General features: G+C 49.0%; 8 protein-coding genes, 2 long non-coding RNA genes, 2 other non-coding genes and 1 pseudogene across 36 annotated transcripts; 4 read left to right on the top strand and 9 right to left on the bottom strand.

Annotated features, from left to right (window-relative positions):
* The first annotated feature begins 230 nt into the window (after positions 1-230).
* On the top strand, positions 231-14,945 carry CGREF1 (cell growth regulator with EF-hand domain 1). Of its 6 annotated transcripts, none has more exons than XM_059132370.1 (7): positions 556-625; positions 3,987-4,097; positions 12,417-12,513; positions 13,603-13,668; positions 13,763-13,833; positions 13,961-14,085; positions 14,307-14,945. In XM_059132370.1, exons 3-7 carry the CDS (start codon positions 12,434-12,436, stop codon positions 14,748-14,750), a joined length of 786 nt encoding a protein of 261 aa, XP_058988353.1. In that variant the 5' UTR covers positions 556-625; positions 3,987-4,097; positions 12,417-12,433; the 3' UTR covers positions 14,751-14,945. The 6 variants fall into 6 exon arrangements, with proteins under 6 accessions (XP_058988351.1, XP_058988352.1, XP_058988356.1 ...); XM_059132372.1 differs by lacking the exon at positions 556-625 and adding an exon at positions 638-876; XM_059132369.1 differs by lacking the exon at positions 3,987-4,097 and having other exon boundaries at positions 493-625.
* KHK (ketohexokinase) lies at positions 12,623-27,675 on the bottom strand. 11 transcript variants are annotated; one of them, XM_059132356.1, is made up of 10 exons: positions 27,072-27,675; positions 23,261-23,392; positions 21,090-21,224; positions 20,769-20,903; positions 18,966-19,038; positions 18,253-18,399; positions 16,734-16,822; positions 16,429-16,586; positions 15,265-15,304; positions 12,629-12,867 (listed from the first exon to the last, which is right to left on the bottom strand). In XM_059132356.1, the coding sequence occupies exons 1-10, from the start codon at positions 27,161-27,163 to the stop codon at positions 12,657-12,659; spliced, it is 1,212 nt and encodes a 403-aa protein (XP_058988339.1). In that variant the 5' UTR covers positions 27,164-27,675; the 3' UTR covers positions 12,629-12,656. The 11 variants fall into 11 exon arrangements, with proteins under 11 accessions (XP_058988342.1, XP_058988339.1, XP_058988346.1 ...); XM_059132357.1 differs by having other exon boundaries at positions 12,642-12,867; positions 23,261-23,377; positions 27,072-27,669; XM_059132362.1 differs by lacking the exon at positions 12,629-12,867 and adding an exon at positions 14,705-14,886 and having other exon boundaries at positions 27,072-27,670.
* Positions 27,676-28,014: 339 nt separating this feature from the next.
* On the bottom strand, positions 28,015-35,680 carry EMILIN1 (elastin microfibril interfacer 1). The gene is made up of 8 exons (XM_059132348.1): positions 35,036-35,680; positions 33,986-34,111; positions 33,299-33,519; positions 30,343-32,265; positions 29,873-29,989; positions 29,431-29,448; positions 29,133-29,270; positions 28,015-28,745 (listed from the first exon to the last, which is right to left on the bottom strand). The coding sequence occupies exons 1-8, from the start codon at positions 35,203-35,205 to the stop codon at positions 28,408-28,410; spliced, it is 3,051 nt and encodes a 1,016-aa protein (XP_058988331.1). The 5' UTR covers positions 35,206-35,680; the 3' UTR covers positions 28,015-28,407.
* Positions 35,681-41,194: 5,514 nt separating this feature from the next.
* Positions 41,195-42,497, top strand: OST4 (oligosaccharyltransferase complex subunit 4, non-catalytic). The gene is made up of 3 exons (XM_059132374.1): positions 41,195-41,350; positions 41,474-41,611; positions 42,267-42,497. The coding sequence occupies exon 2, from the start codon at positions 41,475-41,477 to the stop codon at positions 41,586-41,588; it is 114 nt and encodes a 37-aa protein (XP_058988357.1). The 5' UTR covers positions 41,195-41,350; position 41,474; the 3' UTR covers positions 41,589-41,611; positions 42,267-42,497.
* On the bottom strand, positions 42,367-60,222 carry AGBL5 (AGBL carboxypeptidase 5). 6 transcript variants are annotated; one of them, XM_059132352.1, is made up of 16 exons: positions 59,621-60,201; positions 58,678-58,937; positions 58,270-58,441; positions 57,776-57,939; positions 57,080-57,257; positions 56,643-56,821; positions 55,760-56,216; positions 55,088-55,257; positions 54,633-54,768; positions 53,782-53,984; positions 52,706-52,920; positions 45,361-45,519; positions 44,216-44,322; positions 43,878-43,924; positions 43,259-43,389; positions 42,754-42,892 (listed from the first exon to the last, which is right to left on the bottom strand). In XM_059132352.1, exons 2-15 carry the CDS (start codon positions 58,890-58,892, stop codon positions 43,341-43,343), a joined length of 2,451 nt encoding a protein of 816 aa, XP_058988335.1. In that variant the 5' UTR covers positions 58,893-58,937; positions 59,621-60,201; the 3' UTR covers positions 42,754-42,892; positions 43,259-43,340. The 6 variants fall into 6 exon arrangements, with proteins under 6 accessions (XP_058988333.1, XP_058988332.1, XP_058988334.1 ...); XM_059132350.1 differs by lacking the exon at positions 43,878-43,924 and having other exon boundaries at positions 42,367-42,892; positions 60,093-60,222; XM_059132349.1 differs by lacking the exon at positions 43,878-43,924 and having other exon boundaries at positions 42,367-42,892.
* Positions 60,223-60,612: 390 nt separating this feature from the next.
* Positions 60,613-60,685, bottom strand: TRNAA-AGC (transfer RNA alanine (anticodon AGC)). The gene has a single exon. It is a non-coding gene; the product is annotated as a tRNA-Ala (tRNA).
* A 334-nt stretch (positions 60,686-61,019) lies between these two features.
* TRNAY-GUA (transfer RNA tyrosine (anticodon GUA)) lies at positions 61,020-61,109 on the bottom strand. Its single transcript is given in 2 exon segments — positions 61,020-61,055; positions 61,073-61,109. It is a non-coding gene; the product is annotated as a tRNA-Tyr (tRNA).
* Positions 61,110-66,539: 5,430 nt separating this feature from the next.
* On the bottom strand, positions 66,540-74,853 carry TMEM214 (transmembrane protein 214). Its single transcript, XM_059132379.1, has 17 exons — positions 74,648-74,853; positions 73,411-73,610; positions 72,698-72,848; positions 72,253-72,387; positions 71,908-71,990; positions 71,343-71,448; positions 71,149-71,230; positions 70,750-70,851; positions 70,233-70,374; positions 69,755-69,846; positions 69,437-69,485; positions 69,129-69,242; positions 68,860-68,977; positions 68,263-68,359; positions 67,909-68,077; positions 67,625-67,770; positions 66,540-67,446 (listed from the first exon to the last, which is right to left on the bottom strand). The coding sequence occupies exons 1-17, from the start codon at positions 74,790-74,792 to the stop codon at positions 67,320-67,322; spliced, it is 2,058 nt and encodes a 685-aa protein (XP_058988362.1). The 5' UTR covers positions 74,793-74,853; the 3' UTR covers positions 66,540-67,319.
* A 4,309-nt stretch (positions 74,854-79,162) lies between these two features.
* On the bottom strand, positions 79,163-131,650 carry MAPRE3 (microtubule associated protein RP/EB family member 3). Of its 3 annotated transcripts, none has more exons than XM_059132382.1 (7): positions 131,484-131,650; positions 83,623-83,750; positions 82,881-83,026; positions 82,049-82,250; positions 80,618-80,772; positions 80,340-80,492; positions 79,163-80,106 (listed from the first exon to the last, which is right to left on the bottom strand). In XM_059132382.1, exons 2-7 carry the CDS (start codon positions 83,741-83,743, stop codon positions 80,038-80,040), a joined length of 846 nt encoding a protein of 281 aa, XP_058988365.1. In that variant the 5' UTR covers positions 83,744-83,750; positions 131,484-131,650; the 3' UTR covers positions 79,163-80,037. The 3 variants fall into 3 exon arrangements, with proteins under 3 accessions (XP_058988365.1, XP_058988364.1, XP_058988363.1); XM_059132381.1 differs by lacking the exon at positions 131,484-131,650 and adding an exon at positions 90,457-90,672 and having other exon boundaries at positions 82,094-82,250; XM_059132380.1 differs by lacking the exon at positions 131,484-131,650 and adding an exon at positions 90,457-90,671.
* A 470-nt stretch (positions 131,651-132,120) lies between these two features.
* Positions 132,121-148,254, top strand: LOC131807243 (uncharacterized). The gene is made up of 3 exons (XR_009344332.1): positions 132,121-132,995; positions 140,611-140,702; positions 147,972-148,254. It is a non-coding gene; the product is annotated as an uncharacterized LOC131807243 (long non-coding RNA).
* A 338-nt stretch (positions 148,255-148,592) lies between these two features.
* DPYSL5 (dihydropyrimidinase like 5) lies at positions 148,593-241,378 on the bottom strand. 3 transcript variants are annotated; one of them, XM_059132376.1, is made up of 13 exons: positions 240,983-241,378; positions 200,640-200,904; positions 174,303-174,461; positions 172,013-172,192; positions 171,138-171,206; positions 169,627-169,671; positions 167,852-167,927; positions 166,774-166,930; positions 161,858-161,999; positions 160,327-160,469; positions 158,243-158,450; positions 153,030-153,198; positions 148,593-151,267 (listed from the first exon to the last, which is right to left on the bottom strand). In XM_059132376.1, exons 2-13 carry the CDS (start codon positions 200,898-200,900, stop codon positions 151,182-151,184), a joined length of 1,695 nt encoding a protein of 564 aa, XP_058988359.1. In that variant the 5' UTR covers positions 200,901-200,904; positions 240,983-241,378; the 3' UTR covers positions 148,593-151,181. The 3 variants fall into 3 exon arrangements, with proteins under 3 accessions (XP_058988359.1, XP_058988361.1, XP_058988360.1); XM_059132378.1 differs by lacking the exon at positions 240,983-241,378 and adding an exon at positions 228,690-228,724; XM_059132377.1 differs by lacking the exon at positions 240,983-241,378 and adding an exon at positions 207,553-207,622.
* Positions 241,379-257,277: 15,899 nt separating this feature from the next.
* Positions 257,278-260,050, bottom strand: LOC131808444 (NEDD4 family-interacting protein 2-like; annotated as a pseudogene).
* A 9,342-nt stretch (positions 260,051-269,392) lies between these two features.
* LOC131807244 (uncharacterized) lies at positions 269,393-278,657 on the top strand. Its single transcript, XR_009344333.1, has 4 exons — positions 269,393-269,415; positions 269,598-269,695; positions 269,793-269,875; positions 275,687-278,657. It is a non-coding gene; the product is annotated as an uncharacterized LOC131807244 (long non-coding RNA).
* Positions 278,658-281,325: the final 2,668 nt, after the last annotated feature.

Here is a 281,325-nt window from a genome sequence, read left to right on the forward strand (position 1 = left end):
CGTGTGTCCTAGGAATATCCTCTCCTGTCACACACCAGTCCTTCACACACTGGCTATACCCTCTCAAGGCCATCTTGTCTCTCTGGATACAGCATCCCATAGGCCTACTGTCACCGGCACCTCATACACAAGGCCACAGCCAGGAGTCAAGGTCGCACCAACAGCTACACTTTGTCTTGTCCTGCACATCTGGGGGCCAGCAGGCAGGGGCACAGGCGGCACCCGCACAGTTAGACCTGCTTCTCATGAACACCAGCGTCACCATCTGCCTCTTCGTCTGTGTGTCTCTAAATGTCCGTCTCTGTCTCTCAGATCACGGAGACGCAGACACGCACACACACACACACACACACACACACACACACACACGCTCGCACACGCGCGGGGACCGCAGGGAGGAAGCTCGGCGGGGCCCGCGGGGGGCTGCGGAGGGCGGCGGCCCTGCCCCCGGCCGCGGGCGGCTGCGGACTCTGCCCGGGCCAGGGCGGCGTCCGGCCGGAGGGCGACGTGGAGCGGCCACGTGGAGCGGCCCGGGGGAGGGCCCGGCGGGGAGCCGAGGAGCGGCCGCCGCACAGCCTCTAGCCGCCGCGAAGCCGGAGCCCAGCCCTCGCCGCGCTCGCCGCAGGTGGGTCCGCGCTCCGCTCCCCCTGGCTGCGGGACACCGGGCTGGGCGGGCTGGGGGCCGCCGCCGCCGCCACCAAAGCCGGCGGGGGACGCGCGGGTCGCAGGGCGGGACCGCGGGGCCGGGGCGCCCTCCCGGCCTCTGGGTCCCCAGGCTGCAGGCGCAGCCCCTCTGCGTCCCCCCTGCGGCGCGGACGGGGTTGGAGCGGCGGATCCCGCCTCGGGGCACTTCCCGGGAGGAGGTCCGGAGAGCAGGTAGAGGAAGATTCGCTGGAAAGCGAATCCCGAGCTCCCTAGGTGTGATGGTGGGGTTCCGCGGTTCCCTCCCGTGTCTCCTTTGTCGCTCTGACATCCTGGGAGGGGGGTTGGGGGCTGGCAGGAGTTTCATCGTCTCATTTGGCAGATGAAGAAAAGGGCGGGGGGCTGGAGAGGCGCCCCAGGTTATCACCCAGCTGGAAGCGGCGAGGTGAAGGCCGGCTGTCAGGTGTGGGGCCTTTTTGGCTGTAGAACCGCTCTGTGTTCTTTGGTGGGGGGCGTGTCCTGGGAGGGACAGGGGCACCGGAGGGACAAGTCAAGTGTTAGGATTCAGTTCAAAATAACTTTCGGACAGTTAGACTCAGCCAGAAAACCGAAAGGATGCCCTATGAGGGGCTGGACTCCTGACCTGGAAGTCAGGCGAGGGCTGATGGCCATTGACAGGGATGCTGTGGAAGAAAGTTTTGCCCTGGATGGAAGCTATCCACGATCAAAGGCTCCTGCCACATCCTAGATTCTCTGCAAATACTCAGGTGCCGCTCATTTACCCTGCATTGTCCCGTTGCTTCTTCCCCAAGCTGTTACAAGGCAGGTACCGTTACCCTAGGCTCAGAGAGGTTAAGTCACTCGCCTGAATCACACTGTCAGGACCCAGAGACAGGACTTGATCTCAGGTCTGACTCCAAGGCTGGGCTCTCCTCACCTGTGCTGGTGCAAAGGCCTGAAAAAATGTGAAGCCTGAGAGTCATTGTGGATGTGAGTGTGTGCATGTGCGTGTGTGTGAAGGACGTGTATAACTACGGAGCTACGTCACGACCGTTAACCAAGAGCTGTGGCTTTCAGGTGGTTGTGAGGGTAAATCACATTTATGTGCTCTATAGTGGTAGGGAGTGATTAGGAACACCGTTGACAGGCGGTGGTTCAAGAAAGGCTTTTTTTCCGTTGCTTATAGAAGTTTTTATCAATGCTGAGAAATGTCTTCAGCGTGAACAAATCACATTACACCAACCTCATGACATATTACTTGAGGTACCTTAGCTTGACTTCCTTTAAACAACAGAGGTGGGCCATGCAGTTATTTAAGCTTGTGACTTGAGCTATAACCAGAATGCTCGGGTTGTCAGGAGAGCCCAGGGCGTTCCAGGTAGAGGGTGGAACAGCTTGGGCAAAAGCACTGGAAGGTGAAATCGAGAAGCACTTGTGTGTTGGGGGGCAAGGGGGCTCCAGTAGCCCTTCTTTTTTTTTTTTTTAAGATTTTATTTATTTATTTGACAGACAGAGATCACAAGCAGGTAGAGAGGCAGGCAGAGAGAGAGAGAGAGAGAGGAGGAAGCAGGCTCCCTGCTGAGCAGAGAGCCCGATGTGGGACTCGATCCCAGGACACTGAGATCATGACCTGAGGGGAAGGCAGAGGCTTAACCCTCTGAGCCACCCAGGTGCCCCTCTAGTAGCCCTTCTGTTTGAAGCCGAGTGTTGGTGTAATGGAGCACTGGAAGATGAATATAAAATGCTGACCTGACAGCTGATTGCAGAAGGCCTTGAACGCCAAGGTGAGGACTGTGGACTGTAACAGAAATAGGGAGCCTTTGAAGATTTTGGAGCAGGGGCGTTCTAGCTAAGGAAGATTAATGTGATGTGGATATGGAGGGTTCTTTTTTTTTTTTTTTAAGATTTTATTTATTTATTTGACAGAGAGAGATCACAAGTAGGCAGAGAGGCAGGCAGAGAGAGGGAGGGAAGCAGGCTCCCTGGTGAGCAGAGAGCCCGATGAGGGGCTCGAACCCAGGACCCTGGGATCATGACCTGAGCCAAAAGCAGGGGCTTTAACCTACTGAGCCACCCAGGCACCCCCCACTTTTTTTGTTTAGATTTATGTATTTGAGAGAGAGAGAGAGAGAGAGTGTGTGTGTGTGTGTGTGTGTACAGGGGGAGGATCAGAGGAAGAGTGAAAAAGAGAATCTCAACCAGGCTCCTTGCTCAGGACATGGGGCTTGGTCTCTCCACCCCGAGATCACGACCTGAGCCAAAATCCAGAGTCAGATGTTTAACTCACTGAGCTACCCTCCCTGGAGGGTTCCTTAAATGGAGAAGATACTGGAGGCAAGGGCAAGAGAGAGGCTACTACATTAATTTGTTACACACTCCCTATCCATTGTAACTGGGAGAGGAGAGTACTGTGATCATCTCTGTGCAGATAAGGTAACTGAAGTTCAGTGAGGATAATTAATTCACCCAAGGTCGCAGGGACAGCCTGTGGTGGGGGCTGGTCCCAAAGTTCTGTTCTCAGTCCACTACACAAAAAAACCCTTTTTTTTTTTTTTTTTTTAAAGGTTTTACTTATTTATTTGACAGAGAGAGAGATCACAAGTAGGCAGAGAGGCAGGCAGAGAGGGAGTGAGGGGGGGGGTTGCAGGCTCCCTGCTGAGCAGAGAGCCCGATGTGGGGCTCCATCCCAGGGTCCTGGGATCATGACCTGAGCCGAAGGCAGAGGCTTAACCCACTGAGCCACCCAGGTGCCCCCTGAATGGTTACATGCATGAAATGGATGCATAGGACCAAGAGGAGGAGAATAATAGTAATTCATGAGGGCAGGGTTCAGGACCAGATACGTAATTTCAGGGCCCAGGGCAAAAACAAGAGTAAGAATTTCAGGATGGTGGGCACCTGGCTGGTGACTCCTGATATCAAGGACATGAGTTCAAGCCCCACACTGTGGGTGTACTTATTTAAAATAATAATAACAATAATAATAATTTCAATATGGAGTCCACAGAGCATTATGCTAAAGCCAAGGGCCGCTCTGAGAGGTGGGCCCCGTGTGACCACAGGTCACACACAGTCCTAATTACTAAGACAACTTAAACTACCTCACAACTTAGTGGCTGGAAGCCAGAACGTTGACCTTGGTCCTAAGCGTGCAGTCTGTGCCTGGTTGTGGAAACCAGCCTATGTCTGCTCATTCCGTGTGGACTGGGGCACCTTGAAAGCTGGGAGTGGGAATCACCTGAAGGTTTGCCCTCTCACCGGGATGGGCTCGGGCTGGGGAGACTAGAGCAGCCGAGGGCCGGATCGGCTGCAGCTCCTCAGGCCTCTGCGTTTTCCCCACACAGTCTTTCCAGCGTGGCGGCTTCGGGGACGCCAGACTTCTTCCGTGGCGGCTCAGGGCTCCGCAGGGGCCTATGTGCGTGTGAGGAGACAGAGGGAGAGTGGAGCAGAACCAGGTACAAGCTATGGCACCTTTTATGACCCTCACCTTTGTTTCAGCTGTTCGTTCGAAGTGAGTGGTTAAGTCCAGATCGTATGTAAGGAAAGGCAAATCAGACTTGGTCGTTTGTGGGAAGGCGGGGCAAGGAATTTGCAGACCTGTTTTGCAAACCAGAACATTTGACCTAAGGAGGGAGTAGATTAGTGGAATCTGAGGGGTGCTTCCCCTTTATGCCTGAATTGCTTCCACCGGATGGTCCTCTTTTAAAAGGCAATGCTAGTGCCTGAGAAGCCCGGATAATAGGTTTTGACAGCTCTGAGGGATTTAAATGACTTCAATGCCTCCTGTAGGCCCAGGTCCTGGCAGTAACCAGATGGGATGGGGGTGCAGGAAACAATCTGAGGGCATCCAGGTGGGGAGACCAGGAGGGTGTGTGTGTGTGTGAAGCCACTGCAGAGCTGGCCAGGGAAACTTCTGGAGGGAAACGGGCGTTTGTGTACAAGCAGGCACTGTGCAAAATGTGTAGGATGTGTACAACCAGGTGTCACTGAACTCTTACCGCACCCCATGAGGGGGGCTCTTGTCTGCCTCACGTAGATGAACAGCCTAAAACACAGAAGCCTCGTGGTTCCAGGGCCAGGCCTGGGGTTCAGGCCATCTGAGGTTGGGGCCCATACCCTTCCCCTCTAGACTGTGTGACCTCTTCCTCAGTAACTCTGTTTGGGTGTCTTTCCCTCAATCACTGTCTAACATCTGTATCTTTTCTTTCTTATATATTTGCAAGCTTTAAGAAACAAAAAGGAGAAGTAATTCTACTTTATCATCTCACTTGTAAGATAGTGCCTCACACACAGTGGGTGCTTAATAAATAGTAAAGCAGCAAATAAACTTTATCTTCGTTCTACCAACTTATATTTCTATTTGCCTTCCCTGGAGATGCTCACCCTCTTGGTCTTCGGCCACAAAGGTCTTTGACATCTGTTGTGACCCAGGCTGTCTTCTGCGGTATCTAGTCCCAGGGTCTCTATTTGCCAGCATTCTCCTGGCCAGCTCCTGGCCAGCTGGCCTTCTCAGCCATTATGTGCTTCTTCTTCTATCTTAGATACCAGAACCCTCAGCTGAGCCCAGCCTCCACTGCCCCGCCTCCCAAGAAACCCAGCAGCACTGCACATAAAGAACCAGGGCCCTCTGCCCCATTGACCTGTACCCTCTTGCAGCCACTGCTTCCAGAATGCTCAGGCACCCCGTGGGCTGGACCTTCTCCCTGATCCTCCTGGCTCAGGCGCAGGTGTCTCAGTCTTGCATCTCCTCTCAGTCCCCAGGGGCTTTCTCTTGAGACTTCTGGCTTTCACCTCCTTGAGGTAGGCTGTGGGGAGCTCCCCCTCCCAAGAACCGAGGTAGTTTTGAACCCTACTTACACTCCCCTAGTCCTCTCTCACTTGTCCTGTTGTACTTGACTTATGGTGTCTTTCGTGATACAGAAGTTTAAGCCTTTGATATTTTCACATCTGTTTTTTCCTTTAAAAATTACAAATTTGCAATATCATTTTTTTAAAAGATTTTATTTATTTATTTGACAGACAGAGACGATAGGTAGGCAGAGAGAGACAGGCAGGGAGAGAGGAAGGGAAGCAGGCCCCCTGCCAAACAGAGAGCCTGATGTGGGGCTCGATCCCAGGACCCTGGGATCACAACCTGAGCTGAAGGCAGAGGCTTTAACCCACTGAGCCACCCAGGTGCCCCTGCAATATCATTTTTAAAAAAATTATTTGAGAGAGAGCAGAGAGAGAAGCAGACTCCCCACGGAGCTCAGAGCCTAATGCAGGGGGGTGGGGCAGGCCCTCCTCCCAATCCCAGGTCCTGAGACCCTGACCTGAGCTGAAACCAAGAGTCAGGTGCACAACCTACTGAGACACCCAGGGGCTCTGCAATATTTATCATTTTTAATTGCTCCATCCTTTAATATGCCTTGCTTAGCCATTGCCTAAATGTTAGCCATTCAGGTTGATTATGTTTCTTTCACTAATATGAATGGTATGGTTATAAATATCTTTATAATTCTTTTTCCATTTGAGTTCCTCCCTCTGTAATCCTCAGGATGGTATCACTGGGTCAGTTTCATGGCAATTACCACACATTTCCAGGTTGCTCTCTAGAAAGTGTCAGGTTTGTAGTCCCTCAAACAACAGAGGCTAATCCTCACTGATTCAATTTCTTTTTTTTTTTTTAAAGATTTTATTTATTTATTTGACAGATGGAGATCACAAGTAGGCAGAGAATCAGGCAGAGAGAGAGGACGAAGCAGGCTCCCTGCTGAGCAGAGAGTCAATCCCAGGACCCTGGGATCATGACCTGAACTGAAGGCAGAGGCTTTAACTGAGCCACCCAGGTGCTCCTCATTTCTTTAAGTTTATTCTGTCTTATTAGCTTATTGAGTTGGAAGCTTAACTCACAAACTTTTAGCTCTTTCTTCTATTAGATGCTTTTAAGTCAATCCACTTTCCCTCTGATACTGCTCTGTCTACCCATCTTGTTTTCACGCATATTTTCCCAGTATTATCCAACTCTAAGTATTTAAGTTTCCATTATGATTTTCTTCTCTGATCCACATGTAAGCATGCCTTTTAAATTTCTATATATGTGAGATTTTTTGCATCATTTTGTTGTTGGTTTCTATGTAATTACATGTTAGTCATATAATATAGCGTGAGACAGATTCTTTGTTATTCACTGAGCCATGTGCTCTGGCCCATTATTTGTCAGTTTTTATAAATATTCCACATGTATTGAGAAGAATATGTACTTGCTAGGGGACTGGTCTCTCATTTGTTCATTAGCTCAGGCATATTAAGTTTTTTATTCAACCTTCTACATTCTTACTCATTTTTAGTCTGGTTAATGTTTCAAATACTGGATGATGTCTATTAAATTCTCCCACCATGATGGCAGATTCGACTTTTCTCCTTGTAGTTCTGCTAGGTTTTTTTTTTTTTTTTTTAAGATTTTAATTTTTTAGAGCAGTTTTAGGTTCACAGCAAAGTTGAGCGGGAGGTACAGAGATTTCCTGTACACCTCTGTGCTCCCCTCTACATGCACTGCTCCCCCACAATCAACATCCCAGGCCAGACTGTGCATTCCAGACAACTGGAGGAACCCACACTGACACATCATCACTCAAAGTCCATAGTTTACATCAGGGTTCATTCTAGAACATTCTGTGGGTTTGGACAATTGTATAATGACATGTCTTGTCATTGTAGTATCATAGAGAGTAGTTTCACTGCCCTGAAATCTTCCGTGCTCCACCTCTTCATCCTTCCACCCCAACCCATAGCAACCACTATTTTGACGGCCTCCACAGTTTTGCCTTTTCCAGAATGTCTTACCGTCGAAATCATACAGTGCATAGCCTTTTCAGATTGGCTTCTTTCACTTAGTGGTATTGATTTAAATTCCTCTAGGGCTTTCCATGGCTTGCTAGTTCTTTTTTTTTTTTTTTTTTTAAAGAGTTTATTTATTTGAGAGAGAGGGAGCATGAGTAGGGAGAGGGAGAAGCAGACTCCCCACTGATCAGGAAGCCCAATGTGGGGCTCGATCCCAGGACCTGGAGATCATAATCTGAGCCGAAGGCAGGCGCTTTAACCAACTGAGCCACCCAGCGCCCCAATAGCTCATTTCTCTTAAGCACTAACTAGTATTCCATTGTCTGGGTATACCACACTTCCTTCCTCTCTGTCTCTCTCTCTCTTTCTTAAGATTTTATTTATTTATTTGACCGAGAGAGATAGTAAGAGAGGGAACACAAACAGGGGGAGTGGGAGAGGAAAAAGCAGGCTCCCTGCTGAGCAGAGAGCCTGATGTGGGGCTCGATCCCAGGACCCTGGGATCATGACCTGAGCCGAAGGCAGAGGCTTAACCCACTGAGCCACCCAGGCACCCCGGTAATTTCTATTTCTTAACCGATGAATTTAAAGAATTTATAGTTATGACCACCGATAAAATTAGATCTATTTTTACCATTTAATTTATATATTTTTTGCCTTACTTTTTCATTTTTAAAGTTTCTCTATTCTCTTTTACTGCCTTCCTTTGAAATGATTTTTTTTTTTTTAAATTCCATTCATGGGGTGCCTGGGTGGCTCAGTCATTAAGCATCTACCTTTGGCTCAGGTCATGATCCCGGGGTCCTGGGATGGAGCCCTACATCAGGCTCCCTGTTCAACAGGAAGCCTGCTTCTCCCTCTCCGACTCCCCCTGCTTGTGTTCCCTCTCCTTGTTGTCTCTCTCTCTGTCAAATAAATAAATAAAATATTAAAAAATAACCCTGCTTTAATAAAAAATAAAAAATTCCATTCATTTTTTTCTCTGCTGGTTTGAGGTCATATATTCTATTTCTTCCATTTCTGTTTTTTTAGTGGTTCTCCTTAAGACCTTTCCGTGCATATTTAACAAAGTTGCTCAATATGTCTACTCTCTTCCCAAACAACCATCCTCACCATACATCTTTTTTTTTTTTTTTTAACTTACTTATTTGACAGAGAGAGAGAGAGATGACAAGCAGGCAGAGAGGCAGGCAGAGAGAGAGTGGGAAGCAGGCTCCCTGCTGAGCTGCGTGCTTGATCCCAGGACCCTGGGACCATGACCCGAGCTGAAGGTAGAGGCTTTAACTCATTGAGCCACCGAGGCACCCCCTCACCTTACATCTTCATGTTGTCCAATATTGCAGTTTAGTTCACCTTTTTTTGGTCCCTATATTAATGTAATTATCAGTCTGTGTTTGTTTCTGTTTTCCCAAATACTTTCTAATTTTTTTCTGCTCACCATTTTTCCTTGCATTTCAAACCCTTCTGGGATCATTTTCCTTTTTCCTGCAGTAAATCCCTTAGAATTTTCTTTAATGGAGGAATGTTGGTGGCAAATTCTCTAATTTGTTATTAAAATTGTTTTTGTTTCACCTCATTTTTGGAAGATAATTTTGCTGAGACGAGAATTCTAGAATGACAGTTCTCCCCCATGCCCCCCACACTCCCCCTTCTCAATGTGTTAAAATACTGTACTACTGTAACCTGGTATCACTGTTGCTGTTGAGAAATCAACTATCAGTCTAATCGTCCTTTTGGGGATTTGTCTTTTCCTTCTGACTGCCTTTAAGACCTTCTCTTTTTCTTGGTATCATATAGTTTCAGAATAGCTCTGGATGTGTATCCTATTTATTTAGCTTTCCTTGGATTGTTGGGCTTCCTGGATTCAAGTATTGTGTTTTTGCAGGAGATTGGGGAAAATCTCAGCTGTTATATCTTAGGACACTGCTTTGATCCCAGTTCTCCTTCATTTTCCATGCCACTTAACCCATGTTTTATATTTTCTGTCTCTGGCTCAATGAGCTACCTCCTGGATAATTTGTTCATTCTCACATCGTCTAACTTACTCATTATTACTAACTTACTCAAAATTAATCTTTTTGTTATATTTGTGGAAGTTATATTTGGTTCTTCTTCAAATCTTCTTGGTCATTTTTATGCTCATACTCTTTTCCCGTAGTTTCAAGCTTCTCTTTAATTTCTCGAAACAAATTAGATATACTTCATGTTCTTGGTATGATAATTCCAGTGTCGTCCTTTTGCAAGTCTGGGTTCACCCTCTATTGGTTAGCTGGCTCTCACTCACAGTGTCTTATTTCCTTGTGTGTTTGTGACTTTCTGGCTGTGAGGTCATGCTCCATGACCCTTTACCAATGGAATTACTTTGGGGCCTGAATTGGAATTGTGTTTCTCGGACAAGATGTGTATTTTCCTTTACTACTTGACTGGAGGTACTCTCAACCAGGTACCACTTAAAATGCAAGCAATGTGCTTTGGCTTTTTTTTTTTTTTTCCTAAGATTTTATTTATTTATCAGAGGGGGGGCAGAGACCAAGCGCAGGCAGACAGAATGGCAGGCAGAGGCAGAGGGAGAAGCAGACTCCCTGCTGAGAAGGAGCCCGATGTGGGACTCGATCCCAGGACACTGGGATCATGACCTGAGCCAAAGGCAGCTGCTTACCAGCTGCTTAACCAACTGAGCCACCCAGGCGTCCCTGTGCTTTGGCTTTTGAACCACAGCAGTAGCTTAGTTCAGGCCTTGGACCCACATTAGAGCAGGCTTGTTACAAATGCTCAGGGAAGACTTTATCCCTTCTACCCAGCACCAAGGTCAAGACAGACAAGATTTATGCTGCCCTCCCTTCTTTGTGGCACATTTACTTTTTGTCCACAAAAAGTATGGATTGAGTAGGACTGTTTGAATCCCAGCTCTAGGTTGGGAATCTGCTATTAGTATCCTCCCACTGGGTGGGTCCAACCTTTATCTCTGGGCTCTTCTACTGCACCAGCCACTCCAGCTGATAGTGCAAATTGACAGCCAAAGTCTACTTCAAGCTCACTGGATAATTTGACAGCCAAAGTCTACTTCAAGCTCACTCCCCCCCACCCAGGGTTACCGTTGCCCTGTGCTTTCTGTTTCACTGTACTCAGAATTTCTTACTTTCTTGCCAACTCAATGCATTTGTAAAGATACTTTCTATTTTTAGCCAGCTTTGGGATGACTTTCATTGGGACAGTTCCTATCATACTCCCCAGACATGGAGGTTTGGATATTTTTCTAGACAACCCTTTCAGAGAGATGTGTCCATGGCAGTTGGGGTTAGGGTTAACCTAACCCTAGTCTAATCCTAACCTAACCTGTAGGCTCCCTGCAGAGCAGGGGAAGCCTGTTATGGGACTTGATTCCAGGATTCCCGGATCACGACCCAAGCCGAAGGCAGAGACCTAACCAACTAAGCCACTCAGGCATCATGGCAGTTTTTATTTTAGAAAATCTAAAGCTGGGGTTTGGATTAACCTAACCCTAACCCTAACCCTGAGGGCCCCCAGCTGATGATACGGAGATCTCAGTTCCAGCTCCCTCCCTCAGATTGGCCCATGACTTGTTTTCTCTCTTGGTTGCAACATCTGGAGCTCAAGGATCTGTTTTGCAGCCAATGTTCATGAACACCTTTAGGGAACTGTGGTCTCAGCACCCATTTAGCTGCTGTGGATTATGGACACTAATCAACTATATAGACTCATGATATCTGTTGGGTCTACGTATATGCAGAGAAAACTAAAGACAGTTTCTGTGACTCTTGGTAGCTTCACCTTCTTGTATACTTCCATATTTGGTTGTTTATTCCTCAAGGTGGCTCTGCATAGCTATAGGCAGCCTCCCACATGCATCTTCCCATGGGCAAGGCCATGTCCCTGTCCTTCCCCACCTCTCTGAGGCATTGGAATCCAGCCTTTCCGTGCTTCTGCACCTTGTTAGAGCTACAGAGCTCTTTGAGAATCTGATGAAACTGACAGGATTTCCCCAGGAGAATTCTGTGCCAGCTGTTATGTCAGGGACCATGACCGTGGTTCCTGATCCTCTGCACCTGAGGATTTGTCTTCCTAGAGATGGGGGTGTGGTCTCAGGCCTCAGCTATGGTAGGTGTGTGCTTCCTTGGGAATTAGTAGGATCCGTACACCTACCTGGGACTAGTCAGTAAGCTTCATGCTCTGTACTTCTGACTGATCCTTTCTCTCTTTGACTCTTTTCATATAACCAAGAGCTTGTGTTGCCAGTGGGCCTGCACAATGAAGGTCTAAGGGGGAGCTTTTGTTTTTTCTTTTCTACTGGGATTTCCTAAGAGAAAAGAATAGGTCCTGAGGCCACCGTTGGCTTGACTCTGGTTTGTTTCAACCCTTACCTGAGTTTACATCTGTTTCAAGGAGTCTGAGCCTTTACTGATTTATTCTTGGGTGAGTTTTAATAAATACAGGCTAATAATCTGCCTCTGCATAAATCTTGGTCTTTTTGTGACCCTCTGCATTTCTGATCTGGCCTTTTTCTTAAGGTCTCTGAGCTAGTTTCCATTTGCAAAGTGAGGAACTGGACTGGAGTAGATGTACTTGAATTGTACTTCTCTGAGCACCTCTGGCTGGGGGGGGTGTGTGTGTGGAAGGATGGGGTTGGGGGATGGGCCGGGCACCACAGAGTGGGGGATGGGTGTGGGGAGGGACTCCTGTCCCCAGAGCTGCTTCTGCCACAGCGGATCTGCTTTCCATGCTTTAGACACTGGGTCCAGAGTAAAATTTGTTTCCGGCAGATTCCACAGGGGATGGCTGATGTCTGTGTGGGCCTCCTCCCTGAGCAGGAAGGAGTCCTGTCACCTGGCTGCGGGTGGAGGCAAAGAGAACAGCAGCTCCTGTCTAACCCTCCTGTCCCCTCACTCTGTGGCAGACATCCCTTCCCCTTGACTCCCTAACTCTGTTCCTAGTTCCAGTTCCTGCAAGGATGTTGTTACCTTTGGCAACGAGAATGTTAGTGCTGCTGCTGCCCCTTTGTCAGGCGGCTCCCAAGGACGGAACCGTGAGGTAATGGGCTCCAGAAGGCAGGGCCACAGGCTGGGATACAGGGAGTCTGGAGAGTCTGAGGGTGCGGTGGGCCCCTCTGGGAGGCAGGAGCCTGGGGTGTATGCTCCTGGAGCTCTGTATCGCACCCTTCCCCTGACCTCTGCCTATAGGAAAGCCCTTCGCAGAGCGGGCAACGGGACACCTTTGCTGGGATCAGTTCCTCTGGGATCCTGGGCCTCAGTTCTAAGGGAGTGTGAGGCTTGGGGAAGGAGCTGTGGGTCGTCTGGGATCTGGGGCTTCAGTTCCGACAGGGTATGAGGCTTGGGGAAGCAGCTGTGGCCCGGGAAGGGGCTGCGCTCCTCTTCTCCAGACCTTCTGTGAGAATAAGAGATCGTTAGCAGATCTGTTCTGTGTGCTCATCTGCCTCGAGGCTCCGGTGTGAAGACCACACTGGGTATGTGGGGTGCGAGGGGAGGGACAGAGACAGAGCAGCAAGTCTGGCAGCAGGGACAGAGGCTGCCGCAGCGGCTCCTGCAATCTAGCCTTGCAGGTCTGGACTGATTTGGGTCAAACAGGCAGCCCTGTCCAGAACTGGGAGCAAACCTTGGGCTTTACGGACTGAGAAAAAGAGCCTGAGCAGATGGAAACTCCAGAACCATCATGCATACCCTCAGCATGTGTCGTGGAGCAGATCCGGTCTGTGGAAACCAGGGCAGTGCCTCCGGGCCGAGTCAGAGGCCTGCCCCGTGGCCCGGGCCCCAGAGCTGAAGGGTGGCCATGATCCCTGCTATCTGGACACCCACTCACTGTTTTCTTGGGTCTCCAACTTGTATCTACTAGGTGTGTCCTCATCTGGCCTCTAACCAGACACTTTATTTGGGTTTTCCCTTAACGTCTAAGTTAGGAATCTGTAAAAACAGCCCAAGGGAGTGTGGTTCTGCTTCTGAGACCAGAAGGGTCTCCGCCCCACAAGGTTTTTGCAGAATTTCAGAGAACAACGCCCTTTGGGTCTGGGGAGAGAACTCTGCCAGGAACTTGAGGGTGGGCGGCTGGTAGGCCGGATCCTCAGGGAGGCTCTTTGCAGGCCTGGCCCTTCTCTCTCTCCTCCAGGCTGGACCCTGAGGTGCAGCAGCAGCCCCTGTCCAACCCCTTCCAGCCAGGCCAGGAGCAGCTTCAGTGAGTGGGCTGGGCCGGGGGTGGGGGCTGGGGGTAGGGGTAGGCCTGGGTCTGCACACTGGCCCGTGGGGCTGACTTTCCCTGTTTCTGGCAGGCTTCTGCAGAACTACCTACAGGGACTGGAGAGGATGGAAAAGGAGCCCGAACACATGACCCGGGAGCAGGGTGAGGGGCTGGGCACTGGGGCCAGCGGGCAGGGGCTCCGGGGCAGCACACCCAAGACTGACCCTGGGCCATCAGTCACTCCCTGCCTGTTCCTGATGTCTCTTCTCATCCGGCTTTTCCTCCTTAGTTCTCCTCTACCTCTTTGCCCTCCACGACTATGACCAGAGTGGACAGCTGGATGGCCTGGAGCTGTTGTCCATGTTGACCGCAGCTCTGGCACCTGGAGCTGCTGATTTTCCCATCGCCAACCCGGTAAGCCCTGCTGGCTGGTGGAGGGGGAGGGCTTCTCTCACGAAGGAGACTCAGCTGCTTGGGGCTTCAGTCTTTTTCATCATGACTGTTTTGGGGAATCCACTAGGAAAGAAGTGCTCTGAGCCTACCTGGCAGGGAGGTGGGGAGGTGTGGGGAGGGTCAGGGCTCCCGGGAACATGTCTGTTCAGTGTAGCCTGTACGGCAACTGTGTGCTTCCACAGGTGATCCTGGTAGTGGACAAGGTGCTTGAGACTCAGGACCTGAACAGGGATGGGCTCATGTCCCCTGCAGAGCTCATCAACTTCCCAGGAGAGGCCCCAAGGCACACACAGCCCGAAGAGCCCCCGGAGCCACAAGACGTTGGGAGGCAGCCCCCATTAGCTAACAGCCTGCCAGGACAAGAGCTACAGGGAGCCCTGGGTCCCAGAGAAGATGGGGGACAGGTAGAGGCCAGAAGGGAGTCCTCAGAGCCTGTGCAAGAGGCTGGGGAACAGACAGAGGCTGAGAGAGAAGTCCCAGGCCCTGCGGCAGAGGCTACAGGACAGGCAGAGGCCAGGAACACTGTAAAGGATGCAGAGGAGCTTCCAGAGGAAACACTGGAGTCTAAGAACACCCCAAATGAGTTTGAAGTTCATGTTATTCAACTGGAGAATGATGAGATATGAACCTTTGCGATAGAGATCTGCACTCGCAGAAGGCTCAGTACCAGAACATGAGCCCCGAAGAGTGGGGCGTGTAGGCTGGGCCCAGGACCGCCTCTTTGTCCGCTTCCTGGCCCCCAGAGGGGCAGCTCAGGGAGACCTGAAGTTGAGGGCGGCAGCTTTAGGGCCCAGACAACCAATAAAGAACTGATGAATGTATCTGCTTGGGCCATCTACTTCCTGGTGTGGCTGGCCTGGCCTCAGGGACACAGGGGATTGGGGACTGGACAGGCCTCTGGGAGGGGCTTTGGCTTCCCCAGTGGTCCCAGAGGGTGCTGAGACACAGCAGGAGGGCTCAGCCAGCTGCAGACAAGCTGGGGGGGAAAGGGCACCGCCTCTCCCTGGGGCCCAAAGGCTCCTCTTCCCCTTCCTCTGTGGTTCAGACACCCCGGACCCTCCCCTCCCGCAGCCCCACGCCGGTCCTCCCCACCACCCTGTAGGAGCCCTCCCCGGAGTATCAACAAGATCTACCACTTACTGAGAGCCCAGTACACTCCAGGCATCATGCCGGGCATTTTCTATATGAGGAAATGATGAGGAAAATTGAAGAAGACTGAGTCAGTAACGTACCCAAGGAGACAGCATGAATTAAGTGGCGGATTTGAATTCAGGTGTGTCAGACTACAAAGCCCATGGTCTTTAGCACATTCTGGGGCCCCAACTTCCTTAAGAAACTTGGCTCATTCCCAATATGCCCTCAGGCCTGGTCTAGGTCCCAGGCCTAGGACGAGGCACTGCCTTCGGGACAAGGTGGCCCCAAGGGTGGGGCTTCAGGCTCCAGGACAGTCACAAAGGAGATATTTTTGGACCATGAAGCCGCCACCAAACCACAGAGTAGGCTCCCTGCCCACTGGCCTGTCGGGTTGGCTCAGCCATGGGAACAGTCTCAGAGCCACAGCCCAGGGATCCAGAGGAGATTTTCTCATGGCTTGTTAATTTGGAACGGTCCCTGGGTACAGGAGACAAGTGTCCTCCCCAGCCAGGAAGGCCCAGGGTCTCTACCCATGCCCTGTGGCTCCTCTTCCCCAGAACCCGCTGAGTTGGGTCTCCACCGAGGGCGTGGCTGGTGGCAAGTTGGGGGTGCTTCCCCCTGCTCTAGAGCGGGCCGCCCCACTCTGGGCCTCTGCAGGGAGGTTCATTGGAGGAACAGAGAAGAGGGTGAAGGGCTGTAGCATCAAAGCATCTGGCATCCCCAGCCAAGCAGTTTGGACATCAAGGACAGACAGACTGGCGGAAGGAAGTGGGCCCTGGGGTGGGAGGTTTATTTGCTCTGTGGCTCAGCAGAGACACGAGGACACAGGCAGAGCACGCCCCGTCCCCCCACCCTGCCCCGCCCCCCAAGCCTGCATCTGCCCAGGGGGCGTGCTGCGCAGATGCCGGGCTGCCTGGAGCGGGGTAGAAGGCAGTGGTGGCTGGGAAGGCGCCAGCCTCCAAGAAGGGGGTGCTCTGAGCCAGGGCCCCCCGCCCCAGGGCGGTCACACGATGCCGTCAAAGCCCTGCAGGCCACACTTCTTGCCGGCCACCTGGCAGCCGAACCGCAGCGCCTCCTGCATACTGTGCCCTGGAGGGACAGGGGGCTGGCTCAGCCTGGTCCTCTGGGCAGGGGCAGGCATCACCCGGCGCCTCCCATGCGTATACTCACCCTGGGACAGGCTGAAAATGACTGAGGCGTTGAAGGTGTCTCCGGCCCCCAGAGTATCCACCACCCGGGGCGGAGGGAAGGCGTCGGAGTGCAGCAGCCGTCCATCGGGGCCCAGGGCATCGGCGCCCTCCTCAGCCCAGGCGCAGACAAGCACCGCCCTGCAAGACCCTCCACTCAGCTGGGTGGGAGGCCCAGCCCCGGGGCCCAGCCTCGAGTCCCCCCTCAGGGAGGTGCTGCCCCCAGCCCGGGGCCAGACTCCCTCACTCTGCACACCTAGGGCCCCTTCCTGGCTTCCCCCTACTCACCCTTTCCTCACACGCCTGTACAAGCCCCTCAGGGCCTCCCCCGCTGACCGGAACCCCAGGTGCTTGGCCACATCTTTGCTGACAAACACCTGCAAGCAGTGGACGAGAGGCTGACGGTCACCCTAACTTAGCTCGGCTCAGTCACTCACCATCAGTGGCCTAGTGTTGCCCCCGTATTATATGCCGCTCCTCCAACAGGGCCGCCTAAACGTAGGAGCTCCCTGACCCACAGGAATGCGTATTCATACTCGCTCAATATGTACTGGAACACAGCCCGGTAACCGGGCACAGAAGCCCCTGGTTTATTTGGTCTAAGACCAACGAATTACCCTGCAGCTGGAAACCCAAAGCGAGCCTTGAGCGCCATCTTGCGGTGAAAGCCAGCACTGCCGAGTTACACATCCGGCTCTCAGGAGGGGTTTGCTTTGTTTTGTTTTCCGGATAAAACTATTCCCCGGGCGCCTGGGTGGCTCGGTGGGTTAAGCCTCTGACTTTGGCTCGGGTCATGGTCTTGGGTCATGGCTTCAGGGTCCTGGAATCGAGCCCCACGTCGGGCTCTCTGCTCAGCAGGGAGCCTGCTTCCCCCTTTCTCTGCCTGCCTCTTTGCCTCTCTCTGTCAAATAAATCTTTAAAAACAAACAAACAAACAAACAAACAAACAAACAAAAAACTATTCCCTCCCGGTCTGAAATAAAGGGGCAGGGGCTGTAGAGCTCCCTCCACACTAGCTACACGTTAGAATCTCCAGAGTGAGTTTTGCTGAAAGATACTTCAGCCGAGCTGCACCCCTACCACTCAGCTAAAAACCCTGGGTATGGCTCAGGCATCCAAGCCACGGGGGAGGCCCAACCAGCTTGGGCGATGATGCGAGGATTGTCCCGCAGAATTCACTTCCATCCCAGCATTACCCAAATTTACCTTATGCAAGTCCCCCCCACCATCCTCCCTCAACCCTGAGTGGCTCCCACTGCCTGCCACCCACCCCAGAGATGGAGGACACCCCGGAGAACTGTCCTAGTCGCTCATTTGACAGAGGAAAGGGCTGAAGAGGCCGGGAGAGGAGACGCTCCCATGCGGGGTACTCCGTGGGTAGCTATTAGCCCTCTGGCTACTCTCACACCCACTGGGATGCAGAAATTTTGCTCCCTGGCCATCACTGAGGCCTGCAAAGGAGTCCAAAGCTGGGGGCCTGCCTCTTTGACCTCCACCTGCTAATGACACCAAGCCATCCCAGATGTGGTGGGCATTCCCAGTAACCAAAGGAACGGCTGATTCCTTTAAGACCTAAATGAGAGGCACCTGGGCGGCTCAACCACCTGTCTTCAGCTCAGGTCATGATCCCAGGGTCTTGGGGTCAAGCCGTAGGCCAGACTCGCTGCTCCGCGGGGAGTCGGCTTCTCTCTCTCCCTCTGTGCTCTCTCATGTAAACACTTTTTTTTTTTTTTAATCTTAAAAAAATATATAAAAAACCACCCATATGAGCTGGATGTGGCAAGGGAAAGCTGCGTGGGCCACTCACCACATCTCCATAGCCAAACAGTTGGAACAGCTCCTCCCGGGGCTTCTCCACCTCCACAGACACGCGGATCTTCTGGGCCGGAGGCTGCGAGGCGTTGTGCTGTTCTATCCGCCGCAGCATCTTCACCTGCTCCGACGCGTTCCGGCCCTGGGGCGGGGCGGGGCAGGGCGGGTTGGCTCAGGACAAGCAGGGCAGGGCCAGGCCTCTGGCTCCTCCCTCCCTCCCTGCTGGGACTCTGGGTCAGGCGGGATAGGGGCACCCGGAAGCTGGGCAGGAGCTGTATCCTAAGTTTCAAAATTCTAGAGCAGTCATTGACCTTGGAGACCTTATTGACCAGTCCCCTGATTTCACCGAGGAGGAGATAAAGGAATAAAAGACCTTCCTAAAGACACATGGTGAATTAAATGACAAGGCTAGGATTCGAACTCAGGATTTCTCCCAGTGTGGAGGAGGTGGGCAGCCCCTAAGGCAGAAAAGCACGGATCTTGGCCTAGAGCCAGTTTCCTGCTTCTGGTGCCTACATTCTGCTATGTGAACCTGAGTACGGTGCTTTCTGGGCCTTAAAACACAGAGCAAGATGGAGAGGGGATGAGGGGGCTCAGAGTCATTGATCTTGAGGGTACTTCATGGGTCAAAAATACTAAGAAGAAGGTGGAATACATGGAGGGCTGGTGGGTTGAGTCCCTCAAAACACAAGGTAGGGCAGGACTTGCCTCAATGTGGATCCACTTGAACCGGGTCAGGTCAACCTTTTCAAAGTCTGTAGCAGACACATCTGGCAGGTTCCTAAGTCACAGGACAGGAAGGAGAGAGAAAAGGCATGGTGAGGTCGGCCAAGGCCGGGATCTCCAACTGGCTGCCGGGGCCCCCATGCCTGGTGCCGCCTGCAGCATGGCGGGAAGCCGGATCTCCCACAAAGGCATCTGAGGCTCAACTCTGGGACAGGCCCTTTCCAGGCTAACCTCCTGATCACTCCTTGTCCTACTCAGCTCCATCCAGATGGAGGGCTGGAGGCAGTTTGCTGGGGTGCCCTTTGGGTATTAAGTAAGTTGTGAACGCAAATGCAGCATGGGTCAAGATTCAATTGAGTGAGCTTTGGAGACCACATCTCCCAGAATACTCTAAGAGCACCAGGGACTACAATTCCCAGAATTCCCCCCTTGCCAGCGGCACAGTTTAGCTCCCAGCAGTGGCCCCAACAGGGTTCTAGGTCTGGCAGCTCCATGTTGCAACCCTGAGGTCAAGGCTGGTGCTTGAGGACTAGTCTAGGTTTGGCTGACTTAGATTTGGAGATCCAGGAAGGGTCAGCCTTGACCAGAGACCTACCCCAAACTATGCCCTCCCCTCTACATTCTGCAGCTGAATCCATCTAATTAACTAGGTGTGTACCTGGGCCTTTTGGAGGCTGCTTGCCCATTGGTAAGTGGTCCAAACCCTCCAGCCTGCTGCAGCTGGAGGTAATGTGTGTGGATATCCCTGCACCGAGGCCAGTGGGCAACAAATGTTTCCCCTCTGAGCTCCTCTCCTCTTCCTGTGAATACCCACATGGTGTCCTTGATCAAAATTGCAGATTGTTGCTTAATGGGCAGATGACTAGGGCTGCCAAGGAGAAGGTCATTGCCAGCACATATGCCCACTCACTTATACACTGGGACACAGGGAGCCCAGAGACCACTGGCCATAAAGCTTGTTCTAATATAGCTACCCCCTCTCCCCCAGATCCAGGAGTCATGTTAGGCATGTAGGGACACCCTGAACCCCAGGACTGCTGGGTGTGGACCATCTTAGTCCTAACATAGTATCTGGCACACACTAGGTTCTTAGGAAACCTAACGTGTGGGATTCTTCAGGAGAGAATCTGGGACAGATGAAAAGGATCTGGGTCCACAGGGCCTCTCCCTGGTAGCTTGGGACTTTAAAGGGGATCCTTGCCTCCTAGTTAACATAGCATCTGATGGCCCTGGTCTACCAACCCAATGATGCCCTTCCCTCTGCTTCAGTGATGGCGTGAATTGTGTGTGGCTTTTGGCCTGGCTTCACTATGCAGGGAACTTTGTGGTGGACCCATCTCTTCTGAACACCCAAACCCATCTCCTTGGTGCCATGCTGCAGGCTGGCAACTCTGGGGGCTGAGCCCAGAAATTCCAGTGGGTCCCCATCAGGGCTTAAGATGGGTGGAATCCCATCTCCCACCATCCCTCTGTCCTCAGAATAATTCCCCCCCCACCCACTCCCGGGCTGCTGATTGGCCAATTATGAAAAATCACACCATGAATTATGTTTTGCACAGGCTTGCCTGCCCATCCTTGGTGTTGACCAAGGCCAAGTCATCAGAGCAAAGCACATCTCTTCCCACCTCACTTCTCCCCTAATTGAAAACAATTGAGAAATCACTGAACAGGTTGGCTTGGGGACGATTTCTGGTACAAAGAGAGAGGCGGCTTGCCGGGATGCCCCGGTGGCAAGTGAGGGAACTGATTGGTGGGCCGTGCCAGGGCGAGGCCAGGGGGCCTTACGTGTCGTAGAGCACAATGGTGCGGGAGCCATTGGAGTTGTTGACGATGCAGCAAGAGCACGGGGTTTCCCCTCTGCTCTGCCAGGCCACCTGGGACACATCCACGCCCCGCTGCCTGAAGTCAGCCACCAGGAAGCTTGGGGTGGAGCCCGAGTCAGGGGAAGGGCAAGGAGACACCGATTAGAGCCTATAAGTGGCCTGGACCTCCTGCAGGGATGGGGAGGGGGTGCTGGAGCACGTGGGCCTCTGAGAGAAGGATCCTGTTCTGAGAGTTAGTGACGGCGACAGCGGCGGCTGGCAAGGCGCAGACTGGCATACAAACCTGTAGGCATGCAGGATGGTGCGGCTACCAGTGGCCTCGCTGATGATGACCGTGGAGATGGGGACAGAGCCCGTGGTCTGAGAGACTGTGTAGCGGAGGTCCACAGAATAGCGGCGGAGGTCATCCAGGACAAAACTGCCAGGATGGAGCAACCCGGGGTGGGGGGGAGGTGCGGCTCGACAAAGGTTTGGGGACTGGAGGGTCGGTGGCAGGACCGCTGGGGACCCTGGAGGCAAGCGGAGGGGGCCAGGAGGGACTGGAAACCACCATGCCACCCCAGGCTGTGCAAGGGGGCAGGAAAGGCAGGGGCGCATAGCCTGGAACTCAGTGAGAAAAACACCGAGGGACGTTCTTCTAGAGCCTGATTGGAGTAAACTCCAACCCCGCACCTGTCCCTTTGGTCTGACTCAAGCCAGAAAGGATGTGCTGAAGTCCGTGGAACTGGATGGGGTGGATCTGGGGCCTAGAGCATGTGTGCCCTGTTTGAACAAAGCAGGCGAGGGCACCGTGGCCAGTTTCATGCAAAGCCTCGGCAGAATTAATAATTACCGAGGTGGTACTTTGCCCCCCAGCTGCCCTCTACACACTCATCCTCTCCGTGCTCTTCTCTGAAGGCCCCTGCCATGCTGTGATTCCACACCCGCCTCCGTGATGCCCAGCCAGGAAGCGATGCTGCCTTGGGGAGCCCACCCACAGCCCTCTCCCCTCGCTGCGCGGTGAGCCCTCCAGGCAGAGAGCTGGCTCCCACGGCCTAATGCTCCACACAGTGGAGCCCCTGGTGCGGGACTCTTACCCCAAGGATCTCCTCCGATCAGTGGGAGCAGGAGGTGGCCCCTCGGGGAGACTGCACCCACAGAACAAGGGGGCCAGGCCCACGTTTCCTGGCCCTCTCTGGACACAGTATCCTGGGACCACTAGTCCAGCCACCATCCTGACCTTTCTCACTAATGGCCGGACCCCGCTTTGGCAACACCAAAGCCGGACAATACAGACCAAATTGGGACCAGCTCGGGGTATCACTCCTCATCTCACCCCTCAAGGTTCCTTTAAATAGGAACTTCCCCAAAGCACACCAACTACGGTTTGGTTTTCCAAATGCCTTTTTGCACATACAGTGCCTGGCACGTGGTAGGGGCTCATTCAATGTTTTGAGAATCCGGAGGGGCCCACCTCCCAGCATTATGGTTCCATAACGGGGAGTCCACGACCCTGAGTGAGAGCCATGCAAAACTCAGGTTTTGCCTCTTGCTGGGAAGGAAGACAGCCACTGAAGAAAGTTAACAAGTGACCAGCCCTTCTGTCCCACCTCACAGGAAAGGCCCTTGTCTCCCGATCTCTTTCGTGCCCCTTCACCAAGAAAGGGAATCTGACTGCAGCTCAGGGGGCTAGGCTTGGGCAGCAGCCCCCCCTGAAACCAGGGTTCAAAGGGCTGAGCTTCACAGGCCAGCAAGCTGGCAGCCTGCTCTAGTGCCCACAGTGCGCAAAGTGTGGGCCTCACCTCCTGATAAGCATTTGCTGAACTGGCAGTGCCAGGGGTCAAAGGGCTCTTGGGTCCTGGCAGCAGCCAACACAGAGAAAGCGTGGGGGCCTCACAGCTAGTGAGCGGAGGCCTGGGTCTGGGCCCAGCGTTAGCATGTGGCTTCAGGGTGTCCTCGGGCAGGGTGCTCTTGTGGCTTCAGTGAACAACAAGGACACAAGCACTGGCCCTGCCCTCCCAACGGGGAAAGGAACTGTGGGCCTGAACCCTAGGACCACGGAGGCTGGACATCCCCGGGGGAGGATGGGTACGGCACGTCCCTGACTGCCTTCTGCCGCAAGCATAGCCAGGACCACGGGGGATGGAGAGGGGCAAAGTCATATCCAGTGCAGAGTCTGTTGGAAGCAAGGAAGGAAGAGGTGGGAAGCTGAGCAGGCTCTGGAGAGGGGCGGAGGCAACAGGCTGTGGAAAGGACAGCTTTAACAGAGAGCATTAACACCTGAGCCGCAGATAAGCCACGCCGGTCTAGGATGCTGGTACTCTACTCCGCCCCTCCCGCTCTGGATCCAGAGTTACCCCACACCCTATTTCTTCCAGCCTGCCCTCCACCCCAAGCCCCCCCTCCCGTGGGTCAAGACTTCCTTCTGGGCCCCGCACCCTGCGGGCAGGCCTTCCTGCTCCCTCCTCCACTCACTCAGCAACGTGGCCCGGGGCCAGCGAGCCCATGAAGGCACAGGGGGCTCCGAGGAGGGACAGGACAGTGCAGGAATTGGATGCATTCCCTCCGCGCTGCCATCTTTGGGACAAGCACCTGCAAAACAAGCACCTGTGCAGAAATGCCCTGCTGAGCATGAGGACACTTTCTGGAAAGCTCTTCTCAGCCTGGACTCTGGGAGGAAGGGTCATAACTCAGGGGTCTGGCTGAGCTCCAGGTGGTGGCTCCTGAGAGTCCCCAGATCCTGGGGAGCCCAGGACCTTGGGACAGGTGGGGCTGAAATGCCTGGGCAGGTCTGGGTTCTCACTTGGGCTTGCTCTTCTGGGAGGCACAGGAGTCCAGAAGGTGAGCCAGGTGGGCTGGGCACGAGAGAGAGAGAGAGAGAGAGAGAGAGAAAGAAAGAGAGAGAGGCGCCCTGCAGCTCCGGCAGGCTGGGGCCAGGTGAAGCAAAGCTGGCCACAGTGCCCTGGGTAGGACCCATGACATGCCTGAGCTGGGAGCTCTCTCTCAGAAAGCATCTCGCCCAGCCTTCTCATTTTCACGCACTCCGGTCCATCACAAAGGAGGGCTCCAGTAGGGTGACTCCGTTCTCCCTTACGATGACCAGCCTCTCCCAGAGGCACAGAGCTGCCGTACCTTCAGCCCCGACTGCTGGAGAGCTCCAAGTTCCTCCTCTCACAGCTGTCAGATCGGCTCCCGGCTCCCCTCCGGGGAGCCCGCTTTGAAAACTCAGGTTAAAATAAGTAAGACCAGGAGCAAAACTGGATATTGAGATCATTTAAGTGGGGGGTGTGGAGGGAAGGGGGAAGCTGACTTATGTAAGAATGTCAAAAGTTAAAGAGATTATTGGATGAAGACCAGTTTTTCTCCATTTTTTGGTTTCTCCTTCCTTTCAGCTTTATTGAACTATACTTGTCACATAACATTCTGTAAATTGAAGATACACAGCTTGATCTGAAACGGGGATATTGCAAAATGATCACCACAGTAAGGTTCGTTAACACGCCATCCCATCACATGGTTGCCTTCTTTCCTTTAGTCTTTCTCTGTCTTGACTGAAAATCTAACTCAAGGTGTACGCGGACACTGCTTGGAGGCTGCACCCGCAGGGCGTTGAGGTTACCAACAACAAAACTATGACTTTGGCACATCGAAGCACTATCATGATGTCTCCCTGTGCACCCACAATCCTGTGGAGTCAACAGTGCCCGGCTGCTGGTTCTGTTCTTCCAAAGAGAACACCGTGGCCAGTTCCCATAAGAACCACTTATCAAGGGGTGCCTGGGTGTCTTAGTGGATTAAGCTGCTGCCTTCGGCTCAGGTCATGATCTCAGTGTCCTGGGATCAAGCCCTGCATCAGGCTCTTTGCTCAGCAGGGAGCCTGCTTCTCTCTCTCTCTCTCTCTGCCTGACTCTCTGCCTACTTGTGATCTCTCTGTCAAATAAATAAATAAAATCTTTAAAAAAAAAAAAAAAGAACCACTTATCAAGAGAAATTCACGAAGCAGAATTTTGGGGCTAAGTTATCCTGACACAAAGACTTAATCCCGAAGTTCCCTTTGGTCTTGGGAAAAGGGGTCCATGACCTCACTGGGAAGGATACTAATTTGTAAAGGGACAAACATTTCATGAGCTAGGAGCTTTAGAGAAATTTTCATGCAGATTAGAACAGGGGAGCTTCGTGGGACGTGACTGACTCTCGGGATCACATCCATAGTCAGGGACGGAGCGGCCATCCAAATCCAGTGGCCTGACTCCACAATCACAGCCATGCGCTGTGTTGTGTAGTTGTGAATAGAACGTCCTTAGCCCCCAGCTTGGATGAGGTTTCGAAGAAAGGGCCTGCAATTTTACTTTGTGGAAAGCCTTCAGCGTCACACTGATACCCAACTTCCTGTGCAGAAATGCCCTGCGGAGCATGAGGACACTTTCTGGAAAGCTCTTCTCAGCCTGGACTCTGGGAGGAAGGGTCATAACTCAGGGGTCTGGCTGAGTTCCAGGTGGTGGCTCCTGAGAGTCCCCAGATCCTGGGGAGCCCAGGACCTTGGGACAGGTGGGGCTGAAATGCCTGGGCAGGTCTGGGTTCTCACTTGGGCTTGCTCTTCTGGGAGGCACAGGAGTCCAGAAGGTGAGCCAGGTGGGCTGGGCACGAGAGAGAGAGAGAGAGAGAGAAAGAAAGAGAGAGAGGTGCCCTAAGGACAACCACACCATTCTGCAGAGAAGAGCCATGGGTCTGGGGCAGGGGGCATTGAGGTCTCTTTAGAGATGCCCCAATGGCCACCTTCAGAATGAGCCCATCCTGGTGGGAGCTGGCAGGATCTCCTTATCCTAGCCTCTCCAGGTAAGTAAGCTCAAAGGGAATGGGACTGCAGCTGTCTTTGAAAGTGACACTCCACGCCGGGTCTTCCCGGGGCACAACAGTCCTTGGGAGGACCTGCCGCCTTGGAACCCACACTGTTCTCTTGAGAGGAGGCCGAACCCCTCACTGTGCCTGCATCCTGCGGCCGGCTGGCTTGACCTACCTAGGTCTGCAGAGCAGCCGACCCCTGTACTCCTCCCCCACTGTCCCTGCCCCCCTGGCAAGGGCTCTAAGCTCTGGCAAACAGAGCAGCCCAAAGCAAAGCGTCAATTCCATGAGATGGGCAACAGCGAAGGGAGAGGGAGCTCAGGAGATGACAGACGGCTGGAGCACTAGATCCCTATGAACTGTAGTTACTGCTCTGCCACTCATTAACTAAGTGGCCTTACAATAATTATTTAATTTCTCCACAGAGGTAGCTGCTTCCTCATCTGTAAGAAGACGATTTGAGTGATCCTTACACATTTCCCATGGGCTGCTGTACGGAAAGTGTGTGACCGTGCTGGGTGGACTCAGAGCTTGCAGACTACCAGGGTCTCTCTCTCCTCAATTAAAAGAGGGAGAACTGGATATTCATGGCGATGAGTGCTAGAGTGTCCTGAGTTCAACCTTGAACTAGCCTTTTATCCAGTTCTTGGCAGCGAAAGCTGAGAGCCAAGCAGCCATTGTCGGGATTCGAAGCACTAGACAGCACCAAGGGAAAGACCTGGATTCCGCCCCAGAGAAATGCTCTTCTGGGATTACGGTGTAATGGTGAGGTTCTTATTAAGAGTAAATACAAGGGCCAACGAGTGACTCTTTGACTTCTACAAGACAACCAAAAAAGATGTTGTTCACTGATTTTGTAAAAAGGACTTCTGGTAAACTCTTGGAATTTAGCACCAGGGAAACGTTGGTCATGGCACAGGAACAGGCTCTATCCATAACCCACAGAAGTTCTAAATTTGCCTCTAGTGCCAGCAAGCCCTGAAGCTAGAGTGAAGTTCAACACCATGGTTTGAGGTGTCCCTGCACTCTATCTGTGCATACTTAACATTGTAAGCTACCTCAAAATTTATTTAAGAAACAGATGAGATATACGTAGTAGATAAATTAGAAGTGACCACTGGTGAGAGACAGGTGCGCCGGTCTTCTGGTCCTGCCCCTTATTAGTTACATGCCCTTGGATAAATCACTTCATCTCAAAGGAGCTTCTAAACTCGGATAATGATTCCTGAGACGGAAACTGGCCAGCACAGTGCTATCCAAAGCCTGGGTCTTACTATGACGGGCCTCAATTTTTTCCCCAGGTCCTCTGAGGCGGAGGGCACGGGATACCAGCTCCCGAGGCTGGCCTCGGCCCCGCAGACCTGGGGTTGGGGTCTTGGCTACAGGGCTCAAACGCGGGGCTGCAGCAGCCCCAGGAGTCTCCGAGGGGCCCGGGCGCCCCTACCTGCTGTCCGTGTCCTCCTCCGGGTACTTGTCCACTACATTGATGACGTCCAGCACCACCAGCCCCACGCACAGGATCTGCTTGTCTTCCATGAGGCTGCGCCCGGAGCTTTCTGCCCGCCTGGCTGACGGGGTTCCTCCTGGGCTCTGCCTCTTATCCCAGAGGATTGCGTCCCAGCTCCTGGGGTTGCCTTGGCTCCTCCTCTGCGTCCCGAGCTCCTCCCCCAGGGAGCCTGCTGCAGCCTCCCGCAGGGAAAGAAAGGAGCAGGGCCCTTGCTCCTCACGCCCACGGATTCAAGCGGGCCTGGGAGCGCAGACCCCGAGGTCTTGGTCCCCAGCTTCCCCTTAGCAGGTGGCGTGGCCCAGCAGATGGCAAAGCCTCCCACTTCTCGGCCTCAGTGTCCTCACTTGTCAGACAGGCTCGGAGCTAATGCAAACCTCTCTAAAGCGCAGCTAGGCCATCTCCTGAATGCAAAAAAAGGGCAGTACTAAGGCACCCCCCTGCCCCTCCCTCTCCTGCACGGGTGCCTCGCACTCCAGGCCCTAGACCCACAGACCTGAGCCGGGCCTCGCAGCCGCGGCCGGACCCTTTCAGCCCCAGCCGTAGCTCGCGCCGTCTGCGCCCCGCCCCCGAGGCCCAGCCAATTCCAGCTGGAGGCCCCGCCTCCGTCGCGGAGCCGCGGGGGCCGCTAGGTGAGAGGCGGTGGTCACGTGACGGGAGTCGGCTCCGAGGTCCCCCTGGCGGACACCGGCGGAACTGGCATTCGGCCGAGGAGGGCCGCGCGCCGCGCCTCTCTGCGCGGGCGGGTGTACAGCAAGTGCGCTGGGAGCCACCGAGCGGGGAGATGGGGCGACCACGACAGGGAACCCAGGGCTCCCCCCTTCTCTCTACCTTTGTACTTTGTACTTCTCTCTACCCTTGAACACATACTGGAGCAGGCAGGTTGTTTTGTTTTGTTTTTTAGAAAAACCAAGTCTTTATTCCTGAATAGTTTAGTATGGCGGTGGGGCCGGAGCCCTTCGGGAGAGCCCTGCATCGGCCCAGAGACCAGCTGGAGGAGCTCCCAGGGTGCGAGGATTGATGGGCTCCTCCGCAGTCTGGGCCCTGCCGCGGACGGTGAGCAGACAAAAGTCTGGACGGGAGGACCCCCGAGTCCCCGACCCGGCGCGCTCAGGCCACGGAGAGGAGTGCTCTGGGCGCCTGTGCCACAGAGGGTGCGGGGACGGCGGCTCGCCTAGGGCTGGGGCCAGAACGGAGCCCCATCTTGGACGGGAGCCCGGGGAGCCCCGTCACCCCCGCTGGCTCTTTGGCCCACGTAGACACTTAAGCCCTCTGTCTACACGTGTTCTAGCTCCAGGTCCCCGTAGAGCAGGGCTCCGCTGAAGATGGTGAGCGGCTCCTCTGAGTGCGCCAGCTGCCCCATGACCAGGTCGATGCAGACTGTGTCTCCAGCCTGCAGAGGCAGGATGAGGCTGAAGACGCCCAGGGCGCCAGGGCTGGGCTGGCTTTCGGCTACTGGCTTATTCTCCAGGCCCTCAGGCTCGTAGCCACCAGAGTCTATGCGGGCCACGCCCAGGTTGGAGCGCGACAGCACAGCCTCCACTTTCTCGTGCCGGTGCCCGGTCAGTACCGCACTCAGCAAGTAGCGGCCGGCCAGAGGTGCTGTGAACACGCCTGGGGACAAGGATGGTGGTCAGGCGGGAGACAGGTGGCAGGGGCCAAGGTGGTGTTGGGGAGCCCACCCGGAACTCCTGGACTAGGGAGACACCTGCTGGGTCTTGTCATGCGACTCGCACTAGAATGTAAGTTCCACAGGCCAGGGAATTTGGTGTTTTGTTCATGACAGCAGCCCCAGCACACCCCCCCCCCCAGCAAAATCAGCGCTCCTTCCCCCGACCCTTCAACCAAGCTGTGGTGAGAATGAATAAAGAAGTAAATAGGGGTCTCCTCAAACCAGAGCATGAAAATATCCCCCTTGCCCAAGGAGGCAAGGATGAGAACATATCACTGCACTGCCTCCCTGGCCTGCCCCCTTCCCAGCCTGCCTGCCTGCAGGCTTACCAGTCTCTGGATCGTAGTAGCCCCCATCGTTGAGCAGGACTCTGTCGAAGGGCACCGTGCCTGGTTCAGACCGTGGCAAACTCAAGGCAGCTGAAAAGGCCACCCGGGGGACAGGGGCTGCTGGTGCCCCCTCCACTCCTGGGTAAGGGTAAGGTGGGGGTCAGAGTGGATGCTCAGTGCAGAGCTTCCTGGCCCCCTTCCCCTCCTGGGTCTCGCCCTCCACGGCTGCCTGAGGCCTTGCATCCTTCAACCCCCAGGTCTGTTCCCGTCCCTCCAGCACCAGATGAGAGGAACTTACCCTGCTCTCCCTGGGGACCTGTGGGAAGAGGAGAGGGAGCAGTGAGAGTCTGGGGAGCGCTTACTAAGTCACTCAGCAAACATCTGCTGAGTCTCTCTCACTGTGGTAGGTGTCAGACTCCACAGCAGGAATGGGGGGTATCAAGACAAGGAGAAATACAGTCCATTCAGTTCAACCAGGCTCCAGCCTCTCTCACCCTCCATAGCCCTGTCTTCATAGCTCCGCCTTAGTCTTCAACACAGCGCTCAGCCCACCATATCCAACTAATCCACACAGTGAGTGTCCCAGCTCCTAGTCACTGCCAGCCATGTAAGATCACCGACCCCCAACTCCTTGCCCCTTTCCTCCTTTCTCTGTCAAGTTCAGAGTGGAATGAATGTCAAGCCTAGGCTGCTAGAAGTGTAAGGAAGCCTAGCTGTGGTTGGCATCTCAGCTCACATACCTGGTGGCCCGATGGGCCCCGTTTGTCCATCCTTGCCTGGAGGTCCTGGTGGTCCTGCAGGGCCTGGTGGTCCCTGTATCCCAGGAGGCCCAGGGGGCCCTGCCTCACCCGCAGGCCCTATGGTGACAAAATTAAATTGAAGGAAAGCCATAAAAGGAGTTTCCAAAGGACAAGGAAGCTCCATGGGCAGGCTGGTGAGGCCCCCTGCCACTCATGCTGGCTACCTGGTGGGCAGAGCTGTGCCCTGCCCTGACCCACCAGCCTGTCTGAGCTGCCAGGGGAGAGTGGGGAGCTTATCTCTTGTGGACAAACCAACCCCCAGGACAATGGTGGCTCTGTAATTATGCTGGGCAGAGCAGGGAGAAAGTATATGAGGTTAAGAGGGGCTGTTGTGGAGGAAGAAGGAGAAAGAAAGGACTTAAAAGGGCTCCCCCCCACCTCCCACCGCATGCTTCCTTTTGCCCCCTCACCAGTGAGGTCCTTTAGACTGAGCTGGTGAAGCTGGTCCTCCAGGAGCAGCACAGAGTTGTTAAGGGCTCCAAGCCGCCTGCCCAGGCTCGCCTGTCCCCCCAGCAGCTTCTCCAGCAAGGCTGCCTGTGTCTGGCTGGTGCTGTTGGTTTCCCGTAGCCCAGCCCAGAGCCCAGCCACGTGTCTGGAAAGGCCCTCGCGCAGGCCCTGCAGTCCCCCAGCCACCGTGTCCAACCGCTCACAGACTCCCTCAAGGCGGCCCAATCGCCCCTCTAGGCTGGGGCACTGGCCAGCCTGCGCCTGTCCCTCTTCCAGGCCTCGGAAGCGCTCCTCACTCTCCGTAGCATGTTCTGTGGCCTCCTGCTGCAGCCTGTTAATCTCTGAGATGATGCGGTCTTTGGTGGCTCCTAGGTCAGCCAGATCAGCACCCTGGCCCTCCACGGTGGTCTGGAGCTCATGCAGTGAGTCGTTGAGAGAGCTGAAGGTGAGAATGACCTCGGAGAGCTCTCCTTGCAGGGCCTGGAGTGCTGAGCCTGAGCTCCCCCCAAACACACTGAAGCCATCTAGAGGCCCTCGGCTAGGTCCCCCAACACCTGGGCCAGCCCCAGGGCCCCGTGGGGGCAACAGGGGACATGAGCAGCGTTCCACACCATCCCGAAGGCGGCCCAGCTCCTCTTGGACGCCGCCGCAGGCCCCACAGCCCTCATCCCCGCGGGCCTGCAGCAGTCCCTCCAGCTGGCCCAGCCGTGCGGCCGTGAGATTCAGCTGCAGCGCCAACTCTGCGATCGTCTCATCCTGTGCGTCCACGCGCCCCTGGAGCTGGCTCACGACCCCTTGGAGTTCCTCCAGGGCAGCCTGTTGGGTCTCCCCGGCCACTCCCACCTTGTGCAGGTCGGAGCCCACCAGACGCAGCTGCCCCTCGCTGTCTAGCACCCTGCGCTCCAAGGCACTGAGGATCTCGCTGACCTGGGAGTCCTGCTCCCCAGGGGCCCCGGGGCAGAGCTGGCCGCATGCCTGCACAGCCCCTGCCACCTGCTCTTCTAGCAGATCCAACCGCCCACCCAGTACCCCACTCATGTTGGCCAACTGTCCCTCCATCTTTTCCAGTCGGCCCCGGGCGGCAGGCAGCCAGTGGCTCAGGCCCCCAGGACGCCCAGGCAAGCCTGCCTCCTGGTCCTCTGAGGGACCCAAAGTGGAGTTGAATTGGTCCTCCAGGCGAGAAAGGCGGGACGCTAAGCTGGTGTAGCCCGGGGGGTGGCCCCCCTGCCCGGCCGCTCCTCCCAGCTCGGTGCCTCGCCGCCCACTCAGCACCGTCACCGAGCCGGCCACTACATCCAGCCTCCGCTCCAGCTCCGCCAGCCGCCGGCCCAGCTCAGGAGGGCAGCACTCCTGAAGGGGCCTGCGGATCCCATGCCCAGGGAGCTGCCGCTGCCGCTCTTCCACGGAGGCCAGTAGCTTCTCCAGGGCCCGCAGCCGCTCCCTGTCCTCCTGCTGCTGCCGACGGAAGCCATCGAGCCCAGCCAGGCACACGGAGCAGGACTCCTGCAGCCGTCGCTCCAGCTCCCGCAGCGGCTCCTCGCTGTGGCCAGGAGGGGCCGGGGTGAGGTCCAGGGCCCTGCCGCCGCCTCCTCCTCCTCCAGCATGATGGTTGTTGAGATGGCCCAGCTCCTGGTCATGCGTGGAGACGCGGTTGTCCAGGAGCTGCAGCTGCTGCTGGATCTCACTGAGGGTCTCGTGCACGCCAGGGCGGGCCGCCGCATCTGCAGGCTGCTGTCTCCCGTTGAAGGCCGTCTCCACGGCCCTCTGGACGTCTTCTGCCAGGCGCCCGCTCAGTCCCTGCAGGACGCCTCGAAGGCCCTGCAGCTCCTTTGTCAGGCTCTGCACCTGCTCCTCCAGCTGCTGCACCTTCTCTGAGTCCCCAGGACCTGGCAGAGAGGGGATGGCATCAGGCAGGGGGGCCAGGCCTCAGAGCTCAGAGCCCTGGTCTCCCCAGCTCCAGCGAGAGGGCCTCGCTGATTCGGCTGGGGACTTTGGGCAAGAAAAGGTGGAAGGAAACCCCATTTACTGAATGCCTGTGGGCCAAAATCGTACCATGGCTTTGCCCCCTTCCAACAGACTCCCCTGGACAGACCCCGCAGCTTCTCCCACTTTGTATACCGTGAGAAAGAGAACCAAGGGAGATGACGGAGCTGGGCCACGGATTACAAGTTTAATAAGTGGCAGAGCTTAGTTTCAAACCCAGTTCACCCATCTACCACCAAGTCTATAGTTCAGAGGGTGTCTGAGAAATTGCTTCCTGGTCTGTGAAATGGGAGCGTGGGGAGACACTGTGGGCCCCACCATAGTGGCTATTCTGAGCAACGTCTCTCCACAACAGCACAGGGACAGACGAGGTCCCACGGGAAGCCTGCGGGGGCTCCAGCTGGAAGGTGGGACTGTCAGCCAGAAGTTCCTGTTTCCATCCTTACAGCATGACTATCTCCCGGGCAGACAAGCACAGCACATCCGCAGTGCATGGCACGCACACGCGGGAAGGCCAGCCGGGACTGCTGCATTCTGGGACCTGCAGTCTCCAGAGGCCACCGAGGGGCCTGGGACCTGTAGTCGGGTGCAGTGCATTCTAGGACTTGTAGTCTGAGCGGTCTATCCCCTTGGTGCCCAAGCTTCTCGAAGGAATTCCCCTTTCCTCCCACTGCCATTCCCAACTAGGCCACATGTGGGTGTGCGTGAGCACGTTCTCTTTCTCTGCCTTCTTTTTCTCTTGATCTCTCTCATTCTCAGTTTCTATATGACTAACACACACACACACACACATACGTGCGCGTGCTACACACAGAGTGCACACGCAGGAAAAGAATCTCAGGGACCTCACCTACTCCGTGGCCCTCAGCAGCCTGGCCCCACATTTTCCAGCCAGCACCAGCCCCCACTTCTCTCCCCAGTGGCTCCCATACTCACCTTCCCCACCTAGTCCACTCAGGTGGCTTCCTGCACTGGAGCCAGAGAGGTTGGGGCGGGCGGGCCGGGGCCGGGGGCGTGGCGTGACGAGTGCAGGACCCAGCGCCGGGGCGGGACCCTCAGCGCAGTCATCGCCCCCATACCCCTGACAGCATCTCCACTCCATATCCGTCACCGTCTTATAGGCCACTCGGTAGCGAGGGCGGAGGAAGCTGCGGTACCTGGGAGAGGCAGAGGGAGGCCTCTTTACTCCTCCCTGTAGTGTCAGTGACCCTGGGTCCTGTCCCCAGAGATGGGCAGCTGCTGGTGGTGGATAAGGCCTGTCCCTCAGGCCTAGTCCTCTTACTGTCCAGCATGTGGCTGCACTCAGTTGACAGCTGTCAGCTTGCTGGCCAATGGCCAAATCCTGCTCGTCCTACCCCTGTCCTATGCTGGAACCTCAAACTCCTCATCTTGAGCTTGACTCAGTCCAGAGAGGCGTCTGGGGCCCGGCAGGGTGGTCTGGGTGACTTTGCCCTCTGTATCCGCCCCAAACTGTTGCCTCTGGGTCTTCTCAAAATGGCTCTGACTGAAGCCCCCAGTCCTGCCTCTGGCTACCTGCTTTGTACAGAGTCCCCGAGCCGGCTGCCCTCCTTCTGCCCTAGCTCAGCCCCCACCAAGTACCCAGCCCCCAGCGCTGGAGCTCACATGATACTGCGGGGACACTGGGGCTGGCCCCAGCCACAGGGCTGGTAGTCCGGCTTGACGAAGGTCTCCACTCCATCTTCCAGGACACAGCTCACTGTCCGGGTCACCACATAGGCACACCAGTTCCTGTAGGCACAACCCCACCTGGGCCCAAGGGCCAGAGACACGAGCCCCAGAGGAGGACCCAGGGGCTACCAGAGGGGCTGAGGGAGGGTCAAAAGACGAAGGGCCCCTGGGGTCCAGGGGGAGCCAGGACTTTGGCAGCGGCAGCTGCCCCCACGCTTTCCTGAGCAGTAGGCGTTGGTGAAGACTTTTCAAGACAGCGCGAGGAGTCACAGAATGGAAAACCACAGCTACATGAAGTTGATCCTCATGGCTGGGGGTCGTGGGGAGCCTCTGAATTCACACATTCATTCACATCCCTTTCTGTGTCAATCCCTAGCTCAGAGTGGCTCGGAGCCAGCTGGCTGGGTCCCTCTGGTGATCCCCTGGATGCTGGCTTCCACCCACCCCTCAGGGGAGAGGACAGGGCAGGCAAGGGTCCAGCTCAGGGTTAAATAGAGAATAAGCCATTGATGAGCCCTGCCCCCCTTGGGGCTTGCGTTCTATACTCTCTGCCCCATTCAAGCTGGCCTTTGATCTGTGTCTGGCTGGAGAGCCCAAAGGAACAGAGCGGAGTGGTGTCCGAAAGAGTCACAGATGGACTGGATGGGCCCATGGAGCCCGAGGAAGAGATAAAGGTCTGTTGGAGGAGAGCAGGCTAGTACAGAGCTGGCAGCACGCAGGGAGGCCTGGCCCAGGCCCCTCCTGGTGGTTTCCCTGGGCACCTAACTGCAGGGCCCCGAGGAGAGAGGGGGACCTATCTATGTAGGGGGTCCTAGAAATTCTCTGCGGGAAGGTGGGCTTGTGCAGAGCTGCCTGATGGCTGGGCTTCCTCTCCGGCTCTTCCCTGCATTAGCCCTGGGGAGGGTGGCGGGGGGGGGGGGACACCCACCTTCTGACCCATCCTCCCACCCGCGTCCAGCCTGGGTCTGGGACCCAGACTCTTACCTGTGGCGGCTGGCAGGCCGGGGGGCGCTCTGGGCCTGGGGTTCCCCAGGACTGAGGGCCCCTCCGCCCCCTGTGTAGAGGCTGTAACCGCGAGGGGGGTAGCTGGCGGCCCCAGCGACTGTGGTCAGCAGGCAGCAGAGGTAGCAGTTCCAGAGGGCGCTGGGGGCCATGGTGGGGGGGGGCTCCGCGGTGGCCCTCAGAGGCACATCCCGGCCCGACCGCTGGCGCCTCTGTCTGGAGCAGGGGATGCCGCTGCTCTGCGGGACAGCGCTGGCCGGGTCCTGTCCCCAGCTTCCTGTGGCAGCCCCCAGCCACACGCCTCCTTCTTGGCCGCCTGGCCTGACCCCTCTCCCCCTCCTCTTTCCTCCTCAGGCTCCTGTCCGTCCCTCCCTCGGTTCCTTCCGCTCTCCTCTTCTCCACTTCTGAGGGGAGTGTGTTCTCTGCGCCTCCTGGCCTCCTGTGCCTGGTCCCTGCCCCTCTCAGATGCTGCTTCCTGGGCCTCCACCCCCTCGCCCTAGCTGGCCCTCCTCTGGTCTCCCTATCTGTTTTCCCCAATGACCGGATCCTGGAGGTGACAGGGCTTTGCCCCTGTGGCTGTTCAGAGGCGCAAGAGTGGCTGTGGGGCGGGCCCTGGCCTCCTGCCTCCCTCTCTTGCTCACTCCCTTCCCCCCTGTCTGGCTGGCGGTCCAGCCTCCCCCCTCCGCCCCCCCCCCCCCCACCTCTCCAACCATCGTGTGCCACATCTGCTTCTTGTTAACTCCGGGAAAGAGAGGGAGAAAAAAAAAAAAAAAGGAAAAACAGAGAAATGTGGAGTTGCCGCCAGGCTTGGGGCCAGCCTCTCAGACGGGCCACATGGAGTGGAGCCGGGGCCAGGCCTGGGGAGGAGGCCCAGGGCTGGTCCCTTAGACAGAGAACAGGAGCCACAGCTCCCCTGGGGCTAGGGCAAGCCTCCCCTGAGAGAGAAAACTGAGAAGAGGAGGGGAGGACTGTGAAAGGGAGAATGAGCTCCAAAGGCTCAGCAGGACACCACTCACCGTCTAGTCCAGCTGCGTCCCTTTTTCAGATGTGAACAACGAGGCCCAGAGCTGGAAGGTAACCTGTCCAGGCAAGCCAGGAGCGGCCCCTGATCAGAATCGACACACCTAGGTCGGCAACTTGGGACAAGAAGAAGAGAGGAGAGAGGGGGCTACTGGGCTGGGGAGGAGGAGGAAGACGTCTCCACGGAGGCAGGCAGGAAACTCAGAGAAGCTAGAAGAGGAAAAAAGGAATCTGGAAATGAGCATGTAATCTTCTGTCAGGCATGGAGAGGACATGGGCGAGAGGAGGAAGACTCATTCTCAAAAAACCAAAGGAGTATGGATCTCAGGCTTGTCTCGGTGAAGGTCAGGCCTAAGTGGGGGAGGGGAAGGAGCAAGGCCTACCGGGGATGCCTAGATCCATGGAGCCCAGGGGAAGTCCTTCCCCAGCCTGGAGGCAAGCCCGAGACCCTGTGTAGCAGGCAAGGGTCTCAGTCACACTCAACCATCAGCCGGACCCAAAAGCTCCTCTCAGAGCAGTCTGAATCGGTCAGCTGCCCCCGCCCTCTCCGTCACCATCTGGCCTCAGCTCTGTGCTCAGGCCCAGGTGTCCCTGTGCGGTGGGGTGCTTGCTTACAAGCTCAAAGCAGAAGTACCAGACAGAAGGGAGGTGAGCGTGCTGTGCGGACGCCCCCAGGGAGCAAAGGCATGGGGAACACTCCGGAAGGAGCACCTGGGACCATGGGGATGGGACACAGGCACCAAAACAAGCAACACAAAGCAGGACAGACATCGTGCCAAGCTGCACAGGGGGAGGGGAAAGACAGCTGGATGCTCCGGGGAGTCAGAGCAGAGCCGCTGGAAGAGAGAGAGAGGCTAAGCAGTGTTGGGGTAAAAAAGTGAAGCACGGAGATGGGGGAGGGGAGAGAGTGCAGGCTGGGGGAATGCCGCCTCAGTTTTCTCATTCCTCAACGGGGGAATCCTAACAGTGCCCTCCTTCCTAAGTTTGTGAGGATAGAGTTAATACAGGTAAAGCATTTAGAATAGTGCCTGGCACACGGAAAATGCTTAGTAAGAGCTCTTATTTGTGTCAGGAAGAAATGGGACAGAAAGTCAGAGAAGTCAGTTGTGGAAAAATTGGGGAAAGGCCCAGATGACTGGTTAAGAGCTTGGATTACAAGTGTTTGAGTAGGAGCCTGACAGGCCTTCCTTCAGAAAGAAAACATGGCAGGCAAGGGCAATGGGCAGGGTTTTGGGCACAAGGAGGAGTTCCAGCTCCTCCTTTGAGAAGTGTTATCCCTGAGAACCAAGGCCATGACTCCGCCGGAGGTCTGCCGGCTACTGTCTGAGGTGCCTTCGCCATTCTGCAACAGCAGAGTGAAGCAGCCTGGAAACAGAAGGCTGTGGTTGCTTGGGGACTGCGTGGGTAATGAGGGGCCAGAGGAAGGGAGACATCGCAGAGGATTCTGGGTTTTGAGCCAGGATGGGGAAGTTGAGACGATGAGCAGACCTTAGTCTGGACATACTGAGTTTTAAGATGAGAATAACATAGTCGGTGGCAGTAAGTGTCCAGGACATGGTCAGAGATGTGGATCTTGCTTCTGGGAACCATCTGCAGGGCAATAGTTGGAAGCCATGAGAAAGGAGGCCACTGAATCTTCATTGTGACTCTGTGTGAGCTGTCTCTGAGGTCCGATGGTCCTGTATGTGATCTTGGTGACTGGGAGACATGTTGGCAAAAAGAAAGGATGGTGAAAGTGAATGCTGGAATCCATGGAAATAGAAATTTGTGGCTGCCCCTTAGGAGTGGAGGGATTGGCACACAGGGAGGCTTGAAAGAAACAGACCCAGGAGATCCTGATTCAAGAACTGCTGTCAGTGGAAGGTTGCAGTGTAGCCCTGGTCTCTGCATTGGCTCTAGGCCCTGGCTCTGGCCCTGATACTGAGACGAAGGCAACCTGCTTCAGGTTGCCCTCGATGCTGCTGTTGAGTTTTCTTTCTCAGTTCTTGCCCCCCCCCCCCTTTCAGGGGGCCTCTGACAACCTGAAAGTTCATCCCAACCATCTTGCCACTGCCTGGTTGTCACTCATTCCTGAAGTTTAAATGGGTGCCTCCCTTCAGTTTAAAAATCTGTTGTATTTTAAGTGTGTCAAGCCAAAAATGTTGGCTTTGAAATACCACTGCTGTAGGTTAAAATTTCATTCAGGCCTGTAATTAGGAGCCAAGACCTAGGGGCTAACATGAATGTTTGTGATACCTCAAATAAATCAGTGGCTCTGGGTTCACTGGGGAGGCCTGAGGTGTTGGGCAAGCAGGCCCCAACTGGAGACGAAGGTTAGAGAAAATGCACTGGCGGTGGCGGCGGCGGTGGTGGTGGTATTGGTGAACAGCTACAGATTTCCGAAGCAATTGGCAAGAGAATTCCTGAGATCAAAAATGACCACATTTGGGGTGCCTGGGTGGCTCAGAGGGTTAAGCCTCTGCCTTCAGCTCAGGACATGATCTCAGGGTCCTGGGATCGAGCCCCACATCGGGCTCTCTGCTCATCAAGGAGCCCGCTTCCTCCTCTCTGCCTGCCTCTCTGCCTACTTGTGATCCCTCTCTCTCTGTCAAATAAATAAATAAATAAATAAAATCTTAAAAAAAAAAAATGGCCAAGTCCTTAGGGGCACTAGGACAAGATGTATTTTATAACCTTTCCAAGATAAGGGATTTTCAAGGGTCTAGTGCCAGTGGGAAATCTTGGCTATACGGGGCAACTGACACCTTCAGTCGGCCAGCAGTAGCTGAGCAACAAGCTCACGCTTGGAGGCTGGGAGAGCAGGGGTGCCGACGGCAAGGAGCATTTCATGTCTAACGCCTTCTGTCAGAGGACTGAATATTGGGAGGTAAAAAAGGAAAGCAATGGGAATCGGGCCTTGGTTTATGCAAACGTAGATGTAGATGGGAATTCAAGCTTGTGGGGACTCCGGAGCAAAGTCCACTCCTGCTCAACCTCAAATTTTCCTTTTCCTTCCAACCCTTCCCACAGGTATAATATTTTCAGAGCCACCCTCTGAAAGACCCCTTTCCCGGGTCTTGTTGCTTTTTCACTCCCCAGCCTAATCCTAAACTCATGTCTTCTCCTTGAAAATGTCATACTAATCGCAGGGATTAAGCTCCACATGTGCCCCTCCCCCAAATTCTCTCCCTCCTCCAATTCCACCAAGGGTGAGGCTTCGCTGGTCTCACTTCCCATACATAATTTTCCACCCAAGCTCTTTTCAAGCTTTGTTAATTCTTAGCTGAGTCTAGTTTAGTCCTGGGGACCATTTTTAATTTCAGTTCCTCCGGGCAGTAGGCCAAATGACCTATTCAAGGCTGATAAAGAGTCGCTGACCTAGGCACAGCGCTTTCTGGGAGGTGAAGGATATTTCTGGATGGTTCTAAAACAAATCCTTTTCCTCCTGTCCCTGACCCTAGGATAACCAACCCACTACATCCATAGTGGGATACAGAGTGTGGAATAGAGGAAAGTGGATCAAGGTGACAGTTTCAAACCACTTGTAGAATCCTGGGCCTCAGTTTCCTTCTTTGTAACATGTTCTTGAAGGCCCTCTTCAGCTCTGAATGTCTATGGTCAGTTGTTTCAGGACAGCCTTGGAAATCTGAAGCACTTCCAAGGCCTCTCCTCATGCCATTTGCAGTCTAGAAAGTTGACTTTCCAGGGTCTAGTTCTGTCTTAACAGTAGATCTAAGTGTCTGGTTGGACTTGGATCTGCTTCAAATTTCCAGGAGCCACAAAGCATAATGTGTGTAATCCTTTAAGACCTAGACCCTCATTCTCCCAGAGCAGAGCTGGGAACAGACCACTCTCTGAGAGATGTATGAGGAAAGTACACCCCTGGGGTTTCACTATTATGTGGAGGGGACATGGGCTTGGGATTTTAAATAGGAAACTTCTGGGAAATACTGGCTGGAGGCTCGGGGGTGAAATGGGGGAGGCCAGGGGAATTACAGACTGCTAAAGGCAGAGACTGAGCTTAGCAGTCATTGGGCTGGAGCACAGAGGACGAACTGATGGTCCTAGGCCAGGGAAGCCAGCTCTGAGCTAGTGCACCCCTGGCTCATGGTGCACACAGGCAGCAGACGGTCCCCTGCCCCAGCTGTTCCAGTCCCATAGCAGCTCCTGTAGTTTTCCTTGGCTCAGAGAAGCAGAGGCGTCCCTTGAGTCCTGGCCCCCCTCCACCGCAAAGCAACTGGCTTCCATTACCCCTGACAGCTCCAGAGAAACAGCCCAGCCCCCGGCCCCAGCCTGGCTCCGTGCCGTTCCCTTTTATGGTGAAGCTGAGGGAAAGCAAGCAGTGAGGGGGGAACAGGATCTCCCTGGGGCAGAGGACTGTAGAGCTCCAGGGCCTCTCCCCTCACCAGAGACCCTCAGACATCTACCCACAGTCATTTTCTCCTCAGTGATCCACTGTGCTCAGAACCCACAACCTCTCTTGCTCGTCCCAGCCCTTCCCCCCCACCCCCCTCCCTCACATCCGGGGGGTGATTTCCCACTTGGCTCAAGTCCCACCGTTCGGGTTTTGATTCCGGGAGGGTCCGCCCTATTTCCGACGCCCACCTCCGGGGGTGGGGTGGGGGGAGTGAGCCCGAGTTAGGGAGGCACTGTTCAGATCACAGGCAGGATCCTGCCACTTGGCGGCCGTGGGCAAAAAGGCGGGCGCTGAGAAGAGGGGCACCCGGCCGCCCCAGTTCTCTCCCCATTCTGAGCCGCCGCTCACCAACCCCTTCGCTGCCGGGGCCAGGGAGGGCACCCAGAGGGCAGGGCCTAAAGGAAGCACCTGGCTGGGCCGAGCCGGGAAGCGGAGGATGGGCAGCTGCGCGGGGGGCCAGGCAGGAAAGGGAGTCGGAGTCTGGAGGTCAGGCCGAGCCTCTCACCCAGCCATGCCGCCGCACCCTCGCCCTAGCCCACCGCCGAGCTCCGGGTGGGTGGCCACGGTTCTGCGCTGGCCCCTGCCGCGCCAGCGGCTGCCAGCTGCAGCCAGCTGCGCCCCGCCAGCCCCGGGCGCGCGTCTGCGGGTCGCCCGCCCCGCCCCCTACGGGGGCCGCCCCTCCGTAGCCCCGCCCATCGCTCCGCCCCTTGCGATGCGAGGCGGGGAGCAAGCGAGACGGCGAGGCTAGAGAGCCGGTTCCGGCCCAGCTGCCAGGCCGGAAGTGCCCGGTTTGGGCTTGCGCTTGCGCTACCGACTTCCGGGCCGGGACTCTTACCTCCAGCTCGTACGCAGACCGCACCGCGGGGAACGCAGCTGATTAGGTGAGAGGCACGCAGGCGCGCTCCCCGGCGCTTCGGCGGTGGCTGGCCCTGGGGGCGAGGACGGGTCCTGGCCTGGGCGAGGAGTGCGCGGGCCTCAGGCTCAGTCCCTCCTCTTCTCCGCAGGATGATCACAGACGTGCAGCTCGCCATCTTCGCCAACATGCTGGGCGTGTCGCTCTTCCTGCTTGTCGTTCTCTATCACTACGTGGCTGTCAACAATCCCAAGAAGCAGGAATGAAAGTGGCGCTTTCTCCGCCCCAGGTAACGGTCCGGGGCTTAGCGCCCAGCCCCCGGAGAGTGGAGTGGCGAGGCCGCGCCAGGGCCTGCAGGGTTCGAAACTTCAAATCAGAAAGTGTCGGGCCAAGCATAATACAGTCCAGAATTGAGCCCCTTTATTCGCACACAGTAGGGAGAGCCTTGCAGTGCCCTGCCCTCTCCCCCTTAAACTGCTCCCTGCTAGAATGGGGGTGAATTTTCTAATTCTCAGCCCCCGTCTTCATGGTACCCCTATGCCCAAGTTGGGGGTTTGGCTACAAGGAGGCACGGACACCGGTAGGAATAAAGGTATTGAGGATGCCATCCGAGGATGAGCATTTGGACTCTTCTCTTAAGTAGTCCTCACTTCTCTAAGGTTGTTTAGGCTTTTATTAAGACAGAATTGGTGCGTGTGTGTGCGCGTGTGTGTGGTTGTAAAGATGCAGAATTCTATTTCCGTGTTCTGGGGTAAGGGGCCCTGAGTGAGCAGTTGGTTACTATAGACCCAAGCCCTAGGGAAAGGTGGGGGTGGGGGGAACCTTAAGTGTGGGTCAAAAATGTAAAGGGGGGACAGGCTGGATGAGAGCTGATGCCTGAAGGATTTCCCCAGCGGAAAGCTGCAGCATTTTCCTTACCTCAGGTCTTTCCCCCTCTTTTCTAGGGTTCCAGGACATAGTCTGAGGCAAGATGGAGGGTATGAGGGGCCTTCACACTTCACTTCACCCTTCTACCCATCACAACATACAAAGCAACTACACCTGGATTTTTTCAAACAACTTTTATTTCCTCAAAGTCTTCCTTAACCCTATGGAACAAGAAGCTGCCACTGTGTAGGGCCCAGTATAGGGGTTTCTTTTCTACTCCCTCCCCCCAATATAAAAATATAGATATATTTTTTTGTGGTCCCAAAATCTTGTGCTATGGAGGGAGGGATGGGGTAACAGGTTCCTGCTTTGTTCTATCTCAAGGTGATGCTCTGCGATGCCTCAGAAGAGGGTGGCTGGCATTCCAAGAAGTAGGTTGTCACATGGAATCAACAGCTGAGGGAGGGGACTAGCACATTTCTCACTGTGTTCCCATCTTGGGGCTGTATACTGGGCATGAAGATTGAGACATCAGACCCGGGGAGAAACAGTGAGTGGGGGAGATTTAGGGACAAAACAAACCTCAGGTTGGCCCAAGGGCCCCCCGTTGTAACAAATCCGGGACTGGGAGTCAGATAGACTACAGGAAATAGGAGAAAAGGCAGGGGCAGAGCGGGGCCGTGGGGGCCCGGCCTGAGGCAGCCTGCAACAGAGAAGAGAGAGGAATCAGGGTTGTGAAAACTCTGCCCCTCTTCTGCTCTGTTCGCTAGGGGCTGGGAGATGGGAAAAGTGAGATGGGTAAGGATAGAGGGGTTGAGCATTGTATAGTGGGCCAATGCTGGAATGGACCAGCTCTGAGGCCTTAGGCGCTAACAAGAAGTGGTTTTCTTGTCTGTTTGGAGGAAAGACTGAGGCCATGATGGAAAAAAATCAAGATTCTTAATGAAAGTACCTTTAGTCTTTTGGGGGCCAGAGGGAGTAGAGAGAGAAGAAAATGATCCTGAATGGCAGAGATGGGAATGAAGGAATAGAAGTGAGGTGGGGTGAGGGATTGGACCCGGGTGCTCACCCTGCTGCAGAGTGGGGTCCCGGCTTCGGCTCACTGCTCTCTCTGGTGCGGGGTATAGGGGATGTGGGGCCGGAAGAGCCGCTCATCCCTCTGCGAGTCGGCGGTGAGCCCCGGCCCAACCTGGGCCTAGCCTGTATGGATAGGGGGTGGGCTAAGAGGCTGGATTCTTCCATGAACTGTTTTGCTTCTGGGTTTGCTTTTAGAGTTTCCATGTGTAAGAATGTAGTATAGGAGTCAACATAGGTATTGGGACCTTGAATTTCTGGGTACTGTCCCTGGCTGAGAAGGTAAGGCAGGGTCACAGCTAGAGAATTCTTGGGTTCAGTCTATGATTCCTAGTCTTACTTAACTAGGAGAGGCAGAGGGATCCAGCATTTAACCTCCATGGTTGTATCATGGCTAACATCTGGCAAAATAGAGAAACAGTGTATGGAAAGCAACTGGAGAATCGGTACATCTCCCTTGGAGCCTTCTGTGCCTCAGCCCCTGCCAGAGCAGCTTAGGTTTCACCCATCCAGTCTCTGCCTGTACCCAGCTTTAGCCAACTTAGCGTGGGGATCTGGACTGAATTGGAGTTGGTGGCACAGCTGTTCTTAGGAGCAGCAACCAGATGTGTTACCTGGGGAATCCGGGACCCCTCCTGGCGGGAACTCTCCTCGGGCAGGTCTGGGCAGAAAGAGAGGAGAAGCTAAGGGCAGGGGCAGGCAAAGCCAAAGCTAGCAGGCTGAGGTTGAGGAATAGCTGGCAGGGACATGGGTTGGAAGCAAGCAAGAAACCTGGCTGAAGGGACTGGGGGCAATGGACAGACAGAGGCACTCAGGCACGAGAGCAGCTTTCTGATACAGTCGAGGGGAGAGGCTTAGAGCAGTGCTGAGCATTTTCCCTCCCACTGCCCAGATGTATAGTGCCTTGCTGGGCTCTGCCAGAATTGGGCTGGGGAAGACCCAGAAATGTTACCTGCAATCGTGTCCTGATACAGGGAATCCGAGGTCCTAGCAGCCCTTTCCCAATCACCATGACAGCCTCTGGCTTGTCCCCTGAGGACAGGAGTGAGCAGCTGCTCCCTAGGGAACAAAGGAAACATATCAGGGTAGGGGACCATGGAGAAGAGGCAAATTTCTTTAGGCTTTTCTCAGTATTGGCAATACTGACATTTTGGGCTGGATAATTCTTTGTTGTGGGGGGCTGTCTTGTGCATTGTAGAATGTCAAGCAGCATTCCTGGCCTCTACCCACTAGATAGCCCTTCTTCCCCTGCCCCATCTCCACTGTAACCACTAAAAATGTCTTTAGACATTGCCACATGTTCCCTAGTAGGCAAAATGGCCCCTGCTTAAGAAGCATGGCATGTTCTAGTCTGGTCCAAGGGCTGCAGTAGCAACTTGGATCTTGAATTGGAGCCCATCAAGCTGAACCATTCTGAAAGTCTAGAGCTTAGAGCCTATCCCATCCAGATGGGTAAGTGTTTAAGGATCAAGTCAGTAGCCAAGAAGGTGGATTGAGGGCTACCATTGAAGAGAACTGATAGGTTGGGAGTTACGGGCACTGAGGGAGTTAAAAGATGTTGGGCTGGAGTCTTAGGACTCATTCCCATCCGGTCCTCTACACAGCGGGGGTGTAACTTACAGGAGAGCAGGTGGCCTGGGTTTTATGTGGATGATGTGGTTACACAGCATTTGCCATGCTGACAAGTGAAAGGCCCATGCCTATTTCATTCAGTTTTGTCTAATGTTGCCCAGCTCCTGGAGTGAGGCAGCTCAAACTAGCAGGCACTCGGGATGTTCAGCTATGAAAATGAGAATTAGAGCAGTGCCTGCCTCATGGTAGACGCTCAAGGAATGGTAACTTATTTTATTCTACAAAGATAGTTTCCAGCTTCCTGTACAAGGGCATAGGTGCTTAGGGGTCTAGGATAATCCAGGAGGGTAACCAATGTTCCTGGTGTGCGGAGGGCTGCATTACATCAAGTCAAGAAAGAAGTCTAGGTCAGGGGGCAAGGGAGCCGAAGGGGCTGGTTTAAGCCTAGTAGGGAGCCTGGTCTATAACCTCTGTGGCAAGATCCAAGGCTAGTCCACCCGGATTTCGGTGGCAGTGGGTACAGACCTGATATGCTGAGTGAACTGGGCAGCAGACAGGAGCCCATGCTGGGTGAAGAGGCCAGGCTAGAACCGGGGGCAAGATTTAGGGATGGGGCCAGGCTGCTTGAAGTAGGGCGATGGGTCAGTGGCTGCTGCCGCCGTCTCCTGTCCTGGCTTCGGGGCTCTGAGTGGAAGGGACACAGGAGAGAAAAGGGCAAATAAGCGAGGCCCTGGCACCCCACCGCCCTGCTGTGCCCCCTGCTCAGAAGATGCCGGCTGTCAAGCTTGTCCTCACACCAGCAGCCCCCTTCAGAGGTAAATCTCAGATGGGTAGGAAGTCTTGTAACATTTATTCCGGTTACCCAGGCCACAGCCAGCCCTCATCCACCTCTCTGGGGCTAAACAACCTCATTCACCTGTCCATTTCTGAACAGTTCAGTTCTTTCCCAGCAGAGAAGTTACTGAGCTGGGCTTCTGAAACACGGCTCCTCTAGGTTCTCCCACCTCTTAACTGCCCCTCTTTGTTTGCTCTTCCTGACCCCAAATACCAGTGCCCACAACCCCCTCCCAATTCTACCCTTGGTCCTTTCCTGCTCTGCATACTCTAAACTCTCAGGCTGCTCTCCGGCCATTTCTGCAGAGCTACAGGTCAGTGTCCATTAGCGTCTCTCCCTGCTAGTCTCTCCTGACTCCAGCAAAACTCACTTTCTCCCATCCTTCCTTTTGGTTTTCTTATCTTGATGAAAAATGGGCTCGAACCCCTGTTTCATCTTTTGACTCCTTGCTTACATTTTGATTTGTGTTTAACAAAATGTGGAAAACACTGCTTCAGCCTTTGCTTGGATTCCTCCTTCAAAGGAGAACCTTGCCGTGGCCTGTGTCCAGATACAAGTCTCTCTCTGATTAGGCTTTTGGAAAAAATGCCCTGCTGTTGTCCTAGCTTGAATCTGTAACCTTTTACAATCCATCTTTCATGCTCGTGTCAGAAATTATTCCAAAACCTAGACCCTGATGAAAAATCATTTGGTTCAGGCCAGGGGGAGATTAAAGGTCTTTTAAAGGATGAAGTCTCAACCTTTTAACATGGCCTTCAGAGCTCCACCGGCTGTGACTCCAGTCTACCAATCCTTGGTAGGATGCTGACTTGATCCTTCATACCCTCTGCTGTTGCCCCTGGGGCAGCGAGCCCTCTGGTTCCTCTACAAGGACTATTTCTTCTGGTTAAACTTTACATGTCCCATCTCAAATGTCACCTCGGTGTATCCTCCCTGACCATCACAGCTCGAATTAACTGTTCCCCTCCCTTCATTGTCCTTTGTTCACTTGACTTGTAATTGTTAATGGTTTTTGTCCCCTTAATGAAGTAAGTTAGTCACCTAAAGTACTTAAGAATCGTGTTTGGCACATAGTAGTCAGTAAATCTTAACTAGTATTCTGCTGAAACCTGCCTCTCTTGAGTATAGAGATTTTGTCTTTTCCAGTCTATATATCCCAGTGCCTACATAATTCTGCCTAGAAAACCAGAGACTTTAGTAAAGGTTTCATTTTCCTGGGTAGCAGACATCCTACAGACTACAGGCCGATTCAGTAATCTCTGAGCTTAAGGACACTGGTTTACAACCCTGTGTGGCAGCTCTCTGGCCCAATCCTTATGGCGAAAGCCTCACTGCTACGAGCTCTGAGAGCAGATGGTGGCTGGGGTGGGTGGGGAAGCTTTTGGGTTTGGCAGGTCCTTCCTTATCACGAAGGACAGTAGGTGCCAACATGCTCTCAGACCAAATGGACTATTAACCTTCATGGAGCTGAAGTCAGTGGAGGTCCCAGGATGCCAGTTGGGCCCTAACAGAGTAACATGTATTAGATGGAAGACACCTCTAATTCAGGAAGTAGGTGACAATAACTTGTCCAGCTATCCTGAGCAGTAGCTAGCAGGGGCAAGGCTAATTTTGGAAGTCCCAACCCAGATTTTTAAAAATTGATACTTAGATGAATAAGCAATAGGAAAAAGGGAGAGATTTCAGGACAGAAGCTATTAGCTTTGAGAAGTCTGTTGAGAGGCTAGTTACCAGCTGCAGCCAAGAGTCAAAAAGAACCAGACCTGTCAATTCTACATCAATAAACAACAACAACAAACAGACTGGGGTGCTATTAAGAGGTGACACAGCAGTGAAAGATAACAGAAGTCAGAGACTTGACCACAGTCAAATAACCTGAGGTGTTACCCACCACCAATGACTTAGAACCCAGGCCTAGGTAAATCCTCAGTAAAACGGTGATATCAGGATGATGTCCAGATGACACTATGTAATAGGCAGAAATGAACCTGAACTTGATCAAGGATGGAAACAGTGAGTTTCTAGAGGCTCCGAGGAATACCTTACCTATGCATAGGGGGATGCTGAAACCATATTAAAGGATGAAGCCTCGCCTATCCCCTCACCTGTCATACCTTACCTATCCCAGGAAAGGTAGGAAAGCGAATGAAAGCCTTTGGGACATTTGTAGGTTGCAGCAAAAACAGAAATATTCAGGAACGTATGAAGCAAAATAGGCATATGACGTAAAAACTGTGTGAATGTAGGTATTCTGGGAAAGATACAACAGATACGACTCGAGAATCCTGCCCCTAATGAGAGTTTAAGGAAGGGAGACCACTACGGTTTAGGAGAGAGGCCTAATATGGAAAGGATAAGGCATTTAAAGATCGCATTTTAACTCACTTAGATGGTCTGAAAACCTGGCCAGGCCTGCCTGTAAACTGGCAGTGTGAGCATACAGCCCAGTTTCTTGTGTTTTGACTTCTGGCTCCTGGTATAATCCAGGCTTACTCGGTCCCCACTGAGAGGATTTAAGGGAGGAGCCCCAGCTCCGTTATTTCTTGGTTCTGAGCTGTAGTCAGTGGCTTAAGGCTGAGTGCAGAGGGCTATGTGAATCAGCTTTGCTTCCAGCGGTTGTGAGACTGAATTTTTATGGTAATCAGCCAGAGATTTCATTCTGGGAGGGTTTGGTTAATCTTGGGGTGAGGGTCTGAGATAGAGGGGGACTGCCCTTTCCAGGGCAGGAGTTAGAATGGATAGTCTAAAGGTCTCACAACTTCGAGGAGCAGTTCTCTGACTTGGGCCTGGGTCTAGCATCATCCCCATCGAGACCTCTTTGGAACTGTCCCTCTGTGTAGCACCCTTAGTGAGTCACTGGTATCATTACAGATCTCACTGATACCCTCTGAAGGATGGGAAGGTGAGACCAACATTTATTCGGCTCCCCACTTCTTGCCTTTTATTCATTCAACAAGTATTTGCTGCTCATTTAGTAAGTGCTAGGTGCTAAGGGAATAAATAGATGTGTTAGGAGACATGTCCTGCCCTCAAGTAAGCTGTAATCCAGATGCAGCAGAAACAGTACAAGTGGGATGGTGCTAGAAGTGTTCTTCCTCCGTCCATCTCCCTTACCATGGGGCTTGAGCTGCTCGGCCAAGAGCGGCCCGTCAGCTGAACCACGCCATGGCAGAGGCCAGGAGAGAGGTCTAGGAGTCACAGGTGGAAGGGCCAGAGCTAGGAGGGAGGACAGGACAGTGGAAGGATGCCCAGCTGACAGCTTCCACTTTTGACCTTGCCGCTCGTCTTTTACTCTAGGGGCCTGCCAGATGGACCAGGTTGTTATTGAGAGATACTTGCCTGAATCCACGGCCAGTACTTGGGGGAAGCACCTAGGGTGCATGATACGAGAAGGCCTCGGCCTGACTCTGAGCCCTGGGTGCCCATTGGCCTCCCCTTAGTCCTATGCCCCCCAGGACAGAAGAAGCCAGTGATTTATCCACTGTCCCCACGCAGGCCTGCCTTCGAGCTCTGTGGGCACCAACTTTTTTGTATCAGTATCTTGCAGGCTTTGGGCTTCCCTGCCTCAGTCATGGACTAGCTACTCCTGTGACCTTGCCCTCCTCGGCTGCAAGAGCTGCTGCTGGTGCCGTGAGCACTTCTGCGGCCGCTGGTATGGAGCCTGACCACAGAGACGGGAAGGTGCGGCTCAGGACCTGCTTTGCAGCTGTGGGAACTGCAGTAAAGCAGCTCCCGGCCCTGCAGTCGGAGGGTGCAGGGGTCAGGGCTTCCTCAGAGGCTCTCTCGGCCTTTTGTCCCAGGAACATTCCCATTTTCCCCCAGTCTGCCTTAGAGGTTGGCCTTCTAAAATGTCACCCTCCAGCCTTGAGGATAGAACCTGCCAGACTAGCTCCCTGAACCTCTGCTTTATGTTTCTGGCTGGCTGCTTAGATCTTTTCTGAAGTTTTCTGGATAGCACAATCTCATGCTCTCTTTTGGCCAATAAAGGATAGTCATGAATTAGTTCTATAGTTAAGTGTGATATGTTCTTTATACATTAGTGGAAAATTTCTCATAAATTTACAAGCCAGAAAAAACCCATTTGTCAAATCACAATCTCAGTTTTGCGTTTGGAAGGCTCAGCTGCTTTGTAGTGAGGTCTCGGAGATACGGGAGGTGTGTTCTTCCTACCTTGGAGGACAGAGGATGCCTGGACGTGCCAGGGGCCAAAGAGCCAGACGTGTGGAGCCAGGACACAGCGCAAAGCTACAGGGCAGGTCAGCCGGACAAAGCTGTTCTTCTGAGGGTCGGTTGAGGAAGCCCAATGTAGGCACCACAGTCTGCACTGCAGGTCCCTGTCTCAAGCCAGGCCCACTCTCCTACCCTGCAGTCCTCTCAGAGATTTTAGGAGATGAAGCAGCAAAAACTGTAGCACTTGGGAGTTGAGATTCCAGCGCTCTGACCTTTCACCTCCTTAAAGCATTCCTGCTTGGTCTCAGTAACCCTTTTCTCAACCTTCTATGACTTTAGAGACCTAGTTTCTCAGGTCTTACAGATACGGGTGCAAGTCCCCAGGTGTCTCTTACTAGAGACAGCTCTTTTTGTTCTGCTTCTTACTTCGTTCCCCTGGGGAGAACTTTGCTTCTCACTTGTTTTACCTGTATGTGTGGGTGACACCTAGATCCAACCTTGATGTCCCCTTTTCTACAGGCTGGCTCTTTTTTCTGCCCTCAGGACATCTCCATATAGATAGACCATGACATCCAAGCATCTCTAGAATAAACTCAACATTTTTCCTTCCAGACAATGTCTTAACATCACTGTGACTCTTTCCTTTAGCTGATAGCCTTGAAGTTCTTAGTCTGGCCTTCCACGATCACTGAACCCTGCCACCTCTATTTCTGATAAATATATTCATCTCTCCTTCCCGGACGCTGGTACAGCCATTAGTCATCTCCCGTATAAACTAGAGCGAGGATTCCCCTCCCCCGCCTGCCCAGTACACACAGGCTGCTCTCCCCTTAATCTTTCGTTCTCATCATTCTCTGGAGCACACAATTGTTGCCACACGTCTCAGTTAACTCCTCATCTTTGTTTTCGAGACATTTGAACTTATTCCTCCTACCTCTCTTCTCCTAACTTCTGTGCCTGGCCCTTCGAGCCAGCTGGGAATGTCTGCTTCCTGTCCTCCCTACAGAGCAGCGCCAGTCCCGGCTCCCATTCTCATGTCAGGCATCTCCATGTCGGGCCGCATGCTACCGTGCATTCTTCAGAACCATTTCTCAACAGAACATTCTTTGGCTAATTACTCTTGAGTTTATCTACGACAGTGGCTCCCCAAGCCCCCTGTGTTTATTATAACGAGTGTGTGCTTTTATGTGCTGTTGACTATCTGTTTTTAGGTCTGTTTCCTGTAAGGAAATCCTTAGTACTAAATATGTATGTACCTTTTCTCTGTTATCTGGGGGAAGTAACGGAGACACAGAATACATGTTCCTCACTGAAGGAGCTTCACACAGCACTCTGCACTGGGGTGGGCTGGGGTGATAATAATAAAATAATAATAATAATAAAATACTGATTAGAAACTGCCTAGAATCTTCCAGGGAAGACCTGGACCTAGAGAGGAATCTTTCCTCTTTCTCTTTTGTAGTCAGGAAAGGGGAATCTAGGATGCTGACATTCCTTCCTAGGAGCTATGCGTGAAAAGGTATGAGAGGCTGACAAAAAAGAAAAAAGAAAAGAAAAAAAGCAAAGAAATTACAGGAAGTTTGAATAGTAAGAAGCTTGACTAATGCTGCCACTAACAGCTGTGGCTTCCTGGACAAGTCCCCCTTCCACGGCCTCTGTTTTCTCACCAGAGAAACAGAGATACCATCAACCCCACAGGGCCTCGTGAGGATCAGATGAAATATATATGTGATACTATTTTGTTCACTGTTTAATGCTATTTAAATACACGATTAGTATTACTTTAATCTGTCCTTCAAACACAGTGTACAAAAGCATGCCGTCCCAGTGATGGGAGGATCTCAGAGAATGGGGCTTGGAACATAAGCAGGGGTATTGGCGTCGCTAGTCAGGGATCATGTCTCACTGGTCAAAGCTGCTCCCTCCCCGGGCTGCCCACCTAGTGCAGTCAGACTGTCACAGCCACTGGCCCAGTGCGCGCTTCTGGTCTGCACCTGGGAAGCGCTAACGAGGGCGAGAGCAGCTTGAAGACCCGAGAACTCTTAGCTCCAGCTGACAAGCCTCCACGCTCTGGCAGGATTTCTCCAGCCCAGAGGCCACGGACAGTACTGATTTGGTGGTTAGTGTATTTCTAGAAGTGGCAGCACAAGTCTCTCCCCACTGTCTGAGTCACTCCCAAGGAATGGCTCCACTGACCTTCCTCTTTTTTCCTGAAGGCCCACAGTTCCTGGTATACGTCTGAACCCATACTCTCATCAGGCAGGGTCTCCTCCAGCCCAGCCTAGGGCTACCGATGCACTATTGAGCAGCCTTGGCCACCGCTGGAAGGGGCCAGACTGCTGTTCAGTAAGTCTCAAACGGAAGCTGTCTGTAGTTCTTCCATTTCTCATTGGAAGGGTTAGAATCCTTCTGATACCACTTTCGGGGCAGGCTCTGAAGCCAGGAACAGGTTCATCCTACAGAGACCTTGGCTAGGGATCTCTGGCCCTACAGCACTGTGGCTTGCGGCATGAGGACACACGCTGCTCCCAGCAGGACAGACTGACGCCGGCCCTGCCGTGGAGCCTCCACACTTCAGCATGGCCCTGCTTCAGCTAGTGTTTTAGCCTGGAAAGCCCCCTGCTCCCCAGCATGGAACGCAGCCCAGGTGCCCAGGCCTCCCGCTTGGGCCAGACACTCTACTGCTCTGGGGCTTGTGGCGCAGGGAACACCAAGGTCGCAGGAAAGGCTGCAGATGCTGCTATAAACTAATTTTATTGATTGACCCCTTGGTCCCAGCCAAGTGTGTCTCTTCAAGCTCTTACTTCCCCCAGCAGTGCCCCAAACAACTGAACACCTGTTGCAGGGGCTCCCAGACTGGCTTACCTCTGACAGGGCCCAGCACCCGGTGGCTGACCTTTTGAGTGCTGGAGCCCAGGCCTGGCAGCCCTGTGGGCCGGCTGCCATGAAAAGGGAAGCTGGGGGAGTTCTTCATCTGTGGAGAGTTTTGCTGGCTGCTGCTGCTGCCCCCAGCACTCGTGCCGGTGCTAAAACTGCGTGCCCGGCTCAAGGGATTTTCAGAGCAGGACACAGGCAAGCCGCTGCAAAGAAGCACAGGCTGGTTAATCCTGGGCCAGGAAGCCTATGGCCCAAGGCTTCCCCCTGGGTCTGTGCTCAGGAACGCACCTCTGGGGGGAGGGGCACAGGGACTTGTTACAAGGGAGAAGGGAGGAATCTGCATCCGCGGATAAGGTGTCTGACTGGGGCACGGCAGCTGATCTTGGAGTGCCTACAAGCCCTTGTTTGCACAGAGCTGCTCTCACAGAGAGCATGCTAAAAGCTATCAAGGGTGTCTCTCGGCAGCTTGAACTCTTGGTGAATTCCCCTCTTATCCCAGTAGTGATGGCCCTTGGACCCTGAGGTGTTCCCCATCACTGGAAGCTGAGACCTTGCTCCCACCTCCATTAGTTTTACATATATATATATATATATTTAATTAATTTATTTTTTAAAGATTCCATTTATCCATTTGACAGAGAGAGATCACAAGTTGGCAGAGAGAGAGAGAGGAGAGGAAGCAGGCTCCCCGCTGAGCAGAGAGCCTGATGTGGGACTCGATCCCAGGACCCCGAGATCACGACCCGAGCCGAAGGCAGTGGCTCAACCCACTGAGCCACCCAGGTGCCCCTCCACTAGTTATATTTAATTTTGGGCACGGCTCTGAGCAGGGAGGCCTCTGGCCTGGTTTCCAGATGCCCAGGAAGTACGTAGCCCTGGGTAAAAGGGAAGAGGATCCCATTTTCCAAAAAAATGCATTAATCTTACCAATTTTAATTTACTCTGAAATTATTTATGATGTGGTCCTTTTGGATGGGGAAGGGAACACAAATCCCTTGGAACTTCTAGCTCTAGAGCGCTGTTCCACTTGCACACCCTCTCCTCCTTCACCCTGTGGGTCTTACCTGTTACTTTTGGGTGGAGTTCGGGAGCCTCTCTTCTTGCTGACACCCACGCTCACAGTGCTGCTCAGGCCTCGGCTGCTGCGCACGTGTTTCAGCATCCAGGCACGGAGGTTCGTGAGGCTGCTGTGCTCTGACAGCACAATCCGAGGCCACGGGTTGCATTCTGCCATGTCCAGAGCAGCAATGGCCATAGCCCGTCCCACCTGCAGGGTAGTGGAGTCTCGTTCAGCATCTGGGACTTCCGGCCCAGGCTGCTGGGTTGGGCTGCACAGCACAGTGGAAGGGAAGGAGAGACCAGGCCTCAGGTTTTCTCAGTGGGTGCCCCAAATTTTGTGTCAGAGTTGTTTATCTCAGCAGATTTAAAGGTGTTCCCTAAACAACTGCTCATTGGGGGGCCCTCCTCCTTCACGGGCATGAGCTGGTGTGCTTTCTGGCTGGCACAGGAAGGAATTCTCCTAGCAGAAGGTGCCCCGATCTCCTCAATAACTTGCAGCTCTTTGGACTTCTATGTGCCCTGGGACCTAGAAGTCATCAAGACCAGCATAGACGCGATGCCTGTAAGCCCAGGAGTGAACAAACACAGTATAAAGAGGAAGACGGGCTCAGAGGCAAAGACTGAATCAGCCGTGCTAGGGATTCTCTTGGTGTGGGGGCAGAAATAGTGCCTACTCAGCCTCTTGATACCATGACCATCAAGGCCTGGCCTTTAGACAAGCTAAGGGAAATAATACTGGGGGTGAGATAGTGACGTGGTAAGCCTTTCTTCAGGGGACCTGAGTCAGGCCACAGGAGCGAAGGCCCTTCCTGACTTGGAGGTTCCCGCTTTCCGCACATACCCCATGTAGCCATACCTGCTCGAACAGCTCCACAGTGTATCTGGAGGGGAAGGCCGGAGGCGGCGGGGGGCTGGCGCGCCCGTTGTCATGGCAGGCGGCAGGGATGCTGTTCACCGAGCGCCCAGTGTTGTAGTTGCATTCAAGTGTGTAGCTAGGACACAGAGACCTTTGTTAGGGTCCTGCCTGAACAGAGTCGGGACAGAACCATCGGGGACAGCCTCGGTGCTCTAAGAAGCAATCACTTGGAAAAAAGTGGATATGATTGAAATGCTAAGGCCCAACCTCGGCACAGCCTGGCATAGCCTGGAAGTCCCCACAAGACAGAGTCCCAGACGAAAGACAGTGATACACACGAGGAGCCTGTCTTTTGAGAAGGTTTGGGCTGTCCTCTGCTGCCCAGACAGCCTAGACCAGGTGGTGTTTTCTCTAGGGAAGGTACTTTGTCTGCTACACCCCAGCTTCCCGCCAACCTGTGGATTATCCCTGAGGCTTTGTAGATTGCGACCCGGCCGCTTCCCTCCTTCGACTGGCCGTCTCTGCGGTCTCGGGCGTACATGTTCTTCTCTGAGAAGTTGCAGCCTTGGAAGTCGAAGTGTGCTGAGTTCAAGGAGATCAGCTTTGGATACAGCATATTTTCCACCTGTTTCGGGGAGGAAAAAGGCAACTCAGGAGAGGTGGAAGGGAGGAACGGGCAAGGAAGAGATGGCAAGCAGGGGGCATGTGACTAATCCCATGGCAGACACCATTACAACCATCAGCAGTAGTCAGTGTGCTGGAATTCTCACCGGATGCCTGACGTTATTTCCAGGTGTTAGAAAGGTACAAATCCGCCTCTTTTTAAGCTCTTAGCTTCTTTTCTCCAATAATGCAAACCTTTCCTTTCCCCCTGGTTTCCCAAAGTCTAGAATAAAGACCACAGTGCTGACAGCTTGACCTTCGTTCAAAAGTCATGATGTAATGACTGAGACACAAAGCCCCACTGGCATCGCTTCTCGGCCCCTGGAAGCTTGTTGGGAGGTAGAATACCTCTTACAGCAGCAGGCCTTCCCGCCAAAAGGCCACCTCCCCTCTGTCCCTAGCCTAAGCTTTCTCTCTTGACCTGCCACAACCCCCACACTCTCAGGACACTCGGGGATCCCTACCTGGGTGCTCTCGTCACTAAAGCTGTTGCCATACATGAAGCAGCCCCTTTTGGAAGCATGTCCATGCAGGTCCACATAGTAAGCGACACCACTCTCTTTTGGGGGGATGGTGTCGGGGGCCGGCTGCTCAGCCTCGGCGGACTGTTGGGGCATAATCCACACACCACTGGCCTTCTGTTCTGCTGGCTTGGTCTGTGGCCAGGCTTCAGGGTTGTCCCCATCAGATGCATGCCCGAGGTGAGCTTCATTTTGGAGATTGTTGGCTTTCTCGAGGTCGGAAAGGGGCGCATCCACGGGGAGCTGGGGACTGTGCTGGTGCTCAGAGGGACTCTGGGAGTTCAGACGGGAGTGCACATGGTGGTAGAGGAGCACAGCTTTGGCCCCGTAGATGGCTGGGTGCAGGGCCGCGTCGGGCTTCAGGTACTGGCGGTTCAGATTCACCCCACGCGAGTCTGTGCTGTAAGAGGACAGGGACTGAAGCGGGCTTGAAAGGCTGGGCCAGTGGGGGAGACGTGAGCGTGGATAGAAGGAAGACCATGGGAGACGGACTTATAAAATGAGAGGCTCAGGCTGCATGAGGAAGGCAAGCGTTGAGGACCAGCCCTCTCCCTGATCTGCCGTCACCCCTACCACGGAGACCCAGCTAAGCACAGCTCTCTGCACCCAGCGCAACCTGCAGCCATTCTAACTACTCCTTCCAGAGAGTGCCACGAGATAAGCTACCTTCCTTCTCTGGCCTCTGGATAAGGAGATGGGCTTGCCCTTGTTGGGGTGCAAGAGAACGGTTACACAGAAGTTCAAGGAGAGGCTGATAGTGTTTTACTGAGATCAAGGACACAAGGGGGACCAGAAACAATCCTGATGGGCTGGGGAGGCTTCTTACCGGTAGTGGCCCCGGACCACACCATCGGGGTTCAACATGGGAATCAGCTTAAAGACAAAGAGGCGACGCAGGGTTTGGGCCCGGGGGTCATCAGGTCGAAGGATGAAGTCCAGAAAGCCATTGAAGACAAAGCTAGATGGAGTCTCCCCAGGGTGTACCCTACTGCTTAAGAAGAATATCTGAGATGGAGAGGAGAGCGGTCATTAGGCCAGTCACTCTGTAGCTCCCTGCTAGCAGGATATGGGGGGTGGGGGCAGAAGAGCCACTGGATTTCCAGCTGGCTGAGTCTGCGGGTGGAGTGGGAGTGGCCACGCTTGCCTCCCAGTGCAGGCTAAGGCTGTGGCTAGGAGGCCCAGTGATAATGTGGCCTTAAGCTGTCGGCAGGGTCTGGGGCTAAGGAAAGGCCAAGGCACTATCTTTAAGCGATTCTCACTCACCCTCTTGCCTGTGAAACAGAATGGTCGGGGGGTGCCAGTATCAGGAAATAGCTGCTCTAGACGGGGCTCTCGATCTTCTCGAAGCCCGTGGCAGGAAGTGATGGTTAGCAGATCCACACGAAGTCCATCCAGAGAATAGCAAAGGATCTCCCGGTGATAGTAGATGGTATCCAGGGGACTGTGGGGACAAAAGTCATTAAGGCAGGAGAAGCCGCTACCATCCTAACGAGAGGGGAGCTCATCGCCAGCCTAGGATTCGTAGGATCTGGTCTTTTACCTTAACCTTACAGTCCCTCGTGATGTTAAATGAGGCTGAGGATCTGGGTGGTCTGCACTGCCAGAAGGCAGAGTCCGGGACAGCATGAACCTGTTTTCCCCCCAGTCTATGGCTCCCTACAATATATGACTTTGTGTACACGGTTGCCCTCTGTTGGGACAGAAAAAAGGGTGTGCTGGGCAATGGCAGTACCAAGTTCTGGATAACTGACGGCAGCTGAATTGGGCAGGTGGACAGCAAAATGTAGGTGGTAGTGTGGCCACACACTTATTTGTCAAAAGCACCCAAGGTCCCATATTCTGTACAGAAAAAAGAACTGGTGATGTTTATGGTTCAGGGCTCCTGGGGCAAGTTCCAGAAATGGCAGAGATGCTGTCTGGTCTGGGACTGTGTGGCAAGAGTAAGGACGGGGTCGGCACCTGCTGTGGGTAGGGTGGTTCTCCAGAAAGCGCTGGTCTAGCTGGTTTAGCAAATCCTGGCAGTCACTGTAGGAGAAGGGGTAGCAGAAGGCGAAGAAGGTGGTGGCCCCACGGCCCTCCACGAAACGGTGAACAAAGGATAACACGAACTGCGTCTCTGTCATCTGAGGAGCAGAGGAGGAAGAGGGAGGGGCTGTTGGTGTGAGAACTAAGATGCTACTGGGATCACCAGGAACTGACCTTAACCTGACCTTACACCCTCAGCACACTGACCAGCTTCCCTCCCTCTGGGACTCTCCATAGGACAGTCGGCTCCTTCTAGGCTTCCTGAGGCAGGGGCTTATCTTGGACTCCAGCTAGCACTGGAGGGGAAGTAGATACCAAAACCTGGTGTGCCATCTGCCTGGGACTCTGTATCGAGGCTAACCCCTCTTTCCTGTCCCTCCTCTACTTTTAGCACCCCAGTCTGTCTGTCTTCCTCACGGAGAACTTACCTCAAACGTGGGCCGGTCTCTAATTCGTTCCCAGCGTGGCCGGGTGGGCAGTGTGCGCACAAAGGGGGCCATGCCCTGGGAATACAGCTTGCTTTGCTTGTTCATGTTCATAATGTTGATCTTGATGAGTTTCCCTGGAGTTCCTCCCCGGACACTGAAGTAGAACCATGACCTGCAGGTTCCAGAGGAGGAGAAACAGGTCCCCGGATACTGAGGGTTGGAGACAGGGCATGTGGGACAGCTGGAGCAACTGAAACTGGGAAAGGCCTGTTTACTGAGGAAGAGGCAAGGAGAGAGGGAGAAGGGTAGAGAGAGAAAGGGCAGAGACGGGGCGAGAGAGCTGACCGAGCACAGACTTGGGGACACGGACATCTCTCCTTCTTCCCCCCTCCTCTACTCTCCTCTTACCTGTTCCCATTCTCGAATTCTGTTTCAGCGCAGTCTGGTCGGGTCCACACGTTGAACTCGTAGTCAGGGGAAGAGGCAATGCTGCTGATGGGAGCTGGTGCCCCACTTGCTCCTCCTTCCCCATCGCTAGACACAGATTCCACCTTCTCCACGTGGGCTAGGTTCCCTGAATCAAAGCGAGAACTGAACAGCAAGCCCCCACAGCGCAGCTCCATGGTGAGGCTGGGAAAGCATCCTCCTGCCCACTCTGGCCCTGAGAGCTGGGGAGAAGTTGGGGGGGAAGGTGTAGGAAGGAGAGGAAGAAAAAGGAAAACAAGTTTTTTCGGGTACCTCCTGATAAGTGAAAGCTATTCTAAGGGAGTGCCCTAAGAAGCAATAGGCTCTTTCAACCTCAGAAAAGGTAGAAGGAGACTTCGGCAAAAGGTAAGATAAAGCAGTATTCTGTCCCCACACTAAGGGTTTGTACCTGACCTAAAGGGACCCCATTTTACAACAGTTTGGCTATTCCAAAATGAAATACTCAGTGGCTTAACCATGTTGAGAAATGCTAGATTCTAAACTTTTTTGCAGCCCAAAGGTTAGAGAACAACATTTGAGAGGTCAGATTTCCCACACCCGGCCCAGATACACCCACCACAACACATGGCCATCTTGACAGATGGGCCTTTCTAGATTTCTGGTTCCTAGCCTGGCTCCCCACTCTCCAGCGCAGCAGAGAGAACCAAGTTCCGAGTTTCTAAGTTTAAGTGGGCAGCTGCTTCTCTCCACTCCTCTGTCCTCACAAGTACCAACCAGGCACTGGGTCTGTTGCTCCCCGAGCCCTCGAAGGGCTGGTTCTTCCTTTTTTTGTTGTTACTATCTTATTCCTATTATGAAAGCAAGCTAGAGAACAGCGGCCTTTGCCAAGAAGACAAAAGAAACTGGGCAGAAGCCACCTGCTCACCTGTAGCTCAATTCCAGTTAGGGCATGGGTCTGTTTCCGGCCCCCTCCCGCCCTGCCAAGCACTGGAGTCCCTGAAAAAGCTACGCTGGCAGTAGTTGTGGGTCAGTGATGGGTATTCTGAGCACCCCTAAAAAAGTGGTTGGTAGACACCCACTTGAGGGCAAGGAGTGGCTTCTCGACCCTCAACTCCGACAGACCCTCGTCTCACACTGACCGACCTCGCCCAAGGCAGGGTGGGGTTCGGAGGCATGGAGGGGCGAGACAGACACACACTCTAGGCAGGGACTAGGGGTCAGAGGTGCGGCCACGGGCGTGGGGGTGGGGCTGGGGAGGCCCGGGCCGGGGGAGGGGGCGGGGGGGGCCGGGCCGGGGGGGCGGGGTGGCATTCCAGAGGGGCTCCGGGCTGAAAGGGGCTGACAAGGGGGGCGGGGCCGGGGCCGGCGGGGCCCGCGCTCCACGCAGCGCCCCTCACCTCTCTCGGGGCCGGCGATCCCGCTCCCTCTCCCGCTAGCGAGGCGCCACCTCGGGCCCCGGCACCCGGGCCCTCCACCCGGGACCCAAACAAAACCCGAGCGCCGCGGTGCCGGGACCCCGCTCTGCCAGGAAACAAGAAGTCTCTCGCCTATTGGCCGCGGGTACAGCTGGCTAACCGCCCAGTAAGGCTCGCTGCCATTGGTCAGCGCGCAGGGGTTCCCTCGCACGTTAGCGGGTACCTGAGCCAGTGGCGTTTGGGGGCTCGGCCGGCAAATCGCGCCCGAGGGTTCCACCGCATCTTCTCAGAAGACGGTTAACGGCCTGCCTGCCAGTAGGAGGAAAACACAAAGTGACCAGGAACTAAACTGGAAAAGACTCACCTGCAAAATAAAAGGACAACGTGCGAAGCTAGTCGGCGCTCACCGGGCTCTTCTCCATTTGGAAACACCTTCCTGGGTCAGCGGATCTCCTGCTATTAAGGGATCCTCGGATGCTGATGCGCGGGGCAAAAACCTGAGTGGAGGATGCGGGCATCGATCCCGCTACCTCTCGCATGCTAAGCGAGCGCTCTACCATTTGAGCTAATCCCCCGCCTGCTGCCGGCTCTCTTCCCTTTGCCTTACAGGATGTTCTCAGCCGGTCGCTGACCCGCGGACCGTCCGTAGTTGAAGACGTTTATATAGCAGAGTACGGTGGGGTCATGGGCAAGATTTTTTCCAGCAGGCGTATAACAATCACACGTAAGCAAGAGTAATGCAAATTTCGCATCTAACCCACGAGAACTGGGTCGGATACTGACTACGTGCCGCACATGTGTTTTGGCAAACAGCTGCCTTGCTCCTGCAAATGCACAGCGGGCCTCTGAGTGAAACTTTCTCCCTACGGGATAATTGAATTAAACGGAAGCTAAAAAGGTTGTACGAAGTCCTTCGAGCCGGAATCGAACCAGCGACCTAAGGATTGCCGCAACTCACACCACTACAGTCCTCCGCTCTACCAACTGAGCTATCGAAGGCTCCGCTGCTTTCGACACCTGCCAGTTCCTCCCTAATGCTTACCAAAGCCGCACGACGCTGACAAGACCAGAGGGACTCTGCGGAGAGCTGCCCCCCACCGCCCCCGCCCCAACTCTCGTCCCGCCGAGCTCCTCCACGTCGCACAGAACAAAGGGAGTTGGTAAGAGAAGTGCGAGCAAAGGACCCGCTTCCCAACTCTGGACGAAGGAAATGGGCAATCCGCTTCCCTTCCATTTCCCTGCTTTTTACAAAACGAACAACAAACCCCCGCACCTCCTCACCCGCCCTCCCCCAGCCCCACCCCCACCCCCGTGGCTTTTATAGGATTGCGGACACTTTGAGATCCTGCCGGCAACCTCCGGCCGCTGGGCAGCATTTTCCCCTGCGACGGGGACGCAGCGTGCTCCGCAGCTGCCAGGCGCAGACCCGGTGTGCAAAGCCGGGGGTTTACTTTCGTTATTTGCCCTAATTTTCCCTTCGGTGTCTCGGGGGCCCCAGTAAAATCCTACTGCTCTCCCGACGTGAAGGCCATTCATTCGGTCAGTTAACCACCGTTTTGTGAGGATCTGCTCGTTCTGGCTGGAGCCTGAGACCGCCGAACCACTGAGCTGCCGGCGGCGTGCAGGCGGCGCACCGGCCGGCAGCGCACAAACCCGGAGGTTCGCACCCGGAGCCGGGCCCCGAGCGAGACCGAGCCCACCTCGCCAACCCCTGCCCCTACCCCGTCGCCCCTGCCCCTACCCAGTCACACCTTCGCGCCTCTTTCAGGGGCCCGGAATCCCAGCCCCCACGCCTCTGCCCACCAGAAGTTCCTGGGGCTTTGAGACAAACCTAATACCCGAGGCCCCCGTGAAGCCTTGCTTCGTGGTCTGGAGGAGCGGGGGTGCGGGGACACCTGGCCCATTCCCCCGCTCTGCGGCCTGTGCCACCTGGAGTCACAGTGGCCCGGCGCAAATCCAGGTCGGGGGATGGTTTCGAGCCCATTCGCAGCTCGGACACTTTCTGGGTGCTCTCAGGCTGATGTTTAAATCCGACGTCTCTGATGTCACTGAGCACAGCACGGCTTTCACCCTGGAGCATCCCCCACAGTGCAAGAGGCTGACGTCTTCCCACCAATTTCTTCGTTTAACTTCATTCTGTTGCTGCAAATGCTACCATTGTGTTCGAGAGCGTTAACTTGGGCAGTTTTGGCTGGGTGTTTAGCGTGCTGGCTGTCTTTCTTGAGGGGAGGGGATGCTGGGACACAGAAAATATTCAATTATGTTGAGTTTTTTGTTTTTAAGGAGAGATTCACATAACGTACAATTAGCCATTTTTAAGTATGAACAATTCAGTGACGCTTAGTGCATTTACAGTATGGTGCAAATGATCACTTTCTAGTTCCCCTTTCTAGTTCCCCTCACTTTTTTAAACCACTCTGGAACAACACCCTGTACCCTTTAAGCATTCATTCCCCACCACTACTTCCCCCATACCCAGGCAACCACTAATCTGCTTTTGCTCTATTGGTTTGCCTATTCTGGAGATCCCATATAAAAGAAATAATAAAATATCTGACCCTTTGCTTCTGGTTTCTTTCACTTGCCATAGTGTTTTTGAAACATCCACATTGTGTCATGTTCAGCACTTCCTCTCTTTTAATGGCTGAATAATATTCCATTGTGGCAATATACCATTTTGTTTATCCATGGGCATTTTGGCTATTTCCACATTTTGGCTTTCATGAATAAAAGTGCTATAAACATTTGTGTAGGAGTTTCTGTGTGGATATATGTATTTATCATGGGTGTACACCCGGGAGTGGAGTTGTTGGATTTTATGGTAATTATATGTTTAGCTCGTTTAGCTCTGAGGAACTGCCAGACTGTTTTGCACAATGGCTGAATCATTTTCCATCCCCACCAGCAATGTAGGAGGGTTCCATTGTCTCCATGTCCTTGCCGACATTCTTCTGTGTTTTTTATTATAGCCAATATTTCAACAAATTGAGCTCAATTATAAGAATTTCCTATGTCATTAAAAATTCTTTAAAATCATCTTTAAATAGTCATTTCTCATTTCGGTATTGTCCCCAGTTTATATCCAAATTTTACATTTACATCCAAATTTTAAACGCTACTACTACTACTACTACTCCTCAATAAATGTTCTTGTACATACATTCTTGTCCACATTTCTCTAGTCTCTAGAATATATTTTCAGGAGTTTGGAATTACTTGGTAAAGTGGAATTACTTGGTAAAATAGTATGAAACTTTTAAACTTTTTGATAAATATTACCAAATTATTTCTCAGAAACAATACAGTGATTTGTAGTACAGCATTCACTGAGTGTATTATTACTTAAAAATCTCTGGCAAGGGGCACCTGGGTGGCTCAGCGGGTTAAAGCCTCTGCCTTCAGCTCAGGTCATGATCTCAGGATCCTGGGATTGAGCCCGGCATCAGGCTCTATGCTCAGCAGGGAGCCTGCTTCCTGCCACCACCACTCTGCCTGCCTCCCTGCCTACTTGTGATCTCTAACAAATAAATAAAATCTTAAAACAAAACAAAAAAACCAGCAACACCAGTAACAACTTAATGTAAAAAAAAAAAATCTCTGGCAAAAGTAAGTGGTAACTTACTTGAAATTTGCATTTTGCCAATGAAATGGGACTTTCAGTCTATTGTTGATTTGCATTCTTAAATGAATTGTCTTCTATCCCTATTTTTATTGTTGTGTTTAGGCTTTTCCTGATTTGTTATAATTCTTTAACATTAACAATGTATATGTGATAAGCTCAGTAAGGAAACAGAGGCCTTGATCAACACAGCAACTAGACCTAAAAGACATGCATGGAATCTTCCACCCAACAATAGCAGAATACACATTCTTTTCCTGCACACATGGAACATTCTCCTGGATGGCCCACATGTTGGGCTACAAAATAAATCTCATAAACTTAAAAAGACTAAAATCATACAAAGTATGTTTCATGTACACTACAGACTTGGGGTGCTAGCACTCTGTCATTGTAGGTTTGCTGATGTTGACAGTGGCAGGCTGTGTGAGTGTAGGGGGCAAGGTGTCTGTACTTGTTGCTTAATTTTGATATGAACCTAAAATTCTAAGTAAGCTAATTAAAATTATAACCGGTGTGCTAACATAATAAAAATATAAATATATACCAAGGCACATCAACAATGCTTCTGAATTCAATGTTTTAATTAATAGGAAGATTATTCAATATTCAACCAGTATTTAATCATACCCTGAATGGTGGAAGCTCCCCCAACCCTGTGCCCAGATTCCTTCTTATACTTCAAGTTTGGGGCACTGAAACTACCTAGAAAAGTGGAATACCACATAAGGAAAAGCGAGCCTTCGTCCCCTCAAGCCCTTTAGGGAGAAGAGCTTGTAGAAAAGGACAGATCAGTCTAAGCGTTCACTTAAAATATCCTTTAGGAGAGAGAAGATGAAAATGCTCAGAGGCCAGACTACCATTGCAATTTCTGTGTTAATTGTCAACTGGGTCCTTCTGGAATAGGGCAGGGCAGGCATGGCCATCTCCATGGGAAACCCTCCACCGCAAGGGTGATGGCATTTGAGAATGGACAGACAATGCTGCAGCGGAGTCTAGCCACGTTATCTGTTCCTAGTAAGTAGACCACCCATCAGGCTGGAGACTCGGTTCAAACCCAGAAACATGCTTTAAGACTTTTGGAAAGAAGCGTTTCAAATGAGTCATGTGCTATAACTTGGGAGGCCCATACAAGAGTTGGTCATAACACAATTGGTAAGAGATAACCATATTCAATACCCCTTTTCCTGGCATGTTATCTGTGGAACTCCAGCTGTGTGAAAAGTAAAGTTATAGTGTCGACATGTGACCCTCCAAGGTGTCAGGTTGCTTCTGTTCCTCCAAGAACAACCATCATCATGGTGTGAGAGCCCACCTGTCAGCGTGGGTCTACTCTCCTAGTCCACACTGGCTTTACTCGGATTCCTGTGCTTTGACAGGTCTGCAAAATGTGAAACGTCTGGGTGTCTGGTTTAGCTATAATGGGCAGCAGGTGCAAGGCTGGAACTACTTCTCTGACCCAGAATTCTGGACAATTCCAGTATCAGGTCCAACAACTGTGTTTATCAAATAAAGTCAACTAAGGTGTTGGTGTCCCCACAAGAGGCTGTGGAGACCCAGGCTAACCTATGTTGATTTAACAGTAGCATCCCAGGATTCTAGGTCAGAAACTGAATGAACCCATCCAAGTCAACCCAGCATGCACACCAGAAGCCAGTGCACACTGTAGGCAATGTTCTTGGAACTTGCTGGATTGTAGCAGTCTGGCGGCCTTGGCGATTCAATGTCATCAGGACAGGGTCATCATTTTACCCGTCCTGTGCTGTTGTCAACCCAGGTTCACACCAGTTGGTCTGGAATACAGGCCAGCTACAAGGATTCACTGTTCTTAAGAACTGACTCAGTTTGCTTCTGATCGGGGAGGAAGAAGTGAGGTCTTGGGACCTTGGACAGTCCTGCCTAGCGGTCCTAGACCTCAGTTGCTAGGTGGGATTTTTCTTTTTCTTCTGGTTAAAGCGGTCATGATTACCTGCCACTAGGGGAGCAGGGCTCTTGGCCAATATGGGCTGCTTAACTCTCAAGAAGTAACATTGTTCTGTCCTAACAAGGAAAGGGAACACAGACGTTAGACTCTATTGTACTCATGACCTCACTTTGTGTCAGGATTTTTCTATGCTTACTATTTCATCATCTTGCCTTTTGGAAGTCAAGGCAGAGTCTCAGTGACAAGTGAACGGGAAAGTGGGAGCTGGCCATCACTGCGCTGTCCTTGCAGTCTCCTGGTGGACGCACGAACCAGCCCATGGGAGCTGGAGTGGGCAGTGCGCTCTAGTACCGTATAGATCTGAAACATTCAAGGAAGGAAACTTGAGGTGAGAGCTGACAGACTCTTTAGCTCTCTGACTTGAGTCTCAAGTCAAACACAAAAAGGGATTTTGGTGAGAGACCCTTGATTCACTGTCTCTTGGGAGTCCTAAATCCTTCACTCATTGCCTTATAAAAACCAGTATGTTAAGGTCCTGGCAAGGACGAGGACACTGCTGATCACAGACCAAGAATTCCCCGGGAGATTCCCCCTGCTTTTTGCAGCTTAAAACACTCAAGCTATCAAGGCAAATCCTGGGACATCAATCACAGTGACAAGTGAGACAAGATGATTAGAGGAGCAAAAGGAGTGTCTGGAATCCTCAACAGGCCGAAGTTTAGAATGCTGGGTGAGAGCTTTCCCTGTCAGAAGGTTGGCTGCAGCCACTGGCGACAAGCCCCAGAAGGCGGGCGGCCAAGGGAGACGAGCGCGAGCCCAGTGTGTTGTTGTCCTGTTCACAACTATGGGAATTCCTCTATGAGGGTGCAGAGAGGAAAGCTGGAAGTCAAATCTGTGTCCTTTATTCCACCTAGGAGCGTACTGAGGAGCCGTATGCTGAACCCTGTCTCGACAGGCTGCTGGAAGGTTCACTGGGCCCGAGGCACACAACTACTTGGGCTTTGCTCTCCGGACAGATGGTAGGGGTGGGCAATGGGGAAGAGCTGAACCCTGAGGCAGAGTCCCCTCACCCTGAAGGGGAGTGGAGAGAAAAGAAGTAGGACCATGACGGAGGGGGCAGTGAGAGGCCTTTCCACCCAGCCCTCATATCCAGTGACAGGCATGCCCGAGCTGTGGGCCGAGGTGAAGCTGCTGTTGCCCACTGTGATGAGACATTCTTCCAGAGGCCTCTTTCCTTGTCCCACTGTGGCTAAAGTCTGGGAGCAGGAATCCTTCATCAGAAGAATGCGGCTGTCACTCAGTGGAATCCCATCGTTCTGGAGATGAGCTGTCTGGGGCTTCGGGAATATGATGGAAGGAAGTGGAGAGCAGGAGAAGAGAGGGGGCGACAGAGGTTAGGAGCCTGAGGACGGAGGCCGGGAGCTACATGCAAGAGGACCAGACAAGTGTTCAGTGGGATCAGGGGGGAAGAGTCTGGGAGATCTCTGGGCTCAGTCCCCACCGAAGGCAGAGGAACTGGGGCAGAGGCCACCAGCCACTCCCTAGGAGACAGAACTCAGGCACCAAGTGAAGAAGACTCCTATGCAGAACTGCCACCCTCTCCTCTCCCCGCCAGCAGTCTCACACGGCCTGTCCCAGACAGCGCCAGGGGTCAAGGAGGCAGGGCCTATTGCTGGGAGATCATGGCAAGTGCCCAGTCCAAGAAAGCCACGGTGATATCCTGTAGGCGGAGCCAGACCCAGAGGGCAGCCTCGCTGAGCTGTGTCTTCACGCAATCCCAGGTCACTTCACCTCTGGGAGGAAAGCAGAATATGTGTGGGAGTGGGGAAGCAGGGCTGTGTCGAATCACAGGGCTGCACCTGTGTCCCAGAGTGGCCAAGGGATGTGCAAGGGGCAGGGCAGGGCGAGGTGAGACGAAGCAGAGAGCCTGATCCCTGGGGAGACGGTGTGGGCTCTGGATGATGGTCTCACCTGCACGCCTCATGGCAGTACTCCTGGGCCCGGGCCAGGGCCTCCAACAGTAAAAGCCACAACGGCAGCAGCATGTTCTGGTAAAGCAGCAGGAGCAGCTCCCTCAGAGACTGGAGCAGCTGGATAAGGGGGTCGGGGAGCTGGATCTGTAGTTGGGAGCACAGTGGAGGGGTCAGAGCGCTGGGAGAATGCATCCTGGCCCTGAGGACCCACTCCACGTGGGGACGCACCTTCCGGACCCTGGGAAGACCAGCATTTCCCTGACCTCCCTGTCTCTGGCTTACCCTCTGGGAGAGGCTGGTGAGGCTGTCACCAAACCAGGCAAGGCAGGAGGCACAGTGGGCAGAAAGAAAGCTGACTGTGGCATTGGTGTGGGTCCAGGCCAGCTGCAAACCGGGCCTCACCACGGTCAGAAGGTGGGAGCCCCAAGCCGGCAATGTCTCCTCTAGCCAGCTGTAGAAGATGTGGGGGGGAAAGCAAGGCTGAGTTTGCTCAGATGACTCGGCTCCCCAAGAAGAGCTGCGAGGGGGAGGGAGGCCTTGGGAAGGGAAAACCGTAATTCCTTCCCACTGATATGGTCACCACCCTAAACACCAGGCCCTGTCCCTCCCACCCTTCCCCCGTCCCCAGGAGCTCACCTGTAGCCCTGCAGGCTGTAGGAGTAGACCCTGGCACACACTTGCTGGCCAGCAGGCAAGAAGCCCGATGATCGAAGCAACCGACCAGAAAGGGAGGCTGAGTAAAGGGGGCTTCTGGTGAGCTGGGGGTGAGGGGGCGGGGCGAGGGGAGACAGACCCTGCAAGGCCCCAGCGCAGGCCCAGTGAGGGATGGAGCAGAACTCATGTGCTCCCAGGGCTGCTCGGGAGGGAGGCAGGCCTGGGGCACTGAGCCCGTCTCTCCTGCTGGGCCTGGTGAACAGGAGGGAGGCAGCCAGGGAGTGGCAGGAGGTCTTGGGTCGTCTACTAACAGCCGTGATCTTGTGATCTTAAGCTAATTGCTAAATCTGACCCTCAATTTCCTCAGGGGTTAAAACGGAGACAGCACTTACTCAAACGAGAACATGAAGACACAGACATTTCTACCCAGCAAAGCAACAACACAAACTGAAGGTGTGGACAGAAAAGCCTGTCTTCTGTACTATCAGGGCAAAGCTACGTGCTAGGGCCAGTGGGTGCCATGCCTGGCGCTGGGCCTCACCCTCATGCTCTCTCCCTTGCCTGCCAATTCTTGCTTACCCTGGAAAGAGCTGTGTGACCGGAAGTCATGGCACAGGAAACCTATGACAAAGATCAGCACCAATAGGAGGAGCCGTGTCCAGGGCAGCCGGTAGCCCCGTGCCTGCTGCAAGAGGCCCTATGAGAGAAGGGGTGGGGAGCAGTGGTCAGAGGGCGGGGATCTGGCCCTCACATGATCCCGGAGGCAGGGCGGGCTCCTGGGGGGCGTGGGGGGCGCTGAGACAGAGGCATCGGCCAGTGCGAGGCCGGGGAGGGCTGGGGGCCCGCACCTTGCAGGCCGCGTCACAGGTGGCGGCCTCCTGACTGTTGCCACTGCCCTTCCTTAGCAGCTCCTGGTTGGTAAGCTTGAAGGACTCAATGGTTTCCTGCAAAGACCTCTGCGTCTGTAGGATAAGAAAGTCTGGGTTGGGAGGGTAACATTTGGTCTATAAGGGGACTCTGAGCACCCACCCTGGACCTCTGTCCTTGCCAAATGCACAAATACAGTGTCTTCTCAGCAAAGGGAAGGCAGTGGTCGAGGGGTACGAACCCAGAACCCAGACGAGGCTCAGCCTGCCATGTCCTCCCAGCTCCTCACCTTCTTGGGAATCCGCTCCCACGACCTGAGCAGGTGCTCCAACAGCAGGCTACAGGGAAAGCACAACCCCTTCCAGTCAGGGGCCCACTCGGCCCCTCCCATCCTCCGGTCCCCCAACAGGCCCTGGCTCCGTCACTTCCCTCCCACGGTGAGCAGCTTCCTAGAGGCCACCCCAGCCACGTTCCCAATTCGAGAGGCACAAAGCCGAGGGACAGCGACCAATGTTCCCCTTGTGCTTGTAGGCCAGGGACAGGCTGGGAAGCACACATTAAGGCTTCTCTATGGATCAGAGGTGTGCAGCCCCCCACCCCCACCTGCCTGGACTGTGACAAGTGCTTGGGGTACAGCTGCCTCCAGACACTGGCGCTGAGGGGGTCCACCGTCAGGCACTCGGTCAGGCTGCTCAGGAGCTGCACAGGGGACAGGAGAGACTGCTGGGGCCGGGGGCCGCCGGAGGAGCACAGCACCACCCATGCAACACGCCCATCCTAAGGGATGGGGAAATCCTGCCCAGACCCCAGAAATCTCTGAGAGGCCGCAAGGGGGAGGCTGCAGCTCCCAAGCTGGAGCCTGAGCTCGAAGGTCACCTGTCGAACAAGAGGCAGGACATCACAGACCAGCCACACCTGAACGTTGAGTCCTTTCAGTTCAGTCCTTGTGAGGGTGGCGCGTGAGGGAGAGGGGCGGGTGGCTGTCGGGACTGAACTAAGGGGAGGCCCAGGAAAGAGGTTCCGCGAAGGCAAGGCCCCTGTCAGGCCGTACGGACCTCTTCAGCGGCCTCCTGTCATTTCCTCACCTCTTTCTTCATCTCAGGAGGGCAGCTAGGGGTGGCTCTGGACAGGAAGGAGGGGAAGTACGTATGCAGGGTGGATTCCGGCTTCGCCCCAAATGCCAGCACCTTCAGTCGGGGGTAGAGCTGACAGAGCTGCTCCTGCAGGCTGGGGTGGGGGTGGGGAGGAGAGCCAGGCACAGGCTCTAAATGGAGCTACGCGATGCATCCCGCTGCCTGCCCGAATCTCTGCCCTGCCTGTGGGAGGGGAGTCGCTAAGGGCCTTATAATGGCTCAGAGTCTTTTTAGACTCAGCGACTCCTTGGAACATCTGTTGGAAGTCACGGATCTTCTCCCCAGGAAAATGCCCATATGCCAATCATACTTGAGGGTCCATATAATTTTAGGGGGTTCACCGATCCCTCAAACTTACAGGTTGAGAATCTCCAATTGAGGGTAGTTGGAGAAGGGATGGGAAATATCCTGCCTGCTCCCGACCTGCTGCTGGAGCCTTCACAGCAGGTATGCCCCAGGGCAGTCTTACCTGGGTGTCAGGGAGTTGTTGGGCATGTAGGCAAAGTCCAGAAGTGGGAAGAAGTCCTTGGGGCCAATCATGCCGAAGCCCTTGGTGAGGTTGGGGTGCATCCTATCGGAGAAAGGAAGAAACAGACTTGCTGGAGATGACCGGGCAGGCTGTGATCCCAGCTGAGACCAACATCTAGGAAAATGGGCATGAAATCAGCCCTACCCCCTATCCCTTAGTGGTTTCCTCCCTTTTCTTCCACAACATCATGTTCCGATTGGGAGGCGCTGGTCCTGGCTTTCCTCCCATCTATGGACACCAGGATCGCAGCACCCCACTTTGCTCCAACGGTTACTCTGGACACCATGGGCCTTCCTGGCGGACGTCAACCCCCTTCTCCCCAGCCTGCCAATTACTCACAGGAGCAGCCGATCCAGGTAAGCGATGGCGAAGGGAGACAGAGACTTGATGCCCAGCACAGGCAGCATGATCCCCAGCCACACTGAGGAGACAAAGGTCAGGGAGGAAGCCTCATGCCTGGGCCCACTGGGGATGTTAAAGAGGACCTTGCTGCCTCCGAGACCATCCCCCTTTCTTCCCCACTTCTTTGTTACCTTTCAGTCCTTCCGAGAGGTTGGTAAAACCTGCCTGACCCATGGCCCACATGATGGTCAGACACTTCGCAGGTCGGCTCTGGTGAGACCTTAGCAGTTCCAGGAACTGAGGAGACCAGTGGGAAAGGCAGGCTGCAATAGGGCAAAGCAACAGGAGCACCCCCAAAGCCAGGCAGGAAGAGATGTCGAAAGGGAGACAAGAGACAGGTGACGGGGCATCGCCCCACTAGAGTAGTACAGGGTGGCGATTCCGAGCGTGCACTTTGGCACCAGGCTGTGGCCTTTACCCATACTTGCCACTTACTGGTTTGCTAACTAAGGAAGTCACGGAACCCCACTGTGGCTCAATTTTCTCCTCTCCTATATTAGGAGCCAACAGTGGTACCTATGTCATATGAATATAAAGCTGCCCCGGACCACGTACTAGCAGAGTTAGCCGCCATTACTAGTCTCACAGCATCTTCCACGATCCCTTCGTTAGCCCAACAGTGTAGATTCGCCCAACCTCCCCAGCCCTAGCCCCTTTGGTGTCCCCACCCTCCCCACCCCCCCCGCCCGAGCTCACCTTGCCCAGGTTCATGGTGGCAATCTTGGGCCTGTCTTGCAGAACGGCCTGGATACATATGCGGTAACCATGTAGTGACTCCCCTGGAGAGACAGCTGTTCTCAGACCTAAGTACATTACTTGGTATCTCAAACCCAAGATCTCCCTTCGAGCAGCAAGCAGCTGTGAGCCCAGGACCCAGGACCAGCAACCCCTAACTTCTTTCTCTCTTTCCAAAAGAGTACTGAGATTAGCACACTTCTTTGCTGGAAACAGAACCACCCAGCCAATCTGGAAGTAGGAAAAAGGGAGTTGTAGGTTCCCCATATGGGACAGGGCTATCCCTCAAGGGGGCTCCCCTCTCACCTGGTGTCTTATCCAGCTCCTGCAGCATCGTGAACAGACAGTGGTCAAAAAAGAGCTCCAGAGACCCTGCTGCCTTGGCCAGTAGTCCTCGGATGATTCCACGCAGCTCCCGGCTTACCAGGCTGTAGGGGTAATCTGGGGCCGAAAGGCCTCCACATGAGTGCTAGGACCAGAAGCCTCTGCCCGCTCTGAGGGTTCTGCTACACTCCCTGAGAACAGTGAGTGCGCACAGAGGTCCCTGCACTAGGCTGGCGTCCTCCCTATTCCCATGAGGCCCACTTTTATAGCCATGATGACCTGCGAACAGCTTGAATCATGCACATAAATGAGGGACCAAGTGAGGGGCGCTGGGCTCTGTTACACAGAGCCCTTTAGGGATTCACACACACAGCCCTTTCAGGATTTTCTTGAACTTGTCTCATTTTAGGGAGTTGGAAGAACTAACCGTGAGTGTGCTGGCTTAGTGTGGGTTCACTTAGAGGTGCTTGGAGCTTGTAGTTGAGATAGCTTGCCAGGTCCTTCAACCACACGGATGGGTTCCCACAGAACACGCTCTGGCTCTTGTCCAGTTCCTTCTGCAGAGCTGCTATGTCCAGCTGCCAGGGATACAGGCCCCACCCCCCCACCCCGTGGTAAGTTAGAGTAGAGGGAAACAGGGCAGAGGTGGGGAAATGGTTGAACTAGGTGAAGGTAGAAGAACAAGGGATTTCTACTTTTAAATGTGAAGTATATGGAATGCCAAAGTATCGCTGCATCCAGATACTGAGAAAACAAAGCACAGCTGGAATTGCTGATCTCAAGGCCCAGTTCTCTTAAGCCCTTCACATGTTCGAGGGGACCAGGTAGAAAATGAAAGATCGCTGCTTCCACCGGGAAAGGAACCACAGATGCTTCTCGATCCCGTTCCCGGTATCCCTGAGTCTTCAAGGCTCTCCTGGCACTAACCTAGGTTTCCCTATAAACTTATTTCCTTATCTATCTTAAATGCAAACATTCTATCCCTTGGGGTTTCTGCCCATTCCTGAACGCCTCCTCCCAATCAATAGCTTCCCAAATTCCACAGGTCCCTCAGCGGCCTTCCTCGCCATCCTGGTCCTTTCACCTTTTCTATACCTCATGTCCCTGTCGTCGCCCCACTTCAAGTCTAGGTACACTCACAGCTTTCAGTGCCTCTTCCAGGCTGCGGAAGCGACTCTGCTTCTGGTTTTGGTTGGTGAGGGTTGCCACCTTCTTCGTCTGCTTCTTGTTCCCTGGTTTCTTAGGCTCCACAGCAGGGGGTGGAACTTGCTCCTTATTCTGCCGTTTCAGGATTCTCTCAAAGCCCCGCTCATAAAGGGTGCTTGTCGTCTGGATTGGAGCTGGGGTAATGACAGGCAGACAAAAGGTCATGAGGGCCTCGCGGGAACAGCAGTTCCTTCCCGCACATTGTCACCCAATTCATCTTCAGTGAGGAACCTGCCTCACCCCCCCCCTTTTTTTTTTTTTTTACAGATTTTACTTATTTGACAGAAACAGAGAGAGAGAGAGAGAGAGGGAAGACACAAGCAGGGGGAGTGGGAGAGGGAGAAGCAGGCTTCCGCCGAGCAGGGAGCCCAGTGGGGCTCTATCTCAGGACTCTGAGACGCCCATCAAAACCCCTTCCTGCTGTCATGCTTAAGGAGCAGGCTGAGGAGCCCTCTTGCTTCTTTCAGTCATGGCAGCTCTTGAGTTTACAGGCTCTTTCACAGAGGTGAGGCATTTCTTTATTAGATAAACCAGAGTACGTGGGAACTAGTGGAGGAGTTGGATACAGACGCTGGATTCCTCCGTTAGTGGCTACCAGTCCGGGAGGTCAGGCTTTTCCATCTGGGTTCCACTGTGACAACTGTCTAAGCAACAAGTGGCAAACGTGCACCACTCCTCCAGGAGACTTGGGGAAACAGGCACCATTGACAATGCTCGGTGGCTGTCCAGAATGAGGCCGCCCGACGGGACGCTCAGCCTCCACCCCGCCACACTGCTGGTTACTCAAGGAGGCGGCACGGCACCGTGTACAACGAAGATGCCTGTCCCCAGCTCTCAGCCGCCTGCCCAGGGAGCCAAGGCTAGGGCCGGGAGCAGCTGGCAGAGCGTGTGTGCAGACCGCAGTCCTGGTCCCCTCTGACATGTGATCCCGGGGACGGCATCTAACTCCACTGGGCCTCAGTTTACTCATCTGCGAGGCGAAGACAGCTCCCTCTCAGCGCTGTCTACCTCCTGTGAGGCTCAACAGGCAACGCGCGGTAGCTGACCGGGGTGGGGGTCCGGATCGGTAGGAGAGCCCAGGGGCTCGGGTGGCCGCTCGCTACCTCGCCAAAGGGACAGGCCCAGGGCCGGGTGGCGGCGCGGGCGGGCGGCCGGCCGGGTGGGTACTCACGGGTCAGGTCGTATTTCCACACACCGTTCGCCTCCCCGAGAGCCCGGCGGTCCCCTCCGCCGCTTCTACCACTGCCGCCGGCCCCGGGCCGCCGCCCCTTCTTCACCACCTCCCAGAGCCCCCCACCAGCCCCCTTGGCTGCCATGGCTCCGACCCTCCCGCCACTGCCACCTCCCTGGGCTTTCCCGTCCGGCGCGGAGGCGCCGCGCTCTGCCACGTCTCCTCGTAGGCCCTCGCGGCGCGCGGCGCCGACCGCAAGGCAGTCTGGGACTTGTAGTCTTGCGTTTTCGGCAGGTTATCCCTAGCGAGGGATTGGGCAGGGGCTCGGGTCGCCTTCCTAGCAAAAGACATCCAGGCAAAGATGTTGAGATGAGAGGCTATAGCATTCAGAAACTCTTTCTTGAGCACCTACTGTGTGAAGGCCACTGCACTGGGTGACTCGAAAATTTAACCGTTTTGGGTTTTCTTTCCTTTCTAGTGGTGTTCAAAAGATGGAATGGAAAGTTCCCCTTCCCTCTGGGGAGAGTTTGAAGATTAAATGCTTTCGTCTTTCTAGGAAAGCGCTAGCTTCTTTGTTGCTAGTGGTTAAACTTCGAGTTATTGGGCTATAAAAATCTAGTGTGGAAGAACAAGGAAGAGGACGGAACTTGAGGGAGGGGGCAGTGTTTGGAGGGCAGGAAATGAGGAGAGTGGAGACCACTTCTGGTAGGAGAAAAAAAAATCGGGGGTTCTGGGACAGAGAGAGCTGTTTCCCCTTCCAAGTAATGGGAAAGACTGGCTCCGATTTCCACCGCAAGAGGCAGTCCCAAGTCCCAAATGTGGCAGGGAATAATCAAGGGCCCCTGATCTGAGGAACTAGTCTAGCAGGTTAGTGCTGACATCCACTATCCCTGGAGGGCCTTCCGCCATGCTTGTGGTACCCAGTGGGACCTCAACATTTAGAGCATTCCAGCAGAGGAGGATGAGGGGAGGAGAAATGAAAGTAGTTTATTACAATTAAGGAAATGTGTTGGGGTGCCTGGGTGGCGCAGTGGGTTAAAGCCTCTGCCTTCAGCTCTGGTCAAGGTCCCGGGATCCTGGGATGGAGCCCCCGCATCCGGCTCTCTGCTCGGCGGGGAACCTGTCTCCCGCCCCCTCCCCGCTCCCCGCCCCGCCTCCTGCCTATTTGTGATCTGTCAAATGGATAAATAAACTCTTAAAAAAAAAAAAAAAAGGAAATGTGTTATTTCACATACGCTCCTACATCTGAGAATGAGATTCCTATCTACCATACTGAGATGCAAGCTAGGCAAGCCCTTATGGTTAGAGAGAATAGAGTCCAAATTCCTGCGGTAGAACATCTTGAGGACTGAGGAGCTCCTTAGGAAAGAGATTAGAGAAAACTTCCTAAAAGAGGTGGACTTTGAAATGCGAAATGGGATAATTTTTCCGGTTGGGGGATCAGGACAGGTGAAGAGAATTGGCCAGTTGTATGGATTTGTTGATTTAAGCGAAGGCCTAGAGGTAGGACAAGAAAGGGTAAACCTGGGAAACGGGAAGTAGTTCAGTCCGGAGATGCTTGATGGGATTTGGGAGGTGAAGAAGGTTGGAAAGGGTGTGGTCCGTGATAAGCTGTGGTCTGCAGAATGTGGTCTGCAGAATGTGGGCTGGGGGACCGTGAGAAAAGTGGCCTGAGCCACTGTTTCAGAAAGGTGAATGGAGCTATGTGAAGGATGGGGTATGTGTGGGTGGGGGAAAGTCAGGAGGTGGGAGGTGACCGGCTCTGGCTGCCTCCTGCCTGTCCTCCAGCCCCTTCTGGTCTGACTGTGGCTGACGTTGCCTTGGGATGCTCTGAGAGCGCTTTTGCCAAGGACCATAACTGAACAGATCATGATTCAGTTCCCTTTTCAGATCATTGGTTTAGCTCTTCTCAGAGTCTAGCACCAATATCCCCTTTGCTCAACCCTTCTGTGTCACGTGTGTGGTCACAGAGGAGACGCTGTTTACAGAAAAGAAAGAGAACGAGCTTTCCATGGAGGTAAAGAAGGGGTCTGCTCCGTGGTGGGGATATATAAAAGGGGGGGGGAGGGACTTTCTTTGCTGGTTTTCCTTGGACTGGTCTGGCCGGAAATTGGTTGTACCTTGGCATCTAGGGGTTAGGAGTCACTCATTATTTTTTCTGTAGCATTTCCTAAGAACCTTCTCTACCTAGACACCTGGCACTGTACTGGGTAGAGCTGGAGGATTCGTCTCACTTGCTCGGGAGCAACTCGAAGCCTGTGTGAGAAACAAATGTATAAACAGAAAATTGTAGTTCGTCATCTTCAGTGTTCTGCGAGAAAGACACACTTAGTATGAGGGTACTGGGAAGAGGTGGAGGTGGCAGTGGCTTTGTATCTCTGAACTCTGAATGTTTAAGAGCAGCCTCAGATGCCATCCAGAGACATGGGCTGGAGCAGGTACCCACCCACATGGGGTTTGAGGGAAGAATCAAAAGATGTGGGGTCAAGGAGGACAGGTGGGTATCTAGTGTGGGGGCGAGAAGAAGGGTGAACCCGCTGAAACTGAGTTTGACCTACTGCGTTAGCTTTCTACTGCTGCTGTAACAAATTGCCATAAGCCTAGTGGATTAAAACAACACACATTTATTAGCTTATAGTTCTATATATCTTACAGTTCTAGAAGAGTCTGTCAGGGTCTCACTGTGCTACAATACCATGTCTTCAGGGTCCTTTCTGGGGACTCCACGGGAGTATCTGTTTTCTTGCCTTTCCCAGCCTCTAGAAGCTGCCTGCGTTTCTTTGCTCAGGCCCCTTCTGTCTTCAAAGCCAGTGACAGCAGACTGAGTTCTGCTCACATGGCATCACTCCAACCTCCTCTTCTGTCCCCCTTCCACTTGTATGGACCCTGTGATTTCACTGAGGCCATCTGAATAACCCACCATCCTCTCCTTATTTTAAGATCAGCTGGTTAGCGATTTAATTCCACTTGGAATCTTAATTCCCCTTTGCTATGTAACCTAACACATTCCCAGCTCAGGGAGTTATGACATGGATACCTCTGGGGGGAGGCATTATTCTGCCTCCCATACCCACTTAGACAGCAGTGTGAGGTCTTGGCCTGAAGATGAACTTTGGGTAACATAGAACAACTACTTTATTTTCTTGTAGTATCTACATGGAATAGTGGAGGGAAAGCCCCTTAAAATTAGGCAAGGGAGGAGCTTAGGTGGCTCAGTTGGTGAAGCGTCTGACTGTTGGTTTTGGCTCAGGGCATGAGCTCAGGGTCTTGGGATGGACCCCTGCATCAGGCTCTGCACTCAGTGAGGAGTCTGCTTGGGATTCTCTGCCCCTCCTCTCTCTCTTTTTTAAATAAATGGAAAAATCTTAAAAAAAAAAAAAAAAGATTAGGCAAGGGAGTTAAAAGCAGGCAAGGAATTACTGGGGGGAGAAAGCCAGAATAGGGCCAGAAGAATCTATGTTGGGGAAGGAGCCAAAAGGAGGTGAAGTGAATGAGGGATGAACAGTATGAATTACTTCTTTAAGAATTCTGTCTGGAGTTATCAGAGAAATGGCAGTGGTCTGGAGGAGGTGCATGGAGCAGGGGCACGGCAGAAACATGGCCCCAATTTGATCATGTTCAGGATGGTGAAGACACACCTACCAGGACTACTAGCCCACTGCTAGAGAACATTCTGGAGGTCCCACCTCTGTGGTCTTTGGGGATGAGTGCCGAATCATGAGTCTGGAGGTCTGAATTCTAACCCAGATTTTTACCACCTTGAGCAAGTTATGTCACATGCAGGGCTTGGTCCCTTCATCAATAAGTGCAGGGTCTGATAGAGAGGATGGCTTTGTTTGAGCGGGTCTGGCTCACACATTTGTTACAGTACCCTTGGTCCCTGTTGGGCTTCCAGGACATTCTTAACTATGGGCCTTTGCTGGGGCATGCACCAGGAGGGTAGGGCTGTGCAGATGATGTGAAAGCCTTGCTGACTCTGGGTTCCCATTAGGGCCTGTTCTACAGAAGGGACTGCTCAGGCTTTGCTGTCCTTTGGGGCTTCAGCACTCATAGCTGCTTGCTCTTTGTAACTCACTCCACTCTCTCCTTGTCCCCAGCTGGATCGCTGTTGGGAGGGATGTGAACTTTGACAACGGGTGGGGGACATCATGTGCCCTGACTGGCCGGAAGGAGATTGAGCACCTCTTGGCAAGGCCACCCTGTTACTCCCCCCACCCCCAGCCACCTGACTGGGCTACTGCCCATTGTCACAGCCACGGCCCCACACTTTGTTCCTTCACGGCGACTGGGGGTTGCGGACTCCACGTCTTCCTCCCCTTACAGCCTCTGGACCAGAGTTGACAGATGGGGACGGGGTTCGAGCTGGGCTTTGAGGCTACGTGCCCATGGCAGTTTCTAGGCCTGACGGAGGGTGGCAGCCACGCTGTGCTCCAACCACCTCTGGAGACGGGAGTGCTTGGGAAGACACAAGCATTGAGACCCAGGCCGTGGCCCCGGTGGGGGAGACAGGGCATGGACTTTTACCACACAAGTTTATTTAAATAAAATTGAACACATATGCAGGCTGGGTGGCCCGAGGGGATCGGGGTCGGGGAGGAGGGCAGATGGGAGTTGGACGTACAGGAGGGTCCAAGCAGAGTCTGTGTGGTATGAACCAAGCTGCGGGAGGAGTGGCTGGGGGCCTCGGGGCAGTGCTGGGCTTCAGTGCTGGGGGCCGGGGGCCAAGGGTGGGGGAGCCTGGTGCCAGGAGGTCATTTTCATCCCTCACATGCTCCCCTCCCTCTCCCTGACGACCGAGGCCTAAGGCACCCCCCCAATCCCCCTTATCCCTCTCCTGACATCAGCCTTCCCCTCAACTACTGGGAAGTCAAAAGACAAAATAAATAAGAATGGGGGAGTCCTGCCATGGCTCCTAACACCAGGGAAGGGAAGCCAAGCCAGGCACACTGCCCCGGAGCCCTGTGCTGTCAGCCCTGGGAAAAGAACAGGTAAAGTGCAAGGAAAATCCAGTAAGTAAAAATATACCAATGACTTTGTCAAATATACAGCTGCTGGCTGTCAGGGGAGCAAGTGGCTGGCTGGGGAGGGGGGCAGCGGTAGCCTCCCCACCCCGGGAAGTGTTGGCCGACACAGCGTAGAGACAACGGAAATAAATAGGGATATGGAGGAGTGGACAGAGTCACCGCTGGGCCGGTGCCGGCAGGACGGGGCCTCTGCCTGCTCACCTGCCCCTTCCCCGAGAGCCCCCGCTCCTTGCCTGACTCCCCAGTGCTGCGGCACTGACACAAAGCACCCGGGGCCGACAGGCTGTAAGGAAAGGATTATAATGTGGGGGGGACCGGGAGGGGAGGCACGGGAAGCCGTGCAGTCAGCTAGGGCTGGAGCTGCCCTCAGTACTCGTCCTGGTCTTCCTGTTGGTGTTCCTCAATCTCATCGTCTTCAGGGGGTGCAAATCCTTCCTGGAGGGTGGGAGAGGAGAGGGAAGTGGTGAGCCAGCCAGGCCAGGCAGAGGGGAGACGGCCGCCTGACGCTCGGGAGCAAGGGCCGAGTTCTAGTCCCCATTCCCGGCTGATCGTTATGTGGCCTTAGGCTCTGACTTCAGCTGGCTCTCCTCACTGTGTTCCCTCAGGCCCCTCGGGTGCCACCCCTTGTGGTTGTCACGGGGCAGGATGCAGCCAGGCCCAGAGCTCACCTCAGTGGCATAGAGAATGCCAATGATGCCCGAGATAACAGGGCTGTTCTCACTTTCATGCTCCTGGCAGATGAGCTCGATGTCTCGAAGTTTGCTGAAGTAGAAGTCACGCTCCTTCTCCAGCCCATCGACGGTCAGCTTCAGGTCCAATAGCTGCTCAGGGACAAGGCGGTGTTCAGGCCAGAGATCCCTGCCTCAGACCCCCTTCCTGTCGTGATGCCCAAGGGCCTGGCTATTTGTTGAGGGCTCGCTCAGCCGCCCTTGCCCACCCTCCTCACCTGCTGGTTGAGTTCAAGAATCTGGGCATCGGTCTCATGGCCGCCGTTCCGGGCTGACGGAGGATTCTTCCGGAGGATGCAGGGTGGGGCCACATTGCTCAGCCGACCAGAGGTCTGCATATTTTTGGGGCCTGTGGGGGACGTCCTCTGGGGAACTGCCCAGGAGAGAGAAGTCGGATGGGGTCACGTAAGCCCACAGCTCACATGGCGTGAGACGGCCTGGTGTGAAGGCTGCAGGGCAGGCCCATGCGAAAGGCAGGCACTCTTGCCCTCCCCTCTTCTCCCACTCAGGAGGGCCATCTACAGCTAGGCCTCAAGCCATGGCCACACGGACACCACAGCAGCTGGGCAGCTCTTTGGCAAGCCTGGGAGAGCAGGGGCTTCGGGGGAGTAAAGAAGGTATGAGGTGTGGGGAAGGAGGAGAGCTGGCCTGAGGGAGAGCTGAGGGGAACTGGGAAGGCGAACCTGGGAAGTGGGGCCGGGAGGGTTGGGCCTCTTGTCTGAGGAAGAGCCGCTAGGGCAGGGTCTCAGATCTGGCACTTGCTGGGTTTTCCTACCACAAGCCCTGCCCTCCCTGTGGGTGACGCTGGAGTCTCAGGGCCCCAGGCCTTCCCAGGCTCCCTGCCTCAGGATGGGCTCTGTGCTCTGTGCTCGGCCTGATTCAGGGCCCCCAGGTCCTCCCCCACAGGCCGGGCATGCTGTGGCCACTTGTCTTATAGCTATGGCCGCTCCCTAGTCAGAGCTGGCTGCTTCTAACGCAAAGCAAGCAGGTGAACGGGGGCAGGCCCAGGCGGGGCAGCAGCGCAAACGGAGGAGGGCCCTGCTATGACGGGTTCAGATGCTGGGGCTGCTCCTGTCTCTTCCTCTCCCCAGCCCTCTTGTCCCCCAAAGGCCCTCTCGCTTCTCTCCCTTCTCTTCTAGAACCCAGACAAAGCTTCCTTTCAAAAGACTCCTCTTTTGAGGACTTCAGGCTATGGACCTTCAGAGTCAGGGAAGATGTGATCCCAGTGGGGGAAGCTCGGCAAACTCCTGTCCCTGGGCGTCCAGTGGGCAGGGGGCAAGAAAGGTGTGTGCTGCTGGCACCAGGCCCTTGGCCTGGAAGGACCTGGACAGACGAACCGTGCCACATGCCGCCCTGTCATCTTGAGGCCAACAGCTTAGCTCACGCTACCAGAGCAAGGGCCCTGGGCCTCCCACTGCCACTGCTCCCGTGGCTGATGCCGGTGGAGTCTGTAGCCATCTTTGCGGCCCTGTCCTCCCTACTGTGACTCCCCCTGGTCTAGGCGGGCAGCAGGCGGCGTCATCTGAACTCCGTGATAACAGTCTCCTCTAGGCTGGCAGGGCCGGGCCGGTGGCCCAGGGGGCGCTCCTGGCTGTGGAGCCCCGCCGGCCCGGCCCCCCACACTCCCTCCCCCAGCTCGGGCACGTTACCTGCTGTGCCAATGAGTTTCTTGGATTTGTTGAAGATCTGATCACCTGGGTTAGGAGGTGGCGCTACGTCCTGGCCCTGCCGCGCCAGCAGAGGGTTGTAATCCTTTCCATCATAGTTTGCGTCAAAGAATTTCTTAAACCACTGAATAAACTCAAAATTATCTTGGAATTTTCCTTTCACTAATTTCTCTACGGGAATTATCTGAAATAGACCACACAAGCAGAGAACTTTAGCCACCTGCTGCCGTAGGGCTGCCTTCCTCGGTGAGAGGGCCACTGCTCTCAGGAAAGCCAGCCCCTGGGCTGCAGCGTCCTCCTTCTCCACAGGGGGGCCCCTCCCGTGGCACCGAGCAGCCGGGCAGGCTGTGGCCCTGGGCAGGGATCCAGAGCCAGCCCTCTCCTCCAGGCCCTGGGCGTCACCGTGTGAGGAGGTGTCCCTTGGTGCTGCCGCGTGCATGGGGGGGGGGGGCGGTGTGAGGGCTGTTGGAACCTGGGGCTGCGGGCCACTGAGGCAGGAGAGTGAGCCCAGAGACTTGACTTAGGCCCTACAGAGAAGGAACTTCATAGAAGCCGTTAGACTGAGCCTCAGTTGCTGAGGTGGATGGGATCCAGAGAGAAGGAAGGGGCAGGCATGTTGTCAGGGTGGGGTGTCAAGTGTGGGGTTTCCCACCATGCCTTGAGCTGGGGGAACATTCCCTCTGGAAAGGAGGGGCGTGGAGAGAGGCGTGAGAGCTGGAATGACCCCAGCAGCCTCCGCCGCCCCGGCTGGCAGGCCGTCTTCTTCCCCAGGGTCACACAGCTCCTCAGGGCCCCCCGGAGCGCAGGCACCTACTTTGTCAACACCCATCTTCTTGAAAGCTGCTTGCAGCACCTTGAAGTTGTGGATGTATTCATGCTCTAGTTTGGCCTGGAACTTCACCTTCCTCAAGTGCACACAGCCGGGGAAGAGCATGTCCATGAACTGGCAGTAGGCTGCCCCTGCGGAGACGCACAGCTGCCTGAGGGTGTCTGGCCACCCCCCTGCCGGGGCTCCTCGCTTCCCCTTGCCCAGGTCCTGTGCTGGCCCTCAGCTCCAAATGACCCAGTGTCTTCTCTCTCCTTGTCCTGGCCAGAGTCCCCCCAGCTTTCCAGGAACGAGAGCAATCACTCTGGACTGACACGGTCACGTACGAGCATCGCCCCAAACATTGTACATACGGAACTCCATCCCGCCAGCGGCCCTAGTTTGACAGGGCATGTGATCTCCATTTTACAAACGGGAAAACTGAGACTCAGTGATTTGCCTGGGCTTGCACTGCAAGAAGAGCTGAGATTTGGGGCCCGAGTGGCTAGTCTGGACCTCATGCTATTACCCTCTGGCTTCACTGCCTGTCCTAGCTCTTGATACCCCACTGGCCTGCCTGTCCTGCAGCCCTTCCCTGAAGCTCTCCTGCTCTTTACTTCTGATATTCCTCATTTCCTTCACCTCCAAACACTCTGACTACTTCAGGGCTCTGCAGCTCTCCTCCATCCCGATTACAAACTGTGTTGTCTGCCTCCCACCTGCCCTCCCCTTCCCACTCCCAGGCTCCTACCTGAACAGAGCTGTTCTATCTTGGTATAATTGAGGTGCAGGGAGTCATTGACCCATGCAAGCATATCATGGCGACTCAGATTCTCACTGGTCACGGATGTGGAGTACACATTGACGGCCATACCCCAGCTGCAAAGAAAGAAGACAGGCAGGTCAGCACCCGGGGCCCTCGAGCTGTTCTTTAACTGTAAGGAGAGAAAGAGCCAGGTAATCCCTGGGGAAGTGAAAAGCATCTTCCGCTAGCCCAGCCTTGCAGTTTTCCCTCCTGGAAAACTCTTCAGGCATTTCACTCTTCAGCCATTTCTTGAGTGTCTACTACGTGCCAGACGTGTGCTAAGGAATGGGTGATGCAGTAAGAAGTGATCTCTGCCTTCAAGCAGTTTACAGACAGGCACATCCTTCCAGCAGGGAGTGACGGGGCAGAAAAAGCAGCGCGCACAAAGTTTAGAGGCGGCACAAAGGTTGGAGTGATCTCTTCTGCCTGACAAGGTCAGCAAAGGCTTCAGGGCAGAGACGCTGGAGTCTGAGAGAACTAGGACTTTTCCAAACATATGAGGGACGGGGTAGAAGGTACCGTGGGCCCAAGAGCTAGCAAGAACAAAGGCATGGCCTATTCTGGGACTCCAAGTTGTCCAGCAGGCCTGGGGAGCAGGTGTTTGTGCCGGGGTGTGGTACCGTGGGGTTGGCAGGGACAGACTGCAAATGGCTTTGTTTTCCACGAGGCGTCTGGACTTTCTGTTCAGACAACCGGAAGCCATTAGAGAATTTTAAACAAGCAGTAACCCGACCGGATTTGTGTTTTAGAAAGCTGAGTAATCCTCTGGCTCTCCTTTGACTTCAGACCCCATACTTCTGTGGCAGATAGCTTGCTGGCTGACCCACATGCACCTACGTTCTACACCACAGGCACCTACAATCTAGAACCTCCCTTCAGTACAGGCTTCTGCTCTTGTCTTCATTATCCCAGCGAATGTCACCACCAGTCACTCCGTCACTCAGTCACGCACGTTAGAAACCTGGCGGTTGTCCTCCACAGCCCTACTCCTTCTCACCCTCATATCCAGTCATTCATCAGTCGGGCAGCTCTGCGGCCTCAGGATGCCCCCCGCTTTTCCCACCTCTCCTGCTGCCTTGGGGGTTATGCACGTGTGCTCTCTGGCCAAGGCCAGCAGTAGCCTCCTCAAGGCCACCCGGCCTCCAGCCTCTCTCCCAGCACGTCCCCGATGCTCCTGCAATCAGAATCTGTGTAAAAGCAGCCTGGAACCGCAGCACTATCCACCGCACTCATGAACGAGACACCCATTGGCTGAATTTGCCTTGCAGACTTGAGCCGCTCAGTACTCGCAGTGTGGCAAACATTTCTGAATCAGTGCCCAATAGCTTAACGTTGGGACATCTCACATAAACGACCTGCAGAGAAGCCAGGTTTCTGGCTGCTTTTGGGCAACCCTGGTATTTGTTCCTGCACAGCCACCAATGGTGGGAGCTGGGCAGAGGCGCCCCCTTCTGGCCAGCGGCGGTGAGCTCCTCCTTGCCCTCCCCTGCCCCCCAGTCACCCCGGCAGCACCCCGGCAGCCGCCGCAGAGGCAGGCCAGGGTCAGCTGCTGTTTATCTCTGACTCGCACTGTCAAGAGGGAAATGTATCTTGTAACTAGGTCTTTATCAGAAGTGGAGAAAACAGAAAACAGACGAAAGCACGGCGTATTCTGAGAACTGTGAGTGCTTATTTCCGGAGTGAAGAATATTTCTCTAGATTTAACACACAAACTGTCTCTGTGAAGGAAAACTATGCCCAGACCACTCCCCGGTCCCCTGGAGGCACTTGCCCTTATCATGGGACTCTCCCCACCACTAATCAGACTCCTAAATGGGCCCCACCTCTCCAGCCTCTCTCTCACTCTGCTCCCCGAGTTGGAGCCACCAGCAGCTGCCTACTTACCCTGTCTGGAATGCTGCCCCCACTCCAAAGTCCACTCATTCTCTACTCCCATGTTTCTCAAACTGTGGTCCGTGGAGCAGCTTGCTAGAAATTCCAATTCTTAAGTCCCACCCCAGACCTACTGAGTCAGAATCTGTACCTGACCAAGAGGCCCGGAGAGTCTGGGGGAGCAAACTGGAGAAGCCACTGTAGAGAGGAGCCTCCAGTGGCACGCACTAGGCTGCGATCCCTTGTGGCCCCTGACCCACAGGTACACCACAGCACCTTGTTAGATGCACACTTAACTTCAGGGACGTTTTGGAGAAAAATCAGGAGAGAAACCCTCTACTTCTGTCCTTCATTGTCCCGGGGAAGGGAAGTCAGGCAGGCCAAAAAGCCAACAGAAACACAAATTATTGCCTTGGGAGCTTCCAAGGGCTCAGAAGCCAGGAATTCCAGAGATTTCCGAGGGTTTTCGGAGGGTTTTCGTCTCCTATTACACAAGGTTTTGAGCCCAGTGCCCTGTATTCTGACCCTTGTTCTAACCACAGGACTTGTTTAAATGCCTGCCCCCTTATCCGTAAGAGCCTTGAAACCAGGACTGGGGTTTCCAGGCCCGTCACAGGCAAGGTATTCAGGAAATGTGCTGAATGATTGAGTGATGCCTCCTCACGGCCTCTCTTCTTTCTGATCACCTTTTCATTGTTTCTGGCCTGGCCCCCCTTCCCCCACTCATCTTGAGGCGTCATGTCCTCCAGGACACTGTCTCTGAACCTTGTGCATGGCGACATGCCCTGCCCCTCTCTGTTCCTACAGGACCCCTGAGCATGCTGTCACAGCATGTCAGTTCTCTTGAAATCACTTGTATGTCTGTCCCTTCCACCTGAATGTAAGCTCTTCAATGGCCAGGCCATGTTCCATTCACCTGTGGGTTCCAGACCAATTCCCCATGGACAGTAACTGCAGAGACTGGATTTAGGAGAGTGCTTCTGCTTTTCTAGGAAACTCATCTAGAGTGACCTCAGAAAGCTAGCCGGCATGGATGGACACCAAACTTGACTGGGTAGGGTTGAGGGAAGGGCATTTTATTTTGATGAGTATTTATGCCCCCTAAGTGTGGTGAAGCAGTATGTGTGACAGGAGTCAGAAAGGAAAGTATGTAGAGTGCAAGAGACATGGGCTTGAATGGCCCCCACAGGAGTGGTCAGCCCCGTCAGGTCTCCAGGAAACTTGCAGAGCCCTGCCTAGCTGAGGGCAGAGGGCACAAACTATTCTGGATACTGGCCTTCCATGAGCTCAGGATTATTTCTCCCCAAGGCCCCTGGGGCAGGGTGATTCAGGGGACGGGGGTGGGGATATGTGGGAGCTATGGTTCTGCACTCTGCTAGGCCTCCCAGGAAATGGGCTGGGCAGGACTGGTCCTGGGAGGTAAAGGGGAGGGGGTCTTAGGTTGGCTCTGGGAGTTCCTGAGCCACTTTAGGGATTTTTTTTTTTTTTTTCTGTTTCAAGGGCTGATTACTCAATAAAAGCAGAGGCATTGGTCTAGGTCAAAATTAGTTCTCCAGATTTTGACTGAAATTGTTTGAGCTTCAAGGGTCTTCTAGCCTGAGGGCAGCCTTCTTGGGGTTCGATGGGACAGGACAGGGGATGGTCCACACTGTTTACTAGAAGAGCATATCAGATTTTCTTGCAGAGATTTCCTAGTAGGCCAGAGTAAAGCCCCAGTGCATATGTGTGTGTATAACTATATACGTATTATATACAACTATATTATATATGTTATGGATATAACTATATATAATGTATTGCATATCCAATTTTTCAGTATGTATTTATATATAATACATAACATACACAGTGTATTACACACAGTTGACCCTTGAACAATACAGGGGTTGAGGGAACTGATGCCCCGCACAGCTGCAAATGTGTGTATAAGTTTTGACTCCCTCAAAAATTTAATTACCAGTCTACTGTTCACCAAAAACCTTATTGATGACATAAACAGTTGACCAACATATATGTTATATGGATTATATACTGTATTCTAAGTGAGCTAGACAAAAGAAAATGTTATTAAGAAAGTCACAAGGAAGAGAAAATATATTTATAGTCCCGTACAATATTTCTGGAAAAATATAAGTGGACCTGTGCAGTTCAAACTATGTTGTTCAAGAGTCAACTATATATAGTGTCACACACACACACACACACACACACACGCACGCACACACACAATGCAGGTGATTCTGGTCCTCAGCCAGGTGCTAGGACACTGCCCTCATTGGACACAGGGGCATACCTTGGACTGACCGGCCTGCACTGCAGAGGCAAAGGCTGGGATGTGGCCATGTACTGCTACCTCCCTGCGGGGAAAGTGTTAGCCATCTTCCTCCTCGGTACATAGGAAACATTCCCCGTTTTCCTTCCAGAATAGAAGTAAAGACCTTGCTATCAGAGCTCCTAGAGTCACTAAGAGCTACACAGGAACTTGAAAAATGCCAAAGTCTTCTGGGCCAGAAATTCCCAATTCTCTCTGTGCCTCATGATGGGAGGGCATTTTCCACACCTTCGATCAGTCTGAACCTAGTGTCTCCAAGGTGGCAACAGGGTGTGTAAGAAGGAAGTTGGGGGGAAAAAATGTCTGCTTTCAGGGCCAACAATCCTGTTGTTGCTTCCTCTGGGGCTTTTGGGAAAGTGGTTAGGGGTGGGGTGGGAGGCTGATACTAGGATCAGAGCCATTACCTCCACTCAGGACTGGCTATTCTCTACCCTGGTCAGGGTAGAGGACTCACCTGAGGCATCCAGGGGTCTCTGCAAAGATTTTCTGTCACACTTGCTAGAGGGTCACAAAGAAGTAGCCTCCTAGTTCCCTTACCTCTTATCCTGATAGGGAGGGCAGGATTTCATTTTCCTTTCCTAGATTTGACCCTGTAAATACAACTAAATTATGGCCAGCAGGTGGCACCCAGATCCTGAGTAAAGCTGCCTCTAAACATTCCCCCATCCCCAAATCCTCTGCCTTGCTGGATTTAGAAAAAGAGAGCCCCTAACTTTGATCTGGTCCCCCAAAGAGGAAAGCCTGGTTCTGTCAAAGGCTCGTGGTATCAGGGCATGGGGGTGGTCGAATGGAGTGCTCAGTTCTGACCTGGATGTCCTCTAAGAACTGGACCAGCTGGAGTGGACTGGAACATTGCGTCTAAGATTCTGGACTGAACTACACCAACCTCCCCATGCCTCAAAGTCACACGTTAAGCTCATCAATTGGTCCCACTTCTGATGACTTTTTGTATTGGGTGTTAACTCAGACCTAGACTCAAACCAGACCAGCTTCTGGGGGCAAAGATATATAAGGCATTTACCCAAGTGTCTGGCTCTGCGCGGTCTAATTGCCTCCACTTACAGTAGAGAAATGGTCTGAGAAGACTCTTTAAGTTAACACAACTGTTACCAAGTTGCTTTCCCTCTTCTGAGAGAATGGTAGTCAACCCCACCAGGTGTCAAACTCTACCCCCCCTACCATAGTGGGGCCTTCCTTGTCCCTTTGTTTCTACCATCATCTCTGGCACACGGTGGCTGTCAAGGGAAATAGCCCGATTGGGTTGTGGCATGTCACCCGCTGAGGTAGCTGGAAACCCCATTCCAGGATCGGACTGAGAACGTGGCCTTGGGAAAAGCCTGCTCTTCAGGACCTTGACTCTGGCTACCAGGGCTGCAGTCATGGGAAAGACAAGTTGAGGAGGTTTAATCTGGTCATTTTGCTAAATCATTTCCTATGCTAGGACCATAAGGTTCAGGGTGCATTTACTGGTGATGGGAAAGGTGGTTACAGCTCTCACCGGGAGATGTGACGCTACTGACCATTCTGTGGCCTAAGGCCTTGGAAACGGCCAAGTCTAAATCTCATTCTCCCATGTCAGAGGGGTTTCTAGAAACCATCCAATTCTTTCCCAGATACCTAGGATGACATGAGCTCTAGGTACTTATATTCCTAAATCATAAATTTGTAGAACTCTGAAAGCAAACATTCCAATATTTAATAATGATATCACAAGCCTAAATCTGATTCTGGTTTTTTGTTTTCAAGTACTTCAGTGGGAATCCATCTTCCACAAATGCATCTTAAGATAATTCAGGGGTCCCCAGTTCTTTGGTCCCTAGGAGACCCCACTGCAATTCCCAAGACTTTACCCTCTGTCTAGCACGGCTATGGAAGACCAGGCCCTCCAGTTCTGCAGTGGGTACTGGGAAGGCCTTCAGCAGCCTCCAAAAATGTGCTACTTTGGGGTGCCTGGGTGGCTCAATGGGTTAAGCTGCTGCCTTCAACTCAGATCATGATCTCACGGTCCTGGGATCGAGCCCCGCATTGGGCTTTCTGCTCAACAGGGAGCCTGCTTCCTCCTCTCTCTCTGCCTGCCTCTCTGCCTGCTTGTCATCTCTCTCTGTCAAATAAATAAATAAAATCTTAAAAAAAAAAAAAAAAAGCGCTACTTTAAGAATACTGATCTCCAGGCAGAACACTTGGATTCAAATCCTGGCTCTAACATTTCCTAGCAGTTTGGCTTTGGGCCTCAGTTTCCTCATGTATAAAATGGGGCCAGTTCCCACTTCTCAGAGGCTTACCAAGCACTGAGCAGAGCCCAGCACACAGTACATTTCAGTGAGTGTCACCAGCGTCACTGGGACAGACAGTGAGAATCCAAGGGCCCTTGTTTGAGAAGGCAGCTGCCCGGCACATATCCAGCTTCAGGTCGCCGAGCCCAAGGAAGGGCATTCCAGGAGGGAGATACTACAGAACTCTGCCCTTTCTGCCTGGGGACAGCCATCTGGGTGGGCTTCCTGAAGCTGGGCCTCTGATCTCAGTCCCTCCCCAACTCCAGATTTCCCAACTGTTTGGCTTTGTAGATGCCATCCTACCGGCCAGGAGAACTGGAACAGGTGCTGTGGGATCAGAGGACGACTGAGGAGTCTGCCAAAATATTTCCCGCTCCTGATGTAGGGCTATGCCCATTGTCACTGGGCCAACCCTTCCTGCCCAGGCCCAGGGGGGCTGAAGTCACTGTTTGGAAAATCTGCAGAATTGCTACCCCTGGAGCCCTTGGGTCACACATCCAGGTTATTCTGGGGTTGCATGGAGGCAGTATGCACAGGCAGGCATGAAGGGTTCTGAGGGGCTAGAGGGGTCCTGCCGGTGAGTCACAAAGCCCTGGCAGGCCCAGCCAATCACCTTCTTCTCATGGCAGGGCAAGGACCTGACTCACAGGGAGGCTCAGCCTCTCGAAGCTGAATTAGTCCAAGGTGGCAGGCGTGGGTGGGCGGGTGGGATAGTTCCAGGTCCGGTGGGGAACCAGCACAAGCCCACTCCAGCAGATCCAGGCCAGGGATCTGGATGGTGTCGGTTCAGGTAGCTTCTCCAGGGTTCTGTTCTCACAACACTCTTAGTTCACATAGCTGTCCTCTAAGGTCCTGAATCCCGCTGAGGTCCCAGCTACCAGGGTCCTGGACCTGCCCTGCTGAACAGTGATCTCAACTCAAGAGGCATCCCTGGGCCAGGCTGGGTAACGCTGCCGTATGGCCCGTAGCAGCTGGTCAGCCCCTTTCTGCCTGGCCTGCTCTGGGAGGGGTGGGCGGCTGGCCCTTGGGCGTTTAGCCTGAGGACAGACCGGGAGCAGGGCTGCAGTGGCTGCTGGGACATGCCGAGGAGAGAACGTTTGTTTCTGCGGCCCCAGTGTGTCTGTGTTTCCTTCATGATCCTTCAAGCTTCAAGAGAGGGTCTGTGTCTCTGGAGGCACATAAAAGCCATGTCACTTTATCTTCCTTTAGGACAATGTTTCTTTAGGCTGTGTGGCTTGCCGTTGTCACTGGGGCACGTGACATGTTCTCCCTCCCTCTGGAACGAGTGGATCCGACCAGTGTTTAAGCCTACGGTGCCTTGATCCCAAGTCAGCCCTCCTCCGCTCTCACTGCTCCTCCTGTCCCATAGCCAGTCCCTCTCAGAATTCCCCAGCTTTATTTCCTTGCCTTTTTGACAGACTGTTTATTTAATTCTCTAGCCTTGCCACCAGAAGGAATACCCTGGTGATGTCTAGAACAAACTAGACACGTTTCAGTGGTTGCGTTTCTGTCTTCTCATGCAGACTCATTCTTCAGGTCCCCGAGACTCTAGCTGCCTGCCTGGAGGAGAGAGTGGGCCTCCCTCAGGGGGGATATGCGCTGGAGCGGTACGGGAAGGCCTGCCTACTTTCCAATAGCTTCTCCCCTGGTCTACCATGGTTCCTGAAATGCCCACCACAAATGACACTCTTATGGTTTATAGACTTCATCTCCAAAAGGCCTTAGTGATTATCTCAATTTTGAATTTGAGGAAATGAAGGCTCCGGGTTCACGTGAATTGCTCAAGCTCAAGATCAACCACTGGCAAGGCTAGAGCATGAACCCACCGGAACCCTATGCTCTCACTACACCCCTGCACTGTGGCCAGAAAAGTGATTTGATTTTGCGCAGCTCCAGTGTGTGATGACTTGCTCTGATTTAGGGCCCTGAGCAACAGAAGAAGGAAAAAGAAATTTCAAAGGCTTTCTTCATTGGGTTTCTTTTTCCAAGCCACTGCGACATTGTCTTGATCTCAATCACCAAGTATATACTGACCACTAAAATAAGGTGCTAACTCTTTTTGAGGCACCATGAAGACATGGGATCATTCTAAGACATGGATCTTGTCCTGAAGAAGCCTTTGTTTGAGTAACTCATAAAACGGTAAAGGGATCCCACAAACGAGAACATATGAAGTGCTCAATAGTGGAAGTATATTTGGCATTTTAAGTGCTCCAAGACAGTGCAAAGGATGGGTGTGGGCTCAGTTAGATGATTTCTGGGAGAAGGTGGCCCCTAACTTGGCCCTTTAAAGATGACAGGGTATCAGAAAGCAGTGAAGAGAAAATGGGCAATTAGAGACACGGGGAAGAAGTTTGTTGTGACTTTTATTTTTTAAAATGAGCCAAAGACCAGTGCTTGAATCTTAGAGGAATTTAGGGGATGTGATCAAGAAAGGAGATAGGAGAGGTAGGGGAGCGTCAGGAGGCAAGGGAGGGACGGGTTTCAAGCAGGAGGTTATCTGCCCTGTTTAATGAAGTTACCAGACCTCTGATGGAGAAATGGCCATTAGATTGTGCAAGAAAGTCTGAAATGGCCATTAGATTGTGAAAGTCTGAGTCATCTTGCTGGAGGCTGGAGACAGAAGCTAGACCTGAAGACAGTTACGGAGTCCCAGGTCATTGGCCCCGGGCGGATGCTGAGCAGGGCGACCAGGGGTTTGTCATCCAGGGCCTTTCTGTCTGCAGCCATGGTAGGTGGAGTAGCAAGCCACTTGCCTGCAAGGTGGGGACACCACGCTGCTCTTAGTGGAAGCTGGAAGCAGTATACAAGATTTAACGTAGACCTGTGCTCTTCGTCTTGGACATCCCACACTTTCTTCTCTAGAACCTGTATCCTGTTCTTAAGTTCTAGATCTTATCTGTCTAAGGAGACTCACAAATGCAACCTCGTGGTCTTGCTAAAGCCTCTTACAGTACTGTGTCATGAATGAAGAAAAGAATGGGAAATTTTTAAAATATAATAAAGTCTTAACTAAGCCAGACGTTTGAAAACTATTTTAAGAATTCATTTGCCACTGTGTTTCACTGTCCCCTTTTGATCTCCAGTTTCGTTGCACATCTTGTTGAAAAGTACTCTATTAAGGCAGGGTGGAGTGCACAAAATGTATTATTATTATTATTTTAAAGATTTTATTTACTTATTTGACAGACAGATCACAAATAGGCAGAGAGGCAGGTGGGGGGAAGGGGGAAGCAGGCTCCCTGCCGAGCAGAGAGACTGATGCGGGGCTCCATCCCAGGGTGCTGGGATCATGACCTGAGTCGAAGGCAGAGGCTTAACCCACTGAGCCACCCAGGTGCCCCAGACAAAATTTATTATTAAGGACTTTCCAGGGCCTCCGATTCAGTCCCTTGCATGTCGCCATTTAGGGAGCATGTGTTCTAGGCACTGAGCCAGGTTCAGGGCCTAGAGGAAGGAATGGGACCCAGTTGGGGCCCTCAAGGCGTTCACCAACCAGGGTCGGAGCTCAGCCAGTGAACAAATAACCAAATGCTCAACATTATGCTACAACCCCATAGGCAGGAAGGCGTGCTGTTGGAGCAACTCTGCTTCCTGGGCCAGGGATGGCTTTGTAGAGGAAGCATAGTTTGATGTGGGTCTTGAAGGAGAAGGTCATCAAACAGAGTGTGAAGAGGAGAGAAGAATGGACTGGAAAGAGGGGGAGGATTACAAATAGTTCACCCCAGAATGCATGCTGGGAGCAGGAGATGAGGTTAAAAAGGTAGACAGAAGCCACACACCAGGGGCTCTGTAAAGAGGTTTTTAGGTATTTTCAGGTATTTCATCCTGGGGGAAACTCATCAAGGTTTTTTTTTTTTCCCCCTCCTGGATATATTATATTTACAACAATACAAGAATATTTGTAAGAGTTAAAAAACAGCATTGTTTCCAAATCAAAATTACAGCAAATGAAGTTATGGTGACTAGAAGCTGCATTAAATTTATAATTCTTGAGGCTTTATTTTATATTAACTTTTCTAGTAAACACTGAAGAGATTCCCAAGTGCTGCTTTGCAGAAATCAGTGCCCTCCAAATTTTTGGAAACTATTTTGAAATAATTTTAGATGCAGAATTGCAAAATAGGACAAAGAATTCCCATGTATCCTCATCCAGCTTCTCCAATAACGTCTTACATAACAGTTGTGAAGGCTAGGAAGTTGACATTGGTAGGTTATTAACTAAGCTACAGACATTATTTGGATTTAATCAGTTTTTACATGCACTTCTTTTTTTGGTGTAAAGTCTATGAAAAAAATTTTTTTAAGATTTATTTATTTGACAGACAGAGAGAGAGAGATCACAAGTAGGCAGAGAGCGGGGGAAGCAGGCTCCCCACGGAGCAGAGAGCCCGACACGGGACTCGATCCCAGGACCCCGAGATCATGACCTGAGCTGAAGGCAGAGGCTTTAACCCACTGAGCCACCCAGGCACCCCAGTCTATGAAATTCTATCACATGTGTAGATTCATATAATTACCACACTACTAGGATGCAGAATTGTTCTATATTCTCAAGGAAACTCCCCTGTGTGGCCCCTCTATAGCCATGCCTTGTCCCCAACTCTAACCTGCATAATTTTATAATTTTAAGAATGCCATAGAAATGGAATTATATCGTAACCCTTTGAGATGAACTTTTCTCACCCTCAGCATAACGCCTTTGGGTTCTATCCAAGTTGTTGCACAGACGATCCTTTTTTGCTGCTGAGTAGTATTCCCAAAACAATGGTTCACATATGGATATCCCAGGGCTTGCCCATTCACCCACTAAAGGATGTCTGGATGTTAACGGTTTTTGGTGATTACAAAAAATCCTGTGAGAACTTTCCTCAGTTTTCCTCTTGCTTTGTCCATGAAGGTCTGGCTCTGGGACAGATCTCTCCATGTTTTTCTGTCCTCTGGAACTACAGAGCTGGTTGGGGTTTGCAGTTGGGAGGCTGGGGCATTAGATTCGAGGGAGAGGCTGAGACAGGCCCACAAGCAACTCTTGGGGGACTGACTGTTCCCTAAGCTATGAGGCGGTTTAATCTAACCCTAAGACTGCTCCCATAGGCTGGATTCTTGCTTCTTACATGACTCACTCTCTAACCCAAATTTGTGAACTTATCTTCTTATGGCACAATTTTATCAAGGATAATTTAGAAAAATAGCGGTCAATTTGGGGAGCATTCAATATGATCAAAATTGAGAAGGATAAAAAGGGGACCAAGTTTCAAACATTCAATTGTTTGCAGGATTATTGGGGCTGAATCCGTTAAGGTTCAGAGTGGCCTGTCTAAATTCTACTCAAATTTGCACAGTATTGGAGTGCCTGGGTGGCTCAGTTGTTGGGTATCTGCCTTTGGCTAGGGTTGTGATCCCAGGGTCCAGGGACTGAGCCCTGTGTTGGGCTCACTGGTCAGCAGGGGACCTGCTTCTCCCTCTCCCACCCCCCTGCTTCTATTCCCTCTCTTGCTGTGTCTCTCTCTGTAAAACAAATGAATAAAATCTTAAAAAAAAAAAAAAAGGCTTGCGCAATACCCTCTTAAAACTAAAGAAGGACTGAAATAGTCAAAAGGATAATAGAGAAAGGACTCGTAATACCTTGAACAGTCCTTGTAACACCTCTACCCTTCGGTCAAGAAACCCAGTGGGTAGGGATATGGATTTACTCAGGACCTTGGGGGCCATAAACAGAATAGTCATTCCCTGACCAAAACTAAATACTCTTTTAAAACTTTTTTTTCTTATTTTTTAAAAAGATTTTATTTATTTGGGGCACCTGGGTGGCTCAGTTGTTAATTGTCTGCCTTCAGCTCAGGTCATGATCTCAGGGTGCTGCTCAGCGGGAAGCCTGCTTTTTCCTCTCATACTCCCCCTGCTTGTATTTCCTCTCTCACTCTTTTTCTGTCAAATAAATAAGTAAAATCTTTCAAATAAATAAATACATAAAATATTTTTTTAAAAAAAAGATTTTATGTATTTATTTTAGAGAGAGAGAAACAGCACAGGAAGGAGGGGCAGAGAGACAGAATCTCAAGCAGGCTCCATGCTGAATGCAGAGCCTGATGTGGGGCTCAATTCCAGTACCCTGAGATCATGACCTGGGCTGAAACCAAGAGTTGGATGCTTAACTGACTATGCCATCCTGGCACCCATCTATTTTATTTTTTTAAGATTTCATTTATTTATTTGAGAGAGAGAGAGAGAGAGAGAGGTGGTGGGGGGGAGCAGGGGGAAGAGGGACAAGCAGACTCCATGCTGAGTGCAGAGCCTGATGAAGGTCTTAATCCCAGGACACTGAGATCATGACCTGAGCCGAAATCAAGAGTGGGATGCTTACCGACTGAGCCACCCAGGTGTCCCCAGAACCAAATACTCTTTTATCTCAAGTGCCTTCCAAGGTTGCATATTTTACAGTTAAAGGTATATGTTCTGCTTTTTTTTTTTTTTTTTTTTAGTGTTCCTTTAGGTCTAAAGAGTCAACATTTGTTTGCCTTCTTCTGAGAAAATCAACAATATGCCTGGACTGTTATGCCCTAAAGGTTTCATGAGGCCTCACCTACTTTTCACAAGACCTCAACCACAACCTCAAGGACTCACTCTTGGTGCCTTATGCCTTGTGCCTTATGCCTCACTCTTCTTGTGGATAACCTTGTGTTGTGCTCTAAAGACAGGTAAACTTTAAGACTAATTCCAGTGATCTACAGTTTTCTTCCAGAAAGGGCACAATATTTCCAAAGAGAAGTTAGAATGTGATCAAAGTAAAGTTCACTGCTCAGGATGTGATTTATCCCAAGGAGGTAAATCCCATCCTTTGGACAGACTGTAGGCCATTCACAACTTTCCAACATTTCTAAATCATCACACTTATAAGTTAAACTAAGTCCTTAGTAGGCAGACCTCTTCCTCAGGACTCTAACCATGAAGAGGCCTTTTGTGAATTAGCCCTTCAACATCTTCCCACTCTGGGCTTACCTAATTACCTAATTACCCATCATAAACCTCTCTACCTATCTGTACATGTGAGGTCTCGACAAACCTTTGGTGTTATGACTCAACCTCATGGGAATCATCAGACATCAACAGTCTACGGCAGTGTGTCTCCTCCTGCTGCAAAGCCTACTCACCTAGCTAGGCTAGTGGAGGCTTCTGCACACTCGGTTCTAGGGTCTCCTTTCCATCTGACGGTCCGTCATATGGTATACAGTATTTGTAGCTCACTGAAAAAACACAACATTTCTCAGTACGTAGGCTTAGCACCAATAGTGAAATCCTATTACTTTCTCCCTCACATATTTTTCTATTCCTTGCACTAATACTTTGAATTCTGCTATCCTACCTCTAGATATGTTTTCAACGAGGTGATTTTGGCCCAATGGTTTCTGTTCTAGGAAAAAGAGATTGTTAGATAATTCAAGAAGGAGAAAAACTGGGCCTTGATTTCAGAACCAAAACCCTAGCCACTCAAGGGCACTTAGGGTTGCTTCCTTTTCTCCTCAAGCCTTTTTAGTTCGTGCTTTACAAGAGGCCTGGAAAGTAGGGCAAATCGTAGTGAAGGCGGAACGGACGAACCGCTGCTAGCCAGCTGTAGGGAACGGGAGAGGGAGGCCAAGGACGACCCCCCCAGTTTCTTGCCACAGGAGGATGGAGAAAAGCACAGGAGGAGCAGGTCTGAGGACGGGGGTGAAGACCAGGGGCTCACTTATATCATACGTAGACACTGCAAAGACTATGAAGAACATGTAAGGGTATTAGGAAACGTCATATTTAATGGGGCGTAATAGTCCATGTTTAAGTAAATCAATCTTCCGTAGTTGGACATTTTTGATACTGAGAGAGTGCTAGAATTAGTATCTTTAAACATTCAGATTTTGTCTAAATGTAGTATTACCCTGTGGGGAGGGAATTACTATGTCAAAGGGCATGGCATATTTTAAAGCCTAACAGCTTTCCAAAAACTTCTTCCAGAAGTTTAAGAGCTCATTTCAACACACTCTCACCAACATGGAATGTTAGTATGTTAAAAAATGTGTTGATTCAATAAAAAATGTTTTGGGGGGCACCTGCGTGGCTCAGTCCTTAAGTGTCTGCCTTCAGCTCAGGTCATGATCCCAGGGTCCCGGGGTTGAGCCCTGCATTAGGCTCCTTGCTCACTGGGAAACCTGCTTCTCTCTCTCTCCTGCTCCACCTGCTTGTGTTCCCTCTCTCGCTGTGTCTCTCTCTGTCAAATAAATAAATAAAATCTTTTAAAAAAATCTTAAAATAAAAATAAAATCTTAAAAATATATATATTAAAACTACTTTTTTTCTTCTTTTAAAAAAGATTGCTTTGATTACTGGTGAAGGAGAACATTATTTCTACATTCATTGCCCATATATATGTATTTGTCTGTGAACTGTTTGGGCTGTAGAGTTTGAAGAACCCACAAGTTGTCCATGTGGTCTAACAAATGTCTAGAAATTCTGGTTGTAAATTCTCACTATTGACACATTTACTGAAGATCTAGGGTCCTGGGATGGAGTTGTACTGGCTCCAGACATAGTTACTTTTTTAGTAAATGCTTGATATTCATGTAATTTATTCTGAACATGGGATGCTAGAAAATGTCTTTATATGAAGGTTTTGAAGATTCACTTAAGGAAATCATAAAACGAAAAAAATACTGTTGCTATATTGCACTTACACTAAAGTGTATCTTGATTTGGAAAAAGTGGAAATTTGGTAACAATGGAGAAAATGCACATCACCAAGGTTAGACATGACACAAGATATGTAACCCTCATATTTTTGCCTAGTATTTTGGGGAAAGAGATTAAGAAAGGGAAAATGACTTAGGGTTACCCAAGATTCTGCCGAAAGTAGGAGAAATAGAGAATTAAGTACACATTTTCACTGTACCTCCAAAGCACATAGCCTTATGGTGTATTTCCTAAGAAATACATTGGCATGTTTGGCCATGTGGTCAGACAGCATGGCACACACACAAAGACTCCAAAGAACCCAGCTCCAGTCCTCCCTCTCATGATCTTCTGGGCCCTGGGCAAAGGCAATGTCTCTAGGCCTTGGTTTCTTCTTGTGAAACAGAAATGCCTCTTGGACATCACTCACTATATGTATGGCTCATGGGCACCCAAAACACAGAGGTTCTGAACAGACAATTCATGGAAGAAGTACAAATGGCTACCAAGTATGAAATGGGAAAAATGTTCAACTTCATGAATGCCTTAAGTAGCTATGCTGCTGAACTATCATGAAGGTTAAAGCTAGCCTCACTGGGGCACTCACACAGAACGTTTGTAGTGACAGCCATTGGTGAGAGTTTGGCAATGCAGTTCTGATAGGATTTTTCAGTCTTTGACATCGAGCCAGTGACAACGTAATTCAGTAGGGAGAGGAGATTGGAGACTATTATACCGTTAAATACAGTGAGCTGTGAGTGGGATCTATGTTGCGGGCGTTAATGAGGCAGCATTCCAGAGCTGGGAAAAGTGAGGGGCCTGGGTAGAGGGGCCTGAGCCAGGCCTTTGGCAGCAGTGACTGGCCAGGGTATCATGATCCTGGCTGTAGCTGGGTTTGTAATAGGCGCCTCATTAAATTTTAGTTTCTCTTCTGTTCTTTTCGCTCGAGGTGGTGATAATTGACAGCAGCTCCAAACTGTGCCCTATAAGCAAAGCTCAGAGAGAACTCAGTTTCCTTCAGCAGAGCTGCTCACATTTTAGGTGTCACCTCTCCGGAGGTTAGAGTGAGGTCCTCACGGGACTAGCAAAATAGAATCCTTATCATTTCCTTCCTGGAACCAGAATTCTGGAATTTTCTTTTTCTTATTTTAGAGAGGTGATGAGGTGGTGCTGAGAGTTGGCCTATGTTCCTGCACTAAGCACAAGGCTTGCTTGGATTCATCACTCACTCATTTGTCCACACGTGAATATATGCCTACAGACATGAATACTGAAATACCTACTCTGTTCAGAGAGGTGACTGGGCCAGAGGAATTCTCTCATCCATGGATGGCTCCTTGTTAGTGAGTAGGACTGTACATAGTGGCCAACTGTTCACTAGTTAATCACCATTTCAAAGGGTAGTGATGTCTAAGGATAATTTACTCCTCTGACCACCCCCCCCACCCCCACAAGGAAATTGTAGCATGTCCCAAAAGCAGCTTATTATGATGAAAACAGCCCCTGAATCTACAGATACTGTTTTCTCTGCCTTTGCTCTGTTACAGATTATGAAGGAGGCCGTTGAGGCTACCCTACTTGAGGTACATCAGGTAAAAGTGATGTGTGAGGAGATGGGAGGGCTGTTTCAAAAGAGGCCAGACACCAGGTGTACCTCAATTCCAAATAAGCCAGGATGGTGTTGAATCAGGACTAAGATGGGAAAAGAGGATGACTTCATGGTGGCAGAGTGAGGTACATGCTCACGTGTACAAGTCCACGCAACGCTTGTTAAGATGAGGACCCGTACTGGCTGCCTGGGGCACAGGATGCCCCACCAACCCACACATCCAGGCAGCAATGGAGAAGGGTGGAGGGCTGGCTCAAACTCTCGGGGTCCCCGCTTGGGGTCCCCAGGGACTGCTGGGCACTTCAGATGCTGGTCAGGGCTAGCTCTGGTCAGTTAAATTCATGGTTAAGTGGTCATAGGATAAAAGCTTATTGATGAACAAACGAACAAAAGCCGGTTGTTGAAAGTCCAGGGAAATGCACGCCTTTAGACATGGGTCGTGAAAGCGTCATTTAGCAGTCTTCCTGGAGGGCGATATACACTTTGTATATTCTTTGACCTTATTTCTATTTCTAGGAATTTTGTACTAAAGCAGTAATTAGGAGTATGTGTAAAACTTTAGTATAAGCATATTTATAATAATGAAAAACTGGGAACAACTGAAATAATCAGCAATAAGGAGCACTTCGATAAATCACAGGACATCTAAACTACGCCACTGCTTAAGAGACCGCCACTGCGGAGGACTACGTAATGACGTAATGACGCCGGCTCCGCGGGCCCACTCAGCTCCCAGGACCCTCACCCTTCTCCCTTGCCCGTCTCCACCAGGGGGGTCAGAAAAATGAAGTACTTGCTTCCTGCTTCCCTTACAGCTCAGGGCCACCTTGAGACATGAGGTAACACCCAACTGGCTAAAGGGCTGGAGTGTCCTTGATGACATCCTTGAGCTGTTCTACCAGCCTGTACCTCCTACTTTCAGACTCCCCTCCTGTGAGAAAAATACCCCTATTATGGGTTTAAACCACTGTGTTTGGATTGGGGTTTGCTGTTGACTAACACTGCTAGCTGTCCTTCAACTATGTAGTTTTGTTTTGATTTTATCATAAAGACATGGAAAGATATTTATAACATAGTAAGTGAAGGGAAGGTACTATGGAGCAGAGATACACCAGTAGGCACAGAAGAATAATGTGAGGATATATGTTCTAAAGTAATAATTGTGGTTCTACCTAACGGTAGGGCCAGAGGGGATTTTTATCTTCTTCAGGTTTGTCTGGAGTTTACAATGAACATGCATAACTTCTGTGACAAGAAAAAACTCTATTTTTAAAAACCAGGGGAGAGGGCGCCTGGGTGGCTCAGTGGGTTAAGCCACTGCCTTCGGCTCAGGTCATGATCTCAGGGTCCTGGGATCGAGTCCCGCATCGGGCTCTCTGCTCAGCGGGGAGCCTGCTTCCTCCTCTCTCTCTCTCTGCCTGCCTCTCTGCCTGCTTGTGATCTCTCTCTGTCAAATAAATAAATAAATAAATCTTTAAAAAAAAAAAATAAAAACCAGGGGAGAGAAGTATGGAAGAAAGCTGTGGTTAGGCAGCAAGAAGCTCTTGACAACAGTCACCAAAAGAACCATTTAAAGGCTTCTGTGGCTCTTTGGGTGGTTCAGACTTCTTTGAAGTGGTTCAAGCCCTTCCTTGCTGGTTGGACTGGTTTTAAAAGGTCCTCTCTGGTTCCTAACTAGGCCAGCTGAGGTCTGGCCCCAGCAGGGGGGCACAGGCTCCAGGATGGCCAGGAGGCCACAAGGGGCTCCAAGCTCTCCCCAGCTCCTCTCTCTTCTGCACTGTGGGCCTTGCTTCCCATCTCTTCCCCTCCGTCGCTCATTCTGTGCTTTCTCTAAGCTTCTTGGTGATACCAGATGAGATAACCGATCTGAAAACGTCACCCAGCACAAACTGTACTGAAGGATAAGGTACTTCCTTTGTACTTCGTATTTTTACTTCACTCTTCCTCCCTCTTTTCCTCCTATTTAAAATCTTTCACTCTTCTCTTTCCTTGTCTTCCCTCCTTCCCCATTCCTCCTCCTGCCTCCTTTGGCCATGGCATACCAGGGGCATGACAGGCCCCTGGAACTGTGCTTCGGTCACATTCCACATGCCCCTGCCCTGCACTTGTCTGTTCATGGGCCTCGCCCTTGACCAGCAGTGAGCTCCCTGAGCAGCCACAATGCCTTCTGACCTTCAAGAACCTTTCATAACACTTGACACACAGTACACTCCTGGCGAATGTTTGCCCGACACTGCGAAGTACATGTTTTCATTGTTTCGTTATTTGGATAAAGCACAATACTGACAGAGACACACACACACTTATGTGTAAAATCAGCCATCCATGTAAATGAATGGAAATGAGTTATTTGCATCCTAAAAATTAAGATCTTGTGGCACCGTTATTTTTATGAATTAATAACTGAGAATTGGCAGAAAGATTAGTAAGTTGGAAAAACTTTTTTTTTTTTTTTCCAGAGAGGGAGAGAGGTGTGGAGAGAGGCAAGGGGAGAGAGAGAGACTCTTGAGCAGGCTCCATGCCCAGTGCAGAGCCTGATGCAGGGCAGATCTCATGACCATGAGATCATGACCTGAGCCATAATCAAGTCAGATGCTTAACTGACTGAGCCACCCAGGCACCCCTGAAAAATGATTTTTTTCTTCCAAACTGCAGTTTAAAAATATTGGGGAATGGGAGCATTAATAATGATAATGTAGAAACAAATGTTTTAATAGTAAAATATTAGAACTAAATTATATTTTAAATATGTATTATCCACGAAGATGTTTTTTTAAAAAAGTCTGCAAGGATCTGTGAAATGCTGCATTGAAAGTGCATGATGTTGGAATCTAATCCTGTCTCTCCTGCTTTGGCCAAGGTGTCAAATCATTGATTTCTCTCATCCATCTCGTTCTCTTCCATTCTCACTGACCTCATCCTGGTCCAGATTGTTGTCTTTCTGTGACCAAACAGTATTCCTCCTCTTAGTCTCCTTTCAACTTTGTTACCTCTCACTGTATGACAAACTTTCCAAAAACACTGCTTTAATCCAACCCCCCGCTCCCCCCTCACCAAAGTTCCAGTGGCCCTTTATGTCTATGCAGATCCTAGAGGATAAAGACCGAATGTCTTCGCCTGGTATTCACAATTTCACTCCACACCATCCCCATTCTTTTCTTCAACTTTTCCATCCTTTAAGCCCTCAGCTTCGGATTGTTGTTCTTCTTCCTGTCTTCCTAATATTGACTCCCTCCCTGCCCTGACTTGTTCCTGAATGCCCTCCTCCTTATAAGGTGGAATTCCTACCCCACCATTTCCAGGAGTCAGGATAATGGAGTCAGGATCCCAAACTGGCTGATGGAGTCAGGATCCCAAACTGCTGTGGCAGGCCATGGCAAGAGGCTAAACCACTCAGGAGAAATACATATGAGGTTCTGCACCTGGATCTTAAAAACCAAATGGAAGGAAGACATGTGGCAGAAGACATAAGGGTTTGCAATGGAGTATGCAAAGTATAGAAGGCTTTTAGACATAAAGGAGCTTGGTAGGAGTTATCTTTGTGATGGGGCTGACAGAGGCTGGAGAAGGGGCTACCACTGACTGAGCCGCTAGCATGCACCTGTCCCTCCTGTATATTTTATTGATCTCATCTGCTTTTCACAATTTGGGGAGGTCTCATTAGCCCCATTTTACTGGCTTTATGTCTACTTCTTTGCATATTACCATTAAAGCATCTCCTGATTCAATGTCTTCCCACTGCCCCTCATTAAACTTCCTGTGACTGGCACCTGCCTGCCTTTCCAGCCTCACTTCCCATCACCTCTCCCCCTTCCCACCCCATGTTCCAGCTATAAGACATGGTACCAGCAAAGTCAAATTTGGGAGTTTTTTGTTCATCCTTTTCTTTTTTGGAAATGACTGCACTTCCTCGCCACTGATCTTCACCTGGAAAATGCCCACCTAAACTCAAGATTCATCCCAAGTGTCACCTCACCTGGAAAGTTTTCCCTGATTCCTACCTCCTCCTACTAGTCTGGATTGGGTTGGCCTTCTAGTTATTTCTGTAGTACTGTGTGGGCATTCATCTAATGCAGACAGTACTTACCATATTTATTTCTTCTACTTCTCTACGAGCTTCTTGAGGTCTGGCATTAAGTCTTTGCATCCTTAACGTCCAGTATGGTGCCCAGCACATATTACATTCTCGGATATTAGAACAGAACTGGGGCTCAGAGGGTTTGAATAACTTGCCCAAAGTAATATAGCCAGTTAGAACTGGTTTAAATCCAGGTAACTGATTATATAGTCCCTCTAAGATAAGGAAGGTGATACTATTTCCCCTTGGAGTACTGAGTTCAGTTCATGGGTAGCATATCTTTAGAATAACAAAGTGACCATGACCATGATGGTGAATGTAGCAAATATACTCCTACTAGGTCCTGTGAGGTCTGCGGGAGAAACTGGGGGTTTAGCTTAGAGATGGAAGAAAAACTCAGTGTGACCTGAGAACTATCTTTAATTACATGAAGGGCTATGAATGGAAGGGTAAGGATTAGACTTCTCTGTGGTCACAAGGGATAAAACTGTGATCCAAATGTTGAAGGTATAGAAAGATTTTGATCCACTGAAGAAAAACTTTCCCAGCAGGGCTAAAGGCAACAAGCCTAACCCAGGAAGAGGTGAGGTCCCATCATAGCAAGTTTTTAAGCTGGGTGACACCCCCTGGAGATGTTCTAGTAGCGTCAAGAACCAGCCTAAAGTTTGAACTAGGTCAGCTTTTATTTTCAGGTGACCTCTTCAGGTCTTTTCCAATAGATGCGGATTCTATTACTCTGTTTTCTTTGCCCTCCCTTGCCCTTGGCAATCCCTTATTCCTCTATATTTAGTGAATTTTATGAGTTTACATAGTTCATTTGGTGATTAAGTATGCATGTCGCCTGCTGCACAATACTTAAATTACAAATCATTTATATTGTCATTTAATTCCCCCCCCCCCCAGCATATTCTCAAACAGATACATGCCTTGAAGTCAGGGATCACATATCATGTGTTACAGATCTTTGGTCTCACATATCTACACTTGTTCAAAATAGAATAAAAACGTTTTAAATGCTCACTTTGCAACTTGACTTTAATTTGTCTCTTAACAGGCTTATCTTTTACCTCCTGAAAATTACCTGGAAAGTAAGAATTAATTCTTCATTAGATACTTTGCCTCTCAGTATTTTCCTATCCCTTTTAAGAGCTTAAAAAGGAAACACTGGAGGGGGCATTCTCTGCTAGTTAAGGAAACTCCTGTCTTTTAATATCTCATCTGTTTCCTATGGCTGCCCACGGACCCTAGAGGCAGGAGCTCCTCATTTTCAACCCACCAGGTTCCAAGAGGACCAAACACAGAAGGAATAGAGGTGAGAAGCAGGCATGACTGGGCCAAGCAAGCTCAAGATCCAACATCTGTCACATATCAGTGGTCCCCAAACAGGGAAGGCCCAGCAGTGTCTCCAGGGGAGCCTTTCTAAAACACACACACACACACACACACACACACACCTCTAAAAAAAGATACAGGTATGTGGGAAAACTCCCCAAGTGGTTTTGATTGCTCTCCAATCTGTTTGAGAAATACTTTTTTTTTTCTCGTAACCCTATCATTAAGGAAGAGCTTTCCTACCCCATTAATTTTTTCATTTATCTTTTTAGATCAGTATAAACTCAGATTATTTTATTCAATGGGTTATAATACATTACTATCATTTTTTTGATGTTCACGTTGTTCTGGTATTGGCCACTGGAAGCCCCTTCCCATGTCTCTTTGACACATTCTCATCATTCTTTTTTTTTTTTTTTTTAAGATTTTATTTATTTATTCGACAGAGAGAGATCACAAGCAGGCAGAGAGGCAGGCAGAGAGAGAGAGGAGGAAGCAGGCTCCCTGCTGAGCAGAGAGCCCGACGCGGGACTCGATCCCAGGACCCCGAGATCATGACCTGAGCCGAAGGCAGCGGCTTAACCCACTGAGCCACCCAGGCGCCCCCATTCTCATCATTCTTAAAGTTCCTTACTTTCTGGCGGAATTAGATGTTCCAGACTCAACTTGAACTTTCCCTGCCTCCGTCCGAAAGAAGACAATTTCTCTAAGGATTCCTGGTCCTTTTATGGAAGAGTGAAAGCCGTTTTGGAAGACTTAAGCATCATATTAATATTTATGATAAAGGAAGACCAAAACAAGTTAGGAAAGGACAAAAAAGAGCCCCCTCTGTGACTATGACTAATAATAGCCAGGGGTCAGCAATTATGAGTCAGAGCCCCTTTTTCTTTGTAAGGAAAGTTTCACTGGAACACAGCCAGTGCATTCACCTATTATTATCTATGGCTGTTTTCATATTACAACAGCAGAGTTGAGTAATTCTGACTGAGACGTATGACTTGTGAAATATAAAATATTTGCTATTTCACCCTTACAGAAAATGTCTGCTGATCCTTGCTAACAAGTATTTACCAGAGGAATAGTGTGACTTGGCGATGTTGTGTAAAAAGATTAATATCTCTCCTCATGTCTCTCTAGATGTCACTAGTTAGTACATTTATCAATGCAAAAATAAAATACAAAGTTGGAAAAACTGTCATTTGGTATGCCGTAGAATCTGGAAGGCAATTATAAACATCAGGGTTGGCTATTATGGGATCTAGAAAAAAATGATGGCTGGAAAGTGAAGCTGTGTTAGTGCAATATTAACACTGTCCAGTGAAGTGGCACTCTGTTTACATGGCATTGGTATTCTGGTCACTAGGACAGCATGCCTTCTAGTGGGGAGGGGAGAATTAATCAAGCTTGACGATAGTGTGGATGATACATCATTTCGTAACATTTTCCAATTCTACTTGTTCTGATTTCGTGTTCACAAAGCAAGCTCTGATTACCTTTCTGATTGTCATGTCACCATGACAGGAAACAAGTATATATCCCTTCCTATATGAAATTTACTTTCTGGTACGAATGTGCCTGAGCAAGTAAGTTTTTTTGAATTTAATTTAATTTATTTTATTTTTTTTCAGGGCTCAGTGATCTTAAGGAGAACTGATCACTAAAGATCTAAAGACCTGAGAGGGGTGCCTGGCTGGCTCAGTTGGTGGAGAGTGTGACTCTTGATGTTGGGTTGTAAGTTTGAGCCCCATGGTGGGTGTAGAGATAACTTAAAATCTTTTTAAAAATACCTGAAAGGCTAGATCCTGAACTGTGTCAATTCCCTTAGAACATGACACACAATAAAACAGTCAAACAGCCAGATCATTATTGTATTTCTTTTAAAGTGGGCAGATGCAAAAGTATGCTGAAATGTTGGACAGCTCCCACCCACAAAGTTTAGTGCTCTAGCCAAATTCTGGGGGTATCCTGGGAGTGTTCTAGACTTAATGTTCCCAATAAGTCTCTGTCTTTTGGGAGAGGCGCACCTCCTACTCGGAAGAGCATGGTTCTCAAGATGTCCATTATAGTCCTGGCCTTCCTGCAGATACAAACTTTTAAACCTGACCAGTGGCCAGGACCAAGCTGGACCTAGAGTAGTCGGATAAAGGGCAGGAACTGCCCTGTCTCCTAAATCCAGCAGAGTTGGTAAGGTGGAGAAGAAAACAGAGGGTTCACCAGCTGGTCCTCAGCTTGGCCATCTCACTAGCCAGGGACTCATGCCCGCATGGACTGGGCGATTACAGCAGAATTTATTAACAGGAACTCGGGGGCAGAGGCAGTGTCTCATATTTGTATTTTTAATTTAAAAGCAGGGGCCACAGACCTGTACCCCTGGGGATAAAAATATATTATATGTTTATAAAAAATAAAAAATTTAAAAAAATAAAAAATTAAAAATAAAAGCAGGGGCCAAAATAGCTGCTTAATGTTTGTTGAATGACCTGTCTTCTCTTCTCCTCAAACAACCCATCCCCAACTCATAGAATTGGTAGTGTTTTTTAAAAAGTTATCTGAGAACATTACTCAATGAGAATGAGTACAACATGACTCTTAAATAACATTTTTTAATAAAAAAGGAGTTGCTATAGCTTTTAGATATAAATATAGTAAATACAAACACATCTCATTTATTCTTCTCCCTTAATTATAGGAGGAATAAGTTTCTGATTTCCCAAACTATTGAGATTAGACCATTACTTATATCCACTTTCTTAAAGGAAGTTGGCACAAAGAAAGGATGTGTGTGGGATGGGGGTTGTAGTGAAGGACAGGCAATCAATTCTCACAAGTGTGGCCTAAGAAGGTAAAGGCTAAAGTCCAGCATGATTTGGGAGAGTGAGTTGTTTCAAGGAGGGAGGGAGGGGAAGAATGCCCACTAATTTTAGTGCGATGGAGAAAATGCAGACACTTGTTACCCGTTTACATTTGGCCTAATTTAGAGTTTGAGAGTCTGATCTAGAAATGTAAGACAACCTAGAAGTTGTTAGGGCCTCCCAGAGAGATGGTTTAGGCAATTTCATGATTGCAGGATTTTGGAGGGACAGAGGTATAAAGGAGATACTAAGGACAATGTGTAAAAAATAACCCGTTTCTTTTACTTCTGTAGGTTTTACAGAGAGAATGGGGAGTTTTATTCTGATTTGAAAAACAGTAGGTTCACTTTCAAACAAGCAGACATGGATCATAACTATGGAGTAGTGACTTTTAATAAACTGAATTACAGTGACCCACAGACCTTTTATAGCCAATTACTACCTCCAAAGTCCTCTTCTCCCTACCACTACCGTCAAGCTCTTTATCTTTATAATGATCAAGGCTATAAGCAGTATGCTCAACCACTACTACCACTTCCTTTTTGCTATTGTCCTTCTACTAGGACTAGACATGCCAACTGATGAATAGGCTGAGCCACTTGATCAACTAAGCCTCCCCAGACTCTGTTTTAGATCTCTTAAGTTCAGTGAACATGCACTGTATGCCCATTGAGTGCCAGGAAGAGTGCTGGGCACTGGTGATACGCGGATGAACAAGATGAGTCCCCTGCTATCAGGGAGTTCACAGCTGAAACGTGGAGAGACACACACACAATGATAACCTCATATGCAAGAGCTATGACATCAAACAATTCTTCCCTGTTAATTATTTGAGTAATTACTTCAGTTGTTATTGAATTGAAAAATTACAGAAGTGGTATTCAAATTCCAATAACACATGGATGGGTATAAAATTAAAAAGTAGAGTCTCCTAGTATCAAGTATGTGTACTCTTCAGACCTTTTAATATACATAGTCAAACTATATACACACATTTATTCCATTATCTAAAGAAAAATACTATAAAAATATTGTGATTTTTTTGTTCTAAAAATATCATGGTTAACTTTTTTTTTTTTTTTAAAGATTTTATTTATTTACTTGACAGAGATCACAAGTAGGCAGAGAGACAGGTAGAGAGAGCGGGGCAGGGGAAGCAGGCTCCCCACTGAGCAGAGAGCCAGACATGGGGCTTGATGCCAGGACCCTGAGATCATGACCTGACCTAAAGGCAGAGGCTTAACCCACTGAGCCACCCAGCTGCCCCCATGGTTATCTTTCTATGACATGTATAGTGATTCACCTCATTCTCCTTGATGGTTGCATATTCTTTTGTATTCAGGAACAGTTAATTTCTTTGAAAAAGTTAGGAAAAGTTTTGGACAAAAAGTGATTTGTACTCTGGGCCTTGATGAAGGAGTTGGAGTTCATTTAGTAGTAAGCAAAGCCCAGAGATAATGCCTGTAATAGATGAAAGGTGGTTCAGGGAGTGTGGACAGCCTGAGCACGTGAGAGAGGTGTTGAAATACACAGTCTCTTTGGGGACCGCCAGTGGCCTGGTGAGAACCTGCTGTCTCTCAGACTTTGGTGTGTATCAGAATAACCTTGGGAATTTCTTAGAACTACAGCTGCCCCTTCCCCTACCTTGAGATTCTGATTCAGCAGGTTGAGTTTTTGCTCTTACTTACTACACTCGACGGCCTCTCCTTCTATGAGTGTGTATTCATCTTGTCCTTCATAAAGCAAGGAAGGCAACAGGAGGCCGAGAAAGTCCCCAGGGTAGCAGAGTAGAAGATCCTGACATCCTTACATTGTTCTCTCATTTAGCCATCTCATTCTTAGTCTTGTGGCATCCTCTCTTACACCAACTCTTTACTTTGTAGTTTTATATCCTCTTTCATTTGAGGAGTTCAAAGTATCCCCAATGCTAACCTCATGGTCGGACAATGGGAATTGGTAATAACCTCATTTTATAGAAGGATAAACAGAGACACTGGGGGGGCTCCTACCATGTTGAGTCAAAACTGAAGCTGGGAACAAAATTCAAGCCTGCCTCTCATTCTGTTCATGGTATTATTGTTCTTTCCCTTGAATTATACAGACTCTGGATCACTTTTCTCATTAATTGAGGCAAAGTATGAAAAGCAGCCTGCACAGCGTCCAGCTCACAGCAGAGAAAAGTCCTTTCTCTCCTTGACCACAACTGAGCAGGGGCTGCCCAGGGGCTCTGGAGCTTAGTGGATGTTCCTTGATGTGCTGCAAAACAGTCATCAGAAATTCCACATGGGCTTTTCTCCTAAGGGTGTCAAGAAAAGCTTTAGAATGCCATCAGACAACGAAAAAGACAAAGAGAGTTGCATCTCAAGGCTTCACTTGTGTGTCAATTTGGGAGACAAGGATGCTGTAATTACAGAGCTGTTTATAAAAAAAGAAAAGAAAAGATATGGAGGTGAAGCTGTCTGCTTGGCACACAGCAAGAATGAATAATAAACCTGGGAATTCACAGCAGGTGGTGGTGCTGAGCTAGGACACAACTCTACCCTAGGCCCAAGGAGACAGAAAAAGAAGAGCAGGGTTATTCTTCTGCTAAGGAGTGACAGGGTCACTTTGAACGAAGCCCTGAAAACCAAGTTCGACCCCACCCTCCCCTCAAGAAGGAAAACTGCCTAGAGCAGAGGTTCTCAAATTTTACGGTGCATGAGAATCATCTGACTGCTCTATTACTGATGCAGATTTCCAAGCCCATCTCCTGAGAGAGACAGATGGGGGCTGGGACTCAGAAGTCTGCATTTTTCACAGGCTTTCCTTATGAGTCAGTGGCAGGACGACACTAGAGACCACTGGGCTCTAGAGAGCACATGCAAGATTTTTCCATTTACCAGCCCTACTTCTGTCACCGTGAACCATCAGTGGCCTGACCAGCATTAAGCTGAGTCATGGGAAAGCATGAATTTTTACACTGCATTTTCCCCTCATCCCCAAAAGCTTCAGTCTTCTTTCTGGTTGGATTCTAGAATGTTGTGATGGAGTAAAGCAACTTCGGAAACAAATACAAAGAAATGTGCTGACTTCCTATATGGATGCTGAAAAAAATTTCAGTGAAGGGTCACAGCTCTTACTGTCCACTTAGCTAATTGGTCTCTTCTGCCAACATTTAAAAAGAAGCTAAGTGTACACTGTGTTCTTTCTCGAAGATCACATATGCAAATTTAAATAAAAGAGCTAGAGACTGAGACAGATATTACCTCATAGCATCCCAGAATGCTGAGACACTGGAAGTCCTTGTATTAAAGAACCGTCCAGAAGGATCCTCCCTTTCCATCAAGTCAGGAAGCTGGTCCCGTGAAACACACTGGTGCCCCATCGCTGTGGCTGCTCAGACCAGTGGGCCAAGAGACACACCATGTAACAATGGCCTTGGTCATTAGAACCCAGACTCCAGGGGCACCTGGGTGGCTTAGTCAGTTGAGTGTCTGCCTTTGGCTCAGGTCATGATCCTGGAATCCCAGGATTGAGCCCCGCATCTGGCTTTTCCCTCTCCCCTGTCCTTCTCTCTCTCTCTCTCTCAAATAATTAAATAAAATCTTTAAACAAAACAAAAAAATAGAACCCATCCTCCAGCTGCCCACAAGATGGGAGTAGGGCTGACTACAGAGAGATGCCCCAGGATGATGGATTCTTTTTGTCCCCTACCTCGAGCTTTATATTCTAAATTGGAGCAAGCGTCCAACAGGCTATTGCTTTTTAAAGTGAAATTCGTTAATTGGAGTCTCAGACCTCTGTGTTATAAAAAGAGGAGCTGAAGCAGACTTAAGCCGTTAATTATCTGGCAAGGTTCCGAGGCATTCACCATAACTTCTCATTGTGTTTTGCAAGCATGCAGGTCTACTGTCTTGTCCTAGAAATGAGTTTGAGTGATTACGAACACACACATTTCTGTTTTAAGAGACTCTTCCTGGTCTCTTTATTGGTTGTCAAATTTCTTTTAAAAATTCTCCAACTTTATATTCAATCATGAAAAACTTTCAAAACAGTCACAAGTGTTTTCTAGTAGATAATTTTAATGCTGAGAATTAATTCTCTTCCCCAGTCCCGACTATTTCTTTGAAGTTGGCATGCCTTTCATCTGTAAATATGAAAATAAACATTAATAATTAATGCCTTCTCACCCTTTCCAAGTAGGAAGTTTTATTTACTTCTGAGGAAGAAAGTATTCTTTCTCAGAGCTGGAGAGATAGGCAGAAGCAGAATGAAACTCTGCTTTTGATGGTCTTGATGTAGATTCAAATCGCCTCAAGTCATTCCATCTGCCTTTGAGAGTAACTATTATGGATGGCTTTCTACCGAATTCTTGCCTCTAGATGGAAACGTGTTCCAAACGGTGGCTCTTCAGCTTCTCACTCTCCCTTCTGACAAGCAAGCACCTGGCATGAAAGGCTTCTATTATTTACAATGGACCCATATATTTCTCTCGTGCCCTGTAACTCCCATTACAACAACCTTGCCCCATTACTTCTAATCCCGGTACTATGTACACTTCTTGTGACTCAACTTTTGGCTCATCTGCAGGGTGGTGTGTCTCCACAGGCACGAGTTTTATGTCTGATGGCTGCATGCAATGCCCTACAGACTCATTCAGCTTAGTCCACCTAAGAAGTCCCAAAGGTAAGTGTGTAGGAGCCCATCCCCAAGACACTCATCATCACCTTGAAAGCTTAGAGGGAGAACTTCACATTGCCTGGCTCCGTCCTCGCTCCTCCTTTTCACCACACCTGACCTCAGCCCTTCTACAATTTCTACCTAGAAGAACCTGTGGGGGTAATGCATTCCCGGTTGTCTACTTCTGCCCAAAGAAGTTTTCCTTTGATACTTTCTCATCTGAAAGATGTCCATGTCCTAATTCCTGGAACCTGGGAAGAGGTTACCTTAAATGGCAAAAGGGCTTTGCAGATGTTATTAAGTTAAGGGTTTTGTGTCGGGAAGATTATTTTGGATTATAGGTGGGCCTAATATAATCACAAAGGTCTTTGTAAGAGGTGAGTACAGAAGGGTAGAGAGAAGATGTGATGATGGCAGCGGAGGTCAGAGGGATGCAGAGCCACAAGCTGAGGAATGCAGGCAGCTTCTAGAAGCTGGAAAAGACAAGGAAATGAATTTTCTCCTAGAGCCTTGCCAGCACCTTGATTTTAGCCACTACAGTAGTTTCCTGTGGCTGCTGTAACAAGTTACCACAAACTGAGTGGCCTAACACAACAGAAATATATTCTCTCACGGTCCTGGAGACCGGAAGTCCAAAAGCAAGGTGTCAGCAAGGCTGTACTCCTTCCGAAGGCTCTTGGGGGAAATCTGTTTTTGCCTCCTATAGTTTCTCCAGGCACTCCTTGGCTTGTGACCACATCACTGCCATCTCTGCCTCTGGTCCCACCATCCCCTCCTCGTCTCTCTCAAAACTTCTCCTGCCTCCCTCTTAGAAGGATACATGTGACTGCATTTGGGGCCCACCCAGATAACCCAGGATAAGCTCCTCCTCTCCAGATCTTTAATCACACCTTTTGTCATAGAAGGTAATATCCATTCTTCCATCATATACGGTGACATTCACAGGTTCGGGGGAGGAGCTACCATTCAGCCCACTCTGCACTGACATTGATTCTGGACTCTGATCTCCAGAACTGTACAAAAGATCGGAGTTTTTCTAAGACACTAAGTGGTGGAAATTTGTCGCAGCTGCCCTAGGAACCTGCCCCACAGGCCGATCCTACCTGCCCTCACCCACACTCTCAGCTGTGAGTCCCTCTTTGCTCTCACTCATGGAGGTTGCTCTGGATTATGTTGATCGCTCGGTGGTCTTGGCACTGATAAGGGCCAAGCTTGAAGTAGTGGAGTGGGTCTCCAGAGCCTACTTCTGCCAGTTCCCTCTCTGCGAATGGCTTCACCTGCTCAGATCCACACTGTCAGAACTCTCCCTAGCTGTGTTTGCACACAGAGAAGTGAGATGTGTGGAAGAGAATTGAGAACGAGAACACTGTGAAACAGGTCAAGAACTGGGGGGTTGGCCTAGCTGGGATTCCGACCGACTGGGGAAAGGCCAGGGTCCTTCCCCAAAGGGAGGAAAAGAGTTTCTATGGCACATGTCTTACCAACCTGTCTCAGGGCTGAAGCACAGCTATCTAGATGGTACCGAGCAGCTGATGTCCAGGCTAGGAAAGGAAGAATTCAGGACCTAGGAATGTCCCTTCTACTTCTGCCCAGAAGTTTCAGCAAATGTAGACAATTCAGCCAGTGATATTGGGCATTTTGACACCTATAAGTAAGTTGAACTAAGCCAGAGTTTTATTTTGCTCTAAAACAAGTCATTGGCCCTACGTTTCTGTTTCTCCCCTAGTGAGAGTGTCTTCCACGGGGGAGGTCAAAACAAAGACCCCCAACATGTTATTATGTGAGGGTCTTGGAAATTGTGCTATGTGGGACCAAAGCAAATGCACGGCTATCTGTAGCAATGGGAAGTGCTTTCTATGTGTGTCCTGCACCGGGACTTAAAAATGACTGCTAGAAAAACTGTAAACGGATAGGATTCTAATTTTGTTAAAAATTGGAAGAAAAGGCAATGATATGGTCACTGTAGTAAACAGCCAATGACAGCACCAGGTTTTCTGCAGGGGCGGGGCTGAGGGCTAGTGGGCTGGTGGGAAGGGGCGTTAGAAGAGGGTCTGGCCTTAAAGCTGCCTTTGCAGTAGAGTAGCACACCTTTGCAATGGGGTTGTAGGTTTCCCTGGGGTGGCTTTGGGAGAGGGGAAGTGCCTTAGCCACCCTGTGATAGCGCTACCATCTGAGTGGTAGAATTATAAATGGCTTTCATGTTTCAACTACTCATTTCTATCTTTTCCAATTTTCTGTAAATGAAAAATAGTAAGATCTCATATTTTTTAAAAGAAATAATATGTGTGTAGAAAAAAGTAAGAATATTCAACAAAACAGCAGCAGTAATTCTTTTTGAGGGACAAGGTCATGGAAGACATCTACTTCCTGCTTAATGTGTTTCTGTGGTGCTTTAATTTTTTTTTTTTTTTTTTAAGTAGGTTCCACTCTCAGTGTACAGCCCAGTGTGAGGCTTGAACTCATGACCCTGAGATCAAGACCTGAGCTGAGATCAAGAGTTGGACGTGCAACCAACTGAGCCACCCAGGCACCCCATAATGCTTTAATTTAAAAATACTTTTAGAGGCAATTTTGATTAAACTTACTATCCATAAAAGGGGATTTTGATGACTACTGTACACTCAAGTTAAACACACATTACTCTTAGAAGTTTCTCTGAAATACAGGCAAGTTAATAGTGATTTTCAAGAATTCTTTTTAATTCACGGGAAAGCTAACGCACGGTTACACGTGAGGATGCCCAGATTACTAAGGTGAGGATGCGACGACAGATCCAAAATTCCCACGTGTCCTTCAGAGAAATCGCTGGCGAGTGGGCAGTTGGCAGGCGGGCAGGCAGTGGTGCAGGACCGCCTGTCGGATCCCCCTGCGCCCTGTGGGGAAGGGATGGGGGGTTGGAGGGGGCGGTTTCTCGGTTGTTTGTTTCTCTCAGCTGGCTTCTTGCCTTCAGCAACCCAACCGTGGCTCAGGTACCTGGGAAAGCTTTTGAGAGAAGCTGATAGGCGGCCTCTTTGGAGAGGCAGTTAGAGGAGCTGCCAATTCCAGAAAACCAAGCTGAATACAAGGTACACATTAAGATGTTTCAGCTAACAGTTCTGGGAGCTCTAAAATAATTGGTTATTCCCTGTCCCACCCCCCCCAAAGAGGTCATCTGCTCCAGGCAGCAAACAACAAAATTTCCACCGAAGAGCTAGCTGCTGGCAGGACCACCTGAGTTCAAAGAATAAGTTTTAAAGCTAAAGGGGCGAATTAGACCTTCTTAAATACTCCTCACAGGGCCTCTTGTTATCACGGGGCTCCCAGCGCCCTCAAGAGTCACAAGTCCTGGGGCGCCTGGGTGGCTCAGTGGGTTAAGCCTCTGCCTTCGGCTCAGGTCATGATCTCAGGGTCCTGGGATCGAGCCCCAAATCAGGCTCTCTGCTCAGCAGGGAGCCTGCTCCCCCCACCCCACCTCCTGCTCTGCCTACTTGTGATCTCTCTCTCTCTGTCAAATAAATAAATCTTTAAAAAAAAAAAAAAAAAGTCACAAGTCCTCTTGAGTTATGACCTTTAGCACATCTCAGGACAGCTCCGGGCAGAGCGGTGCCTGGCTGGGTCTTGCTAATGGAGGCTTCCTGGCCGTAGGAAGTTTTCTGGGCTGTGACCAGAGGCTTGTTGCATCAGGGAAGGCACAGTCTATCTGCTATTAGCCTGCCAGCTTCAGAAAGATGCCCCGCTAAGTAGATCAGTTCTCGGGAAGTGCTGGCAGACACGGTGGAGGTGCTGCAGGGAGAAAAAGCTTTCTGAAGTTTACCTTTGGAACTTGGTGGGCTCCTAGGTCAGGGTCTGGTCACCCACACCCCGGAGAGCCAGAAATGTGCCCTTGGGAGAGGCAGCGCTAGAGCAGTCAACTTTGTTTTTTAGGGAAGCATGTGGTGGGCTTTGCTCCTTGAATGTGTCTGTCTCTACCTTACTGGAAAGCTGACTCTGAACAAGTGAGGCCTTTCGGAATAGAGGAGTGGCGGTGGTATCTGCATCCTCGGTCCCTCTGACAGGAGCTGGTCTGAGCCCTCTGGGTTCCAGGGCTCCGCCCACCCCAGAGAGGAGCAGAGATCTGCTCTTCTGGGCCCTCTTGTCCATTAGGAATGAAGGCAAGGTCACTCCTAAGAGCTACCTAGAACTGAGGGCAACAAAACACACCTCAGAAAGCCACTCATTCAGCCATTATTTGTTGAGTCTCAACTCCTTGTGGGTCTGATGTAGATGAGTCAGTCAGTCTTGGTCCTTGACTCATGGAGTTTGTTGTCTAGTGAGAGGGACAGATAGTAAAAGAATAACCATATGAGTAACTATACTTACATTAAGTGCTACACAGGAAAAATGCAGAACTAGAGTGTTTTGAAAGCAATGGCTTTCAACCATTTAGTAAAAAATGTATTTTACATGATAATTCAAGCAATATATGTATACATATAGACATGTTTGATAAAACAAAAATTTCCTTAAATAATTCTTATTCTTATTAGGAACTCTGCACTAGGACATTTTCTGGTCTATTCATTTACAAAATGCTGCTTACAACCGAATAAATTGATCTTGCAACCAATTAAAGTTTGAGATCCACAATTTGAAAAGTCCTGTGAGGGGGCCCCAGCCTGTAGTGGAGCTGGGAGTCATGAAACACTTCTCTGAGGGGATGACACTTAGACCCAGACAGGCGATGCTAAGGAGAGTTAGCCCAAAAAGTCCAGAAAAGAATGGTCTGAGGTAGGGGGAGGGAACAGAATATGCAAAGACCCCTCATTTTACACAAAAGGAAATGGAATCAGGGAGAGTTGTGATTCCTTCGTGGTCACATAACTCCGAGCCCAGGTCTCCCAACTCCAGGTTCAAGGGCCTCTCACATACTACAGCCCATCAGTTGTCCTCTTCCTCCATTTAGTAGTTATGGGCCAAGGACTAATTATTCTCACCTAGACTACCCAGGAGAAAAGAGAAAAGAGCGACGGCAGGAGGCTGTGTTTACACAGATTCTATTAAATTCTACATGCAAAACAATGCACGTTAGCTCTACCCCACCTGGCTTGAGGCCTGCACCGCAAGCTGTTTGTTCCTTCCTGGTAGGGACTGGCAGGGAGCCATACTCCTGCTTAGTCCTGGCTTTAGCGAAACAGCATTTACAAAATGGCCAGGCAAAGTTTAGTCTTAGCCGAAGACCATGGAAAGAGTGCAGAGCGCTGGCCCCCACTTTTCCATCTCCCCATGTTGATGCTGGCACCTGACTTTCCACACATTTCCACCTTGCTCAGCTCCCTGCTATCGGCCCCTGTGACTGCTGGGAACGGTGAGCTCCGTAAATGGCTCGGTTGAGCAGCCTGGAGGTAATGTGAATCCGGCAAGTGAAATGCAGGCCAAGGCCATGGGTGTCTGTCAGGGTCAGAGTCAAAGTGGGTGACCCAGGAGCCCATGAGAAAAAGAGGGGTCAGGAGGGAAGGGCCTCTTTCAATATAGGCCAGAAGAGAAACAGGGCTGCTGTTTACAGATGTGGCGTTTGTAACCTGCATGAAGCACCCCAGGAGGGGATTTGTGAGGCTGACACGGAAGCCACACTCCATGATGGGGTGGGTGGGGTGGGGACAACATATACACGGAGGACAGCCTCCATGGCTCTGGAGGGCACCTGGTCAGAGGGTCATAAACACCAGAACCACAAAACATCACATTGAAAATGCTGCCAAGCCTGGGGAAGGTTGACGTCCTCAGGTATGAAGCACTACTGGTGTGTGGGTGTTTACAGGCTGATGTGTGGGTGCTGCTCGGCAGTGATGAGCTGTGGCCACAGGACCTCTTGGCTGACAAGGAGAGACACCTCGCAGTTTGAACACTTATCAAGCCATCGAGCCAGATGCTGGATTCCTCCCGCATCTTCATTTCTCCTTCAGCGATCTCAGAGCCGTCCAGCCACACTCCGGAGGCACAGCTCTACTCCTGAGATTTTAAATTCGTTTAAAAAAATATGTTACTGGTGGGGTGCCGGGGCAGCTCAGTCAGCTAAATGTCTGCCTCTTGGTTTCAGCTCAGGTCGTGATCTTAGGGTCCTGGGATCAAGTCCTGCATTGGGCTCCCCGTTCAGTGTGGAATCTGCTTAAGATTCTCTCTCTCCCTCTGCCCCAACCCCTGCTCACTCTCTCGCTCTCTCTCAAATAAATAAATATTTTTAAAAAATGGTACTGGTAATACATGCCCATGTAAAAACACCACAAACATTACATAAAGCTAAATAATTAAAAGGAAAAGCAGCCTCTTCCAAAATTTAACATTAAAATCTTCTGTCAATACCCTCCTTACTACTCATCCCTCATATTCCAAACCTGCTTTCTGTTCTCACTCGAGCTTGTAATTCCTCTGCGTCCTCCTGCTGACATCCAGCACCTCTCTTAGATTTGTAGCGCCTCCCTCCACCTCTGACCTTAGGGCCAGCTGCTTCAATGCCATCTTAAATCTGCCTCCTCTGGGGCGCCTGGGTGGCTTGGTGGGTTAAGCCTCTGCCTTCGGCTCAGGTCATGATCTCAGGGTCCTGGGATTGAGCCCCGCATTGGGCTCTCTGCTCAGCGGGAAGCCTGCTTCCCTCTCTGTCGCTGCCTGCCTCTCTGCCTACTTGTGATCTCTGTCTGTCAAATAAATAAATAAAATCTTAAAAAAAAAAAATCTGCCTTCTCAGGGGTGCCTGGATGGCTCAGTGGGTTAAGCCTCTGCCTTCAGCTCAGGTCATGATCTCGGGTCCTGGGATCGAGCCCTGCACCGGGCTCTCTGCTTGGCAGGGGGAGCCTGCCTCCCCCGCCCCCTGCCTGCTTCTTTGTCTACTTGTGATCTCTCTCTCCTTGTCAAATAAATAAATAAAATCTTTAAAAAAAAATCTGCCTCCTCAGAAACCTTGGCCCGAACATGCCCCCACCCTTGGCTAGAGGACTTCAGAGAATTAGCCCGTTAGGAGTCCCTGGGTCCAAGTCAGCCCTCGGCTCCGAACAAGACTTTTATTCATTTCTCATACGCCCAGGCTCGTTTCTTACAGCAGTTAATTCAGACCTCCAAGACCTCACCCCTACCTCAGCAAGTGGCCTTGGCTCCATTTCACTGAGGAAAAGGTCTTTTCTTGGCAGGAACGCCAGTCATTTTCCCTGGGCTTCGCCCTGCAAGTCATGGGTAGAAAGGGCCATACCCTCTCCTCCTACCAGTCTCAGTGGAAGGGAGCCCTTCCCTCCTCTGCAAAGTTACCCCTTCCTTGGTGTCCCCACGAGCTTTCCCATTTGTTCCCTTTCTCTCTTGCATCCAAATTATTGTCCTCAAATAACTCTTTCTCTCTTCTGCCATTACACACGTTCAGATCTCCTTACTATCAGAAAGCATTCAAGTTGATCCTAAACTCTTACTCTAACTGTAAGTTGGCTGGATCACCGTGGAGAACAATGCACAATGAGCCTACTATAAAAACAAGAATAACATGGAAGCAACCTAAATATCCACTGACGGATGAATGTATAAAGAAAATGTGGCGGGACGCCTGGGTGGTTCAGTTGGTTAAGCTGCTGCCTTCGGCTTGGGTCGTGATCCCAGGGTCCTGGGATCGAATCCCGCATCCCTTGCTCGGTGGGGAGCCTGCTTTTCTCTGCCTCTGCCTGCCACTCTGCCTGCTTGTGTTCTCTCTCTCTCTCTGACAAATAAATAAATAAAATCTTAAAAAAAAAGAAAAAGAAAAAGAAAATGTGGTAATATACAGAATGGACTATCACTCCTTCATAAAAAGATAAGGAAATCCTGCCATTTGCAAAACATGGATGGAACTCGAGGGCATGTTGCCAGGTGAAATAAGTCAGACAGAGAAAGACAAAAATTTATATGTGGAATCTACAAACAACAAATCCATGGGTACAGAGACAGACTGATGGGGGCCAGAGATGGGAGAAATGAGTGACGGTCAAAAAGTACGAAGAAAGGCGGTCGGGGATGTACTGTAGGGCATGGCCACGGTCGCTAGTTACTGTGCGGTATATCTGGAAGTTGCTAAGAGAGCAAATCTTAAGTTCTCATCACAACAAAAAACAACTTGTAACAATGTATGTGGTGATGGATATTAGCTAGACTTACTGTGGTGATCATTTCACAATACATAGGAATATCAAATCGCTATGTTGTACACCAGAAACCAAGACAATGTTATGAGTCAGTTATATCTCAATTAATAAAACCCTGCAGAAAAGGATTCACAAATGCAGAGAACAACTGGAAGTTGCCAGAGGGAGAGGAGTGGGGGAATGGGCCAAATGGAAAAATCAAAAACAAAAACAAAAACAAAACGAAACAAAATCCAACATTGTTTGTACCCTTTGCCTCTGTATGCCACTTTAGGGGATACACTCTGAGGAAAGAGCCCACAAAAGGAAAACAGTGGCTTGTACAGTGATGTTCAGAGCAGAGATATTTACACTTGCAATTTGCAAAATGTTGGAAATACCCCAATGGCCCAATAATAGATTGATGGTTTAGCATATTTTGGTATCCGTATAATGGAACACCGCAGAAGGAGTGGGACATTTGTTTTTAATTTTTTATTTTATTTTTATTATTTATTTTTTAACTTTATTTCCAGTGTAGTAAACATAACGGTGTTATATTAGTTTCTAGTGTACAATATAGTGAGTGATTCAACATTTCCATGTAATTCCTCAGTGCTCACCAGATAAGTGTGCTGGAATGGGATATATGAAGTAACAAGGACACGGATTATGTGGATACAGAGAAATCTGCAGATGAAGCACATTTAAATACATAAAAATTATATAAGCAAAAAATATACTCATTAAATTTTTATATACATTTACTTAGTCCTGGAATCGAGTCCCGCATCGGGTTCTCTGCTCAGCAGGGAGCCTGCTTCCTCCTCCCTCGCTCTCTGCCTACTTGTGATCTCTGTCTGTCAAATAAATAAAATAAAATATTTAAAAAAAAAGAATTAGAATAATAAAATAATTGATCTTGCTGCTACTGGTAACTACTTTTCTGCCTTTTCCTGTTGCAGCTCTCTGGTGACCATCCATTGCCTCTGCTTTCTCCCTTCACACTACCCAACCTGGCTTCCTTCTTCAGTGTTTTACTGGACTCACACCCTCAGCAATCATCATGATTTTCTTCTGGATAGATCCTTGAGTCTAGTTAAGCCAGCAGCACTGAAGCTCTCTTCTTGACATCTTTCTCTTTTCTCTTCCCTTGCTGCTGAACCACCCTAACTTGCCCACACCTCTTTGCTTTTTTCCTAGTTGTGCATGATTCTTGAAGCCTATCACTTGGAGCGCTGGTCTCCGTGCACTACACGCCAGCCCTCTGGACAGAGCGCCTTGCAGGGAAGCCACCGCTCCTGTGCCGCTCATTCTCACGTCTGTAGCTCCATCCCAGCCTCACCCTCGGCTCCTGGTTCTGTCTGACTGCTCCACTTGGAGGCTTCGTGCTGTCACCTCTAGTTCTCCATGTCTGAAATGAAACTTCTCTCTAAACTGCCTCTCCCACTTCCTAACTTCTGGCTAACGTCACCAGTGTTGTCCCAAACTGTCACAACCTCAGTTTGGTAAGGGTGGTCTGCTTATGGTCCTCATCACACTCACTCCCCGTCATTCCTCAGCAGACTCCATGCTTCTTGGAAAGTGCCCCCTGCTGTCCTGTCTCCCGAAGGCCTACTCACTCCCAGGACAAGCTCAGGCTCTGCTTCCTTTGTTAAGTCTTTTCCAATTACCTCCGTTCACAGTGATGATTTTCCTCTCACAATCCTAGTTGAAGTTAGACTCTCTAGTACTAGCGACACACAATGCACTGTCCTTTTCACTTCTTTTACCTAAACTCTCTCCCTCCTCTGTCATCTGGTGGACAGGATCCCACACCGTCCTGCTAGGCCGGCCCCAGGACATCTCCCTCGCTGAAGCCCTCCCAGTTCTCACTGGCTCAGGGTCACTCCTCCTTCTCATTTCTTTTAAATCCCATGGTGAGTAAGAATACAAAACAGAAAGGAGACCCGAGGAGTACCTGTTGAGGGTATATTTAGAATAAAGCCCTGAGGAGAAAATATGTAAATACATATGACTAACCTATAAGCCTGGAAACTGTACTTTCTGGGGAATACGAGTCTTATCAAGCCTCAGAACACTGCACCTTGCTATTCTGGGGCCGGCATAACACATTTCTGTACTTAGCAGTGGTCCTGTCACTTAAAGGTATTAATAGGATGCCCAAACTGGAAACTTTCAACTGTGAACTCTACCCATCTAAAATCAGAACGTATCAGAGACTAAATCAGAGTCCCTGAGAAGTGGCAATAATCCACAGGGAAGGAGCTGGGGGTGGCGGCTGCCAGCCAAGAGTCTGGTGCTGCAGAAAAGTTTGGCTATGCAGTGACTATGACACCAGGGGAGAGAAGGCTTCAGGGAAACACTCCTCACATGGGAAGAGATATTGAATTTCATCCAGTGGTCCAAGGCCTGCCCCTTCACATAGCACAACACACGTTAGTCCAACTATGATCTTGCTGACTCAGAGAAGCTAAGATTTCATTTCCTACCAATCAGGAAACCCCATTTAAATGACAAGGTGACCAGGACAACCACACCCTCAATGCCTCTCTGGCAACCACTCTCGCCAAGCGGGGAGCGTCTCCAGCTAGCCATCCCCAAAGACTTGTTCACTAATAATCCCAGGAGGCTAGGAAGGCCTCCACCCCATCCAGGACAAATGTTTGGGTAGTCAGAACCATTTGGAAGAGGAGGCAGATTCTGTTCAATGAACATGTACATCAGCACTGTGTGACAGGCCGAGCTGTGTGATGGGCCATATGTCCCTCAATGCTAAAACCTGGATCCCTAGTGCTCCGAGGTGAGCAGACACCCCTGCTAGTAGAAGACAGGACTCAGTCCTCTGGCCTAGGTCACAGAGGCAGCATACAGTGCATGTGTGGACGGGAAAGATGAGGTGAGGGGATGGCTACTGGGGAACCTGTCCTTTCACAGCCACAAACTCCAGGGACCTGGTGTAGCGAAGAGGGAACTGCCCAGTCTGTCCCTGCAGAGGGCTTCTACCCATCAGGTGGCTACCGGCGGGCACCCTACCTTCTCTATCCTTGGAGGAAGAAGGATCTCTGAGCTGATCGCTGAACAGAATATGGACAAAGGCAAAGGGAGGAAGGAGCCTGCAGCAGGCTTGGGCACAGGCCTTCAAAAAGAGTTCAGGGAGGTACACACGCACGAAACATAAGGGTACTGCTCCTCCTAGGAAGTAGGTTTAGACACGTACCTTTATATTGGCAAACCTGACCAATCCCTAATTGTTGACCCTTTAGTTGTTTTAACTGTTAGATATCATTAATAATGTTACATTAATGGGGGCGCCTGGGTGGCTCAGTGGGTTAAGCCGCTGCCTTCGGCTCAGGTCATGATCACAGGGTCCTGGGATCGAGTCCCGCATCGGGCTCTCTGCTCGGCAGGGAGCCTGCTTCCTCCTCTCTCTCTCTGCCTGCCTCTCTGACTACTTGTAATCTCTCTCTGTCAAATAAATAAATAAAATCTTAAAAAAAAATAATGTTACATTAATGAAAATTCTTGTACTGTATTTTCTTAAAAAAAAAAGATTTTACTTATTTATTTGACAGAGAGATCACAAGTAGGTAGAGAGGCAGGCAGAGAGAGAGGGGGAAGCAGGCTGCCTACTGAGCAGAGAGCCCTATGTGGGGCTTGATCCCAGGACCCTGCGATCATGACCTGAACCGAAGGCAGAGGTTTTAATCCACTGAGTCACCCAAGCACCCCTTGTACAGTATTTTCATAAACACACTTGATTTTATAAATATTCTTAGAACTGTAATTTCTGATTTAAGGATATATATCCTTTTTTTTTAAGATTTTGTTTATTTATTTGACAGAGAGAGAGAGATCACAAGTAGGCAGAGAGGAGGCAGAGAGAGAGAGGATATATGTATTTTCAAGGCTTTTGATATACATTGTCAAAATTACTGGTTAGATTTGAAGCAATGCTTCTTGCTTGGTTATTTTAAACATATCACACAGTGATATGTATCTCCCATATACAGGAAATAGTTTTGGGAAAAAAATAATTTTACTTGGAATCAAAACATTTTAATAGGTCAAGGCCTATTTACTTCAGGCAAATGAATCATCCAGAGCTCAAAACATTAATGTTACGTCATCCCTGTTCAGCAAAGTTGGTAGGACACGATGCTTGTGGGAAAGATAAAGGGCTTAGGCTAGTTGGCTGGTCAACTCAACACTGAGGAAAAGCCATCCTTGGCAACTGAATGCCTCACCAACCTTGGCCAACTGTCACAAGTTTGTACTCTTGGCCAAAGGGAAGATTAGGAGACAATGTGGATTACTCCGCATAACCCATCCTCACTCCTGGTTAGCAAGCCAAAGCACGTGTCCAAATGATAGGTGTGTCTTTTTTCTATAATAGGACATCTGGCTAGGAAACACAACTGACCAACTTATGGGAAGATTAAAGTTCAGTAATACGTAATTATTTTGTCACAGATTATTTACTTCCTAGGAGGAGCAGTTAGTAAATGAGCTGTGTGAAAGATGTGCTCTACCGGTCAGGTCTGATCAAAAACACAGCTAATGCCACAGAGTGTGTCCAGCACTTAGGCTGGAGGTTCTTTAAACTTCAAGCCCTTTTTTTTTTTTTTTAAATATTTATTTATTTATTTGAAAGAGAGAGAGAAAGAGAGAGAGAGCACACAAGCAGGTGGAGCAGCAGGCAGAGGGAGAGGGAGAAGCAGGGTTCTCGCTGAGCAGGGAGCCTGACATGGTGCTCGATCCCAGGACCCTGGGATCATGACTCGAGTAGAAGACAGATGCTTACCCAACTGAGCCACCCAGATGCCCGTAAACTTTAAGCCCTCTTGATGTAAAGTAAGGGGTGTGGTTTTTTCATAAAGATCATCTGGTCAGGTGGCATTTCCTGAACAGTTGAAAACTAGATGAGCATTTTGGGATAGTAATGATGTCTTCAACTGGCAAGAGGGACTGTTCTTAAGAAGGGAAGGAAAACAGGAGGAAGAGGTGGGGAGGTAGCAGGTCAATGAAGCATCCTGGGCTGCCAGGGAAGCAGCCACTTTGGAGTTTCCTGCCCTCACTTACGACTGGCTTGGTGGAAACCGGCTTGGCCTGCTGGAGGGAAGCAGTCTAACCCTATCTGCCCCATGTACTGAAGGCTCCAAGTAAAGGCAAAGACTTTTTTGTATCAAAATGTACTCACTGAAAAACAGCCACTGCTAACTCTATTGGTCTGCATGAAATGACAAAAACACACATGTTGCTTATAACAATTCACACACAGAAGCCCATGAAGTAAAAGTTCTCCTTTGAATCTCCCTTTCCCTCCTCTATACCCAAATTCTACTTCTAAGAGGTAAAACCTACTGTTTTTATCTTTCCAGTCTTTAGATGCCTATACCTGGGTATTTTCCCCCCGACATGAAATTTATACAAATTTAAGTTCATTTGTGTTCTACCTGAACGGGTCGCCCTGGCTCCGTAAATACTGGGTGGTCTCTGCCTTGAACCCTCTGGAAATGTCGCCATCCAAAATGACCTCCCTTTACCTCTCTTTACTAGAAAGGAGGTTTCCCTGCTAAGACCGGAAGTTCCTTTGCCTGGCCCTCTGGATCTTCTGGGCAGATGCAGAAGCTGATCTGAGCAAAGTCACGGAGGAGAGCTACACCTCTAACAGAAGAGAAAGTGAAGGAAGGCCATGGGAGCTTTCGTCACAAGGGAGAGCTCAGCAGCTTTTTCATTTCCAATTAGGTTCGCTCCCCAGACTGGCCTCCCCAACTGGAGGACTAACCGCCCACATGACACACACAAACACACAAAGTCCATGCTCTCTTAGGCAAGTGCTCCTGCCCTGCTAGTCTTTCAGATATTCAGGTCAGCTGAATATGTGGATACAAAGGGGCATTTCATATACTCCTATTTTGGCAGTTGGAATAACACTGCAAGTGCCAGGTCTTCATGGGACAAATCTCTCTGTGCATGTCAAACATGATGAGAGCGCTACTGGGAGATGGAGACTATTGAAATGAGGGTCCAAGATAGACTTAAGACATGATAAAAATGTGTATTTTTTAAAAGATTTTATTTATTTATTTGACAGAGATCACAAGTAGGCAGAGAGGCAGGCATAGAGGCAGGGAGGAAGCAGGATCCCTGTTGAGCAGAGAGCCTGATGTGAGGCTGGATTACAGGACACTGGGATCATGACCTGAGCTGAAAGCAGAGGCTTCAACCCACTGAGCCACCCAGGTGCCCCAAAAATGTATATTTTAAAAAATCTTATACCGTAGCAATAGGAAATAGTGATTGTTATGTCTTAGTAAGCAGACAAGGTACATATTTTCTTTCATTTAAACCCTCATGACTAGCCTACAAAACATGGTTATCATCCTAGGCCTGCAGGGGAGCAAATGGCCCGCAGACGTTCCACAGCCCCCCAAGGCCACATGGCAAGGATGGGATAGGACCAACATTTGAACTCGGGTCTGTCTGCTTCCAGAGGCCAGACTGCCTCACTTTCTCCAGGAGAAGGGTTAGAAATCTCACTGGGGCTTCCCGGAACTACAGAAGGTTCCAGTCTGGGAGCTGGAAGATAATCCAGTTTACTGCTCCTCTTGGCCCCTCTCAGCCCCCTGCACCCTGCCTCCTGGGATGCAACGGTCCATGGATGCCAAGTTGAGAGGACGGCAAGTCCCCCCCTTCACGTTTGCTTTATATTAGATGATGCAAAGTTTTGAAAGGAAAACCTTCCTAGTGTCAGCATATGTGAGGCAAAATTATTATTTTTAAGGTGGCAAGAATAAATATTTAATTAGACTGTATGACACTAGATTTTACCTAGCTCTGCACCATCTCGGATAATAAAACAAGCCCTTGTCTACAGGACTAATTACAGACTGCTAAATTATTTTTATTAAAACCCTCTGGAATATTAAACATGAGGGATGAGACAATGTAGTATTGTAGAATAGCTCTAGAAATCTGGGTTCTAATTCTGACTCAGCCACTAGTAACCACCAACATTCATTTGTATGGTGCACACAGTTTACAACGGGTTATTCATATACTTTCTACATTAGCTGGGTGACTTTAGGCAAGTCACTTAACTCTTGGTGTCTCACGCTAAAATCTGGCAACGAGAACACTGAGCTATGTCATCTGAAGTCCCCTCTACATCTAACACTGTACAGGGCCTGGACTTACTTTAGGGTCTTTACAAATGTATCTGTAAACAAATCAGGGCAGATGCGTTCTGCTTGAGAAAAACAATAGTTTCTCTTCAGCTTCTGAAAGATGTTACTCAGCCAAATTCATGTATAGCTCATAAAACATTTGTTGCCAGCTAGTTGGCTCAGCTTCTGGAAGGTACCATAATAAGGCCTTGGGTTGGATTCTGACCTGGGAACTTCCCTCTGTTCAGTAGCCAAGTACTGTGCCTAACGGCAGTCAATCATCTCACACACATAACCCCATAAAGCTTGGAGGAAGGACTTGGGAGAAAATCCGTCTTCACAATGCAAGCATTCTCAGGATGGTAGGTCACTAATAGCATCATCACATACCCAGAGATATTATAAATATCACCCTTTCTCAGTTTTAAAACACACAAATCTCACCTTCAAGTCTTGCCACTTCCTGAATATTTTATTGTTCCTGAAATTAGGATGTGACTTAGAATCAACATATATATTTTGATCTGGTTGTAGCAAATTGTTTTACTCAAAACTTTTGGTAAATTGCTGATGTGTCTGAGAACCAAAGGAACATAATGCTATAAAGCCACAACAAAAATTACATAGATTTAGGTCTAACTTCATTCAAATTGTTTCCCTCTCCCTGATCTTAACAATTACATTCGGTAACAACTGGGTAAGCAACATGCGAGACACAGGTCTGTTTCCCAATAGTAATCATTTAGAAAGCATTCCATCATTATCTCATAAAACACTGGTACGAGTTTCAAAGGCAAATTAACCCATATAAAAACCACTGTGATGCTCTGAAAATGTTCATCCCAGAGCAAACTGGAAAGGGAACATTTTGCTCACACCCTCCTCATCTATCTAGCCTTGACACATTTTCTTGCTTCTTAATTCACAACTCTCCACCCTAGTAATATTGTTGATTCCCAAAATACACTCGACCCAGGAGGAGCAGCTCTCCAGCACAGCTGTCTGCTCCTGCCCTGCCCGGGTATTTCGGTGAGCTATGCAACACAGAGGACCACACAGAAGGAATGTAACTGTCAGGCCCCACAGCTCCCATCACCCCACAGGCAGGTGCATCCCGCCAAACCCCAGACTGGCATTCGAAACAGAAGAAACTGCCTTCCTGCATGGGGGCTGTAGGTTTCCCAAACTTCATCTCTATGTTTAAAACTAGGGCGACAGCCGTCTTTGCTACTGTAAACTAATCTGATGGGCATGGGGGTGGGGAGTGGCTCTGAGAAGGCTGCCAATAGGCCATGATTGAGCAAAGTCAAGGAGCAAAATCATTATTTCTCACTGTCTGCAATCCCCAGAACTGCAAAATTAGTGGGTCCTTCACCATGATTTTTAGAAGTAACCTATCTACTCTTTTGGCAGCCTGGAGTAAAAAAATACAAAGCCTCTTGTAGGCTGTAACTGCCTGATATTTACACATATTTGCTAACAGTACACTGGAATCTGGAAGGCAGAAAAAAAAAAAAGAATCAAAGGAAGTTGGCAGTTAGATACATGCATAGTAGTTAGGAGCCCTCGAGTTGAGGCACGTTTATTAAGAGGGCCTCTGGCTGCGGGCACCAACTCTGACTTCAGCTCTATTTCTGCTGGAAAAAGAAAACAGTTTGGGATCCTCCAAGATCGGGGATGCAGGGTGGGCAGGTGGATTGGTAGCAAACATAACTCAGCGAATTGCCCAGATATGCTGGAGTCCTATCGGGTGGCAGCCCCCACAGACCCACAGCGGCAGGAGGGGGTGGGGGGGGGTAGGGGTGGTGGTGGTACAGGCCGCAGACCTACATGTAGAGAAATGCTCCTTCTTCTCCACTCTGCACCTTATGCTAAAACTCACTGTCACCCAATTGGTTACTACATAGTATTTACAGGTATCCGAGATTAATTCCTGCCACAACCCCTCAACATACAAACAGTAAGCCCTTGCTACGGATGATAGCAGACCTCATATTATACCAGGGTTGTACAGCAAAAACTAAATAAATTAAAAATGAAAAACGCATACTAAAGAGTACTGCAAGGTGCTTATTCACAACAACACACCGGAAGCGCAGGAACTTCAGCTTCCCAGCGCAGCCTTCCCCCTCCCCTCCCGCCACTACCTCTAGTCCCTCTCCGTAGCGCCCGCCAAGGCAATGGCCCAGCCCACTAGAAGGCCACCATGCACTAGCGGGTGTTCACTAAACAGTAGCTAATCATCATGGGGCTCAGTCCTTCTCGGCAAAATCTATTCCGAAAGCCCCACAAGCTCTTAACAGTCAGAACTGTCCAGACCTGCTTCCCCACACCAGCCAGGGCAGGAGTTTGTGGGTAAGAAACCTGAGGCCCCAAGGTCTGGGCAGGCAGAATGTCCCCCCCCCTCCCCCAAGTCTCCCCTCGCCCTCTCCCTTGTCACTCTTTTTCTGGCATATCACTGGGGAAAACCAGAGAGGCCGGAGGTGTCAGGCCCAAGAAGAGTAAGGAGAAGCGACAAGGCCGGACCGGAGGCAGTTCGGGGCGATGCCGGGGGGATCAGTCCCGGGTGGCGGCACCTCTAGTGGGAAGGAGCCCCCGAGGTGGGTCCGGAGGGAGGGCAGGGAGGGGGAGTGGCTCGAAGGCCTGACGGCCGGCCGCCGCGGGGACCCCGGGAGAGAGGGATGGAGGGAGAGAGGCGGCGGCGGTGAGGTGCGGTTGGGGGGGCGGGGGCGCGGGTGGGGAGGCGAGGGGGGCAGCCCGGTTCCCCTCCCCCCGCCCGGGCCCGGGCCTCCCGCTGACTCAGCCCCCACAGCGTCGGTCGCCTCGGCCCGGACTCACAGTGCGCGAGGCTGCTCCGGCGGAGGCGGCGGGGCGGGGGGACAGGCGGCGGGGGCGCTGCGGCTGAGGCTGCGGCTCCGGCCCGCGGCTCCGGGGCGAAGGGTCCTAGCAGAGGCCGCCGCGGTCTCCGGCTTCAACGCACAGGGACTGCGGGGGAAGAGAGCACTGCGCAGGCGCGATGCGGCCACCGCTGTCAGTCCGAGCGGGGCGGGGCCAGGGCACCCGCCGTCTCCAAGGCAACTGGGCGGCGAGGGAAGGACAGCTCCAACCTCCACCTTGTGTTAGCGACGGCGGCGGGGGGACAGAGGAGGGGGGCAACGAGAACAGTCCCTTTACATTGCCATAGCAACAAGGAGAAGAAACCGCCTCATAAATTTACGGTGGTACCGAGGGAACGCTCTTACCTCGTCACCATGGCAACTGGGAACAGCCCCTTCCTTTTTCCTTAGCAACAGGGTAACAATTCCTCCACCCTGCCGAACTAATCGCAGAAGGAACAACCATTTACACCTGACTCCGTAGTAGCCAGAAGACGGATTCCTGTCTGCCTCAGGGCTGCTGCAAAGGAAAAACTGGAGCACATTTCTTCTCTTTCAGCAACACGAGAGCTAAGGCTGAGTATCTCCTCGCGGTTTATGGTTTTTAATCACAGCCCATTACTCTAATCTCCAAATTCCATTTTTTCCCTACCTGTGCTAAACATACCTTTTCATCTCCTACCAGGTCTATACCTTTACCCTTAAATTGAGCTAACAAAATCGTCTATACACATATCACTCGAGTTTTTATCAAGCTTATTGTCTCTCATCCAATGCATTTCTTGTTTCTTCATCTTGCCCATTAGCTGGTTGAGATTCTACCTTCTCTTAACTAGTTCCCTCCTCGATATGTTGTTCACTGATATTCCCAAATTCCCTATTTTATGGATCTCCCCAGTTCTTCTAGATCCCTCTTCTCCCTATCCACACCTACTGTCCTTATCCTTCAGTGCCCCACCTTTTTACCGTTTGAGGGTTAAAGAGGTAAATAGAAAAAAATTATTTGAGGGGTAAAAGGTAAATAGAAAAAAATTTGTCATTCTTTCTCACTTTCTCTGACTGAGCTGCCTCCGAGTCCCAGTCAGGATTCTCTCTATGATCTTTACACATATTTAATCTTTAATACTACTGCTACTATTATAACTCTCTCACTCCCTTAGCTCTCCATCTAAATGTCAAAATCCTAGCCATCTATTATCTGAGACTCTGGAATTCTGTATTTCCCGAACCCTCGCCTAAAGCTAGTCTCCCTTCTACCCTATTCCAAATGCACCCATAGAGTAAATTTCCTCACTGGATACTGACCTCCTCCATGGCTCCTGTCACCCTCTGTAATCAGTGTAAGCTCATCACACCTTACCATTCTATCATCTGCTGACCCAGCTTGGACTAAGCCCTCTAGGTGAACATCACTGGATTCTGCTGGGCTTGTCGGCATACTGGAGATGCTGCATTCTCTTCGAATGACTCAGAAGTAAGAATTCATTCTTTTCCTTGTCTCCCTGTTTAGCTCCCAGATATTCCATCCCAGGATTATTGGTGTCAAAGGACTCCAACTGAATCCATTTTCTTGGGGGAGAGAGAGAAGGCAGCCCATCACAAATGGAGTAAGAAAAGAGAGTGCTGAGTCAAGACCCTCTCCTCCTATCCAAGGTAGCTCTCAGAAAGGAGAGAGTTCCTTAGAGCGGATAATTCCCAGGACAAAGGGTTAGGAGAGTGAAAATCCAGGCTATACTTTTTCCTAGCCACAGAGTTGGAGAACGAAAACTGTTCCTAACTGTTTCCACAGGGTGTCTGGATGCTATAAAGACAAGGGAAAAAATTCAGATTCAGTTTATTTTGCTTCCCCATTCTGAAGTTCCAGCTCAGGTCCATGGTTCTAGGTATAGACCTGGGTGGTGTAGACTGCCCTGAGTAATCCTGAGAAGAGATTATGTCCTTGGCTACACATGGGATAGAGGACCACTTTACAAAGAGTCCCAGCATACCCTTCACCCGGATTCTCCACGATAACGTTTTGCCATGTGCTGGTTATCTATTGCTACAAAGCAAATCACTGCAACTTAGTGATTTAAAACAATAACCATTTCGTCCTCTCCATTTCTGTGGGATGGGGATTCAAAGAGAGCTCAGCCGGGTGATTCTGGCTGAGGGTTTCTCTGCGAGTCGAATCAGATGGGTGGCAGCAGCTTAAACAGCAGGGGGCCAGCTAGACAACCAGCTCTCCTCTCCTCCTGCTTTCTCACCACATGGTGCCTTCAGGGCCGTCGGACTACTTACATGGCAGCTGAAGTTTTCAAGGATGAGTATAATAGTGAATAAGTGAAATGATGCATTGCTTTTTTTTTTTTTTAAAGATTTTATTTATTTGATAGAGAAAGACACAGTGAGAGAGGGATCACAGCAGAGGGAGTGGGAGAGAAGCAGGCTTCCGGTGGAGCAGGGAGCCCAATGCAGGGCTCGATCCCAAAACCCTGGGATCATGACCCGAGCCGAAGGCAGCCGCTTACCGACTGAGCCACCCAGGAGCACTGATGCATTGCTTTTTATAATCTGGCCGCAGATATCGCTTCTGACATAACCTTTTGTTTGGAAAAAAATCACAAAAGGCTACTTAAGATCAAGGAGAGGGAGCACAGACCCTACCTCTCAATGAGAAGAATGTCCAAGTCCTATAGTAAGAGCACATGGGTGGTAGAGACTGTTGAGGTCATCTTTGGAAAAGAAAATCTGCCACACCCTACACTCTTGAGGACAACAACCCACATCCCATTCAATGCAGAATATATTCACCCCCTCCCCCAAGACCCCAAGTCTTATTCCATGACAGCACCAGCTTGCCATTCAGGATCCCATCACCTAAATGAGATCCCTGTGTGGGTATCGCTCCTCAGGTCCAGTTCCTTGGGCATAGCTCCTTGAGTACCAATCGTCTTGATCTGAAGACTTGCTAAGTAAGGAAACACACATGTGCCTCATGTACTGCTAGCATACATTCGTGGCCTGGGCCTGGGATTATTTCTATGGGCGTTATCATCTCAAAAAGGAGAAAAGCAGAAGGCAAACACATCAGTTACAGTTCATGGCAATTCTGAAATTCAGCCAGGCAAATGTTGCCAGTTCCTGGTTTAGGGCTCAGACCCACTCCCATTTACTTACATTAGCATCGACATGGATCTTTTTCTCCTAATGCGTTATAATCGTGTCCTATGATGATTTGTTTTGATGTGCAATTTGTCACAGATTTGGCCAGTGGAAGAAATTCCAAGTTGGCTTTTGTGCCCTTTGGATTTGTTCTCATCATTCTTTGAACATTTCCTTGCTTTCTGACACAAGATGTTCTAGGCTCATCTTGTACCTTTCCTGCCCCACCCCTGGAAATGGCCATTCCCCAGGGAACCATGGGTCCTCCTGACTTTTTTATGTTCCTTTTTCCATTCTCCCTTGCTCCCTAAATCTGCCCTTAGACACTGGGCAGTGATTCCCTGGAATCCCATCTCGCTTTTCTCTCTCCTTCCTTTATATATACTCCCTGAGTGGCCTAATTTATTTTTGTGACTTCTGGGGCTGTATCTCCAACCCGGGTAGTTCTCCCAGCTGTCAGACCTATAAATCTAATTGCCTTCTAGATCTCTCCATCCCTAGGTTCCATAGGCACCTCAAATTCAGTGGGTTTAAATTAAATTTATTTACACTTCCCCTACCAAACCCACCCTTCTGATATTCCCTATTATTGTTAATGGCCTCACTAAGAAAAGCCCAAGGATGATTTTATCCCACATCTTTTCCCCAACTCCTTATCCCAGAATAGGTTTCCAATACTATCAATTCCACTTCTGAATGTCTTTCAGCTATGACCCTTCTTTATCCGCATCACCTTTACCATCTCTTGCCTGGGTGATTGCAGAGTCTCCCCCCTAGTGTCTCTCCTTCCAACTTCTCCTACCTCTGATCCATCCTCAACACCACTGCTGAAGGCTCTTTCTAGAAGAGCAATCTTACCACATACTTCTGCCTAAATCCCCATGGCTGCCCTTCTCAAACTGGCTGAGGCAACTTCTGGCCATGGGGAATTCATGTGAGGAAATGGAGGGGAGCAACTATAGAATGGCTTACATCTTCCTAGAGTTTAATTTTTATTTGGAGATTCAGTAAAAAAAAAAAAAAAAAAAAAAAAAAAAATTAAAAATGTGAAGACCAATAGACATATGATGAATGAGAATACAAGAATCACATGATCTTATCTTATTTTTAAAAGATTTTATTTATTTGTTTGCTAGAGAGCACGTGTGCAGGAGTGTGCAAGACATGGGGGTGAGGGCAGAGGGAGAGGGAAAAGCAGAAAGCAGACTCCCCACTGAGCAGGGAGGCGCGCTGTTGCGCTCCATCCCAGGACCCTGGCCTCATGACCTAAGATGCACAAGTTCCATCCCACACCCCTGGGATCATGACCTGGGCGGAAGGCAGATGCTTAACTGACTGAGCCACCCAGGTGCCCCCAAGTATTTGAACTCAAGACACCTTCACCAGTGGCCAATTTAAGAAATGCTGGCTAGGATAAAAGGATAAAGTTCATTCTCCTCTACAGGACAAGCTGTATTAGAATCTCCTTTTATGCCTGCCAGCCTCATCATCTCTTGCCGTATACGTCAGCCACATAGAGCCAAGACTTGCAGTAAACCGAGCAAGGAGTTGTTCTTTGTGGCCAAGCCTGTGTGATGAGGTTCACCCTGATTGGAGCTCCTCCTTTCTCTTTATTAGGCAAAGTCTTATTCTCCCAGACCAGCTTCAGCATCATCCCCTCTGGGACACTGGGACCTCCCCCAGAGAGCTGACCTGTTCTCCTTGGTACCAGCCACATTCTTCATCACGGCCCCGCCTCTCACCTTATATTACCACGTTCTTCACTCCTTGCCCCACTGACGGTCCTCACGCCCAAGAACCGTGTTTTATTTACCTTTGTGTTCTTAGCAACTAACACAAAACTAAAAACAGCCAAACAAGCTAAAAACAATCTGACCCTTCTGCCCTTCTTCCAGGGTGACTGGGAAGCCAAGTGGTGGCGGGAATCTAAGGAAATGGGTTAACTGGGGCTGGTGGGGGGCTAGATGTCGGGGGGAACATGCAGGGCTTCTCTGCCAGGTGGTGAGGTGGGGGCAGGGAGTTGTGATGCTGGTAAATGTCACGAACAATACTCGTGATTCATTTGAAACTGGCTAGAAGTGGAACAGGCTCTCAAATGGGACCGATTCCCACATATAGGAAACCCTTGACATGCTTTTGAGATTTACAACTGTGTAAAGCAATATGTAAGTTTGCTGAGGGATGAATTCTAATCACATGCCGTGAAGCAGTTGAGTCCTTATCTAGAGAGTGACTAAGCCCTCAACCCTGGGGGAGTTGCATAAGCACTGGGGCTGATCTCCCTGGCTGCCTGACGCTGGGCCTTGGTTTTTCTTGTCTACTGCTGTGATGGTTCAATGAGATAATGTACGAAAAGTGGCTAGCAGTGCGACACACACAGTAAATACCCAAATAAATGGTAACTATGGGTAATAACCAAACTTCCACAAGGGTCACGAGGTCACCTAATCACCCCCTCAGTTACAACCTATTAAGTCATATAGAAGCCAATATGCAAATGTAGAATTTGCAAAGGTCTTAAGACAGACCTCCTGCAAACATTAGTGACGTGTTGTAGCCAGAATGAACAGGAACTCTAGACCAGTGGCTTCGATGGCAAGATGTTATCCTGCTTTTTGTGGAAAATGCCCACCATGATTAGGTTGGGATTCAAGGCTGGGATTCATTGGATTAACTTCCTAGAACCTCCCTGATTGCCTCCGGAGGTTGGTATCATTCTCATTTTCACAATAACAGCTGAGGTCTAGAGAGGTTAATGAACTTGCGTCAGATCACACAGCTAGTGAACATCAGAAGCGTGGTTTGAACCTAAAGTCAACACCCAAACCCATACTTCTTTCATTACCCCATTGCTTCTTACACTTTCTGTACTATAATTATATATATTTTCCCCAAACTAATCTGTAAATGCAAGAGCCATACTTGCTTCCTTTTGGCATCTAACACATGCCTGGCACGTATTCCATAAGCATGCATGACATGGAAGGTGGAAAATGGTAGATAAACCTGGAGTTGTCAGATGAATAAATGCAAGATGCCTAGTTAAATTTGAATTTTAGTTAAACAACAAATACTTTTTCTAGTATAAGTATGCCACACACACTCCTTGAAACACATCCACATGAAGGAAAACCCGAAAACTATTTGTTATCTGAAATTCAAATTTAATTGAGCATCCTGTATTTTTATTTGCTAAATTTGGCAACCTTAACCTAAACCCTGAGATTGGCCCCAGGGGTCCTCCTGGCAGAGGGGCCGCTATGGCCTCTCACACTCAAGACTGACCTGATCCCCAGTTGCTCTGGGGACTGGGATAGAGGCCATGGTAACCTGCAGGGGTCTGCCTCTCTCAGGCCTTACCTGTGCCCCTAGGTTTGGTCAGCTTGGCGCCTTTAAGAGGAAAAAGCAGCCACTGATGAACTTAGCGCGCCACCTGGAGGCCATTCGGGGTACTACTACCGTGGTCAGGGGTATTCCCGTGGACCCAGGATTTTAGGGAGCTGGTAAAGGCCAAACAAGGCAAGAGACAGGGTAGAAGGAGGCCAGTCTAGCCATGCAGAGGGCCAGTTGAAGATATACCTTCCTGGCATTTTCAGTTTATAGCTGCTACTCTGGCTGCCTAGGAACTGAAGGCACTTGCCCTCCAAAGGAGGTCATTGCTTGGAGATTTGCTTTCCCACCACCCTCTGCCTTTCCAGCTGTTCCTTGCTCCTCCCCAGGCTGCAGGTCATTGGGTTATGAGAAGAATCATAACCTCATTTTCGAGGCTTGGTGCCACGTTTTAAGAGTGTAAGCAGCATGGAGAAACTTCCATGGGAGGACAGTCGAGGAAAGGGAGCTGTTGGCTTAGCCATGGTTCTCAGCACACCTGAAAACTTTTTTTTAAGAGTTTGTAATTTTATTTTATTTATTTCTTTATATTTTTGAAGATTTTATTTATTTATTTGACAGAGAGAGGGAAGAAGAGCAGGGGGAGTGGGAGAGGGAAAAGTTGACTCCTCGCTGAGCAGGGAGCCTGATGCGGGGCTCAATCCGACGACTCTGGGATCATGACCTGAGCGGAAGGCAGACGCTTAACAACTGGGCCAGCTGGGTGCCACCCAGGCACCCCAGCACACCTGAAAACTTGTTATAAATGCACATTCTCAGGTCTCACACCAAACCTACTGAGTAAGAAACTCTGGGGGGAAGCCTGGCAAGTTGTGTTTAAATAAAGCCTCCAGATGATTCTGGCACAGGCTGATGTTTGAGAATAGAGGAAAGATGTGTGGGGAGACAGGGAAGAAGCCCACAAAAATGTGCAAATATGAATGAGGTGGCTATTTGTTCTGTGTGTCCCCAGAGAGAAAAGCTAGGGGAGAGGAGTACAAGTAGCAGAGAGAGAAAACTCATTTCTTTCTTTCTTTTTTTTTTTTTTTTTTAAGATTTTGCTTATTTATTTGACACACACAGACAGAGAGGGAATACAAGTAGGGGTAGTGGGAGAGGGAGAAGCAGGCTCCCACTGAGCAGGGAATCCTAACATGGGACTCGATCCCAGAACCGTAGAATCATGACCTGAGCTGAAGGCAGATGCTTAACCCACTGAGCCACCCAGGCACCCCAGAACTTGGTTTTACCTAAGGAGGTACTACTGAACAAATAGAACTTCTGGGGTATGTGATGTGTGCCTGGTAAAGGCACTGCTCTATCACTGGGCCTGATGGTCAATCAGGAATGTGGTAGAAATCTCCGCAGATTGTAACTTAGATGTGGGGAATCTCCAAACCGTGAGAATCCACCATGAATTATTGCATATCCTTTCTTTTATCAAGAGTGAGAGCAAAGCTTTCTGATTATTCTGCCATTTCTGACAACGGCTTCCAGCTAAGTCTTTACAGCACTCAGTTACTAAAGAGCAAATGTGGGGGCAAACGGCTTTTCTTGTTTCCTATTCGGGATTTTCTCAGGATGGTTCTGTCCGGACCTATTGTTCTCTAGGCTGCGGCACATCCGTTTTCTGGAGGTTTCCCTCTACCACCATTCCTTACCCTCTTACCTATGCAGAAATGCTATTTCCTCCATCCCATATTTTTCTATTTTTTGTTACTAGTTTAATATATTGATGCACACCATCAGGGACATTCCCAAGACAGATTACAAGTAAAGTCAATCTTTTCAATCTTGCATGTCAGAAAGTGACTTTTCATTGACACTTGGTTGACAGATTGTTTGGGTATAGAAGTCCAGGATGGAAATATTTTTCCCTCAGAATGTGGAAAGCATGTGCCATGATCTTCCATCTCTTAATAGTTTCCTTGTTAAGTCATGTGACATTCAGTTTCCAATTTGTTGTATGCAACTAGTATTTCCTTCTCTTGCTAGCTGTCCAGGCATTATTTTCATTGTTTAGAAGTGTCACGATGATGTCTCTTCAATCTGGAAACTCATATCTTTCAGAAAACCTGGAAATTTTCTTCTATTATTTCTTCGATAAACTCCCTTTCTTTGATTTTTCTGTACTCCTATTTCCGGAACTGGTGTTAGACTGATTGATTGTCTAATCTTCTTGCCTTTCCAGATTTTTTTTTTCCTGGTCTCTTTTTATAAGTCTATACTTTCTGGAAGATTCATAGAATTGGATTCTTTTCCAATTCTAAAGAATTCCAAAAATTCTTGGAATTTTTCATTTACCCCTTGATTCATCTCATTTTCCTCTGAGATCTTTCCCCTTCCTGGGTTTTAAGAAGCCGCCTTCCTTTACTGGCCATAAGGCAATTCCTGGAGAGGGTCTTAGTTTATTCCCAATGGATCAGAGAAAGCCTGTACTTTTGATTGTTAAGGAATTGGGATATGAGCATCACCAAGCCATCACCTGGTGAGGGCTTAACCTCCTTCCTTCCCACCTGCAGAGTCTCAGTAAATGACAAAACCTAATTTTCAATTCTGTCTTTTATTTCCTACAGCATTTTAATATCAGTCATGGTGGGATCTGAAACAACATGGCCCTGGATAGTGGTCGCAGGGGGTTGCCGGATGAGGCCCGGGCGTACACGTGGTAAGACCCATTGATGGCTTACTCTGTAGGCATCTTTCTTACCTCCTTCTGCTGCCTGGGGCCGCTGTGCTTCAGCTCCACTCCTGGGGTGTTTTTATTTATTTATTTATTTATTTATCTATTTATTTATTTATTTTTTAAAGATTTTATTTATTTATTTGAGAGAGAGACAGTGAGAGAGAGCATGAGCGAGGAGAAGGTCAGAGAGCGAAGCAGACTCCCTATGGAGCTGGGAGCCTGATGTGGGACTTGATCCCGGGACTCCGGGATCATGACCTGAGCCGAAGGCAGTCGTCCAACCAACTGAGCCACCCAGGCGTCCCCCCTGGGGTGTTTTTAGTTAAAAAACTTTGCCATACAAGGTAAACATCATAAACGAAGTTACTTCTTCCCTTTTCTTGAAATTTTCTCACATGATTTTTAAAAAACGATTCAATATCCTCTTTTCACCCTTAGGCTAGACCAGGGTTTCTTAAGTTTGGTGCTAGTGACATTTTGGGTTGGACAATTCTTTATAGTGGGGGCCTGTTCTGTGCACTGTAGGATATTTAGCAATATCCCTGACCTCTACCCACTGGAATCTCTCACCTGCCCTGTTTTGACAAACCCAAAATGGTGTCCAGACATGGCCAGATGTCTCCTGGGGGACGAAATCGCCCCTGGTTGACAACCACTGAGCTGCGCTGACTTAATGCGTTACTTCAGCCAAGCTTGGAAGGGAGACCTGCCCCTGCTCAGATCATGTTAAACCATTATACACCCCAAACTACCCAATCTGTTTAACAGCAGAGATGCCCCAAAGTTCATTTTGTCTTGATGGCTCCTGCGATCATGATGCCCGGTGAAGGTGTGATGGCTATGAAAAGGGGAGTTTCACAAAGAAGGGCCAAATCCTTGCATAGCTCTCCATCCAGCTACCCGGGAGAAATTATAAAACCATATTATGGACATCAAGTAAAAACTATAAAGTGCTCCCAAGGTATAAGCTTAAGCCCTCACAACCTAGATAAGGGACAGGCCCTGACTGTCCAACAGCCCACAGTGGGAAAAATATAACTCTAAAAGTTTGGCTATTGGAAAAGTGAGTGAATAGCCTTTAGCACCCTCATGTGTGGTGCTTTGTCCTAAAACCCTCTTGATAGAGCTTCCAGAACTCTCTTTCTGTGGGGATCTGGAAATTCTGCTATTATACAGCTGAGTCTCTAGGGGTCCGGCCACTGACATCTCCTTTCCTTCGGGGCTCGAAGGGCCAGTGGTCCTCCTGGAAGACGTTGTTCCCCAGCAACTTCTGGTCCCACAGCAGTAAAGGCATCAAAGACTAACAGCGGATGTCCAGTTCACTGGAAGGGGCTGCCCCACTACCTTGAAACTTGGTGTCTTTTGGAACTGATCAAAAGGAAACAACTCCCCTCAAGGTAAGGGGACTGAAAAGCTTTAGAGGACAGTTTAAAACCAAGAATTTTAGTAAAGCAAGAGGCACTGAGTAGCCGACAAAATTTAAACATGCATCAAGGCAAGCAATTGTTTTCCATTTTGAGGCGATCTTTAATTTACAGGTGGAAAATCTGTTTCCTCCCAAAGGGGCTTGGAGGGTTGTAATTCACATAACATGTTGTCAGAAAGAAAAATTGTGTTCAGAAATCTCAGGGTCTCAAGAACCATCATTTACTTCTAATAGTAAAAATGTGAAGAATTTGCATTTCCAGGAAAATATTCAATGCATTTGTATGATTCGAGCCAGAAAAGCAATAGGACAGCGTGCCTGTAATTGAGTAAAGCTAAAAACTATGAAAATTAAGATGTTTTTAAACCAAATTTTTAGCATAGTCTTAAGCTCAAAAAGAAAAATTCCTCATAAGAACAGGTCATAGGGCAAAGAAGAAAAGGCAAAGTTGGTAGCTGACCCAGTGATTTCCACTCCCTTCGTTGGTAAGAGGATCATTTATAACTCTTATTGCTGTTTTAAAATGCAATTTCAAGGGGTGCCTGGGTGGCTCAGTCGTTAAGCGTCTGCCTTCAGCTCAGGTCATGATCCCAGGGTCCTGGGATTTTGTAGGCATTTGCTAAATGCCTGGGATCAAGCCCTGCATCGAGCCCTGCATCGAGCCCTGCATCGAGCCCTGCATCGAGCCCTCAGCAGGAAGCCTGCTTCTCCCTCTCCTGCTCCCTCTGCTTGTGCTCCCTCTCTCTGTTAAATAAATAAATAAAATCTTTTTAAAAGTGCGATTTCAAATTTGGGAATTCAGGATTAACTGCCTCTCAGATTTAAAAGGCGTTTAAAACATACTGTATAATGTTTCAGCTGGGAAATTCAATGAGTTCATTTTTTAAAAATGTAATTTTGCTTCCCCACCCCTTGAGGTGATAATCTACAATGCGAAATCAGGGATTTTGAATATGGCATAACTGATTTCAGCATGAATTTGAATTTTTTCTCTAAAATGAAATAGCTAAAGCATTTTTGTAAATATGATGTGAGACACCCAGTTTTGATAGTAATGAAAGATATTAAGACTGAAATGTGCTACAAGTGGAAAAACATCTTTTACCAATTCATTTGCTAAAACTCAGAGAATCCAGGGGCGCCCGGGTGGCTCCGCCTCTGCCTTCAGCTCAGGTCATGATCCTAGGGTCCTGGGATGGAGCCCTACATTGGACTCTCTGCTCAGCAGGGAGCCTGCTTCCTCCTCTCTCTCTCTCTGCCTGCCTCTCTGCCTTGTGATCTCTGTCAAATAAATAAATAAAATCTTAAAAAAAAAATGTGTGTGTGTGTGTGTGTGCGTGCATGCAATTGTGTGTGTGTAAATGTCTACATTTTGGCACAGGAGTCAAGAGTTCAGATAAAACCTCAAGACCTCAAGAGCTTGTGTTTAAGGTGAATATTTCTTGCTAATTGTGTGCCGTTCTAAGACACCAGTGTCTTCTGGATCTCCCAGAGTCAAATTAAAGACTGCAACTGATACTGAATAAAAAAGAAGTCACAGCTAGGAGAGTCATTTAGCAAATGCCTACAAAATTTAGTATAATATAGTGCGACATATGTATTTAGTTGCTTAAGAAAGTTGCATTTTTAAAAAAGATTTACTTATTTATGTGTGACAGAGAGAATGTGTGTGCACAATCACGGGGAGTGGCGGGGAGAGGCAGAGGGAGAAGCAGGCTCTCTGCTGAGCAGGAAGCTGGATTCGGGACTCAATCCTAGGGCTCTGGGATCATGACCTGAGCCAAAGTCAGATGCTTACCTGGCTGAGCCACCAAGGCACACCCGAAAGATGCATTTTATAAAATGAGGAGCTTGGAGGTCTTAAAAGGGAATGGTGTACCTTTAAAAGGCGAAGCCAAACTTTATGCTGGTGATGGAGGTCAACACCAATAGTAATAAATCATGCTGATAGTACTGTCTTCCATAGGATGTGGTAAAAAAACAACGCAATTTATTTCTGTGGTCTTTCTCCTAAAAACCCTTAATACCAGACTAACCATTTATTTGAGAAAAACAGCAGACCAATTCTAATGGAGGAGCATTCTACAAAACACTTCGACCAATACTCCACAAAACTATCGAGATCATCAAAAACAAGGAAAGCCTGAGAAAATGTCACAGCCAAAAGGAGCCCAAAGAGGCGGGACAGCTGAATGTATTGTGGTGTCCTGGATGGGGTTTTGAAACAGAATACGGACAATAGATAAAAACTAAGGAAATCTGAATAAAATATGGGTTGTTTTTTTTTTAAAGATTTTATTTATTTATTTGAGAGAGAGTGTGCGCACTGGGGGTGGGGAGGGGCAGAAGGGGAGAGAGAAGCAGACTCCCTGCTGAGCAGGAAGACACCTTGGGGCTCCATACTAGGACTCCAGGATCATGACAGAAGTCGATGGAAGATACCTAGCCAACTGAACCACCCAGATGCCCCGAAATTTATGGGTTTTAGTGAATGAGAATGCATCAATATTGGTTCATTAATTGTAACAAAAGTGCCACGTGAATGTGAAATGTTGGTAGGGAAAGCTGCGTGGAGGGTATGCAGGAACTCTCTGTACTATCTTTTCAATTTTTCTGCAAATCAAAAACCGTTCTAAAAAAAATGAAGTCTATTTTTAAAAGATAGCTCTGCAAGGCTAGAATTTGTTAAGTTAAAACGTAAGGAAATCTTAAAATACAAAGGATCTAATGTATTCCAAAAAATGTGAAAGGAGGCAGAATTCATTTGGCTGGAACCTACATGGAAATCTCACACTAATAACTCTGTGGTTGGTGTAGATGGACCGGAGAGAGGTAAAGTGAAAATCTGGAACATCACTTTGGAAATCTGAGCCACGTGAGTGGGGCGAGGAAGTAGGCCCCCCTCCCATCCTCTTAGGAGCCAGGACTTCCAGCCAAAGCCCAGTGAGAACTTAGATTTGGCACAAGGATACAATTGAGAAAAGGAAGATTTAATGAACCCAAACCATAGCATTGACAATTTTGTGTTGAGAGAATCTGTACATATTAGGTATTTTGCATACTTGTTAAAAAAAAAATGGGGGCCTGTTAAGAGTACCTCATAACTAAAACGTATACCTTAAGATTTAGGACTTTGCGAGATGAAATCTGTTTATGTTTGGCAGTGAAACATCTAATGAACCTCTAAGCTCACATATTTATGGGCTTCATTGATTAGATTGGCAATAATCATTTAGCACTTAGATTCTTTTTTTTTTTTTTTTAAGATTTTATTTATTTATTTGACAGACAGAGATCACAAGTAGGCAGAGAGGCAGGCAGAGAGACAGAAAGAGAGAGAGGGAGGAAGAGAAGCAGTCTCCCTGCTGAGCAGGGAGCCCAATGTGGGGCTCCATCCCAGGACCCTGGGATCATGACCTGAGCTGAAGGCAGAGGCTTTAACTCACTGAGCCACCCAGGCACCCCTAGCACTTAGATTCTTAAAAGGAAGTAGAATTTCAAAGGTAGTTAGAAATGTTGTAAAGTGTTCAATTAAGGGGATCAATAGGATCAAAGTCTCTTTTAAAATAAATGGTAGGGGTGCCTGGGTGGTTCAGTCATTAAGAATCTACCTTCAGCTCAGGTCATGATCACGGGGTCCCGGGATGGAGTGCCATGTTGGGCTCCCTGCTCAGTGGGAAGTCTGCTTCCCCCTCTCCCACTCCCCCTGCTGTGTTCCCTCTCTCGCTGTCTGTCTCTGTCATATAAATAAATAAAATTTTTTAAAAAATGGTAAAAGTTGATAGTCTGGCCATTTTTAATGGAACAGAAAATTTATAAGCTAAAGAGTTTAGGGAAGTGTCCCTGACCTTCACCACTGAGATGTATCCACAGCCACTGAGACCTCCTGAAACCTCCCAGAGCTGTGAAGACTCAGGGCTTGTCGCAAGATACCCTTGTCCCCACTCGCTGCGGAAGAACCCATTTTCCCCACCTCCCATGATGCCCTGCCCCTCATCCTTTAGCAGTGGGAAACTTTTTACCTCCGGGACAAGCATATGAATGGCCAGGCAAATACACAGGCCTATATGAGGTGGCCGTACGATTTACTGCCCAAAGCATGACATATGTGAAAGGCGGGGGGCATGATTCATAATTATTCTGAAGCAATAGACTTAACCCAGAACTGTCCTGGGACAACCAGGACAAGATCCCTGCAGGTATAAATGTGTGGTTCATAAATAATCCAGGGGAGGAAATGAAGAAATGGGCTTTCATTGTTAAGACGGTTATCAAGTCTCAACAGAATGTTAGATCCTTTCATGTTTTAGTGGGGAAGGACTAAACCCCTTTCAAACATGTTATCAGCAACACTATCAAATCATCTTTTATTAATCTAGTAATATAACGTCTTCCCTCCCTGTGTATCATGAGCTTTGTTCTTTATACCTGGGGTGTCATGAGATTCTCCTGTCTCCACCAACTGCAAGACAACTCTTAGTGTTAGGTTATACTTTTGCAAAAACGTCCTCCTGGGGGCACCTGGGTGGCTCAGGCCCTTAAATGGTTGCCTTTGGCTCAGGTCATGATCCTGGGGTCCAGGATGAAGCCCCACATCAGGCTCCCTGCTCAGCAGTGAGTTTGCTTCTCCCTTTCCCTCTGCCCCTCCCCTGCTTGCGCTTGACTCTCTCTTTCCCTCTCTTTCTAAATCTTAAAAAAAAAAAAAAAAAAAAAAAAAAAAATTCTTCCTGTAGTTCTGAGTAAAGAGACTTGAAAGTGAAATTTGCCTAGTGGCTGGCTGCATAGTCCTATAAATGGTCTTAATAGGTTGCCTTATTTTAAAGTCTGTGGTCTTTTATTTTCTCACAACTACATACACACAAAGGCCTGTTGTGTCTTTCTGGGTAGCTTTTATTTTTTTTCTCTATCAACCACCCCATACGGTACACATGGCCTGGCAAACATATGGCCACGTTATTTCTCATCCAAAGGCTTGAAGCCGTAGATTTTTGGCAGTTGATCAAATTCTGGTGTGTTCTCACGTTATGGGAAATCAGGGTAACAGACACTTTGGCCCAGTGCCATCCCAGGAACTCGGCATCCTTCGCAAGCCAGGTAGTAGTGTTTCCGTCTGGCTCAGAGAGCCCCTGGCCCCCCACCCTGCCCTGGAACTAGCACATACAGCTCATTTCATGAAAACCAAGTGCTTTGCCCCAAATGCAGCACCCCAGGTGTTACTTTCAGTCATGGCCTTATTTGCAGGCTTGTTTATTTGGTGAAAGCTGGGAAAATTCCCTTGCCGCCAACAATTTTATACATTTGCCTAAAATTCCCTCATCAGGGCTTTGATCTTTAGGGGCTAAGAAATAAGTACAAGTGACCCTGTAGTACTTGGAAACAACAATTTCACTCTTTGGTGTGGGAGAGTTTGACCCAGTAATCCCTTCCAATGTCGGGCTGAGATCTAGAGAGAAGGCAGTCCTGGTGCAAGTGGAAGGGGTTGGAGGGTCCAGTAGACCAATCCAAAACGGGGGGGCCGGTAGTGGTTCTGGAGAACCAGAGAGCAGCCTGAAGGTCCTGCAAAGACACACTGGCCTTGCGACAGCCCTCCATCCTGCGATCTTGTGAGGCCACAGCTCCATCGGCCAAGAGTTCCATTGTGTGAAGAGGGGTCTATGGGTTTCCAAAATGGTAGCCAAGAACAGAGAACAAAGGGTAAGTGGGGAAAGCCCCTTTCCCCTCACCTTTTGTAAGTAATGCTTTCCCCCAGTTACCCCTGTTTCTGTTAACTCAGCAACCTTGTCCTGGTTATCTGACCCTAAAAGCCTTGGTTTTGCTCCCACCAGGAGGAGGACAAAGCCCTGAGTGCTGGGCACAGAGGCTCCCACCTCTCAGCTGTTTTTCTCTGCAGACTCCGCTCTGACCTCCCCGCGAGAGGCTACCTGCCACCCAGCACGAGTGAAGAACTACAGCGGAGTTTTCTTAGCAACCGAAGCCTCGCCCCTGGGACGGGGGAGGAGGGTCCCCTGCCAGACTCCCTCTTCTTTGAAGAAACACAACCGAGACCAAGTGAGAAGTAGCTACAGTTTAATACAAACCTGCACCAGAACACAATGTGTCGGGCTGTTTTGTCTTTGCCTCAAACAGGTGGCCAAAGCACAGGACCATGTGTCGTCTTGGGGTTGACACGGTCGTAGCACCATGACATTTACAGAGTGAGAAGTCACTTGGGTGCTGGAGGCCCCGACCCGACCCCAGGCCGTGCCTGCCGCCCGGGCAGCTGGAGGGGTTTGGGTTTTCGCGTGCTTCTGTGGTTTCTGGGTGAGTACTGGAAAAGCCCTCCTCACGGCATTGGCTTGACAGAGACCTACTGTGGACTCCTAGCACTACACACACGCACACACACGCACACACGGGAGCACAATTGTCTGGTAACTTAATCCCACAAACCTAGAGAGCAGCTAAGGCAAGAACAACAGTATTTATTCAGCAAGTACAAGACCAGTTTGAGAGCTGCATTCAGTGCAACCGAAGACCCTTGGTATTTCAACCAGGAGCAGTGGGGCCGCGGATGGAGCTCGCTGGAGCTCTGCATGGGGGCAAGGAGTGGGCCTGCGGAGGGGAGGGGGCTGACCGTTCCTTTGGTCCCTTGAACCTCCTTCTGATTTTCATCTAGAAGCTCCTGGGCAAGGGCGGGGTCTGTGGAAGGATCGGGGGGTATATGTGTGTGTGTGTATGTGGCGGGGGGGGGGTGTGTGGAAGATGAACTGGAAGGCTTCTGGGGGACCGCTCCAAGATGCGGTCTCCCAGAGCCATCCCATGGACCATGCATCACTCGGGCGGAGGCACTCAGAGAAGGTAAAGCTTTCTTAGCCCAAGCAAGGATGCTGTGCCCGCTGGCTGCCACCACTGCTCGGCTCTTTGGCATCTGCCCAAGGCCCATGACCCAGCAAAGGGCTGGGATGAAGATGATGATGTACACTGTACCGAGGGGTCAGTGTCACGGCTTCCGAGGCCCAGATCCCTACCTACTGTCCCTGTGGTTGCCCCCCGCCCCACGAGTGCCTTTGCTGCCTCGGCTCCCCGGAGTACCGTCTCCTTTCAGCTCCTCAGTGAGAAAGACGAGCAAGAAGGGAGGATGTGGCGGCAGCTCAAGCCCCGCGGCAAGCCCCCAACATTTAACAGGTTCTGGGTCCGACTGAACACGTGTTATCGGGTTTATAAGAAAGGTCGATCTACCTGTGCAAAACAGAATTCTGCAAAACAGAATGCCTACCAAGGGAGTTAAGTCTTCTGGATGGTTCCATTCCCAGGTGGGATCTACAAGAGACGCCACCCAACTCTTCCTTTCCACAGCGGGGGTAGACAGCCAAGCTCTTAAGGGTCGGCATGGACACTCGTGGGGTCAGAAGGCCTGAACTTTCTGGGCCTCGTCTGTGAAGTGGGGAGAACAACACGTGTTCTGCAGTCGTGCGGGGCACTGGAGAACTCAGATACGGAAGTGCTTTGAAAGCATGTGAAGCAGTGAAGACATGGGCAGGGTAGACCACTAGCGTGAGGCTCCAGCGCAAGCCCAGGGTGCGCAAAGCGAATGTGCAACATGAAATCACCTCCCTGACCGGAGGGCGAGGCTTAAGAAGGGCGGGTGGCTGGGATGCCCCCGGCTCACTCGGGGTGGATGGAGATCACCCCGCCTCTAGCGTTTCCTTGGAAACCTCCCCTCGCTTCCGAGGCAGGGAGAGCCCAACCAGTTGTGGGAGGAGATGGAGGCCACGAGCAGGGGACAGGGAGGTGCGGACCCCAGGAGGCCACAGCACCCGTGCAGCAATGTGGGTTTTCGGCCTGGCCTCCTTCCCTGGCATCTAGCCCGCTCACTCCGGAGTCCCGCTCTCCCTCTCTTAGCAGGCATGAGGCCTCTTGCCAATCACACGGGAGGAGCGGCTGGGCCTCGGTCAGGCGGGGGGAGTTTACGGGAAACAGGGTGTTTGGGGGTGTGAATGCTGGGAGAGGCCGGAGCCAGAGATGGGAAGGCTGACTCTTGCTCCCGGAGATCCCCAGGCCTGGCGTACCAGGCGCCGCCTCAGAATGTAGGAAACTACCCCAGGAGAGGAGGGGACAGGAGGAGAGCCTGGGACAGGACCGCGGCAGCCCGGAAGATTCCAGGCGGGGGAGAAGAAGGGCCCGTGAGTCCAGCACCCCACCCCACTCCTGGTCTGTGCCCTAGGCTGTCTGGTCGGCGTCGAGTGCAGCGTCTCTTAGGTCCACATCTACTCCTGTTTCTATGCTATGCTAGTGACACGAAGCACCGTTATTGTTCACAGGGTGCACAAACAAGTCAAACCAAACCACTGCGCAAACCAAACGTGCAAAACAAAATCATGTACACGCGCCTGGCACCAGCCCTGTGCCCCGCCCAGCGAGCCCCTTGGGGCCCGTGCGCCCCCCGCACCCGAGGCTGGGGTGGGAGGAGGAAGAAGCTGGCCAAGGGTGCGGTGTCCCTGCCACACCCACACAGGGGCCAGCGCAGAGTCAGGAGAAACAGGACACCCTGGGCATGGCTGGGAAGCCAACACCTGTCTGACTTGGGAGAAGTGACCTCAGGGCCTCCTTAGGGGGAGGGGGTCTCTTCCTCCACCACACATCTGCTAAAGTGCTCCGGACAGCTGGCGGGTGGGCCAGGGGGCGGGGCACTCAAGGCTGGGCTTTCCCAAGGCCAGCAGGTGGAGGCGGGTGTGAGAGGAGGGGCTGGGCCGGGCTCTATGCATCGGGCTCTGTGCATAGTGTGGGTTTGCTGGGCCCCCAAAAGCCTGCCGGGGCCAAGGCAGGAAAGGACTGCAGCGGGAGGAACACATCTCAAAGTGCCTGTTAGGGGTTGGCTCGAAGCACAGTGAATCACGTGTCAGACATGGGGAGGGCCCCCCCCCCCCCGGGTCCCGTGGCCCCCCTCAGGTGGTGCAACGCCCAGCCCAGCCTCTCCCGCCCCCTGCAGCCGTGGCCAGAGGGTGTGCGGGCTGGTGGCAGCGGTGCGTCCTCACGTGGGGGGCTGGTCAGTGCCTTTACCAAATGCCGCTTGACCTGCCTCCAGGGGGAGCGAGGATCCGAGCAGAAGCTCGCTTTGGAACATGGTCATCGATTTGAGAACCTGCGGGGAAGGACACAGAGGGTGAGCTTTTGGGGGGCTCTCGTCTGGGCTGTAAAGGCACAGCCACCATCTAGCGGGGGGAGCTGGTAAGCCCTCTGTGGGTGTGATCTAACCGAACCCTCACAGCTCTATCCCATTTTCCAGATGAGGAAATCGAGGCTCAGGGAAGTCAAAGAGTGGCTGGCCCAGGGTTGCAGTGTGTGTCAGCGGTAGAGCCTGGATTTCAACCCGGGGCTTCCTGCTTCAGGGCCTCTGTGCTGAACTGCCCTACTATGCTCTAGCCTGAGCATGTGGGCTCTCGTGGTACACACATACCACAGACCACGAATCAGCCCATCAGCATGTGGACCTTTGCAGACATGCCTCACTGAGTAAGACGGGGAGAAGGCTGGGCATTCCATTGTTCTGGAAAATCAAAGAACCATACCCCAAAGGCCCAGCATCTTGAAATCCCAAGACTTAGAAAAAGAGGCTTGGTGTCTCGGGGAGGGAGTGGGACATTCTTCAGTCCCGCCCATCCAGAACAGACAAGGTTGGGAGGAAGGAAAGTGAGAGGACGCCTGCTGTTTGCTGAATCTGAGAGGGGTGGTGCCTGAGATGTGCTGGGAGCAGAAGCCACTGGCCAGCGGGCCCACAGCTCTGGGCGCCCTGAGGCTTCCGGTGGGGCTGGCTGCTGTGGGAAGGGCCGTGCCCAGGCAGCGGTGGGAACCGACGGCTCCCGGGACGGCACTCTACACCGCAGATGTGGTGCGGACTCCCAGCACACGTCTTGTCACTGGTGCAAGCAGCCATGGCCCTCAGGGTGGGCAACACGACTGGCTCTGAGGATGGAGAGGACCCCCCCTCCCCCAGACTACAAGGCCCTCAGAACAGGAAGCATATGTCCTTTGACCTGAGCTGCCCCCAGCACATGGGGGGCACAGGGGAAGCTCAGCGGGCAGCCCCTCCCCCTCAGTACCCCTCGGCCCCTCGGATTAGGAGAGCCTGTAGGTGCCGATAAATGCCACGCCCTGTGTGGAAAGTTCTGGATCTTGCTCCTTTCACTGTTCAGGTCCCAGTGCGGCCCTCACGGAGTGATGCCAGGCCTCCACCTGGTCGGGTTCTGAAGGCCGCTCGGTGTGTTTGAGGAGAGTCCTCCCACCTTCGAGCGGGGCTCCTAGCATCCATCAGAGCTGCCTGCAGGACCAGGCCACATCATAGCCTCACTCGTTCCCCGGTGGGGGCGCGCTACTGTTTTGGTGGCAACGACCCCCACCTTTCACTACCGCAGAGCTCCTGGGATAAACAAAGTCCCAGAGCACAGACACACCCAATATATCATACGTGGTATTACGTATATTAAAACTGCTGGCAGAAAAGGGGGCAAACATGGGGCTGAGGTGAGGGAGGAAAGGGAAGGGAAACACCTCTTTCAGAGGCTCTTGGGGAACAGGGATGGAGAGAGTGCAGTGGGGGTGCACGGCCCTCAAGAGGTTTCAAGGGGAAAAAAAAAAAAAACCATCTGGACTTAGAAGCCATGGGGAGAGCACCTGATCAGCTATGGCCTCTTGGGGTGGCTGGTGCCCAGGGACCGGGAGACCCTTCCCACCCCTCCTAATGTCGGTGTGTCTGTACTGTGGGACACGGCGCTCATCTCTAGACAAGGGGCGGGGGGAGAAGATGGAGAGAAGCTGCCAGGAGCCCATGCCTGGGTGGGCCTCTGCTCCCGCTACCCCACTGGGGGAGAGACAGAGGTCCCTGGCAGAGTGGCCCCTGTTCTTACCAGAGAGGCTGAAGCTGGACTCATGAAGGTCTCTCATGCCCCCGTGTCGGGTAACAGGCCGGGTGGGAGTGTCTGCGAGGGGCGTTCCCATCTCCTTCTTCCCAGGATGCACCACGACCGCGACATCTCCCAGGTAGGGAGTACGGTCCACTCCCTTAACCTTTAAGGTCTAGTGAAGGATGGAGAAGGAGAAAACGTGGAAGAAGGACACCGTCAGAGCCCGGATGCCAGGGCCACCAGAGCCCCCTCTACAGCTGAGAGGAGGCTGGATGTCGCCACTCTGCTCAGGGTCCAGATGACAGGCTGTGACGAAAACACCCTACATCTGGAGCTCAGGGAGTGGGGGATTCTCTCACCTCCTCAACAATGTGTGTGTGTGTGAGCACACGATTGCACACGGGGGCCCCTGCCTGCTCCCTCTCAGTGTTGGTAGGGTAACAGGGTAGCAGGCAGATTTCTGGGGTACTGTGCTCACCTGGAGCAAAGCTATCCCCTCACCCGCCAGACTCTCAAGAGGCCATGACTTTTACCGTGACCCGATCCACTTTGTGAGGAACGAAGCAAAATAAAGCTGATTTGGAGATGAGACACCCCCCACCCCCGCCCCAATGACAATACTGGTCGGTTTCATGCTCACAAGGCAGTCACGCTAAGAGCCCACATTCTGCGTCCAGACGGTACCGGCTCCAATCCCAGTTTTGCTTCGTTGAAACTCTGTGGCCTTATGCAAGTTACCTAATCTGTGTCAGTTTCCTTATTTGTCAAATTAGGATGGTGACAGCACCTATTACATATAGAACTGTTATGCGGTCAAACGGATTAATACACACAGAGCTCTCGGAACTGCTCTGGCCCGATGCAAGGGACATAAGGACCAGCAGCCCTAATCATGGTAGATGTCCTTTCCATGCGGTTGTTCACGTTAAAAGGTGCTACTATGAGGAGGACCGAGGGAGTTGGGAGTGTGCACACAGGGTCTGAAGCAACACTATAGATGGTCTATACCCCCGGCACCCACCAGGGACACAACCTCCACCTCCTTGCTGCTGGCTGCTTATTGGAAATCTTGTTGAAACATCCAGGGAATTTCCCGAAGGAACTTCAGCCTACGTGTGTATTCTACGGGCTTCACTGACCAGGGTGGGGGCGGGGCAGGGAAGGGGGGAAGGGTGGCAGCTCCGGCGGCTGGCTGAATCCTGAGCCAGTGACCCTGGCAGGCTACACCCCGGCTTTCGGCAGCCCCCTCGATGCCAGCTGCATACCCAACCCTCACCCGGAGGTGCTTTTTTTCCCCCTGGAGGCCCAAGCTCTTTAGGGGCCCATCATTTGGGAAAAGGAGATTTTTTGTTGGTTTTCTTTTTCTGCATGCATGCATTCTTTTACAGAAAGGCTGTGACAACAGGCAACAGAACAGGCTTTCACTTGGGAAACTTACATTGTCATTGTAATAAGTGCTTCAGATAAAGAGACTGGTGGGGGGGGGTTGAATTTACATAGTACATCAGTTCTGGTAGCTGGCGTTACTCCAGGGCCGCTGGCCTAAGGATCGGAATGCTGTGAACTGGTGTTCATTTTACGTCTTTGTGAGCTTGGCTTTTAGAGGGCCTTACAGTACTTCCTCTGCCCTCTGCTGACCCTATTTCCTGACTAAAATATCCTTTTTGGAAAGACCACAAAACTGTCATCAGATATTCTCCCTCCCCCCCAAATTGCAACATAATTCATCAACTATGAAACTTGTCATTTTAAAGTATTCAGGGGTGCGTGGGTGGCTCAGTCAGTTAAGTGTCCAACGCTTGATTTCAGCTCAGGTCCTGATCTCTGGGGTCATGAGATCGAGCCCCATGTCGGGCTCGTGGCTCAGCACCGAGTCTGCCTGATTCTCTCCCAATCTCTCCCTGACTCCCCCTGCCACTCACATACTCTTTCTCTTCCTCAGAAATCAATCGATCAAACAAGTAGATAATTCAGTAGTGTTTCAGTGGTGTATATTCCTAACATTGGGTGGCCCCCACAACCATCTCATTCCCAAACTTTTTCATCACCCCAAAGGCAATCCCACACCCCCTCCCCACCCCTCAGCCCTGAGTAACCACTTATAAGATTTTCTAGCTATGGATTTCCTTCTTCTGGATATTTCATATAAATGGAATCCTAAAATATGTGGTCTTCTGTGAATCGATCCTTTCACTGAGTATCAGGTTTTTAAGGCTTTGGTATGTAGGGTGGACTATTTGTTTGTACTCTTTCCTGTTCTGGCTCAGGAACACGGATGGATACACCTCATTCTGTTTACCCACTCAACAGCTGATGGACATTTGAGCTGTATCCACTTCTTGGGCTCTACAAATAAAAATTCATGTAGATATATATTTTTATTTCCCTTGAGGATATACCCAGGAGTAGAACTGCTGGCTTATTTGGTAACTCTAATATCTAACTTTTGGGGGAACTGCCAGTCTGTTTCCCAAGTGGCTGCGCCATTTTACATTCCCGCCAGCAAAGGATAAGTGTTCCAATTTTTCCACGGCCTAACCAACACGTTATTTTCCAGTTTCCTTCTTAAAATGACAGCCACCCTTTGTCAGACATTCCAGGGTATGAATGCCTCCCTCTTTCTGCTCTCGCCGGTACACTCTCCAGAGGCTGGCTGAGGCCTCCGCCATTATCCACATCCGAGGAGCAGAATGGAGATGGGACCATTCACCTCCTGACAGACCCTGAGTTTGCTTTTGGAATGAACACTGTGATAACTGAGGCCACTCTTACTTCATCCAGACTGGGAAGGAATCAGACAATGGTGGAACCTCGAAGGCCTGCCAGCCAGCGAATCAAGAGGAACCCAGTGGTCACGGACACACTCTTGGGCCTTCGAGAACCTGGAACTCCCTGTTTGCTGGATCACTTAAAATTCTTTTTTTAAATTTTTTTAAAGATTTTATTTATTTATTTGACAGACAGAGATCACAGGTAGGCAGAGAGGCAAGCAGAGAGAGAGGAGGAAGCAGGCTCCCTGCTGAGCAGAGAGCCTGACGTGGGGCCCGACGCGGGGCTCGATCCCAGTACCCTGGGATCATGACCTGAGCCGAAGGCAGAGGCTTTAACCCACTGAGCCACCCAGGCGCCCCGGATCACTTAAAATTCTATCTGGAAATCAGGGGCGCCTGGCTGGCTCGGTCAAAGGAACATGTGACTTTTGATCTTGGGGATGTGAGTTTGAGCCCCACATGGGGTGCAGAGAGATTACTTAAATAAATAAAACTAAAAAAAAAAAGAAAAAGAAAAAAACACACAAAACTATCTGATAATCAAAGATGGGGAATGGAAACCTGCACTACCCTGCTCTGTCTGGCATTTCCCTTGTCCCCTCACACACACCCCTCCTAGCCCACGAGGGCGGCACCATAGTTGGTGAAAGAAAGCTGTGGTTTTTGTGAATGAACTTGTACAGATAGCCTCTACTGAATAACGAAGTCTTGGTGAGGGCCCTGAGAGTTCGGGAAGGCCTACTGGCCTCCAATTCCATCTGGTGGAACCTTCCTTCCGGGGGCGGGGCCTCATGGGCCAGCCAGAGGAGTGGGTGTCCAGGGAACGGCTGGGAGGGCACAGGCTGTGGCAGCGGCTCCTGGAAGCCTTTGGATGGTTCCAGGAAGGAATGAGAAGGGGAGCACCGAGGGGAGGCCTGAGGCACCAAGTAAAGAAGCTTGGGTTTTGCATAAAGGACTAGAGAACCAAGAGACTAAGAAAGTTTGGCTGATCCAGGGGAGAGGTCATATGATCATTTCATGGCAAGTGCACCAAGCCCCAGGCGGCTCTTCAAAGGCCTGTTCCTGAGACACTACGGAGCAGATTTCTAGAATAGTCACATGGCAGCTGAGTCTATTTCTCATTCAGGGTCCTTCATACCTTTGGTCCCTGCTAGAAACCAGAGCTGATGATGAGTGGAGAGCACGGGGCCTGTGAGTAGGAAGTTGATGCTGGTCTGGGACAGTGACCACAATGTGTGTTGGGGGGAGGCAGGGTGGGGGTGAAGACGTCACCTGGAAGTGTCCAGAAAAGGCACCCCCCCCAGCCCAGCGGCTACTTAGGGCCTCTGGCTGAAAAACACACAGACCATTTCACTGGGTCTCACCCCTGCACAGACCAGCAGCTGATGGACAAGGCTGAGCTGGGCAGTTTACCAGAAATCTGCAGGGAACCACCTTCAGAACACACAGTGAGCACCTGCTGTGTACAGAGGACTGGTATGTACTGGGCAAAAAGAATAGAAGAACAGGAGAAGCTGGGTGAGGAAATTAAAAACAACAACAACAAAAACATCACCATCTTTCAAGTGTGCCATGATTCCAACCCCAGCATCCCAGAGTCTAGGCAGGAGAGCTGCTGGACCCTCAGTCATGAGAGAACGCTTGCCCTATCTAGATAGCAGCCTCTGAGGTCACACTAATGCTGCCTTAGGCCACAGGAAGGGGAGAGGAAACCGCACGATGCTTCCAGCTGTCACAGTGTCAGAGCTGTTCTCTCCTGATGATTTGCGATCTCCGCCCAGAGGTCAGACCTGCTTCCCAGGACCTGGAGCGGTCAGCAAGAATTTGGGCCAGATTCTCCAGGCCAGCTCTCAAACAGAAGGCTGGACAGTCAACCCTTGAGCAATCAGAGCACAGCCAGTCTTCCTTAGGGTGACTCTGTCTCCTCAAAGGACAGAACCCCTGGGAACAAGGAGAAGCCCCAAATTTTGGTGAACAGGGTGCTTATGGACTCCAAGGACTGGGCAGGACCCTTGAGATATGAACTATTCCAGACCTGGCCTGACCATTAGCAGTGTTGGCGGGGTGGGTGGGGCGGGGCAGTCTGAACCACCGGCAAATCCCACCCTCCTTACTACAGTCACAAGGGAGGGGGAGGTTTCAGGGAAAGAGCAACTCCAGTAACCCAGGCCAAGCCAGGAATCCCATCGGAGGATGGGCAAGAATCTTCCAGACGCTAGATGTTGGGGACATCTGTGAGCACCTTGTAGTAAGTATTCCCTTAGCTCCAGGGGAATTAGCGCCTGTGCTCTTTGCATTGGTCCCAAGTGACCATTCCAGACACTAGGACTCAGTGGGAGAAGAGAGAGAGAGAACATGTCTGAGATTTAATACAGCCATTACTGAATTCCCCAAAAGGGGGCTACTACCTTGTCCCATACCCTTCTTCTCCTTCCCTCACCTTACCTTTTCTCTCTGGACTAGCTTCTTGTAGACGGTGTCCGGGAAGGACCTCAGGGGATAGAACTTGCCAGTGCCCTCCGCACACATGAAGACACCGTTCTCGTACACGACTCGGCCCCGGCTGATGGTGACCAGGGGGACGCCATGGCAGCGCATGTTCTCATACAGGTTGAAGTCTCCTCCCTGCACCTGGGTGCTGGCTGAGATGGTCCTGGGGGAGAGGCAGCGGTGGGAGAGAAAGCTCTGAGACGAGCTAAAGAGGTCTCGGCTCAGTGGGAGGGGGCGATGCTCAGTGGGAGGGGGTGATGCTCAGTGGGAAGGAATAACCCCCAAAGCTGGTGGTTGCAGGCTGAATTGTATTACCCCCCAAATTTATACGCCGAAGCCCTCACCCCCAGTCTCTGAATGTGCCTGCATTTACAGATGTGGCTCTAAAAGAGCTAATTAAAGTAAAATGAGGTCATACGGGTGGACCCTAAACCAATCTGACTGATGTTCTTTGTAAGAAGAAATTCAGACAGCAGACATGGACACTCAGAGCAAAGACCATGTGAGGACAGAAGGGAAAGACAGTCATTTACAACCCAAGGGGAGAGGCCCTAGATGAAAGCAACTCTCCTGAACCCTGCGGACACCTTGATCTTGGACTTTAAGCCTCCAGAACTATGAGAATATAAATTTTTGGTGTGTGAGCCCTCCTCTCGCCCTGTCTGTGGTAGGGTTAGGGCAGTCCCAGGAAATTAATCAACTGGGTTAAACTCTAGCATTGTTTTGTTTTTGCTTTTAGATTTATCTATTTTTGAGAGAGAAGGAGAGCAAGAGCATGAGCAGGAGGGGCAGGGGGAGAGGGAGAATCTCAAGCGAACTCTGTGCTGAGCACAGAGCCCGACGCGGGGCTCGATCTCACGACCCTGAGATCATGACCTGAGCTGAAACAGAGTCTGACACTTAACAGACTGCGCCACCCAGGCGCCCCTAAACTCTAGGGATTTTTCTGCCAATAGTGATCCATGACAGCCACACCTCTACAGCAGCAGGGGCCTGCCCCCCAGCATCAGGAGGCAGAATGCTCTTTGGAGAAGAGTGTAGGTATCCTGGCACCAGGGTGGACCTTCTTTTCAATTCAACTTTTTATTTTCAGATTTCCATTCAATGTTTGCCTGTCTTGTTCACTTCTGGCTTGTGCCCCTGGCAAACTGCCTGGCAAAAGGGGCACTTAAAAATCTGTTGAGTGATTGAATGAAATTTAATATGAAAAAATGGTTTCCAACTCCCCTGCCTGGATCTCTGAGTAAAAACCACGCTCTGTATCCTGCGGCATGGTGACTCTGGACACACTTCGTATAATCACTTGGCTCGTGGTCACTAGTGTGTGGCTGTCGAGCACTGTGCTCTCTGGATTACCCAACACCCTCCCAGAGGGAAGCAGGGGGTGTGGGAGAGCCCAGAACGCCAGGGTATCTGTCCCGTTCAGCTGCTTCTTAGCTATGTGATGTGGGGAGCTCGCTACTCTCTGGTGTTAGTTTCTTCAATAGAAAAATGGAAATAAAAACTCCAGCATGAATGTTTTTTGGGGGTGGATATCAAATGAGCTCATTGACGTGAAGCCGCTTTGAAACGCCGTGAAGAGCTGGGCCCGTGGGGAGGCTCTGTAGCCGGTCTTAAGATTGTCTTGTTCAGGGCGCCTGGGGGGCTCAATCAGTTCGTCATCTGACTCTTGATTTTGGCTCTGGTCAGGATCTCAGGGTCGTGAGATCGAGCCCTGCATGGGGCTCTGCGCCGTGTGGGGAGTCTGCTTAAGATCTTCTCTCTCCTTCTCCCTCTGCCCCTCCCTGCTTGCTCCCTCCCTCTCTCTCTCTCTCTCTTTCTTTCAAAAAAAAAAAAAAAAAGATGGTCTTGTTCATTGCCACATGCCTAGTGCCCAGACCATGGCAGGTCTTTAAAGAGTTGTTGAATGGAGTCACACCTCACGGGTGGACTTCTCTACGCTAAAGGCGGGCAAAGACGAGAAGTTGGCAGAGTTTGGTAACATAAGTTCCTTCAAACCCCATATCCCTCCAGGGCTGGTAGCTAGCAGCGGGTTTTACTTTGTGGCTTCGGGGTCCCACACCACCACGTCGGCGTCAGCTCCGGGGATGATGCGGCCTTTGCGGGGATACAGGTTGAGAAGCTTCGCTGCATTGGAACTGGTAACGGCCACAAAACGGTTCTCGTCCATCTTTCCGCCAACCTGAAACATTGCAGAAGTGCCAAGTCAACCCAACACTGCGTGTGCCTCAAACCTCTGGTCACCCTTGCCTCTGGCCGGTGGACTTTTAGTGGGTCAGAACAATGGGACCAAGAAGGACAACGACGCGGGCACCATGGCAGACGAGCCAACCTAGTCGGCTCGGTCCCCTTGCTCACTCCTCGCTCCTTCATCCAGCAACAACGGTGAGTGGGCCCTTTGCAAAAGGTGTCTAGCCCGGTGGAAACCCACCTCCTGTTATACAACCAGCTCTACTCATGCGCTCACTACAGAGGGGTAGCTTCCCTTCCCCCATGAAGGGACATATATTCTGGTCTCTCCAAAAACCTCTTCCTGCCCCAGCCACCAGCGAGAGCACCGTGGACTCCCTTCAAGGGGGATTCCTTGGCCACTCCTGCGTCCCCCTGAGCTGGTGGCATCATCTTGAGAAGGTGAAATCTCCTTCGGCTCCTACTTTGCTGTAGCTCCTTTGTGATAGGTCAAGACCAAAGATACTTATCCTTCATGGGGAGAACAGGTGGTATTTAAATGAAGTCCTAGTCCCTATCTTTTCTGAAAAGCAATTAGGGAAAATATATGAAGAGCCTTAAAGATGTTCATATCCTTTGGGCCAGAAATCTGCTTCTAGGAACCTATCCTAAGGAAATAATTAGAAATGCTGACAATATATATACTTATGAACAAAGAAATTCTCTGCAGCATTCTTTGGGAGTGCAAAGATTTGAGACAGCTCAAAGTTCCAAACCTCAGAGAAGGATGAACAAATGTGGTATTTCCATCGGAGGAAATGTTATTTAGCTCTTCAAAAAGATGTTTTATTATTTACTTATTTTTAAAGATTTCATTTTTTTATTTGACAGACAGAGATCACAAGTAGACAGAGAGGCAGGCAGAGAGAGGGGGGGGGGGAAACAGGCTCCCCGCTAAGCAGAGAACCTGATGTGGGGCTCGATCCCAGGACCCCGCAATCATGACCTGAGCTGAAGGCAGAGGCTTAACCCACTGAGCCACCCAGGTGCCCCTCAAAAAGATGTTTTAAAAAGAACTTTTACCGATAATTTTTGCTCTTGACTGTTACATAAAAAGAAAATGAACCCAGTTATTAAAATAATATGCAGCACACACGTAGAACTGGGAAGAAATATATCAGAATATTAATCATTTAATTTCTCAGTATGGAATTATGGAGATTTTCCCCCCTAATACTTTTCTGTATTTTCCAAATTTCTAGAATAGGCTATACTACCTTTCTGTTTGGGAGAGTGGGTGGGGGTTGGGAAGACCTTTTTGGTTTCGTTTTTGAATGAAACAGGGAGCCATGAGTGAAAACTCCTGCTAGGACTGGAGCGGAGACGGGCCCCGGAACATACCACTCCTCTCTCCCAGATGACACTCAGGCGGTCTTGCACGCCACTCACTCCATGCGGGATCTTGGTGAAGTCCTCCTTGCCCATAGCTTTCTGCTTCGTAGTGAAAGGCCGGTGATCTGATGCCACAATGTTCAGAGTATCACTGGAGAGAGAGAGAAGGATGTGACTGCTAAGGGAGGGAGGCTAGGGTCCCAGACGGCAGGGACAGATGCAGGGGAAAAGCTTTCCTTTGGGACGTAGGCCAAGCTGATCTCTGAAGTATGATCTCAAACAAGTTACTTCATCTGTGTGAACCTCAGTTGACTCATCTGCAGAATGGGAATATGGGTAGAGTGTGACACCGACTGTCAGCGTCCCAGGAGACACGGAGGAGAGCTTTTGGGACATCATCTTTTTTTTTTCTTAAAAGGTGAGGCACTTTTTTTTTTAGATTTTTATTTATTTATTTGACAGAGAGTGAGATCACAAGGAGGCAGAGAGAGAGGAGGAAGCAGGCTCCCTGCTGAGCAGAGAGCCCGATGTGGGGCTCGATCCCAGGACCCTGGGATCATGACCTGAGCTGAAGGCAGAGGCTTTAACCCACTGAGCCACCCAGGCGCCCCGGGACATCATCTTTTAAGAGCGAAGACTGCAGGTGAATAAAGACTGAACTTAGCATTTTGCTCATGTGAGGCCCAGATGCCAGTTTCCGCTCATCGCCTTCCTCAACCCCTACCAGTCCCTGCTGGTGACAAGCCTGTGCTGGGCAAAACATTTACAGGTTCAATGCTCAGCTTTGCTAAACAACTTGAGGCCGTCGCCTTTCTTGGATGTGGGGCTCTAACAGCACCGAAGGAGAAAGGAGGGACAAGACAGAAGAGAAGTCTGCCTTCATAAACCAGTCACGATGTACAAGTCAGCCCGTTCATCACCCCTGTCCTCCATGAGCATCAGAGGGTTACTGAGGCTGGCCTCCATGTGAGGCTGTGGGAGGCTACGGTGTGGTGTGGTTCTTCAGGGCTTCTGGGCTGGCTAGGAACTCAGGGCAGAGACTCAGGATGGTGAGACGCCAGACTCTGCCAAATGAAGGTGGTAGAGCCGGGCCCCATTCTGAGATCTCTGCAGCCGAGGGCTCAGAGGTGGTGAGGGGCGGAGGGGGAAGGGTGCCACATTGCCCAGGCTGGGGCAGCCTCAGGAAGAAACACTGTTGGAGGGCAGGCAGGGTCCGAGTTGGAGGATGAAAGTCTTGTGAGAGAGGGGGACAACCGCTGGGACCACACAGCAGGAGCCCTGAGAATCTAGTTTATTTGTAGGAAGTGATAAAGCCTTGGCAGTACCTGATGGCTGCCCACATCCAAGGGGGACCTGGGAGCAGAAGGCATTCTCTGGCTTGGTGACCAGATCTGTAAGGCCCTCAGATGACTTGGGGTCAGGCAGCACATGGGGTACTGGGCTACACACTGAGCCCTGGCGGGGCTCATCAGTCACAGCTGTTGCCAAATGACTACTGTCTTTGGCCAGATCCCCAGTGAGATGACTTTGCTCTTCCTGAGTCAAAGCTCCTGCTCTGGGCCTCCTCAGAGCCTGCGGGAGGGACTCCCCACACAGTGGATGGTTTGTTCTAGGGCCCTGGGGTTACCTACATTCCCTGGGCCTGCAGAACCCAATAGAGTTTCACCTTCTCCTCAGGGGCCTTCCAGACACCCAGGCAGGGATCGGATCCGAAGACTGTTAGGGTCACCAACAGAGGGTTAGGGACCTCAACTCCCATTCTTTAACCAGGTCTTACTGAGTACCCACTTCAAAAAAAAGACACAAGTAGGTGCCCCTGGGGCAGGTGTGAATGAATGTGAATGAATGTGGTCACGTTCCAGAAGGGTTTTTTGTTTTTTTTTAAAGATTTCTTCTGTATTTATTTGAGAGAGCAGGGGTTGGGGGAGAACGGCCAGAAGGAGAGGGAGAAGCAGGCTCGGGCCCTGGGATCATGACCTGAGGTGAAGGCAGACTGGCGCCCCCTCCAGAAAGGCTTTTGAGGTTGCCTAAATGTCTAGGAGATATGACACACCCAACCATAAAATTTAAAACATGACTGGCTTTCTGAAGTCCTTTAAAATTTTCCATAGTCAAATGAAAAAAAAAAAACCCTTCTGGCCCCTTTAAGAAATTAGATTTTGCACAGAGAACAAACTGGTGGTTGCCAGAAGGGAGGGGGGTAGTCTGACGGGCACATGGGTGAAGGGGAGGGGGCGGTACAGGCTTCCAGTTCTGGAATGAGTAAGTCACTGGGACGAAAGGCACAGCCCAGGGGGTCTAGTCCGTGGCACTGCAACAGTGTTGTAGGGTGACAGATCATAGCTACACCTGTGAGCCCAGCCGTAACCCACAGAGCTGTCGACTCGCTGTGACACACCCGAAAGTAATGTCACATCCTGTGTCAACTACACTTCAATAAAAAAAGAAAAAAGAAAAGAAATTAGATTTTAAATAAAGGATAAATCCTTCCACCCATAGATTGTGCCTTTTACCCTGACATGTAAGAAATCACATCCTAGAGTAGATCCTGAGGAAGCCGCACGGATTCTCTTATAGGAATATGACAATCGGTGTCTGTGTTTCTAATCAAGTATTCTGTGCAATGTCAGTTAGCACCAGCAATGCATCCTAAAGGCAAAAAAGTAATTATAAACTCCTGCAAATCACGGAGATGTTAAAACAATGCTCCAAATTCTATAAAATTGCACATTTTTACAATATGTGCTGATTTTAAAAAAGGACTCAAACTACTCTCACAATAGTTCACATGAAATTACAATTCGACTTGAGTGAATTTATTTACATAATTGAAATTAAAAATAGGCTAGACATAAAAACTTCAATTATTCAATTAATAATACTCTTTTACCCCCCAGCCTATTTGAATTTGGGTGCGTGGGGGCAATTACCACCTTTCTGTTCTTTCAGTAAAATTGCCTGTGGCAAACAGAGGTGTTTTGAAAGATTCTTTGACCTTGGAACTGGGCCGGAAGTATTACAGTGGGCCCTTGATACTTGTTCGTTTTTATTGTGTTGATAATGATGAAAAGGTGGCTGGTTTTTCCCAATGAAAAGCTTTTTTTTTCTTTTTTTTTTGTAAACTAGGCTCTACGCCCAGTGTGGAGTCCAATGCGGGGCTTGAACTCATGACTCGGAGATCAAGAGTAGGACGCTTAACCAACTGAACCGCCCAGGCACCCCTGAAAAGCATTTTTAGAAGTATGAGCTAATCTGGCATTTCTCCTCCTGTGTGCTCCCTACTTTATCAGGGATGGAAAATAATCACTGTACAGTACTGAGCATAGACCGCCCCTCCAGGAGCCTCCTTCCCCCTGAGACCTTAAGGACTGTACCCCACGCACATCTTTAAGGTATTATTAACACAGCAGGATGGTGAGTGGGAATGTTCCAATTGTTGGCAACCAGGATGGAAAAGTAAGGAGGTGGATAAAATAAGGGCCCCATTATCTAAAGACAGCCACCTTTAGTCGGGGCTGGCCGTGTCCCTCAATCATCCCCACCATCGCCCTAGAAGAGAAGAAGCTTATCAATCCCCCCCACCCCCTGACCACCACCAGGTGTATGAAGCCGGAGGACAACAGGCAGGGAGACCGAGGTGTTACAGAATGGAGATTCTGTCATCTGTCCTCTCTCCTTCTCTCTCCTCTCTCCTTCTTCCCTACGCTCGCTCCTAGTAGCCAAGGAGGGCACATCTCAACAGGCTCACCCACGGAGAACAGAGGCGACCGCAGTGGGCCTTTGCCTGGGAGGTGGATTAGTGGTTGTGCCTGAGCCTCTGGGTCAGGAGAGCCCATGGGATGGGGACAGCTTTCCCCCCGGCACCGTGGATAGTGGCAAAGCTGGGTGAGCTTTCGCTGGGCCCCAGACACTGTAGAAGGTGGCCAGGCTTGAGTGGACTTCCAGGGTCCCAGTTTGCAGAGACACCGCTAGCTCTGGAAGCTAGAAAGGTGCAGGAGGTTGAGGTCAGGCTGGACTCCATCTCCCGGAGCAGGGGAGGCACAAGAGAGCCCGCACGGGGCATATGCCCTGCCCAGGAGGGCCCCAAAGGCCAGTCACTTTCTGCCTGAGAAGCAGGAGTACAGGCTGGTGCTTGGGAACGGAGACGAATCCCCACCCCGAACTGGGCATGGGGAGGGAAGGAGATGGACATTTAAATTAGACCGGATTTCGGGAACTAAAAGGGAGAGAAAGCAACGGACTCTACCTAAGATGTTACTAAAGGAAAGAAAGAAGCTGCAAAAAGTTTGGGATGAAACAAAAGCTTTTCGTGTTTGGGTCCCTTTGAATTCGGCCTGTTGGTTAAACCTTTGCCTTTAGATTCGGATCACATGGGAAAAGGTGCTAGAAAAAGAGGAGCTGGAGAAAAGGGGATCTGGAAGGGTAGGATGAGGGGGATGAGGGGGAGAGGCCAGAAGGCAGAGGGAGAAGAGGAAAGGAAGAGAGACACGTGGGGGAGAAGAACCACATGCGAAACAATGAGAGGCGGGAAAAGTGAAGAACAAAGAGACAGAAAGGCCCACGAATATTGTAGGTCCTGCCAGAGGACACATCCCACAGCCCTGCCGTGGTCTTCAGTGTAAAAAAGGAATGTCCCTTGAAATTCTGAATCACCACTGTTGACACTTTACCATATGCTCCTGCCTCTCACCCTTCAGAAACGCTCACTCCAAATCCAGTGGTCAGAGAAGCCCCAGGGGTTGCCAATTATCTGACAGGCTCCAGAGAAGGTCACCAAAGCCAAGTCATCCCACGGGCACAGTGAAATTAGGTCAGGTTCGGGGCCGCTAGGACATTACCATGAGGACGTGTAAATTCCCCGGAAGGCGCCTATTACGAGTTAATGGTGCGCTCTGGGGCCATGGGGTTCTGCTGAAGTGCCTTACTTGGCCAGCAGGCTCATGAGGTAGGTTGAGGTGTTGGTGTCCAGTCTCAGTGGAGGCACCGTGACGTAGGCGGCCGCGTGGGACCAGTCCTGGTGGTAGTAGTGTAAGCCGGTCAGCGTGGCATGCGCCGTGGTGGTCTCGGCCAGCACAACCTTCCCTGCAAGCAGAAAGGCCAAACCTTTAAGTAGGAAGCCATTGGTCCGAATGGCCCTACGTGAAGGAGCTGAAGTCAGAGAGAGGAAGGGACTTGCCCTAGCTCACGAGCACGTTTGAGAGCACAGCTGGGTTTAAGGTCAGAGCGCTACCTCTCGCCAGGCTGGCTCCAGGCAAGAAGAATGGAAGGGCAGGGGCACCGAGGGGAGGGGGGCAGCAGTGTGCAGCGCTTGGGCTCGGCTGGACCACAGGTGCTGTGCTGCGGGGCACTGATGTCAGGGCAGAGAGGCAGCAGTGCAGGTGAGACATGCCCAGGTTCCCGCAAGAGCAGAGGCGGGATCCCGGAAGCCTGGCGGCCCTTGCTCTGATTTATTTTCCCAAGTCAGTGACCATGCCTTTGTTTCTCCTGTCAGCAGGACCTCACTGGCACCCTGAGCCGGCCGAGACCACAAGCACATATAGAATCCTCCGGATGCTACCTGGTGCTCAGCCACAGCAGACACACAGGTGCCCCGGGGCTCGTATACTGGGGGGCCGGAGGGAGGTTGGGCTCAGATGCTGTTATCCCTCCAGGGACTTCCCAAGCATCCCCTGAAAGGTCCACTGGAACTGGTCCACGATTTTATGTCGGTTACCCAGGCAACTGCTAGTAAAACCCAAGAGGCCAAAAAAGACAGCAATTAATGAGTTGCCTGAAAACTTGGAAAATTTGACCAGACCCAGGGGAGGTGACAGACACTTCCGTAAAGCTGTTACGCAGACAAAGGTGCAGAGGAAAACACTGGTTCCAAGGCACTGAACCGACGCCAGAGCGGAGTGCTTCCAAGGGTGCCGGGAGAGAATAGCACATACACTGGGCTGGCGGCCCTGTAGGGTGGCAATCCCACCACACATGCGCACTGTCCATTCCGGCCCCAGGACTCACCTTGCATCTTAGCAGCTGCGATAACATCACCAGCCGAGATGCTGGACACGTTGACCAGGTAGATCGGGCAGTGAGTCTAGATAAGGAAACGCAGCGGGAAGGAGAGCACTTCAATCCCGTGAACCAGCCAAGCACGAGCACGACCCCCGCCACACAAGCGCTGGCCCCAGGACCTCCCCCTGCACCTCTCAGCCCCACTCTCAGGGTGAGGGTCTTCCACTGGGAACACGGGGCTGGCGGCCAGAGCAGGTGTGTGTGAAGTGGAGAGGAGGCAGGGAGCACCCAGCCCCAGAGCCAGTGGGAATATCGGGGTAACATGTCAGCTGACATCAAGAGATTTATAACCTAAAACAAGGGATTGTTTTCTATTCATGAGTGTGATGCCCTAAACCAGTCTGGATTATACTCCGTATTGAAAACGACAAAGCCTGGGTGAGGGCTGCTTTATCAGTAGACAGAAGGCATCCTGGACAAGAAACAGAAGACAGGAGGTTCAGGGCTCAGAGTCTATGTCAGACAGGACTGGCCTTGCAGACAGACACCTGGACTGTAGTCGATGAGCTTCTCCTCCACGGAGCTGGACTACAAAGGTTCACGGCTTTGCTTCTCTGGGCATATGTTTGAGCTAAAAAATAGAAAGCCGGCCTTGTGTTGTTCAGATCTCTCCTCACTATGGAGTAAGTTTCCATCAGGAAGTAATTAATATCCTAAGTATCATTATATCAGTAAAACAATGTCCCAGACTTGTAAACTGCTAACGGGAGGCCTTTCCCAAATGTTTTTCTGATTCTCTGAGAGGAGAGTGAGCTTAGGAACAGGACTGATTTGTCATGTGCCTGGCACAACTTGACTGTTTAATTCTGAGATCCGCTGGACCTCCAACCTGTGTGTTTTCCCTGGTGTTCCTAACACCACCCCTCAGGTTTACACCCTTAGAGGCAGTCCACGTCCTTCCAGAGGAGAGGCTCTGGGGCACGAGTGCCCTCTGGAATCAGCGGTGGGCTTTTTAAAACAGATGGCTGCATTTCTGAACTTCTAACATCTGCTCATGCTGCTGGTCCAGGCATTGCACTTAGAAAATGGCTGCGCTAGAGGCGATGGTTCAGATTCGCTGAGCCAAATTGAACTCTTTACCGATCGTGTAGAAGAAAGAACCTTGGTCTAGTGCTCTGTGGTTCATAAAGTGCCTTTCCTTCTCTGCCTCCTTTCAGCCTCACAACCACGCCGTGAGGAGTGCTATTACCACTCCAATTCTAGGTAACAGAAGAGCGGATCAGAGCAGTTGAGTGACTTGCATAAGCTGAGCTTGTATTTGGTCAAGGCCTCACATCCCTTGCTCGGTTCCCATCAGCACACCGCACCTGCACCCCAGACCCTGAGCAATTCCAAGGAAAACTTCTAAGGGGTCCAGAGGCGGAGGTTTAAGCAAACATCTACCGAGTTCCTCTACAGGAAACAGAGTTCAATTGCAGGGAGGCTCTGTGGCCCCCAGACCCATGTGACTCCCGTGGGAGCCATTTCCACTCGAGCAGTGAAGGCAGGCTCAGCAAGCTTGCGGGGGGCGGTGGGGGGGGCAGAAGAGCTGGCAGCAAGGATTCCGCCAGGTCTGTGGGAATACCAACATTCACCCAGCAGAAGGTTCTGGGGTCCTGCAAAGTCAGGCACGCATGCGGTTGGCAGCCAGGGCAGAATGGGACCCTGCCGTGTAGATGGAAGAGTCTGGCTTCTGATCCCGGAGTCAAGAATGGGTTGAGGGGAAGCCAGGGTCTACTTACTCTGTTTGCAATGGTGATGACTCGGTGAGTGGCTTCAGCTTCCAGCTGTTAGAAACAAAGGACAGAAAGAAAACAAGCTTCACCCTCTTTCCCAAGCAAGCCCACATCTGCTCAACAGCCCACTCTGTAGAGAATGCTGGAATATCCAACACAGAGCTGGAAGGGTCCACTGTAACCCCTAGGGGTTGCCTCCCAGGAACACCGAGCTCCAACCACTCTGCTCCCCAAGAGAATCCGAGCACTTAGGACGCCAGGCATAGCCTCGCTGGATGCTCCTCAGGCCTTAGAGAAAAGGCAACAAAACAAAAGCTAATGGAAACCTAGAGTCCCATCTCTCTGTGTTTTTTGGTGTGGTCTCTCCACAGCCACCTCAGCAGGATTTCTGAACCTCGGCACTGTGGACATTCTGAGGTAACTCTTCACAGTGGGGGCTGCTGGGCACCATAGGGTCCTGAAGCAGCCTCTGTCACCTCTACCCACGAGATGACAGCAGCATCACCCCGATGTGGGACAACCAAAAACATCGCTAGACGTTGCTGAAGTTCTTCCAGAGAGCACTCTCCCTTGGTGTGGAGCCTTTCACTGCTAGACGATGATGGTGACGACTCATGCTACTAATATCGTCCAGTCAAAGCCTTGCTCTTGCCCTCCTATAACTGAACAAAGCCCAGTCAGTCCTGTGCCCACCCGCCTACTCTTGTTCTCACAGGCACGCTCAGGGCCTTGTCTATCTGATGGCAGAGCCCTCGCATCCTGTCTCCGGCTCCTCATCCCTCATGGACATGCAGCCACCACTCTGCACTGACAGCTTTGAAGAAACGGAAATAGCTTTCTCCTCACAAATGGCAGAGGATGTCTGAATAGGGTCACAGGACAAGAAGGTGTTATTTGTCTCATGTGGTCCCTCCAGAGCAGAATTCTCTAGCAGGGAGGGGGACTAGCGGGGATGTGTGTGGACCCCATGCAACGCTGAGCAAGGATAGAACCACAGGGCAAGGATGGCGTGGCCTTTCATTACTGTCACCAGGGGTCACGGGGTGGTAAAGGGCGGAGAGCGGAGACATGGGTGTGCCTCCGGTTTCTGATGGGAAGGGTCCAAAGGTTTCCTCAGATGCTGAAAGGGATCTTGTTCCGAAAATGCTTACTCACTGACTTATAGTCTGGAATTTCTTCTAACACCTGAAGGCCATTTCACTCGGCCTCCCCGTCCCCCCGGCCCCTGTTCAATTCTGGGGAAAGCATTTCCCACTATTCTCACATTGTCTCCCTCGGATCCCTGAAATCAGAAACAAATCGTGGGTCTGGTTTCCCCCAAATTGTCTTTCCCAAGGAAGCTCAAGGCCGTGTTAGCTTCAGCAGTGAGGAGGAATCTGAAAGGCTTCCAGATGAGAATTTCACACATGGAGAAAGTGATAATATACAACTTGGATTTACTGACGTCTATTCCATCCTAAAGATCCTGTGAATCCATAGGAAAGAGGCGAACAAGAGGCAGGGAAAGTATTCCTCACCTCCTCTGGGCGGCTGATCTCGATTCCTTCTGGGCCCGTGATACCCAAATCTAGTGCTTCCTTGGCACCCTGAATAAAAGACAGAAAATTGAGAGAACCATGCAGATACATGGTTCAGTAAAATATGCTGGACACAGCCCATCCCAGTAGGCTTGCTACTTTTTTCACTGCTGCAGTATTCTCCCCAAAGAAGGCAAAATCAGCGCAGGGCTCCCTTGCAGTAGGGCTCTCTTGAGCCTCACTTCATGAGGACTGGACGTATTTTTTCCTCTTAAAATTATAGTTCTGTAACTAGCCCAGAGGCTTGGGACATCCAAGACAATTGGTCTGAAAGTTTGAAAGTCAGAATTGCCCCCACTCAAAGTCTAGTCCAATCTCCAGCTTCCAGAACACCTAGATGAAGCCTTCCCAAATATCCTATTTAATTTCCAGGAGTGCAAAGGGGCTCATCTGTCAGTGAGGAAATCGCTAATAATATCTCGGCTCCTCTGGCGGGGTGTGGGGGGGTAACAGGAAAGCAGAGCTGACTCTCATTTATTCTGATGTCAAATCTCATTAAAACCATTTCTTAGAGGTGCTCTAAATTCTTTCGCTGTAATGGAATTTAAATATCCTATCATTAGGACTAAGACATCATTATCTAAGACTCAGAAACCATTTTGGACTGTAAAGAGATTTTTGTTTCACAGACAGTAGACAAGTTTGGGTTTTCTGGATTTTCATCTGGGGTGTCAACATATCACACTTTCTTTTATAAATTATTTTATCTGAACAAAATTGTGGAATGGGTGATGGGGGTGGGTCAGGGATCCCCCCAAGAACTGCCTGTACGGGCGCCCCAGCCTCCCCCCCACCAATATTCTCTGTCGCCTTGCCTCGGCCACGAGCTCCCCATTCTCAGCATGGACTCGGGGGATTGCTCCAATGTCCTTGCAAGCGTGCAACACCTGGTACAGCTCACTGTCCCGAAGCATATACAAGTCTTTGTAGGTCATGAACATCTGGAACGAGTTGACACCCTTCTCCCTTACCAGAGTCTCCATTTCTGCTTTCACCTGGAGGACAAAATGCAAAGGCGATGCCATGTGAGTACAGATGTTCGAGAGGCTTGCTGGCGGGTGCCAGCCGAGGATGGAGGGGACGTGGGCCAGTCGGCAGAGTGACCATATGACCGCCTGCCACCTTGCAGAATCTCACTTTCCCATAGGCTGCTGGGAGGTCACGTGAGCAAACGGAGGCAGAAGTACTTGGAAAACTGTCAAGTGTGACACAAATATAGGCTATATTGTTACCGTCCCGGTGTGTTTCTGCCACTCTAGTGGCTTGTCCTGTGTTTCTGACTCCAAGTTAGCCTTCTCGGTAAAAGCATTAACAGCTTTTACTCCCACGGCTTGTGCCCCCTGCTTCCCTAATGAAAGTGGCATTACAGAGAAGTCACAATAATGCTAAAAGTCCTGAGCGCCGGGGCGCCTGGCTGGCTCAGTCAGTGGAGCACGTGACTCTTGCTGTTGGGGTTGTGGGTTTGAGCCCCAGGTTGGGCATGGAGATTACCTAAAAATAAAATTTAAAATAAAATAAAATAAAAAATCCTGAGGCCCTGGGGAAAATCCAAATTAGGAATATGAACAAAGTTATATGAATAAGGAGTTTCATCTCAACATTATTTATATCAGGAGAAAATGGAAGCAACATCGGTCTGACAATAGGAAAATAAATTGAAGTTTATCCCCATGAAGACCACGTAGCCAAATCAAAAATCTTCTCACTTAAATGAAAGAGTTAGTATGTCAAAAGCACTTATGAAAAAAAGGACTGGAAGGAAATAAGCTAAAACAACAGTGGCTGTGTTGGTGGGGGGGGTGACCAGATAATGGGCTTCTTTCCTACTTTTAAAATTCACAGCGAGAAAGAAATGAATTGATACTAACAAAAAAGAATTTGAGAAGTGTGGAGGTCCCCACAACCTCCAGGGACCTAGAGATGGCTGGCCTGGCCTCAGTGTGGCTGAGAATTGTAGTGGATGCTCTATTCCAGGCCAACTCCCGTGGGAGGGAAGAGAGAGAGGCTCGGGGTAGAGTCGTCCATCCAGAAGGGTGTCCAACACAAAACCCCCACTAGTGGTAATGGCTGGCTGACCTTCAGGGTGGTCTGCACCTTTGCCCAAGAGCAGAAGGGAGGGTTTCATGGTGTGAGGCTTGGGGGGCTCCGAGGCCTTTCCTGAGGGTCAGGTCGGAAATAACGGAGGAGACTGGGTGACTCCCATGCTCCCAGCTAAAACCCAAGGGCAGAAGAGCAGGGGGCTTTTAATTCCATCTGAGAAGGGAGTCAAGCCCTTTAGACCAGGCTCCACAGCTGAAGAACTTTTTAAAATGTCTTAATGCTTGTTGTTTTGTTTTGTTTTGCTTTAGAGTAGACTCCATGCCCAATGCGGAGTCTGATCTCACAGCCTTGAGATCAAGAGCTTCGTGCTCCTCCGACGGGGCCAGCCTGGCGCCCCAATGCTTGTTCATTTTCATGACTCCAGGGCACCCACGTGAGTGCTGGCACACGGTGGTTAATACGGAACTGATGAAAGAACGAACACCCAGCCTGCTTCCCTGGGGTAATAAGCACGAAAATTCTAGAAACAAGCAAAATCTGAAGGCTTATCTATCTGTTTTTAGGAAGAGCCAGGAGGTGGGAATCTGGGACCTGGGGCAGGGGGAGGATGGGAAAGCCATGAGCGAGGGCCAGCCTCTGAGCTCTCAGAATGGGGGCTGGGCCCCCAGAGGGAAGAAGGGACCCTGTCCATTTGTTCCAGGCAGCACCGAGTCAAGACAGCAACCTCTGTTCTGTTCTGAGCCTGCAGGGCCCTGTTGTCCCTTCCAGTGTGAAAAAGACACGGCCCTTGGAGCCTGACAACAGCCAACCCCACTATTCAGGGCTCCCCACACTTCTGCCTTAGGCCCTCTCTGTCTGCTGGAAAACTGGCCCTTTAAATTATAGAACAAGCCTTCTCATTCCTTTGTGGAATCATGTGTTTTTTTTCTTTTAGCATTTTGGGGGAGGGGTTAGAATGGCATGGGATGGGGGGGTATCCTTAATCCTAGCCGACTCCGACCAAATGGCCCCTCTGCCTCAAAGAGCATTCATTCTTTTTGGGGGGATTCCAGCCAGCCCCGTTACCTTGGGTGCCCACCAGGTGATCCCCACGTGCAAGGCGTAGTCACAGCAGACCTTGGGGTCGGCCAGACCCCGGCACTTCTCGTATGCCTCCACGAGCGAGGTCTCCTTATCGGGCAGGACGTGGCCAATGACCATGGTGGTGCCTCCAACAAGGGCCGCCTGTGGGGGACAGGAAGAGCAGTCTTGTCACATCCCTTGCCATAGCCGAGTTCCCGATGCAGGCAGACATTGGGTAGACATTCGGGCCAACCACAGACCCTATCAAGCAATAGGCTGTGAATCCTCAGTGCAGCAACACATGGGAAGCTGGAAGGAGCTGGACGAGCAGGGGCCGGTGGGTAACTCATCACCATTGCGGATCTAGAGCACGAACCTGCTTCTTCCTCATCTGGGGTTGTGGCTCAGGGCTTTGGAAAAACCACTTGGTGTTACCTGAGCCCGAGGCTAACCTCTCCTTTCCAAAGAGCAGAGTCCCTCCACCCCCAACGATTCTGGCCAACCTGAATCTATAGATGACACAACCAAATGTTTCATGTCGTACATCTATTCATAATATTTATTTAGTCACCGGACGTATTTAAATCCTACTGAAGGAAAGCTTAATTTGGATATATCATTTTGTTTTATTCTCTCATATCTCATGAAACAATTTTATTTATTTATTTAAAATATTTCTCATTGGGGCGCCTGGGTGGCTCAGTGGGTTGAAGCCTCTGCCTTCGGCTCGGGTCATGATCCCAGGGTCCTGGGATCGAGCCCCACATCGGGCTCTCTGCTCTGCAGGGAGCCTGCTTCCTCCTCTCTCTCCCTGCCTGCCTCTCTGCCTACTTGTGATCTTTGTCTGTCAAATAAATAAAATAAAATAAAATAAAAATTTCTCATTTATTTAATAGAGAGTGCAAGCAGCGGGGAGGGGCAGAGGAAGAAACAGACTCCCCCATTGAACAGGAAGCCCCACGTGGGGCTCAATCCCAGGACGCCGGATCATGACCTGAGCCGAAGGCCGACGCTTAACCAACTGAGCCATCCAGGTGCCCCTTCATAAAACAATTTTATCCAAAGTTTTCATATGCACCTTCCACATGGGGCTTTGTCTTCAGTTTTTCCAAGCACACTGAGTTCACTTCCATTTCTCTTGTTTGAGATAAGGCAGTTTCTAGGTCCCTGTATGATTTATCAATGAAAAATTACTCTATTCACAACCTCTACAAGGTACCACTTAAAGAGAAATCTTTAAAAAGCCTCACTTGTAATAATAATAATAATAATAATTTTAAAAAGCAATACCTCCAGAAATAATTACTAAATCTATATTAAAGACCCACCTTCCCCACACATGCTTTTTTAAAAAACCAATTTGGTCGGGTGACCTGCACAAGCTTCCAGAACTAGCACTGACCAAAGGCTGTTCCAGGCTAATGTGTTGTTCCCAAACAAAACTTCATCAAAATAGAATAATTAAGAGAGGGATCCACTACTCTGTGAGTGCTCTGATAGAAGATGACCCTCTCTTTCCAATGAGTAAAAGTTTGGACAAAACCCGTCCTTCTATTTGGGCCCAAATTTGAGCCCTCACTCTCCACCTCCCAGCTGGATAACCTCAGTCACATTACTTAACCTCCCTGGGATGCTTTACCTATAAGAGCTACTATAGTAACTACTTATCCTCTCTAAGCTTTACCTAAATTGGCTTCCTTGCCAGGTAGTTGGGAAAGTGAAACATCTCGAATAAAATGCTTCGTGAAGTCTGTCCTAATGGGTGCTTAACTATCCAGACTTTGACCATCTATCTCCGTTTTCTGTAGGGGAGAAAAACAGGACAATGAAATTGTCTTAATGATTTCATGCTTCTCTAGTCAGTCAAATCCTTGATCACAAATCAGAAACACTGCTGGGGAATGAGGAACTGAAAAAAAATAGTTCAGTGGCCAAACAACAATTAAAAATAAAAACTCTTGCAACACAGATTTCCCACGCTGACCCTGGCTGGGCCAGGGGTCAGACAACTCATGTTTTGAAAAGTCAGGGGTCCCACTTTTTGCACGGCTTAAAGCAACCAATAGGGGGCGGTAGTTTTGCGGTACACAAAGGGGGAACAGGGATGGGGGGGGGCAGGGAAATGAGAGAAGGGGAAGAGCAGCAGATTGTAGCTTTACTAGCTGGCTTCTATTTGTGATCCAGCTGGGTCTGCCAGGCTGATTCACCCTTAGGCAGCTGGTTGTACTCTATTCTGCCCTGCTGAAATGCATTTCTTGACTTTACATGTGGACATGGGGTGTGTCGAATATTGGGATTTCATATACTAAATTGTTTTATTTTATACACTTAATTATCTTATTGGTTCTAGGTTCCTTTCCTTTGCACCTCCCCCAGTATGTCTGTGGCCTTGAACAGAAAAAGGGGGACCTGGAAACAGCACAGTCTGATAAGAGAGCCAAGACTCTTCCTAAGATCTGAGGGTCCCACACCGAGGGTAGAAAAGGAGGTCCATGTGCTGAACCTCTAAACAGTTAAAAGTTACAGAGCAAGCTGTTACGCGCAATACATTCTATCCTCCTACTACTCTGACAAATACGTAGCCGAGAAGGCCAGGTCTGAATTTAGAGCTCTTGGGAATTCTTGCAGCTCTGAGCTACACTGAGCTACACTGTAGGGGATGCTGGCCTTCAGCCTTTGCACCCACCTGCAGCTCACACCCGTGACCCTGGGTTTGTCCTGCAGCCTGTGGGTCAAAGGTCTGCTCACTCCCTGCAAAATGCTGCCCTTGGATCAGACACGCACACACTGGTAGTCTGGCCCCCAGGAGGACAGAGTCAAGCTTGGTCCTGGTTGCTCAGGACCATTCGTTAGGGAATCCCAGGGACCCTGAGTCTAGAAGAGGCCAGTGGGCTCTGGGCAGACACGGTCCCTCTTGCCTGAGTCTAAGGACAGTAACTGAAGGGTTCTGGTAGGTGTCTCTCGATGGTGGTGCTGACTTTCCCACTTACTGGCTGGAATCCCAGGCCAGCTGTGTGCCCGCACTGCACGTCACCTCGTGGGGGCCCAGAGACGATCTGGGGGCAACGGTGTGAGAGCATCTGCAAGCTGGGAAGGGGCACATAAATATCTGGACTAATTATTTCTGCTAAAACCTCCGGTCTAAAACACGAGTTTAACAGGATCAGCAAATACTCCCCCAGCTGCAGGCTCAGGAGTCCGGCCCAGATGCTGGATGTACCAGGATGTACGAGCACTTGTTTCCTCCCAGGCAAGACAGACACAGAGCTGGCTTTGAAAATATGTACAGTTCCAACCCACGGGATGAACGCCCGCAAGCTCTGATTCCTGGGAGTGTGGTGTCACAGATGTGACAGACCTTTTTACTGTCATCCCACACAAAACAGCCTTGTAGAAATCAACAGAGAGCACGACTCACTCCTGCTCCTAAGCCTTTCAAAGGGATTATGTTTATGAATATGGGGCTGTGTGACTGCTGAACGTTCCTGGTTTGAGGCAGAAAATGGTGTTGGTTAAGCAAGCTGTGGATGATGCTTAATGGAAGTCAACAGAAATGACGTTCATGGAGTCTAAGTCATAACATGGAAAAAGGGTGATACTATAATGAGCGAAAAAGGCAGAATTCAATATGTGTACCCAAGATGCTGAGAAGTATGTTTAAACACACAGGCACCCACACAAGGAAAAACATGGGAGGAAATAGACCAAAACATTAACAAGGACTGTTTTTGAGTGATGAGAGTCTGAGTTACTTATTTTTTCTAGTTTTCTGAAATCTACTTAATAGATTATATTACTTAGTTATAATGTCTTTTTTTAAACATAAATTTAGGGGAAGCTAAAAATTATTTAAAAATTAGTTAACCACGTGGGGCGCCTGGGTGGTTCATTCGTTTAGGTGTCCAACTCTTGGTTTCAGCTCAGGTCATGATCTGGGGGGCTTGGGATCAAGCCCCATAGGGCTCCCTGCTCAGTGGAGAGTCTGCTTGAGATTCTCTTTCTTCCTCTCCCTCTGCCCTTTCCCAACTCCCCTCCAAGCTCTCTCCCTCTCAAAGAAATAAATCCTTAAGAATAGTTAACCATGGGGCACCTGGGTGGCTCAGTGGGTTGAGCTGCTGCCTTCGCCTCAAGTCATAATCTCAGGGTCCTGGGATTGAGTCCTGCATTGGGCTCTCTGCTCAGCAGGGAGCCTGCTTCCTCCTCTCTCTCTCTCTCTCTCTCTCTCTGCCTGCCTCTCTGCCTACTTGTGATCTCTCTCTGTCAAATAAATAAAATCTTTAAAAAAAAAAAAGTTAACCATGCTTCTGTGTTCAAAATACTTTCTTCTAAAATTACAAAACATTTCAAATGTACAGTAAAAGTACAGAAAATAATACAACACACAGGCATGAGCCTGCTAGTCAAACGTAACAGATTTAACACTTTTTGCTGTTTTTAAAAAAACATTAAACAAATGGACTGTAAGCAATCCAACCAAAGCCCTCCATCCCTCTCCCCTGAGGTTGATATAAATTGCTCCCATCTATGTTTTTATGCTTTAGACTGTGTTTGTTTTGTGAATTTAAAAAATTTACACCAATGGCATTGGACTGTCCACAGCTTTTTGAAACTTGCTTCTTAAAAACTCAACATCTTTAAGATCTATTTCATTCCCTTCAATGAATGGTATGAATACTCCTCCAGGGCGGTATTCAATTCCGAGTTCATGGACAGTTAAAACACTTGAGTATTTCTGCTCACGCGGGAACAGTCCCCACCGTCGGGGTGGACGTTACCGGAAGTGGCGGTGTAGCTTCCTGGCGCATGCGCACCTCCAATTCCACTGGCATGGTCCAGGGACCAGGTGTCCTGGGGCCTCATGGCTGACCAAAATTGCACATTTACCTATACTGGTCCTTTAGTTTTTACCTAAACTGCTCTCCAGCCAAGCAGCTCTACCGAGTCTGTGACAAATGTTTTTATTGTGAATGTGGGACTTCACATCTCTCACTGTTAAGTTAATATGGATATTGGGACCATTTGTTTAACCGACAGACACAGCATCATGATACACCTTTGGCAGGAGAGGAAACATAACTTGAGTACTTCACAGGGTTACCAGTGATTTTATTTTTAATTTTTAAAAAATCTTTTAATGATTTTTATTTATTTACTTGAGAGCGAACATGAGCATGGGGGAGGGGCAGGGACAGAGGGAGCTGCAGACTCCCCGCTGAGCAAGGAGCCCCACGTGGGGCTTGATCCCAGGACCCCCATATCATGACCTGAGCACAAGGCAGCCACTTAACCAACTGAGCCACCCAGGCGCCGCCGTCATTTGTTTTCGACATTTGTGATATTCTGTGGGGTAAATCTGGAATTATTTGATGCTCAGTAATGTCAATTCCATTTGTTTCCTAATAAAACCCAATATACTTAATGGTAATACATTTTATGACCCACTTTCCAGGCATACACTGGGCTAGAGCTTGCACTGAAACTCGAACTAAACCTGATAGACATGTCGTCTTTATGCTTCAGAAGTTCATCAGATGGCTACGGGGCACACAGAGTCTCCATGTGGACCAGATCCAAGCTCAGCGAGTTGGAAAGAAATTTCAGAAAAAATACGATTCATTTACTGGCATCACAGCGCTGGAGAGAACAGTGTATTGGCCCTTCCTGCCTCTCCCAGGACAAAGTTCTTTGGAGAGTCACTCTCTTACTGTCTTCTGCATTGCTGCAACTTGAATCATGTTTTTCTGGGATCCCAGTAGCAATGGTTTTTTTATTTTCCAATTCCACACTCCTCCCTGCCCCCACCCCATAATCTTTCCTCCAAAGAAGGGGGTTTGTTCCAAGGCTGAACCAATAGGCCAAGGCACAACATTTGTGCTCTGCTGTTGAGAATGTACTTGGGGCCAGAGGTAATCTGTGGGGTTTTTCACTGAGGAAGGGTGAAGGGCTTCCAGGAGAGTATCGAATGTTCTATACAGTGCATAGAAAAGGGGGTTTGTTTTCAGGGAGGTGACTGGAATCAGAAAACGAGGATCTGCTACTGCCTAGACCTACAAGATCAAGGGCAACACAGTCTTTGAGGGAATGCTCCAGCACAGAGAGTCAAATAACAAGTATTTGGATGTGGGGCACCTGGGTGGCTCAGTGGCTTAAACCTCTGCCTTTGGCTCAGGTCATAATCTCAAGGTCCTGGGATCTTGCCCCGCAAAGGGCTGTCTGCTCAGCGGGGTGCATCTTTAAAAAAAAACAAAAAAACAAAAAACAAGTATTTGGATGTGTTTTGTTGACGAGTGAGCACGGATGCACACATTTCTACATTTCCTGATGCCGCTGGGAAAGGCAGCATGGGTTCAGCTGGATCTGCTTCTCTTGGAATTGCTGAACCAGTTCTTTTTCTTTGCACATTAAAATGATCATCTATCTTTTACTCACAATCTCCCAAAGTACAAGAGAGAAAAAAAAAATCACTAGCTCGGTGGTTTCTCTCTTGCTCTAAGTAACTTCCTTCACCATCAGGAATCTGTTGGGGCCCCTGGAAGGCCAGCTCTTAAGCACCACGTGTTAGGACTTGAGAAACTCTCCAAAAGAAGGACCTGAGCATTTCGTCAAGTGAGATGACACATGTTCGTACGGTCCTTAGAACGATGGCCGGCACTCAGTCTAAACCTTCCGTGGCCTAAGCGGTCCCACAGTGCCTTGCATGTAGAGAGGCTCTCTGCTTGGTATTTAAATTTTTGCTGTCATCATCTTAAAATTCTTCCTAATGTTAGAACAAGGAGCCCCACATTTTTATTAGCTACACTCGCCTGATGGGGGTTATCTGGCTCTGACGAGTTTACACTAAGCTTCACCACCAACTCAGCCAGCTCCCACTGGGGTCTCAGGACATGGACTCTTGATCTGACAATTCCCTTCTGGGCCACTTAAGGGCTGACCTCTGCTTCAGTCTCTTTGGCAGTGACCCCAACCCCTTTCTATCAAATGCCTCCTTTCTCTGGAAAAAAAAAATACAAACCAAACCCAAACCCCCCTAGCTTTTCTGCAGGGCACCTGACTGATGTGTGATCAGTTCCCTGGGGCTACCCTTTCTGTCCCTATGGCTGCAGACAGCTCTCAAGCCTTTTCTTGACCCATAATTTACAGCCTGTGGAGCTCATCCTGCAGCTGATTGGTTTTCTCTAAATTGTACATTTGCAATTAATTGCATTCCCAAACTCCTTTTACTTTCCACTCCTACCTTCTATGTCCATAGTGTCTCCCACACCTTCTGGGTGGGGGTTGGGGGCGGCTGGTTCCACGTCTGACCTTGCAATGCTCTTACTCTAAGCATTACCCTAAAACTCACATTTTATCCTTTGAATTTTCTGCAGAAGAAGCAGGCAACCTTCAATTCACAACATATTTTGGGAAAAGGACATTCTCACCCACACTTACTCTGCCTGCTGTTTACAGGCATTTTAATGTTATATTTAGAGGCAAATAGTATAGTGACAAGAATTGGACTTTAAGGCAGGCAGATCCAGGTTTAAATCCTAGCTCCATCACTTACGTTTAAGAACTTGGCAAGTTGTTTAATCTCTGAGCTCCTTTTCCTCAAATGTAAAATGAAGATAGCATATACCCATGGGGTTACTCTGATTAGATGAGAAAATGCATAGAAAACCCTTAGCACAGTGTCTGCACATAGTAGGAGCCCAACAGTGTTTATGGCCAGTAAGTAAAATTTGCAGGTAGCATTAATACACACACTACGTGCCCTCTATGACACGTATCAGATGATCCAGAAGGAGCCAAGAAAGGTAAGCAAGAAATGTGGCTGGCAAACAGGACAAGAAAAAGGTTCACTAGTAGTAGAGATGACTTCGAAGTAGTTTGAGAGTACAAGTCATCAAAAGTAGCATTCCTCTTGGGGCACCTGGGTGGCTCAGGCAGTTAAGCAACTGCCTTTGGCTCAGGTCATGATCCCGGGTCCTAGGCAGGCTCCCTGCTCATGGGGGAGCCTCTCCCTCCCTCTGTCCCTTTCCGGCTCATGCTCTCTCTCAAATAAATAAATAAAATCTTTATAAAAAAAACAAAAAGGGGGGATCATTCTTCTTGGCGGCAGCATCAGGTACAAAAGGCCAAAGGAAGGCAAGGATATACTGTATAGGCAGGCTAAGAGCTGGAAGGTGGGCAGGACAGCATAGGCGAAGTCGGGGGCACAGCCAGAGGACAGACGGTAGACCTGTCTGGTTTGGGCCAAGGCAGGTCTAGTTAGGACCAGACTGGATTCCATCAGATCAGCAAAGTTGAGCACCTTGTGTGATGCACAGGCGGTGGTCCTGAGGGCACTGAGGGAGTGTGGCGTTTATGGGAGCACACTTACAGAGAGGACGCTGTCACGCCCCCAGCCCCCAACAGATCTGTAGTCATAGCGGGCTGCGGGGCAGGGGGAGATGATGAGGGCTGACTGCAGATACTCTGACTGTGGAGTGCCAGCTTCAGGGTCATGGCCCTGAATCGGGGGCTGGGGATGGAAGGGACAAATGTGAAAGCTGTCTCTTGGAAGAAGGGGCTGCAGCCAAGTTTGATGCTAGAAGGGGTGGTGATGTCAATGATGAGGGAGGTTTCATGCTTGTGCGGCTAAGAAAACAGTATGGGGAGAGGGAAAGGATCTTTTGTTCCTCGTAAGAGAGATCTGATTGAAAGACATCCAAGTAGAGATGAACATCACTAATGATAACCAACGCCCCCAAACATGGGCTCTGTGCCCCTTTAACTCTCACAATGACCCTCCGAAAGAGGGATGTTACTGTCACCATTGCTCCGATGAGGAAACTGAGGGTTGATCTTTATATCTGTTAGGCTGGGAGGGGCCCCTTTTCCCATCCATTCAAGAGGGGTGAGGCATGGAGAAAGGGGGAAATGACCAGAGGGTGCCTGCACCCTTGATCCCAGACCGCTTACAAAACAGGAAATGGAGTCAAATTCCCAGGGGCAAGGTTTGGAAAAATTAGAGGAGGGTGGCGCTGAGCCAACACTCCTAAAGGAGCTGCATGTAGAATCACGCACGAGGGGCCGGGGGAAGCTGGCAGCAAGGGCAGAGCAAGCAGCCCGGGAGAGCTGAGGCAGTGGGGAGCCTGGGGTGGGGGATCTGGGGGAGGGATGGACCACAAAAGGGTCCAGGCAGAGAGCCAGCATGGCAATAAAGGGGGAGGCATCTCAGGCTGGCCCAGAGTTTGGCTGGGGCTTAGGGCGACATTTGCATTTTTAGCTTGTTAGCAGTGTTAGCTTGTTAGCAGTGAGTGCGGGCAGGCTCTCTCGGGTGGGAGAAGCCTGAATTCTGGAGCCCCGCAGACCTGGATCCGACTTCTGGCCGTATTGCTGAGTCCTGTGGTCTCGGGTGAGCGAGTTCCCGCCTGAGAGGATGGGGGTGCCATTCCCAAAAGGCGGGATCCCTGATAGGGGAGCGGGGTTGTGGCGGGCGTGCTGAGTTTGGGGGAGACGCACAGAGAGGATGAAGACGGAGACAAGACCAGGAAGGACACTAGGAAAGACACTAGGAAAGACAGCCAAGAGGAAGGAAGCAGCCCAGCAAACCCTCCTACCACAGCACAAAACTCCCTGGGTCAGCAGTTCCAAGAAGAGGGCGCTGGCCTAGAGGTTATGATTCCTCCCACCCCCAGAGGCCTAAGCGCCCCCTCCCCAGCAGTGAACAAACCAGGGCAGTTTTGGGGTCTCAGGGACAGCAAACAGACACATCTGCTCCCGAAGCCCTGCCGTAAGCCTGTCTGGGGCTCCCTCAACAGGTGGACTCAGGGCACACACAGCACCCCTGGAGCAGCCCTGCAGAGAAGGCCAGGAAGGGTCTGAGCCTCCGTGTGTGCCAAGTCCTTGTGCCCCTCCTCCCATCAGCCCCACGGTTCTGCCCGGAGCAGGCGGGGGACGCACAGGTCAGGAGGCTGGCAAGAGTTCGCCTTCTCCTTCCCTTCTGTCTCAAATTCCTAAGTACAAAGGGGTGCTTGCTGAGTCTCGGGGGGCGGGGGGGAGGCTGCTTGCGCAGAGGACCCTGCAGGGAAGGATGGTTCCTGAGCTCCGGGGTCCTCACCCCTGGAGGTGCACCAGGCAGCACAGAGTCACCCCCACGTTAGGGACTCTGGATGAAACAAGACCCATAAAGAATTCCTAGAGAGCTGCACCCCAGCCCAGGGACCTGGTCCCTCTCTGCCTCAATTCACAGAGTGCTCTAGGAGTGGGTCAGTCTTTATGACCACCACGTGGGACAGTGGTCTGCCTTCCTCAGTGTCTTAGAGCCGGGCCAAGACTGGGGGCTAGATAGATTTTCTCCAGATCCCATTCTCTTCTGTTAATGCTAAGAACACATCTGATACCTATGAAATAGTAACTAAGCCCAGAACCTCATTGCCTGCGGTGATCTCACCCGGCTTCAGGGGCTCCTGCACGGAATACTTAAAATAGACAACTGATGAGGAAGTATATACATCAGCCCTAACATTCTCTGGCTTCTGGAACGAGGAATACATGCATAGCAACTGGAGGGAGAACGTTAAAGCATGCATGAGGCGATGCACATTTTCACGGTTAAGACATTTCTTTAAATCCTGGAATGAATTGTGTTAATTCCCAGGCCCGGCAGATGGGTGTGCTGCGGGGACAGAGAAGCAGCTCGCTCAGAAGAAAGTGACATCACTCTCACTGAAGCCAGCAGAGGCGGCTGGGGCAGTTCACTCCCAGGCTGAACGCAATGTCACGACAGGAAGTCACATTCGCTGATGGCCTACTACTTATGGGCCGTGTTCTTAACATTTCCTAACTTGTTTGATGCTCGAACTGAGTCTGTCATTGAAAGAAGGATTCAGACAGCTATGTGTGTCCTTAACAACATTATTCCTAACAGCCAAAAGGTGGAAACCACCCCGGGGGGCCAGGAACGCACAGATAGGTAAATAAATTGTGGCATATCTGCATGTTATCCAGCCTTAAAAACAAAGGAAATTCTGACCTATGTGACCATGTAGTTGAAACTTGAGAAAATTATGCTCAATAAAATAAGCCAATCACGAATGAACAAATACTGTATGAGTCCACATAGATGAGGTTCCTAGGATGGTCAAGTTCACAGTGACAAAAGATGGAGTGGTGATTGCCAGGGGTAGGAGGGTATGGGGGGAAGGGGAAGGGGGAAGTCCTACTTAATGGGTACTAAGTTTCAGCTAGTTAAGATGAAAAAATTCTGGAGATGGATTTTTAAAAGAATTAAAAAATATATTTGAGGGAGAACGAGCAGGGGGAGGGGGAGAGGGAGAAGCAGACTCCTGGCTGAGTGCAGAGCCTGACATGGGGCTCAATCCCAGCATCCCCAAGATGACAGACGCCGAAGACAGATGCCTAACGACTGAGCTACCCAGGCGCCCCTGGAGATGGATTACTGCAGCGACAACACTGTGTATGTACTTAATGTCATCGATCTATACACTTAAAAATGGATCAAATGGCAAATGTTATGTTGTATTTTAGGCCATTAAAATTGTTTTTTAAAATATGATTCTATAGGGTGGAGGTTACTCTGCTCTTTTATAGATAAGAAAAGGGACTCAGAAGGAATCGCACAGCCAGAATGAAAAAGGGTCCATCTGCTTCTAGAGCCCCCACGTTTCTTTTATAGTATATGCTGCCCTTTCTAGAGCTCAGGATAGTCCTGGCCTGACAGAGGCGCCCCCTGTTTCCAAGATTCCACTGCAAAACGATGGAGAAAAGCCCCAGTGAAATCGGACCTAACTGCAGTTTGGAAACAGGGGGGTAGGTATGACTTGAGCTTGAATTACAGGGCTAAATCTGAGAATTGTACCAACATCCAAAATTATGAAATGAGGAGCTCCAGGCTTCTCTCTAATCCAGAATGATTATCTTTGCTGCCGAGCATCCAATTTAAATTCATTGTGTTTAATACAAAGCCACAGTAGAGAGCAGGCTGTCTCCGACATGCAGTTACCATGGAGACTGGAGATGATCCTCAAAGGGGGTTATGTGGCGGAGAGAACGTGGCTGCCAGCTTCTAAGAAGCCAAGGGGCCTGGGGAAACCATTCTCAAAACAGAGCTGCACAGAGGGGCTCTTTGTCATCGTTCTCCTTAGCAAAGCCCCTTCCAAGCCCAAAGCAGAAAAGTCTACAGGCGAGCGGGGCAGGACCGTCTTTATTAAAAGCCCAGGCTGCCCATGGATGCCAGCGAGGAGGGATTTATCAACCATCCAGAAATAAACCCTGTGTAACCCAACTTGCCCTCCTGTCTACCCTGCTGTGGGCGAGTCCTCATGTTCGTCCCAAAGCTAAGTGATAACAATACACCAAACTGCCGAGGGACGGGGCCCTGGGGTCTCCCTGGATACAAGGCGCCCAGGAATGGGCTGGAGTCAAGGCCAGGAGGCAGGCAGACCTGTCCCTGCACTGATTAGCGTGGCAAGTATTCACTTTTTTCCCCACCTGGAAAGAAAAGATAATAAGAGAACAGAAAAACCTGTCCAAGGGGGATGGTTTAAAGATCATAATAAATGAATAATGGATATAGAGGTGCTCTGACCAATGGGCCTGGACAGCTCCACACACCGCGCTTGTAGGAGGCGGGGACAGAAACTCATCTGCAGAGCCACTGCGGAGGTAGGAGCCACCTAGGGGACTGGGATCCCAGAGGCGGTCAGAGGCTCAGTATGCTCCATTCTGAACCCTGAACTTTCCACGCGGCAGAAAAAACATACTCTTTGATGGGCCACTGAGTCTAGCGTGTAGAGCTTTGGAACTACTGTGCGCTCTCAAACATGGGTTCTAGAGAATCTTAAGCCTGCCAGGTGACTTGGGGCACCAGCCTGGGAGAGATGCAGCCCATCTCTCCCAGGTAACAGGGGATACAAAAAAAAAAGGAAACCTGACAGAGGAGCCAGGAGAGGATGGCAGTGGCTCAGAGGTTAGAATTCCAGTCCACAAAACCTTTATCACCCTCTAGGTCCCTCAGCTCGCCCAGGCCACCCTATTCACCAGGGACGATGTGTCAGGCAGAAACGGAGCAGGTGGGCTCTTCCCCACGACGTCCTCACAGTTTACTGTAGAGTGAGACACAGGCCCCGTGAAGGCAGAACAGTCACATCAGTGTGTTGCCTGGCGTGTGCAGGACAATATCCTCAAGGACCTCCAAACCCCCAACACCCAACAAAGTTTCTTTTAAAACACACACACACACACACACACACACACACCCCTTTTATTTCCCCCCTCCAAATAACTTGAGAAAATTTTAAAGAAAAGTCTTAACTTTTATCTAGCAGAAAGGGACCATGCTAAGGGCAGAGAATATTTACCAAGGGTTTAGTTCATGCACTCAGTTGACAGTTCCCTTAAGTTTCTGGCTTATAGCCTATACTACAAAAAGTTAGCTCCCAAAGACGAAATAGCCAAAACAACTTTGAAAAAGATGAACAGGGGCGCCTGGGTGGCTCAGTCGTTAAGCATCTGCCTTCGGCTCAGGTCATGACCCCAGGGTCCTGGGATCGAGTCCTGCATCAGGCTCCCTGCTCAACAGGAAGCCTGCTTCTCCCTCTCCCACTCCCCCTGCTGTGTTCCCTCTCTAGCTGCCTCTCTATTTCTCTGTCAAATAAATAAAATCTTAAAAAAAAAAAAGAAAGAAAAGAAAAGAAAAAGAAGAACGGGGGGACCTGGGTGGCTCATTTGGTTGAACGTCCAACTCTTGATTCCAGCTCAGGTCCTGATCTCAGGGTTGTGAAATCGAATCCTGCCTCGAGCTCTGTCCTTGGCATGGATTTGGCTTGAGATGTTCTGCCTTCTCTCCCTCTGCCCTTCCCCACTGCTCACTGCCTCTCCCGACCTGGGCCAAATAAATAAATAAAATCTTTTTTAAAAAGAAAGAACAAAGCTGGAGGGCTTATACTACCTTCTTTTAAGTCTTATTGTAAAGCTTTGAAAATCAAGACATGGTGGTATTGGTATGAAGACAGACAAATAGATCAAAAGAAAAGCGAGTCCAGAAATAGACCCATGCATAGATGGTCAACAGCTTTTCTACAAGGGATAATCTTGTCAACAAATGGGGCTGACAACTGGACAGCCATACACAAAAAACCTGACCCTTAACCCTTACCATACACCATACACCATACACAAAATCTAACTTAAAATGGATCACAGACCTGCATGTAAGGGCCAAGATCATAAAACTTGGAAAATATAGGCATAAATTTTAGTGACCTTGGATTTCATAAAAAATTTCTTGGTCAGAGGGCAAAAAACAAATTATGAAAAAAAAAATCAATAAACTGGACTTCGAAATTTTAAACTGTCTTTTCAAAAAACACTGTTAAGAAAACGAAGAGGTAAATCACAGACCGGGGGAAAGTATTTGCAATACATTTACACAATATATGACTTATAACTAGAATATATAAACAACTTATAACTAGAATATATAACTAGAATATATATAGAATATATAAACAACTTATAACTAGAATATATAAAACCATTAAAAGGGCTAACAACTTGGGGTACAGATGCATGGCTTGAGTCTTCGTCCATGAAACATGCAACTCTTTGGGTGCCTGGGTGGCTCAGTGGGTTAGGCCTCTGCGTTTGGCTCAGGTCAAGATCTTGGGGTCCTGGGATCAAGCCCCACATCGGGCTCTCTGCTCAGTAGGGAGCCTGCTTCCCCTACCTCTCTGCCTGCCTCTCTGTCTACTTGTGATCTCTCTGTCAAATAAATAAATTAATTTAATTAAATTAAGAAAAAAGGAAACATGCAACTCTGTGATCTCAGGGTTGTGAGTTCAAGCCCCGCGCTGGGTGTAGAGATTACTTAAAAAATCAATAAAAAGAAACTTAACTCAAATAGAAAATGGACGAAAGATGTGAACACTTCTCCAAAGATATACAGGGTCTACATACATAAAGACATTCAGCATTAGCCATTAAGGGAAATTCAAATGAAAACCACATAGAGAGCTTCCGGGTTGGTGAGCATGTGGAGATGGGGGGCAGTGGTGCATCTGGAGAGGGGCACGCAGGCTCCACTTCACCCACACCTCGCCCTGTGCATCTCTTCCATCTACTTGTTTCTGAATCCTATCCTTTTATAGTAAAGCAGTGATCTAGTAAAAAAACCCAAAACCAAAAACACACACACACACAATGAAGTGCCTGTATACACCTGTTAGAATGGCTAAAATTAAAAAGATTGATCCTAACAAGTGATGGCAAAGATGTGGAACCGGGAAGGAAGATAAAATATTACAACCACTTTGGAAACCATCTTGGCAATTTCTTAAAAAGCTCAATATACACCTGCCATGTGACCTAGACATTCCATTCTTAGGTAATTACCTTGGGGAAATAAACATATGTCTGCACAAAGGCTTGTACCCAAATGTTCATAGTAGCTTTACCTGCAATAACCAAAAACTTAATAATGCTGAGCGGAAGAAACTGGGCCATAAAAGGAATACATACTGGATTATTCCATTTATGTAAAAATGTCGGAAAATGCAGACTAATCTATTGTGACAGAAAATAGATCAGTGGTTATCAGGGGTAGAGAATGATGATGACACAAAAAAACTTGGGGGTGACGAATATGGCTGTTAACGATGATGGCTTCACAGTGTATACATAGGTCAAGATGGATCAAACTACACACTTTAAGATTTTATTTTACTTTATTTTATTTTTAAAAAGATTTTATTTATTTATTTGAGAGACAGAGACAAAGATAGCAAGAGAGAACACAGGTGGGGAGGAGAGGGAGAAGCGGTCCCCCTGCCCTGCAGGGACCCCAATGTGGTGCTCGATCCCAGGACCCTGAGATCAAGACCTGAGCCAAAGGCAGACACCTAATTGAGCTACCCAGGTGCCCAAGATTTTATTTTTTAAGTAATCTCTACACCCAATGTGGGCCTCCAACTTACAACCCTGAGATCAAAAGTCAGTCGCACACTCCACCACCTGACCAGCCAGGCGCCCCTCAAACTATATGCCGTAAATACGCACGATTTACTGTATGTCAACTACACCTTCATCAATTTGTTGAGAAAGAAAAATTACATGGATTAAAACAAAAAAGGTGGTTTTCTAGATTACCAAATCATGACCTTCTTTATTCCATTCACACACCTCCCCCAAAACAAAGTTCACCGACATATATTGTTTAATTTTTTTTTTTTTAAAGATTTTAGTTATTTATTTGAGAGGGAGACAGAGAGAGAGAACAAGCAGGGCGAGGGAGAAGCAGACTCCCCACCGAGCAGGGAGCTGGACCTGGGACTCGATCCTGGGACCTTAGGATCACAACCTGAACCAAAGGCAGATGCTTAACTGACTGAGCCACCAAGGTGCCCCTAATTTTATTTCTAAATATTAATTGAGAATACTGTGGAGAGTTCAAAAGCTATTTATGGGTTAGGAGTTGGATTCATTAATCTTTAGTGGTACTTCCAGCTCTAAAATTGTGTGTTTGTTTGAGCACGTGAGTGTGAATGTGTGTGAGTATGAGAGACAAACTCATCAGTGAGCGAGTTCTTACTATAGTTGGCCCACAGTTTTGTCTTCGTGTAGTCACTAATTAAGGATCATTATAGCTCCTAATTTTTAATTAACAAGAAGTATAAAAGGATCCGAAGGAGAAAAAAAAAATGTGCTTGGCTGTGCTGATCACATGAGGGAATCATAAGGCTGAAACCACCAAGTGGAAAAGATTTGGCATCTACACACATTCCTACCTGTCCGACCGGACGTCATTCTAAGACGTGTACCTTACACTCAACACAAGACTATGACAGCTTCACATCAGAGGCAACTGAAGCAAGGTTTGAGAAAAGAGATATTCACAATTAAGATTTTTGAGGAATTCCACACAGTTATGTTCAAATATTTCTTGAACTATTAAAAAAGATTTTTTTTAAGAAAAGAAAAAGGCAAAAGAAAAGGAAGATCCATCATTCATGTACTATATGTATCACTGAAATATACATGCAGTACATGTGTTTTTTCTTCTTTATTTTCTCTTTTTAAACCCTAAAGGATGAGAGTATGAAAGCAGAACTTCTTATACAAGGCATGAAAGGTTTTCAGTATGTCTGGGATCACAGAGGAGTCGTTCCTTTCTATTCTTGAACCAAAGGTTTTAAGAAGCAATATCTCTGCAGAGATGAATTTTTTGCAAACACTCTTCTAGAAATTGACGAGCTACTTGGTCACCATAGGAGACTTTTTTCCAATATTAGATGTAAAATTTATAAGAAACAATTGATCTCCTCTTATATTTGTTCTAAGAAGGGTCAACCTGGCCTACATTTTGCCTGGCCAATTAATGTAGGTGTAGAATGAAAGTCGCTGGCAAGGTATTGTTAAAGTAACTGATTTGAAGCAGGGTATCTTTAAATAGCTCCTGATGCCTGCAGAGTTTATGACTGGCTATTTCTGCTTTTAAGAGAAAGAGAGAGGAGAGAAAATTATCTAGAAATCATCATCATTACTATTAGACTCTGTTTGAAATCTAAAACACATACAGTCGACTTAACAGTAGGAAGAGAATCCAACTTTTTAGTTCCTATTTGATGCCTAACAGTTTAATATGTAGGCTCATGAGGAAATGGTACAAATGTGTTTTCCAGGGCTTGGGAGCATGATCAAGTGATTGATTGATTTAATGGACCCTCATATAGGGCTTGGTAAGCACCAAGTATTATTTTAAGTTCTTTACAAATAGTAACTCGATGAACACACATAAGACACTATTATAATCTCCATTTCCCAGAGAAGAAATTGAGAGACAGAGAGAGATTAATTTGTCCAAATCACACAGTCAATATGGAGCTAAAATTCAGATTCTATAGTGGTCTCCCTGTGCCCATCACCAGCACTGTGCTGACATCCACCTGTTTCTTGAACATCGACTCTATGTTTCAAACTATGTGGGTCTGTGGTGGGTCATGAGTTAATGTAAATTATGGTCTGTGCTCCACAAATACTCTTCAATTTGGCCGAAAGACAAACTATGCAGGAAACAATCTGAAAGCCCCAAGAAGACAAATTATTTCAGCTGGCGAAGAGAAAGCAGGACCCTCGATTTGAATTAGCTGCAGGGAGAACATGGCATAGGCTCGGTAGGGTAGCCTTGAAGCGTGCCCTGGGGTGGTGGAAAGGGACGACCGCAGGAGTGGGGGACGTTCACAGGAAGAGAAACCCCCCTTGCGGATGGATGCCTGTGCAAGTGTTGGCAATGAGGACTGGAGGGAGAGGCAAGGTCGGCTGGGGAGCTGTCCAGGGTGATGACCCAGAAATCCCAACTTGACGTCTTAGACAACAGGGAGTTGCGACAGGTTTTCAGGCAGGAAAACAACAGGAAGCGTGGAGAGCTGTGAAGTGAAGGATGGGCCAAGGTGATTTTCAATTTAAAAATTGTAAATATGGAGCCTTCAAAAGATTTAAGTAGTTGAAGCAAAATTGGTGGAATGGACACAGATCAGGGCAAAATGTCTATACGCTGGCCATAGTTTTAGCACAGGATACCCCCAGCCCAATGGTAGGCACATGACTCCCAGGGAACCATGCCCCGTACAGTCCCCTCCCATGAGTGTGGAAGGGGCCCTGTCAATACACCATCACCCGGGTGTTTTGTTATACGATCCAGTTGACTTTAAGAAAGGGAGATGATCTCTGTGGAGCTGAGGCTCATCAGATGAGCTCTTAAAGGGTTGGGGTTCTTTCTGGCAAAAGAGATTCTAAGTCCAAGGGATTTGAATCAGAAGAGGGGTTCAAAGTGAAAGAGCCTCTGTGGCGGCTTTGACGATGGAGGGGGCACATGGCAAGGAATGCTGATAGCCTCAGGAGCTGAGATGGGACCTCAGCAGATAGCCAGCAGGGACAGGGGGACCTCAGCACTCCAGCGGCCAGCAACTGAATTCTGCCACGAGCACATGAGCTTGGCAGAGGACTGTGAACTCCATGAGAAAGCAGCCCAGCCGACACCTTGACTGTAGACCTTGTGAGACCCGGAGCAGAGAACCCAGTCCCACTGTGCCCGGACTTCTGACCTACAGAACAGGGAGCTAGCACGTGGGTATTGTCTTAATTTGTACGGAAGCAGCAGAAGATGAATACAGCCCTGCACAGGTGTTGGGTCCCCCTGGGAGAGGCAGGAAAAGAGACAACCTCTAGGGAAGCCACTCCATGAGGAGCCCACGGACATCTTCAGTGGGACTGTGGTGATTCTGAAATGGGAGAGGAGCCTAGCTGTGCGGATCCCTGCAAGCACCGCGGTGCAGGAGGGGTGGCGGGTCTTCGGGACGAGCAGGCATGGTGTGGCAGCAGCTAGTCCAGGAAAACAAGCTGGGAGGAGGGTACATTCTGAGAGAAGGTGTATCAGGGTGGCCTGCTGGCAAAGCCAGGGATACAGGCAGCACAGGCACTAGATGGACAGTAGAACAATTGCATTGCAAAGCCAAAGTGGGTGGATCCGAGAGCCTACAGACAGAGCCACGGGTGGGCCCAGGGTGGATGTGGGTCATCACAGCTGGGGGACCGACATAGATCATAGGCATACTCTGTGCTGGGCATAGTGAGAAACGTTTTTCATGTATCCTTATTTAATCCCCACAACACCCATTTGTAAATGGCAAAAACTGTCAATATCTAAGAAGGATGTTATTCCTCCTGGGAAAAGTGGTCTCTGCTACCACCACCATTTCAGGGAGGCAAAGAGCTCGCTCTATTGTCTGCCCAGTGCAAGTCAGTTCTGGGATGACTTCACCTGGTCCAGGCAAGTGTAGAGCTGGGGTGTTAAGGAGACCCCGCATGCAGCCCACCGAGAGGTCACAGGCTGTCTGAAAGGGGTGACTGTCCTGCTCTGGGTTTTCAGAATCCCTGAGGGGCATGGTGAAAAGACCCTCAGACAAAGAAACCTGCATTCAGGTCCAATGATCACCGGGACCTGGGGCAACTCATTCATTTTTCATCAGTGGGAGGGTGGAACTCGATTTCTAAGGTCCCTTCCAGCTTTTTACAGGAATGAAGACACAAGTGAACTTGAGAACATTGGTGAATAAGCAAGACCACAGAGGCGTCTGGGTGGCTCAGTCAGTTAAGCATCCGACTCTTGGTCTTGGCTCAGGTCATGATCTCAGGACCTGGTTTCCATGCTGGGCATGGAGACTACTTTAAAAAAAAAAAAAAAAAAAGGTAAGACCATATGAGACTGAGTCCTGAAAATTTTTGGAGAGCTAAAAGACTGTAAAGACATTTTGGCCAGAATTAAACAGAAAGGTAGAGTACTAAAATAAAAATAATAAAATAAAATAAAATAATTTTAAAAAAAAGGGGAAGTGAGCAGCATTTAAAGGATTAATTCCAAAAGAGTACATTTCAAAGGCAAAGTAGAAAAACAATCTGCCCAATGGATAAATGGGTTCCTTGGTACGGATGCTGGCAGGCTGGACAGCAAAGGGAATTTATTTATGTCCCAGCCTGTCCTATCTCAGGACTCTGCCAGACAGGACCCAGTCCTCTGCAGTGAGAAAAGGGGAGGGAGGGTCAGGACCCTCCACTGGGGGCGGGATGCGGCAGGCTATCCAAACCCCTGCCACAAAACAGCCCCTGGGCTTGATCTCATGCTGGCCAAGCACTCTTCTTGGATTTGGCTTCCCTTCTACGGAGGAATAGATGTCCTGCTGATGCTGATTTTGAGTTAATGGGCGGCTGTCTCTGTGACAGATGGCCCTGGCACAGATGAGAGGGAGTCTCTGGGCCCTCAACGAAGAGGGAGAGACCCAGCCGGACTTCTGTTTAATGACACCTCTACCACGGCCAACTTCTTACTCCCTGATGATGTCACTGGGATCCAGACAGGAGGGGAGAACACAGGGCCAGGGAAATCTAGCAAGTACAGGGGCTCCTGGACCTAGGCTGGGATCTGGGAGCCTGTTCATCGGACCCTGGACTGTGAATAGAAGGAGAGAAGCAAATAAATAAGACTGGCAAGGACAAGGCAAAGTAGCCCGAGCTTCAAATGGGATTCAGATGGGACACAGATGCCAGCTTGACAGCAGGAGTCACAGTCAGGACAACGTGCTTCTAGGAGTGAAGAAAGTTCCTTGGTAATCCACCTGCCTGGGTTAGAATCAGCAGGAATGCTTTCCAAAAAAAAAAAAAAAAAAAAAAAAAAAATGACAGAGGGGCACCTGGGTGGTTCAGTTGGTTGGGCAGCCAGCTCTGCATTTCAGCTCAAGTCAGGATCTCAGGGTCATGGGACTGACCCCCTGTTGGGCTCTGCACTCAGCAGGGAGTCTGCTTGGGTTTCTCTCTCTGCCTCAGCCCTTCCCCCCATTTGCACCCTCTCTCTCTAAAATAAATAAATCTTAAGAAAAACTCTATCGATGGGGGAAGAGGCAGACCTAGAGACACAGATTTCACCGATCTGGCATGGGTCCTGGACACCGGTGTCTTAAAAAAAAAAATCCCCCAAGTCATTATTATTTTTTTAAGATTTTATTTATTTGAGAGAGAAAGAGAGAGAGCCCAAGGAGGGGGAGGAACAGAGGGAGAAGGAGAAGCAGACTCCCCACTCAGGAGGGAGCCCGATGCGGGGCTCAATCCCAGGAGTCTGGGATCATGACCTAAGCTGAAAAGGCAGATGCTTAACAGACTGAGCCACCCAGGTGCCCATCCCCGCGTTGTTCTTTTTTTTTTTTTTTTTAAGATTTTATTTATTTGAAAGAGATCACAAGTAGGCAGAGAGGCAGGCTGAGAGAGAGGGGGAAGCAGGCTCCCTGCTGAGCAGAGAGCCCAATGCCAGGACCCTGAGATCATGACCTGAGCCGAAGGCAGAGGCTTTAACCCACTGAACCACCCAAGTGCCCCTCCCAGGGTTGTTCTAATGTAGTTTGTTTCCAAGGGTTGAAAACCACTGGCCTCGACAGTGGTTCTTAATATATTTTTGGAGGGAAAGGAGGCAGAAAAGGCATCTGGGAAGCTTTTCCCAATTGCCCATGCCTGCCCCCTCCATCAGCATCTTAGTGAAGGGGCTGTACCTACAGGTTAAAAAGCCTGATTCTGATCTTCCACCTCGCTGCTGCGGAGTCATTGGTGTGGTGGAGCTTCCAGGGCCCGCATTAACATTCTTTGTTATGTAACATCAGCTCCACACAAGAGAATAAATGTAACTTATAAGTATCTTAAGCAGAATAATAATAAAAGACCTCATGACCTCACTGAAATCCTGGACCTTTATAGACACAGTTGTGTTACTTGGCCTCCCTCCTCCTTCCCGCCCCCTGCCTCCCCCCTGCCAGAGATAAACGCTTTCTTCAATGGGGTCTGCGTTATTAACAAGCAGGTGGTCTTGACGCTTTGCTTTGCTTCCCGGAGACGGAGACCGTAGGTTCTGGGCCGGGGGAGGGCAGGGCCTGCAGGTTGGGAGGGTATAAGAAGGCGGGGAGGAGGATCAAGGGCCCGGCTGTAAGCACGGGGTGCAGAGCCCGGGGAGCCAGGCAGAGCCTGCCACAGCCTCTGAAAGCAGGCAAGGCGTTTATTAAAGTGCTAGAGAAATCCCTTTAGACCCAGTACAATGGAGACCCAGATGCTCTCGGAAGAGCCAGGCTTTCAACTGTTTTGTTTTCCCAGCCCCGGCTGTCGCTGCCAAATTGACAGGCACGCAATAGCTCAGGGGGTGCAGGGTTCAAGGCTCCGCAGATCTGTCGGACAAGAACAAAAAGATGCAAGTTGATCTCTCTTTCTCTCTAGGCTAATCACTAGGGTGAGCCGTTCCTTAGGATTAATATTCTATTATAAACCCAGATGCTTAAAGTGAATCAACCGCTACTTTCCTTCTAATGTATACAAAGTAGGTCAGCGTCGGTCTAGCTGGGAGCACAGCCTCTGAACGAGCGCCACAGGCTGTGTGAATAATTAAATGGACACGGGCCCCTGAAGTGGCACTGCAACAGGAGCACTTTTTCTGTCCCCAGGAGACTGTGGGTGCTCCGAGGAAAGAGGGTGCCCAGGTGCCGGGCTGTGGGAGCACCAAGGGAAGGGGAGATTGTTAGTGGAGGTGTGGGAGTACCACAGCAGGAAACCAGCTCTTGGGAGGCCAGGAAACAGAGGCAGAACTTGGGGCAGGGTCTACAGATGGGATCCAGGGGAAACTGAGTCCAGGGGAAACTGAGGGAGAAACCACGCTCAGTCTGAGGGCTGGGGCACAAGGACATCACGATCCAGTCTTGCTTCGGGGATGGAGAGAACAAAGGATAGGTTTAAGTGACACCGGTGGCCAGGAGCATGGCTTGGGACCCATGGGCCCTTAAACACTCCACAACTAGAGCCTGACACCGCACAGGGGCTTTTCTGAGTTTTCCGGAAGAGATGCATGTGCTGAGGTTTCCATCAGCTATAAAGAGCTAAAGGCTCTCTGGGGAAAAGCTGTCACTGCTGCTTAATGAGGTCCCAACAGAAGACGATGGGAAAAAAATAAGACGAAGAAGGCCAGTGTGCCCTCTGAGAAGCTAGTAGACAGCATGGTGACAGCGTGGCATCTGACCTTGGACTAAAGGTCTCCCGGGTGGGGACAAAGCCACAACTTAGGGTGCCAGGTCTGAGCGCACTACAGAATAGCCCCCAGGTGCCTGAGTGGCTCAGGCAGTTAAGCAACTGCCTTCAGCTCAGGTCATAATCCCGGAGTCCCAGAATCAAGTCCCACATTGGGCTCCAAGTTCCAGGGGGAATCTGCTTTTCCCTCCGACCTTCTCCTTGCTCATGCTCTCTCTCAAATAAATAAATCCTCCCACCCCGAAATGGGTGCGTCCATTTGGGGAAAGAAGGACAGGAACATTCACAGCAACTGTGACTAGCAACCCCCAACACCCATTGGTAGGTACCATGTGGGACATCAAACTGCAAAGCACTAAAAGAGAGTAAAAGTACAACATGAATGAAATTGCACAAAATTAACGTTGAGCTAAGGAAGCTAATGCAAAGGTACAAACTACCTAATTTCATTTACATAAAGTAAACAGTCAGAACCCATCTATGTTGAATATACTAAAAACTATTGAGTTCTACACTTTAAATGGGTAAATTGTATGGCGTGTGAATTATAGCTCAACGAAGCTGTTTTGGTTTCTGCTTTTTAAACTCTGGTATTACAAGTCAGGGTAGTGGTTATCCTTGGTAGGGTGCAGTGACTGGGAGGGGGCATTAGGAAGGACTTAGGTCTGCCAATGTGGGGCCTCTCGATCTGGGCGCTGGTTACAAGGGTGTGTCCAGTGTGACCATTCCAGATACTCAGAATTTGTGCACGGCTTGGTACTCAGGCTATGCCTCAAAAAAATAGCAATGACAATGGCCACAAAGCAAACAGGCCTGGCCTGGCTCCAGGACACAGGGAGGGGGAACTGGATATGCTCATTCCCTCTGGAACCATCCTGCTACTAGCATATCCTGGGAGAGGAGCCTGTAAAAGTTGATGGGGATAGGATGCCCTGTTTCATCAGTGAAGCATCACCCACAGGTCCTGGGGAATTCTCAGAAGAGAAACCTCTCTTCTCTGGGCTCCGCCAGAGCAGGTGGATTTGGCCCCACATGCTAGAGTACTAGTCCTGGGAGCATCCTTGTCTCAGAACAGGCTAGGCCACGGCCACTGTGACTCCTCCCAGCCCAGTCTTTCAAGGATCTGGTCTGTTGCTCCTGGACTTGGGAAGGGGGGATGTCTTGGGAGACCTAAATGGCTAGCTGCCTGAGATGGGCCAGCCCTAGAACAGTGACCCCAAGGCCAGCATCTGCTTGCCCCAGCCAGGCTCCCTGAGGGTGGGTTTGGAGAGCCTTGTCAGTCACTGGAAACTGAACCCCCAGGAAAATGGATCCTAGCAGGAGACACCTGAGCATGGGAGAAGGGCTCCCTGAGAACTCCAGGTAGAACAGGGGTGGGGTTTTAGGGTGCAGAGCCACTGGGGATTTGAGGCTGTGGGCCAAAGTAGGACAGAGGGCTAACTATAGTATAGTTAGTCCTGGGGAGTGTTAGAGGCCAAAGCCTTTGGAAGTCAGACAGCCTAAGGGGCTGCCTCCGGGGTCAGACACTTGTAGTCCTTGAGAATCTGATTTAATTCTGCATTTTGCATTTAACTGACTGAGTGGCTCAGTCAGTTGACTCTCTGACTTTGGTTAGGGTCATGATCTTGGGGTCTGGGCTCGAGCCTCATGTCAGGCTCCCTGCTTGGCAGGGAGTCCGCTTGTCCCTCTCTGTCTGCCTCTTCCCCATCTTATGCTCTCTCAGTCTTGGACTCTCTCTCAAATAAATAAACTCTTTAAAAAGAAATCTTTGTAGGTGACTCTGATGCATAGCTGGGTACAGAGACCCAAATAGATAAGCATCATTCACTGATTCACTTAACAAACATTGACTGGGTAGCTACTCTGGTTCCTGGTCAGGGTCAGGCTCTGGGAAGGCAGAACAATATGGTCAGGTCTTAAGAAGACCTTAAGAAGTTCAGTGTTCACGGAGAGTCTGGCATGGGACAGATAATCACAACGCAGAGGAATGGCAGCGATAACAGAGGTTATGGGCACAGAATAAGGATAAAAGAACCCACATGTGACTCTTTTCGCAAATTGTAATTTCTTCCTAATTCATCTGTTTCACAGGCCTGAATTTTTGTGTTTTGCATTCAGGAAAGTCCAGCAGCTCAGGCCCAGCTCAATGATTGTAAATATTGGTCCATGACCACTCGAAAAGAGGCCCACCACCAGTTTTTTTTTTTTTTTTCCAGCTGTTTTTAAAAATAATGAGCAAGCTAGGAGAGATAATACAAGATAGCTAGCTACGTCTGTTTCATAATCAACTGCCATTAAAACCATCTAGAAGAGGCATATCTCTTTGTCTCCATCTTTGGGGAATTTATTTAGCTTATTACTCATAAGGGAGTCCATCAGATCCATACCTCACTCCCGTCACACACATGCACAATAACAAACACCAGCGAATTCTCTTCTTCTAGGCCGGCATGACATGACACAGAAACATAAACGTAAAATCAGTGTCCAGCCTCAGTTCATAGGTAGTAAGTGATGGGATCAGTAAAACAGACCCGCATTTTTCAGCCCGACTGCTTTTTGGTAGTCATGGAGATCTAGGACATCTAGCCTGGAATTCCCTATGTCAGTTGCCACAGTGGCCCCGGGAGAGCCCCCTTCTCCTTTTAGCAACACAGGGGGGGCCATCCTGTTCACTTGGGTCTAGGCTGGAGCAGCCCCACAAACGGAAGAAGCCAAAGGGAAGGCACCTTCAGCAAACAGGAGCATTACCTTGGTCCCATGGTAGAAGTCGTCCACACACGTAGCATTCATGAAGGTCTGATGGAAGTGGGTGCTGGTGTCAATGCCTCCAGGGATCACCAGCTTCCCAGTGGCATCGATCACCTTGGCCCCGCCAGGGATCATGAGCTCACGGCCCACCTGCTGGATGATGCCATTCTCTATGTAGACATCAGCCTCGTGGGTGCAGTCATCATTCACCACCTTGCCTCCCTTGATGAGAATCCTCACGCTGCCTGAATTGGCAAGCATGTTCCTACGAAAGCAGAGAGGGAGGCACTGGTCAGGGTCAGAGTCCCGTATCACTGTAACCAAGGTCCCACTTCTTCCCTTCAGAGCCCAAACTCCATGGGCAGAGTAAGTGAGCAGGGAAGGGGAGGAAGTTTCTCCACAGCCTAAGAACATCGTTTCTGCAGTCGACTGGGGTCCCAAGTCTCCCATTGGGATTTACTGGGAAGCATGACACAGTGGCAGTGAGGAGGAATCTGGGGCCCAAAGAAACATCAGTGTAGGTTCAAAAGCATTTCCATACCCACTGGGTTGTTTTATTCTCGAAACAACCCAAGGAGCTGCATTTTACCAATGAGAAAGTGAAAATTGCTAAGTAAGGAATCAATGGCTTCTAAGCAGCCAAGTCAACCCAGATGCTTTGTATGACCAATGTCCCCATTACACCATATGGTCCCAAAGATAGCAGGGGCTCCGGGAGCATGTCTCTGTGAGCCAAATTCTCTAAGCCTTCCCGTTGTTTAATTCATGTCATTCTTCAAACGGATTCTGCTTCAGCTCACCCTCCCATCCTTCCTCAAGGCTACTACCACACCGAACCCCACAGCTGGCTGCACACTTAATTAGCTCATCTGTAGAGCTTTGGAAAAGCACCTTCACTCAAGCCCCAACCCCAAGATTCAGCTTTACTTGCTCCAGATTGGGTCCCCCAGAACCACTATTTTTAAAAAAGCTAGAGAACTTTACCATATGCTTAAAGAACGAATGCCAATCTCTCGCAGAAAGGAGAAGGAAACATTCCCAACTCATTTTGTAAAACCAGTATTACTCTGATACCAAAGCCAGACAAAGACAGTACCCAAAAAAGAAAACTATAGAGTAATATCCCTCATGAATATAGATACAGAAATTCTTAACGACATATTGGCAAGTGGAGTTCAGCAATATGTAAAAAGAATTTTACACCATGCAAATGGGGTTTATTCCAGGCACGCAGTGTCGGTTCAATATTTGAAAATTTAATCAATGTAATCCACCATATTAACAGGCTAAAGAAGAAAAATCACATAATCGTACCGCTTGATGCAGAAAAAACATTTGACAAAATCCAAACATCTATTCATGATCTCCCTCTAACCCTCTCCCCTCTCGTGCTCTCTCTCTCTCTCTCAAATTAAAAAAAAAAAATGAAATGAAATAAAAGGCATATAGATCAAAAAGGGAAAAAAATAAAACTGTCCCTGTTTGCAGATGACATGATCATCTTTGGAGAAAATTCCAAAGAATCTATCAAAAACAACAACAACAACAACAACAACAACAACAAACCCTCTTAGAACAAATAAATGAGTTTGGCCAGAATGCAAGATACAAGACTAACATACAAAAGGTTAGTTTTTCTATATACTAGCAATGAATACATGTGCATGTAAAAAAATTAAAATGCTTAGACATAAATCTAAGAAAACATATACAGGATTTATATGCTAAAAAGCACAAAATGCTGATGAAAGAAATCAAAGATCTAAGTGGAAAGACATACCATATTCATAGATTAGAACACCCACAGAGTAAAGATATCAATTTTCCCCAAATTGATATATACTGTTTAATGCAAAAATCTTTTGTAGATAGAGGCAAGCTTATTGTCAAAGTTTATGTGAAATGACAAAGCTAAAATAATTTTGACAGAGGCGCTGGGTGGTTCATTGGTTAAGTGTGAGCCTTCAGCTCAAGTCATGATCCTTGGGCCTATGTCTGGCTCCTCGCTCGGTGGGGAATCTGCTTCTCCCTCCCTCTCTGCCTCTCCCTCTGCCGGGTGTCTTTCTCTCTCTCTCAAATAAATAAAAATTAAAAAATAATTTTGACAAAGAAGAATAAAATGGGAGTAATTAGTCTACCGATTTCAAGACTTATTACATAGCTCCAGTAATCAAAGCTGGGTGGTACGGATGGGGGATAGATACAAAAGCACTGGAACAGAATAAAGATCCAGAAATAGCTCACGGTCAGTATGGGCAACTGATTTTTGACAGAGGTGCAAAAAAATTCAATGCAGGAGAGATAGTCTTTTCAGCAAATGATGTTATCTTACACAAAAATCAACTCAAAATGGATCATTCCCTAAGCAGACCTCTTTTGACCACTAACTATATACTCTTCCTTTTGGAGCTGATTCTCTAAGACCTAATCCAATTATCCCCCTTTCTAAGAAGCCTTCCCCGACTCTCTGCCCCTTCATGGACTTTATGGTCCTGGAGCCTCTCTCCACCTGTGTGCTAAGGTTCTCAAGGTCAAAAGCCTTATTAGTGATCATTGTTTCTGTTCCCTCTTCAGCCCCAGCCTCCAGTACAGGATACTTGAAACCAGTGAACAAATGAAAGAATGGCCTCATCTACTTGTTGTACCCCAACACAACTGAAAGGCTTCAAGCAATGAGTAGTAGTAGGCCGTTATGTATTCGTTTTCTGGGTATGTCTGGGACAATGCTCAGCTTTCATCCCTTTTCCAGTACCGGAAATTACTGTGGACAGAGCAGAGGGCCCAACAGATTTCCTCTTATTCCTGTCATTTCGTTTGCCTGCCACCAGGTAAGCTGTGAGGAGGCTGTCTCCCAGGATGAAAAGGCCTTAGAACCTGTTGAAGGAATATCTCTTGTAAGGAGATGGGTCAGCTAAATGGTGATCTTACCCTGCTCTCCTGGACACATCTGGTTAAGCAATTTTTGTCAAGCTGACCAGGCTGGAATGCATGGAAGTCCCGACACCAAGAAAGTTGGCTGGGACCATTCAGGGTATACCCTGAGGCTCTCCTGCTGTTAGGAGAGGCCAGTCCCTTGTGGGGCTGCTGCTGGGGGTGGCGCTGGGGAACAGGACAGGTGGTGGCAGTGAACCCTGTTCCCTTACACAGCAACAGCTGTTTCCCAGGAATACCTGCTCCCCTCCCCATAGGTGTCAGTCCAACCTCTGGGGAGAAGGGGCCCTTCCCCGAGTGAGGAAGGTGGTGAGCAAAGAGGCCGTGGGGAGTCAGGTGACAGAGATGGGAAGATAGGACAGTCGCTGCCACAAGCTCATTGTCTGAAGTCAGATGAAGCTGAGTATATTTGATCTTTTGTCCTAAAATCTGAAAACTGGAGTTTTAATTTAATATGCAATTAGGAAATGAATTTCTTCACAGGTGAGGGACACAACCATCCTGGCCAAAGGAAGCCCAGAAAGGCTGACAGATGCAATCTCCCTCTCTCCCATTACACAGCCAAGGCCAAGGGGGACCGTGAAAGGCGACTTCTCAGTTCACACTATAGGGAAGTGATGGTGGTGGTAGGGTTGGCCGAAAGAAGATACCCCCACTTCCAGCCCCCTGTGCAAATATATAATCCTCACCTTTTAAAACTGCTCTAGGGCAAGAGGAAAAATAGCAGTATTCATGCTGAAAAACCGCTTATTGCTTATGTCAGTGTTGTAAAGGGAATATTGATTTGTTTTAGAGCGCACACCTGAAGGGCAGGGGGAGGGGGGTCCTTGAAGGGTGATGTGATAATGAATTACTGGGAATTCCCATCTGAGCTTTGATGCGGGTATCAAACCCCGAGGGTGTCTTCTTCAGTAGAAATGAGAGCAATCGCTCTTAGTAAGCTAACACCCCGTGCCCGGCACACTTCACACGCGTTCAGCCACGCACCGACTAACCCAGAGAAGTAGGAAGCTTAGTCTCCTTTTTAAAGAGGCGGAAACAGAAGTTTTGGAAATGAAAGACCACGCAACTCCGCAAGAAGGGTCAGATTCATAGTCATGTCTGGGTTAACAGAAAGGTTATCAGAGCTGGTTCTGGGTAGAAGAGTTACAGGGGATTTTTATCTTCTTCATGGTTTTCTGTATTTTCAAATTATAATAGGATAAAATTGGGTCCTCCACCCAAACTATCTTCTTCTTTCTTGCAGAAATCCCTGACAGTTAACCTAGCTCTGAAGGGACTAGATTCCCAGGATAACCTCAGAGGGAACTCCTTTTCATAACTTAGGGGACCCTATTAATGTTAAAAATCAGTGCACACCTACTGTCTACTGGGGTCCTCACTAAACCCATCATTTGCCTTGGGATACGCAGCATGATTGTGCCATTATCGCCCTGGGATGGCTGAGGCTTAGAAAAGTTAAAGGAACCATCCTCAAGGTCACACAGCAAGTTTGCAACAAAGTAGGGACTGAAAGCTAGAGGATGCCCAGAGCTGTTGTGAACTGAATGTTTTGTTCTTCCAAAACCACACCGGGAAGCCCTGACCTCCAGTGTGGCCGCATGTGGAGGTGAGGCCGCTGAGGAAGTTTCTCAGGTTAAATGAGATCACAGGGTGGGGACCGGATCTCCTTATAAGGAGAGATGCCATAGGGCTCGGCCCCCCACCCACCACTAGGCCTTTTCATAAGGACTGAAAAAAGGCCAAGTGCGAATGTAGCCATCTACCAGCCAGGAAGAGAGTTCTCCCAGGAAACGGACCACATTGACACCCTCATGTCAGACCACTAGCCTCAGAACGGTGAGAAAATACATTGTTTTATCAGCCCCCCTGTCTGTGGTATTTTGTTATGGCAGCCTTAGGGGAAAAGAGCTTGTGCTCCTAGCCATGGGCCATATTGCCAACACGGAGAGGTGCTGCCTGGTGGAGCCAGTTCTCCAGCCCCACCTTCTGGCAGACATCTAGCTTCAGAACACGCTAGGGTTACGTGTGAACAAAAATGAACATCTTGTGTGCCCTACAATAGTCTAGAACCTCACTCTCTTCCAGTGTGAAGCACCAGACCCAGCCCTGAGGAAGACACAGGCCTTGCTCTCAAGAGCTTCAATCTCATGGGTGACAGAGACCCAAACTGTGTTACAAAGTGACGGACGGGTAATGGGACGCTTCTTGCCTAAAAACTAAGTTACCAGGGATTGGTTTAAACCGGGTGTGTCTCACGTAGTACCAGACGCCAGAGCTGAGAGTGAGCAGAGTGGTTTGGCGACAGTGGGATGCTGGTCTCACTACACCAGTATACCCGCCCCCACGCTTCTCTGGATTTCCCAAATTGTCTGGCTGGCCAAGAAGTCTCATCCTGCCCAGTCCCCCTCACCAGTGAGGTTGGCATTCATTACACTTCTCACCTCCCCCAGTAACCTCATTAGCACACAGTCCTCCAGCTCTCCTGCTAGTCTTTGCTAAACTAAATGAAGAAAAGATGTTCCTGGCATCGTTTTCTGCAGCGAGCCTTCTGTCTGTGTACGTACGTTTGTGAACATAATGCGGTGAGGGGGTGGGTGAGTGGGGAAGACACCTTGGCCCTCTTAGAGAGTCCCTCGGGAGGGAAAAGATTTGAGCATGAAATACACGAAATACATACTCATGAGCTCCTTAAATGCCACTAGCTATGATTGTCTCTCCCTCCATATTCAGAAAACGTTCTTGTCAGGTGGTCACCGTTGGTATCCGTTTTACTAATTTATGGTGCTTCAAATCACTCATTTATTCCAAACACAGTTACTGTGTAGACAGAGCCAATATCGGCCCAATGGTTTACTACACAGGCTGTGAACTGAACGTTTGTATCAGCCCCAAAATTCCTATGTTGAAGTCCTAGTCACAGTGTGATAGTATTTGGAGCTGGGTCTTGGGAGGGAACTAGGTCATGAGGGCAGAGTCCTCAAAAGCGGGATTAGCACCCTTAGAAGAAGTGACAGGTGATCTCTGACACCCCCCCACCTCCTTCTCTCCCTCTACTCCGCTCCCCCGTAGCTCCCACCCCCTGTGAGGATACAGAGAGAAGGCAGTCATCTGCAAGCCCGGCGGAGAGTCCTCGCCAACAAGTGAATTGGCCAGCGCCTTGATCTTGGACTTCTTAGCCTTCAGAGCTGTGAGGAGTAATTTTCTATGGTTTAAGCCACCCAGTCTATGGTATTTTTATTACAGCAGTGCGAGCTAAGATACTACATTAGACAGAAGTGAACATTATAATCAAATCATCATTAAGTAACAACTGTGCCTTAAAATAAATGTCACCTCCTTTAAGGACTTCTGGCTGTATCCCACATCTCCATTTGTCTAATCCAAAACTTTGATCACCCAGCTATTTCGTCTATGCAAATGAAAGAATTCAAACCACATGGCTGTCCTCCCAGGCAGAAATGGAAGCATGCCAGGGAGTTAAATGGTATTAGAAGGAATAACTCAGAACTATGGAATTCTAGAGCTGAGATTCCTCAAGACTACCCTGACTACTCCTTCAGTCCTTGGTCTCCACCAACAGTGACCTTGAAAAGGAGAGGCAGTCAGGACTGAGAGGATGCAGGTACACTGCAAATGTGCAGATCTTAAGAATTCTACAATTTATGTGGGGAAGCAATGATGCCTTCCACAGCAAGATGGGTATCTTTGATACGCCAAGATTTAACCAACTGTACGCGGTATATATTCCCCCATTTCCTAATTCTGTGGCATGCAGTCCTTATGTTTCCAAACCCCTGCTGGGTGAAAGCCAAGGTGATGCACGAGCTGGGGGAGCAGCACTGTATGACCCAGGAGTGCAGTGTCTCCCAAGAAAGCCTTTTTATGTTTAAAACAGTGACAGTGACTGCTGTTTGCTATCTAATAACTGTCTTGCTGGATAAAGGACAATTTCCCGTACTCCCACCCTCCTGCTGCTTACCGCAGTGAGCCGTTCCAATGCAAAACTGCACAGGGGACACCTTGCCGGCTGGACGGTCAAGGTCATGGCAGATGCTGCTTCTCATTCGTGAAACACACACAAGCTCAGGCTCTTAGAAGGCACACAGCATGGTCCTGCCAAGGAAATGCCAACCCGAACACTGCATCTTGCATTTGCCTGCTTCTGTCATCACATTCCCCAGCTCCCCTGTGCCTGCAGTGAGGTGTGAGACGCAGAGAGCCTGCAGTCTGGCCCGCACAGCTGCCTCCTGCCCGCAGCTCAACTGGAGGGGGCCAGGGACTCCGGGGCTCCACAAAGACTCGTGGGGCCAGAATGGTGCAAAAGGGATGCTTCCTGCAGAGAGACCTTAAAACAAACTTGATAGGAATTGGGTCTGCATGGGATGGATTTCCTTTTGAATAGGGGCTGGTTTAAGACTCCCATTTCCTCTTCCAGTCCAGCCTGCAGAAGGTGTGATTTTACAGACAATCGGTTCGGTCATTGTGATATCAAGGCACATACATGGCAAGCGCACACAACTGCCCTTGGGCACGAAGGATCCACAGCGGGTAAGCCAACCCTAATGGCCGATGGGCTGCTAACTCGTAGGGCAGGGGAAGCCAGCTCTGGTGGCTGGGGACACACTGAATGGTGTGGCTTTTCCTTTGCTCCAAGCAGATAACATTTGCCAAAGGACCAAAAGGCAATATTGGCAGCAGTTAGTAAAAGAAAACCAAAACATGCAGCTATTTTTCTTCCTCTGATCAATATATAGGAAAGGGTAACAGAACGGAACTGGGAGAGCCGACCTTAAAAGGGGTTGTGGGGGCGGGGGGGATGGGAGTGCTTGTTCTTGTACTTGTAGCATCCAGTGATTCCCCCGAGATGAAAAATGAGAACAGATGAAAGGCTGGCCAGAACACAAGAGCCAAGAAGGGAAGTTTGAGGTGAGTGGGCAACAGCGAAGGCTTTAAGCTAATACATATAATTTTTTAATAAAGTGAACTGCCTTTCTAAACAGGAAAACACTAAACAATTCCTAACTAATATTAAAGCAAATATAATTTAATTTTTAATTGGCTTTATCAACTCTTGAGTCGATATAAAATGGTATTTATAACACCCATGTTGGGTATAAAGCAAAATGACAGACATCTGTGACCTCACTATCGTCTCTAACCCTGCAGTCCCGCACCTCTTTCGTTCCAGCCCCTCCCCACCTGCAGACACAACCACTGTCCTAGTCAATTTGTAGGAACTCATGAAAATAACAACTAGGTGTCAAGTAAAAATAAAAAAGGCAAGCTCAGAGTCATTTCCGCTGCACGAGCTCTAACCATGTCCCAAGATCACACTTTACCTGCCTTATGACGGACTTCTTCAGTACCTGGGACTCTGCTTTCCAGGGTAAGCAGGAATCCGGAAACTATTCTATGCTAATGAGGGTGTGAGGGCATTTCACATCCAAATGCCCATGGACCATTCCATGGGAACGGTCCACGGGCACAAACACGCAGCCTGTCCAAAACCAGCTGCGCCATCCCTTGTCACCCACCCAGAAGCCCGAGACTCTGCCTAGTCTCCTCTCTAACCAGGCCAGCATTGGCATTGAGGGCTGATCTGAATGGTGGGCCTGGTTTGGGTCACCCAGGAGTTTTGTACAAAATGTTTGGAGAGATTCTGGAGGTAGAACCTAGCCGTGGGGAGAGAACTGGGGAAGGTAAAAGGGCAGGTTTGTCTTTCATGTGGGGCTCAGGCATCTTCTGGAGATCCAGAGGCAGAAAAAAGCGCCTATCAAGCCAAGGGGTCCCACATGAGGGGGCGGATGCTCCACGGGCTGGGGTCGGTCAATGTTACACCCCGAGGAGAGACACTGGACCCTTCGTCCTGCAGCCATAAGCCACAAGAGCCCAGCACTGAGCCCACACTAAGAGGACAGGCCTGCAAAGGTGACCCGATCTGGCCATGGGATGGATGTGAATGTGGAGAACAAGGGATTGTTCTTGAAGAAGCGTAAAGAAACAAGGACAAAGGAGCTGCTATCAGGAAAGCCCGAGAGGTGGGCGGGCCTGGCTTCTGGGAAGGCGTCTTATGAACCCAAGTGGGCCGAGTCTGTAGGCTAAGATGGAGTAAGAAGTCTTAATCCCAGGGCTTCACTGGCCCAGCCTGGTGGGACTCCACCAACAGGGCACAGAGGGGAAGAGTGAGATTCCAAGGGATTAGCCCAAGAGAGTGGTAAGAAATGGAGCTGCAGACCATCTGTTCGAGATTAGCCGTGAGAGAAACCGACCACTGTGGGAAGGCCAGGCTGACAGTAAGGGCGAGCATGTGTGGCGTCGGGATCGAAGAGGCCTGCTGCGTGGGGACACGTGTGTGACCCTCAGCGCATCACGGCCCCTGCGTGCAGCCTTTGCGTCTGGCCAGAAACCTTGCTCCTTTCAAGTGCTCCCTGGCCCTGGAGGCTTTATGTTGGAGGCTGGGGGAGACCAAGTACCAGCAAAAAACAGTCAAGGGGAGTAAATTCCTTTCTGTAAGCCCAGGGCAGGGAGGTGTACACACACTGGAGATGAGAAGCCCGGCCTGCAACCGAGGCCTCAGCCAGAAACCACCAGGCTTTTGGGACCATCACCACCATAACCCTTCCGCAGGCGGACCTTCTGGCGGATTCCTCAGCCCCGCTGTGCTTTCCCCGCTCTCGCCAGCTGTCGGCAGGCCCCAGAAATAATTTCGTCAGCTCTCTTGGAAGGACAGCAGCTCCAGGGCTCCGGCGGCCCAGAGTGGCTGCTTCGTAGAATGCCAGCCAAAGGGCGGAGTGGCCAGCACCCACTGCCAGCAAGAGGGAGGGGCAGCGATGCTTCTGGGTCTGAGACCCATCCTCCACCCCGTCCTACCCGGCCCCATTCTCAGGTCGGGGGTGGGGAAAGTCACAAGTAGGGGAAGAGAACGCATTTTCCTAACTATAGAAGTGTCCCAGGGCTGCTCGGCTGGCTCAGTTGTGGAGCATGTGACTCTTGATCTCAGGTTGTGAGTTTGAGTCCCACATTGGGTATAGAGATTACTTAAAAATAAAATCAAAAGAAAAGTGTCTCAAACCTGGGCTACCTGATAAGGTCAAGATTTGGGATAGAGACTGAGTGGAAACACATAAAAATTCTACATTTTCTCTCTTAAACTAAAAATGAGTATGAACTAACGACAGCTACATATAACATCTCACAAAAAACTGAAGCCACAAAATAGTAAATACAGGACAAATCCACAGAACATTCAAAACCAGGCAAAACTGAACTACAGTGTTTAGGAGGTATATAGTCATAGGAAGAAAAAAACCAAGAAAATCAGGGAAGTCAGGGTGGTTGGTTATCTCTGGGCGGCCAAGGCAGGGCTGTGTTTGGGAAGGGACACATGGTGGGAAGCTTCTTGAGAACGGCAAATATTCAAGTCTCTTCCTTGAAAAGGATGGGAGTTACACAAGTGTTTGCTTTAAATTACTCTTTAAATTAGACATACTTTCTGCACTCTTCTGTATGTATCTCAGAAAACACTTAAAAACTTTAAAAGAAGCATTGCATGTCAGTACACGGAAATGATATGCTAGGTGTTGCTGTAATTATGTAAAAACATCGCACACAAAGAACAGACCAGGTGGGAATAAATAATGAGGTCTGTGTTGATTGGGATAATAGGTGATTTCACTCCTCTAATTTTTCAAATTTTCTGTATCATATTATATTGATTTTATATAAAATAACTACAGTAATTTAAAGCCACCCAAATAGTTTTATCCTGTTCGGAAAAAAAAACAAAAAACTGAAATAAGGTGGAAAACATTCCATCTTCTTTTCAGGAAACCTTGCTATCCTACTGCCATCTCCTGGAAAATTTCCTAAAAGGACTGGGCTTTAGGACAAACCAATTTCCTTCCTTATTTCGACTCAAATAGATTTCAGAAGGACACAGACTTTTTTTCCCCTGTGATGTAAGACTCTGGACACCTCATCTTGGGCTACAAATGTGTTTCCACCTCTCCCTCCCAGAAGCAGTGTTTTTACCTGCCATTGACTTTATACCCAGAATGCTTCCGCCTGGTCAGTGTCATCCACTTTCCTGTGCCTGCGTCTGCCAGCTGCCTTCTTATGAACCTGGCTCGCCTCCATCACTAAAGCAAATAGGTATTTTTACTTTAACCCAGAATTCTGGAGCCTGAAGAGCAAATCTCACCAGTGTTTGCTACAATACATGACTGATAGTATCCAGCTTTGCGGAGCTGGGCACCAAGTGGGGGAACACTGTGAACTCTGTCACCTCCTACAGGAGACACGTTCTCATGGGCGACACCCCCAGGCACATGTGAGATCAAGTGGACACTCTCCAGAGACTTGAAGGCAGGACTGGGGTGAGAATGGGCAGCTTCCTCCACCTGGGGAGTAAGGCCACTAGCCTGATTGTGTCTGTATCCCAGCGGCCTATTTTAGAGCAGCAGATGGGGCAGGAAAGGGTGTGAGGGGGTAAGAGGAGGATACGGAGCTACTAAGGGGAGGAGCAGTGCCCTGAGCACTGAACTTGGCTTTGCCCCTCTAGCCACATGACTGACTGCCCCACGCAGCATGTTCTCAGCTGTCAAGTGGATGTCAACACCATCAACACCACATTGTCATCACTGAGCTCTGTGTGACAGACTCTGATGCAGTTTCAAAGAAAGCTTAGAGCACCCCAGTGAAGTAGTTCAACAGGATAATCCCCATTTTATGGCTGAGGAAACTGCGTTGGAATCCATCCATATTAGACTGGGGCTCCCCGATGGCAGAGCTAGGCTTCATTTTACCCTTGTAAGTCCCTGGCACACAGAGGGGCTCCCTAAATGCTAGCTGAAGGAAGCAAGGACTGGCCGAAGGAGATAGTGGGCTAAGAGCGTTACAGAGTGTTAGCCACAGTAATGGGCTGTGAGCAATGGGACGGAAGGCTTCTCCAAAGAGAGCTCCATGCTGGCTGTGAGAGGGTCTGGTGCAAAGCCCAGGGCAGAGGATCAAAGCTGGGCATTGTCTGGGTTGGAAAAAAAAAAAAAAAAAGTGGCAGAATAAGCAGGTACAGGCTGGGAAAGGCCAAGAGGCTAGATTGGACTGAGCAAGCAGCTTGGGGAGCCAGGATATGAGGTCTAGGGGTGCAGAGCAAGAGGCCCAGCCCTCTGAATGAGACCCACTGGGCACAGGACGACCTGGAGCACTCAGAGAGGGACCCCGAGGCTGGTCAGGGGATGAGCACATGATCTGGGGGCTGGGCTTCCTGCCTTTTTACTCACACAGGTTGGATGAAGGCTGGGAGAACAGCCACGGTGGTAATCCAGGCGGGAGGCTGCAGTGGGTTAAACGGATGGTGCCAAGGGAACAGATGAGGAAGGCAGGGCCGAGAAAGGGCTGAATGCTGGTAGGCTGCCTGGAGGAAGGGGAAACAGACTGGGAGAGACGGGAAGAATGGAAGCACGGGTGAGCAGAGCAGAGAGCTGGCAGAGACAGATGGAGACCAGCTGTCAGGGCATGCCTGGGGTTCACAGAAACCCAGTGATGAAAGCCGATTTCAGCTTCTCTCTTGAGGAACGCTTCAGATCAGTCAGATGACGGCAACTGACCCAGTCACCCACGAAGGGGATGGCAGGACTGGAGAGAGAACACCTACTAAATGGTAGTAAGCACCAGGGGCCGTGAAGGCTCTTATCACCGTGACATTTAATTGAAACAACCTCACCATTGCCCTTGGAGATGGTGGGCCGTCTCTACTTGACAGACGATGGGTGGAGGTCATGACCAGCCAAGGTCCCACAGCTTCATGGGAGGGAACAGCAGCAGCAGTTTATTCTAAACACCAAATAATACAAAGATCAAAAGGTCTGGACTGTGCTGATGGGCTGACATTCTGATTTTGAACACTTAGGAGACACCTCAGACAAAACACTACTAGAGCACTATCTGTCCTACTTACTAAATCTGTTTCTTACCCATCCTCTTTTCTCCAGACGGACTGCCTCAGTTCGGGCCTTACTATCTACCTGCATTTAGCTATCACTCTTACCTGGAGGCTTCTAACTGGTCTCCCAGATTCCACACTGTGGAATCCTCGAGTTTGCTAAGATGGCAGTCGGGTCACAGAGGCGGGCTTAGCACCCACTATACTAAGCGCCAGATACCGCACCATGCCCTAGGGAGCTCAGAGGGTTGGAGTGGAAAGAGAGGCATACCCCAAAATCTGTGAGTTAGGAGAAGCCTGTGTCAGTATCAGGAAGGGGGGCAGGGGGTGGCACTTAACACACACTGGGATGGAGGACTGCTTCTCAGAGGAAGTGCCTTTGAGAAGAGCTCTGACAGTTGTTTAGGAGTTTACCTCGCTGGCGAGGGAAGTAACACCTGAGCATTCCAGCCAGAAGCAGGAAGCAGGAGCAGGAAGCGGAAGCAGGAAGCGGAAGCAGGAAGCGGAAGCAGAAGCAGGAAGTGGAAGCGGAAGCAGGAAGTGGAAACAGGAAGCAGAGCAGTGTGGTCTACCTGGGAGCATTCAGGATGGCTGGTGTGTCTGATGAGCTGAAGGGAGCCCAAGCCATTCAAGGCCTGAGGGGATGTGCTCCCAGCAGGGACCAGAAGGATTGCAGGGAGGGCAAGCCAAGAAGTGACATCATTAGATTGGCATTTTACATAAAAATTCAAAGGGTAAAGTACTAGAAGAAAACATAGAAAGATATGTTTATAAATTTGGATGGGTTGTGGCTTTTTAAGCATAATCCAAAGCCAGACACCAGAAAAGAAAAGATCGGTACGGGTAGGACTACATTAAAAAAGAAAAGCTGTAATATATCCAAAGATGCTGCAAAATACATTTAATAAAGACAAAAGCTGGTTAGGACATGCTTGCAGCATCCAACCAAGGACTATATAGCTATAACGTTTGTAAACAACGTTTATAAATCTTAAGTATGTAACAAGAAAGACAAGGACTCCAGAAAAAATAGGCAAAGGATATAAACAGGCAACCCCGGGGTTGGGCAGGACACAAACAGCTAAGACGCAAATGAAAAGATGTTTGTCTTTATTAATAATCAAAGAAACGCAAATGAAAACAATGAGATTACATGTTTCACCTATTGTAATGGCACAGAAAAAAAGAACAATGCCCAGAGGGAGAAAAGCAAGCCTCCCATACCCTGTTCCTAGGAGTTCGAACTGATGCAAGCTCAGCGGAAGGAAATCTACAAATCTACACGAAAACTTAAAATCTGGGTTTTACATCTAAGAATTTCTTCTAGGAAATAATTGGACCATTGCCCGAAAATGTATCATGAGGGTATTTTGTTGCAGTGTTGTTTATAATAGCAAATACTTTGAGAACAAGCTTAAGGTGTGTCAATGCGAGGGCTGTTTAAATAAATAACGGTATATTCACACAATAGAAGGCTATGCAGCCTTTGCAAAAGTAGATCTTTACTTTTTTAAAAGATTTTTAATTTACTCATTTGAGAGAGACAGAGAGAGCACAAACAGTGGGGAGGGGCAGGAGGAGAAGCAGACTCCCTGCTGAGTCGGGACTGGACTTAACGGGCTTTGATTCCAGAACCTGGAGATGATAACCTGAACTGACCTGACCGGAGCCTGAGCCCACCTGACCTGAGCCTGAGTCCTAGGCAGATGCTTGACCACCCAGAGGCCCCTCACATAGATCTTTAAGTACTGACATGGGATGTTATCCACCAGACAGTACTAAGTGAAGAAAACAGATTATAGAACGGGACTCATGGTATGTGTTGTGTATCTACTTCTGTATACATAAGTGAGATATATATAGCTGAATATATATGAATATGAAATCTCACTTATATATAAACCTTTCATCTATATATGACAACTCACTTATATATAAAAATGAGCCTTGGCATAAAACACTGGGAAGGTTATTCGCTAAACTGTTAACCACAGTTGTCTCAAAGAATTGTAAATTGCAGCAGGACTCAATCTCTCTGCAGTGTTCGACTGTAAAAAATATGCATATAATAGACCAGCTGTGGAGTCCACAGTAGCTCTGGTCAGGGGGGCGGGAGCACCAGAGTACACAGAGTGGGCTCTGAGGAAGCCCGCCCCAGCGCAGGCAATTCACTAGCAAGTCAACATCACTTGGACATTTATTTAACCATCAGTGTGTATACCTAATGGCCTATTATATCCTTCTCCTTTAACGTCTCACTGGCCCTTCAAAATGATCACATCTAAAACTGACGTCATTACACTCTGTCTCTGCTCAGCTCCTCTTCTGGTGTCCCCCATCTCAGTGGAAGACACACTACCTCCCACGCCAGGACCAAGCATCATTTTCTTTCTTTTCTTTTTCTTTTTTTCCTTTCCTTTTCTTTTCTCCTTCCTTCCTTCCCTTCTTTAAAAAAAATATTTATTTATTTATTTATTTGAGAGAAAGAGTGGGAGCAAGGGGAGCAGTAACAAGGGGAAGGGGAGGGTGGGGGACAGAATCTCAACCTGACAGGGGGCTCGATCCCACGACCCTGAGATCATGACCCTGACACCAGGAGTTGGACACTTAACCAACGGAGCCACCCAGGTGCCCTGCAAGGGCATCATTTCCGATGAGGAGCACAAGGGAGAGCTCCTCTGCCGATAGGATAGAGCCCCCTTCTTCCTCTTTGTCCCCTGGTGCTCCAGACCAGGCAGCGTCTTCTCAAATGGCTGCATAAAGGGGCAGAACACCTCCTTTGCCACGGCCCATCTGGCTGCTGCCTTCCTTGAATGAATGGCTGGAGACATGGAGCAATTGACTGATTGGGCTCAAAAGGCTCTTCCTGGCAGTTGAGTCTGAAAACGTGGAGATAATTCATTCACTTAAACAAAAAGAGGTAATGAGCCCTTCCCTGGAGCTCTGGCTAGGCAGGGAGCACTTGCCGAGTGACTGCCAAGAAAAGGGACAAGGTCAGCTTCTCTGGAAACAAGTAAATGGGAATAAATGGTCGTCTGCCCACCTAGTTCATCCTGGATGCTGGTATTTCCTTTTTTTCTTGTTCACCTGCTTCTGCTAGAAGAGAGGTGGGGCTGGAACTGACGACAGACACCAATGACTCTGATATAGTTTCTTCCCCTTCTACTTTTCAGAAGAGCTGGCCAGATTCCCTTGGTTCGCAGTCCCTGGCAGCCTCGTCCCCACCTCCAGCCCAGGCCAGGGACCTAACCCTGAAGGCAAATCTAAAGACTAGAGTCCAATATGCTGAAGCTGGAGGTTAGGACACCTGGTACTGTGCTCCAGATCTTCCCCGGACTCCACATTGGGAACTGATGCCCTGCGTCCACACCTCGTTTGATCAAGGGCCTACTATCTCTTTGCCAGGAGGCTGGCACACGCTTCCTGGTCATGGAGGCCTGCCCATCCACATCCGAGGCCTCTTCACCTGCTGGCACTTTCTCCTGACAGCAGCTGCCTCCTCTTACCCACACCCCCGTCACTGGATTACTCGGGTATGTAAGTATGTCCAAACCCTTTTGAGCTGTACACGGACAATCCCTGCATCTACTGTATGTAAACTGCACCACAACAAGGCTGACTTAACAACAAAAAAAGGGGGTGTGTGGTGGGCTCAGTCCATAGAGCATGCAGCTCTTGATCTGGGGGTGGTGAGTTCAAGCCCCACACTGGGTGTAGAGCTTACTTTAAAAAAAAAAAACCAAAACAGGGGCGCCTGGGTGGCTCAGTGGGTTAAGCCTCTGCCTTTGGCTCAGGTCATGATCTCAGGGTCCTGGGATGGAGCCCCCGCGTCGGGCTCTCTGCTCAGCGGGGAGCCTGCTTCCTCCTCTCTCTCTGCCTGCCTCTCTGCCTGCTTGTGATCTCTGTCAAATAAAATGAATAAAAAAATCTTAAAACAACAACAAAAAAAACCAACAACAAAAAACAAAGCACATTTTAAAAAGAGGATTGCTAAGGCACCTGGGAGGCTCAATTGGTTATGCATCTGCCTTCCGTTAGAGTCATGATCCCAGGATCCTGGTATCCAGTCCCCAGTGGGCTCTCTGCTCAGCGGGGAGCCTGGTTCTCCCTCTGCCTGCTTGTGCTCGCACTCTATGTCAAATAAATAAATAAAATCTTAACAACAAAAAAAGAATTGCTAAAGGGAGACCAGAAAAAAAGAGATAGAACTTAGTAGGAATTACATTTAGCACTAAGCTTCCTGGCAGTCCAAGCAGAAGAGTAAATGGTTTGGGAAGGAAAACTTCCTATTGCTGGATAAAAGGGAAGCTCTGATTACCCAGAAAAAGCCTTTTGAATTCCAAAGAACTCATTACTCCCCTCCATCCAACTGACCATTTAAGAGAAGGCATCAGTCAGAATGTTCTAGAAAAAGCAGGTTTGCTCTCTAAGTAGGTAATTCCAGAAGGAATTTACTAGATTGCTTTTTAAGGAGTAAGAAACATGCCAGATATATTTGACTGCAATTTTTGCAGAAGGAGCAGAAATATTCTCCAGTGACTATTTTTAATATAGAGCAAACAACAATAAAGGGTTGAGGAAATAACACTAAATTTTTACTTAGTGATATTTCTACAGGGTGTTAAAGTAATATAGTCCAATTATCAGTTTATATTTGGTGCTCTAACCTGTACTATAAAGAGAATGCAAATATGTCTTGTCCATCCTTTAACTGGTAATGGTTAGAAAGGTATCTCAGTATTACTCCACTAGGGGCACCTGGCAGGCTCAGTGTGTGACTCTTGATCTCAGGGTTGTGGGTAGGAGTCCCACTTTGGGTGTACAGATTATTTAGAAATAGGGGTGCCTGGGTGGCTCAGTGGGTTAAAGCCTCTGCCTTTGGCTCAGGTCATGATCCCAGGGTCCTGGGATGGAGCCCCACGTCGGGCTCCCTGCTCAACGGGGAGCCTGCTTCCTCCTCTCTCTCTGCCTGCCTCTCTGCCTACTTGTGATCTCTGTCAAATAAATAAATACAATCTTAAAAAAAAAAAAAAAACTTAAAAAAAAAATTACCCCTCTCGTGGGGCCACCGCAACCTCAGCCATCACTTAAGCCAAATTCATGCTCCTTGATTTCTTCTCCCCTCAGCCTCGTATTCCAAAGTTGAGGAAAATGTGTACAGGTGACTTTAAGAGGTGTACTACTTGGACATAAATGGCACTGAATCACAAGTTCTCTTTCTACAATTCTGATTACATCAAGGAAAACCTCTCAGTGGGTGGGTGTGCCTCTGCTAATACCTAGCACTTGTTAATTTTCTTTTTTTTTTAACAAGGGGAAGAGCAAGGTCTAGTTTGCTACTGGAATTTAATAACATTGATTGGCTTTCATTGTATTTCTTTTTCTAGCTATTTAATAATGGCAAATGTTCCCATTTATGGTACTGATATGATGTTTCTCTTAAATATGTAAGCAAAAAATGTGAGCTATTTGAAGAAAAATATTAAGCATCAGCTTGTAGATGGCATGAAAAATGGAAAGAGGGTACATGTAAATGACTCAGGTGAAGAGACAATGTCCTTGACCAAGGGTCACAAAACTTTTTCTGTAAAAGGCCAAAGAGTAAAAGTTTTAGGCTTTGTGGGTTACAATCAGGGTTTGCCCACCCAGATGCTGGAGCTGAGTTGTCAGATGAGGTGGCCACTAGCTCTGTGTGGCCACTGAGCATGGCCAGTATGACTAAGGAACTGAAGTTTTAATTGTTTTTATTTTTTTTTTTAAGATCTTATTTATTATTAAAAAAAAATAAAAAAAAGATCTTATTTATTTATTTGGCAGATAGAGACACAGGAAGAGAGGGAACACAAGCAGGGGCAGTGGTAGAGGGAGAAGCAGGCTTCTCGCTAATTAAGCAGGGAGCCCGATGTGGGGCTTGATCTCAGGACCTTGGGATCATGACCTGAGAGGAAGGCAGATGCTTAAAGACTGAGCCACCCAGGTGCCCCTAAATGTCTTTATTTTTAAGTTGTTAAGGCACTACACAGTTCAGCTCCAGCCAATGATTAAGGAAGTGCATATTCCATTCCAGTCTTAAAAGACAAACATCAATGGAAAGATGAACTCCTGGTGCGCCTGGGTGGCTGCAGTGGGTTGGGCCTCTGCCTCAGCTTGGGTCATGATCCCGGGGTTCCTGGGGTCCTGGGATCGAGCCCTACCCCCCAGCTCTGCCTGCTTGTGATCTCTGTCTGTCAAATAAATGGATAAAATCTTTAAAAAAAAAAAAAAAAAAAAAAGAAAGAAAGAAAGGAAGAAAGAAAGATACTCCCCCTCAACCTTTTTTTACTTTCTCTGCCTCTACTATTTCATGAAGAGTTGTCAATACATTTTCATGCAAGTCATTGTTATTATAATCAGAAATAAAGCATGGATGCCTTCTCTAATCATAATTATTAAGCAGTGTTTGCAATTTCCTTAAAAAATGCAATAAGAAAATTAAATCCTCAAGATAAACATGGGAAAAAAGGACATAAAATGTGTTATGATGATATACCTAGAAAACCCAAGAAAATTGGTAAGGTAATAGTAATAAGATAAATGTAATAAAATTAGTACTTTTTTTTCCTATACTAGCAGTCACCCAGCTAGAAATAGAAACAGGAAAAAAGTGTTCACAATAGTGAAAAACACTATGAAACACTTAAGCATAAACAGTAAAACACTAAGAAGGGCTCAGAAAAGGCAAATCTAAATATAAAATATTTTCTCTATTTTTTTTTTTAAAGATTTTATTTATTTATGAGAGAGAGAGAGGGGGAGAGAGCAAGCACAGGCAGACAGAATGGCAGGCAGAGGCAGAGGGTGAAGCAGGCTCCCTGCCGAACAAGGAGCCCGATGTGGGACTCGATCCCATGACACTGGGATCATGACCTGAGCCGAAGGCAGCTGCTTAACCAACTGAGCCACCCAGGCATCCCTATTTTCTCTATTTTGATAGATTTTGTGTAGTGGCTGCTTGGAACTGGGGTTGGTAATGGGAATGACTGTAAATGGGCTTAAGTTTTCTTTTTGAGGTAGTGGAAATTTTCTAAAATTACATTGCATGATTAAATTGCACAACTCCTTAAATAATGATCAGTGAATTGTATAAAGTGGATGAATTTCATTGTATGTAAATTACACCTCAATACAGCTTCACAGGGGCGCCTGGGGGGCTCAGTCAGTTTAAGCATCTACCTTCAAGCTCAGGTCATGATTCCAGGGTCCTGGGATCCAGCATCCCCAATGAGCTGCCACATCAGGTTCCCTGCTTAGTGGGGAGCCTGCTTCTTTCTCTTCTGTTCCCTCTGCTTGTGTTCTCTGTCAAATATTTAAAATCTTAAAAAAATACATACATAGCATTCTCACACACAAACACACACACACTCACAGTACATAAAATAGGATCTAAACAAAATGAAATATATTCTTAGATGGGAAAAGCTAATATCATAAAATGTGAATTTTCCCAAGATTAATATATAAATGTAATACAGATCTTATTAGAGTTCTTAATGTATTTATTTTGAAATGGATAATAATGGAATTGAAGAGAGTCAAGAAAATTATGAAAAGGAATACTGTGGGATAGGGAAAGGGCTATCCTAGGAATATTAAAAGATGCTATATGCAATTACTATAATTAAAACTATGGTGTCAGCATATGATTAGACAAATGAATGAAAGGAGCAGAATAAGATGCTTGGTAGCGATTTCAATTAAATCTAACAAAAGTGATACTTCAATTCAGTGAAGATGAAATGATTTACTTAATAGATGGGGCAGCTTCAGTGGCAATTTGTCTGGAAGAAAATTAAGACAGCCCCCTACCTTCCAGCATGTAATCTGTAATCCATCTGGAATTTATTTAAATTTAAAATATAAAGCAATAAAAATATTAGAAGTAAGCCCAGGAAACGACATGCACAATTCAGGAGTGGGGGAGCCCTTTTAACTCGGTCTGGAAACCCAAAAGTCATAAAAGAAGGATCACATTTCTGGCTTTACACACATTAAAAATTTGGTAAAGTAAATGATACCACAGAAATAGAAAAAGTCAATAGAGAAACAATAAATATCCTGAGAAAACATGCAGGGCTTGTGACAGCAATGAATGCTAACAAACTGATAGGAAAAATACAACCAAGAGAAAGATGGGCTCACAATATCACTAAGTGCTACAGAGAAGAGCACATCAGAATGACCCACAACATAGGAAAAGATGTCCAACCTTTCCACTGATCAAGAAGATGCAAATAAAGTCACAACGAGGTGTCCTTCCACATCCATCAGGCTGGCAACAATTCCAGGGTGACATCTGACCTTGGCAGGACTGGTGGGGGCAGGAGGGAGAAGGGTGTTGCTAATGAAATGCTAATGAAAACATGAATTATCCAAGGCTTTTAGAGAAGAGTCTGAAAAGTTCTCTATTAAAATTTTAAAAAGCTCTCTGACTTGGCCATTCCATTCCCAGGACTCTATCCATCAGAATAGAAGTAAGAGAACATAAGGAGATGGGTAGAGAGAGGTCCATGGCAGCAATGTGGGTAGGACAAGAAGCCGCCAAAAACCTGGACACAAACTGAATGCCCATCAATGGGGGGAGGGGGCAGGGAATGTTACTATCTAAAGGAAGACTACTCCTCCACTCACAACATTTCTTCTTCTTCTTTTTTTTTTAATAAGATTTATTTATTTTTTTATTTAGAGAACACGAGTTGGGGGGGGCACACACAGAGGGAGAGGGAGAGAGAGAGAATCTCAAGCGGACTCCGCACTGACCGTAGAGCTGAACGTGGGTCTCGATCTCATGAGCCTGAGATGATGACCTGAGCTGAAATCAAGAGTCAGATGCTCAACCAACTGAGCCACTCCGGTGCCCCTCCCACAGCACTTCGGAGTCTAACCACCGGGAGTTAGGGCAGAAGCCCCCTCTCCCCCCTCCCCCGCTGAGGGCTCAGTCCCTGCTGAGACTGCTGTCCCCACTGCAGAGGCCAGTTGTCTGGACCAGGCTGTCACCTGTACTTCTGACCACCTGACTATAAATCAGGTGTTCCCATCCCTTCATCCTCAAGGTTGAAAACCTGCTAGAACAGCTCACAAAGCTCAGAGAAGCACTTCATTTACTATGACTGGAAAAAGTCAGGAGCATCCAACCAGAAGAGATGCATGGGGGCCAGGAAAGGACAGAGCAGGAGCATCCATGCCCTCCCTAGGGGCACCACCCACCCAGCATCCAATCTGGAAGTTCTCCAAACGCCTCTGTTTGGGTTTTTATGGGGATTCCACTACATAAAGACAGGATTGGTTCATTCATTGGCCATTGGTGATGAACTCAATCTCCAGCTCTTCTCCCCCTCCCAGGAGGAGGGGTAGGGGATGCAGGCTGAAAGTTCCAACCCTCTAATCACCTTGCTGGTTCTCATGGCAACCAGCTCCCATTCTCCACCACAGTCGCCTGATTAGCATAACTCAGGTTTGGGGAAGGGGGCTTATTATGAATAACAAAAGATGCTCCTTTCACCCTTGTCACCCAGGAAGTTATAAGGGTTTTAGGAGGTCCAGGGCAGGAACTGGGGATGAAGACTAAATACAGATTTCCTATGATATCACGAGATCATATCATCCATGCCTTAACTATCATGCGACTCTAAAAAAGTCAGATCAATACCAATTGCCTTAAAGCTTCTTCCATGGGTGGTGCGCCGAGGGAGGCCCAGTGGGTTCAGTGTCCAACTCTTGGTTTTGTCTCTTGGTTTTAGCTTAGCTCTTGATCTCAGGGTCCTAGGACTGAGCCCAGTGTCAGGCTCCACACCCAGTGCAGTGCCTGTTCCCTCTGCCCCCACCCTGCTTGCGCTCTCTCAAATAAATAAATAAATAAAATTGAAACAAAACAAAACAAACCCAAAACCCTCTCCCAGGGGTGTGTGGCTGGCTCAGTCAGTAGAGCATGTGACTCTTGATCTTGGGGTTTTAAGAGATTACTTCAAAATCAAGTCTTTAAAAGAAAAAAAAAAAACTTCTTCCAAGTTGTAATGATAAGACAAGTCTTAGAGGTAATATAATTTACCAAACTGGAACTCCAATGCATGTACTCATACATCCACATACACAGACACAGACATAATAGGATCCCATTTTGATAAAATGTACAAGGACAAAAAATATCTTTGTATCTTATTAATACACAATAATGTGTAGGGAGCAAAGTACAGGTGAAAATACGCATTTTTTTATACCGATTACGAGAGGGTGAAAGGTGGCATTTAGTTGAAGAGGTTGGAAAAGAGTAGGAGGAAGAGTATTAAAATAAAAAAAAAGAAGAAAGAAAAAAATGTCAACAATTAAGACGGGATGTGTGTGTGCGTGATGAAGACAGTCCCCAAAAACGTGAACAGCGGCTGTCTTAAGGTGGTGGGACTTCAGGTGACTTTTACTTTATTTCACTTACATTTAATTATTGTTTAAATTTTTCACGGTGAATATGTATTATTTAGAAAACCAAGGGGAGAAGAAAGCCATAAAACCACCGTCACTGAAGCGGAACCTACCTATCTGACCTTCAAGGCTGGTCAAATGTACAGAGCCCCTGTTCTGTGCCCTGCACTGTACCAGACCCTTCATGTCTAAGCCTCGCAGCCACACCGCAAGGACTCAGGACAAAGGGGCTCGGCAAGGCTGGGAGGCTTGCCTGGTATCACGTAGATCATCAGCAAGTCTGGAAGGTAAGATCCGCACCCAGATTCGACTCGCAGATGTTCTGTTACCCTCCTCTGCACTGCGTTCACAGTGTGGGCTCTGCGGGTCACAGGACATCTACTTTGAGTCTGGCCAACGCATGTGCCAACCCCTCACCCTCTCGCTCCTGTCCTCAAGGGCAGCTGCAACATGGGCACAGCAGAATTTCTGCCTCTGAGAGTCTCAAGTCTAGCTCCGTGTTAGCATTTCAGCCTGGGGCTGCTCGAGGGGCCAGGACTGGGCAATCCAGATATTTCCATGTGAACAGCCGGGTTCCTACTGGGCACAAGGCCCTGTCCATATTCACTACTACTTAAGAGTTAAAAACACAAACAGAGAAGCCCTGAGCTAGGTTTTCCAGGCTCTTGAAGTTCTCTTTGCCCACAGGGTTTTTCGGCATGGGCCATACTCAGTACTTTAAATTCTCTTTTTCTTTTTTTTAAAGTAGGCTCACGCCCCACCTGGGGCGACTCTGAGATCACAAGTCTCATGCTCTACTGACTGAGCCAGCCCGGCGCCCTCAACCTTAAATTCTTATATAAGGAAATACTCAGATTACTCCAAGCTCACCATAAACTTAAAAAGAAAAACATAAACCTATTTACACATCTTAGCTGAGAACAGAGGATTCCACAATTGGGAGGAAAGAGCGTATTTTCCGTGCTATGTACTGACTATTTGGAGCATGAAAGACATACACAAAAGGTGGTCAAAGAAAGGAGGAACAAGAGACTGGCCTTTTAACCCAACCTTAAGAGGAGAAAAGGCGTTGCATTTATTCACATGATTTTCTTCCTTTACAAACACGCACATTAAGCGTAATATATTTTCAACCTTATCATTGTATTGTCACTGGTTTTCATTAGGAAAGAAAAATCGCTGAGGGTGGTCCGGAGGCCCAGGGAACTGGTCAGACTGTGTAAACTCAGGCAGATAAAGGCCTCATTTTCCACCCTCTGGGCCCCCTCTTTGTCACTCCCCTGAGCACACAGGGCCCCAGAGGGGAAGAGCCGGTAAGGGACAGAAGTGTGGGGGTAGGGATGTGCTCAGTTGCCCAAACAACCTTCAGTCTGCCCCTCCCCCTGCTGCCCAAGCCTCCCCTGGGATACCCGCCATATACATCCCCTCCACCTCCTTGGCCCCAACCTCTTCCCCAAATCCTGCGCCAACACCTTGTCAGAAAAGGCCTTTGATGTATCCTAACAGCCAGATCACTCTCTCAGCCCGAGGGTGACGTTAGCTACACTCTGCCACTTCCGCAGACAGTACACAATCTGCAAGGCCAGGTCTCCCTCCATTTTTTTCTTCCCACAGTACTTAGCATGATGCCTGCTGAGCGGCAGAGGCACAGAGAACGTTCATCTTCCCCTTTAACCATCTACCCAAATAATCCAACTTTGGGATTTTAATCTGCTCTAGACAGAAAGATCTCGATGAGGTCAGAATTATCTAGGCCTGCTCTTTCAGACCAGGGCCCAAAGAGCAGCATGAGTGAGCCCCAGGGCCCACAGCGCACCTCTTCCTGGAGTGCTTTGGTGGGACTGAACGTTTTAACACTATGTAATTTCCAAAATTCTTTATAACTTCATGTCAACACAAGGAAAGGGTATATTTTGAATTAAGAGTGTAGACACTGCATCCATTTTTCTTCAGATTAAAAAATGAGCAGTCATGAAAAGGCCATACATGATTCCATTCATTTGAAACATCTGGAACAGGCAAATCTGTAGAAAGTGGATTAGTGGCTGCCGGGAGCCGGGGATTGGAGGGAATGGGGAGCGACTGCTAATGCGTAAGGGGTCCTTTCTGGGGCGATGAAAATGTTCTAAGGTTAGAGCATGGTGAGAATACAACTCTGTGAATACACTAAAAACCGCTGCATTGTATCCTTCCCAGGCGTGAACTTTATAGCATGTAAATTCTACCTCAATAAAGCTGTCAATAAGGCTTCAAAGATTTCAAACTTGCATCCGAGAGCTGCAGGCTAAGCCCACAGGACAAGCTTTAAGAAGCAGTAATAGGGGAAGAATGGAAGTTCCAGGCTGGTCTGCAAGTCAAGAAACAGGTTCCCAGGAGGCCATCTAGAGTACAGATGTCAAGAATGTCCCCACGGCTCCTGATCAACAGCTGGAACTGAACCAGTGTCAACCAGGACAGGGAAGATATCAAAGGTGCAGAGCCTGATTCTGGAAGCCGATCTGTAGCCTGTGTCAGAGCTGTGGCTTTCCAGAGCTGAGAACCAAAGGGGTGTGGGATGGGCCAAGGGCAATGCAGGTGGCTGGCTTGGTGTGAACGTAAAGGGACATTCAGGTGACATGTGGGAATCTGCCTTGAGGTCCCTCAGGTTGTTGACAGAATTCATTTCCTTATGGTTGCAGGCTTTCAGCTAAAGGCCACTCTAAGCTCTGAGAGGTCACCTAATTTCTTGCTAAGTGGGCTTCCCCAACAGATACACTTCATCAAGCGAGCAAAGAGAATCTCCAGAGTAAGTATGCTAACAAGACCGGTTCTTGTACATTACATAGTCATGGCAATGACATCATCACCTTTGCCATCTTCTATTGGTTAAAAGCAAACTGTAGGAAGAGATTACACAGAGGTATGGACACCAGGAGTTGGGGATACTGGAAAGGGACACACCAAGAGTCTATCTTCACAGTCCTTACAGAGAAAACGTCCCAACAAGTAACCAAAACATTAAGCATAATGGAATGAACTCTACGGGATGATCTGGGGGCTTCTTAATCTGTCATTTGCGACCAAAGAGGGCAAAAGTCACCAGATGCTTTCTCTGCACTGAAATAGCTCATTGGAAGTTAAACTGCCCTGAGGTTCCTTCTCTGTGAAATGATGAAATGCTGCCAAATTTCTTCTCAGCCCCATGTCCTATGATACCACCTGGCCCCTTGTAGGTGTTCAACAGCACCTGTTCCATAAAGGAAGGGATGAAGGAATGAGCACTCGTACACATGATGGTGGGAGGTTCATGAGGCCCAGTTAGAGCTTCTCATCTTCAACGTCCTAAGATTTATACCACATTTTCCTGAATAAAAATGATGGAAAGGGGAAATATTAGAAATGCTATGTGTTAATTGCAGGAATGGGTCATCCTCACTTCCTGGTCCCAGCACCTCTCTTTTTTGAAAGGGTTACACATTCTGTCTCTTCAGTGGCTCGAAAGCCCTACTCTGCATGCTCGTGTCTTATTTTGGGGGGCTCCTCCACATGGGGGCCCATTTGAGAACAGAAGCCATGACCATGGAGCCAAGAACTAAACCTTTTTCATGTTTTCATGAGTCCCTAACAGGGTGAGCCAGAGCCAGAAAGGGCTGCCAAATTATTATTGTTTGAACAGGTAAAGAATAATGACAAATATTTAAGACCATATAAACAGTCCCCTCCTCTAGAGATCAGCACCATCATAGGTTTTTTTGCACAGACAATCTATACATATTTAAGCATCTATGTATCTATTTTGTTTGCACAAAAAGCAGCATGCATTAAATACTGCTCTGCCTGCTTTCTTTCCATATGATATAAATTGGAGGTGGTTGTATATAAGAACAGAAATATCTGCCTTATTTTCTTAATGGCTGCATAATACTTCTTTGTAAGGATGTATCAGAATGTATTTAACTAGCACTCCAATGATGGGAATTGAGGTTCGGTCTAATTTCTCGCTAGTACAAATAATGCTGTAATAATAGTCCTCTAGCTCTCATCCTGCACCTATGCTTGTAGATCTTTGGGATAAATTCCTAGAAGTGGTCTCTCCGGGTGAAAGGGTATGTGCTGTTTTAATTCTGCTGCATAGTGCCCAACCACAGCCAGCAGGTTTCAGAGGGTAAGCCATCATGGCACTCCCAGCAGAGACATAGCACGGCTGTCACAGATCATCAAAGCTGTCGGTCAGCATCTAGGCTCCATGTCCTCACTGTACATTGGAACACGACCATTTTGACCGGATTTCCTATGTGGCCTCTTGTACCTCTGCATCCATGATCACATCGGCCAGTCCGTTCATGTGACAAGCATAGAGCTTTGAGCATGCTTTTACATATCTCATAGCACCGAACCCCAGCACCTAGAGACTTCCAACAGCTCTGCTTACTGAGTGCTCACCACGCACCCACCACACTCCAGGCACGTAGGCCCTAGTCCTCCTCACAAACACACGCTCTTTTAAATCACTAGAAAACTGGGGCGCTTCGGTGGCTCAGTGGATTAAGCCTCTGCCTTCGGCTCAGGTCATGGTCTCAGGGTCCTGGGATCAAGGCCCGCATCGGGCTCTCTGCTCGGCAGGGAGCCTGCTTCCCCCTCTCTCTCTGCCTGCCTCTCTGCCTACTTGTGATCTCTCGCTCTGTCAAATTAAAAAAAAATAAATCACGAGAAAATTGAGGCTCAGGAAGGTTGACTGTGCCTACCTCTCACCCCCAGAAAGCAGCAGAGCCGGGACTCAAACCCCCCTCTCCCCCAGAGGCGAGCTCAACTCCCCTCTCCCCCAGAGGCGAGCTCCTTCCGGGAAATGGCTCTGAGCCTCGCGCAAACTCAGGAAATAACGCGAGATCAGAGGTCCGCGCTTCCTCTGGAATAACAGCACAGGGCAGGTTAAGTCCGGTTGTCCCAGGTTAGTAAACCTCTCGCTTGCCCGGCTGCTCCAACATTCATTTCCGGTTCCTGGGTCTTTGCATTCCACTCCCAAACCACGACTTGTCTTTCGCAGTAGCCAACTATGGGTGCTATTTGCTATTAAGAAACAGCACAGTTCTATAGGATTTATTGATAAAAATCGGCTTTACTTGGGGTCCTTTGCCTCCCAAATTAGTACTGCAGTCCTGTTTTTTAATGACCGGTCATCTCAGACGATTTTATGCCTACATTTACACAAATTCTTTGATGACTAACTTGCTAAGACTGATCAGAAAGCAATTGGGGAACTTTGTGAAGTTGGTCCTTGAATCAAGGGACTTACATACGTTTATGCATTTGTCTTTAAGGGCAAACTATCAGATACTATGATTAAAATTGTATTATTAAGGGCGCCTGGGTGGCTCAGTTGGTTGAACGACTGCCTTTGGCTCAGGTCATGATCCTGGACTTCGAGGATCGAGTCCCGCCTCGCCCTACTAGCTCCTTGGGGAGTCTGCTTCTCCCTCTGATCAGCTCCTCTCTCCTACTCATTCTCACTCACTCAAATAAATAAATAAAATCTTTAGAAAAAACATTTTTTTTAAATTGTATTTTTAAAATGGCACACCAAAAACTCTAAGAGAATTTCAGTTCTGGGATGCCTGGGAGGCTCAGTTGGTTAAGCCGCTGCCTTCCGTTCAGGTCATGATCCCAGCGTCCTGGGATCTAGTCCCACATCAGGCTCCTTGCTTGGCAGGGAGCCTGTTTCTCCCTTTGCCTCTGCTGCCACCCTGCTAGCCTGTGCTCGCGCGCTCTCTCTGTCTCTGGCAAATAAATAAAATCTTAAAAAAAAAAAAGAGATTTTCAATTCTCAAAAACATACCAGCTGGGTGATAAAATTATGTATGTGATTTCACAAAGATGTGTACAGTATTTAAAATAATAGAAAAGAATTGGACATAATCTAAATGTTTACCAATAAGTAAATGGTTAAATACAATAGTGTACCCAGGCGCCTGGGTGGCTCAGTTGGTTGAGGGTCTGCCTTTAGCTCGGGTCATGATCCCTGGCTCCTGGGATGAAGTTCCACATCTTGCTTCCTGCTCAGTGGAGAGCATGCATCTCCCTCTACCTCTGCCTGCCATTCCCCTGCGTGTGCTCTCTCTGTCCATCAAATAAATAAATAAGATCTTAAAAAAATAATAACACAATACTGAACCTTCAAATGGAATGGCAGGCAGCCATTTAAAAGTTTATATTTCTAAATTAGAAACATAAAAATGTTCTTTTTTAATGTCAAATGAAGAAACAATATGAAATAGTATCCATGTTGCTGTTACAGCTCGGTAAAAATTATGTGAACATATGGACAGAGGTTTGAGGGAACTAGCAATCATTACACTAGCTTTATTAGCAAAATGGTCTATAGGTGATTTATAACTGATTAAATATTGGAGTATTATGCATTTTATTTATTTTAAAAGACTTTATTTATTTACTTATTTCTTTAAGAGAGCATGAGCAGTGGAGAGAAACAGAGTCTGGAGAGGGAGAAGCAGGCTCCCTGCTGAACAGGAAGCCCCACGGGAGGCTTGATCCCAGGACCCTGAGATCATGACCTGAGCCAAAGGGAGATGCTTAATCAACTGAGCCTCCAGGTGCCCCAGAATATTATACATTTTTAAAGTACAAATTAAATCCTGTACTATATCTAAGAGCTTTTTTTTTTTTTTTTTTTTAAGATTTTATTTATTTGACACAGATCACTAGTAGGCAGAGAGGCAGGCAGAGAGAGAAGGATGCAGGCTCCCCACTGAGCAGAGTCCGATGCGGGGCTCGATCCCAGCACGCTGGGATCATGACCTGAGCTGAAGGCAGAGGCTTTAACCCACTGAGCCACCCAGGCTTAAAGGACTCAGAGTCCAAGCAGTAAACCTAAAGCAATGATAAATCTTGTCACATTCACTTGCTTGTATAAGGACCCATACAAACATGGTGGGTCACATCACAGGAAAAAAGTTTTTCTTAGGGATAACCTGGGCTCTGAATGGGTCCCATATGAAAAAAACCTGCGGAGTTAGGAATTCATGCCTGCCTTGTCCTGCTCCCTTGATGGTCCAGGCTTCATTATCATCATCCCGCATCACGCCTAAACTGCTGCCTGTGATCTACACTGACCATGCTTAACGCTGCCATCTCTCATGGATCTTTGTTGATGAGATGGGTTTGCCTTATCTCCACCACCTGAAGGCTACTGCTCTTTGTGCTTCATCTCTATTGGTTTTCAGTAGTTGCAGAGGCTTTTTTCCATTATAGTCCAGTTATAAAAATCATGTCCATTTAAAATCTTTCTAGAAACCCGCAAAAAAATAATTAAATAAATAAAAAGGATATATGCTATAATTCTAATCCCCCAAATAAGAAATCTGAACTCTGTGATTCCAAGCTGCCGCCTTTTGAGAGATTTTTGTAAGCCACAGAAATGACACAATGCAAAATTACATGTATTTGACTAGATGTATTTGACTCGATACAAGAAATGCAAAGTAGTTAACAGAAAAAAAATCACTTGTTAATCTTGTTCAAGGCTGATAGGATGGCTCTGGAATGAACTTTGGACCCATGTTGCAATTATAACCTGATTCTCATCTTTTCCTTAAGGAACAGGAGTAAGGAAATTGCTGTAGCAAGACTATGGCTGAACCACAACCATTAGTTTAAAAATGTTCATTTCAGCTACTGTGGAATCAGACACAGCTTCAAGTTCTATTTTTTGCTGAAGAATAAGAATTGGAAACCAATCTCTGATCAAGCCACGACATGATGCCAGCCTCTTGGGTTTCTAAAAATGGTTTAATCATAGCAGTGCATCCCTAAGAGAGTCTTTTTAAAAAAACATCTTTTTAAAAATTTTTTTAAGTCACCATTAATCTTACTTATTTGGCACAGTCTACTAAAAAATAACACATGCAGGGCGCCTGGGTGGCTCAGTTGGTTGAGCAACTGCTGTCGAATTAGGTCATGATCCCGGAGTCCCAGGATCGAGTCCTACATTGGGCTCGCAGCTCCATGGGGAGTCTGCTTCTCCCTCTGACCTTCTCCCCTCTCATGTTCTCTCTCACGGTCTCTCTCTCAAATAAATAAATAAAATCTTAAAAAAAAAAAAACATTTGTAAACCCTTGACCCAGTAATTCTAGGTCCAAATATTATTTGAAACAAATACTGGAATATACACAACAGCACTACTCAGGATAGCCCCAAACTGGAAACGACCCAAACACCCATGAACAACATAAAGGGTAAAGGAACTATGGTACAATGCAACAATACGTAGCAATGAAATGAGCAGATGAAATCCAACAAATGGAACATTGAGCAGCCACTCACGAAAGACTATCCTCTATGATTCCATCTGTGAAAGTTCAAGAACAGGCAAGGCTTATCTATGCTATAGATGTCTGGATGGTGATTGCTGACACTGGAGGAAGATCAGTGACTGGGAGGGGACTGAAGGGAGTTGCTCTGGGGGGGTGCCTGGCTGGCTCAGTAGGTGGAGCATACGACTCGATCTCGGGGTTGTAGATTTGAGCCCCATGTTGGGTGCAGAGATTGAAGGGGGGAGGGGGAGGCTTTGGGGTACTGGTAATCTGTTTCTTGTCTGGTGCTGATTACATGGATATGTTTAGTTGCAAAAATTCATTAAGTTACACATGTATGATTTGTATATTTTCTTTATTTCCATTATATTTCATTAAAGAGTTTAAAAATAAAAATATTTTAAAAATACACCCTCACCTATCCTCCCCATCCCCCGCAAAAGTCACCATCTTATGCATATGTATTGCTCACACACTTGGTAATAGGGCAACCTTAGAATAATCCAAGTAACTTCATTCAAGTTGAGTTTCACATGTGTTGGAAACAGAGCTTAAGAAACATTAAATGAAAAAAATCAGAGACTGTGTTTGAATTTTATGACAGAATGAACCTATCAATCTGCAAAGACAGAAATCTGGATGAAGTAGTAAAAATGAGAAAGGAGAGGGCTTCTCCATTAATGGTGGGTCACGCCCTGCAGAGGGACAAAGGCAAGGACAGGACCAAACAAAAGCAGAGAGAATAAAGACCCAAAACCTGAGAAATTAGAGGGAGCCCATGGTGGATTTGAAATCAACAAAGGGCTGCCTATCAATGGACACGGAGGGGACAGAAAGATGGTGTGGTTGAGTATGGGGCACTGCTGATGTGTGGGAGACACATTCACAGGGAACTAAGGCAGCGACAGACTTGAAAAACTTTGCTGAGCCGATGAGAATGCACAGGTGTTGGGTGTGGGGAGTGACACCCTGCTCAATGCTGAATGAATGCAGATACTCTTCTTTTCCTAAGAGAATCTAGTCATTCATAGAACTTCAACTGCACTTGAGCCAAATAATTTTAAATGTAAATGGGTAGCCAGAGGTCTCAATGACTGAAAAGTCCTGTAAAATATCCTCAAAATCATCTAGTCATTTTATAAATATTACTGAATGCTTACTGTGAACAGTACTCCGTGCTGGAAGCTACATGAACCAAAAAACAGGTCCAAATATTATTTGAAACAAGGTGAGGAGAACCAATTTATAATGGAACAGCCCATTAAAAGTTATTTCATTTACTGGAAACTGTACACCCACCAGGTAAGGTTCTTAGCTTGGAGTCATGTTCAAAAGCATAGGGGTCCCTGGGTAGCTCAGTCATTAAGCGTCTGCCTTTGGCTCAAGTCATGATCCCAGGATCCTGGGATCGAGCCCCACATCAGGCTCCCTGCTCAACAGGAAGCCTGCTTCTCCCTCTCCCACTCCCCCTGCTTGTGTTCCCTCTCTCCCTGTGTCTCTGTCAAACAAATAAAATAGTTTTTTAAAAAAATTTAAAAAAAAAGCATAGACTCTGTGATGGTTGTTTTTATGTCACGTTGGCTCAGCTATAATGCCCGGTTATTTGATCAAACACTCATCTATCGATGTTACTGGGAACCTGTTTTGTAGATGTGGTTAACATCTATAATCAGTTGACTTTAAGTAAAGGAGATTTTTCTTACTAATATGGGTGGGCCTCATACAATCAGTTGAAAGGCCTTGAGAGAAAAACTGAGGTTTTGCTGAAGAAGAAGAAATTCTGCCTTGAGATCTCAACATCAGGGGCGCCTGGATGGCTCAGTCAGTGAAGAGCCCAACTCTTGATTTCAGCTCAGGTCATGATCTCAGGTCGTGAGATGGAGCCCCACATCAGGCTCCGAGCTCAGTGTGGAACCTATTTAGGATTCTCTCTCTCCCTCTGCCCCTCCCCTCCTTCTTAAAAAAAAGACCTCAACATCAGCTCCTGGCTGAGAGTTTCCAGCTGGCTGGCCTACCGTGTATATAACAGATTTGCCAGACTCCACAATCACATAGGCCTATCCCTACTGGTTCTGTTTCTCTGGAGAGCCCTGACTTACACACTCTAAGCAGACTCCCTGGGTTTGAAACTTGGCTCTGCCACTTCTCTAGCTGGGTCCTTTCTGCGCCTCTGTTATTTCAACTGTAAACTGGGGATAATAATAGCACTGAACTCATAGAAACTAGAACAACCCCTAACACGGAGTAAATGCTTTGAAAGTGTTTGTTAAATAAGTGATGCTGTGGTGCCGAGTTTATTTCTCAGCTGAAAAACCTGAGCTATTTTAATTCCCAACAAATTGCCATCAACTTAGAGTGCTCTTTCCCACAGGAAAACCTGAACAACCTCGAGGCAGCAGCACCCGACCAGTTACAGGTGTCTGATTCTTTCAGATGGTGTAGGAGCAGGTGAGATGCCAGGCCAGCCCCACACATGGTGATGATTTGGCAAAGTCAGAATCAGAGCACTTCTGGAACATTCTTAACTGCAAGTTCTCAGCTGCCGACGACAGCTGTGCTTAAAGAGGCTCAGATTCAGCACAGAGCTATTCCTACTATTTGCGAGGGTGGGAGTTCATAAAGGGGTCCGAATCATTCTTTCGGGTCCCACTGTTGATACCCCTACAGCAGCTTGTCCAGCCCCTTGCAATTAAAGATTAAATGGAGAAAAAAAGTAACAAAAAAAGGGGCGCCTGGCTGGCTCAGTCAGTAGAGCATGCGACTCTTAATCTCAGAATTGTGATTTGAGCTCCCGTGTTGGGTAGAGATTACTTAAAAAAAAAAAAAAAATCAGAAAAAAAAGAGATTAAATGGGGAATCAAAATGTTTTTTGTGGGCATATTCTGGGGGAGACTGTAATGATTGTTATAACAATGTTCACTTGGTAGGTGCTGGGCACTCCCAGTGCTAGGTAAACACTGACTTGTATAATGCTTGTTGTATAGACGAAGATATGGAGTCCCCAAGAGAAAAGTAATTCGCCCAAAGATAGACAGACAAAAAGTGGCAGAGTGGGGATTTTCACCCCTGGATTTCTGGCTCAGACCCAGGCTCTTCCTCCTGGGCACATTGCCTCTGAGTCTGGACTACAAGTAGGGGATGCAGGCAGGAACACAGGAGCAAGCACCAAACTACGCTGATTGATGTGAGGGCATGAGGGGGGCACCTGAGTGGCTCAGTCTGACTTCTGTTCAGGTCCCCATCTCAAGGTCCTGGGATCCAGCCTGGCTTTGGGCCTCCAAGCTCAGTGGAGAGTCTGCTCGTCCCTCCCTCCTCCTGGCTCCTATGCATGGGAGTGCTCTCTTTCTCTCTCTCTCAAATAAATAAATACAATCTTTTTTAAAAACGGGAGGGCATGAGGGCTCAGGGGATTCTATAGTTGAATTTATTTAAGTTAAACAAGTTTCAAAGACCGAAATAGAAGAAATCGTAAATATCCCTTCATGAATTTCTCTTGTTAAAGTCTATAATGTGGGGTGCCTGGGTGGCTCAGTAGTTAAATGTCTGCCTTCTGCTCAGGTCATGATCCCAGAGTCCTGGGATCGAGCCCCACATTGGGCTCCCTGCTCTGTGAGAAGCCTGCTTCTCCCTCTCCCAGTCTCCCTGCTTATGTTCCCTCTCTCGCTGTGTCTCTCTCTGTCAAATAAATAAACAAAATCATTTAAAAAAAAGTCTACAATGTGTTTGCTTTATACACAAATACCAAATTTCATTAAAGATTCCTATGACAGTATTTGAACCTTTCTTTCATCTTCATATAAAAACTTTAAGGCAGCTGCGCCTGGGTGGTGGCTCTGTCAGTTAAGTGACCAACTCTTGGTTTTGGTTCAGGAAATGGTCTGATCTCACGGTTGTGAGATCTGCCCCGCCTGGGGCTCAGGGCTCAGCACAGACTCTGCTTGAGATGCTCTCCCTCTGCTCCTCCCCCACTCAATCTCAAGTTCTCTCGGATATATATTAATTCATATAAAACAAACAAACAGGGGCGCCTGGGTGGCTCAGTGGGTTAAGCCGCTGCCTTCAGCTCAGGTCATGACAGGGTCCTGAGATCGAGTCCCACATCGGGCTCTCTGCTCAGTGGGAAACCTGCTTCCTCCTCTCTCTCTGCCTGCCTCTCTGCCTACTTGTGGTCTCTGTCTCTGTCAAATAAATAAATAAAATCTTAAAAAACAAACACATTTAAGGCAAAGTGATCCTGAAGTTATTTCTCATTTATTCACTAGCAGTGCAAAATCAAACACCTTACTTGTTATTCTCACTTGATTTCATGTTACATCGACCTCTTCCTACAGGTTTTCACCCTGCCAGAGATTTTCTGTATTATTGTTTTCCTATAGGATCCTGTGAACTAAGTCTTAGAAGACTTTTCTGAAATTCTTTTCTTATAGTTCAGAAAACGAAAAAGAACAGGATCAGATTCTATCAGAATTTGGTTAATTTTGGGTGCCTGGGTGGTTCAGCGGGTTAAAGCCTCTGCCTTTGGCTCAGGTCATGATCTCAGGGTCCTGGGATCTAGCCCCACATCAGGCTCTCTGCTCGGCAGGGAGCCTGCTTCCTCTCTCTCTCTCTCTGCCTGCCTCTCTGCCTACTCGTGATCTCTATCTGTCAAATAAATAAATAAATTCTTAAAAAAAAAAAAAGAATTTGGTTAATTTTTACAGCAGAAAGATAGAATCTAAAATTTTTTAAATGGAATTAAATTTACATTAAAAAATTTAAAAATTACATTTTTTATTATACCCAAAGTGGGCCTTGAACTCATCCCAAGATCAAGAGTCACAGGCTCTACTGACTGAGCCATCCAGACACCCTAGGGTCTTAAATACTTTTTTCTAATAGTACTTTATTACTACTTCTTAGATACTTTTTTTCTAATAATACTGACATCTCTAGCTCTGTATAATGATCTAAATCCTGATTTACCCCAGAGAGGTATCCAGTTGTGATGGCCTTTGGCCTACAGTTCTCTGGAGCTACGTAAGATCATGCTAAATCCTGGGTCAGAGTAGCTGTTACGAAGGAGGGAAAGTTCCCAGACATCCACGGTAGAAGAACAGAGAGAGGTGGAAATACCACAGATGAAGCCTGCATTAACTTAACTGTGGCCAGTTGTGTATGCTTGCCTTGCTGTGGAGCTGTTCCCGTAGGTGGAAACTCCCAGGGCATTCAGCATATTGAAACTATCCTGGCTTACATCTCCATTTTGGAGAGGCTACGCTGAAAACAGCCAGGTAGGTCTTCATGTCCTATGAGCATTTTTTAAAAAAGATTTTATTTATTTTAGAAAGAGAGAGAGAGAGAGAACGCATGCGCAGGTAGGAGATGGAAGAGGGGGAGGAAAAGGGTGGGGGAAAGAATCTCAAGCAGGCTTGTGCTAAGCATGGGGCCTGATGCTGGACTTGATCCCATGAAGAACTGGAGAGCACGATCTGAGCAACAGTAGAAGTCAGATGCTCAACCAACTGAGCCACCCAGGCGCCCCTATGAACATCTTGTATACACCTAGCTGAGGTCTCCAGGGTCAGGGAGATGGGAGTTAACAATAGCACCCCAGAATTCTGGGCTGTCTCCCAGACATTTTCAGAGGAGGTAGGAAGGGGGTGCAGCTTTCTCTCCATCTTCCCTATAGGAAAGGGCTGATCATACTGGCATTCAACAGCTCTGGATTCCCCCGGTTGGAGTCATTTCCCACCGGAAAACATTGGGCTGGATGTTCACACCGGGCTCGACAGGATCCCACCCTTAAACAAATCCATAAAATTCATTCAAAAAGAATAAACCAACAAACATTCCTTTCTGAAACTTTCCCCTTGGGTAATGACAGAAAAACATTTTCTACTGGAGTTTTTTCATAAGAAAAAACCCTTCACGTCAGATTTTGGGTTTTCTAATACGGAGATCCCTGGTTTGCATCTAGAGATAGGCCTAGTCTATTAGTTTCAAACATCCAATGAACAACATTCCAGCTAATACTCTCAAGACCAGTTTTGTAAATTCTGAGAGGCACCGCCTCAAAGCAACATCCCTGAAAACCAGCAAGATACAGTCTACTTGCTTTCCTATGGCCACTCGGTATAGCCCAGATAAGAGGACTTGAGGTTGGCAACTATCAAACGTTCTGGGCAAGAGCCAAACAGTGACATCACAGCCTTCTGCATCAACCTGGTTAAGAAAGAAAATCCTGGGTTTCAAGGCTAGACAGAGCCAAAGGCTCATCCAGTTAACTTACTGGCAAATATAAGTCACAATGATTAGTCCTGTGATGCCCTGTCTTTTATCCACGCTTCCTTCAGTCTTGGAATAAAAACACTCTGCCTTGCCCTCCCTCCCCACCTTTCTGTTAAATGAATGGCAATTTAAAAGTATAAACCTTATGCTGAAGAGTCACCTTTAATATAACCCAAACAATGATGAAAGAAAACCTCGAAAACCAAATTTGAGTATTAGGCAGTCTTTTCACATGTCAAGATGCTGGAGGCCGGCATGAAAGATGCTTACACTCCAGCAAGTGCATGGAGAGCTCTGCTGAATCCCTGTTTTGTGCTTCCATTTCTGTTCATCTGCTTTCCACGGGCAAGCAGCCACCTCCTATCACAGAGCCATCCCCATCTTAGGTCAGTAGACAATATGGGCAAAATCTGCAAAGGATGGACACGTTGGCTTGGGTGTGGTCACTGGCAATGGGAAGCTTTGGTCCCCAGGATGCGGGCGCTAAAAGTCAGGAGCCGCACCCTTGGCGGGTAATCTCCAAAACCACTTCTCCGGATTTTAGCACACAATCCGCACCAAGCCTGATTGCTCCCTCTATGAACACACAGCCGCCCTTAGACGCGACCAGCCTCGGCAGACAAAGCCGACTGCTCAGAGAGCCACTCTGCACCGAGGCAACCTCCAGGTCGCTGCCAGGCCACCACGCCGCCGCGTCTGGGCTGCCTGATGGTCAACAGCAAGGGGCGGGAGACGGGCGGCGCCGAGGCCACCAGGCACCAAAGCCCGTGGCCGCGGCTTTCTGCCCGCCCCCCAGTCTGGGGGGACGCACGACTCACACTAGGGAATTAACAGCAGGCCTTGATGCCCCAACACAGACCCCAAAAGACGAGAGCATGCCCTAAGATTTCTACGGAAGCTTTTTCTGCACCAGAAAACGGCACACTTGAGTTCGGGAGCGGGGCAGCCCTAGTTCGGGGTCGGGTGGCTACCAGTGCCGGCTATTGTTCTCCCGGTCTCTCCGGCGGGAGACGTCCCCCATCCCGCCTCCCAGCCAGCATCTGCCACTGGACCAAGCCTTTCAGCTCCGAGAAGAAAGGGGTGTGTGCCTGCGGCGCTGCGGATTATCTCAAAACCTGAAGCGAGTCCCTAAGGGCTGTGTCAGGCCGGGAGACAAAGCTCCTGGTGGGGACAGCGCAGCCCGGTCCCGGATCCGCCTCCCCCGGGTTTGTCGCCTGTCCGAGGGCCACGCCCAGCGGGCCACCTGGACCGCCACGCTCCAAGTCTGGAGCCGAGGGTCTTCAGGCCCGAGACCCGCCTCCCAGCCGTCCGCCCCTCCCTTGCCTGGAGACCTTCCTCCCCTGGGAGACCTCCCTCCCCAGAGAGACCCTCCCCCAACCCGCGCGGGTCTCCTCCTCCCGGGCGTCTACCCTCCTCAAACCCCGGCGGTCTCCACCCTCCAGCATCTCTCCTCCCATCCTCATTCTTCATCAGCCCCAGACTCGCCCCGCCTCGCGCCACCTGCACCGCACTCCTCCCCTCCCTCCTCAGACCCGCCCCCCCGCCCCCTCTCTTTCCTCCTCAAACCCTGGTCTCCACTTCCCCCTCCACCCAGACCCCCAGACCACCTGTCCCCACCCAGCTTCCCCATCTCCCCATCTTTGCTCAGACAGAGGCCTCGCGTCTGCCTCTCCCCATCCCAGGTTCTCTCTGGCTTGGGCTCTTGCCCCTCCCCAGGCCTGGGGCGTCGGTGTCTGTCGCCCGCCAAGATCTACGCTGCGGGGAGAGCTCCCGCACTGGGCTCCAGCGAAGGGACCCAGCTCGGCGCTCGCTCTGGGCCGGGCAGCTACAGGCGGCCTTTGTGGTTCAGGCAGGTGCCCCGGAGACAGCAGGCGAATCGTCCTTAGTCGACCGCTGCGTTAGCCAGACCGGTGGAACGGGCCGTCGGGTCCGGTCCAGGCTGGGCAAATCCCAACCCGAAGCCAAGAAGGACTCAGGGTGTGTATACTGGTGGGAGTGGGAGGCCAGAGGCAGCGACGATCTAGGGACTCGGGGAGGACGGGCCCTTAGCCAGAGAAGCCCCCGCCCAACCTTCCAGCCATTCACTGCACCTCGACAAGCCAGGTCGGGCGCCTACTGTGTGCCGAGAGTGAATCCCCTTCGACCAAGCCATCTCCTCACCCCAGTTCTTTGCAATCCCACGAGCACACCTGAAACGCCTACTATGAGCAAGGCACTGCACGGCGTTCCGTGGGCGTACAAAGAGCACAGGATTCGGGCCCCAGTTTAGCCCCGATGGCCGCCCCAGTCCCAAAGCACACCTCCCGCCGCGTCCCCTGAGGCCGGGCCCCTGGGCGCAACCCTATCCCTGCCCTTTTGTGAGCCTCCCAGAGAAACAGAGGCCGTGAGAACGATGTCCCAGCCCGGGGAGAATAAGCCCACCGCCCGCCCCGCCATCACGCACTCCTCCGGGATGCTGCGGCTGCGAGGGTCCGTCGGTCGATCCGTCTCTCCTCGGTCTCGCCGCGGCGCGGGAGCTGCGGGTGCTCGGGGCGGCGGCGGCTGCACGCGCGCTCGCTCGATCGCCGCCTTGGCGCGCGGGGCGCTGGAGTCGGAAGCCAGGAACTGGGGAGGGGACGTGGGTGGGGGCTGGAGGCGGCCTCCGCCAATCACCGACCCGACACCTCCTCCCCAATGCTCCCCACCTCGCGCTAGCAGGTTAAGGGGAGGCGGGGACAGGCGGCGCCCCGCATCTTCGCCGCCGCGCGCGGCCGCCGCCTTGGGACTACAACTCCCGACAGGCCCTGCTGCAGGGCTGGGGTCCGAGAGGGGAAGGAGAGTGAGGCCAGAGAACCCGCCGACCCCCCTGCCGTCCTTCTCCGCGTTCCTTTGGGTTTCCCTGGTGACTGACGGCACTTCACAAAGCCCCGGCGCTGGGACGCGCGGATGCATGAGTCCCCTGGGAGGGCTACGGGGCGGGTCCCAAGGACACACCGCCTCCCCTCCCCCTGCAGGACCCCACCCGAGGGCCTGAAACAATGCCCCGGCAGCCTCACCCGACTGCTCCCGGGCCTGCCCTTTGCGCCTGGTTCCCTCCGAGACCCAGTACGACGCCTTCGAAGTGGGCGCTCGGCGGAACAGCAGGATGGAGGGCGGGGTGGTCGTTATAGCAAAATGTTCTGACGTACACTATATAATGGACGGCCACTCAGGGCCGACTAAGCTTGCAACTGTCCCCTCTGGGTCCCCTCAATGAACCCGGAGTTCATTCTCTGGGCTGCTGTGAGCTAGAGCTTCTCCATCCGGAGCCCTCAGATCCAGCTGCCTGCCCTATTTCTGACACCACCTTTCAGGACATGGCGAAGTCTCTGGAAATGTTTTAGAACTCAATTTATACTCACTTTTTTTTTTCTTCACGTTTTAAACACAATTTAAATCAACAAATCTAAAAGAGGAGAGGGAGGATCGTCAGGCCTTTGTACCACGTACCTAAAACCCTCTCAAGCCTTTACTGTAATATTTTATGTAGTGGTAATAGTAGCTCAGATACGGTTAGTAATTTGCCTCTTTTCACTTAATGTCACTTCAAAGGCGTTCCTATTGATTAAAATGCACCATTGAGTCCTCACCTTCAACCCCAGCCCAGGGTCCCTCTAGGGAAACGCTTACGGGTTACTGCAGAAACCCCTCTCTGAGAGAAGCGGCCAAGGTGAGGGAGTTCCCAGCTGTCTCCGCTGCACAGCCATGCCCAGAGAGGTAGTTCACACCTCTACACAAGTTATTTTCAACCAAAATGGTGCTTCACTACTCCCCCAGGATGCCCTCCTCCTCCACTCAGCAAAACCAACCCCGGGTGGCAGACGCACAGAACCTGCCAAAGTGAGGGGTCATTGGAGCACATTCACTGCCATCCTTTGTGGTGGGCTCAGAGTCCGGACGGGCCAGGCTGCCAGTTGGAGAAGGCTTACTGCTGCCTTACCCACAAAGAGTCTCTGCTTCTCCGAGGAGGAAGGTTTACTATTCTGCCCTCTGCCCCACACATCCTGAACTTATGCAGGGAGCCCCTAAATGAGCCTAGGGGCGACACCAAAGCATCCCTGATCCGGGGAGCCCAGGATGCGCCTGTGAAAACTTCGCGGGAGAGTGGCTTGTCCCTCCCACTGCTCCAGCTTGGGGCACTGCCCTAGGGATTCACGAACTGGCCAGGCTCTGTAGCGACCCAGGGATTTAGGCAAAATGGGTTGAGCCTCAGGGAGGTGGCCTGAAGCCCCCTACAGGCTGGCAATAGCGGATCCCTGGCTACCACCTTCCTTGGAAGCTGCACTTTCTGCCTAAGGGAGAGGGAGTCCTCTAGTGGAGGAAACGTTTTCTGCAGTATTTAGGGGATCTCAAACTTGGACGACTCTTCTTTCCTTTCCTGGGCCTACCTTCCCTGGTAAGAGAAAGAGCAGCCTTGAGGTCATCTGTCTGCCTGGGACATTGATGAAAGTCGCACCCAAACCTATGGTTTCGAATGTGCGAACTACGTGATTTTAGCTTTATTCATTTATGTTCAATCTAGGCTGTCTCTCCTGGGAAGCATAAAGGGCATAGGGCAGGGAATCATACATCTCTATGCTGGAATCATTACTCTGTTTTCTGGGTAACTGACATTGGGAAAGTTACTTATGCCATCTGAGCCTTAGCTCTCTACAGAACACAAGGATCATAACATTTTTTAAAAAACGTTGCCTTGTTGATTACATAAGGAAATACCTATAAAGGGCATAGCACACTGCCTGGCATACAGTACACACTCAACAAATGGAGCTGTGATGTTTCATTTATTCAACAACAAACTTTTATGGAACAGTGTGAGGAATATAAGAATATGAAATTGCTGGGACATCTAGGTGGCTCAGTCAGTTAAGTGTCCAGATCTTGATTTCGGCCAGGTCATGATCTCAGGGCCGTGAGACGGAGCCCAACCTTTGGCTCTGTGCTGGGTGTGGAGCCTGCTTCAGATTCTCCCTCTCCCTCTGCTTCCCTCCACCACCCCTCACCCCCGCTCACATGTGCATAAGTTCTCTCTCTTTAAAAAAAAAAATGACGTTCTCATTATAACAACTACAAAAAGCACTTTGTTGTGACTTATTATAAAGCTCATATGACTAGCTTAGATGAAGCAGACAAGAAATTCAGATGAGAGAGAAGTGAATTCTGAACAGATCCTCATGGAACAGAGAAGCTGGATTTGGATTTCAACTGGATATTGATTTGCTGGAGGATTCTAAGTGGAGGTTTGAGATTCCAGGATGAAGGAGTGAAAGTTTGTGGGTAGGGAAGATGGGAAGTGTTTGGAAGGCAGTAGAGGAACCCATCATGATTTGAAAGTCAAGTCCATGAATGGGGATGGTGAGAAGAGAAAGCAGATACTAGATACTGGTGCTGGGGCCACTCTTTTAAAGCTGAGGGCTACTGGCTTTTATCAGTAAATGTGTTTGGGGTTCCAAATCACCTTAACCACAAGCTTCTGAATAATGGGCGAGTAAAGGGGTACCAAAGGGGGGAAGGGGCGTAGGACTAGTAGGTGTTTTGGGAAGACATAGATAGGATCCTTACACCACATGGCAGATAGCTTTCCTTATTTTGTATAGACGAGGAGGTCCGGACTTAGAGAAGTCAAGTGACTTGCCCAGAAAGTCACCCTGCTACAGTGGCATTACCAGGGCTCCAAACCACATCTGCCTGATGCAGAGCAGAGAGCCCTTCCTGCCCCAGCATGCTCTACCCTCCAAGTCTTCCAGAAGGCTGACTTTCCAGTGCAGGGACTGCGTTGTCCATGAATGACTCACGAGGAGTCATGTTCCTTCCTCTGCAGGTTCACCCTGTTTCTTCAGAGAAAGGATGTTCTCCAGCATTCCCAAGGTGGTTTGTATCAGATTTCTTCACTTCCCCATCCCCCATAAGTCAATGACAATGGTAGCGGTAGCATAGCACGGAGAACACATTGTGAAGTCTGCTTAGCCTTAAAACAATTGTGATGGGCCGCCTGGGTGGCTCAGTGGGTTAAAGCCTCTGCCTTCGGCTCAGGTCATGATTTCAGGGTCCTGGGATCAAGCCCCCACATCGGGCTCTCTGCTCTACGGGGAGCCTGCTTCCTCCTCTCTCTCTGCCTGCCTCTCTGCCTATTTGTGATCACTCTCTCTCTGTCAAATAAATAAATAATCTTAAAAAAAAAAAAAAAGGCTTAGGGCTAAATAGATACACAAACAGGGGCAGTCGGGAATAAGACTAAGAGAGTGGCACATTCCAGAGCTGTGGCACTGAGACACAGGGGAGGGGACCCCACCCTCAGACTGGGGTGGCTGTGTTTGAGCTGAAAACATCAAAGTAAATTCCAGGGGCTTATCACTGCTCTTGAAATGCTGATGAGCTCTCTAAAAATTTAAATCATTCCTTTTGGTCTAGGAAACTTATTTTTTTTCTGCTTTTATTTTTAAATTTCAAAGTTTAATTTTAAAATAAAAGTGTGTCTTGTCTTGGAACTAGAATAGCCACAAGCCAACATAAAGCAAGAATTGCTGGGTGACTCCAGCTACCCCAGCCCCATAGCAGAAATCTACAATGTGAAATTTACATTTATTTCACACCCAGAGAAGGAACCTCTGAACTGCAAGGTTATACAGAGAAGGATAAGGAGGTTTTGTTTTAAGCCAGATTCTCCTTTAACAAATCAACTTAATCTGGGCATTAGCAAGAATAATAGTGACAACATGGAACAACTTATATATATAGAACCACCTTCAGAAAACAAAACAGTTACTCTAAGAGCCAGATCTTTAAATTATCTTTTTGTTCCCCGCCTGTCACACTCCACAGCACAATGCTTTATTAAACCCCCGATGAATGCTGAAGAGCTGAGAATATTGGAAAGAATCCCCACACCCTGCCACCAAGCTGGATTTTCATTTACAAAATGAGTCCAAAGAAATACAACACTGAGGGGTGCCTGGGTGGCTCAGTGGGTTAAAGCCTCTGGGTCAGGTCATGATCCCAGAGTCCAGGGATCAGCGCTGCATTGGGCTCTCTGCTCAGCAGGGAGCCTGCTTCCCCCTCTCCCTACCTGCCTCTCTGCCTACTTGTGATCTCTGTCTGTCAAATAAATAAAATCTCTTAAAAAAAAAAAAAAAAGAAAGAAAGAAAGAAAGAAAAGAAAAGAAACACAACACTGAAAATTACCCATCACTGCCTTTACCTGATTTTTTCTCATATTATTTTATGAAGCCAACCCTACGGTTCAGCTAATTTTTTCCTCTTTAGTTGCATTACTCAGAATTTACTTCAATAAGAATCAAAGCAAGTATTTATTATTTCCTGCATACTTTACGTACATGAGTCAATTGATCCCCGCAGCAGACGTGTGAGAAAGTTATCATAATAGCCACTTTATGAAAAAGGGAAACAGGATCTCAAAGGCAAGTAACTTGCCCAAGGTCAAACAACTCCAAGGGGCAGAGCCCAAGTCAAAACCCAAGTACGTATTTGTTTATTAGACCATACCGTCCGATCTTGAACATTATACTATTTACATTTGCCCTTTTCTCAAATCTGTAGTGGTTTGGGGGATTCATAGCGTAATTTTCAGAGCGGTGGCCATCCCGTCCAGCTTGGTGATTGACTTTGAATAGTTTCCTTTCTTCCCTTCCCAATGAAAACCCCATGTGGGAGTGCTATGAGGGACCCAGAAAGCCACGTGTCAAAGTCACAGAGTCTCAGAGCACTTGGAATTGTCCCACATGCTTGCATGTTCTGTTTTGTTTTTTCTTTTTTTTTTCTCTTTGCATTTAGTTTGAGAAATTGCTATTGGTATATTTTCAAGCACACTGATTTTTCCTCAGCTGTGTTAGGTTTGCTGATGAGCCCATCAAAGATATTCTTCACTTCTGTTACACTGTTTGTTCCTAGTAGTTCTTTTTGATTCTTAGAGTTTCCATCTTTCTACGTGCAGCCCCCATCTGTTCCCGCAGGTTTACTTTTTCCATTAGAGTCCTAACATCACAATCATTGTTATTTTCAAATTCCCCATCTCATCATTCCACATGTATGCCATAGCTGATTGCAGTTCTGATGCTTGCTTTGTTTCCTCAGACAATATTCTTCCATGCTTTTTAAAAAAGTTTTATTTATTTAAGTAATCTCTGCACCCATCATGGGGCTTGAACTCGTGATCTCAAGATCAAGAGTCACATGCTCCACCAACAGAGTCAACCAGGCATCCTTCTTTTGTGCTTTTTTAACATGCCTTGCAAATTTTGTTGAAAGCCAGACATGATGGATTGGATAAGAGAAACTGAGGCAAACAGGTGTCTAGTATAAGGCTTTGTGTTAATCTGTGGCAGCTGGGCTGTATTTAATAATTGGTATAGCTGTGAGTGCCAACGTCTTGTTTCCTCTAATTTCCTTGTTTTTCCTTCCTTTGTTATCTTTGGGTTTCCCTAAGAATTCCTTCTTAAATAGACTCTCTGATTTGCAGCTTTCCCAGTTATAATCCGCTGTTACTATCTAAGAGCCTATTGATGTGGTGGAAAGATGTTGGGAAGGGAAGTGTTCCATAATCTTCTGATTAAATCTTATTTTTTTAGCAGTCCCGCGTCCCTGGGTGGTGACCTTTAGAAGCATTTCTCAGCCTTTTTTCTCCCTTCTTTTACATCAGACACAGAGGAAAGACAGTGTCAGAACTGGCTAATAGCTCTTCCTTCAGGAAAGAAGAGGCCCCCTGGAGGGCCCTTATTTTGGAGAACCCTCTGGACTTATTTCAAAGTGGTTACCATTCCAGAAACATAAGGGGAATCCTCTTTAGTCTTTACCATTGAGAACCTGGTGGGGTTCCTGGAGAGAAAAGCCATGAAATGATAAGGGCCCTTCTAAGACTGGGCTCTGCTATAGGCTGAATGTTTGCCCAATTTCATATTATGAAATCCTAATGCCCAATATGATGGTGTTAGGGAGTGTGGTCTTTGGGAGCTGATTAAGTCATCAGATCAGAGCCTTCATGAATGAGATTACTACCTTATAAAAGAGGCCCAGGAGAGCAGGACAAAGGCCCTCACTAGACCATGACCATACTGGCACATTGATCTTGGACTTCCCATTTCCAGAACGGTAATAAATAGGAACTTTGCAGATTTAGTCAAATTAAGATGAGGCCATTAGGGCAGGCTTTAATCCAATATGACTGGTGTCCTCATATGAAGGGAGAAATTTAGGCACAGATACACAGGGAAAATGCCATGTGACAATGGAGGCTGAGGGATGTCTACAAGCCATTGACCTCCAAGGCTTGCCAGGAGCAAGAAGTGGGACGAGGCAAGGAAGGATTCTTTGCTAGCAGCTTCAGAGAGAACATAGCCCTGCAGACAACTTGATCTGGACCTTTAGCTTCAAAACTGGGAAAATAAGGGGTGCCTGGGTGGCTCAGTGAGTTAAAGCCTCTGCCTTTGGCTCAGGTCATGATCCCAGGGTCCTGGGATCGAGCCCCTGCATCGAGCCCCACATCAAGCCCCGCATAGGGCTCTCTGCTGGGTGGGGGGCCTGCTTCCCTTCCTCTCTCTGCCTGCCTCTCTGCCTGCTTGTGATTTCTGTCAAATAAACAAATAAAATCTTAAAAAAAAAAACTGGGAAAATATCCATTTCCATTGTTTTATAACACCCATTTAGTATTGTGGTCCTCAACCCTAGGAGACAAATATGGTACTCTTTCTGTGGAAGGCCAAGCTTGCACCTTCCTGGGCTTACCTGATCTCTATTCAGACTGTGTCTTTCACCATCTCTATTCATGTTGTAACTCTCTAGAATAAAATGTAATGTGGAGAATTGATGGCAATTGTAAATAATTCCTGTTTACAAACATGTAAATGCATTTTCTCCAGTAAAGATGCAATTAATTTCATCCGGTGAAAGAGACCAGTCTTGCCTCTATGATCAGCAAATTCATCTCAGTATCCTGAGTGTTTGTATATGTGCTTGTTATTTGGATTCTCCTTGTTAATAATTTTTATATCTTACTGGTTCTCTCAGTAATAAATGAATCAAATAAAACTTTTAACATGTCTTTATTTTATATTAGCATGCCATGAGTTTACATTTCTTTCTTTCCTTCCTTTTTTTACAATTTTACTTATTTATTTATTTAATAAAGACTTTATTTATTTATTTGACAGAGAGAGATCACAAGTAGGCAGAGAGGCAGGCAGAGACAGAGGGCCTGCTGAGCAGAGAGCCTGATGCGGGGCTCGATGCCAGGACCCTGGGATCATGACCTGTGCTGAAGGCAGAGGCTTTAACCCACTGAGCCACTCAGGCTTATTTATTTATAAATAAATAAAATAAATTTTATTTATTTATTTTACAGAGAGAGACAGGGAGAGAGAGAACATAAGCAGGGGAGTGGATGAGGGGGAAGCTGACTTCCCATTGAGGAGGGAGCCCCTGTGGGGCTGGAGCCCGAAGTGGGGCTCAATCCCAGGAAGCTGGGATCATGACCTGAGCCGAAGGCAGACCCTTAACAACTGAGCCATCCAGGCGCCCCTACCTTCCTTCCTTCCTTCCTTTCTTTCTTTCTTTTTTTTTTTTTTTTTAAGATTTTATCTATTTATTTGACAGAGATCACAAGTAGGCAGAAAGGCAGGCAGAGAGAGAGAGAGAGAGGAGGAAGCAGGCTCCCTGCTGAGCAGAGAGCTGGCGGGGCTCGATCCCAGGACCCTGAGATTATGACCTGAGCGGAAGGCAGAGGCTTAACCCACTAAGCCACCCAGGGGACCCTATTTATTTATTTTTAAGATCTTATTTTTAAGATCTCTACACCTACCATGGGGCTTGAACTTAAAACCTTAACTTTACTATTCTGAAAAAGATACCATCTAGGTACAAAGTGTAAGGGGATAATATTTTGAAATGTCTACTGATATTTCTTCATTTTCCCTTGGTTCTTTCTCCATTCCGTCAGCTAGGGTATTCATCATTCACTGCCTCAGGAGAGGCAGAAAGCAGAGAGAAAAGGGAGTTGATTCTTCTCTTCAGTGTTTCCAAAGCCTAACCCTTAGGGAGAGCTGAAGGAACTCAAGCATAATCCATAGATTTATCCATAGATTTGGAAGTTGGAAGAATATAGGAATCTGAGTTAAGTCTTTTTTTTTTTTTTTTTCCCAGATTTTATTTGTTTATTCGACAGAGAGAGATAGTGAGAAAGCAGGAACACAAGCAGGGGCAGTGGGAGAGGAAGAAGCAGACCTCCGGGGTAGCAGGGAGTCCGACCTGGGACTCAATCCCAGGACCCTGGGATCATGACCTGAGCCAAAGGCAGATGCTTAATGACTGAGCCACTCAGGTGCCCCTAAGAAAGTCTTTTTTTTTTTTTTTTTTTTAAAGATTTTATTTATTTATTTGACAGAGAGAAATCACAAGTAGATGGAGAGGCAGGCAGAGAGAGAGAGGGAAGCAGGCTCCCTGCTGAGCAGAGAGCCCGATGCGGGACTCGATCCCAGGACCCTGAGATCATGACCTGAGCTGAAGGCAGCGGCTTAACCCACTGAGCCACCCAGGCGCCCAAGTCTTTTGATGCTCTGGAGGTCAGATTAATATTTCCAGACTTGGACCCAACAGAGTGACAGAGGGCGGGGTGAGGAGGGCTGAACATAGCTGTGTCCATTCCCCCTGCCCCGAGCCAAATTGTGGTGGGTGGGACGATAGACTGCCCAAGCGGCAGAGAAATCTAGAGCAGAGTGTGTTTGCTGTTACTCTAGGTAGGACCACCCTCCCCCGGAATTTAGATACACCCCACAGGAGAGGAACCACAAATTCTCTGAGATTAATTTACTGCTGCTTCTCCCCGCTACCCCACCTCTGGCTGAATGGGCGCTTGTGGTAAGAATCAAGTTCAGCTAGGAAAATCAGGTTCACAGTTTCAGATTCAGCCCCCTTACAAGAGCATCCCACTTCTATTCAGGTATCATCACTCATTTTACCTATTTCCTAATCTGGTGCACATTTGACAATCTTTTTGGCCTCTCAGTATCCAAATTCCCTTCCAGCACAAGGAGAAGCAGAGCCAGCCTCCCTTTATAGAAACCAAAAGTCCCCAACTGGTTCCTGGGCTCCCTTGGCGGTGGGGCACCGGCATGGGATCCAGAGTCTGCCCATGGCCCGCATACCCCATGTTTCCAGCTAGAAGCTGGTGGCCCGAAAGCAGAGAAACCCTGGAGGCCCTCTGGTAGAGGCAGCTGGTGCAACAAGATGGCGCACTGCTAGAGAAACCCGCGGCCGGGCGGAGCTGGTGGTGATGACTAGCGCTGGGCACTGGTGGGGTTGGAAGTGCACACCAGCACGGTGGTGAGCCCATTGCACCAGCCCTGCCCATGGCCCAGGTACCCTCCACTCCTAGCTGCAAAACTAAAGCTACATGATAATAAATCTAATAAATCCCTTTCCCACCTAGATCAGTCAGAAATGCTTTCTGTTGCTTGCAACTAGGGACCCTACCCTAGTCTATCCTAGACCAGACTATTTTTGAACTTCCAGATTGTTTGTGGGTTTTGGTTATTATAAACAGTCCAGAACAAACACATCTAAAGAGCTAACTTGGTATCCTTGTCTAATTATCTTATTAAGGAAAACCAAATGGTAGAATTGTTGGGGGACTCATACTTTTAAGGGTTTTGATACAGAAAATATTAAATATTGTAAGGGAGAGGAGATTCTCCTTTACTCTCTCGGTCTCTAGCTGGGCCCAAGGATTAAACTGATAACCAGACAGATGAACAGGAGAAAAGCACACACATTTGAAGTTTTACATGAACATGGGGGTCTTCACAAGAGAACGAAGACCCTAAGATGTGACCAGAGCAGGAAGCTCTTATACCTTTGAGACAAAGAAACAAGAAATTTGTCAAGTATTGACAAAATGGAGGGGTTGGGGGTAGGGGTAAGAGATGGTGAAGAAACTGGGAAGATAAGGGTTAATTTAGCAAAGTTTGTTTATATACAGCCTTCTCTGCCCTAAATTTTCTGTCTCTGTTGATAAGGATGCCTTCTACCCTCTGGCCAAGGAAGGTCCCTTTCACATTGGATGTTTAGCTGCTTTCAGGAGGGTAAAAGAGGGTCAGATTATCCTTCTTGTACCTGCTATTTCTTAAGTACCTTTATTTATTTTTTTTAAAGATTTATTTATTTGACAGACAGAGGTCACAAGTAAGCAGAGAGGTAGGTGGGGTGGGGGGGAGGAGGGGCAGGAAGCAGGCTCCCCGCTGAGCAGAGAGCCAATGCGGGTGCTCGACCCCAGGACCCTGAGACCATGAGACCATGAGACCATGAGATCATGCCCTGAGCTGAAGGCAGCGGCTTAATCCACTGAGCCACCCAGGCACCCCTCTTAAGTACCTTTAATTCAAAATAATCAATACGTCCACGTGGCATATTTTGGGGTGATGTATTCTGAAGCCCTCCAATTATATTCTCACCTGCAGTCTGTTTATGAGCCCGTCTCCCTACAGCATGTTACCCCAGAATTCATCTTAATAAGACTCATTTCTGTGTGTGTGTGTGTGTGTGTGTGTGTACGCGTGCGCATGCAAGTGGGTGCAGACCAGCTGGAATGCTATCTCCCTTCCATCCCTGGGGAGCCCCCAGGCCCTTTCTCCCAGACTTGCGGATCAACTGTTGCATTGTAATTCTTCATTGCGTAGTTTGGAGCTCCTCCTAACTCATATCCACTAGAATAATGTCATTAAACTGAAGCATGAAATGAATGAAAGAAAACCAGTCACGAATAAATGCCCTGTGTCACTCTCTCACCCAGGGGTGAGCCCTGTCCAGTCCTCATATCCAGGCTAGAGGCTTACTGGTTGGCCACAGTTAGCTCGGGTGAGGAGGAGGGAGCCTGGGCAGGGCTGGGCCCCTGAAAGCATCCGGGTGGAAAAATGTCCAGCTACTCGCATGGGAGGCTGTACTTGCCCCGCCAAACCCCACCCCCAAACTTTTCCCTTTAACCTATATATAAGGGGCGCCTGCGTGGCTCAGTGGGTTAAAGCCTCTACCTTCGGCTCAGGTCATGATCCCAGGGTCCTGGGATCGAGCCCCGCATCGGGCTCTCTGTTCGGCGGGGAGCCTGCTTCCTCCTCTCTCTCTCTCTCTCTGCCTGCTTGTGATCTCTGTCTGTCAAATAAACAAATAAAATATTAAAAAAAAAAAAAGAAAAGGAAACCTATATATAAAAGGGAGCCACCAGGTTCAGCCTGCACCACAGCCATGAGGAGAAAGGGGCTGTTCTCTGCTCCTGTGATTGAGGCTTTGCTGCTTCTCCTATTGCCTGGGATTGCCTCCCATGTAAGTAGTGTTCGATCTCCCCTTGACACTTAAGGTGCTTTTTTTTTTCTTTTCCTTTTTTTTAAATTTATTTGACAGAGAGAGAGAGAGAGAAATCATGAGTAAGCAGAGAATCAGGCAGAGGGAGAGGGGGAAGCAGGCTCCCTGCTGAGCAGAGAGCCTGATGCGGGGCGAGGGGAGGAGCAGAAGAAGAGGGAGAGAAGCAGACTCCCTGTGGAACAGGGACCCCCCATGTAAGGCTCCATCCCAGAACTGTGGGATCATGACCTGAGCCAAAGGCAGACGCTTAACCAACTGAGCCTGTTTTCTGCCTATGTCTTCTACTAGTTAATATAAATGGGTTAAAAACAGTGGGTTCTCTGTGGCCTTCATGGCAAGGCCTTCATGGCAAGGAAAGGCAAGCCAAGACACAATGGGGCCTTCACAGCAAGGCAAAAAGGCAGTTCATCTGCCGGCACCCTGCATAGCCTAGAATGCTATGGGGAATTTGGGGGAAGGCAGGCCTCCCTCCTACAGGCCTTTTATGGTAGGGAGTGATCATAGTGATTTAGTTCAAGGGACGCCTCTGGTTGCCTTGACTCCAGGCACGTGGGAACACCACACAGGAATGGGGGTGGGACAGCACCCAGGAGTCGGGGTCGAGTGATTTTCTTGGTAATGAACCGTTTCTACTTTTCCAGGAACATGGCAGTTTCCTCTTCAGTTTCATCTCCCTTGGGTTGGCCTAACCCACTGGAAACAATTTGGATTGTAAGATCTAAGGAAAAAGTGGGGCACCTGGGTGGCTCAGTGGGTTAAGCTGCTGCCTTTGGCTCAGGTCATGATCTCAGGGTCCTGGGATCGAGTCCCACATTGGGCTCTCTGCTCAGTGGGGAGACTGCTTCCCTTCCTCTCTCTCTGCCTGCCTCTCTGCCTACTTGTGATCTGTCTCTGTCAAATAAATAAATAAAATCTTAAAAAAAAAGATTTTATTTATTTATTTGACAGACAGAGAGTACAAGTAGGCAGAGAAGCAGGCAGAGAGAGAGGAGGAAGCAGGCTTCCTGCTGAGCAGAGGGCCCGATGCGGGGCTCCATCCCAGGACCCTGGGATCATGACCTGAGCCGAAGACAGAGGCTTTAACCCATTGAGCCACCCAGGCACCCTAAATAAATAAAATCTTAAAAAAAAAAAAAAAAGATCTAAGGAAAAAGAAACTAACCTTCTGTAACAATGCATGACCTCGATACTCCTTAGGAGACAAGGAAAAATGGCCCATTAACGGGACAGTATACTTTAATACGATCTAGATCTCTATCTCAAGAAACGGGGCAAATGGACAGAGATGCTCTATGTTTGGGCTTTCTTGCCTCTAGATCAGGTTCCGGACCTAAGGGCTTGTTGCAGAATGTGTTCGGCCACTAATCAGACCAGCAAATCCCCTCCTGATGTATTGGATAATGATTGTCTGAGCACTAATGAATCTGAGTTGTCGGAGGAAGCAAAAGCCTCTCCGAATGAAGAGGACTTCGATCCTGTCACTTCTCCTTATGAGCCTGAAGGCCCTTCTCTACCCAGCCCAGCTGAGCACGCGAGGAGCAGACTCCCTACCTCCCTGGAGCTCCCCCTGAATCAGCGTTATATCCTCCTTGGAAGGTTGCCAACGGAGAAATGGGCACTAGACGAGTCCACGTCCCGTTCTCCAGGGCAGACTAGGGTCAAAACAACAATTAAGACAATATTCTGAAAACCCTTCTCCATTTATTGAGGGTTTTCAACAAATATCCATTATGTTTGATTTGATCTGGCCATATATATGTGTGTGTATATATAAAATATTATATAAATAGTATAATAATTTATATATAATAAAATAGAAATATGTATATATTTATATATATAAATATATTTATATATATATATATATATATAAAATTGCATCTATCTATCTATCTATCTCAATCGTACTAACTTGCTGCTGCACCTGACGGGAAAAACAACCACATCTGGGTAGGCGCCCAAGAGTTTGCTGATGACAACAAGGGACAGAGAACATTATCCGCTGCTGTCCCAAACACTGAGTCACATTGGAACTATCAGGAGGCTAGTCAGGGAAGAGAGGAACAAGATTGTATGATCACCTGCCTGAGAGAAGAAATGAGAAAAGGTTTTACTAAAGGTATGCATTTTAATAAAATTCAGGCAGTCACACTAAGAGCTGATAAAAATCCTGCTCTATTTTGGAGTCACCTAGTAGATGAAGCTATCCCTGGACCCAGGGACACCTGAGGGAATAACTATTTTAAACAGGCAGTTTATAAATCTGTCTGTACCGGGCATCTACCTAAAATGGCTTTAGGCCCTCAAACGCCCACTCAACATCTCTTAGAGGTGGCCACAGGAGTTTTTAGTAATTGGGACATGATATTAAAACAGGAAAACGACCAGAGGGCTAAATTAGAGGGTGAGATACCAGCTCGAATACTGGCTGCCAGGATTGAGAACTTCCCACGACACCCGGCTAACCCAGAAGGAGGCAAGGGCCGCTTCTGGGTGAAAGGTCGGGTGAGACCCCATGCTTCCGATGCGGCCAGATTGGACATGGTGAGCAAGGGGCAGGCGGGGCTAGGGAGGGAGAGATAGGTAAGGGGCTACATGATCAGATTCATAGAAATCTCCCAAATGCGGAGGTGTAAGGAAACCAGAGACAAGTAACGCTCCAGAGCACCTTGCCTTAGGTGTCCGAGGGGGAAGTCTTATTTATGGTGGTCTCGGGGCGCCTGGGTGGCTCAGTGGGTTAAGCCTTTGCCTATGGCTCAGGTCATGATCTCAGGGTCCTGGGATCGAGCCCGCATTGGGCTCTCTGCTCAGTGGGGAGCCCACTCCCCACCCCCACTTGCCTGTCTGCCTACTTGTGATCTCTCTCTCTGCCAAATAAACGAATAAAATCTTTATTTATGACAGGATCCTGCGGTCAAAAGAAAATAACCAGAACCCTGAAAAGAAGTAAGCCATTAAAGATGTTATCACTAGACCTTAATCAATGGTGTTGTCAGGAGAGAAGTCAAAAAGATACAGGTTCCCTGGTTAAGTTTCAATAAAAGACCAACCCAAAAAGCTCTCAGTGGCTCCCCTGTCGGGACCCCTCTCACTCCTGAGAGCTTTTCTTTCTGTGCCCTTGCTTAATAAAAACTCTATCGCTTTACTCACAAGAATGAATGTCTGTGAGATTCATTCTTTGACTCCGCGAGACAAGAACATAGCTCTCCCACTTCAGTTGGAGCAGTAAATGTCCCAAGAAGGGCTCTACCCCTGGGCCATGTCCAGCATGTAAAAAAGAAGGACGTTGGAGGAGAGACTGTCCTGTCTCCAGAGAGAGAGGAGGTTAGACACTCACATCCTGCCAGAGAGGAAGCAGAACTGGAGGGTCCTCCATGACAGGACCCTGAGGCTGGTTGGTCTGGCTCTTTTGATGTCAAGATGATTGAGTCCCGGGTTGCCCTAGAAGTGGGAGTTGGGTTTATCAATTTTCTTATGGATACAGGTGCCATTTACTCTGTATGGATACAGGTGCCACTTACTCTGTCTTTGTTCAGCCCTCTGGCCCTACTTGTCTTTCTAGCCATAGAGTTGTCCGTATAGAAGGGGAAACTGAAACGTGCCATCAGACTGTGACCCTAATTTGTAAATACAAAAGCCAATTGCTTTCTCATGGTTTTCTGGCCCTTCTGTCTCATCCCATTCCATTACTTGAGCAAGGTTTGACCTATAAATTAGGAAGCAGTTTTGGGGCGCCTGGGTGGCTCAGTGGGTTAAGCCGTTGCCTTCGGCTCAGGTCATGATCTCAGGGTCCTGGGATCGAGTCACGCATCGGGCTTTCTGCTCGGCAGGGAGCCTGCTTCCCTCTCTCTCTCTGCCTGCCTCTCCATCTACTTGTGATTTCTGTCAAATAAATACATTAAAAAAAAAATAAAAAAAAATTAGGAAGCAGTTTTGCTCTTTTTTTTTTTTTTAAAGATTTTATTTATTTATTTGACAGAGAGAGATCACAAGTAGGCAGAGAAGCAGGCAGAGAGAGAAAGGAGGAAGCGGGCTCCCCACTGAGCAGAGTCCAATGAGGGGCTCAATCCCATGACCTTGGGATCATGACCTGAGCCGAAAGCAGAGGCTTTAACCCACTGAGCCACCCAGGCACCCCAGCAGTTTTGCTCTTACAAAAGAAGAGGATGGTATGTTCTCTTTAACACTTGGAGTACAAAACCCTTACCCTGATACCCCTTTTGATATTTGGAAGGAAGTTAACCCACAGGTCTGGGATTGTGATGTCCCCAGAAGGGCTACTTTTTTTTTTTTTTAATAGCAAAACAAAACTGCATGTTTTATTTATCAAAGACAATGAAATCAGAAAATACAGAGAAATACAGAAGTTATAAAGCAAAATTTATTTTTTCAGATGGAAAAATGTTCCTGAATAGTTTTAGATGTATCTTTTAGTAGTAGTCAGTATCTAATTATAGACAACCAACCAATTTTATATGTCTCTATAGCTGTATTAAATGATTTTTAAGTTTAAAAGATGATGTAATTCCCATCATTTTTAATGTTGGCATTCAAAAACAAAAATAGAACTGAAAAGAAAACAGATGAGACATAAAATGATTTGCAAAATGTAGTAGCTTGTGAATGTAGATTCCAGTTGTAGTAATGGTCACATACACGCATACTCTTGCCACACGCACACACACACACACCACACTCCCATATTCCACAGACACATTTCTGTAACTTGAAAACAGATTATTTTGCATATCTTAATTCAAGATATGATTTTGTTAATTCTACAATCATAAAGCAAGAAGCTATTAGTACAAGTTCTGATTTGTTTCATTTAACAAACTAAACATCTAAAGAAAAAATTATTACAATGAAAATTGAAAGATACTTTTATTGGCTTTTTAAAAGACAAATGCCAATGAGAATATCTTATTCAGAAAATTAATTTTCAAAAGTGTCTTAAATGGGGCGCCTGGGTGGCTCAGTGGTTAAAAGCCTCTGTCTTCAGCTCAGGCCATGATCCCAGCGTCCTGGGATCGAGTCCCATGTCGGGCTCTCTGCTCTGTAGGGAGTCTGCTTCCTCTTCTCTCTCTGCCTGCCTCTCTGCCTACTTGTGATCTCTGTCTGTCAAATAAATAAATAAAATGTTTAAAAAAAAAGGTGTCTTAAATGAAATAAATATAACATCTAATACAATCTCTTCCCGCAAGACTCTCTAAGATGGCAATCTTAAAAACCAAGGTTCTCGACTGAGAATCCCTAAATCTAGCATGTCCCTTAAAAAGAAAACAACAAAAAGATGTTCTCTTAAAGGACATGTGGAATACCCATATCTTCTTAAAATCTGTCCTAAAACAAACTATCTTTAACATCCAAATTTTCTCTATATGTTAAGTTCACTTAATTTTAAGTTAATTGAAAAGATATCCAAACACAGTTTCTAAGAAAACAATGCAGAAAGTAATTTATGCATGGTTATTTACAGAAAGAGTTTGCTAAATAATAATGTAAGTATCATGTTCAAAAACCTGACAAAGCTTTTCTATAATCAGCACTGCAGTTTTCAAAAAAACTATATATAACAAAGGGCATTTCATGTGTACAGTCACTAGATGAATCTAGGAGCCAGAAACTAAAGCATCTGACATGGTTAATAATTTCATTTTTATTATACTAAATGTCAGGTCAGAAGTCAATGGCATTTACATGCTGGAAGACTGTTTCTCACTCACCCCTTTCAATTATATCGAACACTGATTAACCAAACATGACTGGACTTTACTGCTACAACTTTATAGTTTCTTTCAAGTATATGCAAATCTTTTACATGGGCACATATGCAAATGTGCAAAACAAATGAAATTTAAATATTTAAGAGAATGAACAGAAATGGCTTTTAAGCATAAACCATCCTGCCTACCATTCAATTCTGAAGATCTATCTTCTCTTCACTAATTTGTCTTCTGCTTTTAGTCACCTTCTATCCTACTAAAGTTGTAGGTTTACAGATGATCTGGAATTTTCACATTGGCTTAAGAAAAGAATGTCTGGTTGATGCAGTCTCTATAAGAAGAAATATCTTGTTCTATGAGCAGCTGTCATACCTTCAGACATGTTTCTGACTTTTAGATAATTAACAAATCCTCTGAAGAAAAGCAGCAGGCCAAGTACAAGAAATATCCACCAAAGCCAATACTGTCCATTGAAATAGCCAGTAAAATAATCAGAAAACCTAACAATAAGAATCCATTTGATCAATGAAAGTCCAAGTCCACAGATGGCACCATACCTTCCAGCTATGGTATTGGCGATACAGAAGGATAAACAAAATCCAAGCCAGTTGAAAACAAATGCCATGAAAAACGCCAGCATGAAAATCGCATCATTACCCACTCTGAGCTGGTCTGCATCACTAAAGTCATCTCTTGGTCCGCACTCTTCTTCCTGAATTCTCTGGGCTGTCTCTGCGGCTGCGGTTGCCACGGCAACAGCTTTGGCCTTCTCAGCTTCATCGTCTGTAGGAAAGGAGGTAGCAACACTGCAGGGAGGTGGCACAGCATAAAAGTCACTGTAAACTTCTGTATCTGAAGTGGTAGGTACTTCCACAGTAATAGTACTGTCAGGTGGAGGAGAAGAGTCCGTTTCAAGGACTGCTGCTGAAGGAGCCGTCTGAACGCTCGGCGGCGCTGCGTTTGACGTTGATCGCTGCTCTGCCGCAGATGACTCGGAATTATCCTCTTCATCGTGAAGCACCTGGTAGCGGCCAGTTCCCGGCTGGTGATGATCCAATCCCGCCCGGCTCGGGATCCGGCTTCCGAGCGGGCGAGTCCTCTCGGTGCTCGACCCCCCTCGCCCAGCCCCGTCGCCGACGTCGTGGCCGCAGCTCCCCTTCCGCCTCCGTTTCTGCCGCCGCGGTTGCCCGGCCGGGCCGCTTCACTTCCTGCCGCCCCCGCAGCAGCCGCGGAAGCCTCCGCGTCCGCCGCCGCGAGGTGGAGCCCCAGAACCGTCCCCGGAAGGGCTCTTACAGCGCAACCAGTTCAAGTGGCCTTCAAAGGGTCCGGTTGCTATGCCTTATAGAAGACAGTATGCCTCAAAGGCTGTGAGACAAAGGCTGGATTACAACCACTTACGGATACATTTCTCACACATGGTATTTTAAAACCATTTCATTCTCTTTGTAACACTCCAGTTTTACCAGTAAAAAAGCCAGTGGGAGGGCTCAGTTGGTTAAGCGTCTGCCTTTGGCTCGGGTTGTGCTGTCCTGGGATCAAGTCCGGCATCTGGCTCCTTGCTCAGTGGGGAGCCTGCTTCGCCCTCTGCCCTTCTCCCCTGCTCATGATGGTTCTCTCTCTCTCTCTCTGTCTCAATCTCTCTCTCTCAAGTAAATAAATGATTTCTTTAAAAAAGAAAAGAAAAGAAAAATCAAATGGAGAATATCGAGTGGTACAAGACCTAAGGGCCATAAATGATGCAGTCATACGTATTCATCCCAGAGTGCAAAACCTATGTATTCTCACCCTGGTCCCTGGGGATGCAGGCTGGTTTACTGCACTTGACTTAAAAGACCCCTTCTTGGGGCGCCTGGATGACTCAGTGGGTTAAAGCGTCTGCCTTTGGCTCAGGTCATGATCTCAGGGTCCTGGGATCTCGCGCAGCGTGGGGCTCTCCACTCAGCGGGGAGCCTGCTTCCCCCTCTGTCTCTGCCTGCCTCTCTGCCTACTTGTGATCTCTGTCAAATAAATAAATAAAATCTTAAAAAAAAAAAAAAAGACGCCTTCTTTTGCACCCTTTTGAAAGGGCCTCCCCTTCCAGCCTGCTGAATGAGCCTGGACAGCCTTGCCACGGGAGTTTAAAGACACTCCTCACTTATTCTGGGCTGCACTTAGCAAAGACCTCCGTGATATCACTCTGCGTCAAGGGCCTGTAATTCAGTATGGGGGGGATATTTTAATCTGTGGTCCAACAAAGGAAATCTGATGATAATTCTATAACCTTACTTAATTTCTTGGCAGACAGAGGGTATCATGTCTCTCCTAAAAAGGTGCAAATATCTGAGCAGAAAGTATGATATTTGGGATATGAACTAACACCACATCACCATACTCTATCTACTGATAGAAAAAAGGCTCTATTAGATCTTGAGCCCCCCAACTGATGAAGTTCTAGAACCTAGGTAAGGTTCGGTGGGCTGAGGTCCGGAGCCGATGACCAGGAAAGAATTCTTGAGACATCTTTGGTGCAAAACAGTGGTTTATTAAAGCACGGGGACAGGACCCGTGGGCAGGAAGAGCTGCTGCCCCCGGGGTTGTGAGGGATGGCAGGTTTTGTACCCTGCGGTTGGGGGAAGGTGAGGGGAAGGGAGGTTCAGAAGGGCTATTGGGTAAAGAAGACTATCAGGATACTGAAGGCCTGGTTACTATCGAGTCAAGGCCACTTTCCCTCTAATGAGGCATTACATAAAGACAATTTGGAATCTCCTCGTGGAAGTTACATTCCTGCTATCAAGCGTCCTTGTGAGTGAGATTTAGGTTTAGAAGAAATTTAACTTGATTTACTTTTCTTTTTACCTCTGCCTCCTTTGGTTTTTTTTTTTTTTTTAAGGAAGGGAGGGTGATTAGTTAGGGCTTGAGGAACTGAGTTATGTGTCCTTGGAAATTGGGCTATTGATAAGGTAACTTCTTTGTTGGAAATCTCAAGGACATTTGCAAACCAAGGGAGACTCCTGCCTTACAGGATTGTGATCTCTGCAAGTTAACTATTTGTTTTCCTTCTAGGGTAGTCAGGGTGCCTGAGGAATGTGACACGTATTACTGAGGGGAGCAGGTGGAGAGGGGTGCAAGGTGCCAGCTTTTGCTTTGTCCTCAGCCAGCCTCCTGCTCCCTCATCACAACTACTAAGAAACAACTCTGAACTTCCTCGGGCGTGGCAGGCATTTGCTGCCTAGGGAATCCCTGGATTGGGGCTCATAGTCAAGCCCTTGTATGATTCAATTAAAGGACTTGGGACTGAAGCCCAGCAGACAGCCTTCAGAACTTTAAAAACTAAACTCCTATCAGTCCCAGCCTTGGTTCTACCAAGTTTAGAAAAATGTTTTACTTTATACATGCAGAGGGGCCAAGTTTTGGGAGTTATCACCCCAAAATAGGAGATGAAACAAGACCAGTGGGCTATTTTTCTAAGTCACTGGACAGTGTAGCACGAGGGTGGCCAGCTCGTCTCTGAGCAGTGGCTGCAACTGCCCTCCTGGTAGAGGAAGCCTCAAACCTTAGTATGGGACAGTCCTGAACTGTGATGATCTCACACCAGGTCCACGGTGTTTTAGGAACTAAAGATTAGCAATGAATGACTGGGACAGTGGGGGGTGGGGGGTGTGTGCAACTTACTAAACACCAGGCTGTGCTTTTAAACATACCTCAAGTGGTCCTTAAGACCTGTGAGACTTAGGGACTCCTGGGTGGCTCAGTGGGTTAAAGTCTCTGCCTTTGGCTCAGGTCATGATCTCAGGGTCCTGGGATCAAGCCCCCCATCGGGCTCTCTGCTCAGCGGGGGGCCTGCTTCCTCCCTCTCTCTGCCTGCCTCTCTGCCTACTTGTGATCTCTGTCTGTCAAAAAAAATAAAATTAAAAAAATAATTTAAAAAGACCTGTCAGACTTAGGGGCTTCTGGGTGGCTCAGTCAGTTGAGCATCTACCTTTGGCTCAGGTCATCGGATTAAACCCTGCATTAGGCTCTCTGCTCAGGGGGCAGTCCGCTTCTCCTTCTCCATCTGCTGCTACTCCCCCTGCTTGTTATCTCCCTCTCTCAAATACATAAATGCAATCTTAAAAGAAAAAACAAAAAGAAACTTGTCATTATGTCTAGACCTGACTCTTGTATTTCTATAGAACATAACTGTTCTGGGGTTATTGATCTCGTTCATTCTAGCCAGTCAGATTTAAAATATTCTCCTATTGATAAAGCAGATGACAGTGTTTAGTGGTGATGGTAGTTTTATGGAAAAGAGGATAAGAAAAGCTGGGTATGCAGTCGTCAGTCTAACTCAGACTGTTGAAGCCAAAGCTCTCCCAGCAAATACATCTGCCCCCAAAACAGTTCGTAGCATTCACTTGTGCTTTACCATTGGCAAAGGACCTCAGAATCAGTATTTATACTGACTATTAAATACGCCTTCCTGGTCCTACAGGTGCACGGGGCAACCTGGAAAGAGAGGGGTCTATTATCAGGTCCTAACTCTCACATTAAATATGGACCTGAAATAACAGATCTCCTAGAGGCTGTGCATGAACCCAAAGAGGTGGCTGTAGTTCATCTCAGGCGACATCAAAAGGACAGGTCCCTAGAATCAGAAGGGAATTAACACAGCAGACGTACAGCCCGGGAGGCTGCTCAAAGCCTGCTAGTACCGAGTCTCCTACCAGTCCTGCCGCCAACTAATGTATATCCCCAGTCTATTCAGATCAAGAAACCTGAGTAGCCCAGGAACGGGGATTTTCAAAAAATGCACAGGACTAGTTTATAACTGACTGAGCAAAAGTCTTTATACTCAAAGACAACCAATGGAAATTAATGCAGGGTATACATCAGACTATTCATTTCGGCAGAAAGGCCTGGAACAAATGGTTAAAAACACCTTTGATGGGATTTGCTTAATCACTACCATTGAATGGGTTTCTCAATCCTGTGCTATTTGCGTACATCCAAATCTCGGTGGAGCTATTGGTGCCTCCCCCTGCCCCCTGGCTTTTAAGGCCAGGAAGGTGGGGAACATATCCTGGGGAGGAACAGCAATTAGATTTTATGCAGATACCATCATGGAAAGGATATAAATACTTCCTGGTTTAAACAGACACCTTTACCGGATGGATAGAGATCTTTCCTTGTAGAACAGAAAAGGCCACTAAGGTATTAAAAACTTTGCTAAGGGAAATTATCTCTAGATTTGGACTCCCTCAGTCCCTACAAAGACAATGGACCATCTTTTATTGCACAAGTAACTCAGCAAATAGCTTGGGCCTTAAATATTAATTACTGGTGGGGGACAAACCATAAGAGACTCTTAACTCTAGGAAACAAATGCAGGATTGCTGAAGAGGAGAGAGATGGGGTGAGGAGGGTTAACCGGGGGATGGGCCTTAAGGAGGGCAAGATGTGATGAGCACTGGGTGTTATATGCAACTGATGAATCACTAAACTCTACCTCTGAAACTGATAATACACTGTATGTTAATTGATGAAGTTCTAGAACCTAGGTGAGGTTCGGTGGGGTGAGGTCCGGAGCCGATGACCAAGAAAGAATTCTTGAGACATCTTTGGTGCAAAATGGTGGTTTATTAAAGCAAGGGGACAGGACCCATGGGCAGGAAGAGCTGATGCCCCGGGTTGTGAAGGATGGCAAGTTATGTACCCTGCAGTTGGGGGAAGGTGAGGGAAAAGGGGGGGTTTCCATGGAGCTTCCATATGCTAAAGAGGGTCTACTAGGTGCAGGGATACCGGAAGTCTTGTGGCCTGATCAATGTTGTCTTTTGGCAATCCATTAACATCAAGATAGTTGGGAGATTCCTGGTGGGATATCACAACCTTGCTATCAGGTGTCTTTGTTAGTGAGATTTAAGTATAGAAGAAACTGAACTTTACTTACACTTCCTTCAACCCCAGCCTCCTTCAGTTTTGTTTTCGGAGAAGAGGAGGCAGTAGGGTTTGAGGAACTGAGTTATTTGCTTCTGGAAATTGTGCTATTATTGATAAGGTAACTTCTTTGTTTGTAGATCTCTAGGGTATTTGTAAACCAAGGGAGACTCCGGTCTGGCAGGACTGTGATTGCTACAGGTTAACTATTTGTTTCTCATTTATGGCAGTCAGGGCTGCCTTAGGAATGTCACATAAATTACCGACTGGAGGGGAGCAGGTGGAGAGGGGGTGCAGGGTGCCAGCTTTTGCTTTGTCCTCAGCCAGCCTCCTGCTCCCTCATCATTCCCCCCCTGAACAATTTTGACCTTTGTAAGGACCTATTTTATATTTTTATATTTTAGCAAGGGGCTTCCATTGAGGTTAAACAGAAACCTTGTTGTCTAACCCTTAAACTGTCCCTGCTCCCCTTCTCCCAGGGGATTCACTTAAAAACAAGTGGGGGGGGGTGGGCACCTGGGTGGCTCAGTTGGTTAAGCAACTGCCTTCAGCTCAGGTCATGATCCCAGCGTCCTGGGATCCAGTCCCACATCGGGCTCCTTGCTTGGCAAGGAGCCTGCTTCTCCCTCTGTCTCTGCCTACCACTCTGTCTGCCTGTGCTCGCTCTCTCTTCCTCTCTCTCCCTGACAAATAAAAATAAAATCTTAAAAAAAAAACAAAAAAAAAAAACAAAAAAAACAAGTCCCGGAAACCCCTTCCAGGTAACAAAGCCCAGATACAAGGGTGGGTCAGGCTAGGTGGAGACCTCAATCAGTGGGGGGTTGCTAACTGTTTCCCTAGCTACCAAGGAGTATTGCTCCCCCCCTCCCCCGCCCTTTAGGAGCCTTTTTGGGGCCAATCCTAATCAAGGTGTAATAGGCTGGTTCAAATGTCTGCTAGGGTAAATTGTAACTCAACTGGTCACCTAGCATCACTGTGGAGTTTCCTGTGTGTGTTATAATCTCATTGGTCACTTGTGCATGGCCAGGCCCAACTGCATGGCCTTTGCCCTTAAAAGCTAGTCTGTGAAACAGAGAAGCATCGCCCTCTCTTGTAAGAGGTGCTTCCCCGATCCTTTGGTTAGATTCTTGATGCTTGGCACGAAATAAAGCTTTGCTTGACCTTCGCTTTATATCAGTCTCGCTCCTTTAATCACGGACCCATTATTGGGGCATAACTGCCCTTGCTTAGCAACATCAGTATCTCCTAGGACTTGATAGTAATGTAGAATCTCACCCCCCACCAAGACCTACTGAGTCTGAATCTGCATTTTTTTTTTTTAAAGATTTTATTTATTTATTTGGCAGACAGAGATCACAAGGAGGCAGAGAGGCAGGCAGAGAGAGAGAGGAGGAAGCAGGCTCCCGGCTGAGCAGAGAGCCCGATGCGGGACTCGATCCCAGGACCCCGAGATCATGACCTGAGCCGAAGGCAGCGGCCTAACCCACTGAGCCACCCAGGCGCCCCTGAATCTGCATTTTAACAAGATTCCAAGCACTGGATTTGGTGACCTCAATTTTCTCTCACCACTGTTGTGTACTGATTCTAACAATTCACTAAGCAGAAACAGGTTGAGCAATGCTAGATGCGGAAGGAGACACACAAGAAGGGCAGGACACCGACCTTAAGGAGCATACAATTTAGTCCAGTAGTTTTGAAACTTTACCATACAGAGGATTTCCTTGGGGGAACTTAAAAATACAGGCCTGGGGCTGTCCCCTTCCAAGGCAGATCCAGTAGATCTTACCTGGGCCTGGGACTGTGCATTTCTTTCTTTCTTTCTTTCTTTCTTTTTTTTTTTTTGGTCAGAGAGTGAGCACAGGCAGACAGAGTGGTAGGCTGAGGCAGGCAGAGGTAGAGGGAGAAGCAGGCTTCCTGTTGAGCAAGGAGCCCAATGTGGGGCTCAATCTCAGGACGCTGGGATCATGACCTGAGCCGAAGGCAGTTGCTTAACCAACTGAGCCACCCAGGAGTCCTGGGACTGTGCATTTCTAACAAGCACTCCCGGGGATTCTGATGCTCCTGGGCCTCAGGAAACACTAGAGTAACCCCTGCGCTCTCATCATACCCTTTTTCTTCCCCTGCCATCAGGCTCCCTTTGTGGCAGGCCAGATGGACTCTGGCATAGACAGGCCAGGCACCTTCTTACCAGTCCTGGTTGGTTTCAGCCCCGTGAGCATGGTCAGGTGAGCCCACTGTAATGAAAGGCATTGACGGGCCAGGCCCCTGGGGGAGGCGGAGAGGAAACCTGTCAAAATCTACAGTACAGGGGCGCCTGGGTGGCTCGCTCAGTGGGTTTAAGCCTCTACCTTTGGCTCAGGTCATGATCCCAGGGTCCTGGGATCGAGCCTGCGTCTCCCTCTCTCTCTGCATGCTTGTGATCTCTGTCAAATAGATAAATAAAAATATTTAAAACAAAACAAACAAACAAACAAACAAACAAAACCAAAATCTACATTACAGCCACGAAGAGGAGGGCATGGTGGCTATGGTCTTACTGACCACATCTCAGAACATTAGAGTAAATGCGGACTGTCCCTGAGCTTATGAGGATTTTGTTTTTGGTGGGTTATTGTTTTGTTTTGTTTCTGTTTTTGTTTTGTTTTTTTGGTCCACTGGTTGATGTAGTCTCTTGTTTCAGGAAGGACTGAAGGCAGCTTACAGAGGCCACATCAAATACCAGAAAGCAGACATTCAAAACAGGAATGGAGAGACAAGGAAAACAAGGGCCAGGAGATAGAATAGGGTCGGGACGATGCGGACCCAAAGAGAAGCATCTGTTCAAAGGAGCCGTGGGTGCGGAGTGGCCTCTGATTCCCCTTTGTCCAGCTCCCTTATTGTAGCAACCATTCTCCTTTGTCATCCTAGGCTCCCCTTGGGTCCGGCTCTGGCTACTCAAACCCCCACCCTGTCCCCCTTTCCCGAGAACTCTGTGCCACCCAATCACCTCCGCCTTATTCTCTATGTAGATGGCCGCTTTGATCCCAGAGATCAGCATGTGAAGCCGATAGTGCTCAGGTGTGGGAAAAGAGCTGGCCTGGGTTTCTTAGCACACAAAGTCTCACTTGTTTCCTGGGGACCCTGTGCTCCTCAGGTCCCACTGATCTCTGTGCCCACCTGGGACACCTAATCCCTGAGCCCACCTGGGACACTGAAAGCTCACCTCGTTTCAGAGAGTCTTTGGCTGGGGGAGGGCCCAGGTCGTGCAGGAAGAACTTCTTCTGCGGGGGCCTGTGTCTCTGGCCTGGCTCCCAGAATCCCCGCTGACCTCCTCGTCCGCTCCGAGCCCGGCCTCCTCGCCCCGCTCTCTTCATGTCCTTCGGCCTCGGTTGGGTCTTGTGTTCTGCTCACGGAAGTCCTTTCTGTCCTCTGCCCTGCGTTCTGACAGGACTCCCCGCACCTCCGCTAGGGACCAGCAGAACTTAGTTGTCAGGGAATTGTGCCTTCCCCTGGGCAGGGCTGGGTACCCATGCTGTCTAGAGGGGGCCCTGGGCCCACCCGGGAGCTGGTGGCCTTTCTCCCAGGTGCCTTCTGGAAATCCTGCGGACATTAGAGCGGGCTCATCAGGTGACCTAGAGTCAAAGCCCGAAGATCGCTGCCCTGACGATGCAAGCCAGCACCAGGTGTGTGGAAACGTGTTAGGAGTGGGGAGGTTGCGTGGATGGGGGACTGTCCTGAGAACAGCGGAGACCCTCAGGACTCCTTAACGCGGTGAGGGGAGCAGGTCTGCGTGGTGGAGGGCGCGGTAACCTTTCTGTTGGTTTGCACCTGTGCTTGGCCGAGTGCATCTTTCTCTGATCCCTGATCTTTTCTCACTGCCGTATCTCCTCTCGTGTCCTGACCTCTGGCCCATGCTCAGCCTGGAGAAAAAAGGCCGCGTGTACCTGGTTGGCTGGCAGACCCTGGGCATCATGGCCATCATGGATGGAGTGGAGTGTATCCACAGCTTTGGTGCCGGTGGGACCCCAGTCTAGACTTTCTTCCTGGCTCCTCCTGAATGCAAACTGATTTCCTACCCCCATCCCCAGCACATGGGGGTTCCTCATTCGATGTCCAGACTGTCCTGTTTGAATAGGCATTTCAGTCAAATGCTCCTTGCTGTGAACCCCTACTCAGGCTTGGGTCCCTCCACTCCCAGCTCCGCTTAGCTGTGGCCTCCCATGTGTGTGACACCTCACCCTCCATCCCTCTGGACATTTTGCTTCAAGACCCATGAACGTTCCCCCAAGCCTAGAATCAATCTTTCCTATAAAGCCCATCACTCCTTTCTCCCTGTCCTTAAACGTTCCAGACTACCGAGATGTCCGCGGCTTTCTCACTGGTGATCACAGTGACATGTTTAACCAGAGGATGGAGGTCCTCCACCAGGTGGGGGGATGACGGGACATGGGGGAGGTTGTGAAGGTGACAGGTGTGCAGGGAGTGGGAGGTGAGGGACTCTGGGGACAGGTGGGGGAGGAGAGCAGGCAGACAGTCCAGGGAAGGGAATATGGGTTAGAGGTCAGGAGGCTTTGGGGAAGCACAGGGAGGGCAGAAGGCTCTGGATTCTCCCTCTAAAGCTGGTTCTAGTCCAGGGCTCTTCCCTCAACTTGCTGCATCATCTTGGGCAAAACACTTGTCCTCGTTGATCCTCGGTTCTTCCATCTGTGTACAAACACGCTGTGTGAGAGGTCCTGTGAGGCTCTCTGTGGTCCCCAGGTCTGTGTGCGGGAGTTTTTCATGGGAGGGGCCCCCCATCTTCTCGTGCCCAGGGTCCCCAGTTCTTCTTCTCCCAAGAGGACCTCCTGACGTGCATCTTGCCATCCCTCACAGAAATCGGTCTTCATTTTCACCCTGGATGGTGAGAGGGAAGGCAGGAGCGGTGGGGTGAGCAGAGGGAGGCAGGGGAGTGACTCAGGGGAGCTGTCATTTTTCTGGGTCTTAAAGCACCTGCTCCGAGGGAGGGAGAGGGGCGCGTGTCCTGACAGGACCACAGGGAACAGGAAGAACAGCTTTCCTCTCTGGCGCCCTCCCCTCTCCTAGACAACCTCACGGAGGTGCAGGCGCTGGTGGAGCAGGTGAAGGAGAAGACGGCCCACATCCAGGCCCTGGCGCATAGCACCGTGGGGCAGACCCTGCCGGTGAGGGTCCAGCCTTGGGGACGGAACCTGGGGTGGCAGTTACAGCAAGGCCTTCCTGGGGATGCTGCTCTGGCTCATTCTCTCTCTGTTTCTCCAGACCCCTCTGAGGAAGCTCTTCCCTCCATCATCCGCATCACGTGGCCACTGCTTTTCTTCGAATAGGAAGGGAACTTCATCCAGGTATGGGGAATGAGAGGGTGTTCTCTGTGCTGAGGGACTCAGAGGGGCAAGGGTTCCAGAAATTAGAAAACTCAAGGCTGGGGTGCCTGGGTGGCTGGGTGGGTTAAGCCTCTGCCTTTGGCTCAGGTCATGATCTTAGGCTCCTGGGATTGAGTTCTGTATCAGGCTCTCTCCTCAGCAGAGACATTATCAGTACAAACACTGAAAATAATCATAGAAATAATTATCAATTTGGATATACTTTGCATTTTGGTCTGGAGAGGGCACTGGGACATCTGAATATTAGTTCAGCTGTGCTTTGTGGCCCAAGAAAGAAAGCAGTTTTGCATCTGTGGTTCCTCGGTTTTCTCACCTAACTCCTGCCCATCATCCACAGGGCACAACCAGGACCCTGAAGGGTTGCGCTGGAGAGATGTGGTCTCATCCATTATTCAGATCACCTCTTCCAGGAAGCTTCCTGACTTGACCAAACAGCTGCCATGCTTTCTTACCTGCACTCAGAACTCAAAGGAAGCCCTTCCCCCTGAGCCAGGGGGTCCATGCTCCTTCCAGTGCGTACCTTTGTCTTCCCTTCCAAATGGTGTTCATTGGTCACAGCTCTACTTTTTTAGCATACTTTCCACATTTGTTGTCTCCTTTGACATCTTGCATCTCCTGAGAAATCTTCTCCGATGAAACCCACATTGTCTAGAACCCTCCTAGATGTGAGATGCCTCTTCCAGCTTCCACTGTGCCGTCATCATACCTAATACACATGTAGGACTCTGTACTTTACAAACTATTTCATTTATAATATCATTTCTCATAATGGGTTCCTGAGGGATGTAGGTTTTTCCGCCCATCTCAGATAAAGAAGCTGAAACTAAGAGATTAAAGCATTGTAATCACAGCCACATGGCTAAAGCAGGAGCCAGGACTGGAACCCTGGCCTTGCTCTACGTCTGTGGTTTATTTCACTTTACAGTACAAATTTCCACCATATCCATGAATTGAGCCAGATTCTTTTACTCATTCATTCATTATGTACCTATCACGTGCCTGGTCCTATTCCAGGGATAGGGGATATAGTAGGGAATGTTAACCTGTGATCTTTGAAAAAGATCTGTGTTTTTAAAGAAAATTATAATTATAGTAGCAATATTTTTATTGTAAACACTTTGGAAAATACAGAAATCAAAAGGAGAAAAGCATCCATAATAACCTTCTCCCAGGGGCATCTGGGTGGCTCAGTGTGCTCACTGAGCCCCAGTGTTCTCAGGAGACTAGTGGATCTAAGGGATCGCTTATATTCCTTAAATTCGACCTTGACTGTGCCAAGGAAAAGAATAAATCTCAGATACAATGCTTTTTTTTTTTTTTTAATGTTATGAAAACAAAACACCCAGTTTCCCATTTTAAAAACATATCCTTAGAATGGGCTGCCTGGATGGCTGAGTGGGTTAAAGCCTCTGCCTTTAGCTCAGGTCATGATCTCAGGGTCCTGGGATAGAGTCCTGCATCTGGCTCTCTGCTCCACAGGGAGCCTGCTTCCTCCTCTCTCTCTCTGCTGCCTCCCTGCATACCTGTGATCTCTCTGTCAAATAAATAAATAAAATCTGTTTAAAACAAAAAACAAAAAAACCCACCCTTCTTCCAAAAAACCACTTAGACAAATTTTGGAGAATGTCCCTCTAGGCTTTTTTATGCATGTGTAAGTATGTAAATATACTTATACAAAAATAGGACCATCCTTGAAATGCTGTTTTAAACTTGCTTCTCTTCACTGAAAAATAAGAACACTTTTCAGTATAAGTATATCCATATCATCATTTTTTTAAAGATTTTATTTATTTATTTGATAGAGAGAGAGATCACAAATAGGCAGAGAGACAGACAGAGAGAGAGATGAGGAGAAGCAGGCTCCCTGCTGAGCAGAGAGCCCAATGCAGGACTCGATCCCAGGCCCCTGGTATCATGACCTGAGCCGAAGGCAGAGGCTTAACCCACTGAGCCACCCAGGCCCCCCTCCATATCATCATCTTTAAAAAATATTTTATTTATTTATTTGACAGAGATCACAAAACTCAAACATAATGGTGAGTGAATATTCAAGACACAAGGAATATATATATATTTTAAAGATTTTATTTCTTTATTTGAAAGAGATCCCAAGTAGGCAGAGAGGCAGAGAGAGAGGGAGGGAAACCGGCTCCCCAGTGAGCAGGGAGCTTGGTACGGAGCTCGATCCCCGGACCCTGAGATCATGACCTGAGCTGAAGGCAGGGGCTTAATCCACTGAGACACCCAGATACCCTGAAAAAATACATTTTTAAACACATAGAGAAAAAAGTGGGGCACCTGGGTGGCTCAGTTGCTTAAACATCTGACATTGACTCAGGTCACCATCCTGGGGTCCTGGGATTAAGCCCTGTGTCTGGCTCTCTGCTCAGTGGGAAGCCTGCTTCTCCCTCTCCCTTTGCCCCCTCCCTGCTTAGAGACTCCTCTTTTTCTCACTCTCTCAAATAAATAAATAAAATCCTTTTTATAAGTGTTTGTCAAATTGTACACGCGTGTTCTAAGAACCAAAACTGTACCTCCACCCCTAACCTTAGAACTCCAGGCTGGCATATACTAGTAACATGCCAAAGAAGGTGTGCTCAGCCTACCAAGTATCATTCTTTATAATCTTTATATGACTGCAAAGTCTTTCATAATCTGGACTTATCATGTGTTTTTTAACCACTTCCTTGATGATGGGCTTCCTGAGAATATTACTTTGGCTGCCCCAGTGGGTTGACAATTCTGTGAGGTAAGATACCATCATTGTCTTTTTCAAAAACAGTGCCTGCTATTCAATAGCTGTTTAATTGAATTGATCTTCCAATTAACATTCCTACAAGAAAAAAAAAAAAAACCTGGCCAGTTTTATAGTATAGCACAAGTTGATTCTTTGTAAATTTTGTTTACAGGGAATTAACCATAGAGAATCCAGATAACTCTGGGTGTAATGACATAATAAATCTTCTAGAAAATGAGACTATGGATTTTAGAGCTGAGTGATCCTCTAAGATCATTTAATTTCCCTAAGTGACATCTCATCTCTGTTTCAATGCTACAGCAGATAAGAAATGTGTCAATCTTTAGAGTTAGGAAACCATGTATAATCACATTTCCTGAGAGTATATGTACTTACGATAGCCTAGTTTTCCTAAATGTACTTGCCTCAGTATTCTAATTTGTGCTTGGGAACATAAGACAGCAGACCTGGACCTCTAGAGTGAAAGGTTCCAGAGAAGATGCTTATAGGACAAGATAAGCCCTTTGGAGGGGCTGCTCCTTTGAAATCTTCCCTCCATACTCTCTATGCCAACTTGGCCAACCCAATCCTAGTAGAATGCTAAAGGAGGTCTTCCCTGAGCATTGGCTGCCAAGGCAGAGCCCATGGGCAGCTGCAGGAAGGGGCCTCTGATGGACACATCTCAGAGAAGAGACCCAAGCAGCTCGCACATTGGCTGGGCCCTGTCAGGTTGACATTGCAATGGCCATTGTGCTGTCATATGGAGTCACAGCCTTGAGGGGTAATATTGTTTGCTGAGAGAGGCAGGGGGTTGAGAAATGGCACCGATTTGGCGGCTGGCCATACCTCCTCCGTCATGTGTCAGCCTTCTACTACTACTTGGTTTATTCCTTTGGAGGCTTTGGCTGCTCTTCTCTGGAAGACAGAGCGGGGAACAGGTGGCAGCCAAGAGAGCCTCAGAGGTATGTGATGCAACCTTCCCTGGAAATCCACTGCTCCCCGTCCCTGCCTCTGAAGCACTGGAAACGCCTACCTCTTGGGCCAGGGGAGGAACTGGGTGGGGGAAGAGGGGAGTTGAGACAGTGCCTATGGATGTCTTCCTAGAAGTGTCAATCATGCTCAGTCGTGTTCCTTTCAGTTTATTTCAGCAAACCTTGAGCTCCTATTATGTATGGTGGCGCACTAGACATTGAGGAAAAATAAAACCCCAACCGCACCCTCTAGGAGCTCTAGGCGAACCTGGGGGGGAGAGATGGATATATACATAATGAAAGAGAAAATGATAAGTGTTAATAGAAGTATAAATAGTGCTGAAGAGGTTGGAGGCAGTCTTTTGAAGCAGGGGGATCTAGAAAATGCCTCTGGGGGAGCTCAGGATTGAATTGTGCTTCAGAAGAAGAGAAGGGCTTTGGACATGGATAGGGTGGATGGAAGACAGTAGGGACGACTTTCCAGTTGGAAGGAATGGATTGGGGGAAAGCAGGGGAAACTGAAGAGTGTCGGATATGTTTGAAGAGAGGACACCTATGTGGTTGGAAGGTAGAAGTATAGCGAGGTCAGTGACAGAAAAATTGGAAAATTGACAGAGGTGACATTGTAGAGGGCTTCCAATGCCAGGCTGAAGAGTTCATACATACATAAATATATGTATGTATATATACATATATATATATCCATTCTATATGCAATGGGAAGATGTCAGGGGGTGCCTGGGTGGCTCAGTTCGTCTGTGACTCTTGATTTAGGCTCAGGTCATAATCTCAGGATTATGAGATCAAGCCTGGTGACCTGCCTTGCGCTCCTGCCTTGCGCTCAGCAGGGAGTCTGGCTCTCTCCCTTCCTCCTTTCTCCCTCCCGTCCCCCTGCTCCACGCTCTCTCTCTCTCAAATATAAATAAATCTTTAAAAAAAAAAAGATGTCCAAGGGTTTTTTTATTTTAAGATTTTATTTACTTATTTTTTAAGATTTTATTTATTTATTTGGCAGACAGAGATCACAAGCAGGCAGAGAGGCAGGCAGAGAGAGAGGAGGAAGCAGGCTCCCTGCTGAGCAGAGAGCCCCATGCTGGGCTGGATCTCAGAACCCTAAGATCATGACCTGAGCCAAAAGCCGAGGCTTTAACCCACTGAGCCACCCAAGTGCGCCCTCACATTTTTTTTTAAAGAAAGGAAATTTTTATATTATTTTATTATTTTATAATTTTAATTGCCGTATAATTAACATACAGGGTTATATTAGTTGCAGGTGTACAATATAGTAGATCAACAATTCTATACATCACTCAGTGCTTATCCAGATAAGTGTACTCTTAATCCCGTGCACCCATCCCCCACCCCCACCTCTGGTAACCATGTTTGTTCTCTGTACTTGAGTCTCTCTTTTGATTTCTCTCTTTGTTTTTCCTTTGTTCATTTGTTTTGTTTCTTAAATTCCACATGTGAGTGAAATCACGAGGAATTTGTCTTCCTCTGACCAGCTTATTTCACCTCGCGTTATATTCTCTAGATCCATGCACGTTGTTGCAAATGACAAGGTTTCGTTCATTTTTTTCAAGATTTCATTCATTTTTATGACTGAACAATATTCCATTGTGTGTTTGTGTGTGTGTGTGTGTATATCACATATTCTTTATTTATTCATCTGTCAGTGGATACTTGGAGTCCTTCCATCATTTGGCTTTTGTAAATAATGCTACTCTGGGGACACCTGGGTGGCTTAGTTGGTTAAGTGTCTGCCTTCGGCTCAGATTATGAATCTGGGGTCCTGGATCAAGCCCCGTGTCAGGCTCCCTGCTCAGGGGGAGCCTGCTTCTCTCTCTCCCTCTGTCCCTCCGCCTCACTCATCCATTCTCTCTCTGTCAATTGAATAAATAAAATCTTTTAAAAAAATAATGCTGCTATATACATAGTGGTACTATATCCTTTTGAATTAGTGTTTTCAAAGTTTCTGGGTAAATATCCAATAATGCAATTACTGGATAATATAATTCTATTTTAAATTTTTAAAACTATTTTACTTATTTATTTTAGAGAGAGAGAGAGAACACGAGTGTGGGGGATGGGCAGAAGGCGAGCGAGAGAATCTCAAGGAGACTCAGCCCTGAGTGTGGAACCCAACGTGGGGTTTGATCTCATGATTCTGAGATCACGACCTGAGCTGAGACAGAGAGTCGGACACTTCGCTGACTGAGCCACCCAGGCACCTCTCTTCGGCTCATTTCTAATTGGATTACTTGGTTTTTGGGGTGTTGAATTGTGTAATTTCTCTCTCTCTATTGGATACTAACCCTTTATCGGATATGTCATTAGCAAATATCTTCTCCCACTCAGTAAGTTGTTGTTTGGTTTTGTTGGTTGCTTCCTGTGCTGTGCAGAAGCTTTTAGTTTTGGTGTAGTCCTAACAGTTTATTTCTGCTTTGCTTTCCCTTGCCTCAGGAGACATATCTAGAAATATGTTGCTGTGGCCAATGTCAGAGAACTTACTCCCTGTGCTCTCTTCCAGGATTTTTATGGTTTCCGGTCGCACATAGAGGTCCTTTACCTGTTTTGAGTTTATTTTTGTGTACGTTGTAAGAAAATGGTCCAACTCATCCTTTTGCATTTAGCAAGTCAGTGTTCTCAACACCATTTGTTGAAGAGACTTTTTCCCATCACATATTTCCTCCTTTGTCAAAGATTAATTGACCATATCATCATGGGTTTATTTCTGACTTTCTATTCTGTTCCATTGATCTGTGTGCCTGTTTTTGTGCCAGTACCATACTATTTTGCTTGTTAAAGCTTTGTAGTAGTATACCTTGGAATCTGGGATTGTGACCCCTCCAGATGTGTTTTTTTCCTCCCCTATGATTGTTTTGGCAGTTTGGGATCTTTTGTAGTTCTGTACAAATTTTATGATTGTTCTAGTTGCGTGAAAAATGTTCCCTGACATTTAGTAAGTGCTCCCTGGGTGTCTGTGAAATGAATACATGACTTTTCAATTTTAACCCTGGGTGACTGACAAGATGATGGCATTTTGAACAACATAGGAAACATTAGGCAGAAGTTGTGTGGTAGGAGGCTGAAAATGAACTCTACCATTTGAAGTGCTTGTAAAATCTATGCAGAGATGTTCACCTTGCCGCTCAAATTAATTGTCTAGACCTGTGCTACCCAGTCCGGTATCCACTGGCCACGTGGCGCCATTCAAATTTAAATTAACCAAAATTACATACAATTTAAAATTCAGTTCCTTACTCGCACTGTGGACGTTTCAAGTATCACATGTGGCTAGAGGCTATCACATTGGACAGAGCAGATCTTGGATATTTCATCATCATAGAAAATTCTATTGGACCGCATTAGCCTATACTCTAGATCTTGGAGGTAGATCTAGTTATCAACATATTTGGCCACAAAGTTCCTTTCAGTGTTTTTTCTTCTCATAAACATCTCTCAAACACAGCAATCCCACTTGAGTATTACTGTCCTCACTAGGACTTCATCTATTTATGGTATGCTGGCTGGTCTCCTACCAACTTTTTCCAGCCTAGAGCATAGAACATAGCCCTGGCTTTATGGAAGAGAAACCACACGCACAGAGCTTCCCACGGCTGACTGTGTCACTCGCCAAAACTGACTGAACCAACAAACAAAATCTCTCAGCACCCCACCACCTGCAGCAGCTTTTCCCAGCCTGTTTGGACCCTGAAAACTTTCGTTGTCAAAATTTGTCAACCCCTTGGGAATTTATACATCGCTTTATCTCTTTTTCATAATACATGATAAGTGACATTAGGTATATAATATTTTCATTTTAAAGCAGCATGTTTTTTAAAGTTGGAAAGTTCATTTTAACATCTTTAAGAGGAAAAGACGAATGCCCACTTTCCCCCATGTAACAGGTGAGGCATGAAAGTTCATTGACTTTAACAGGTGTGCATTGTTCCAGAACACTTAGATATAAGAAAGGGCAAATATAGTTCCTTGTCTACATTGAGTATAATCTGCTTTAAGCCTCCTATGACCTAGGTTGGCTAAAAAGCCCAGGGTCCGTTTTTCCTCCCCCAACCTTTGTACTGTATGGGAGTTCTGGAGCTTTGGCAGTTTATCCCAAATGGTGGAAGGTCATGTCCTTTTTTAAAAAACAAAGATTTTATTTTTATTTATTTGGGGAGAGCGTGTGCGCAAGCAGTGAGGAGGGGCAGTGAGGGGGGGAGAGAGAGAGAGAGAGACCTCAAGTCGGTTTCCCACTGAGCATGGAGCCCAATGTGGGGCTTGATCCCATGACTCTCAGATCAGGACACGAGCCCAAATCAAGAGACACTCAACCAACTGACCCACCCAAGTGCCCAGATGGTTAGGTTCTTAAACCATGGGAGTAACTGTTGCTTTTCATCTTGGGCATCTGAAGGCAAAAATGGTGGCTCAAGGGCACCTGGGTAGCTCAGTGGGTTAAAGCCTCTGCCTTTGGCTCAGGTCATGATCTCAGGGTCCTGGGATCGAACCTTGCATCGGGCTGTCTGCTCAGCAGTGAGCCTGCTCCCCACCCCCCTGACCCCCGCGTGCCTCTCTGCCTACTTGTGATCTCTTTCTGTCAAATAAATAAAAAAATAAATCTTTTAAAAAAGTGCATAATGAATCTTCGTGATTCCATAACCCACATTGTTTTGACAAGGCAAATGTCGGGTAACATAATTTCATTCCTAATTAAATGCGTGTTTCTAAAAGGATAAGACTCTTTTAAGAGAAAATACTTAATCACAGTATCATTATATGCCTAAAAATTTAACAATCATCTTTGAGTACCATCAAATATCCATCAGTATTCAAATACCAAATGTATCATAAATGATAAAAATCATTTTTGACAGTCTGTTTGACTCAAGATCTAAATAAGGTTCACATATTGAGATTGGTTGGTGTGTTTAATTTCCTTATAATTTGTAGATTCCCTACCTCCATATCTTTCTTTTATTCTTTCCATTTATATGTTAAGGAATTGGATCATTTGTCCTCTAGGGTTTTGCATGCAAGATTTTACTGATTAAATACTCATGTTGTTATTTAATATGTTCCATTTTTCTTCTCTATTTCTTTAAATGGGGAAGTTGGATCTAAGTCTTATCAGAATTACTTTGGAGGGATGGGAGACAATTTCAGAGGTCATGATGATTATTAGGAGGGACACAATTCTGGTGTTTTATTTTATTATTATTATTACTTTTTAAAAGATTTTATTTATTTATTTGGCAGACAGAGATCACAAGTAGGCAGAGAGGCAGACAGAGAGAGAGGGGGAAGCAGGGTCCCCGCTGAGCAGAGAGCCCAATGCGGGGCTCGATCCCAGGACCCTGGGATCATGACCTGAGCCGAAGGCAGAGGCTTTAACACACTGAGCCACCCAGGTGCAGAGGCTTTCACACACTGAGCCACCCAGGTGCAGAGGCTTTCACACACTGAGCCACCCAGGTCTGGTCTTTTAAATGCCATTTTCTAGGGGCACCTGCCTGGCTCAGTCAGTAGAGCATGTGACTCTTGATCTTGGGATAGTAAGTTTGAGCCCCACACTGGATGTAGAGATTATTTCAAAAAAAAATCTTAAAAAAAAATGTCATTTTCTAAATTATGTCAACACTTCAAAATAGAGGGCCTGGGTGGCTCAGTTGGTTAAGCAACTGCGTTTGGCTCTGGTCAGGATCCTGGAGTTCCGGAATTGAGTCCCGCATCAGGCTACCAGCTCCATGGGGAGTCTGCTTCTCCCTCTGATCTTCTCTCCTCTCATGTTCTCTCTCACTGTCTCTATCTCAAATAAATAAAATCTTTAAGGATTTCTTTTTATTCAATTATTTGACAGACAGAGATCACAAGTAGGCAGAGAGGCAGGCAGAGGGGAGAGAAAGAGGAGAAGCAGGCTCCCTGCCGAGCAGAGAGCCTGATATGGGCCACCATCCCAGGATCCTGAGATCATGACCTGAGCTGAAGGCAGAGGCTTAACCCACTGAGCCACCCAGGCACCCATAAATAAAATCTTTAAAAAATAATAATAAATACCTCAAAATTAACTGGACTTTTCAAAAAAATAAGGGGGGGTTCCTATATTGACCTTTTATCTAAAAATCTTGCTTAATTTGCTTATCAATCCTGAAAATGGATCGGTAGATGCTTTTCCAAAGGCATTTTGTGATTCCCTACACAGTCCCATTGTCTGCATATGATAACTTTATTTCTTCTTTTCTAATCCTATGACTTCTATTTCTTTTCCTTGCTTTGTTGCATGGAGTAAGATTCCCAGTACTATGTTCAGTAGATAGTGGGGATTTTTATCTTCTTTCTTTATGTAGAGGAAGGTTTTCTTTAACTCACCATTTATGCATAATGTTTGCTGTGTGGCTTTTGTAAATATTGTTTAGCAGATGAAGAAAGCTCCCTTTTACTTCTGGTTGCTAAGAATTTTAGCGTGAATGGGTGTTGAATTTTATCAAGCACTTTTTCTGCCTCTATTGAGATGCTCATATGATTTTTCTTGTTTATTCTATTAAAGTGCTGAAATACAATGAATTTTTAAAGTATTAAACCAACTGTGAATTCCTGAAACAGATATAACATGTTTGTGACACTGTTCATGATCCTTTTTATATATTGTTGGATCACGTTTGCCGATATTAAGTTTAGGAATTTTGCGTCTGTTTCCTTGAAAGAGACTGACCTGTGAGTTTTCCTTTCTAATAATGTCTTGATCAGATTCTAGAATCAAGGTTAATTCAGCCTCCCAAAGTAAAGGGAGAAGTAACTTTTCTTTTCTACCTCATTAGCATAACCAAGGCATTCCTATCACTCAGGAAATTCCCAGTGTTTTTTTTTTTTAAACAAAGCACCAGACAAGTGTCTCACCAAACCGCTTTTTTTTTTTTTTTAATAGATTTTATTTATTTACTTGACAGAGACAGACAGATCACAAGCAGGCAGAGAGGCAGGCAGAGAGAGAGGAGGAACCTGCTGAGCAGAGAGCCCGATACGGGGCTCGATCCCAGGACCCCTGAGATATTGACCTGAGCCGAAGGCAGAGGCTTTAACACACTGAGACACCCAGGTGCCCCCCCCAGTGTTTTTGAAGCTCTGTGTCAGGAGTCTGGGACAAACACCAGATGTGTTATTATAACACCACATAGACACACACACACACACACACACACACACACACACACAGAGTTGGGGGGGAGATTGAAAAATTAGCTGATATTAATATATTTCTGGAGGCTGATAAATCCCAACTTCTTGAGGCAGGCTGGAAACGTAGGCAGGGTTTCTATTTTCAATCTTTTTTAAAAAAAAATTAAATTCAATTATTTATTTTTAAAAATATTTTATTTATTTGACAGAGAGAGAGAGAGACAGTGAGAGAGGGAACACAAGCAGGGGGAGTGGGAGAGGGAGAAGCAGGCTTCCAGCTGAGCAGGGAGCCAGATGTGGGGCTTGATCCCAGGACCCTGGGATCATGACCTGAGTAGAAGGCAGATGCTTGATGACTGAACCACCTAGGTACCCCTAAGCATCCAACTCTTGATCTCAGCTTAGGTCTTGATATTGATCTTTATCTTGATCTTAGGTCATGAGGTCAAGCTCTCCATTGGGCCCAGTATGCAGCCAACTTAAAACAACAACAACAACAACAACTGATTTTTGTGTGTTGATAC

This window comes from Mustela lutreola, chromosome 9 (genome assembly GCF_030435805.1).
Source record: "Mustela lutreola isolate mMusLut2 chromosome 9, mMusLut2.pri, whole genome shotgun sequence".
Lineage (NCBI taxonomy): Eukaryota > Metazoa > Chordata > Mammalia > Carnivora > Mustelidae > Mustela > Mustela lutreola.

What these genes read in the sequence shown, in the direction of transcription:
- CGREF1 (XM_059132368.1), top strand. Translation starts at nt 246, where the DNA reads ATGAACACCAGCGTCACCATCTGCCTCTTCGTCTGTGTGTCTCTAAAT. An exon ending in CCAGGCCAGGAGCAGCTTCA is followed by an intron (nt 13,669 to 13,762) that starts GTGAGTGGGCTG and finishes TGTTTCTGGCAG; the next exon opens with GCTTCTGCAGAACTACCTAC. An exon ending in ATTTTCCCATCGCCAACCCG is followed by an intron (nt 14,086 to 14,306) that starts GTAAGCCCTGCT and finishes GTGCTTCCACAG; the next exon opens with GTGATCCTGGTAGTGGACAA.
- KHK (XM_059132356.1), bottom strand. Translation starts at nt 27,163, where the DNA reads ATGGAAGACAAGCAGATCCTGTGCGTGGGGCTGGTGGTGCTGGACGTC. An exon ending in GCCCCGGGCCACGTTGCTGA is followed by an intron (nt 21,225 to 23,260) that starts GTGAGTGGAGGA and finishes CCATCCTGGCAG; the next exon opens with TTTTGTCCTGGATGACCTCC. An exon ending in ACCATCCTGCATGCCTACAG is followed by an intron (nt 20,904 to 21,089) that starts GTTTGTATGCCA and finishes CTCCACCCCAAG; the next exon opens with CTTCCTGGTGGCTGACTTCA.
- EMILIN1 (XM_059132348.1), bottom strand. Translation starts at nt 35,205, where the DNA reads ATGGCCCCCAGCGCCCTCTGGAACTGCTACCTCTGCTGCCTGCTGACC. An exon ending in GAGTGGACTAGGTGGGGAAG is followed by an intron (nt 32,266 to 33,298) that starts GTGAGTATGGGA and finishes CCTCTCTGCCAG; the next exon opens with GTCCTGGGGACTCAGAGAAG. An exon ending in CAGTCTAAAGGACCTCACTG is followed by an intron (nt 29,990 to 30,342) that starts GTGAGGGGGCAA and finishes TTGTCACCATAG; the next exon opens with GGCCTGCGGGTGAGGCAGGG.
- OST4 (XM_059132374.1), top strand. Translation starts at nt 41,475, where the DNA reads ATGATCACAGACGTGCAGCTCGCCATCTTCGCCAACATGCTGGGCGTG.
- AGBL5 (XM_059132350.1), bottom strand. Translation starts at nt 58,892, where the DNA reads ATGGAGCTGCGCTGTGGGGGCTTGCTGTTCAGTTCTCGCTTTGATTCA. An exon ending in AACCACCCTACCCACAGCAG is followed by an intron (nt 57,258 to 57,775) that starts GTGCCGACCCCG and finishes TTGTCCCCACAG; the next exon opens with TCCCCTGGATACCATCTACT. An exon ending in GGACCCCACTCTGCAGCAGG is followed by an intron (nt 42,893 to 43,258) that starts GTGAGCACCCGG and finishes TCTCTGTTGCAG; the next exon opens with GCTGCCTCAGGCCGGGCCCC.
- TMEM214 (XM_059132379.1), bottom strand. Translation starts at nt 74,792, where the DNA reads ATGGCAGCCAAGGGGGCTGGTGGGGGGCTCTGGGAGGTGGTGAAGAAG. An exon ending in CCACCATGAACCTGGGCAAG is followed by an intron (nt 71,449 to 71,907) that starts GTGAGCTCGGGC and finishes TGGTCTCCTCAG; the next exon opens with TTCCTGGAACTGCTAAGGTC. An exon ending in TACTGCCATGAGGCGTGCAG is followed by an intron (nt 67,447 to 67,624) that starts GTGAGACCATCA and finishes CTTTCCTCCCAG; the next exon opens with AGGTGAAGTGACCTGGGATT.
- MAPRE3 (XM_059132382.1), bottom strand. Translation starts at nt 83,743, where the DNA reads ATGGCCGTCAATGTGTACTCCACATCCGTGACCAGTGAGAATCTGAGT. An exon ending in AGAAGATGGGTGTTGACAAA is followed by an intron (nt 82,251 to 82,880) that starts GTAGGTGCCTGC and finishes GGTCTATTTCAG; the next exon opens with ATAATTCCCGTAGAGAAATT. An exon ending in GAAACTCATTGGCACAGCAG is followed by an intron (nt 80,773 to 82,048) that starts GTAACGTGCCCG and finishes TCTCCTGGGCAG; the next exon opens with TTCCCCAGAGGACGTCCCCC.
- DPYSL5 (XM_059132376.1), bottom strand. Translation starts at nt 200,900, where the DNA reads ATGCTTGCCAATTCAGGCAGCGTGAGGATTCTCATCAAGGGAGGCAAG. An exon ending in CGCAGCTGCTAAGATGCAAG is followed by an intron (nt 166,931 to 167,851) that starts GTGAGTCCTGGG and finishes TTCTGCTTGCAG; the next exon opens with GGAAGGTTGTGCTGGCCGAG. An exon ending in TCATCTGGGAGAGAGGAGTG is followed by an intron (nt 160,470 to 161,857) that starts GTATGTTCCGGG and finishes GCAATGTTTCAG; the next exon opens with GTTGGCGGAAAGATGGACGA.